This window comes from Peromyscus leucopus, chromosome 15 (genome assembly GCF_004664715.2).
Source record: "Peromyscus leucopus breed LL Stock chromosome 15, UCI_PerLeu_2.1, whole genome shotgun sequence".
Lineage (NCBI taxonomy): Eukaryota > Metazoa > Chordata > Mammalia > Rodentia > Cricetidae > Peromyscus > Peromyscus leucopus.
Genome location: NC_051076.1, coordinates 49,386,679 through 49,639,668, shown reverse-complemented (window position 1 = coordinate 49,639,668; position 252,990 = coordinate 49,386,679). Strand labels below are relative to the sequence as shown.

General features: G+C 39.4%; 1 protein-coding gene and 1 pseudogene across 1 annotated transcript; one reads left to right on the top strand and one right to left on the bottom strand.

Moving 5' to 3' along the window:
* Positions 1-20,652: 20,652 nt before the first annotated feature.
* Positions 20,653-213,342, bottom strand: Crb1 (crumbs cell polarity complex component 1). Its single transcript, XM_037211361.1, has 12 exons — positions 213,121-213,342; positions 166,565-167,140; positions 159,004-159,199; positions 155,770-155,909; positions 148,891-149,073; positions 72,174-73,130; positions 67,374-67,921; positions 65,577-65,742; positions 61,569-62,475; positions 59,403-59,531; positions 56,039-56,165; positions 20,653-21,232 (listed from the first exon to the last, which is right to left on the bottom strand). Exons 1-12 carry the CDS (start codon positions 213,188-213,190, stop codon positions 21,017-21,019), a joined length of 4,215 nt encoding a protein of 1,404 aa, XP_037067256.1. The 5' UTR covers positions 213,191-213,342; the 3' UTR covers positions 20,653-21,016.
* LOC114707198 lies at positions 46,731-47,532 on the top strand (annotated as a pseudogene).
* Positions 213,343-252,990: the final 39,648 nt, after the last annotated feature.

The following is a 252,990-nucleotide window of genomic DNA, read 5'->3' as shown; positions in this document are numbered from 1 at the left end:
GACTAATGGTCCTTTTTCCAGCAGTCATTAGTTGCCTGTAGTTCTTTTTCTAGGAGTGGGCCCCTGTGAGACATTTTCCCTTCCTCTTTACCATGTCTATTGATATTACCACTGTTCTATTCTTATTTACCCAGCCATTTCTAGGAGAGACTGTTTCACAGAAGACTTCCTGGCATTCTAGGAAGTCTTAACAATCTTTCTCTCTCCTCTTCCAAAATGTTCCCTGAGCCATAGATGTAGGAAGTGTGCTGTAGATGTATCTACTGGGATGAGGCTCCCCACAATCTATTGATTTCTGCATTTTGTCTGTTTGTCTTTTTCTGTGATGTTCTCCTTTTGCTGTAAAAAGAGGCCTCTTTGAGGATGGGTTGTAACTGCACTTATTGGCAGATATAGGATTGGATTTAGAATGTAATAAGAAAATACCAGGGACTATCTATGTAGTCTTTGGTTGCCTCTCAGTGGTTGTGGGTGGCCCCCTATTGCTGAAGACACCCCATACTTAGAATACAAGGCTCAAATGACGTGAGCTGGATTGGACATGAAGGCCTTTCCTTGTGGCTCAGGTTCTGTTGTTCCAGAAAATATTATGGAAACTGCAACACCTATGAACCATGACATAGACCAGCATGATACTAAAACCTAGCCAACCTGCTGGGACTGGTAAGGTCATGGACATTAGAAAAGAATCTAGTTCCACCACTTTGCTAGACCAGCATAATTCCCATCCCCTTTTAAAACACAGAATGATCGATAGGGTTTTAAATATTTATCATGAATATGTCACAGTCTATCTTCAAAAGTATGCTATGTGACATAAATTTTAAGTTCTTAAGAGTAACAGTTATTCATTTCCTTGATACTCATCTAATTATTTCATAAACTTAAAAAATGCTGTTGTTATCTCTGCTTGAAACAATTTCCTATGAAGTCATTAATAAATCAGAATAGTGTTTTTATATTTGCACACATGGTCACCATCTCTGGCACTCTTGAGATCGTTTCTACAGGTCATTTGCAACTATATGCAGTTTTACTTCACAAACCTCCTATATTATTCTTCAGAGGTCATGTCTGGTGACAATAAATAATCTCACCTTCTTTTATACAAATTCATTTTTTTTCTTCAGTGTTCTCTCTCTTACTTTTCCATTCATTTTGAAACATTTTTTTCTACATATTAACAATTGTCTTTTTGTCTAGTACTATACTATTGTTACTTCATAGACGTACGGATTGCATAGATTCAGACAAGATGTCTACTGCCAACCATACTTTGTAGTCTTTCATCACTGAGCACATTCAAGGCTTTCTCAAGATATCTAGTATCTTTTTAGTTTCAGATATTCCACTTTTGTTCATACATTCAATCTGTGTAGAAGGCTTTATCTTTTGGGCTACCAATCAGCTCCCAAATCATGACACATAGACTTAATATTAGTTATGAATGCTTGGCCTTATCTTATGCTCGTTTCTTGCTAGCTCTATAAGTTAATCTATTTCTCTTTCATCTACGTTTTTGCCTTGGGCTTTTTACTTTTCTTTCCCCTGTATATCCTACTCCATCTAGCTGGCTGGCAGCTGCCTGGCGCCTAGCTTCTGGCCCTGGGTGTTTCCCTCTCTTTCTCTCTTGTTCTCGCCTCCTCCTTCTCTCTTGAGCCTAGATTTTTCCTCCTACTTATTCTCTCTGCCTGCCAACGCCACCTATCCCTCTTCTGCCTAGATATTGGCTGTTCAGCTTTTTACTAGACCAATCAAGTGTCTTAGGCAGGTAAGGTGAAATGGCAACACATCTTTACATAGTTAAATAAATGCAGCACAAACAAATGTAACACATGTTTTCATAGTTAAATGCAACATAAACAAATGTAGCACGTCTTTACATCATTAACAATAGCAACATGAACAAATGTAACACATTTTCACATAGTTAAATTAATACTCCACAACATAAACAAATGTAACACATCTTTACATAGTTAAATATTCCACAACAAGTCTGTGAGTTTTATATTTGCACATTATATATTTTAAATATTTACAATAGTTGAGTCTTTTTAAGTTTTTGTCTGCAAACTGTATCAGCTCTGTCATTTCAGGGACTCTTTCTATTGATTATTTTGTCAGATTGTAGAGTAAATTATCTTCTTTCCATTTAACTGGCAATGTTTGGTTAGGTGTCAAACCTATTCTTCAATCATAGATTTCACTATATTCTGTTAAATGGTTTTGAATTTTATTCTGAGATGCAGCTAAGGTTTTTGCAAAACATCTTGGCTCATTAAAATTTGTCCTTCATCTGTGTTATTATGGGTCCAGTTGATCCTTAATTGTAGATCCGATGTAGGCCTTCTTTTGAGTCAGTGCCTGTGGGATATGACTCTTGCACATGTCTCTGTGTTGAGGGCTTTCTATGCTAATGTCCTTTTATGGGATCTGGGAACTGTTCTGTTTACTTTTCTCTTGTAATTCTTTACCTCTGAGCATACACTTCACATACATGTGTAGTTCTGCAGCAAAGACTCAATGGAGCCTCTCTGAATGTTCCTGTACATCTCCTCTTTCTATATCTCTTCTCTATAAATTACAGTTTCATTCCTTGGCTTCTTCAAATTCTGTCCTTGTCTCATCAACTCATTGAGAAGGCCACTTGTTGATGGGACTATTTCATTGCTGCTCCATGCTCTTTCATGGCTTGAGGTCCTTTTCTGTGTCATCCATCTCACAACTGAAACTGATATTTTATGTTTTGTGTTCAAATTTCTTGTTGATAATTGCAGGGCAGTGAACAAGCCAGTACATCTTTTCTGAAATAGCTTTTGTTCACATTTTAAAAGATAATTATATATTAAGATTTTTTTCAGAAGGGGTATCCTTTATATCTATTTATACATAGTCTAGAACTTAGCATTCTGTTGGTAGGCATTCTTTTCAGAAGGCTCGAACTGATATCCATGTTTCTGTTTGTGAATCATCTTTTCTTCCAGTCCACTCAAACTCTGTATAAGTTATAGTCCTGAAGGTACCAAGGTATCATTATTTTGATTTAATTTTTATTTTGTCATTTATTCATTTAGTTACTTAGTTCTCGGTAAGTCTGTTGACTTTCAATACCAGTGTAATAAGAATTAAATTCTTTCAGAATCATACATAAGAATGTTAAATAAAGCATAATAAAGACCCAGGCATACCTTTAATCCTAACACTTGGAAGACAGAGGAGGCAGGCAGGTCTTTGTGAGTTCAAGGTCAGCCTGGTCTACAGAGCAAGTTTGAGGTGAACTAGGGCTTCATTGTGATGAGACCCTGACTGAGGCTTGAGACAAGCAGACTTCCAGCAGTTCAGTGAGAACACTAGTAGGGTGCAGATGAAACATTGGCAGACTTCATATGAGTTGAGTCTTACTAAGTGTATTTCTCAGCTCTGTAGGTCCAGCACTAGTAAATGCGAGTTCCGTGCGACAACTCTAAACATGGTATCATGACCCTCAAAAGCATTGCTGGGACTAGAAAAATTCCACTCTTATCTTCCTGTAGACTTGGATGTTCTGTACACAGCACAAACTTCAAGACTGACAAATATTGTGAAGCACAGTTCAAGTAGAGATTCTAGGGCCCCTCGGGAGCAAAGTCATTCTGTGCTTGCTTTTCAAGGACATGTGACTACTACAGAAAATACCCAAGTGGAGATGATTTAGAAGAATTAAAAACATATGCAGAAAATTTACTCTTTAAGAACTGGGAAGAAAGTTGAGTAATTTGAAGTTTTGATTAAAATATTAAACGTTTAAAGACTGAAAGAAAAATACAGAGTTTAGACAAGAGAGAATTCGTGAAGACAACATTGACAAACACTTGCTGGTGATGGTCCAGACAACTGTAACTTCACTTTAACTCATGCATTTTTGAAAAAGCTCCGGAGCCTTATCTTAGTTACCCCATTGCTTGGGATTGTTCTACTTACTCCCATAGCCCATAGTGATCAAATACTGTATGTGTTGCTTCTAGTTGCTGTGTTAGGAACCAGAGGGAAATGGAGTTAATGACTAATTTTCAGAGGCATGAAATTGCTGTTCACATTGATACCCAGTCCACCCTTTTCTTTTGGAAACACAAATCTTGCTTCATTCATCTTGAAATCTCTGGCTTTTAGTAGATCAGGCCCATGATAGATGTATAATAGCATGTCTTAAGTGGAATTGAATAGATCATCTTTATTTCAAGATGGTGGATCTTTGGAAGGCTACTCTATCTCTAGGTTAACTCTGCATGTGTACAGTCAATGAACAGTCTCTTCTTTTGGAAAAGTCCTACATTGCATTGCACTAATTACATTACATTAGCGATACAGAATGAAAATAAAAGGAAAGGGGCTGCTATACGAATAATTCAGTAAACCTCAACTCTGAAGTTACAGTGGAAATGTGAGGGGAAAGCTCAAGCCGGAAGCCCAGAATTTATTTCTAAACAAACCCTAGAGGAAGCTAATCCTGTACTCATTCTGGCACTTAAGCCTGGGCAAAATTCTCAAGAGCACTGGAAGGTTCAATTACAGGTTTTAGTAAATCTGGAAACCATGAATCAGACTACTATTTGGTCCCTCCTTTTCCTGGTCTAAATCACCTAAATATGGACCATTTTATCCAAGCAAAGCCTCTCTGTTTGTTTGTTTGTTTGTTTTTTGAGACAGGGTTTCTCTGTGTAGCCTTGGCTGTCCTGAAAGTCACTCTGTAGACCAGACTGGCCTCAAACTCACAGAGATCCCCCTACCTCTGCCTCTAAAGTGCTAGGATCAAAGGCGTGCTCCACCACCGCCCAGAGTAAAGTGTCTTTTTATACAAAGTCCACTATGAGGGTGCGGTGATAACACTAAACATCATTATGTATTGTGATTTTTAAGTGGAAAGCAACTGACATTTGGTTTGTTCTAGTGATTGTTCACACATTTATTTAATGATTTTGAAAATGTTAACAGCAGGAAAGAATTTTGAGGTCATTTAAAACTTATTTATATTTAAATTATTTGATAGAATGTCTACAAATTTGACCCTAAGCACATTGTAAAGCAGGTTGAGATATCGTCTCGCTAAGGTGGGTGTTCTGAGTGGTGTCTTTGGCAATGCTGAAATTTCAACCTCATTACGTGCATCTTATGTTTTTGTTTGTCTTCACTGCCCTATGTTGCAGATTGAACTTTTTAAAAACGTTTCTCTGCTTGTCACATTTTAAATGTCAACAGGCTAGTATTCATATAATTGGCTTCTCCTTTCTCTTCCTTTTCAATTTATTATACCCTCCCTTAACATGAGAACATTTCTTTTTCTCTGGACAGTAAGAAACAAAACAAAACAAAAAACTTTCAAGACAATTAACCATTCGACTTTGTTCAGAAACATCTGTCTCTGTGTCTTGTGCTATCTTCCCTCTAAGACAAGATTTTGGTAGTAAATTTAATTTCAATCAATTGTCAGTTATATTATGCTTGCGATAAAATGCAAGATATTTTGTGATTGTTTTTCATTCTGATGTCTTTGAGATTAGCAAATCCGTGTAAATGGGTGAAATCAACAGTTTTGCTGCTCAGAATGAATGTGAGGCAATATTATATTTGCTTCTTTTACAACCATATTTTATATTCCAAATATGATTAAGTGTTTTTAAAAATGTACATCTTGAACACCCTTGTAGGACAGGTATGTTTTTTAAATCTCCGAGGTTCTGGCATCTTAGGGGCTATGTGTCTAAAGGAGTGGTTTGGGAACTTTTCCCTAGACTATCAAAGCCCAGTTGATTCTGCCTCAGCAATGTGATACACAGTGAGTTTCAGAAGTTAGGGAAGGCGTCCAAGGTTTGCCAGCTAGTTTGGTTTGCTTTTTGCTTTAGGAATAGGTAGAAAGAGGACCATGCAATAAAGTTATCTGACACTTTGAAGGTGGCCAAGAACCTGAGACTAGAGATGACCTGGGTGTGGTGGTATTGTGTTCCCCAAAATATTGTGTACTCTAATAAATTTATTGTCAGAGAACGACAGCACTAAATACAAAGCTAGAAAATGGTGCACTCACACTTAATCTAGCATTCAGAGATAAAATCCTCTGATTCTGTGAGTTAAGCACATTGAAATAGCAAGCATGTGAACACATTTAATCAGAAAGCCAGCTTAATCCAGGAGTGGTGTAGAAAGCAGAAAGATATATAAGTAAGGTGAGACAGAAACTAGAAGATTTTGCTGTTTGAGCAGTAATTCAGCTGAGATCATTCGGATGAGGACTCAGAGGCTCAGTCTGAGGAGACAAGACAGTGAGATCGGCGAGGTGAGATAGCTGTGCTTGTTCTGTCTGCTAATTACAGATGGACAATAATGTCGGTTGATTTTATTAATAAGAACTTTTAAGATTCCTGCTACACTGGCCTAGAGGAAAGACAAATTTACTCTTCTGCTAGGGAACTTAGCAGTAAAATGACTCCTAATAACCATCTGCTGTGCCTAGAGAGATCCAGTGCCTTGCTTGTTCAGCTTTAGCCAAATCAGAGAAGCTTCCTCTTGCAGTAGATGGGAACTAACACAGAGACCCACACCTGGACAATGTGCTGAGAGTGAGAGACGTCAGAACACTCAGGCCTACACGGGACATCTTCACCAATCCCCTCTCCCCAAGGCTCAGCAAGCTATGCAGGGCCTGCCCAGGTTCAAGCTGGATTAGGGTCCTAGTGCTGAAACCGGAAATAGACACTGACTCCCATCCTTAGCCAGGAAGCTATCTCCAATTGACAACTGTCTGCAAAGCAATCATTAGTTTTCCCCAGTGGCGTTTCACTATGCATATAAATTACCTTTAAGTGTAGGCTCCAGGCCCCTGCCCAGCTGTAGATGAGCAACATAAAACAAATTTCATGATATTTTTGGAGACATTTTGTCTAATGTTGCTTTGTTTGGACAGTTTTTATATCACTGGTCTTTTGCTTGTCTTAGTATAGCTTCTGATTTTGTGTTTTTATGGGTCTTGTTTGTGTGATTGTGTGTGTGTGTACGTGTGTGTCTTTCTGTGTGTATGCCTTTTGAGATTTTTCTTTGTTTGTTTTTATTGTGGTCTGCCTTTTTTGTGTGTTTGTTACCCTGTGCTTGTTTTCTAAACCGAGAAAGAACGTGTGTGGAGTTAGATGGGTGGGAAGTTGGCAGGGGTTAGGGGGAGGAAAACCACAATCAGAATATATTATATGAAAAATTATTTTAATAAATATATAGAGCTAAATAATAATTCAAAACAGAAGAATCTGGAGAGTAAGTAATTGATAAGAAAATTTTAGGAGCGGGGGTGGCACGCTTTAATCCAGCACTGGGAGCAGAGCCAGGCGATCTTGTGAGTTCGAGCAGCTGGCTACAAGTGAGTCAGGAAAGCGCAAAGCTACACAGAGAAACCCTGTCTCGAAAAACCAAAAAGAAAAAAAGAAAAAGAAAATTTTAGGACCTGCTTTCTTTGTAGATGGCCAGTGGTAACTATGTTAAAATAAGAGATGATTAACTGAGACACTCCCATCCCAGAAGCACAGCTGGAGGTGCCTACAGATGTTCCCACAAAGAACAGCTTCTTGCTAAGCACACATTAGTGATGTGTGCTTGGCCACCTCGAGGACTCCTGGGGCTACAAACTGTGTGTCTAGAATTGTGCCCATTAAGATCAGGTAGAGAACTTTTCTGGAAACTTCCCTATCTTTGTCAAATGGAAGGACCTATGGACCAAAGAGGGTCTGAGGACAGGTGAGTGTGACGAAAGAGAGCTGCGTGACACTGAAATCTTGTTCTCACGGTGAAGGAACAAGGGAGAAGGCCAGCTCTGTGAGATCTAGGATAGGTTAAGCAATGATGTTGAATGAGTTGAAGAGTATGGCACAAGTGTCTTGACTTTGGTGAAGACTCCAAAGCCAAGTAGATAGCATGAAAATGGTAAGAACACGAGCAAAAGTTATCATGTGAAGAGATATGAAACCCTGAGGAAGTGAAGGCTCAAACAAGCATTTTATAAGATATTGCTTGCCTTAGCCACCAACTTAGTTGGGCACAGTAGCACACTCCTTTAATCCCAGAACTTGAAAGACAGAGGCAGGTTGATCTCTGTGAATGTAAAGCCAGAGTTCCAGGCCAGCCAGGGTTACAAAGTGAGACCCTATTTAGAAAAAGGAAAAAAGGGCCAACTCAACTCTGCAGTAAGTGTGGTAAGCCCACCTGCTCACCTGTTATGTTTCTAAAGCCTTAACACTGACTCATGGGGGCCATGCTGCCAGGAACACTGACCTTTGGAAACATGCTGTGTGGAACCCTCATCACGTATGACAGCACCTAGCTGGATTAAATTTCACAGTAATTAAATAGAGTTGTTTAGAAATTTCACATTCATGCCTACCAGTTTCTTCAATTATTGATTCAAATAATTAATTATCACAAATATTTGAGTTTGAGGGCAAAGAAGCTGACTTTAAGAACTGTGTTAATGAGCTTTATGCATTAATACATCGAGGCAGCTAACTTTTTGTTTAATCGGCACAATTTTGGAGCTTCAAAATCTAGAATCTAGAATCGGGAAGCCCAAGGTTAGCCAGAGTTGTGGATAGCAGCACATTATAGTGTGCAGGGGAGGAGCTTCCTCCATCAAACAAGAAATCAGAGTGAGACAGGGCTTCCATAATTCCCTCTGGGGAATGACCCCGATGAGCTAAGCATCTCCCACGAGCTCCATCCCACATATGTCTGCTACCTTTCCAAAGTGCCACCCTGCAGACCTTCCATCACAATGGGCCGTTCGTTGGTGGGCACTCAATCACATCAAACCATAGCAAGAATTGAGCTTTTAATATCTAGCTTGTAGTGGTGTTGAAAACCACAATGGCATCCCTCACATCTAGTTTGTACTTCTTGGAAGAGTTGACATAATCATGCAGGCTCTTCCATCTAGTATCTCCTTAGCAAGCTATTGCATAGAAGTTGATGAATTTTGACCAAATTTATTTCTAAACATTAAGGGACACAGTTTGAATTTTGAGCTACATATCCACCTGCCATCTTGAAATATTTTTCATTTGGCTTTATTGGTTCTGGCTTTCATTTTAAATTAAAAAAAAAACAGAAAAACAAATAACAGTATGATAAGAGACCCAATCATCCCTTTTAAAGTAAGTTAAGATTATTTATTAGACAATACATATTTATGGCAGCTCTGATTCTTTTCTAATGGTCAGGACGGATATCTTTTGAGGTAGGTGTTAAATATATGAATGTTAAAAAGAGCAAATGGCTGTCATTGGGCAATCCCTGTATCTTTCTTGGGGTCCTGTTTTCTAGGTAGCCTCCCTGGAGTTGTGAGTAGCAGTCTAGTCATCTTTGTTTTACACCTAGTATCCTCCTATGAGTGAGTACATACCATGTTTGTCTTTCTGAGTCTGGGTTATCTCACTCAGAATGATTTTTTCTAGATCCATCCATTTGCCTGCAAACCTCATGATGTCATTGTTTTTCTCTGCTGAGTAGTATTCCATTGTGTATATGTACCACATTTTATTTATCCATTCTTCAGTTGAAGGGCATCTAGGTTGTTTCCAGGTTCTGGCTATTACAAACAATACTGATATGAACATAGCTGAGCAAGTGCCCTTGTGGTATGATTGAACATTCCTTGGGTAGATGCCCAAGAGTGGTATAGCTGGGTCTTGGGGGAGATTGATTCCCAGTTTTCTCAGAAAGCACCATATTGATTTCCAAAGTGGTTGTACAAGCTTGCATTCCCACCAGCAGTGGAGGAAAGTTCCCCTAGCTCCACATCCTCTCCAGCATAAGCTGTATTCAGTGTTTTTTATCTTAGCCATTCTGACAGGTGTAAGGTGGTATCTCAGAGTTGTTTTGATTTGCATTTCCCTGATGATTAGGGATGACATGAACAACCTGGACATGAGTGGGGGTAATGAAGGTCAAGGGTTGAGGGAAAGAGAGCTTAGGGGAGCGGGAGATCCTATATCAAGAACAGAGAGGGAGAACAAGGAATAGGAGACCATGATAAATGACCACATGAGAATAGGAAGAAAGAAGCAAAGTGCTAGAGAGGTCCACAGAAATCCACAAAGATACCTCCACAAATAGACTACTGGCAATGGTCAAGAGAAAGCCTGAACTGACCTACTCTGGTGATAGGATGGCCAAACACCCTAATTGTCGTGCTAGAAACCTCATCCAATGACTGAGGGAAATGGATACAGAGATCCATGGCCAGACCCCAGTTGGAGCTCCAGGAGTCCAATTGGTGAGAAAGAGGAGGGTTTGTATGAGTAAGAATTGTTGAGACCAAGATTGGAAAAAGCACAGGGACAAATAGCCAAACGAATGGAAACACATGAACTATGAACCAAAGGCTGAGGGGCCCCCAACTGGATCAGGCCCTCTGGATAAGTGAGACAGTTGATTAGCTTGATCTGTTTGGGAGCATCCAGGCACTGGGACCGGTCCTGTACTCAGTGCATGAGTTGGTTCTTTGAAACCTGGGGCTTATGCAGGGACACTTGGCTCAGCCTGGGAGGAGGGGACTGGACCTCCCTGGACTGAATCTACCAGGTTGAACTCAATCCCTAGGGGAGTCTTTGCCCTGGAGGAGGTGAGAATGGGGTGTGGGCTAGGGGCAAGTGGGGTGGGAGGGGGAGAACAAGGGAATCCATGGTTGATATGTAAAATTAAATTAAATTATAAAATGAAAAAAAAAGAAACCTCAAAAAAAAAAAAAAAAAAAAAAAAAGGAGAGCAAATGGCATTCACCCAAACCACTAGAATTCCAGAAAATCTAAATAAATGTGGGTTTTTTTAATTACATGTGTGTGTTTCTCTTGTTTCTTCAGAGGAGACATGGTAGAATTATTTATATTTCTTGTCAAGTGATTTAAGTTAGTGTCTATGAATCAAACAGCAACATCACATTTACTAATTGTCAATAGAATTTTCTTCATCTTTCCCCTTTACAATAAGGCCTTGATTATTTTTTAAATGTTTTTATTATTATATATTAATTACACATAATGATCAGTTTCATTGTGACACGTGTACATAATATATTTCACTCATATTCACCCTGTTGCTTTCTCTTGTCCCCTTCTTTTTGCAGACACTCTCCTTCATCCTTTTCCTCTTCCTCTTCCCGCCTAGCTTCCATCGACTTTTATGTCTTTTTAGTGACCCACTGAGTTTCATCAGGGCTTTTCACAGGAATGTAGGTGGGAGTTTGTTTACAGGATCATGTACACCTTATCAGTAACTACACCACTAAAGAAAATGCCTCTCCCTCTCCACCTACCAATAGCTGCTTCTAAATTCACAGAAAGGAGTAGTAGGACTCAACGAGGCTCTTCTTTTATGACAGGGGGTCCACAGGCCCATGTTTGTGGAGATTTATGAAGATAATCACAGCTGCTATGAGGTCAAGAGTGCTACAACCATGTCTATCTCTGGGTGTTACCTTTCCACATCGATCCCCATATCCATTCCTCTAGAGGAGTGGTTCTCAACCTTCCTAATGTTGTGACCCTTTAATACAGTTCTTCATGTGGTGGTGACCCCCACAACCATAAAATTATTTTCGTTGATAGTTCTTAACTGTAATTTTGCTACCATTATGAACCTTAATGTAAATATCTGATATGTAGGATATCTGATATCAGACATCTGTTGGGGTCATGATTCACAAGTCGAGATTCACTGCTCTAGTTCTTATGTGCTTCCTGACACTTCTGTGATATTTCCAGAGCCTTGGAATGTTATAGATATCCTATTTATGTCTGACAATTCAGCAGCATTTACTCTCTGTCCTTTGACCAGTTATGAGTCTCAGCAGTCACCGCTGAGGAAGAAGCTTCTCTTACCACAGCTTGCAATAGCACTATCATTATTTAGAATTTGACCATCACATCATGTTCACCAATCAAAATACTAATGGCAGCTTCTCTACTAGAGTCTGTGCCCTCCCAAGGCATGGACTTTCAACCAGTTTACAGTACCAGATGAGAATCCTCTTCCTGTGGAGCAGGCATCAAATCCAATTAAAAGAAAATGGTTAGTTGCTCCAATAACAGCCTCGCCATTATTGCATCACGGGGCTCATTTTACCTGGCCAGTCAGTATTGTTGTGTTCACAGCTAAGTAAGACTAGTGAGATAACAATTCTCCTGCAGCAGCCTGCATAATGCCTTTTGTCACCAAGGAGGTCTAGCCAGCAGGTTGGAAGCTCTCATCTCAGTTTTAGCTTGGTTTCTCTGTGTTCTGGAACTGAGCCGTGTGATGTCTTCAGCAATAAAGTGTTACCAACAGCTATAGCAATTGTCTGTGTTGTTTTGTGGGACCTAAGGGACCCCCTTAGCCAACAAACAGGGAGGTATCCCATCCTTGGTACTGAGATTTTTGTTTAATAACCTATGTTTTCTGGAACCATATTTATCCATCTACATGGGATAACTGCATTCAAACTCTTTTTAAAAAAGAGTTTTAGGTTTAGGTCTTTAGTTTAGTTTTTAAGTTTTAGTTTATGAAGCATCAGATTATCTTATGGCTTTTTCATATAGCGTTAATTTTGGATGGCTTTATCCCCTCTCATTCTAAGTATATAATATGTATTAAGACACCATAGTTGTGATTTCTATCAGTGAATCTGGCCATTAGGTCCTTGAGATAAAATATTCACAAATAGTAAAGCAGTCATCCTTTCCTCTGTTCTATTTGAGACACTTAAATCCTGATACTTCGGACTCAGTTAAATTCAATTAGTTTGGGCAGTGGAGGGCAATGAATTGAAACTCACATATTATTCCAATCACTAACCGAGATGGCTTTCCATCTTTTTTTTTTCACAGAAGTAAATATCAGTGAATTAGAAAAATAAGTACTCTTAGAAAAAACCTGAGCCTGGGTTCACATGGAATATCAATATCTATATTCCAGACCTAAAAATCCTTCATTAAGGGTTTTATCCCTTAATAAAGTTAAGTTGGGTTTAACTGGAGATAAACCTGGTGGTTGTAAGTGTACCCTCATTATTTGAATGTAGAGACATGACCTTCTGAAGAACTTGGGGAAATGTATATAGCAAGAAGTTAAACAACCTAGTCAATCAATGAGCTAATGAAATAAAGAGATAATTCTCAAAAGATGGGAAATAAATGTGAAAAAAATGTGGAACCTCACTAGCCATCAAAGAAATGAAAATCCATACTCCACCGGAATTCCATCTCACACCAATCAGAATGGCTGTCATAGAGAAGAAATGTCAACACATGTTGGTAAGGCAGAAGAGAGCTCTTTTCCTGATAGTGGGAATATAAACTAGTGACTATGAAAACCAGTCACTATGAAAACCACCGTGAAGGTTGCTTACAGAAGAATGCTACCATATAGCCCGGTATACTGCTATTAGATGCTTACCCAAAAGACTCCAATCAACATTTCATAGAGATAAATACCAATATTTATTGTGAAACTATTCATACTGGCTGAGTTATGGAACCAGCCCATCAGCAGAAGAAGGAATACAGAAAATGTATCTTGTATATATGAAGGATTTTTTTCCAGCCATAAACAGGAATGAAGCTTTGTCATATGCAAGAAAATGAATACAACTTGAGATATAACCATATTAGGTGAATTATGCCAGTCCCAGAAAGACAAATGTTACATGGTCTTGTATTATTTGTGGGCCCAGATTTCATGTACAGAGGACATAAAATTAGAAGTGAGAGTGTCCAAGGGGACAGAGGGAGCTAACAGGAAGACAGAAGGGCAAGCAAGCGGAGGTACAGGGGTACGGGGGAAATACACTTAAACTGCATTATATATTACCATGAAAATGGCCTTATGTAATGGTATAATTCAAAAAAAAGGACAGTAGAAACAAATATTAAATAAATACATTCACATAGTTTTATGCTCTGTAGGTGCTTGGTTCAAACAACATTTTTTTTCTTGATTCTGGAGTTAAAATGACTTGTGGCTTCTTTTGGAAGAAAGACTAAACATCCCCCAATAATTCAAATGCAGGGCATTATTATTATCTATTTGCTCTGCTGTAGTGAACCTAACCTAGATGTTCTCCTAAAAGTTCACTCTGATAACAAAAGGCCTTTGCAGCTGTGTGAGAGTGTCCAATGAGCAGGATGGAGCCATGTTATATGCAAATGTGTGGCACAAAGGGGTGGGTTGAAACAGAGTTCTGGAAAATGTATTTCAGAGACTCTTAACACCACATGAGTGTTTCCACTTAAGGTCTGCCTTATTTCAATCATTTTGAGTGAGGAGCCTGGATCTGTAAACCATGAGCAACTCCAAGTCCTGCTCATTCAGAGCTGGAAGATGTAGACTGTGGGGCCGTTTTTTGAAGGGAGGCTGTTGCCTAACATAGGGAATGTCCCTGTGGCTGGTCCCTGCAGCAGCTGTCCTCAGGCGAGCCCTGCCAAATACATTTGGCAGGTGTTGTTCCCAGGCTTCTGGAACCACATAAAGCAAAGTCTGGGTACCAAATCACAGAAGAATGGGCTGAAATTGGAAACATGCATTTTTGTCATCACTGTTCAATACAATTCAAAGCAGTAAAACATTCACTTCTATTGCAAGTAGGTTGAAATTAGAAAAGTCATATTCACTTCAGAACTGAAGCAATTTTCATGGCTTGAATCAAACACTACAGAGCATCAATCCAGCTGGAGATTGACTAATGGCTCACTAGGAGGATCAGGAAAGTAGGACAGATGAATCAGTAGTTTTTGTGGATGCTGATAGAAATCCTAAAAGTTCCAATAGTCACTGTCATCATCACCATCACCATCATCATCATCATCATCATCATCATCATCAGTAGCACCATCAGCTCTATAAAACAAAAACTAGTGTTCTCAGGAAAACAGTTCAAAACGTAGGACTAAACAAGATTTTTTTTTTCTGAAAAGGAAGAAATAAAACCAACAGTGGGCAAAGGAGATCGTACAAAATTAAGAAGCTCTGCGCAGCATAGGAAGCCATCAGCAGATGAACGAAGAGCCTACAGCAAGGGTGAAATCCAGCAGTGATACTCAGACATGTATTAATATCTAGAATGTATAAATAACTCCAAACATGAAAACCCCAAAGACCCCACAGTCAACAAATACACTAATGAACTTACCTGAAAGGTCTCTCAGTCACAAATGGCGAATAAATCTGTTTAAAAGTGTTCTATATCCTTAGCCACAGGGGAAATGCAAATTGAAACTACTTTGAGATTCCATCTTGCCACATTCTGAATTAAAACAAATGCTGGCAAGGATGTGGAAAGGAGGGCGTTGTTCCCTGCTGGTCAAAGTGTAGACTGGTGCAGCTGCTATGGAAATCAGAGTAGAGGCTTCTCAGAAACAAAACGGAGTTACCATAGTGCCCCGCTGGGGCAGGACGACTCTAGATCCTGTCACAGAAATACTTGCACATCCATGCTCCTTTAAAGGAACTGGAAATGAAACCAGCCTCAAGGCCCTTCTTATGAATGGATAATAAAAATGCAGGACATAGAAACAATGCAATTTTATTCAACAACAGCAAAGAAAACTGAAATCATGCAATTCTCAGGAAAATGGGTGGGAGTGAAAAGTATTATATTAAGGGAAGTAAGGTAGGCCCAGAAAGGTAAATGCTGCGTGTTCTTTCTCGTATGCGGATCCTAGCTTTTAATTGTTGTATATGTGATTGGTGGGGAGTAATTGTGGATAGAGGTCAGGAATCTAGAAAGGGACCAGGAAAGGGTTACAAGGGTTGAAAGGAGAGGGGGTGGGAGGGTGAAAGAACACTTGTGGCATGCCCTGAAAGGGAAGGAGACTGCTATGTGTAAGAGTGTAGTGTGGAGCAGGAAAGCTAAGTTCGCACTCACATGGGGATCCTAACCATATGATGTATGTTTATATACATCTGTATATAACCAATATGCATGTGGGTACAATATAACATGTAGAAAGGAGAGCAGTAAAGGGTAAATATTGGGTGATGAGAAGGATTGAACACAAGTAATGAATACCCCGATAATGCAAGAGGATATAAAGCTAATTGTTTTTCTAGTTTTCTGTCATGATTTTTCCATTTTTATTTCTTTAGTGGTGGATTAGTGCACAAAAAAATGAAAGTGTAAAATCCAGTGTGAAGTTCCATGGCTTCAGAATGGCTATTTTAACTATATAAAAGGTCACTGAGGTATATAGACTTGGGGTCTGGTTAATTTTGATGTGTGATTTTTGTTTGTAAGCTCTTTATAATAAAGTTTTAATTACAAAATTGTTTAAAGTTTTCATCAATTGTTTGTGGGGCTTGGGAGACCCAAGACCCTTGGTTTATTTTTGGCCGTGTTTTGTGAAGTACATGCATGACTTGAGTCTTACCGGAAGTGGAGTTTCTTCAATGGGATTGCCACCACAGAGCAATAGACAGTTTAGGCACAGCATAAGCATAGTATCGTTCCCAGCTTGGCACCTGACTGACTTACAGACACATCTTACAGTGGTGGAAGGTGACAAGAACGAGTTACCCATTTGCTTGGCAAACAGAGAAGGGAGTGTGGAAGTAAGACTTTATTCCGGTTGTCACTTGTCCTGTTAACTAATGATGGCGGGCGCTCTATCCACCACCCGTGCTTACCGGTAGTTAGGCACATTTCAGTTACAATCTTCGCCACGTGCCTGTAAGACAGAGACTGGCTCTCATTCTACAGATGAGTTCAAGCCACCTGCGTGGGGCCAACCATCAGCTGAAACCTGTTTCCTAACCCCCTCAACGGTCCAAAATAAAGGTCGAAGTCTTCTTTTGAAGTTCACTTTCCTGTTTAGACGCAACATAATGCGTTTCGTTTATTTGTCATACAGGCCTGGCACCAAAGCAAGTCCTCAGTCAGGCTCTCTCCCTGTCCTCCGAATCATAATGACTTTGGTGCCCTCTAGTTCTGCCTCTGTGCACCATGACTGTTGCTCTTCAATTCCTGTGCTGATGCTAATTCTAATGAAGATAACCATGGCTGCACAGAGCTGGCTTCTGGGACTATTTCCCTCTCTGTTTAAGAGGAGAGCAGAACCACTGAACAGTAGTCTCATAAGGAGTTAAGCAGTGGCAAGTTTGACAGCTGATTTCAGTGACAGTCACTTGTTATTTCCGGACGCCCTTTGTCCACATGGTGATTACAGAAGCCACGTGAGAGGCCGGCCGCTTGCAGGAGCTTTTCTGTCACTCCGTGTAAACACGCACCAGATGTGTCTCTCATATACACCGTCACAGGGCCACAGTTCCTCTGGACAGGAAGTAGGCCGGCTGTGTTCACTTTACACCAGAGCCCAATGTCTGCACACAGCTGTGCTGGAGCCACTGCGACCCTGAGTACCACATGGACCTGAGACTAGATTTAATGGAAACTCACCACTCAGAGTGAAACTGAGCATCAATGTGTGGAACTTTAATAACATACTAATTGTTGTGCCTATGCAAATAAAAAGGAACTACTCAAAACAAATCCCAGAAGCACTCACATTTGTCTTAGTTCCTTCCTTAATGTGAGCGGTTGTGTCTCAGTTACCTATTACCACACAACAACCCCCTGGAACCCCCTAGGTTGTTGCTTTCGGAGTCTGTAGTGACTGGTGGCTCCTGTCCTGGCTTCACTTGGATCACTATCTAACTGAACCCAGCAGGCTGGAGGCCAGGCTCAGCCAACATGGTTATGTCTCTCTCTCACGTGGTATTTCTACTATAGACTTCTTGGCAGCGTGGCAATCTTTGGGCCACCTTCTAACTGAGCTGCAAGGCTCTGGTGCCTGACCTGAAGGTGGTACAGCGTCACTTTCACAGTATTCTGTTGGATAGAGCAGGTCACAAGCCCAGTGCTAATCCAAGAGGAAAACAGACTCCACCCCTCAGGGGGAGGGAGGGACTGCATGTGAGCAGCAGATGAGTCCATGCATGGGACACTTCTTCCTGATATGAATTGCAAAATAGGCGGTCTGAGCTGAAGGGTGTACTACTTGTGAGGTCAATGTTAGACTTTCCGTTGAAGGTGAGATCTGCCTTTCAAAAACCATTTGGTGCAATTAAAAGGCCAATTCTCCAGCTCTTCCTGCATTAAGTGTTTTGACTGCTTTGCTTGTGTCAGATACAAATCTTTGGTGACCTCAGGAAGCTTGTAAGAAATTACTGTGTATGTGTTGGGAGATAGTCAATATAGATTCATTCGTCATTTATGGCCATGTGCATGGATTCACGTGTATGTATCTATATACACGTCTCACTGAAGAACATTAAGCCTTTCTAAAGAAAGGTTAATAACTGGGTTACTTAAATATCTTTCCTAAACATATGCTATTACCTTTGGAGTTACCTTTTTACCCCTACTGGTGCTAATACCAATCAGACAGACTTATATTCTGTATGTATAAAAACTCAGAAACTCAATTTTTTCTTTATGGAAGAGCGTCTTTTGTCCTTTCCACATACACCCTCTATTAAGAAGTTGTAACCCCAGTGGAATGCAAAATTAAAAGTGTTTGATAGCATAATGCACATGTAGACATCTACAGACATCTATCTTCTGTAAGTGTGGCTTCACACCATCCTGACTAAGGAGAAGTCAGAGGTGAAGACACTAGGTCAGCTATAGAGCTGGAAGGCATGCATCTTGAGTGCAGTAGGATTTAGTTCTTGACAAGCACAGGTTGAACAGCGGTGACGCATCCCTCATTCACTTATCCAGAAAACACTGATCACACTTTCACTGAGTTAAGGCTACTCAAAGTGATGCATGTGGCTGTAAAAAGAAACCTTCTAAAACAGAAGGTATTTCTCCAGTTGATTAGATTCTAAAGAGAGGAAACAGAGTAAAGAAATGATGAGGGGCGGGGGGGGGGGTGGGTAACAGCAGAGTGGAGACTGATGGGTCAAAGCTGAAAAGGGACTGTGGGGCTGAGGAGTGAAGAGAGACCAAGGCCAAGATGAAAGAGTGTCTGCACAGTGTGGTGAGAAGTGGGCTCAAATCCTAATCTGAAAACTCGGGGAAGCTGAGGTCAGCCTGGTGGAGATGTGGACGAATCTGAGCGTTGGGAAGGAGAAGCAAAAGTCTGAGCTCGCGAAGGAGTAGGAAAGAAAAGGGAGCCAGGAAACAGAAAACTCTTCTGCAGATACATGGCTGACACCCGAGGCTGAGGAACAGGAGGGTTTAAAGGAAGCAGTGGTTCATGGGAGAGAACCCAGTGATTGGTCATATGACCACACTTTTGGGGTTATAGGACTTCTAGTACTGTGGAAAAACTGCTAGTAGGAAAAGAAAGGGGGTTTCTGGAACAATCGTAGTTGGGGAAGATAGATTTCTTCTAGATTTAAAGTTTATGTTATTACATTTTAAAGCTTGTGTTGGAAATACACATACATATATCCCCATTTTATTTATATTATACTATAATAGTATTACATACATTTCAAAACATACATACAATACAGCCATCGCAGCATAGACATTGTACAAATAGAAGGTGCAATATTTTCTCCTTTCAGATGCTTCTGCACACATGTCCATCTCACTGTGGGGTCCTTACACTTAGGTGCCATCACTTTTGGATGTTACCAAAAGTCCCTGGAAGGAAAGAGCCTCCTCTTTCAGGCTTGACTAACAATTTTCTTATTCTCTTAATTTCTGCCTAGGAAATGTCTTGACTGGAAGCATATCTTCATAAAGAATAATGACTCTAAATGATTTAGGCAAAAGATGTAATTCATCACAAAGTTTTTCAATTGTTCTTACAAGTTACTTTTGTTACATGTAATATCACAGGCAAACAAAACAAATAAACAAATAACCATCAACCAACTAAGCAACCAAACACCAACAAAGCCAATCTCAGACAGGAGAACAGCCATAAAAACAAGTTGGGTCACCTTTTAAACCATACATTCTTCTCATGACTTCCTCTAAATCCATGATTGAAGGACTAAAGTGTACCTCTCACCATCACACACAATTAGACCCGTGTGTGTGTGTGTGTGTGTGTGTGTGTGTGTGTGTGTGTGTGTGTGTGTGTGGTGTGTATGTATATATGTTCCCATGCTTGGGCACACATAAATGTGTGCACATGCACGTATAGGCAAGACATTGACATATAGTGTCTTCTTCACCCACAATTTACCTTCTATATTGAGTCAAGTTCTCTCACTTGAGACCAGAACTCACTTGCCCTAACAGTTTGGCAGCTTACTACAGTGACCTCTATCTCTACCTCCTGAGGCCTAGGATTACAGATAGGGCCACACTTAGCTGGCACTTGTGTGGGTAACAGGGTCCCAAACTCCAATTCTCGCCCTCATCCAGCAAGTTCTTATCCAGTGAGCCATCTCTCCAAGTCCCATTAGAATCTTTTAGCATATGATAAAAGATTCAAAGCTAAGCTGGACATGATCAGACACATGTAATCCTAGAGTTCAGGAGGCTGAAGGAGGAGGGTCCATGTGATTTTGAGGCTGGCTTGGTTTACATAGTGAGACACTGTCTTAAAAAACAAAACTTTCCTACAAAATAAAAAGAAGAAAGTGAAAATTGCTTTCTAATTTTTCTTTCTGGTTCTATGTAATGTGTGGCACTTGGCTACTAAGCATTTTCTCTGGATCACCTAGTAAAGAGTTTAAGGGGTAGTTAGATTATAAAATTTTTCTAAAATACAGTTTTAGAAATACAGTTTTCTAAAATACAGTTCTCTGTCTGGAGGATGTTTTGCTTATTCTGAGGTTGTCATCCATGACACAGAAACACATTTCTGTGAATGGCTCACATAAGAAAACAGTGATGCAGGGCAACCCCCCATGAAGGTCTATAAGGCGGCTAGGGAAATCCTCCCCACGGTCCCAGTGGGATCCTAGCTGTAAGTTAGTAGCTCTAGTGATGTAAAACTGTCACTCAGGCAGGAGCAGCGTGCTCGCTCATCGTGTTCTTTTCCTTTCTCAGAGAAGCAGCAGGTTTTTAGATGAGTCTTTCCAGGGCCGGGGGCGGCATCCTGCTCCACATTTCCACTCGAGGGCCAGCCTTCTCCTGACGGCTGGGGCTGTAGGTTCCTTGAGTTGCCCTTTTGTTGGAGGAGATAAGGGAAGCAACAACCACAAGCAAGAGGATGAATAACAGGGCCAAGGTCCCTGAGCCAAGGGCGGTGAAAATGCCCACGAGCCAGTCGTCAGCCAGCTGCAAAGGTTGAAGGGATGATAGTGTGAGTTCTGGAGCAAAGGTACTCACTAGAACAATGGCGCCACCCTGGGATGAAGACCAACGAGATGGAGCTGGTACCTATCTAACATAACAAGACCAAGGCATTCCAGACTTTCCTTATTCCTAGATCATGAGCAAATGGTGTCCTACCTAGTCTCCAAAATCTGCTCTGAGAAAAATGTGTATGAAATATCTACTGTATTTACTCAGCCTTGTCATCTCAGTGACGAAGATCCTTCATTTAACAGGAAAACGATGAACCCATATACATGCAAAATCATCCTAAATTTATAGGTCTCTGTCATTCATGATTTGCTCCTTTCCTTGTTCAAACTTATGATTTTGAACCAAAGATATAATTGCTTTAAAGCCTTTGGGGGAAAGAAAGCGAATTAAATTAGCTGGGTCTTGTGGAACAGATCCCCAAAGAAGGAAGATTGATGGGCTACTTGCAAAGGCAGTTTTCGCAGTCTTTGTTTTGATTTGGATATCATGGAACAAGTGATGTTTGTAAAAGCGGCTGTGTTCCATGTTGAACCCAGACATTACGCAACAGAAAGCATCAGGGAGAGCCCTCTCCAGAAGCAGTTTTACTAGTGCACAGACGTTGATATTATGTCCACTGCAGTGTTTGTCTCTTCAGCAAAGCTGGAACCTATTGGTTTAGCAATAGGTAACAGGAATCTGTAACAGAGCTGCACAGAAACACTAAGAAAAGAGGCAGTACTATGCAGGTTGTTCAAAGGATGTGCTCAGAGTACTACTTCTGGCAGCACAATAGCAGGAGGAAGTTGTTTTGCCTTCTCTGTTCTCACTTGGCTCTCTGTATGGTCCTTGTCTCATTACCAAGCCAACATAATGTCACATATGAAAACAGCATTTTAACAGTTCTGGGCCATTTAATATCCTCACTGTTTTTAATCACTTTTATTGTTGCCATTGTTTCTTCCTAGTTTGGTTCAAATCGTTATACAATTAATACCAGACAGTAGAGTTCCCCATAATGTTATCTTTGATCTACTTACTATAAACCTTGCTTAAATGTGGTTTTCTACTTTTTTGCTCTCTCATCAATAATATCAATTATGTGGGCGTCAATGGAGCTAGAATATAAAAATACAAAGATATCAAAGAATCTAGATCTCAGTTTCTGGGGATAGGAGAAAAGAACCACATTCACTCATGTATACATATAATCACAGTATGTTACAAATGTGTATTTATGAGTGTCATGAATATTGAGCAGAGCTTAAGTGGAGAAATTTGAAATGAAGCCTATGATTGTTCTCTGAAGGATGAGGGAGTAGTCAGCTATTCTTAGCAAGGAATTTCACTTAAATGAAACCATGTGAACTAAAATTTGAAAGGGGAACTTAAACACCCTTAGAATTGAAGGGACTCCAGTGAGAGCAGAAGTTGTACATAAAGGCGTGTCAGAAATGGGGAGGAGGACAAGGACGGGGGAGAGATGAGACTACAAAGGAGAGAAATCCTCTCAAGAAGTCCACACACCACCCAAAATTCAGTGTTTGTCCTGTGGTCACAGTGGAGGCACCAGAGAATGATCATCGTCAAGCAAGAGCTTGGCCTGTCTGGATCTGTGTTTTGTTAGCTTGACTCCCACAATGGAGGAAGGGAGCCTGGAGAGAGAGAAAGGGTAGGAAAGACACAGCACGGAAGAAAAGATTCCATTAGTAATGATGGCATATGACTCTGATGCAAACTCAGTGAAAAAATAAGAGGTGAGGTAAAAGGACGGGAGACAGGAAGAGAGGGGGATGGGTAAAATCAGAAGCACTCTCCAGCAGGCAGCTCTTGGCAGCATTGCCTGGGATGTCAGACAAAGCACTCTTGTTGGAAGCTGTTGAGGTCAGTGTCTCCCCTCCGTTGGTTGTGTCTTTCATGGGAGTAAATAGCTTTTGCTCTGGATGAATGCCACAGGAGTGCGCAGACCCACACAGGTAGGAGGCAAATCAGTCGCTTTCCTTCCGTTTTCTGAATGTTTCTCTGGACCCTTTTTGTGTCGTGATGGAGACTGATTGTACTGGAGAAGTGGACTGCCCACACCCTAGTTCATTGTAGTGGAGGGGACAACAGGAAACAATGCCGAGACCTCTTAGTGCCCGCTGTTCTCTGTGGACAGAGAACTGATCTGCTTTCCTTGTCTTGTGGCCTGTGAAGAAGCAGGACCTTGTCCGTAGTTCCGTCACCAGCCTCAGAAAGGAGGTGAGGATGTCAAGGGTTGAACCCTATCTCCACCTGTCACTCTTGGCTGAACACTGATATGGTTAAGAGGAGAGCCTGTAGCAGAAGAGGTCAGGTTTGTTCCTGGCTCTGGCTCTTATTTATGTGACTATCAGCCATTAATTTCACAGTTGGAGATGAAGTTGGGTATTGCTATCTACTTAACATGATGGGTTTAAATGAAATACAAAGAGTCTAAACTATACAAAGCATGGTTATGTGTTCTTAATATGTAATATCATCAGGAGGCATGAACAAACTACTGACCATGATCTCCAGTCATATTGATTTATAAAAAATAAACTCAAGCACCTAACCCCTTGACCAAGAAGACCATCTAGAAATCTAAGTCGCCATTCTGGGTGTCATGTAAATTTTTTGATGAAAGAATCCCCCTGACTCTATTGAATAGTGACATTAAGTATGGGGCTGAAGTAAATGGCATTTTAAAATTGCTTCGAAGGCTTTTTGCTTTTGAGCTGTCATGATTGAAAGGCGACTCTTTGCTACTGTTATTCTTCAACCACTCTTTACAAATATAGAACCCAAGTGGATCCCATGATAACTCAAATTGCAACAACACATGAACTCATGATAGAGCTGTGAAAGGATTGGAACAGAATCACAGGGACAAGTCATGGTCTAACATGTCCTTGTCAAAAGTTCCTTGAAATGGTATATCCAGGTTAATAATAACTATTAAAGAAGAAGGAGGAGGAGGAGGAGAAGAAGAAATAAGATGATTTTCTAAAAGATTTGTATCAATCTATATTCAATTCTCAAGTTAATATCTTTAAAGTATACATGTTATACATGACTGAGCTACGATTATATTGAACTCTCTACCTTTAGAACAAAGTAAGTAAATGTTTCACCTTCATTCTGAAATTTTTGGCTTAGTTGTGGCCAAAGCATTTGGGAGAACATGAAACAATCAATTCATTATAAGGAGCCTTGAAAAACTATGAAGCCATAACAGACTGATATGGAAACTTAATCTCACACTTTCAAGACTCTGGAGGTAAAACCTTGTGAGCTTTGATTTAAAGTGAGGAGATTCACAAATGGATGCTGCTATCATGTAGGTCATTCTCCCAAATTGGATCTTATAGAAATGATGCCCTGAGTCCTACCTTTCTCCTTGGCCTTACTTAACACTCAAATCTCACCTGACATTGCCACATGGGACAATGACTGCTTGTGGGTTTGTCCCTACCCCCTTGTACCGCCACGAAATAGTGAGAATTTTTTTTAAATAGTGCCGTGGTTAAAAACGGTAGCACTAAGCTCAGGGACTCTGGACTGATGGCTGGGGAACCTGCAAGGGACTGAACTAGGCCCTCTGAATGTGGATGACAGTTGTGTGACTTGGTCTGTTTGTGGGGGCCCTGGCAGTAGGACCAGGATTTATCTCTGGTGCATGAAGTGGCTTTCTGGAGCCCATTCCCTGTGATGGGACACCTTGCTCAGCCTTGATGCAGTGGGGAGGGGCTTGATCCTGCCTCAACTTGATGTGCCAGACTTTGTTCACTCCCCTGGGAGGCCTTACCCTCTCTGAGGAGTGGATGGGAAGGTGGGAGTGTGGGACTGGGGGAAGTGAGGGGAGGAGAAGGAGGGAGGGAGGGGAAACTGTGGTTGGTATGTAAAATGAAAAAAATTTAAATTAAAAAAATGGTAGCACTATCGGGCTCCTAGAAAAATGCTATAGAATGCTATGGATTCCTTCAGATTCTTGAAGCTCATTACATGTCAGCTAGGTAGGAATATGCATAGACAGGTAAACAGGGGGATTTAAAACATGAGCTGTGTCACTTGATAGAAGATTACATTACAGTTTCTACCCATGAGTTTTGGTGTGTGTGTGATGTGTGCATTTAAATGTGACATGAATAACCAGAAAGTATTATGAGGATTGGTGATTAATGTAAAAATTACCTTCAACGTGTTTCAAAACACCAGTTCGAACATTTATTTGTATCTGCATATCAAAAGCATTATAAAGGCGTCATTTCAACTCTCTTGCCAGATTAAAATAAGAGATGAGAATCCAGCATTAAGACTTGAGAGAGCTGTTCTTGGGAATCCCTATTGTAACAATTAGATCCTCACTTTATGGATGGTAAAACACTCCCACGCAGACCTGAGTCCTTGAACTGTATCTTATCAGCGAGTTGCTAGAAACAGGCGTTTCCATAGTAATGCTGACGGTGTGCCAGAACTTTGTTTTTAAAATTGTTATTGTGACAGCTGCCAATTTTTAACCATAAATACACTGTTCATTTTACAGCTCTGGGGGTGGTGTGCAGGAAGGATAAGGTGCTGAAAGTTTAAAGGAGAAGACTTGGGAACTGTCCTTGAACAGCAAGAAGGGGATTCAGCCAGATGTCCCTTCTGCAGAACAGAAGACTCAAGAAAGAGAAGAAATGCCTTAGAGAGCTTGTGCACCTCTCCCTAGGAGCAGTCCGTGGTGGACAGCAGGCAGCAGAAGAGAGCTGAACTTAAACTGTACCCACATCTTCATCAGGTGGGTCTGCTGCTCCCTGAAACACAGAGCTTTCCCTGGGAGTGTTGAGAACATCTAAGTGGAGAGGCTCCCCTTGCACACCCCAATAAACTGTGTAAAAACGTAATTGGCAGCCTTCAAAGTCCCTCACTGGAATTTAAAGTTTTTCTCATTAACTCTCACCTCCTCTGTTTGGAATGAGGATTACCCAGGAGACAAAAATACAAGGTTGCAATGGGACAGTTTAGAGAAACACAAGCTGGAAGGCTCAGGCCTTCCCGTGGGTGTTCATGCCAGCCCTGCAGATGGGTCTATCTTGGAGGCTGTATAGAAACACTGGAAATAAATAAGAAAAAAGGAACTGATCCAGCATAAAATTAAAGTAACCTTACTCGTTCATTAGCCCTACCATGGACTGTTTTCTCTTGTGGACTTTCGGAAAAAGAGCTCATGCTTGCTGATTTGAGATCTGCTTGTAGAAAGGGACACATTCTTCCTGAATTCAGCAAACCAAGATTGTGCATGGGCCCCCTGTGAGCGCAGGGCTGTCTAGAGTTGTTCCCTGCCTCTTTTCTGCTTCAAACGCCAGATTTTTATGCAAAATCTTAAAGCAGCTAGAAGTCGAAAAAGCATGGCTTTCATATTTTGCTCTCTGGAAACAGGTGGTATGAACAATATCACTGTTTGCCTTGGAACTCAAGACCTTGTGAATAAAAATTATCTCTCCTCTCCTACAAAAACCTAGTCACAGCCTTCCAAACCCACTTAGTTTGCAGTATGTTTTACAAATTTATTGGCTGAAGATAATAGCTCACCATTTCTTCTGACCTTGTGTTGGGGGCTTGCCAGATGTTCCCCACACAGAACCAGCTTTAAATCTCCCAATAAGCCAATGAGGGCAGTGGGACTATTTTGTCACCTTCTCAGGGAGGCCTTTCCAGGGGGTCCCCCTCTTTACTTGCAGTTGGCTTTAATTTTCTCAAGTGCACCTTATGGTGACATCTGTCCACTTTCCATGTTTCCTGCTCCTATGGGAACTCTGCTGAGGTAGAGATGCTCTTTCTTGAGATGCTCTTGAGGTAGAGAGTCTCCTCTTCCTTGTTCCCTTCTGTCTCCTCAGCAGCTGGAGCCATATCTATCCCACAGACACACTCTGATGATAGCAATGTGTTGTAGAATATTATTTTAAGGTGTGTCACTTTTGTTTAGGTTGCATTTGTTTAACTCTGTGAAGTTGTGTTACTGTGCCTGTCTAAAACACCTGATGGTCTAATACATAGCTGAACAGATAATAGCAAGGCAGGAGAAAGGGTAGGTGCGGCTGATAGGTAGAGAGAATAAATAGAAAGAGGAATCTGGAAGGAAAAAAGGAAAGACTAAGGAATGAGAAAAAGAGAGGACTTCAGGGGCCAACCAGTCAGCCACCCAGCCAGCCAGTCACACAGCCAGTCATGGGATAAGAGTAAAAGTAAGATATACAGAAGTTAGAAAAGGAAAAAGCCCAGAGGCAAAAGGTAGAAGGGAGAATTTAGGTTAAGAAAAGCTGGCAAGAAACAAGCCAAGCTAAGGCCAGGCATTTATGATTAAGAATAAGCCTCCATGTGTAACTTATTTGGAAGCTGGGTGGCAGGCTCCCCAAATAAACAAAAGCAACCAACAACAGCCATGTGACAGGAGGGAACGAAGTACTTGTCCAGCAGCACATCATGAGCTGCTGACTTCCCAAACATTGAACTCTTTCCTCTTGAGAGTTAAATCTAACCAAAACCTCAGCAAGTGCCCTGCAGAGGAAGGAGATAGTTTGCTCTGTGACTCCTAATGAAGAAGAGCAGTAGTTAATCCCTGGGGTACTGGTGTCAGTGGAGTGGCAGAAAAGGCAGAAGATGACAGAGATGTAAGCTGCCAAGAGGACCTGAAGAGAGTTGTCTTTGTGAAACCAGACACAAGCTTTCCATTTACTTTTATTTTTCCTGCCCCTCACATCCCAGGTGACACTCATAGGAACTGCTATTGAAGATTAAAATGAAAGGAACGACAGTTTCTGAGACGTGAATTTCTCTTTGCAACTCCATTAGGTGATCTATCAAGCCATTACCTTGGCCCATGTTGCTCTCAGAAAAGCTTCCTCTCCCTTTGGCTCTTCTCTACACTCCCTTTTAAAAACCAGTGTTTGCTGACTGGTCCCAAGGGTGTGGATGACATAGCATTACTGCTAACACGTAGAGGCCTCCATGCTGATTCCTTCTCTGCAGGACTCTGTGGTTAGACCCACCCACAGTCAAGTCCTCTGCCACTCCACTCTTCTCCAGGCCCATAGCCAGAAACCTGGCTTAGGCAATGCTCTCTTTAACCTGGTTGAGTAATTTAGTCTCCAGCCACTTTCTCCTCCACTCAGACTGATAACCATATAGCCCCAAAGGAAGAAAAAAGAAAACAAAACACGACAAAACACAAGACAAAACCAGACCTTACCAGACTTGGATGCCTGTGGGAATTACACCCATCACACCTTATCATAGCAAATCGAAATTGCTAATTTGAAAGCCTAATTTCTTCATTCATGAGTCCCTGTTAGCTTTGTGTGTGTGTGGGGGGGGGGATTCCTGTTCAAGGCTATAGTCTAACTAGCGCCCTCCTTCACAGCAAAGCATCTCTCTTTACCTGTCACTTCAGAAGCAGAGATGTCTGCCCCACCATTACCACCTTATCAGAAAGTCATGGTACGATTTCAATCGGCCCTCTCCTTTTAGAACACTAAAAGGAGTTACACTGCTCATTGTGAGTTAGGTAAAACTCTACCCCTCCCCCAGCAACTTCAATGAAAGAATATCTATTTACTTTGGAACTTTCCAATAACACAAAATGCAGAGCTTTGCACAAAGTGGTTGATCAATCACTATTGACTCACACACTTGTAACGCTCATCTCTCTGTTCAAAACAGTCCTACATTATTTTCACGTGCGAGAAGAGTTCTGTGAAGTTCAGAATGTTCAATGGTGGGGGTCACTCACTCATCTAGGCATGCATTCATTCCGTGTCTTACGTTTTTACTGACTGTCTCATATGTTGCAGAGATTATATAAGATGTTGGAGGCATAGAACTAAGTCGCAACCATTGTCAAAAAGGCATTGTCACTATTCAATAGCAGTGTATGCCTGCAGTCCATGAGCAGTCACTGTTCTGCATGACAAATGTTAGTCTGGAGGGAGGTATAAAGGAAAGAGAGGAAGAAGGCGGGACTGGTGGAGCTGCATTGTTTTCTCAAATGCAGTTGCTGGGAGAATGAGGCAAAGCATTTGAAGCAGAGAGAATCATGCTCTGTTCCTTTAAGGAGAACTGAAGCGTGGCTACAGTGCTGGGACGTTTCTTACTTGTTTGTGAAACTGTGCTGAAGTTAGACAAGTCCCTCTGCAGAGCCACCAATTCCGAAGTGGAGTGGAGGGGTACCTTATTAGCTCGACAGGCATTTATCCACCCTAGGCATAGAACATCTTATAGACATCGTAGACAGCTCTATTTCCTCTACCTTGGTGAGGTGGAGGGTAATTTCATGTATATTTTCTGCTTGTTCTTTCCTAGTCTATATGATCTGTACCGGTTATTTGAAACACCAAGTTCATTACTCCTGTTGGTGTGTGTGTGTGTGTGTGTACGCGCGCGCACACATGACAAGTAATCTTCTCTAAAAATTGATTTTCTTCATAAACTACTTCTGCCATAGTATGTAAATTTTAGAAAGTGATCAGTAACTGTACCAATTTATTTTATGTATACTCTCAAGAGCAAGGATATACAAACTCTTTGAAGTTAAGTAATACTGAGGAGCATGACAACGGAGGTTAAGTTCAATTGTAGCCTGGATTATGGGGGGAGGAGACTAATTAAAGCCATTATTAGGACAACTGTAGAAATCAAAATATGAAGAATATATGAAAATTTAAATTTCTTGGGTGTGATACCAGCATAGTTGAAGAAGGAATTTGTTTTTCATAGTAGACACTTGGTGAAAGTCTAGGTAAAAAAGTGTGAAGCCTGCACCCCACACTGACTTGGAAAAATGCATGCATGCAGAGCAAGTTAAATAAAAGAAGCAAAGTCTCAAAACCTTGGTAAATCTCTGTGAAAGCCAATTTGTCCCTGCTGTCTACTTCCTTCTGATACCCTTTAGGCTCCCTTTCTGCACACACCCCCAAAGGGAAATGTAATGTTTTAAAAATGAATTTTAAAATGGAGATTGTTCCTCCAACTTCAGTTCTGGTTTCTTCTGTTGTCCCTTCCTTGGCTGTTCTAGACCTTGCTTGACTATCCGCCCCTCTATGCTTTCGTTACACAACACATCTTATTCCTACGGATAGTCAATCCTCTTCCGGGCAGGCAGGTATGGATCACTTCCTGCATCAGTTGCCGTCTTAGTCTAAAACCTGCACCTTGTTCTTTTCTCATACATGCTTCTTTCTTTCAACTTTCTTCAGAAGGCTGAAAGCTGCTGTTAATTCTTTTTTTTTTCCATCATGCAGAAGAAGAAGGAGGAGGAGGAGAAGGAGAAGGAGGAGAAGGAGAAGGAGAAGGAGGAGAAGGAGAAGAAGAAAAAGAAGAAGAAAAAGAAGAAGAAGAAAGAGCCCCAATCTCTGGCATCCTTGTGGCTTATCACATATTCCTTCCGCAAAGGTAATCTAGTCTGTGTCATTGTATTTATTGCCCCCAAATCAAAACCAGTTGCCAAAGTAATGAAGGTCTATTGGTTTGTGTTGACTTAATCCATGTCAGAGGAGCTGTAGGAGCATATAAGGATAATTTGACCAGTAAAAGGAAAGTCATAAAAATGATCAAAAAGCCAATAGATATGCTGAGAACACCGAGCTTATTTTACTGAGGATTTATGGCCAACTTATCAGAAAATTATTTGGTCCAAGTCTACATTCAAATAAGTCACTCAGTAATTCAGCAAAGATTCCAACCCCTAGGAAAAAAGCCTCCTCTAATGAGATAGCCCGGTAACCCCTAACTTGCAGCACATGTAGTTTAATTTTCAACAGTTGTGAGACTGCAGTAAATTCAGCTTTTGAATCCCTAGTCCCGCTTATACTCAGTCCTGCATTAAATTTCCGGAACGTGGACAGCATTGGAGTACAGCCAGCTGCATTGCCTCCTTGACATATCTTCCTAAGTGTTTATTAATCAAATCGAACCGAAATATGGGACACACCCCAGATGGTAGCAAGTGCCAATTCCTGTGTGTCCCCTCTTAGAATAAGTGGATGTCAAATAGTCAGAATCGGCCACACCATGTCAGTTTTGCCCCAGGCCCAGCTCTAGAGGTTGTATTTTATTGACCAGAATCAAATTGGCTTCCCCTGGTGTAGGTGATAAAGTATGGCGTCAAGTCACCCATGTAAAATGTATAACTTTCACTTTGACAGCCTGTCATTGAAGCCCTTGTTTATATAATCTATTGTGCCATTTAGTCTATTCTTATTTTAAAGAGCAGACATAGAACTAAAACCCATTCTGCTAGTGTTTCATTGATGGATGTCTCTACATTGTGCCTTCTCTTAAATAATCTTGGGAGTGGCTATTTCCATTGTCACTGTTGACTTCCGTCAAATTATAAGACTTCCAGTTTTAAACTCTGCCTCGTGGATGATGAAGGATGTGCTCGATGCTATAATGGGAAGCTTTTCACAGCATAGACAATGCTCTTCCAAGTTCAAGACCTGGTACATCTACATGGAAGAAACTATTCTGCTGAGAGGTGGGGTGGGCCCACGTTTCCAGCCATCAAAGATAGAAATCTTCATATCATGAGGATTTCTTAAAATTGTATTTAGTTTTAGAACTAAAAACTCCTTCCCAAAGTTGGGATTTTTTCAAGTTGGTAAAAGTCTAAAACTAGCAGAATTTTTTAAAAAAAGTTGATTTTACTAACAGTTTACCTTGATGTCCAAATGAACAACTGGAGAAAATAAGCTGTTTATATTAGCACTGAGAAATCTAAAGCATTTCTTCTTGGAAGGGATCAAAGGCAAAATCTAACAGCACTTCCTGCGAGCTTAAAAATACTGCCAAGTTAAAACTGGTCTTTATCTGTACATTTAAAACAGAATATAATAGCCTATTATAAAATTAGATCCCACCATGAGGCTGAAATTATTATTTGACATTTCTGGGTCTCTAGGTCTATGCGATATGTACAGCAATTAGGATACTCAAAACATCTCCATCACTTTTGGAATAATATCTCTGAGACTTGGTCAGTAAAAGACAGGACAAAGAAGACCCTGTTCCTTGGTGACATTGTGTCAAGGACAAATCCCAAGGAGACACCTCTTCACTGCTGATTAATTTTCAAGGGCCGCTTGAATAAAATGAAGATCAGAGCCCCTGTTTCCTACTTGGCTGAGATCTATTTAAAGGATTAAATAATGCACCTAAGCCCTTCATCATCTGTTGCTTCTACAGTTTGCTAAAACAGTCTCAAAACATCAGGTTTTCTTTCTGGATAAGTTTATTGCTAAGGGCATTTTCTCCCATCTATGGCATGCCAACATTTGGTCCAGCTCCCTGTCCCTGGCTTTTTCCCAGAATTTTGAAGTAATTGTTAAAAAAAAAAAAAATCTTTTCTGATGTTAAATAATCTGAAATTTGGAGAGAGTTGTATTCTTAATTCCCCCAAAGGGACTTAGAATCAATTCATGCTCTGAAAAATTCCCGTAGCTTGGATCACACCCGTTCACCCCTTTAGAAAGTGTCTCCCTTGGGTGTGTAACTTTCTATTCAGTACCATTTAGATTGTGCATCTCAGGGATGTGGCTGGGCTAGGAACCCCGGGAAGAAATCTGTGATTAGTCACCAGGTTTGAAAAATCCTTCCCAGTCCTGTTTACCAGGACACATGCCAATTCTCCAAACGTGCTGGGAGCTCGCGTTCTTTTCAGGGTCGCTCTGCCTGCACAGCACAGATTAAACACACAGCCTTGGTATTTTCAGTGTTGTGAGGAGACACATTTACATTCCACTGACAGCGCCGGGTGTAAAAGGAAGCCATCTGCTGTGATTTAACAACAGGGGGATAGCTGCAACTTCCACAGGAGAAAACGAGTCTCAGCTCAAGTCCCCTTCTTTGTGTGGTCGACCTGGGCAGATAACATCGTGATGTAAAAGGAAGTTTTTATTCTTTGGTGGATTTAGTAGCTGGTCCTCTGTCACTCAGTTTCATTATCCACGTTTACTAATATTTGTCTGCTACTATTTTAAGGGTTATTTTCTTAGTTTCAGGAACCTAGAAGAGTTAGTTATTTTTACTCTAAAAATGACAGCTCCATCTTTGGTTACCTGTGCATTCGGTCCAGATGATTCATCTTTCCAACCTACAGCTCCGTTCTGACAATGGAATTGTCAAGTACTTCAGAAAGTGGATAAGGAAAAAAGGGGGGAATTAATTGCACACTAAGGATTTAATATATTCTGGTATTTTGCGTGACATCTCATTTAAATTTTCACAATTTAATAATACACAGATTGTTTATAAGGTGATTTAAACAGTCTATACAGAGCCATACAGCTGGCAATCTGAAAATTTTCTAATTCAAATTACAGAGTGTGTTCAATCCCACGCAGCTGCATCTTTTATGGGAAACTAAGTCAACACAACCCAAATCTACCCAGTAATTTCAGTTGTTAACAGTGCTTGGCATATTTACACGGTGGTGGCATGGTTGTTTCATATTTTAAGTTTCTTCTTATGTGGAGTACTTTCAGAGTTGGTCAGGCTTCCTGGCTTGTCGATTTTTACTTAATTCTTTTAGGGATTTACATGTGAGGACAAGCTTCAGTGAGAACAGGCTGGTGGATGGGAGGGTTTTGTTTATGAGTTCTAGGAAGGTGCCTAGTGCCTAGTTGATGGTGGAGAAGTGAGGAGTTCACAGTGTGTGTGTGTGTGTGTGTGTGTGTGTGTGTGTGTGTGTGTGTGTTCAGCAAAAGCTGAAATATTCAGCAGGAGGATAAAGAAAGGGACCGATAATTCACAACTTTCAGTCCCATGCTTTTAACACCCAGCATGTCTATCAAAAAACAAACAGCTAAACAATGCAGTAAAGCTCCTAGGGTGGTGGCTGGTAGATAACAGCCATGTGCTGCACCCCAGTCTCAACCGCGCAGGGCAGGCAGGCAGCGATGACGAAGGTAGCTATTTCAGTGTTTCACAGTGTCAGGAAGCGAAGCATCAAGCCATCGGCTCCCTTTTCAGGTGCAGCACTTCGATTGCAGCCATATATTGCTTCCAACTGTAAATAATAACGGGGAGGCATGGAAAGAGATCTTCGCTGGCTATGGCTGCCTGCCTCAGCGTATTACATGACACTCCGGCACCGTTTGCTGAGCTGCAGATAATTGTACGTCTTGTTAACAAGTTTCTGTGTATTTTCACTCCATCAGCAGGTTCCTGAATCAATGCCGATAGTAGGTTTGACTAACATCAGCATAATCTGACTTTGATGGAAAGTTTGAAATTTATGCATAATTAAAAATTATATGTCCATTTCCTAATTTTCCAAGAAAGGTAATTAATCCTCTTGGATGTCATAGTATTTAAATCTGGCTCCTCAAAACACATGGTTTCTTAGCCTCTGACTGACGACAGTACTTAACTATGGTTTTAGGACAAAGAGGTACATTTAGGGAAAACCAAGAGTGCCTTTGACACATGACCCATTGTGGAAAAGATTTAGGGTTTCCAAGATCATGGGAGAAAGGCAACACTTTTATATTCCCTTTGAGACACTACTGAGTTTCAAAACCATTATATAGTAGTTCCCATTTTCTTATAACTGGAATGTTAAAAGAGAGATGAATTATTGTTTATGGGGAAACACACATACATTTCATTATACGTAAAGTATATGTCTTATTATTTATATAACATGTAAAGTATATGAGTGTTATTAAGCATGTAAAGTCTAGAGGTGTTATTATTCATCAAATATATAAAGTATGTAAAAATGGTGATTTGATAAGGATGTGGGCACAGAGCTTGCTACAATATACTTAAACAGCCTCATTGCAATAGCACATGGCTGCCACGGAAAGATTTTTTTAAAAAAAGTTATTCTATGTTCAATCAAGGAAGACAGGATCAGACGTGTAAAACATGTTAAGGGTCTAACTGTTTTATTCATAAGAAAACACTTAAATTCTACCCTCTTCTGGGCTTCTAAATTCATGTCACAGAACACTCTCGACTTAATATATTTTCAAGATCCATAGGCAGCTTTGTTTGGAAAGCTGTAGCAAGCAACACACTCTTAAACTTTTACTTTCTTCAGCACTCAGGCTGGCCTTGAACTCTTGACCCTCCCATACTCAGCCCCTGAAAGCTGACGTTGTAGACTCGCTCCATGCTGGACTAGCCTGGCTTGTTTGACCTCTTTCTGTTCATCTCACTTTTCAGTTATGCTACTCATGGTGCTTTGCGGTCACTCAGATGCTTTGAATTGAATGGATAAATGAGATGGCTTTGCAAACCTAAGTGGCTCTTCTCAGCGTAAACAAAAAGCAGCTCCTGATACACCTGGAGAGGCTCTCTGTGCTTGCCAGATAGAGGAGAGGGCTGGTCTGGTATTTTTTGTGCAGGACTCCATCTGGCGCTACCTCTGTACCAAGACTGATTATGACTAAAATCTGGAGTCCTGGGGTGAACAAATCTTGATGAGGGAGTGGGAAGATGATGGAGGCTTTGCTATACTCTGGACTCACCACCAGTACCATATACACTGACTCCCAAGCATGGACCAATTCTTTCCTCACAAAACTCATACACGTGAGCAACACCTACATACACGACACTCTTTCCACCCATCTCAGAATGCCTCTTCTTCAAGGCAAACAGTTTTCCCCTCAGAAGAAGGCTGACTGTCCTCCCCAGCCACAGTAGGGTCCTGTGAAAAAGTCCACTTCTGTTTCAAACAGGGGATTAATTAAACAATTCCACACATTGCTTCAGCTCACTTCCCAAGGTGAGTGGCTTTATTATGTAGTGGCTTTACTTAGGATTCTGAAAATAAAGTTTTAAATTAAGGTGCCTGTATTAGTTTCTATAAATTGAGAGTATTTATATTTTTAATTAAGTGGCAAAGCCGTTAAACAGTCAAACAAATACAACCTTCAACCTTAAGGAACTGCAAATTAGGATAATTTACATACTGCCAATGGTGATTAGCTTTTGCATACAAAAGACTTGATGGTAAAAACAAATGGATACCAGATCCCTTTAGGGCATGGAGCAAACTTTGCAGTCTCTTTCCCATTTACATTGTTTATTTACCTCTGGAACTGTTTTTCAAAAATGCTCACAGAGTTCCCTGCTCATTGTTGGCCTCATGAAGTACACATTTTTGTATATGTAAGGATATCTGTTTAAAAACTCACTTAGCACTTAAGAAATGTTGCCGGGTGGTGGTGGCACACACCTTTAATCCCAGCACTTGGGAGGCAGAGCCAGGTGGATCTTTGTGAGTTCGAGGCTAGCCTGGTCTACTGAGCGGGATCTAGGAAAGGCACAAAGATGCACAGAGAAACCCTGTCTCAAAAAAAAAAAAAAAAATGTCAACTCTTCTAGAATGTTCTAGGGCACTTTTACTTAAAACAACCTCTAAATGTTTCACTGTATAAATTAGAAGCCCAGAGTTACATATTTGAGATAATTTACGTGAATTCAGGGTTAGATGTACTATGTGAGTTGGAGAAAACTATTCAAGTTTTTGCATAGATAAACGAACAGAGCCACCGATGGTTAGTATTAAAGGAAGGACTGGATGGTGGATGCATCTTGGCATCATGCCACACCTCTCTGCAGGAAAAGACACCAAAAGACCTGACACCCCTGCTTCTGGACTCAGCGGGGTCTCCTGTGCCTGGGCTGACACTCTTTGGGAAGCTAGGCTTCTGCTTCATAATCCATGGCTCTCTGAAAAGAGTTATGTTCAAACCACCCTCCACTCGGAACCCAACGGGGCCATTTTCTCAAGGAAGTAAACAGTTTCTCACTGTTGTCTTTTTTAGGATGATGAGTAAAAACTGCATTGGTCTGTTACCCCTGAGACTCTTTTTGGTGGTTTGATCCAGGACATTTGCTCATTTTTTTTCCTGAAGGGAGGCTTAATCTGATTATATCTAAACCTTCCCAGGCCAAAATTAGTTTTGGCCCTTTGAGAAAAATAGACAGCATCATGTCCTGAAACCTTAATGAATAGTAACTTCACAAAGTATTCAAGTGAAACTATTTTTTAAAAGGTTTAAAGTAAGACTTAGTAACAAAACTATGCCAAGAGAAAATTTTAATTTAGTAAATTTAGTAAGTTTAATTTTAGTAGAATTAAAATTTGGGCTAGGAATGTCCTGTTGTGAAATGTGTTCACTTCCCTGTAAAGCTTATGTGCTGAGACCTAAATAAACCCTAAGGTTATGATATTAGATGGGGCCTTTGAAGACAGTTAAGCTTTGGGGTGCAGCCTGCCTTCCTGATGTGACCCCACAGGGGCAGACACTGTCTGGTGACATGGAAGCAAGATTTCACCAGACACCAAAGCTTCTGAGGCACTGATCTTGGGCTTTCTACCCTCCAGAACTCCAAGTAATGTCTCTGGTTAGTAAGTAACCCAGTAGATGGCACTGACCAAGAGGGATCCCTTCTAAAATATTTATTTATTTATGTAATGTATGTGGGTGTTTTCCTGGCTTGTATGTCTGGGATCATGTGTGTTGTTGTATCAGTGGAAGCTAGAAAAAGGGAAGGGGTCAAATCCCCTGGAAGTGCAGTTACAGATGGTTAGGAGCCACCACGTGGATGCTGGGAACCAAACCCAGGTATTCTAGAAGAGCCAGTGTGCTTAACTGATGAGCCATCTTTCCAGCCCAGAGGGATTCCCTTCTAATTAGAAAGTGATCAGTAATCAGCAAAAATCACAAGCTAAAGGAATATTTACAGGAAGACACAGCACCAGCCTACATTACAGGAGTATGAGATCTTCCTTTTGTGACCTGATGGTCACAGGAGCTTCAGTGGTTACAGTCTAGCCCTCCCCTTAATTCATTTGAGTTTACATCCTCCATTTCCCATCTTGCTGTTCCACTCATGCCTGTGTCGCCGCTGCTCATCATTCTGAGGAGACATTCTTCCCACCACCTCTTCTTCACTTAGGACATTTTTTCCTCTCTTGAATGTGATCCTACTTTCTGTCCTGTAAGAAAACTCCTTGCTCAAATTTCATACTCTAATTTAGATCCCAAATCCTCCATGAGAGCGTCTGATGCAATCACTGTTAGTGGTTGGGCTTTTGTGAATTTATATTGTGCTTTGACTCAGAAACACAAATTAAGGATTCATTATTGGGGGGTATATTATGTAGTTACTATTTTTCTCTACAATGAGATGATAGTTTCTTTGAAAATGCTGTGGGTAAGGACGGTGTATTATATTTTGTTGATTTCTCTGTCATCCTTCCTCTCTCCCCATGTCCTTCTCATTATCAGAGAGACTGAGGAAATGTTGTGAAATGGCTACTTTGGGAAGATGCTTCATTCTCTGGCTTGCTGGAGAAACACTGAAGGCAGAAGCCCAGACATCAGCGGCTCCCAGCATTGTCAGGGGCCATATGAAAGGACAGGGCATTGGACTTCCTGCCTTGCCGCTCGGAATGTCACCAAGTCCCACAGCGGGCAGTGAATGTGCACAGAGGTGGCATAGAGTGAGGATGGGTTAGCAATGAGAAGGGGGGAGTGGACAGCACAATCCCTTGCAGATGCACTAAATCTGGAAAGGAGAGAGCACTTGGAAAAGGTTGTGTGGGTCTTTTCTGCCGTGAGATTTGTGAAACACGGTCAGCGTTGGGCTTACTGACAGCACATTTGGTGAAGAGGCAGAAATCCCCATCCACAGCCCCCAGATTTTGAGACTCTGGGGCTCATTCTACCCATGAGCACAAGCAGCTTTTTCTGGATTCTCCTTTTGTCCCCCAGTCGCTGCTTTTCCTTGGCATGTTGCTCTGTGCTGTTGCTGAGGGACTCCAGCCTTATGCTGTAAAGTTCATTCCCTCGCTTCTCCCTATAAAGCTTGTTCCATAATCCCTAAGGAAGTCCATGGCTTTAATGGTTGCCTCCCAGGTCTTCCCTTCTCTACACTCAGAAATAAAACCCAGCTACAGAGGGAACTAAATCATCAATCAAGGCCATTATAGACATCACGAGCCTCCAGCACTGTATGCACTCTGAGTTCTCACTCATAATAAGCACAGGATTTTATTTGCAAACTAATTTCTCTAGTGAAAAACAATTTAAATTCACACTTTAAAAACAGAGAATCATGCAACACACACACAAAAAAATGCATATCAAGGGGGAAAACGTGCTTTTACGTTGTGAAGAAAACACCTCTTCACTATTTAAGTCCTAGACTGAATACCCTCCCGGTGAGGTTTTTCTGCCCTCCGAAACCAGCAAGGTTACACTTTCTTTCTCCAAGCTACCACGTTGCCATCATCCATCCACCCATTCCTCAAACACTGACTCGCTGTTTTGCAGGCATGATTGACTCACCTGAATTTGTAAAGATAAGGAAGACGTGTTGCCATGCCTTTGGGCTCCCAGCAGGAAAAGGGAGTGGCTAATTTCTAAGACTATTGGAGAAAATAAGATAAATGTACTTAATGGCTCTGAGTAAACACACTTCAAATCTGAGGCAACACTGCTACTGTAAAACACACAACAGAGGAGTGTTTAAGCTGCTTGGGGAACAGACACCACAAATGGGGATGGCAGGAACTGAGCAAGCAGTTCTTTATTGGAAGGTTTTGAAGACAAATATCTTCCACTAGGCAGAGAAGAATGAGACAAGGATTTTATAAACAGCAATGGGCACCACATGTTTTCAGTGGTGCCACACGACTTGGCTCTTACTGGTTTAAAGCAGGTGGATTAAAGGGCTACATATTTTTAATTGCCGAGCCATATATATCTTACACTGAAGAGAAAGCACCTTTCTCTTTCCAAGTGCCCAAGATTTTGAGGGAACTCTTCCAATGATATAATGAAATGCTCTTAAAAATGTGGAGGAAATTGAGTCAGACATAGCCCGGGGGCCAGCTCTAACAGGCCTTTGGGTGTCTGTGTGATCGTGGCACATGCGATGGCAGTGTGGATCTCAACCTCCTCTGGGATTGGCTCTATTTCAGTTCAGCATGAACAATGTGACCTCTACAAACTTGAATCTCGGATGGCAATGCTACTTTGATGGGCAGGGTTGCTTCACTTATTCCCAAGACACTGTCAAAGTACAGTGGTGACTCTTGGTCAAGTCTTGCCTTTTTCTGGAAAGGAAAATGGACCAGCTTTCTGCCCTTATTATCATTTTCATCTTAATTGAATAACAGTGAGGGGATCTGAACACAAAGATAGAGATGTCAAGGCTAGAAACTGGTGTTTGAAATCCAAAAACACTCATGTGATCAATTAGCTAATATTTGTGTGTCTCTACTAAATACCTAATCTGAAGTTGACTGTTGAAAATTCAAAGGATATTTGTTTTTTTTTTTTTTTGTTTGTTTGTTCTTTTAGTTCTCTGCATGTGTATGTGTGTGATGTGAGCATGAATGTGCGTATGCCTGTTCACGAGTGTGGACATATGTGTGTTCATGAGTGTGTAGGCCAAAACTGATGCTGGAATCTTCCTCAGTGACTTTCCGCCTTATTCTGTGAGGCAAAGTCTCCCAGCTAAACCCAGAGCTTGTCAGTGTGTCTGACTAGTTTTGATAGTTTGTTCCAGGGATCCCCTGTGCTTCTGAGGCCTGAGTTCCAGGCAGGGGGCCAAGCCAATCAAGCATTTATGAGGGTTCTGGGGGTCCAAACTCTTGAACTCTTCCTTGCCTGCCAAGTACTTTAATCATTAGCCCTGGTTTCAAAATACATTTTCTCTAAGTTTTAGGTATCAACTAGAATTGATATTATTCATTTATTGGGCACAAATATGAACTGCATCAAACTGAAAAAGACATAGAAACACTTCAATTTTCTTTATAATTTAGTCTTGTTATCAAATAGAATGATAAAAGAAATGCTAGATTTACATGGAAGTATTTACGTCTAGGAAACTAGACAGTGGACTGATCGCGTATAGACTTCCCAAATAAACATGTGGAATGCAATTTCTGTAAGAACAACCCTATTTGGTCTTACAAAAATGATCAAAATAGAACTTAGTACAAACATTTCTTCTGTGTTTTTAGATGTGATATGTTTGTATATTGCTTCTTCTCTGCATATAGTTGTTATTTTAGTGGATTTTTTTTCCTTTGGTCTTTTTTTTTTTCCCCTTGGGATTTTTATTCTTTATTTCTTACTCTTTAGACATTCTTGCTCTGCATCCTGGACTGACCCAGAACTTGCTGGAGTTCGATATGGTCTCAAGCTTGTGGTCCCCCTGCATCAGTCTCTGCTGCCAGATCATAAGGCCATGTAATCATAACCAGCACTTAAAATTCATTTTAAGTAGATTAGAACAATTCATATGAAACTAATCTGTGCTTTAGTACTTAACAATTGTGAGAAAAATAATAATGATTAACTTTTAAATAAAGACTTCTTTCAAAGTTTATGATGTTTAAGATGATCATATATGTAAATATTTATTTCATAAATAATTATTATAAGCATGAAAGTTTTAAGTGATTATAATAAAACAATTACCAATTTTAGATCAGTTATCATCTTAAAAATGATTTTATTTTACTTTTGATGTGTTGTGTATGTATGTATGTATGTGTGTGTGAGTGTGTGTGTGTGTGTGTGTGTGTGTGTGTGTGTGTACGTACGTACATGTGAGTGTAGATGCCAGCAGAGGCCCAAGCAGAGTGTCAGGTTCCCTGGAGCTGGGGTGATGGTTCTGATCTCTGAAGGAGCAGTAAGGCTCATAACAAATCCTTTCTGCAGCCCCACAAATCAGTTCTTGGTATTTATAATTGTTGGAATGCTAAATTCCAGGCATTTATCTGGTTTTCTATCCAATTTGTTCTTACAAAAATGATCAAAACAGGATTGAAAAACTATGGCTTCATTTCTTAAAATCAATATAAGTAATTTTTTAAAATTTCACATTATATAACACGTGTGCCTCCTTATGTGTCGTTGGTCAGGAAGACCTCAGAGGCTCCACCAAACATTTAAGCCATGGCCATTGCTCTCGGTTGTCCACCAGAATTTGATGATAAGACCCTAAGACAGAAGATGCTACACACTTTGTTACATGACATAGATAAATCAGCTAGAACTATGATGGAAGTTTTTCCACTGCAGGCTAGTGTTCCTGGTATCAGAGAATGCCATGCAGGTTGCGGGGCAGGGGGGGAAGACTATCAATGGTCATAGCCAACTCTAAACCCTAGGAGCTATGAGAGTTTAGAGTTGGCTAAGACCAAACTCTAGTCAGGTAAAATGTACCTTCACGTATAATAGTGCCATGACTATTATGAGGATAGTCAACTTCTTTCTAATTGCTCCAAAGGAGGGAACCCATACCTGGTACTGCAAACCTGATCAAAAGTCTGTGACTGGTGGGACCATAGGTCCTAGGGGGAATCCACTCTCATTGTTTTTCTAAATGCTGATATTAGACTGCTGTAGTGGGTAGCCATTCCAGCTTTGATCTGGAAGTTCCAACCCCCACTGAGGCTTTCAAGACGGGGCCAAGAGAGGACCCTGAAGACCCGAGATCCAGATGCACTGGCTCTCTTGGTTCCTGGACCCTGGACACTGGAGGTAGACCGAGCGGAGTTCTCCAGAAAACACCGCAGGACTGCGCTACACCTTTCCCAGACCCTGTAAACTATCCCTTCACTTGTAAGTTACCCCACAAAATAACCCTCCCTTTTAACTAGGTGGAGTGGCGTTAATAATTTCACCAATAGACTGCCTTGTGAATACCCATATTTATGTCCATAGATCATCAGCACTGCACTCAGCCTTCATTAGAGAAGCTCCTCCTTCTTCCACTTATGGTGGTTAATGCAGAGATCATCACTTGTCAAGGTGCAAAGTATAAGTGATAGAAGAATGCCAAGGCCCAAAGGGGACATTTATGTCCCCCTTTAAGGCACAGGGAGTTTCACAGAAGAAAGGGTAGAAAGAATGCACAGGCCAGAGAATGGGGAGATGTACCATTGTACTCATAGGCTCAGTACAGATGTAGTTACCTGTTACAAGGCTTGCACAGATTGGGCCCTTCAACATATCATCATGGACCAAAAAGGAGCTTATGAGGCCCCAGTGCTAGAGTCCATTGGATGTTATTGTTTGCTTGGGGGTGCTATATAATTTTCTTTGATGATAGAACCAACTAATAAGTTGTCCATACTCCAGTAAATAACCTCCCACTCATGGTCATGCAACTAACTCCAATACACTCAGTGGGTGACCACACAAAGAATACACATGGGAGTAGGAGGTGATGTGTTAGGAAGTAGAAGGATTTCAGTGAGAGAGAGAAAAGCAGAGTAAGAGAGGGGAAGGGGGCATGAAAATGACCAAAATTCACTATATATATGTATAAAACTGTCAAAGAATGAAATAAGAAAATAATGATGACATGCTCCTTTTTGAAACTGAAAATTAAGATAGGCTAGGGCCATTCTGTGCTGTACTATATAACACCATAGCATTAATCAGTTGCATACTAGCAGTTTCCAGCATTATTGATCACAATTCCATTTTTGACTGGTGGTACCAATGCCAGAAGTTCTGATAAAGCAATAAATAAGGGAAGAAGGGTTGTCGAGATTGCCAGCAGGTAAAGGCACTTGATACCATTTCTGATAACCCTTGTTCAATCTCTGGGACCCATATGATGAAAAAATAGTCTCCTGCAAGTTGCCTTTTGACCTTCACATGTGAACTCATGTCGGGTACTATTAACTGGGTACCAAACCTGTATCTGTCTAGGTCATAGGCACTGGAGGAGAACATAATACTTTTATTCTGCTAAATAGGCACAGCAATAAACTTTCCTGCAAGTTATTATAAATATACCCATATATTAGTGCATCCCTTAATGTTCATCAAAGCTTATTTTTTGCAGTTAATGTTGATTAAATAGAGACTCACATCTGCCAACACTTAGAATAAAATACTGTGCAGTATTTAGCTCTAAATGGGACATTCATATCATGCCATCTCCATGTAAGGTGCAGGGATGATTGAGGAAGAGGGGAGAGAAAGATTGTAATAGCTAGAGGTAGTGGACAACAGCAGCAAAATAGTATTAGCCAGATATGATGGGGCTGCTGCTTAAATGAATTCATAGTGACTGAGACCGTATGCAGAAGACATGCACAAGATCAAGCCAACCCAAGTGACAGCTTGAATAGAGGAGGGGCTTATGAAGTCCCACCCCTAGCTGAGGAGCTACTGGCAATTGATGGCTGCTTGGGGAAGAAGAGTATGTTTTCTTAAAAGATGCAGGCCCTGAGAGACTGACTACCCATACTCTGGTAGAATGTCTTTCACCCATACACAGACAGTTTACACTCAGTGAATTCATTGGGCTTGAAAAAAAAACACCTGAAACTGTGAGGGAAAATTGTTGGTGGGATAAGGGAGGAATTATAGGGAAGCATTCCTTTAATAATTTACTTCAGAAATAATGATAGTTATGTTTTTAGTGTTTTGTGCTTGCTGTACGGTTTTATATTTTCAGTAGCACTGGACACGGGTTCCAGTGTCTCTCTAACTAGTACTTGTTATCTTTTGTTTGGTTAGTGAGAGCCATCTTAACATGTATGAGGTGATATCTCACTGTGTATTTACACTCCTCTTATGATTATTGATGCTAAGCATCTTGTCATTTACCTGCTGGCCGTTTATCTTCTTGGGACAAACACATAGGGCTATATTTACTTGCTCCTGCATACTAATTAGTCAAAACTCTGTGATAAGTGACAGTGCTTTTTTAAATTATAATTTGAAGAGAATGTCATTCTGGGTGTTTCTTTCTGCAGGCCAAATTCAGAGCACAAGACATTGCCGTACAGCCTAAGATTACTGTGCCACTGGCCAGGGCTCTGTTTGCAGGGAGAGCCTGAGGATGCTTACCAGCCGGCATTGTCCTTGGCATCAGCCTTTGCAATTAAGCACAACTCTCTCCTCTCAAAAACGATTTACGATTCTGTCATTCATAAATTATTCCAAGTCCTTGCTGCATTTATTTTTATTTTCTGCTCCATTCTCTTGGGTTAGTATCTTCAACAAGCTTATTTCAACCATATGGAGGAGATTTTCCCACTACTTGCTGTACTTCCTGGGTATCAATGAATGCCCACATCGTCATATTCTGAGGCTTCAAAGGTTGCCTTTGATGGACCCATCAATTAACTTCAAAGTATGCTTTGCTGTTTGTGCAGCCAGGATAAGGATGGATTTTGCCATTAGATGTGTCTGTTCAATCCTCAAGTTCCTTCTATTTTGTTTTTCTGGGCCCTCTCTTCTACAGAGTTTTTGCTTGTATCTTCTGGAAATATGGCAACTAGCAATACAAGAGCAAAGTTTTGGGATGAACTGAAAAAAATGAGTGTCGCCACTCAGTCTGGTCCACAATATCAGGGAAACCCATGGTCATCACACTGTGGTTCCTGTCCTGAGTCTTAGCTCAGAGGTCACAACTCTTTCTTGACCATGACATTTGGAAATGAGAAACTCAATCAAACTCCAGGTCTAATGCTCCCCAACTACACAACCTTGAATAACTTATGCAACCCCTTTGTGTTTCTATTTGTTCATTTTTAACATAAGGATAAAAACCACTCTCAGAATGATTGTGAGAGGAAAAAAAATTCTGGAGTTATCGATTCAATCTTTCCTAAACTGAAAACAGTTTATGGTAGTTATATGCGGATTATTTCCAATTGCAGCATCCAATCTCTCCTATTTCTAAATTTTCACAGTTTGTTTTAGTAGGAAAGAAGAGGAATGCTTTTAGCAATTGTTCTATACACACCCTGTTTATGCCTTTCTAAATTCCAAATGAGAAAGTTCTCAGTTAAGCATGCTTTCTTCTTTTATCCTCCATTTATTTAATACAAATAAATGGCAAATAAACAAGTTTATAGGAGTAACTTAACTAGAAATCGATCTATATAGTTGTACAGCAAAGTCAGGCTAATGGTTTAGGTCTGTGATCCCAGATGCATGAGAGTCAAGAGGGTCACAAATTGAATGGCCGGAGGATCATAACGTTCAAGGTCTAACTGAGCTACGGAGTGAGTTCAAGGCCAATCTGGGAAACTTAGTGAGACCCTCTTTCAAAATAAATAAAGACTAAAAAGAGACCATAGGATATATTTTAGTGGACGAGTGTTTGCTTAGCAGGCTTGGGGGCCTTAGGTTAGATACCACAAACTGCATGCAATGGTGCACACTAGGCAGATGTGTGGCTTGGTACCAAATGTTCCCAGATGCTAAGCCCAGATATCAGAGCAGATGCTTCACCCTTTGTCCCACTGTCCTCGTGGATGGATATCATAATATCTCTCATAAAGTTGCTGCAAATATTTCTTACAGTAATGAAATGCACGTTTCCTGCATCTCTTTTGTCTCTTCACCTTTCTAGTATAACATCAAGCTGGATTTAGCTTTATTTTTTTTCCTGCTTTCTAGGATCTTAAGATTAAGAAATGAGCTTTCTCCTCCAGCCAAGCAAGATGCCCAGAGGAAATAAAGCCCAGGGGAAGAAGGTGGCCCTATTCCCGCTGTTATGAAGAAGCCAGAGCACAAAATGCTGGTGAGTCCTCTGTTTGACAAAAGGCCTAACAACTTCAGTATTGGAGAGGACATCCAGCCTGAAAGAGACCCCACTCACTCATCAAATGGCCCTGTGACATCAGCCAACAATTGTCAAAGGCCATCCTCCATAAGCTGTTTAAGGTAACCCCTTCTGTTAACTAGTTCCTCCGGGCCCTGGACTGGCAAACCACTACCCAGCTGCTAAAGCTTGCCAACAAGTACAGGCCAGAGCCAAAGCTGGAGAAAAAGCAAAGGCTGCTGGTCTGTGCTGAGAAAAAAAGCTGGTGGCAAAGGGACGTCCCCACTAAGAGACCACCTGTCCTTTGAGCAGAGGTCAATACAACCACCGCCTTGGTGGAGAACAAGAAGGCTCATGGTGGTGACCAGCCACAGTGTAGACCCCACTGAGCTGTGGTGTCTGTCCTTCCTGCCCTGTGTCGAAAGATGGGGGTCTCTGACTGCATCATCAAGGGAAAGGCCAGGCTGGGGTGTCTGCTCCACAGGAAGACATGCACAGCTGTTGCCTCCACACAGGTTAACCCAGAAGACAAAGGTGCTCTGGCTAAGCTGGTGAGAGCCATCAGTACCAGTAATGACAGATATCATCAGATCCACTGTCATTGGGGAGACAACATTCTGGGTCCTAAGTCTGTGGCTTGCATTGCCAAGCTGGAAAAGGCAAAGGCCAAAGAACTTGTCACTAACGTGGGTTAAATGTACACTGCTAAGTTTTCTGTACATAAATAGAATTTAAAAATTGCCCTCCAAAAAACATAAATCATAATAGTTGATAATTTTCAGGGCATCTACCTTCAAGATGTTTTGACATCTTTTGAATGACTACATTTTCATGGATATTGATTGGCCTTTAGGCTTTTTTATTCTTTAAAATTAGTTTCATCTGTAGAGGCAATTCAGTGTTCTAGGCTACTGGGGAGAATCTTACTGGTGACCTGCCTGGAAGGTGGAGAAATGATTTACTGTGTCAGCATAAGGAAGGCAAGAGTATCGAATAGTGGGTTGGGAGGCCTGATACTTTAAAGATGTGTGTGTGTGTGTGCGTGCACACACACATATGCTCACTTGTGTGGGGGTGCTGATGGAGGCCACAAAGAAGTATCAGCTGCCCTGGAGCTATAGCTGCACTTCGAGCCACCCAATGTAGGTGATGGGGCTGATCTGTCCTCTAGAAGAGGAACAAGTGTTTTTAGCCACTGTGCCATCTCTGAGCCCCGAGACTCGATATTTTATAACTTAATTCAGGTACTCCCTTTCTCTACCTAGATTCTTGTTTATATATATATATATATATATAAAGAGTCGGATTGGATGGTGGCTAAAATCCCTTGACACTCTTTAATATATTGTTTCACAATAATAACTCAAAACTTGGGAGAAGCAGCTTCCTGGCAGATATCAGGCACATATCATACAGTGGACTGAGCCATATGAAATGCTCATGTAATGTATTTACTATGTCAATACTTTGGTGATAGGCATTTCAATAATGATTGAATGAGCATTAATTTAATCTTCCAACAGGTACTCTCATAATTTACAATGGAAATCTTTCTTACAGCTTTATTTTAACAAATGATTTAAGAAAGGAAGGAAGAAATAAAGAGAAAGAAAGAAAAAGAAAATATTTAAAGAAACTTTCCCAATGGCCTCTTCTACCACTCCTGCCTGAAAATGATAGATTGAAGAGCAATGCAGACCTCCTGTGTGCATATGAAGCAGCTCAGTCTCGTTTTTCTCTGAATAAAGGTGCCTTTGGAGTTCTAAATGGGACAGAGCTGATGGGTTTCGATTCCAAAGAAACCAGCACAACGAATCAGTGTACTCAAAAATACATTCTTAAGGAGATTCCTCATTCTCGAAGTTTTCCTCACTATCACATGATCCAATGTGTTAATAACCTGAAATTCACAAATGCATCTTTCCCAATCATCCCTTTTCCTTAAGTGTCAGGCCATTTGGGCCAGCTATTTGGCCTGACAATCTATACCTTCCCTCAAGTTTAAGTTGAGTAAAAAAATCTGTTCTCACTCATCCCCTTCATTCTGCTATCATAAGTAACACACAATGCAACATTAACAGATTTTTGAGGTGCAAACACACTGATTGTGCTGAATTGGTTTATGGTTGGTGCTTATGAACCTGCCAAGTCTATGCAGCTCTTCCAGTCAGTGCACGATATTCTCAACAAGACTCCTGGCATTGTTACTCAGATTCTATTTGAGGTTTCTAGGGTGGGAGTTCACGTTGGTGCAAATCATTTGGAACATTGCTGCAGAGCTCTAATGTTGGCTTGTTTTTGCTTATGCTGACTTGAAATCTTCCTATAAGTGATGTCCTGTGTCTTATTTCTTCTCTCTGTTTTGATGTGCAGCAAGCTTACTATTCACACTTCAATGGTAACCACTGGAAGCTGTGAAGTGGTGTTTGTAATAAGCTTTCTTGTAGTGCTATCTGTAGATTGCCAACCCCCAAATAACAACACAGAGATTGATTATTAAATAGGAAAGCTTCGCCTTACCTTAGGCTTGAGCCACTGGCCCTTATAACTTAAATTAACCTGATTCTATTAATCTACATTTTACCATGTGGCTTTTTACCTTTCTTGCATTCTGTACATCTGACTCCCTCTGTGTCTCATTGGTGTCTCTTCTTCCCAGAGTCCTTCTGTCCCCCTAAGTCCGCCTAACCTTTTCCTGACCAGCTATTGGCCAATCAGGTCTTTATTAAACCAATCAGAAGGCACCTTAGGAAAAACACATTTTCACAGTGTAAACAAGTATTCCACAACAGGTGTTTGCATTTCCCTTCTGCTGTGCTTTCTGGAGAAACTATTCCTTTATCTTCCTACTATTTCTAAGATGCCCTTTGCTCAGCTCTGGACATCCCTGATGCTTTCCTTTGAATGTGATGTCCCAAAAGAAAAACCTGTACCTCAGAAGTGACCTGAGAGCATAGAGAGCAGAAGAATTAAGATGACCTACTTAAAATTGCAGTTTCTCCTTCTGGTGATAATAAAATGGTCTTCTATTATACCAACTTTTGGGTACTCATGACTAAAATGTGGATAGAATGACAGATCAACCCAAGAGGACTGTTGAGTAATGGAAGCATGTATGGCGCTGTAGGGAACCTGAACTCAGGACAGAGGACACTGGTAATTTTAATTTTTCAGCTTGCTTTCTGAATACGGTCTTCAGTTCACTAAAACTGAAGACAATTTTGCAGTCTTAAAGAACAAGAGTTAAAAGGGTTATGACAGAAACTGGAAATTGAAGAAAATTCTGGAAAAAAAGCTATGGAAGTGGAATCGAATTCTGAAAATGATTCCTTCCTCTCAAATTGCTGGCTAGACTCTGAAAAGTGCACATGTGAACAGACTACAAGCTGTCCTGCTGAGGGAGAGGTGAGCGGGGATTGGCATGTGTACCCCACAGATAGCACCACCCCAGTAAATGGGAATTCGAATTATCTAGTTGACTGCTTGCTGAATCAAAACATTATTTTTGGAAAGGATATAAGAAAATTCTTAGTCTCTTACACCATGAGTTAGAATACTCAGGAAATAATCCAAAATTACAAGGAGAGAAACAGGACAACTATTTTCATGTGTAGGAGGACATTTAACCAAGTTCACCATGACTTAGGTGCAGGAATTAGCAAAGATTTGAGGCAGCTATTTTAATATGCAGCTACAGGATAATACAACTAAAGAATAAGCAAGCACAAGCCAACAAAATTCCCACCCTGGTGACATTGTTAAGTCTCTAAGAATAGCTCCTCACTTGCATTATTAAAGGTTTCACATGTTCTCACTTGCTACAGCATCATGGCAAGCTTCATCCAAGAAAAAGCACTTATCCACATTAAACATCAAACTATCAAGGAAAGAAAGTGATATTCCTTCTCAAGGTCCTTGGGTTATTTTAAAGTGATAATTCTCTTACCATTGTGTCAAATGTGTTAGATAGTCCTTGACCTAGAGAAATTTAATATTGAATGCTGTTTTGGGAGTATATACTTAGATGATCCCATCATAGTCACTAAAAAGAAGTACAAATAACAAAGAATACAATAACTTTTGCTGGGGCAGGGACCTAGAGGATTTCCCTTAGAGCTCAGATTTCAGGAAAGGTAGGAGTTTTCCAGAAAAAGAAAGAGAAGGAACTAGGAATGGAGAGAGAGAGAGAGAGAGAGAGAGAGAGAGAGAGAGAGAGAGAGAGAGAGAGAGAGAGACAGACTCAAATGCCAGGAAGCTGGAGATGAGAAGCAGCTTTGTCTAGCTGCAATGTGGAGTTGTATTGTAAGGTAGCTAAGAACTGAGGCTGGAGAGGGAGGCAGCTGGGTAATAATCTATGAAGAGTTCCCACCAAAATCAATTATGGAAGCCAAATTCATGCCCTTTGTGCTGTGAGAATATCCAAAATGAAAATACAAAAGTAGGCTAGATTAGAGAGATGAAACTCAAGTTCCCCAGCAAAAGGTCCAAACTGAGACATTTATATGACTCATTGTACATAGACTCACTCCACGGCAGGAGTGAAAGGAACCCTTATAAGTAGTGTTCACCAATAACAATTATCAACCACAGGAAGAAAAATTCTGTTGTGTGTAAAGTTCAGAAGAAACAAAATTAAGCAGATGAGCACTTCAAGAGCTTAAAATGTTAGAAGAGCCTTTAGGGGACGGATAAACAGGTTTATAATTACTTTAAAGTAAAGTAAAAAGTAGTAATACAGCAAAAAACTTACAATCCTGACAAAAGAAAAGATTGGTTTGTAAGAAAATAAAATGTTTAGAAATCGCAAAGCTAACTGAAATGTAAAAAAACCACCAGTGATTTCTTTACAAATGGGTTATCAGTGCACAGAGAAAAATATGCAGACTATATCTCAGAATGAAGAGGCCAGTGGTGAGCGAGGGCGTGGCAGATAAACTCTTGAGGTGGACCCCATGCTGTGCCTCCTCGTATACCTTCTTTGGTCCATTCCTTCTCTGTGTAGATGAGAGCTGTCAGGCTTCTAACCCACAGAACATACTAAAGGTCACAGGATGAGATGCTAAGCATTGGACCTAGGTGACAAGGGTTTACTGCTTTTAGTTTAAGGAAATAACATTGCAGAGCAACAGACAAATACCACAAATGGCTTGTACACAGGTATCCATGGAACCACAAAATTCAATATATCTACAATATGAATCTCAAGTTTATATTTTGAGTCCAGATTGAACCAAGTTTGAGATAGTAGCACATACAAATTATATTATAGTTGTCCTTCAAAGCTTTATAGTCATTCACTTATTCAGTGGATCAATCTTTCAAATAGCTTTCACCATGTTGAACTTTCACCCTACAGAACTGCACTTTGTCGCCAACAATCATTAGGTCAGACGGCTGGCTTCAGACTTTGTTCTTGGAGACCTGTGTTTGCATTTGGTACTACGCTTGGTATCGATTTAAAAATCTCCTTTCACTGGTCCATGTTACTAGGGTAGCCTCTTCACTGTCCTTTAATCCATTTCTATGTAGAAGTTCAAGTGATCTTTGAGAGTGTAAGTATAATTGTTACTTTTCGGACTGAAGCATTTCAAAGACTCCCTAATGTTCTTAGGATGAAAAGCCATCATCTTGCCATGACTTGTAAGCTTTCTCCCACTTGGTTCTGCAGCTTAGTCTTCCCATGCTCTCCCTCTGCTTTCCAGCCACACTGTCCAACCTTTACAGTTTTTCCTGCCTAGAATATTGTCTGCCCATCTTTCCTTTCCAACCAGGTTCCTACTTACCTTCAAATCTCATAGTAGTATTTAGCAAGCTGGTCTTCTCGACATTCTGCGGCCAGCTTTAATTTTGAACAAAAATTCCTTGCTGCACAGGCTCCAAAGTGGACACCTACTTCCATCACAACACTGGCTGAAGAATTGCCCCTCTTGATTTATCTGCCTTCCCTACCTTCCATTCCTTTTGGCTTTATGTTGGCAAGCATCATGTCTAATTCATGGTTGTTTACCCAGGAACTGCCAAGGCATGTCATGTCATAAGTATTCATTAAATCATTTGTTGAGTAAGTAAAAAAGGTTGTGAAGAGCAATAAAGCCATATGTATTGGAATTGACATTAGCAGTTGAAATAGAATTCTTCTCTAAATTATTAAATTCAAATTGTATGTAGCACCACTTCCAGAAAAATCTTTAATTTTGAAGTATTGAGATAAATAACTTGTATGTCAGGGATCTTTTAATGAAAAAAATTTGAATGAGAGAGACTTTTATTAATGTATTATTGAAAAAAGAGTAATTGGGAAAAATGATATACTTAAAAATGGCTTCTCATGATCCCGACCCAGATTTCTGAACCAATACTACCTGAATTTACTTTTCTCTTTACAATCAAAACATTGCATTTCTCTAAAGCCCCATTTTCTCTACTTCTCTTTTCTTTATCGGAGAGAGGGTGGTTAAATCCACTCCCCATTTACACACTCACAAAGGAGGAAGACCATCAACACCCATCACAATACGGTGGGGTACATGTTAAAGATGAAACACCAGCAAAATGAAATGACTTTTTATTCAGTCTGTCATAGAAATCTGATCTACAAGAAGATGTGTGAATAACTTAGTGAGTGAACTTCTGTCCCTTAGGTGAGATGATCCTTTCTCATGACTAGTTCAAACTAAGACCAGCTTATATAAGACAACAGTAAGAACCAGTGAGGTTGTAGTAGAAGCAATGTAAGTCAAGAGTAAGAACCAGTGAGGTTGTGGTAGAATCACTTGCCTGACAAGGAGAGTCCATGGAATCTGGCCCTCGCTGTCATGGTGTTTACTTGCAATGGTATATATGGGGAAAGAGTAATGAAGAGATGAGTACTCATATGTGTTTCTGGTGTGTGTGTGTGTGTGTGTGTGTGTGTGTGTGTCTGTCTGTCTGTCTGTCTGTATGTCTATGTGGGTATGCCTGCTTGTGGATCTTTCACTGTGTAACCCACAGTCCAAGCAAATAAAGACATGTACCACCAGAGAATGACAAACAGAACATGCAGAAGAAAAGACTTTATTTTTCTGTGAAAATGTGTAAAATCCTTAGTCACATAAACATACTTGAACTATAGAGAAATAAGGATAATAGAGAGAGTATTTAGCAAAAAGCTATCAAATGATAAGACAGTTGAAAAATCAAGGAGCAATTGACAATTACAGTGATAACAGAAGAATTAGAACTGTACAGAGAAAGACATTATGGATAAACACTCCTTAAATATATTCTGTAAGGAACAGATCACATCCAGAATGGTCTGTAAGTACACAGTTGAAGATATGTGTAGAAGAGAGTGAGCATGAAACTCTACATATGGTCCTTGACTAGAATCTACTCAATACTTATTACAATACTTAGGAATGCAGCCGGGCGGTGGTGGCGCATGCCTTTAATCCCAGCACTCGGGAGGCAGAGGCAGGCGATCTCTGTGAGTTCGAGGCCAGCCTGGTCTCCAAAGTGAGTTCCAGGAAAGGCGCAAAGCTACACAGAGAAACCCTGTCTCAAAAAATAAAATAAAACAAAACAAACAAACAAAAAAACAATACTTAGGAATGCAAATACTTTTGGAAAAGTTTCCCTAAGTTCCTGGCCACAAAGTCCTACTTTGCACGAGGCTATTTGAAGCTGTGGTGTGGACACAAAGACTTACATGTGAGGAGAACAATGAGAAGGAACACAAGGGCTCAACGTCACTACAAGTTTGAAATGATTGCCGCAGGGTGAGGGCTGCTACATACAATTTATAACTAGTATGGAATAGCAAAAGAATGCAGTTTATTTATGTTCATAGTACATTATCTTGTCCTTTGTCTGACCGGTGTATTTAGATTCACTTTGGTATTTCCACAGCAAAAGAACTTCCATAAAGCCATCATGACTTAGTGAGCATTGACAGCATGCAAAGGAAGTTACCCTCATGCTTTCAAACCAGGGCAGCTCCGGAAGACATAGACACATTGACAGAAGGGCATCTTGTGGGCCACAGCTGTTTCAGTGGTGTCATGAGTTTATTCAGCAGGTCAAAATGTTTCCCCCTCAATGAACACTAATAACATCTCCTTTGGAAATATACCCTACCCAAAGATATTAAGCATGAATAATCGGCCAGGGAAAACTTGATGGAAAAGTCAAACCTCCCACAAATGTATCAGTAGCTAACAGAGAGTTTTCAACTGCAATGGAAAAAAGGGGAAACTTTAAATGAAAGACATAGAGAAAAGGCTATCTGCTATTTTCTGATGGAAAGAATGGCCCTTGAAATCAGAAATGATGCTCGAGAGGGATAATGTGAGCACTGACCCTAGGTCATCTTTCTCCTACATTATTGGAAATAAACTCCCCTCTTCTTCATGAAGAAAAGAACTGCCCACAGTTCATTAGAATATCTTTTCATAAAGACACACATGACTATAAAAATGTTCATGGATATTATCAAATTTTCATGTTACCTATAAGTGATGAGAATGAAGAGCACACACCAAATTAGAAAGAGGTAAACTGTAAACAGGAAAAGAAGGACATGTAAAAGTGGAGTGGAGAGAGATGGTTTTCTAATCACAGTGAAAACCATTCAACATGGAAGCATTAAGGATAACAGGGCCTTAGGACTCACTACAGCCGGTAGTGAGATATTTCTAGCTATATTAAGAACACTCTTGGCTGGGTGGTGGTGGCGCACACCTTTAATCCCAGCACTTGGGAGGCAGAGGCAGGCGGATCTCTGTGAGTTCGAGGCCAGCCTGGTCTACAGAGTGAGTTCCAGAAAAGGCTACACAGAGAAACCCTGTCTTGAAAAACCAAAAGAGAGAGAGAGAGAGAGAGAGAGAGAGAGAGAGAGAGAACACTCTTTTCACTTAAAAAAAGTAGCATAGGAAAATATCTTATAAAGACTTGAAGTGCTTGTGGTGTGCTTAAAAGAGGTTTGAATGCATTTTCATCCTCAAGATGTATTTTATCTCATTTCCCAGAGACCTATATTGAGACAGGGCATTTCTTGCAAGTCAATGTTTTACCACTTGGGAATGCTCAATGCGTGTGTTAATAATTATCCTGGGCACCCCACTCTACAACTGGCTCGTCATTCATGCGCAGAACCAGGTAGGACAGGAGCTGAAAGAGGTTTTGCCACAGTAAGAGGGACACATAAAAGGAAAGGCTGCTTACATCCAGTTCACAGCGCTCGCCTGAGAAGGCCACATCACAGATGCACTGGAATCTGTTGACCAAGTCCCTGCACAGGCCTCCATGGAGGCAGGGATCAGAAGCACACTCATCGATGTCCTCTTCACACCTTGAGAATGAACGGAAAAGCAGAAGCCCAGGCAGGGCTGGGTGAATAAGTGAGCTGTGAGATGGAGCGATGGTTTGTCTCTCTCCCTAACATGGCACAGAGTGATCACCAATTCTACTCAATTATACATACTGGAGAATTTCAAAGATTCCTCAAGAGCCCTTTAATACATTTTGAGGTTTGTGGAAATTAGTCACAGAGATGGACAGACATGGACACACACGTTGATTTAATTAGAATAAGAAAATGACTGCAAATATTTAGAAGCCCTGTTTGCCCCTTAAGAACACTGTTGGGTTTGCTGCCTTATAAATGCTAGCTTTATTAGGAAGACACTGGCAGGGTGACTTTGCTGGCCTGGCATCTACAGGTCAGAGGAAACCCTGACTGTGAAGGTTCTGTCTCCGACTTGGTTAATTCTGGGAGATGCTGAATTATTTTCCTTTGAAATTACATTTTTTTAAACATGAACAAAAGTAAGAAACCAGCTAATAAATCTGTGTTCTAGTGGTGACGCAGAACTCTGAATGTTCTAGTAAGTGCTTTCAAATACGACTTTTCTGAAAGAAGTAACACCCACACTAAGGTATTTGAGTACCGGGACACTGTCTGCCTCCTTTTCTTCCAACATTTTTTTCTTTTGATTTTTTTTTTAATTGACTTATGAACACAGAAATGGCATGCACTTGTGTGGCAAATGTGTGTGTGTGTGTGTGTGTGTGTGTTAAGTGTATGTGATATATTGATACTTTGGTGTAATGTTCTTATCAGGTTGAATAAAATGGTAGCACATCTTTCTATTGTCCTTTCAAATTAGTTCTTCTTGGGTTTTGGAATGTTGTTATGTGTAGTGAACAAATCCTTGTTCTGGACATCCATGGATTAATTCAGTAGTTTTACCTATCCTGTGCTAAGGCCTCAGGGCAGAGCAGTGGTAATGGCATTTGTATTACTTTAGGAAACTCATGAAATCTTAGCCCCCGGATCTCTGCAGAATAGCTTATGCTGTAAACTGTTTTTAATCTCCACTTCCCCCAAAGTAGAACTTCCATGTGTGCTAGAGACTTCTCACCAGGCTCAAATGCAAGGGCTGAGGTAGAGGAGCTGGGAGATCCCTGGTGTGACAGAAACAGCAACTTGTTCCAAGGAAAACAGCTCCTTATCCACAGATACCAAGCATAGCTGAGGCCCTATTTTCCTTTTATGGCCCTGGCTTCTGGGCTGGAAGGAGGCTTCTCTGATTAGATCCCAGCCAAACTTGACAACTCTCAGGAGCTTGCCAAGCACTCTGTGTCCTGGGTGGCCAGCGCTCACACCATCCATCATCTGAACCTGCTGGGATGACACTATGAAGCTGGAGGCTTAAGCAGGCGGAACAGCTTCTTCATATCCTCCACTGTGTGGAGATCTTGCTGCTCTAGGCCTTCGGGAACTGTCTAAACACTTGTAGTTCTTCCTTCTGCTACTCTTTCATTTCCTTATCAATTTCTGTTTTGAGCAAAAACAGTTGATACTTTCACGACAAATGCCATTGAAGCTATTATTAGAAAATAATATGACTGAGTTTAGTGGCCCATTCCCAAAATCCCAGCAACGGGACAAGACAGACAGAAGGATAACAGCAAGTTTAAGATGAGCCTGACCCATGTAGCAAGCTCTAGACAAACCAGAGTTAAAATGAGACCCTATCTCCAAAAAAAAAGTAAAACAAACAAAGAAGATGATAATTAATAGATGGAAAGTCAAAGAAAAGTCATTAAGCTCTTCTGAATTGACTAATGGTGCTTAATGTGTTTGCAAAATCGGGATATATTAAACATACATTCACTGTTTGAAATAATTTTTCAACAATGAAGTTTAATAGGATGAAAATCCCCCCAGGAAAGAAATGGAAATTAGTAACCCTTTCCCCATCTTAGTAATTTAAATGGCAAGAATGAATTTGAAAATTGGTATGTATCAGAGGAAATAGAAATACTTATAGCAAAAAAATGTTCAAGGTATTGGATGAATCCTATTCATTGTATTGTTAATAGGAGCTAATATTAAGCCAGGAACAAACCAGCATTTAAAGATAGTAAAGAGTTATCTACATTTAGGACAAAGATATATTTATAATATTTGGAAGATGTAAAACCAGAGGTCAACTGAATGCTGAGTTAATATAATAGCTGCATGTCATATTGTGATAGACTGGAAAGTGGATGTGACGTCTCTACTTCCTTTCACACACAGATATATCTAGATGTCTGTATCTTATTCTAGTCTCTAGGAGATGGAGGAACACATTGTGTATTTTGTTTTAATTGTACTGAGCAAACACTTACTCATGAAACCACGGCAGCATTCCCAATAGAGGAGCACAGGCTTTGACGGCAGCTCAGCTTCATTGTTGCACACATCTATTTCAGCATCAATCTGTCACTTAACCTTCATTCACCTTCACACACACACACACACACACACACACACACACACACACACACTGAAAACAAAACCATCTTGCCTGCAGAGCTCTAAGAAGTAGGGATGATATTGTAAGGTGCATGGAGCAGTGTTAAACAAAGGTTATGTTTTATCTGCATGCGTAATGCCTGTTCCCACAGACTCCTATTTTGTATCTGTTTGGGGGATGGAGATCTCTTTGGAGATCTGATCAAGGCAAGGAGAATGTTCTCTCTTCCCCTTTACTACACTCCAGCCAGTCAAATGTATATACAACTTGGCTTGCATCCGCAACTGGTCACAGATAGTCTGATTCCAGTGGCAGACCATGAGCAGGTGAAGAGTTGAAGGATTCTCTGTGAAAGGAATAGTTAGTTCCCTGGGTAAGGAGTACGTATACTTTAGGGTGTAGTTAATCGTATAAGGTATCTTTTAAATGCATTTTATTTTACTCTAAAAGTAACCATATTTTAAAATTATATAATAGAGTTAGTTGGGGGAGGGGAGGACTCCATGAATCCAGAAGTACTTATTGGAAAGAATAATAAAACATTATATATTTAAAAAAATCATATTTTCCTATTTGAAGTCTTGGCTGGTAAAATATTCTGTACTTTGACCTATACTGTAATCTTTCTTCTTTTCTATTGCTTGATTCTGTCTGGACCTATATTTCAACATAGATTTTCCTGTGGGAACTGAAATGAAAAATTGGAGGAGAAAATGAACTCTGGGCAATCCCCCTGTTCTTTAGCTCAGAACTTTTGTCCATAAAGTTCTAGTGTGACTCACCGCTCTCCAGTGAAACCTGGCCGGCACATACATTTCCAGTCCTCCTGGACCTCGGTACAGTTGCCTCCGTTGGAGCAAGTGAGATTTCTCTCCTCGTTCCCACAGACTGTCGAGGGCAATCTGCTGTGTCTAGAGAGATAAAAGTCATGGCCACAGCTGTTTATCTTGTTCATTTCATTCAAAAATTTTTTGAGAAGTTCATATATGTAGTCAAAGTTAGGCTAATTAAGGACTGAAGCTGGAGGAATGATAAATGCTGGATTGTGCTGCATTGTATAAATACCACGTTCTTCAGCAAAAAGCCCCTGCTGGAGGCTTCTGCAACCAACATGGCCATCCATCTTCTATTCTCCACAGCGGTTCCTGCATGAGATAAGATCTACGGCATGGGGTAGCAGTAAATTTAGGGCTGGGAAGGAGCTCGCATAGCTAGATCTGCAGCTGCTTTTCCAATAAATCAACAGAGGCCATAGGAAAATTGCATCTCTATAAAGGCCAGGAAAGCAAGGAGAACACGCTGGTACTCAAGCACTCATGTGATTTCTCTGTTGGCTTTCAGAGCTGAACTACAGTTGCCCTGCCAAGACTTGCCTGCTCCCTCTCTCATAATTCATAGCTTTGCACAGTGCAAGCCAAGTGCTGTCCAGGAGGTTTGTGTATAATACTCAATGTAACTGCATGTGAGTTCAGCATGTGGCTCCTTGTACAGCAGCAAAGCTGAACGGGCTGAAGAAGCCACATAAAAGGAAGAACAGACTGTTAAAAGCTAAGAAAACACTGCTAGACAAAAATCTGTAGGCTTGAAACAGCTGATTTTAAATAGATTTTAAAAGTGTTGCTCAGGTCCTTTGGCTGTGTGTGTGTGTGTGTGTGTGTGTGTGTGTGTGTGTGTGTGTGTGTGTGGTGTGTGATCAGATACAGAATAAATATTCGGGAAGTGGAAAGCAACTTCACTCTCATTCTGTCGTGCACTGAAGCTAACACAGAGAAATCCAGCAGCATGATGGTATAAGGGCGTGTCTTTTCAAGAGAGCTAATCAATTCCACTTCAAAAAGAAAATAACATAACGACATTTCAAAAGTGTCAAGATTGTCTATAGCTCTAAAAGAGGTCACTAGCAATGCAGATCTCCAGCTGTATACACACCTTGGCTTCATAAACAGCCTCTGAAGAGTTCATTAGAAAGGACTCTTGAGAACTTTATTCTTTAAACTTGACTTTGGTGAGTCAGATGGGAAAACGTTTCAGAGAACTCGTTACGAGGGCATATATGTTTTCTTATCCATTGTCACTGTGTAAGACTCCTAATTTTGATCCCAATTTCTCTTGCTTTTAACCGGGTACACTACTCATTGACAAATGAGTCTGTTGACTTAGAGGACATAACATTTATTAAATAACTGGAACACTTAGACTTCTCACTGTGCCTTGCTATCATGCATTCTGAACACTAATAGGTGCTGTGAAGATGAACACAATCTCTTATAGGTGTGGCTGTGTGTAATGGCTGCCAAGACAGTCTACCCCTGAATTAAAGTGATGTCTACAGGCTGCTCCACTCCAGATATTCTTGCCCAAGTCCTGGGATATATTATTTGTTAATAACAACCCTCTCACCTCCCTACAATGACTCAATTATTTAATAAATGTAAGACAGTGTAAGTTGTAAAAACAATAACAACACTGAAGCAATGTGACTTAGAAGGAAAAACTTGTTTTCTATCTCTGCATAGCCTAAAAGTGAGGTAGTTGCAAGAGCAATAGACTACTATTGCACTTTTAGAAAAAAATGTGATATTCTTTAAAATGGGCAAAATCAATGAGTATTCTTTCAGTGGCATGCTGAGCATTATATAAAGGCCACTAGAACAACTGATTTTGTGTTAGTGTATGCCCTAAATTTTCTTTATTAAGTGGTATTATGACTCTGTAAGTTATACAAAATAAACATTGTGTTTCCTGTCTGGTTAAAAAGCTGCTATTCATAGTTGTAGAATATTCGACAATATAATCACCTCTTTACATGATCAAATTGTGATGGGAGTGCTCAAAGCTAACCTTTTCAGCACATATGGATATTTTAAAGGGAGATCTTTCTGGTTTGATGAGGAAAATTCAGAGCATAGCCCCCGAAAGACTGAGCTCTGCATGGACTTTGTGCTCACCTGCAAAATCTCCCTGTAAAATTTCCCAAACAGAGGCAAGAATAGCCATGAGTCCCACTGACGCAAGTGGCCCCATTTGCACACTGATGGCTCTTGCAATTGTCTGTATTCACTTCACAGTTCACACCAGTGTATCCAGGCTCACACCTGCAGTGGTAGGCGGCAACTCTATCAGAGCAGTTGCCATGGATACAGGGGTTAGAAAAGCATTCATCAATGTTGATTTCACAGTGTGTTCCTGACCACCCCGAGAGACAGGAACACTGATAAGAGTTATAGCTGTCTCGGCAGCTTCCTCCGTGCAGGCAGGGGCTGGATTGGCAGGCATTTAATGGCAAGCAGCCAGTAAGGACCGCATTTGTAGAGACTTTGAGAAACTGCTCTTCCTGAGGCTTAGTAATGAAACCATGAAGATTTTCAAAGTAAGAGAGATAGATGCCTCCAATTTCTATTGTGCTCAGACAGCCCCGTGGGCCTTTCATATTGTCAAAAGCTTTGTCACCCACATAGATGTCTGTGTTGTCCTTCAAAAAATTCAGGCTTCCAGTAGCAATTGTGCTGGTCACAAGAGGTATTTGGTGGTCTACCTCCATCTGCCACCGGGAGGTCTGGGCCAGTGGGTCTATCATGGAGAAAGTCACTTGGTGCCACGTGCCATCATTCACCAATTGTAAACTCATCAGATGCAGCACAGAAAAGCTGTTGCCACTTTGCAATTGAAATGATAATCTGGAGTCTTGAATGCTAATGTTAAGGAACTCGGGCTCTTTTTCTGCGTGCAGTATCATTACATTTGTATCACTTGTTCTGAAACCAAAGGTGATGTTGGTGAGTTCTCTGGTAATATTCCCATTGCTTCTGAACAATATTTCTCTTCTTAATCCACTGAAAACAGCATTTGCAATACCTAAAGTGACAAGATGGGACTGGTTGTTACCTTCATTCATGATATTTATCATCATATCACTGATGTCTGTATGGTTGACACATTATGTATTGTGCTAGAGGCTATCAAGTTGTGCTTTATATATATATATTCATTTCTTTACAAGAGAAGAACTTCAGATTCACAGAATGTGAGTAATTTGGTCATTAAAAAATAAAGCCAGAATGTCAAACTTGCCCATTGTAATACTAAAACTCAACTCATACCTTTTTTTTTTCAATTAAAATCTTCAGGAATGCCAATTATTGTTTTCCATTGGCTTATGTAAACGAAGTTTTGATTATCCACTTCAAAAATAAACAACTAAACACATAGAGATCAGGAATTTAGTTTCGGTGACATGCTAATTAGTTAACAATGGTCTTTGGCTTCTGATAAAGTTCACCAACATGCAGCTAACAAGAACATTCATAATGATGGATTGATTTAATGCTGCAAAAAACTCCAATTACGTGCCCAGGTACCAACTTGCCACCTATGACCATGTAACTTCATGTGGTTGGAAAAAAATAGAAAACAGTAGCACTTTGCATTCACATATTGCACCAAATATAGCACTTTTGATGGTCTTACTGCATTTATTAATCTATTAAAATTGCTATAGCATCATTAATTCACAGTTTGTTCTATCTCTTAAAATATGTAGCCCTATGTCTGCTTATAGTGTCCTATATACACCCTTGAGACAGGAGGAGAAATGGAAGTGCCCCAGCTTTCCACCAAACCTGTCAACCTAATTAATAGTGTCCAGCCAGCTTTCTTTTCAGCATTACAACACACACCCTGTCCTTATTCCTTCCAGAGGTCAGGCTTTCAAGTCCCGTGTTGGGTACCATTCATTTTCACTATTTTTAGTCATTTTCCTATGTGCACCCATTTTTTACTCTGCACTAATATTTACCTTCTCTTTGTGTCATTTTCCCCCATTACAGTACAAATATGCTATGACTGCTGAGAATTAAAAAAAAAAAGAAGAACCCACAAGACCCCATAGCACTACTACCCTGATTGCCCTCTTATTTCTCAGTTCCTGTTCCCATAAAGGCATTATCTTAATGCTCTGTGTACTTATTCCAATTTTCTCATCTCCCATTTTCTCTGATTTTGTCCTTAGCACTTCACTGAAATTGCTCCTGTCAAGGTCACAATGACTTCTGCGTTATTCAATCTAGTGGTCAATTTGCTGTTCTCACTTTTCAAGAGCAATGATCTGAAAACATGGTTGGGGACCTTCCTTGCCGGGCTCTGTACCAGCCACCATCACTGGTCCTCTGAAAAAGTGCTTCTGAGTTTCCCTGCTTCTGTGGTTGCTGCAGATGACTCTAACAACCACTTCTTAGTTCAAGACAGAAATTCTAAACAGCATGCTCCAAGTCTATGGGATCTGACCCCTGCTTCACTACTTCCAGTTCATAGCATTCTCTTCCTCAGTCACATGCCACAGTCACAAAAGCAAGGAGCTTGTCCCAACCCAAGCCCTTTATACTCTCTGTAACTTAAACCTGGAATATCATTTCTCCAGCGCTCCCCATGCTCAGGATCTCCTCAGGGCTGCTGTCTGATGGAATGTCACCTTCCCTCAGCCATCGAAGTTCAAATAGGTCTTCCTTGCATCCTCCTTCTGGTCTATTACTGATTTATTTCATAGCTCCTGTTGCCATTGGAAACAGGGTTTTACTCGCTTTTTTTTTTTTTAACTCTTTCTTCTCTAGTGCATGAGCTGTATGGCATCAGATGTCCTTTCTATAGAAGTGTTCATTCAGTCCCTTCCCTGAGATTATTGCCTGGTCTTCAATAAGTGTTTATTGAGCATTATTAAGGGAATAATCTGGGGAATTACATCACATCTTACTTTGGAAAGTGAGACAATGATTAAAATCACATCAGGAGGAAAAAAGTGAAAAATTCAAGCACTATAATTTAAATATAGTGTTTGACTAAATTTTTTAAAAAAAACTCATTTGATTTCACTGTTCGTTTATTTTTTCCTTACCAGATTTGGGGAAGGAATGTGGGAGGGAAGGGGGTATAAACAAATATCTTATTATGTATTTTTTTTATTATGTATTTTTTAAGCAAATGGTGAGCCATCCAGTCTCATCATCTCTTTGTGGTCTATCATGCTTTGTAGATCTATTTAGCAAGTCTGCCAGAGATGGTGGAACCACCTCTTGTGATCTGGGGAAAATGCTCAATACATTTTTATATCTTGCCTGTGCTTTGGGAAGCTTTGCTTCGATAAATAATGCTTGTCCCTAGAGAGCTGTAAAATTTCAAATCTTTGTTTAAAACTTGCTATGACCAGGAGATCAAGTGAACTAAAGGTAAACTATGAGCTGTATCAAGACTGCTTTAGCCAGGCATCGTCTTCCCAATGCACTTTGCTGTTGCTAATGGAGAATAGGAGACTTTAGAGCATATCTTTAGAACCACCATTTCTGAATAATGAGAAGGGATTCAAATTTAATTTGAACATAGAGCATCGGTTATATATGGACTGTGTATTATTTGACCTCAGGGGGAAGACAATATATAAACCATAGTGCTTAGTTCAAAATCATGACCTATATTCAGATTAGAAGATGATTCACAAGGAGGGGAACAGTACTACAAAGAGTAAGCCTATACCTAAATCATATCATGATACATATAGGGCATACACAAAGAAACATGCAGAGTAGGCATTGTTTTCCCTATTTTAGACACTAGGAAGCTTTAGATTATGGTGGCCATGTGCATAATCAGTGAACAGCAGCGAGGCAGGTGTGCACGTTTACTGTGTTTTCTCAGTATCGAGAAAGCAAAGGCAGATATTGTATGTTTAGTTTTTCACAAATTAGATTAAATAATCAAAGAGCTGGGTTTGTTGTTGCAAAGGCTCATTTTCTCACTCAGAAACTAGGGCCAGTGGTCATGATATTGGTCACACCAGGCTTATTAAACTTCTCACATAGGTTTCTCTAAGGTGTCTATACCTGAATTCTTTTCTTCACTGTCTCTTGTTTGGACAATTGAAATGTACCCACTAAACTGGATGGACAACAGCTTTGAATGTTACCTACATTCAAACCCTGGAGGAACCAGCTGGCACTGTGCACTGGGAGGACATGGGTTGAGTTGACACCACTGAACTTCCTCGCAGGTTTTCCCGGTCGTATTTGCAGGGCAGGAACAGGAGAAGTCATCCCACAGGGAATAGCAGACACCTCCATTATGACAGGGGTTGGACTGAGAAAAAAAGAAAATCAAAGGGATGAAAAGCAATGGCAATGAAATATGGAAATGTTAAAGGTGAGATCATCTGTTACTTTAAAATGCCAATTCCCCCTACATCTTTGCAATTTAGATGCTTTGCACATTGTTAATAATATAGAATAAAGCTGACTACTACCGTTTCCATTTGCTTACTAAAAGAGCAGAGGAAAGAGCAATAGACAGAGGTATGGGAGAGATAAAAGGCAAAGAAACAACAGAATGAAAGAGTAAAAGAGATACTATAAAACTGATCTATGGCACAAGGAGGATTATTGAAATATAATGATGTTCTCCATAATTTACGAGTTACATGCACTTTGTACACATTTATTATCACTGGTTAGGATGATTATTATGCCTGGGTGCCTCTAGTTGCCCAAGATCCCATAACCAGGTGAAATAGTGAGGACTGGTCCTCCATGTCCCAGTTTAACACCTCCCTCCCCATCAGCAACACAGTATTAGTTCAGTTCCCAAGGCCACTCACAGAGCAGTCAAAATAAAAACATTTTTAAAGTATTTGTTTAGCACCTGCACTGCATTTATCCAAGGTCTATTAGTAAATGATTTTGCCTAGTTATATACCCTCCTTTCTTTCTTTATACTTCTGAGGATAAAACACAGTCTTTAAGCTTGCTAAGCATGTACTATACCACTGAGCTACACACTGAGAACATTATGTGGTTTTATAAACCTTAATTTCTTCATCTGTAAATATATAAATAAGATAACAATGTTCCTTTCATATAGTAGTCTTTTGAGTATAATTAAATGGATTAATTCATGTGACATCACTTCAATTATGAGAAAAATATTACTACAAGAGTATTACAATAGTTCATTCATGTATATTAGAACTGAGTCTTGTATACAGTAATTATTGGGGCTCATGGATGGTCAAGTCATGTCAGTGTGTTTCCTTCTTTTACCCCGAAAGGTCATGAAGAGCTAACCATCTCACGTATTTGAAGCTATTTAGAAGACATGAAAAGTATTTGAAGCAAAGCACTGGCTCTGAGAAATCATATGTCAAAGGATTTCAAAAACAACTACCAAAGGGAAACTGAAACTTTCTGGTTGACTTAATGGAAGAAGCTGGGCATTGACATCAAATTTAGTGGGATCTTCTAAAATGAATTGGTTTGGCTAAACCTATAGAACACCATTAAGACTTTGTAGCTTAAAATACTATTATTCTTAGAGAAGTTGATTATTTTTGGGAGCAGGAGAAGCATGTGACTGAAGTTATGTTGGCTGTGACAGATTCATGATGTCAATAAAAATCAATGTCACATTTTCATCGTTTGTTATAATTCTACTAATCTTTCCTGAGATATGTAGATGTAAACTATTCCATGACTGGTGGGTGATCAGCATTTTGTTCATATAAAGTGGTTCAGTGGGGTGTGGTGGCATATACCTGTAATCCCCACCCACATATGGGAAAGTGAGGAAGGGAAGCTGTGAATTCAAGTCCATCCTGGGCTACATAGTGAGTTCTGTGTCTCAAAAACCAAGAACAAAAGCAGAATGGTTATGATAAATTAATAAATAAAATTTTAGTATGCACTATGTGTATAGTTGATATGCATTACCCTACCTACCTTACAGATGTTATCTCCAGGACAACCTTGAGTCACATTGACAAGAACTGGATCATGGTATCCATTGCTTGTTGAATTGGGGAAGAATTCCAGATTTTGGTTGTTTAATCTTACGTCTTGAATACAGCCTTTGAAGAAGCCACCATACACTTCAGTCTTTTGTCTTTCAGGCAGGCCACCAATGAAGATGACATCTCCTCTTCCAATTGTCCATGCAGGAACAGAAATAAATCCTAGGTTTTGTGAAGACTCATATAGTTTAATTTCATTTGGTTTGATTTTCAAAGATATTAAATGGGCATTTCCATCGCTAAGAAAAAAATTCAACACTACCTTGGGAGGGCCTGGAGTTTGCAGTGCTAGGCTTCCATGCTCTAGCCAGACACGGACATACTGGTAAGTACTGTTTTCCAAAGCCAGAAGTAAGCCCGATGGGTGGCGTGTTCTGACAAACATGGAGAGACTAACGTTCTGTCCATGATTCTCATCAACATTAAAGATGGCATATCCAGGGGAGTCATCCTTGCCGAATCTGCCTGCTACATACTCTTCAACATCAAAATAGGGAAGGAGAGAGAGAAAGAAAAATCTTTACATTCAAATGTGAGAAGAGACAGAAGATGGGATTTTTGCAGGCACCCACAACCAGAAATTCTGCAGTGATCAACTAAAGAACATTCCCATCTCCTCTCTAAAATCCAACTGAGGAAACATTCATCATGGTGAAAGAAAGATGTGAGCGTGAGCATGTCATGAATCTCTGTGGGGCACTGCCCAGGTTCTCTCTGCTGTGTGGAGGTATGCTAAAGCAGACATCTCATGAAGTTGCACTGCTCTGTATAAAGACAGAGGCCAATGGTAAGATTAGCAAGCTCAATTGTGGGAAGGCGCCCCATGTAGTAAGAGACAAGGCAGTTGGGGAAAGAGATTTTAGGGGGGTGAAGTGTTCAATTGCGTTCACTGACTGAGGTCAAGTATGAGAGGGGCTGAGAGCTGACTATTGAATTTGCAATGCAGAAATTATTGCTGAGCTTGACAACAGCACTCTCGTAAAGATATTGCTGCTTTGGGTTTTCACATCTCAGTTGTAACCAGGAAAAAAAAAGATCATATCCTATCATGGTTAGATATCATCACCAATTGAAGTTTGTGCGATAGTAAGACATATTTTAGTTTAGCTGAACCACAGTGAATCTTGCTTAGACAACCATCTGTGTTTGAAGACCTTCTGCATAAAAGGCTACATTTTCAGAACTCTGACTTGATTCCTATAGGAGCATTGCATTGTGAATCTGCATTTGGACACCACCTGCTCCAGGCAACTACAGGTAGCTTTCAAAGGTACTGTCAGATAAAATAACCTCTTTGAAGAGGTTAACATCTCTGAACACACTGTGGCACTTTTGTATAGGATAAAATGCTTAATAAGAAAATTGGGCTCTTGAAGCCCTTGAGTTTTGAGGGTAGGCACAAAAATCCGTCAAGCTCAGGGGGCCGGGCCCCTGCTGGTCATCCTAGGATGCCTGCAGCATCACTTTGTGGATCAGAATAAAAGACAGGATGCAGAGATGGGTTTCTTTTTTTCCTTAGAAACTTGACTCTCCAGTAATCCTATTCTTCAGAAATCACAAGCAGGTAGTCGGAGTGTGTGATGTGCTACATGATTTTAGAAACACCATAAGCCACATAGGAAGGACTTGGCTACGAGCATGGGAGATTTGATTCTAATACACATTTCCGATATGTTCTAAAGATGTATGGATGGAAAAAAAATAATTTGACGAATTTCAATGATGGATGGACTACAGGATGGAATGTAATGAGAATAAATCAGAGGCATTTATACTTAAATGTGACTCATCAGCTTAGGATAGAAGAAAGAGAACTCTGTAGCCTCACAAATGACAATGACTAACAAAAGGCGACGTGTAAACAATGCACCACACAGTTAATGTGATGCTAATATGACAAATGACAGCATATTATATAGAAAGAGGAAAGCTATGGCCCTATGTCACGGTGTCATCAGGCAACTTAGGTATCACCTTTTAGAGAGATGCAAATGTATGGCAAAAGGAGCAGGCAGCCGATGAAGTCTCGGGGCCATGCCATACGGAGACGCTAGAGGGAAGTAACGTGTGTAGGAAGGATGATGGGAGTGGTTGCTGGGTGTGAAATATTTTTCTTCAAATGTTTAGGAATTCCCAAGAAGAGATATTAATCCTTAAGTGAGAACATCCCCAATGAAAACTGTTTGAGAAAATGACAGCTTTGGGTAAGTCTCGGTCAAGATAAATGGAACGAAGTAACTGCTTGGAAATTTGGAGCAAGATGGAACAGAGAATTCTGTTTCTGAAGTAGGTTCAAAGCAGAGGTTTGCATGAAGCTACTGAATGAAGCCCTATCAAGCCTAACGGAGGAAGGTAAACATCTACAAGTTGCTTTTTAAAAATAGATACTTTACAAATAAAGCAAGAGATGTGTGATACATGCCTTTAGAACAATATTCCAGAACCCCTGTTCTGACACATAACACAATACGTAAGTTGTTAGCACGTCAGATAGTTCAGGGCCCCATGCAAACCTCAAAACCTCCTTACAGGGCATAAATGATTTTTAGGAATATCAGCTTCAAGATATTCTCAATCTCTATACCTTTTGTGTTACTCAGACAAGAAAACCCTCTACTCAGCCTGTCTTCTTCTTTCATTGTGTTTGTCAGTGGTAAACACTGTTCCCAAATCATTATTTGGGGACTGGAGAGGTGGCTCATATGGTGAAGAGCACTTGCTGCCCTTGTAGAGGACCCCGGTTGGTCCCAGTAGCCACATCAGACAGTTTAAAACTATCTTTAGCTCCCGCTTCAGGGGATCTTCAGACCTCAGCAGGCACCTGCCCTAATGAGGTATATAAATGACCCCCTCACACACACATAAAACAATAAAATATATTTTAAAAAATCATTATCTGGGTGGCTCGCTCTCCAGATTTTTAGTATGTCTCATCTTGAATATATATATATATATACATAATTTATATATATATATATTAGCAAATATATATGTATAAAATATACTCTAAGTTCTCATTTGTACTCTTAAGCATTTGTGTGTATATGTGTGAAAGGAATGAAATACAGAAAACATTCCCTCATAGATACCAGCAGTACAAAATATTTTAACTTGGTGATTCAGTGGTGATATGAAAAATATAACTTTGCTTTAAACTTTCCCCAAAAATTTCCAGAAAGGAAGAGTTTTATGAAATTCCTGCCCTATATTCTTTTGATGCCCCAAAGTAGGGTTAAACAGTTGCAAACAGTATGAGGATAGAGGATGTAATCACACTCAGTGTGCGTAGAGGGGTATAATCAGACTATTTAGGGAATATGGAAAGTGTAACCAAATCAGGAATTTGGTTTTAAAAGTTCATTATTTTCCAAGTTAGAAAAAACTATAAAGAAAACCAGAACCCACTGGATTGGCATCTCTTGAATCTGTTTCCTAGGACAGTCAGCATCCCCACGGTCAGTGTTAACCTCACGGGTCACCGCATCTGGAAGCCAGTCAAAATGAGTCCGCATCTGTTTGTTATTTTGTATATGTAGTAAAAATATTGCCTTGGGTCAATTAGATTTTTCTTCAAAAAGTGGACCGTTTCCTCGGCATAATTTCACCTTTTCTCCTTTAAAAATAATCACAAAACAACTCGCCATGCCATTTAAAATATTACATAGGGCAGCAGATGCCATGCCTCATTGTCAAACAGGTCCATGATTGTAATGAATATTGTGGTGAGGGGTAAACCTGCGAATGGTTTCTAATAATTCTTAGCCATTGAACATGGAGTAGGGTATAGGCTGCGGCTGGTTCTAATTTTACTTCATATAAAACAGAGGAGACTATTTACCAGATGCTATCCTACTTGGACTTATTCTAAAATGGTGGAGTAAATTGCAGCCGAACTTCAAAGCTGTCTGTTAGAGTTCCCTCTCAGGCCTCTCAATGCACGATAATAATAATAATAATAAAAGTGAGCAGATATGTATTGATTGCTATCAGTGGCAGTCTTTGCAGAGGTGCTGGAAGTAAAGGAGTTGAAATACATTTCTAACTGATATGGTAGAGGAGTAGGATCGACTTGTGTATGCCAACTACTGAGTTTTACTGATAACACATTTCCTGTCTTCCTTCTGTCTCTACTGATGACATCTCTCTGTATTGTACATAAGATCTTGGAAGAGATGGTTTTGAATAGAACTGATGGCTTGTCAACCTGCTAATCTTAAGCACGATTCCTAAGGAAGTACAAACTTCATAGAGAGGAAGCAAGGAAGTGGATATTCTTTGAGACTCTTGCAGGCACAGGATGCAGTACCAGTATGTGGCTCTAAAGTTTTGTGTCTAAAGCTCCCAATTCTCCCAAACATTACATCTTGTCCAAATAAGGTTTTTCACCCATTTCTGATAGACAACAAACAGCAAAGTTCTAAGAGCATTTTACCAACTAGATGAAACACTATTTTGATAGGAACTATTAGCTTATTGTAATTTATTATTATTATTATTATTATTATTATTATTATTAAATACTTTTCAGCCCAAGTAAAGCTTAGCTGTCCTCTGAAACCAACTCAGAATTAATACATGTCACCGCTGTTTCCTTTTATCTCTTAGTGAACAAGCGTCAGTGTAAGGCCTGAGGGCTCCTTATGTTTCATAACAGGCGGTAGCTGCCTGGGTGTTTCTGAGATGGCTCTGCTCTGAGGCACCGCACGGCTGGGCACCCCACTCCTCTCACCTTTCAGGCAGTCGGAGCCTGTATAGGGCCTGTCACATTCACACTGATAACCCTGCCACAAGTTGATGCAGCGTCCTCTGTTTTGACAAGGTTGACGTTCACACCAGTCCTTTCTCGTGCAGCCTGCTTTGACGTTTTGTGACAAGCTAGACGAAATGTTCTCCAGAGTGATGTGGTTCGAATCAAATTTAATATCTTGGAGACAGCCTACAAAGGAAGGTGTGGACGGCACATTATAGATGTTAAGCACAGATACACTGTTGCTGGTTGTTCCCAATGGTAAGCCACCCAAAAAAGAGTTCGGAGAAGCACATATTGACTGATGATTCTCAACTGGAAAAGAAGTCTTGGTTGTACATTTCCCCTCGCAGGAGCTGCCAGTTAGGGTAAGGGTTATACTTTCCGCAAATGTTACCTCCACCGAATGCCATTCTCCATCACTAGTGTTGTGGGAAATATATAGAATCACCTTTGACTGATTCTGGACTTGTATTGATAAGTGAACACAACCGTTTAGCAATTCCAGCTTCATAGACATATCCCTGTTGCCTCGGAAAAGGAGAAGTGTGTTTAGTTGAACAGTCTGAAACCTCAAGGATATGTTACAATCTGACTGTCTGGTTGTATGTGAGCCACTTGTGACCCACAGGAAGCCGTTGCCCTCAAAGGAAAGTGTGGTATCAGTTCCACACAGTGTCCCAGCATAGCCAGAAGGACATTGACAGGTGAATCCATGCTGGCCATTTTCAAAGTGAGGGATGCATTTTCCATTATTGAGACAGTGGTGATGAGTGCAGCCCAGGAGAACTTGAGAACAGTCTTCTCCTCCATAAAAGGTCCTAGAAATGTCATCCAAGGGGCAATGGCAGGTATAATTTCCAGGCAGGTTCTCACAAGTGCCACCATTTTGGCAAGGGTTTGGTAGACATTCATCAATGTCTTCTTCACAGTGGATTCCTGTTAAATAATAAACAATAGGTTAAACATATACATACTCACATAGACATATAGAATCAAATCATTAGTAGAAGTTTCATTTTAGATAGAATCAAGAAGTTCAGACCAAGTTCATGGTTATAAGTGTGATGGAGTAAAACGTTATTTTTGAGGAAAACCAAAATCAGTTATATTATTCTACACATACTGTGAAAAGAGCAGTCATGGCAGACTTAGAATTCTTCTAGGAATAGAACATTTGTCAATTATAGCAATCATCTCAAGCTACCATTGTCAAGTACACATATGGCATTAACATGAAAACAAAACAAAAAGAGGAAAACTGCTTTTGGCAATGATCCTAGATTAAAAAATGATGAATTTGTGGATGCTTTTCTATGTTCCTGTTTATCCTGTTATTTTCCTCTCTTCTATTTGGAAACAGTGATTGCTTTCTTATTGTATCATCCTGTAACACTTAGAACCAAAGTGTGCCAGATGTATAGACACAGACATCTCTCACAGCAAAGCTCCTCAGGCAGATGGAAGGGCCCACTCTTTTTCATGCATTCCTATACAAAATAAGACATCTATTCTACAAGTTCCCACTGAAAATTTTTATTTTGCTATGACACAATGTTGGTCTTGATTTCAAGAAAAATAGAACAATATCCATAAAAGAATTATTAAAACTATTTTAATCAAGCTGACAAGAATGTGACAGTGTACTTATTAGTTTTTGTCAATGTGGCACAAGCTAGGGTCACTTGGGAAGAAGGAGTTTCACTTCAGGAATTGCCTCCATCAAAATGCCCTGTGGGGGCATTTTCTTGATTAATAGTTGATGTGGGAGGGCCCAGCCCACTGTGACTTGTACCATTCCTGGACAGGTGGTCCTGGGTTCTAGAAGGAAGCAGGCTGAGCAAACCATGAAAAGCAAGCCAGCGAGCAGCGTTCCCCGCTGGTCTCTGCCTGAGTTCCTGCCTCCGGGTACCTGCTTTGAGCTCCTGCCCTGGCTTCTCTCAATGATGGAAAAGAATCTACAAGCCAAAACAAACCATTTCCTCCCCCAATTTGCTTTTGGTAAGTATTTTATTTCAGTTGCAGACATCAAACTAGGAGAAACAGTTTTTAGGAGTGGCTACAAAGGCAAATGAGCAAAACCAAATTGACATATGTTGTACACTATGATTTTTTTTCCAGTTCATCCACATTGCATTTCTGTTCCCAGCCATTTGCGGTTTGCAAGGCACATGTTCTTAACTCTTTTTGCAGAAGAAATTGATGTTTAGAAAGTCAAAAGACAAAGTTCTAAAATATTTCTACAACCTAAACCTAACTCATGTTTTCAAATCCAGTCTGATAATGACTTAACTGATAATCATGTATTACCAGTCATTCTGGGTACTAATATGTGTATGATATTTTCCCAGTTAGGCCAATACCCACATTTTTTATTTTGTACATATGATACTAGTATTATAAAAACAAAGAGAAGGAGGAAAAGTCTTCTTCTGGTAATGACCCTAGATACAAATGTGGACTCTTTCCTCAGGCACTGTGCTCCCTGTTATTTAACTTTCTATTACAAACCTGTCCTACAAAGGTTCCCATCTTGAGAGTGTTGGGCGCAAAGCACAGCTAGGCGATGCGTGATCTTTAGCAGATTGAATCCTTCACTTTGAAAGTCTTACTTTCCTCATCAACAAAATAGGAACAAAAATGCCATTTACATGACAAAGATTTTCACAGGCTGACTCAAGTCATGTAAAGGACTGAGAATCTGTTTGCTGTGCAAGTTCTCAATAGATGTTGACTATTACTAGAAAGTAATAACCAGAAGATTTACCCTCACTGGCAAAATTCAAATAGTGCTTGGTCACTGAAAGATAATTTACAAAGTGTGGGTTACTTGTTCTGCCCTACAAATCAAAAAGTCTTGAAATAATAATATAAAGTAAATATGAGAATTACAGTGTATTTAGTCTAGAATCTCATTAGATTCTAAATTCCGCTAGGGAAAGAAAATGTGTTTTATTCATTAATCAGCATCTAAGCCTTACTTTAATACTTGGCTCATATGTGAAAATCCCAAGAACCCCTAAAACGAAAGATTCATTTGATAATTAATCTTTTAAATGATTAATTAATGATTTTCCTAAAGTAACAAATCTTTTATAAGGGATTAAATCTTATCCGAAACCTAAAGTGTACTTTCTATGTATGCTTACTAATTTAGGAAATGATAATTTTTCACTGCCCGCCAGCACTTATGTACCAGACATTTAGGTAATTGACTGGGAGGTTTCCATCATACTTATATTTTACCTTACTTGGATTGATTTCCCAGAAGCTCTGCTAATTCAAAAATATTTTAAGTTCTGTGAGAATGGTGAAGTACTATAATTTTACTTAAAGTCTCCCACAGTGCTGGAACAGTGCTGAGGGCACGTGTTATAAATACTCTATAAATAGAAAGAATAGAGTTGGATGGGATTGATCTGTTTTATGGATGTAGAGAATGAATATAACATGATAAGTAAAAGTTAACTATAAAGGAGTATTCTAAAGAAATTTTAACTACATCAAGAGTTTGATTTTTGTATTAGAAGAAATTTTCCATAAATTTGATTTTTACATATTTGTACAAGAAACCATGCTGGTTTCTTGTACAAACCAAAAGAAATTTTGTATTTCACCAAAAGAAATTTTTGCCAGGCATTGTAGACATGCTCCTAATCCCAGTGTTTAGGAGGTTGAGGCCAGTCTGGGCTATACAATGAAGGTTAGGATAGCCCCAGCTACACAAAAAGACCCTATACCAACAATAGACACAAACAGGAAATTTCTTTATAGACACACAACCTCAAATTCCCTCCCAAGAACATTTATCTACCCTTGAAATTCACTTAAGCTCTAAAAGCCTGAAGCTTATTATTGTGATAGTCTGCATTTTAATTTCTCCTAGAATTTAGTTTGGTACCTACAGCAAAGCATCTTAACAACTAATTAAACATTCAATTTACAGCTCTTTAAAATTTGCAAAGTACGACTCCGTGTGTGTCCTACTCTCACAGAGTATTGTGGGAAGTGGATGGATGTGGAAGCCAAAGACCGGGCTTTGATGTTATTACAGTATAATGGTGCGACATAAATGTGATTATAGTATAATGGTTTGGAATTTATGAGAATACGTTGCACACAGCAGCCTTCCAATGGGGGCAGACAATCTGTAAAGAGCAAACTCAGGCACCGCCAAACCATATTTAGATAAATTCTAGTGAAGGATTTGAATCAGAGACAGTGGACAACACTGAGACGTTAAAACTAATAATTAAAATCAAATAAACAAATAGCAGTGTCATTTAGACCATGCACAAAGTCATGTAGGCATCATGAAGCGACAATGAAGTCTGACTGAGCTTAATGAAGGTAGGAAATGTGTGGAAGAAAGTGGCAGTGTGGGTAATTGCACACCCACTGAATTACTGAATTGCACAGGTAAAAAAACGACTGTAGCCTAGCGGCCTCACTTCAGGATGGCCTGGAAAGGTTTAGGGAACTAAGGTTGAATCTACATTTCAGATATAAATCAGAGGGGCCAAAAAAAAAAAGTCATTATGTGCACAAATTAGCAAAGAAACAAAACACGCTGGATGGAAAATATGAAGACATCCCTAAGCGGCGGTTGTGTTTGGCAAACAGGCTGCCATGGAAGATTCATGGAGGAAGATCAAGTCAGAAAGCTTAGCCCAATGCAGCCAGATCAGAGAGCTGGAGCTTACAAAGTTTTTATTGTTTTATTTACTTACTTATTTACTTTTTGGCAGTGGGAAACGAGGGGGTAAACGTGGGCTGGAAGACCAATGTGGTCCCTTCCAAAGGTCAGTCCCACAGGGATGAGCGAAGAGAAAGAAACTAGAGACAGGAAGACGCGCCAGAAGCAGTTAAAACTCCACAAGGAAGATGATCAAGGCTGGAAATAGAATGTTTATTTCCCTCTAGTTCAAGTTGTCTTGAATTGTATCTGTTCAGCATATAAATATCGACGACAGTACTTTCTATACAGTTGTTATGTATTTTTATTACCCCTAGAATATACAGATATCATCTTTCACAAAATACCAATCACCTGGCAAAATATTTCCCTTATATATAAAAAAATTAAATTTTGCCATCACTTCAAAAGAAGGGAAGAGAAAGCCTGTGTTGATATTAAAAGTCTGAAGGATACATAGAATAAGTGAAAGCAGAGGACTGCCGAGACGTGTGCTCCTGTCTGTTTAAAATCAGATCTACAAACATCACACCAAATAATGTCAGATTATTGGATGAGCTCGGTCAACTAAGGGTGGGAAAAAACACATTGAAAATTCTTTCCCTGGAGCTTGAGAGATGGCTCAGTGGTTAAGAGCACTGACTGCTCTTGCTGAAGACCCATGTTGGACTCCCAGCACTCATACAGTGGCTCATAGCTGCCTGTAGCTACTGTCTCAGTGGATCTAATCCCCTCTTCTGACCTCCACAGGGACCAGGCACACACGTGGTGAACAGACATACATGCAAGGCAAACCATTTCATACAGTAAAAGTAAAATATAAGACACAAAAATTTTAAAGAAAGAAAAAGAAAATTCCTTCACTGACTATCTCACTGACTGGGCAGAGGAAAAGGTCTGCTGCCTATGAACATAAAAGGATTAGGTGATATTCATGGGATTACACCTGTCTTTCCATTGGTGGTATTTTAGTAGCTGTTATTTGGTTGCTCATGTCCAAGTGTTGATGAATGATACAGATTGCTTAAAGTTTAGTATTGTTTTAAATCAATTTCGTTAACTAAAATCTTACTACTTATTTTTCTAAAATTCTAATATAGCACATGGTTCTATAGTAGTGCCACATTTAAAAATAATCATGACAGAAAAATCCCCACCACCTGGTAAATTGCAAACATTAATCAGAATACATAATACTTGTATTCTGGGAGTCAGAGCTGGTGGCACATACCTGTAACCCAAGCCTTCGGAAAGCTGAATTAGGAAGATCCTGACCTTAAGGACAGTGTGGGTTACTTGGTGAAACCCTGCTTATAATTGTCTATAAATTGACTTTGCCATATTTTTCACTGTAGGTCATGTTGCTAATGAAATACCTTGTAGAAAAATTGTTTCTATAAAAACAAAAAAATTTGCATTTTGATCTATTTTAATTACTTAGATATTCTTTTCAAAAATATAAATTCAAGATGGAACTATAAATAAAAACACATAGGTTTGTTGTATGAATATATCCACTTTCTCTTGCTCAAACTTCTACTTTTCATATACCAATAGTATCTGTTATAGCACTAAATATTAGTGATTAAATAAACACCTTAAAAACTGTAGCAACAATACCAATTATCTTATCTAAATAATAAGAAGAAAGCAAGTTACCTATAAGCATCACCATTAAAATGTGAAAACCTTGTGTCCTGTCTCCAAACATATTTCTGTAAAAAGTAAAAACATCAGCCAATCAAAGTCTACTAGGTCGACCGGAACTGTTTCTGATATCCTTGTGCTCTTTCTAAAAATGTGGGCTTGCACTTCTCAGGAGAATGTGAGGGCTCAGCTTTGACTCGCTCTCTCTCGAGCTGGATCAGTGGGGCTTAACATAAGACTCAGCTGTGCCACTTACCAGGCAGCGTTGTTATATTTTTAGATCTGATCCTCACAGGACGCACAGTGCCTCCCTTTGTAAGTCTCCTTAGTCAATGTTAGTAAGATCTTGACATTGAGCAACATTATTAGGGAACCTGAGGAAGCTCCATACAAACTATGATGAAGAGAAACTGATGTGGAAAATCATCATGTCGGGTGGTGGTGGCGCATGCCTTTAATCCCAGCACTAGGAAGGCAGAGTCAGGCGGATCTCTGTGAGTTCGAGGCCAACCTGGTCTAAAAAGCAAGATCCAGAGAGGTACCAAAACTACACAGAGAATCCCTGTCTCGAAAAACAAAAACAAAAAAAAATCATTACTTGATTTTATTTTTCTTCACAATGAAGGAAGTGCTGTGTTGCTCTTTTGTTTGATTTGTTTCTTTGGGAGACTAGGGTCTTGTTATGTCGCTCTGACTGTCTTCCAACTCATGGATACTGCTGTGGTCAGCCTCCATTACACCTGTGTTTTTTAGGGGGCTTGGTTCAGTCCCTACCACTGAAACAAAACCAACGCCCTCAAGACAACAGGTCTTGAGTTCACAGAATGTTTAAATCTGTTGACTCTGGTAGAGAATGAAAAGGAGAGGAAGATGAAGGGAAACCACAGAGGCTTTCACTGAGACTCCAGTGGGTGTAGCTTGCCCTCCATATCTGTGAGTACCACCTCCAGGAATTCTCCCAACTTCACCCCAGGCCTACTAACAAATATGAGATCTGTTCTGAAGATCTATAGACTCTTTATTATTGTTGATCAAGGGATACTGTGTAACACTCATCTACCCAGTATTTCTATTGCATTAGTCATTATAAGTAATCTATAGGTAGTTTAAAGCATGCAGGGCCTCTGGCTGTTGGCAGTTATTCAAGTACCACACCACTTCACATAAGTGACCTGAACATCCATGGATTGGGGATCATCACTGGGTGTAGAAGCAATGGTCTGTGGATAGCTAGAGATGACTGTACTCGTGGGATACTCAGACTTGAACTATCACTGTGAGTAAATAACAGCCCTACTATCAGATCTCATGTCACCTAACCTAATAAGACAGGATAACTTTAAATATATGTGGTGCTGACAAATAGTAGACTCACTGGTTCTTGACTTTTTATTTTCATTTCTCACAGGACAGATATACAGACCTATGGATATTTCTTATAGGCTATGACAGCAAAGGTAGGAATGGTACCCCGAGGCAGTGTGATCTACTGAATGGGCTTGAAGATCGGCCATATAACTGAGGTCAGGTAGGCTGTGCAGGATAAGGATAAGGAGTGATGCACAGACCACAGTAGTGCATCTCCACATTTTCTTGTATCCATTCTTACAGTTCTCTATGGACCTCCTAACTTGTCTGTCACTGCCATGGTGCAGATGTGTTGGTGAGTGAAATGAACACAGTCCCGCTTTGTGGGGCACCTAGTTCAGCCACATTGTGGTACCGGAGAAAGGTGAACAGGCATCCATACTAGGTGTGTACTGTCTCTGTGACTCAAACCACTCTATCTTATGGTTGGGGAAGATCTTAACAGGAATGAATTATGGGATTTAAAAAAAATTGTGTGTGTGTGTGTGTGTGTGTGTGTGTGTGTGTGTGTGTGTGTGTGTGATTTTTGGCTATGTTTGGGTTTGCACGTGTGTATAGACATGGAGGCCAGAGGACAATGTTCAATGTCTTCTTGCAAAACTTCTTTTATTTTGAGGCAGGCTTTGTTAGTGAAGCTGCATTTCACCGTCTGAATAAGCTGTCTGGCCAGAGATCTCTTGTTTGCTGTTTGTCGCTGCCTCCCGGTTCTGGCGTTTCAGATGCATGGCTGTGCCCAGTGTTCACTTGGGTGCTGGCAATCCAAGCTCAGGTCCTCATGCATCTTCAGCAGGTACATTATTGACTGAATTACCCCACCCAACCCTGAATAATGTACTCTTAAATGTATTTAACCAGAGCAAAACAAATAAATGATACATTTTTTTCTTAATGGTTATCAAAATTTAAAAACAACCAACCAAAAGAACAAACCCTGGGGAAATGCCTAAAACTGAATAGGGCTAGACTATCATCTGACTATATCTCCTAAAATATCATGTGGTGAAAATTTAATCTGCAGTAACATGTTAACGGTATTCAGAGTGGGATCTTGGGAAGTGATTAGCATTAGATGATGTCTGAGGTTAGGCTATTCATGATGGCATTGATAAAGGGGGAGAAACCCAAGTTATCATGCTTGCTCTATGTCACTGTAAGATGACATCACCGTGCTATGATGCAATAAGCAAGTTCCACAATGGGCTAATGTTGTGGTGTAATGGGTAGCTGTTCCGGCTTTGACCTGGAAGTACTACCCCCACTGAGGCTTCGGTAACTGTTACGCCTATAAGGCGGGGCTGAGACAGGAGTCCTTAAGACCTGAGATCCGGATGTGCCAGCTCTCTTGGTTCCTGGATCCTGGACGCTGGAGGTAGACCGAGCAGAGTTTTCCAGAGAACAACGCTGGACTGCGCTACACCTTTCCCACATCCTGTAACCTACCTATCCCTTCACTTGTCAGTTACCTCACAAAATAAACCTCTCTTTTAACTACGTGGAGTTGCCTTAATATTACAACCAATATCACATCAAAGACACTCTATATGGAGTTTATCTTCTTCTTGGCAAAAATAGCCATTTGGCAAGAAACTGTTCTTGCCTGGACTGCTTGAGAGACTAGACATACAGGACCCATAGAAAGATGACCACTGAACTTTGCTTGGCAAAATGGTCCTTCAGGTTCCTGCTCCGCAGAGGAAACTGCCAGACATTCTACCGGACACGGAGAGAAGTGACTGAGAGACTCTAGGCCTGTGGGATGGAGACAGGTGCCCCAATTTTACCAAGGAACTTTGGATGACTGTCCAGGCTGCCAGCTATCTCTGTGTACTCTTGCAAGACTCCCGAAAGTTACTATGTTAAAGTTAAAAATCTTCTTTTTTGAAAAAACAGAAAAGGACAAGTGCTGTGGGATGTCCTGTATGTTGTAAATACATGTTGCTATAATTGATTGACAAATAAAATACTGATTGGCCAGTAGCCAACAGGAAGGATAATGTAGGAAGGACAAGGAGAGGAGAATTCCAGGAGGTAGAAGGTGGAGGCAGAGAGATGCCACCAGCCACCACCGTGAAAAGCTAGATGTAAAGTACTGGTAAGCCACAAGCCACATGGCAAATTATAGACTAATAGATATGGGTTAATTTAAGATATAAGAACTAGATAGCAAAAAGCCTGAGCCATTAGGCCAAACAGTTTAAATAATTAAGTGTCTGTGTGTTTATTTTGTAAGTGGGATGTGGGACTGTGGGAGTGGGGGGGGGGCTCGGCGGGACCCGGAGAGAAATTCTCCAGCTACATTGTGGTCTTGACTTCCCAGCCTCTAGAGGTAAAAGAGGTTATTTCTCTTCTTTACTTACTACTCATTCTCAAGGTTTTTGTTGTAACAATAAAAACAAACAACCAGTTGGGCGGTGGTGGCACATGCCTTCAATCCCAGCACTCGGGAGGCAGAGGCAGAGGCAGGCAGATCTTTGTGAGTTTGAGGCCAGCCTGGTCTACAGAGCAAGATCCAGGAAAAGCGCAAAGCTACACAGAGAAACCTTGTCTCAAAACAAAACAAAACAAAACAAAACAAAACAAAACAACACCAAAGAAACCAAAACCAAAACCAAAACCAAAAAAAAAAAAAAAAAAAAAAATCCAAACAACCAAAAATCAAACAACACCCCTAAGATCCCCAAACCAAAAAAAAAAAAAAAAAAAAAAAAAAAAAAAAAAAAAGAATCCAACTAAGACAAGGGGCATAGATTTATATAAGAAAAACAAGATTTTTCCTGGACACATACACACACCAATAAGTAATATATGCATATTTGAAACCATGTACAGAGATAAACAAAATGGTGACAGATGAACAAAGAAAGAAAATGAGAAGTGTGGCCCAGTATTCTGTGGTTAATCTCAATTGTCAACTTGGTGAAATCCAGAATGCCTAGAAAATGGGCCTCTGGGCATGCCTGTGGGGATTGCCATGACTGGCTTAACTGAAGTTGGAAGACATGCCCCCTAGGGCGGCACTGTTCACTGGGTTGGAATCGTGGACTGTGCCAAAAGGAGAAAGTAAGCCCAGAACAAGCATTCACTCTCTGTTTCCTGATGGTGGCTTCAGTGAGACCACTGCCTCAGGTGCCTGCGCCCTTGGCTTTTCCACTATAAGGACTGCACCTTGAAATGTGAGCAAAACAAACCCTCTATCTCTTAAATTGCTCTTGTCAGGGAATTTTCTCACAGCAATGGAAGAAGAAACAGACATGTGCAAGCCTTAATTATTCATATGAGTCCATGTTAATTACTCTATATACTACAAATATGGAGAGGAAAATGAATGGGGACAAGTTTGAATAGACTAGAATAAGGATATGGAATAGACCAGGATGGATTCAAGGCAGCATGCTCTTTGTAGCCACTAAGAGTGGAAGTTTTCCACAAGCTGCAGAGAACAGTTATCCATTTTTTTTCTCACAAAGAGAGATTTCATGCATTTATTATTGAGCCAGAGAATTGGTTGGTACCTTTTTATACATAGAGAAAATTCAGGCTCACAAAAAATAGCCAAATGTCCTGACAGTGGTGGTATTGTCAGCGTGACATGGGGCTCTCCCAATGGCTTTGATATAACATGAACAGATATGCATCTCTTCTACAATTACTTATGAGCAAAACTTGATTCTTCTCCACTCTTTCCTCTGGGACATTATTTTATGAGCAGTTTTCATCTGAATCTGTTGAGGAATAAAACACTTTTGTTTAATTCCCTTGACCAGAAATGGCTTAGTCTTAACTGTCATATGTGAAAACATTCAAGGAATGGGCAGTGTCTGGGACAAAAGAAATGAAATGTCACCATGACTAACTCCAGATCCAGTTTTGAATTCAGGGAGTTGAAAGACACATAATCCACCAGGAAAGGTGTATTAGTAGTAAATTTTCTTAAAAGCCCATCATCAGAGGAAGAGTCGTGAAAATGAGGACCGTTAACCTGAACACAGCTAATCCCAGAGCATGTCAGAGCATCTTCGTTTTGCTGCCAAATGTCCACCTTAGGAAATTCAGTTGTTTATTTGGTCCCATATGAGGACATGGAACCAGTGGTAAGATGCCATGACATGCTGCATTTATGTTACTAGGTGTAATCTTCTGGGGTTGAAGGAAACCTAACATTGTCAGGTGTCTAGAGAGACAGCAAGTCTCCTGGCAAAGAAGTTGTGGAGAGTCAGAAAGGATAGCCATTCAGTATGGGTGTAATAGAAACATAAGACAGGGCACGTAATGGAGTTCAGTGACCTCTATTGAGTCTCCCCATCCTCTGTCATAATTTCTGTGAGAAGATTAATTTATAGGTGGAAAATGTGCTGAATAGATTAAGATCCTAAAACACCACTACTTTGTGATAGTTTTTGAGAATGTAAGAAGGGACAAGTTGTGATTTGCAGAGCAGGCTGCTGTAAAGCTTAAAGGGAGAAACTTCCCAAGGCTGGTGGTTCAGGGTCATGGGTCATGGAGAGTGTTAACATATGCTTCTTACTGTAAATGCTGAAGGGGATGCAGCCACCATCAACTCCCAGGAGCTAGCACTGAGCCAGGTCCACTTGGTTCCACAGTCTGCCTAACTCCCAGTTTGAGTCTTTTGTTCTCTATTGTGAGATGCCTCCAGGAGAATAATTTGATGTGCTGGCGTAAAGTGATATTTTAAATATTTATAGACATTTAGAGGCTGGAAAGATGGGTCAGTGGTTAATAGTACCTTGCAGAGGACCAGGGATTAGTTCCAAGCACCCACACCAGGCAAAGCACCCACACCAGGCAACTCCAAGCCCTCTTCTGGCTGCTGCAGGCACCAGAAGTTCATGCAGTATACATGTAAGCATGCCGGCACTCACACACACATACATGTGGGGAAAAAAAATAAACTGATAAAAATAAAAACATCAAAAATGTAACCATTGAGGGATTGGACATAGGGCCAATGGCTGATGAGGTGGCGCAGTGGGTAAAAGTGCTTGCAGCAAAAGCATGAAGACCTGAGTTCAATCCCCAGGTCCGGCAGTAGATACAGAGCACTAACTCCCAAAGGTTTTTATGAGATCTTCATACCCATTCTCTCATACTTGCAGGCCTGCAGTAACACCCCTACACACACACACACACACACACACACACACACACACACACACACACACACACGAAAACAAGAAGGAAGTGAAATAAATCAATTAAACATGAAAAATAAATTAATAAAAAGGATAAAATCATTATCTGAATAGCACAGTACACTAATCAGTAGTATTAGTCATTAAGCACACACATACAATTGGCTGCATTTTAAACCATAAATGCAAGGAAAAATATATCTAAAATAGTTCAATGTGAAATGATTAAAGTAAAACATTTTAAAAAATACGTTATGTTAAAGGTTCATTCCTGTGGGCCACTCAGACTTTGACAATTCCAGAGAAACGTGCTATTATTATTGGTGATCTACTCTGTATAAGATTTTATTTTGAGTACATACAGAGCCAGGAAGCATTTGTATCCTTCGCATATTGGCCTTTATTGATACACTATTTGAAGGTATGATACACACAAATACATTCTCTAGTAACTGATATTTGTTCAGAACTATATTGAAGCTCAGATAAAATATATTGAACCCAGAGAAAGATTTTATTCACTCCATTGTGTGAAAAAAAATATTCTGTTATCTTCAGATGAAAGGCAAAATTGCAGAAAGCTTTGAGTTTGACTTCCACATTTCACTTGATTTTATACTTCAAAAGTTACTGTGCCACTCAGTGGATAACAGGTGAGTGATTTTTAGTTACTTTATGAACTAACATGTAGAAAGTTCAACGTGGCCCATGCTCACTCCTGTTGATGTTACTTTGAAAGGTAATTTCAGAGAAACTCAATCCAGTTCGGCCAGAACTGTCCTAATAGGCTTTGATCAGTAAATCATCATCAATGGCCCTGCCATTGCTTAGGCCTTTATCCCCCTTCTTGTCAAGTGAATGATTAAACACCCGAGTTCTGGTGGATTACAAAAATGTGCTTTGTGTTGGTTGGGTTATATGTGCTGCAGCTTCTAGTACTGTTTGCTCCCTCTCTGCCAGAGTGGGAACTGCCTTTGCATTCTTCAGTAGTGCTGTTTGTCATTTCTCAAAAATGTATTAATGTTTTTGTTCTGCAAAGCTAGAAAAATCATGTCAAAGGCCAAGTGAATTACTGGCCTGCTAGGACCTGCTGGATGCCCATGGCCTTCTGCAGTCGGGTTTTTATTTATGTCTCGGCATTACTTTCCACTGCCTACTATGTGGATGGTCTATCTACATTTTTCTGTAGAATAAAAATTAAAACATATTCAAAATTTTCTGTGTCTCCAACTACTCAAAATCCCACATTCCTTTTGAGGTTCAGCTCACCTTGGGCTTACCCTTATAGGAATGTCTATCTTTGTTCTGGAACAGGCAAAGCTATAAGCCCAGCACAGACTATATTGCATTGCTCTTTATTACTTGTTATATGAGTTTTTCTCAAACAAAACAAAACAAAACAAAACCCAAAAAATCCAACCAAACAAACAAATAAAATACCAAAGGCTATCTATGTCTTATAAGAATGAATAACTGTATTAAATTTCTTCTATATAGTATTACTCTATATAGTATTGCATATTATGCTATATACTACACAAGAATACCATGTAATCTTTATATTTTTGATAGAACGCTTGTAGTAATGTCATTAATTTCCAAAATTAAAACAAAATGCATCCACTATTTTTTTCAGGCTATAAACACTTTGGAAGAAAATGCTAATCATTTTCCAATGTAAGGCTTATAAGTCTGGTAACCATAGATATCTACTGTGAAAATAAAGGGACATTACAGGACTATATTGAATATTCAAGTGTCATTTTGTGATATTGTCTTATTTGAGGAGATGATTTATATTTGTGAGTCTTTACATTTTAGAATAAGAATGGCTTCTTGTGGATTATATTTAAAACTACAGATTCTTGGGACACTTTCCTAGAAATCTATGCATGTAAATATGGATTGAGCCTAGATATTTTATTTATTTTTGTTATTTTATGTGTATGATTGTTTGCCTGTATATATGTATGTACACCACGTGTGTGCCTAATTCCTGAGGAGAGACTAGAGCTACAGATGATTATGAGCTGCCACATGGATGCTGAGATTCAAACTTGAGTCCTCTCTAAGAGCAATGAGTGACCTAAACCACTGAGCGAACTCCAGCCATAGACACTGCAAGTTCACGAATGCTTCTAAGTGAGTCTTTGGAGGGGTAGGGTTTAACATTTCAATGGATATGTTTTCAAAGATATGCACAATCCAGAAATGTCAAAGAAGCTACAATTAGAGAAAAAAAAACTGTCAGGAGAGACATAATCTTTATCTCTGTCTCTAAGTGTACTGGTGCTGGAAAACAGACCCTGGGCTGGCGTCTAAACTCTCACTAACTGGTGGCAGAGATACTTAAAAAGCAAATGAGTGGATGCTGGTTTCTTAATAAAAATCTGGGACTGCTTCACCAAAATATGTATTTAAAATTACTGAATAGCCCAAACCTCCAACTTACCATGGACCAGATCCTGTACTGCTCATTATCTTAGTAAGAGTTAGAATGTCCTTCATAAAGGAAACAGAACCTATTAAAATGCAACAAAGGATTTCCCTCCATATTTTATCTTCATTATAATTTTATTCTTCTTATATTAACAAGAAATATATTGGATATATTGTTGATAATGTAGGCTGACTTGATCCTTATAATTTTCTATATATTGATTTATAAGCATATTCAGTAATGAAAGTGGAAGAAGGATTTCTAAGCTGAAATATTCCAGCAATGGCTCCAAGTAAATATGTGGTCCTTCCAGGAGCCTTTAGTTCTCATTAATTTTATTTTTTGTCAGTGTCAAAATGGGAATGAATACTTTGGCTCTATTTGTGATATTGTGAGCACTGGATATGATAGTTAATTTGTAAATGTTTTTGGAAAATATGAAGTTCTACCAAGTAATATATTTTTCTTAATGTTTCTGAACTTGACTATTGTTTAAAAAGTTTAAAATTCCCTTGACTTTACATTAGAATTCACTCACTGAAACATTTGCAATGTTCACTTTTTAGAAACATTACCTGTTCTATCCCATTAAAATATACAGAATATATAAACATGAATATATGGATATTCATAAAATGTTTATTTTGTCCTTAACACTACCAAAATATTCAAAATATATGAGCACATTAGCGATAACTTCAGCTATTAAATAGGTCTTGTGCACAATATTGCATTATTTGTTTTTTACAAACTTAAGGTGAGGTAGATGTTAAGTTGAATAAACTGAGTCTGACAAGGTTTATAAAACTTTCTACAGGACTCAGATGGTTCATCTATAAAATGCCTGCTGTATAAACATGAGGACCTGAGTGTAGATACATAGATATCACATAAAAGCTGGGTACCCAGGCTTGTGTCTGTAACCCCAGAGGAAGAGCAGAGGCAGGTAGAATCCTGGAGGGCATTCTAGCAAGCCTAGATTAATCAATAACTTCAGGCTCAGTGAGAGACTCTGCCTCAAAAAAAAAAAAAAAGTGAAGAGTGATTGAAGAACACATCCAATGTCAACTTCTGGTTCCCAGATGCTCCACCCCCTCATAAATACCTACATACTATATACACAGACACCTATAACACACACACACACACACACACACACACACACACACACACACACACACCTCTTCCAAAAGTCAGTTAGAAAGTGGCAGACCAAATGTGGTAGTGTCCCCAAACCATTTTTTAACACTTGCAGTTGTCATAGATACATCTTGCTAATAAGAATAAAGGACGAAAAGTGTGAACAGCAATAACTGGTTTTCATTGTCTATTCAGTAGCTTCTGTCTATATCCATTAAAACGTATTTGAAGACACACACACACACACACACACACACACACACACACACATACACACACACACAAAGATGACGAGTGACAAAATTCTACAAATGATATTAAATGTAGCTTACTGTATAAATGACTGCAGGTACTGAATTAAACATACAGAAACTCATCCTTCCCTCCACCCTTAGGGACAGCACAGAGGCAGAGCCACATTCAATAGTCTGCAGCTAAGCTCAGAGTCCCCCATCAGCGTGGATGAGAGACCTGGGCAACTGCCAATGACTGCTGGTTAGAGGTCATTAGGGGAGTATTTCTCTCTTCCATCCTTATATGCCATCTTCCTGTGTGCCTTTAGAAAGGGCAACTGTGGAGATAACAAGAGAAAAGAAGAATGTTTCATGTAGTGCAAGGCAGAGCTGACACCAGACCAAGAAAAAAAATCACAGTTGGAGTTGGGATTTGCCTCTATCTGACTGGCTTGAAGTGGCTGTGAAATATGTGAGCTCCCATGTCAGATGAGCAGCATTCAGACAGATGTTCATCGGCTCTCAGACACCTACAAGGAACTCCCTTCTCCTATGGAGCCATGTGGGGTTTGACCCTTGCCTAGGCACAAAGTGCACAGCGTCAGTGGCACACTCATCCTCCTAGCAATAACTGGGGAAAAGCTCTCCAGATCAATACCAGATTTTTCAGGATGACTTGAGATCAGTCAATGGAAAACCAAAATGTAATCTGGCTATATAATAACAGCATTTATTTGCCCTTATAAAAAATAAGTCCCAGGAAAGACATCCCTAGGGTTGTTTGACCTCGAATATGGCCATAACTATCCATCACCTTCTGCCACACTAACCGGAGTTTCAGCATCCACCAAACTTATTTTCACAGCTGTGGGATGTCTGCAAGAGACACTGTCTACTACTTTGCTTCCTTACTCACATGCTCCAATAGCCTTTCCTTAGAAGCAAAGAACTTTCCAAAGGCAAACCTAAAGTCAAACATGAGTCCACATGAATCAATGACAGAGAGGAGAGAAGGGATTCTCCTTAGGATGGAGAGGAGAGTCAACTTTCCTAACGTCCTGGCTTCTAGAAGGAAGGGGATATTGAAGAAACCAGTATCTTTTTTTTCTGTTTTGTTTTGTTTCGTTTGTTATAAGGCAGAAAGAGAAAGTGCATGGTGCTTGGATAAATATATGGGTCTGTGTGGACTTGCAAAGTTGGAATGTTTCTGGTAGAAAAATAACTATGTCTCCATTGTCCATCTCTAGTACACCATAAAAGAAAGGACATACAACTCCAGGAAGCTAAAGGGGAAAAAAAGCTAAAATTAAATTTGTACAGAAAACACAGAAAAATTTAGAATGCATGAAAACTTGGTTTCTAGTGAGAAGACAGAAGAAAATATAGTGAGAAGATGGGAAAAGAAAATGGTAAGATAAAAGACAAGAGGATGAGATTAAAGACTGCAGGAGGAGAGATGTTTCAAGCACTGCCGCAGGGCCATACAAATCTACGCTGGAGGTGCGAGCAGCATGCAACTGTGGACTATGCAACCTGGGATCCGGGTGTATACAGATGCTTAGCTGTGGAGACTCCACCCTCAACTCAGGGTTCTCTTCTCAGTTATATTTCAATTAAAAAAATTTTAAAAATCATATCTGTGTTTGAAAACAAAATTGGAGGTTGTTCCAAAGTTTAATCTAGACAACAGAAAGATTGGAGAACAGAGATTGGACCTTAAAAGTGGAAATATCTCTGAGAGAAATGGGAAGGATTGAATAGAATTAATGGTAAAAGATAATGGAACTGATTTTTCTTTCTAAATTATCCATGAGCTCCCAGATGAATATGGATGTCCATGTTTCATCTGTGAAGGATGACACCCATCTAGACATTTAATAAGTAATAATGCAAAATCATAGCTTAGCATCTAAAAATTAATGTTATAAATCTAAAATACTTACATTAGACAAATTGATATGAAAATGTATCACAACTAAAATATCAATGGCAGAATATTAGTTTAAAATATAAGACAGCATATTATCAAATATTGGTACATAGATTATGAATGGACTAGGAATAAGTATTCCAATCAGTTCAGTGTGGACTCTCATTGAAATCATTCCACAAAATAGAATAAAGCACATAACTATGAGCAGTCATTCTTTAAAAGTATAAAAAACAAGAGTTTTGAAGCATAAATCATTCCCCAAGTGATGATTCTGTTAATAGAGACTGTGCTGTCCACAGAGAGCTGGGAACTTAGGAGAAATATGCTAAGGTTTTCATCTCCTAGGCTGAAACCCTCCTCAAACAACATGATTTCATTTTCATTTTGCTGATGAAAGAAACACAGGTCAAAACATTTAAAAAACTTAAATATAAAAGTTACTTAAGGGAACAAAAGCATGGGATATCTAAAGCGTGAGTAGAGATAAAAATCCGCAAGTTGATAAAAATAGAAGATACACAGCAAACAATAAAATCCAACAAGGCAGAGAATGAAAATAAATAAGCCAAGTTAAACTCAACAGCAGTGAGCAGGGGCTTAAAAAACATTTTATAAATAAAGAGTTTAAAAATATTAAGAAGTAGCAACCTTGGAAAAAACAAAACTTTAGGATAGGAAATATTCATCTTAGGTAAAGTAGACTATGCAAAGTATGAAGCAAGAAGAAGGAGACTTTATGTTGACAAAAACTTCAAGATAAAGTCATGTGATGGCTGACAATTGGATGGGCTATGACTGGAGAAAAATGAATGCCATCCTTCCTGATACAGTACCTCCAGTTTGAGGCCAAGAGGAAGCGTATCTTGAATGCTGCAGAAGGGACAAATGTGTGGGGACAGGCGATAGTCATGGCTTTGGTTAACTGAAACATAAATTTTCCTGAGAATTCCCAATTACTAATCTGATTTTTTTTTGTGTGGATCCTGAAATTCACACTGCTGTGAAACAAACAAAAAACACATTTAAAAACTGAGCATGGCTGTAAGGTACCCATTGAAGAAACAAACTCTGCTACCCAGGCAGCAAATAAATCTAAAGAAAAGAATGAAATCCTAAGGGAAAAGAGATTACAAGTGAATAAATAAGGAAGGAAAGAATGGTGACTATGAATCGGGAAGAAGAGATGTAAAAGTTAACAGTGGTAGTGGATTAGGTAGTTAAGAAACTTGAAAATATAAATGGATCTTAAAATAGAAGAGGCCGTTTCGAAAGATTAAAGGGTGGAATCTTCTAGAAATAGATAAATACTGGTGTAAGAGGCCAACTGTGGGTTAAATAATGGACTGGACACAGATAACAGAGTTACTGGATGTGGGTACCTGGACCGAGCTCCAGATATAAAGGACAGAGACGGCAAGGAAAGAGCAGCTCTGAGTCACAGGAGATAAGAGAGCAAAGAACATTACCATCTAACCAGCTACAACAGCAGCCAATAAAGAAAATAAGATACAGGAGATTGTGACAGATAAAATGGTCAAAAATTTCTCAATATTGATGAACACCAAAATTTTAGACTTAGAAAGATTAATAAATCCCATTAAGATAAAAGGCATACTGGATATGATCTTTGTTAAGAAAAACATTTTTAAGGGGAGAAAATATAGAAGTTTTATTTAGATAGAAAATTTACTATTAGTTATGCGATAGAAAATGAGAAGTCCAGAATATTAGCATCTTCGCAGTTAGAAAAAGAAACAAAGGACTTGAATATGCACAAGTTCAATTAACAAAACAAATAGAGCAATATAACATGCATGCTACACATGTAAATTTAATATCCATATATGTGAATTTAATCAACAAAATGAATGAAATAAAGCATATATGCATTTATTTATAATTATCAGAAATATAATGAATTCCTATAAACAGATAATTAAATATAATGATTATAATTCTAAATATAAAAAATAATAGGAGAAGAAGGACAAACTGGATCTCTTGTTCACAGTTGATGGGAATGTAAGTTGGTGTGGCCAATATGGTGGTTCCTCAAAAATTAAACACAGACATGGGGAGATGGCACAGTGGGTAAAAGCCCTTGCCTCCCACACCTGGCAACCTTAGATCAGTTCCCAGAACTCACTGTAAAAGGAGAGAACCAAGTCCCAAAAGTTGCTCTCTGACCTCCTTCCACATGTATATCATAGGAGAGAGAGAGAGAGAGAGAGAGAGAGAGAGAGAGAGAGAGAGAGAGAGAGAGAGAAAGAGAGAAAGAGAGAGAGAGAGAGATCTTTCTTGCTGTTATTCGGCATCTAATTCTTAAACTCCCTGGACTCTCCAAAGCTGTAATGTTTTGGAAGCTAAGGGTTGACTGGGAAGTAGTATATTCAGGATGGAGAAGGCTCACTAGGATGAGTCAGAGGACACCCAGCTTAGGTTCACTGGTGATTGCTTGTTTGCTGGTGAGGCAAAATGTCCACACCTTTTGAGATCATAGAATTATTCTTTGCTGATCACTCTAATGTGAGAACAGATTAAAAAGTCATTTTTTTCATGTGCCATAAAAATCCATCAATCCCACTTCAGTGTAGACAACCCAATAGAGAAAGCATGGTTTTTAAGGGTTGGAAGGTTGGGGATGTAATTCAGTTTAGAATTCTTCCAGTTTTGTGGGACAGAAAGAAGAATATGGAAAGGGAAGAGGGGTATTTATACGATATTAATGACTGCAACATCTGTAACAGGCAAAATATGGGGGTAATCCAAATGTCCACTTTGAGTAACTGGGTAAATAATTGTGTACACACATACACACACACACACACACACACACACACACACACATGTATGTGTATATTATACTCAAATATTAATCCTTAAAAGGGGCATTTTGCCACATGCTACAATATGGATCAAACCTGATGATATTATGCTAAGTGAAATAATAAGTCACACAAACAATAGAACAGTAATACTACATGATGTTGCCTATATCAGGGCTATAAATATTAACTTCACAGAGACAGTAGAATGGTGGCTGGAGATGAGGGAAGGGAGGAATATACAGTCTCAATTGTGCCAGATGAAGAGTTTGGAAGATTGGCTATACAATATGAGCAGACCTAACATTATTGAACTGTACAATTAATGGCTCAGGAGGTAAATTTTTATATGTACTTATCAATACAATTTAAAAAGATAAAAGATGAGAAAAACATTTTAAACCATGCAACAGGTAATGTTTCAAAGTTGTGATTACTCTTGCACTGCAGACATGATTTACTATAGAATATTCGTCCACAGCATACATTGATACATATAACAACAACAACAAAAATGTAAACCTTTTAGTAGATGTTAAGAATCATTGACATGAAATTTGATACCATTTCAAGGAAACAAAATTCTCCCCAAATAAATAGGTCACTAGATGTGCATCCTTCCTGATAGAGTGCATCTGTTCCTCGCCTGATGTGTGCTTGCTGGTGATGGGCAGGAACCTAGCATGGGTTAGTTAATACTGAAGTGTGTTTAAACCGATCCACTATTAATTAGTCTTAATGTATAATCACCTTTAAGTGCATCCTGGGGTTTGATCATTTTAGCAAGAGTGACATAAAAATGCTAACACGAAAAGGAGAGCTATCTGCAAACAAAATGTGACATGAAAAGGTTTTCTGCAACATTAGAAGCTGAGCCACTGTCCTGGGCCTTGAACATTAGTTCATTTTGTCCCTCTAAGAAGGTAAGCTCTTTGAAGATGAGGAAACTGAGTCACAGTAAGGTCAAGTTCAGACATCTGCTAACTGGCAGAATTCTCACTTGATTCTCTGTGGACTCTGCTTTCTTCCTGTTAGGAAGTTTCAAGGTGCCCCAAGCTTTAAATTTGCCCCTCATAAAACTAGATATGTTACCCTTGGATCTACAGAGTCTACCAAAATTATACTTCATAAAACATTGTAGGGAATGCAAAATGGCCACAGGATGCTATATGATAAAAGCAGGAGGCCAAGCTTATGGACAACAGGATTTCACTTTTAGTATGCTCATGTGCTGTGGGAAGGTGGGGCAGGAGACAGAGATGGATGGAGGGAAGAGGCAGAAGGAGGCAGAAGGACACAGTGTAATTCTAGGGAATCAATATAGTCTTCATGCTTTCTGCAGTCTCTACATTTTCAACAGTGAGTTTTATAAAAATATAATAGATAGCCGGGTGGTGGTGGCACATACCTTCAAGCCCAGCATTCGAGAGGCAGAGACAGGAAGATCTATGAGTTCAAGGCCAGCTTGGTCTACAGAGTGAGTTAGTTCCAAGACGGCCAGGGCTGTTCCTGTCTTGAAAACCCAAAAACAAACAAACAAACAAACAAATAAAAATAGACAATATATGTAAAATAGGAATATAAAGCTTCGTAGTCTCTAAAATAAAGAAAAAAAGAAGTCAGTGCTGGGTGCTGAGAAATCTCATATATCTAAGTGAGCAGTAGTTTCACACTTTACTCGTTATTTTGGAGTAAAGAAGCAGACTACACTCTTATTAATAACATTGAATTTCAAAAGTGTTTCGTTTAGGTGCTTGAGGGGTATGTTTTCGCATGTAACTTTATTCCATCATTACAAACATGCTCTTTTGCTTCTGGTTCCGCTTGGGGTCACCTAGGCGCAAATTCTCTGACCCCACTTTACTAAGAGAAGGCTCCAAAGTATCTACCACCATCTAGTGGTAAACCTAGCTAACTGCATAATTTTCATACCTGTTAGTTCATTGATCACTTGGTAGCAATAGCTGTTTGAATACTGATTATGTACCAGGAGTTTCCTGATCTTCTTTATACTAGAGTCTGCTGGAACTAACAACATGCTTCTAATCAGGAGAGCATGGCAAAGGCAAGCAGAGACCACATTTGCGTTTGTACCACACATACCATGACTTCCATCTTTCAAGAAGACACCCTGGTGGCTTTTCTGGTTTTGCTCCTTGTAGAAAACATTCCTTGCGTGAGGAACTGAGGCCCTCAGTCCAATCATTCTTTTTTTTGTTGTTGTTGTTTTGTTTTGTTTTTCAAGACAGGGTTTTTCTGTGTAGTTTTGGTGCCTGTTCTGGATCTTGCTCTGTAGACCAGGCTGGCCTCGAACTCACAGAGATCCACTTGGCTCTGCCTCCTGAGTGCTGGGATTAAAGGCGTGAGCCACCACCAATCATTCTTATGGAATTCAAATCTGCCCACAACTGGACCACAGTGCTTTGAAGTGGAACTTGCTGGTGAAGGCTTCAGAGGAGCCCATAGCCTTGGCCAGCTTCTTAATCTCAGCCATCCAAAAGACTCTAAGGTGGAGAACCCAGCTAAGCCAAGTCCCACAGAGAGATACTAGCTGGCTTCTATTTTAAGCTGAAGAGTTTTGGAACATGCTGTTATGAGGCAATCTATATATAGCAGTAAGTATAAGGAAGATGGCTTTGTAACCTCCATTTTATTGCAAATATTAAAAATTGGATCAAAAAATACAGACTAGTAGGTAGGAGGGTCAGGATTTAAACTCAGATGCTTGGTTCCAAAACTGTGTTCTTACCATCTCTGCAAATCTTTCATCTTGCTTAAACATTTACTATGAGCTAAACACTGAAAAGGCACTAGGGCTACAAAGATAAAAGAACCGAAGGAGCAGTAGTGACACTGTGTATGTTAAATAGTGCATCCAATCAGGTATGCATCCAGTAGCCTCAGGAGGGGGGCTGAAGATGAACTGGGGGAAATCAAGGAAGATTTTCCATCAGGACAGAACGAGCGAGTCATTCATGGGAGGGTGAAGTTGGGGAAGTAGGTAAGAGAAAGTAGTGCAAGAGGAGAAAACAGCATGCAGAAGTACACGGGGACACAAGAAACCCTGGTTATAGTTGTTTGAGAAATGGCCTTCATACTAGTAGGCATTTGGACACTTGGTTCCCAGTTGGTGGCACTATTTGGGGAAGTGTTAGAGGTGTGATCTTGTTGGAAGAAGTGTGTTACTGGAGTTCAGCTTTGGGAATCTAAAGACTCAGGCCATGTCTAGTTTGTTGTCCCTGCTTCCTGGTTGTGGGTGAAGATGTGGCTCCCAGCTGCTTGCTACACACTGCCATTCCTCACCACTGTGACAGTCATGGATTCATAGCCCTCTAGAACCATAAGCCCAAATAAACTACTTTATCACAGTAGAAAGTAATTAATGCACTAATGAAAAAGTTCACTATAGATATTTATAATACATACACACACACACACACAATATTACCAGCTCCTAACCCCAGTTCTTAGTATACTTTCATCTTTTTCCTGTCCATTAATGTTCATTCTTTTAATATGTCTTATTAATAGAATCATATATAAAATACCTCAGTTCCTTTCTTGGGGTAAAGAACTGTGCATTTTCAAGGTAAGTTTGTCAGTTGAGTTCTTTTGCATTCTGAAATCCTCACTTTATCCTGTAAATATGTCCCTTCTTTCATAATAAGTTGTAGTTGGCTTAAAAAAAAAAAAAAAAAAACCTCTTCTGCTCTTTGGGGACCCGCTACCCAGTTCCCAAACAAATACATGGAGTCTTCTTACTTATGAATGCCTGGCCTTAACTTGACTTGTTTCTAGACAGCTTTGCTTAACTTAACTTATCCCATATATCTTTTGCATCTGGGATTTTACTTTTCTATATACCTTTCTTTACTTCTTACTCAATGGCTTGCTATGTAGCTGGGTGGCTGGCCCCTGGAATCCTCCTCTCCTTCTCCTTTTTTTGCTCCACAAACTTCTCTTTCCAGATTATTCTGTCTGTCAGCTCCACCCATCCTTTCTCCTGCCTAGCTACTGGCTGTTTGGCTCCTTATTAGACCAATTAAGTATTTTAGTCAGGCACAGTAACACAGCTTCACAGAGTTAAACAAATGTAACATAAAAGAATGCAACACAGCTTTGCATCATTACACAAATGTTCACAGCATAAATAAATGTAACGCATCTTAAACTAATATTCCAAAACACTGACTTGTTGGCTGACTTTACTCTTATTCAGATTTTTAAGACTGACCACATGTTCACATCATTCATTCTGGAATTCTTCCCTTGGTCTGGCTCCCTGTATATGTTCTCTTAAGAGCTCTTCCCAGTCCCACTGATCGTTAGTTTGGATTCTGATCACTTCTCCATATAACCTCCCAACCCTTCCTTCAGTTTTCCTTTTCTACATCTTGCTTCTAACTGATGCTAAGTAAGCATCTTTGAATGCAATTTTAATCCTTTGTTTAAAGTGCTCAACTTCAGCTGGGTATCATGGCACACACCTGAAATTCCAGCAATTGGAAGGTCAATGCAGGAGAACTGAATATTTCAGGTCAGCTTGGGTTACATAGTGAAAATATGTCTGGAAAAACTGAATATAAATAAAAAATAAAATGTTCAACTTTAGCTTAAAAATAACTGTCTGAAATAATAAAAATAAAATAAATGACTCATACATGAACAAGAATGAGAAAGTTAGACTAAATATGGACTTCCAAAAGCAGCAATATACAAGGTCTCAGGGAGCCTCTGCAACCTGAGAAGCAAGAGACTAGTATTGTGGAAGACAAGAGAAGAGTATTCAAAGGAGGGTATTATCATCAGTGATAAATGTTGTGAGAACTCACACTTAAGAACTGAAAAGAATTTTACAATCAGAGTGTCTCCTTTGATCTTGAAAAACAAATCAGTTTTAATGGAGTGGTGGAGACAGGAACTGAACTGTGATAAGGTAAAGGTGACATGCTGGAATGCCGATGAACATTGTAGAGGCAGCCCAGGCCTAGATCACACTCTCCAAAGTCAAGTTGTTGACATCTAATTCACATACAATTAATTTCTAATTAATCTCTGTCCAATGTAGACACTGTAAAGCGACTACCACCACAATTAAGATATGGAGAATTTTTTCTTCCAGTCACTTAGATGGTCTCATTCCCTTGGCCATAAATGCACAACTCTAATCTCAGGTCCCATCAACACTTATCATTGTCATGGTGCATGTCACTAGCTCAGGTTCCACACTGCTGACAGCAGTCTGTCATAAGAAGGAGAGATGGTTTGCTCACCTACCTACTGAGGAAAACTGCTACCAGAGTTTTAAACTATGAGTAAAATAGAGATAACAATGTATTTACAAGTTTGAGGTAAAATTGTTTTTTTTTTCTTTTATTCTTTTGAGTAAATACATAGAAGTAAGAATGGGACTTCTGTTTTTAACAGAGTGACTTAAATTTTTTTTTTTTTTGAGACAGGGTTTCTCTGTGTAGCTTTGTGCCTTTCCTTGAACTCTCTTGGTAGTCCAGGCTGGCCTCGAACTCACAGAGATCCACCTGGCTCTGCCTCCCGAGTGCTGGGAGTGCTGGGAGTGCTGGGAGTGCTGGGAGTGCTGGGAGTGCTGGAGTGCTGGATTAAAGGTGTGCACCACCATTGCCTGGCTGTGACTTTGCTTTTTAAAGGAACAGTCACACAGTTTTCTGGTTCATTTCACCACCATCAAAGAAGACTGTTGCCTAACAGCCTACCAACCCTGCTTGCTGACAATTATCATATAACTGACCATAGGCATAGAGGTTGGTAATACATTTATTAATTGGGTAGTAGTATCTCATTGCATTACACAATTAATTCAATATACACAACAAAAGGGTGTTGGTTAAATTGACTCCTAAGCTAGGAGTTAGGTACTCCAAGAAATACCGTCTGCCCACTTTAGAGGCTGGGAATTTGACAGCTGCTCAGTTCTGTAGGCTGGATGCCTCAGTAGTCTCAGGCTAGCACTGAAAGCCTGGAGCTCCCTGGACAGTGATTGATACGGAGTCCACATCGGAGGCTGAGGGAACTGGAGAGTGATGCTGACGAAGGCGGCAGCATCAGCATCGGACACACTCAGGAAGCAAAGGCAAGGAGCTCTGCCTTGCTTTCTCATCAGACCGCTTTACATCTGCGCCCCATTGCAAGGCGTACAATTTTACAAAATAGACAATAAGGTATGTAAAGCTACAGATAAGCCCCCACACAGACATGTTAATTGGACAAAAAACTAAACTGAGAAACACTGGAGCCAAGTGACATCATAAATCAAATGGCTGTAACAGAAATCCATGAAGCAGTCCATCCAGACACTAAATACTACATGTTCTTTACCACACCCTATGGAAAATTATCCAAAATAGACTTCATATTGGGGCATAAAACAAGTTTCAGCAAATATAGAAATATTGAAATAACTTTGACCATTCTTTCTGATTATGATGGAATAAGGCTAAATACCAACAAGAAAACCTGTGGAAAGTACATAAACTCACAGAAATTAAACAACACAGTGGAATGAGGAATGAAATAAATAAGAAATAAGTGAAAAAAAAAACAAAAGGAAAATGTAAAAATCCCTAGAACTGAAAGAAAATGAAAACACAAGACATTAAAACCTATGGTATACAACTGAGGCAATCTTTTTTTTTTTTATTTATATTTTATATTCATTTTCAATTTTTACGATATACTATTTATAGTTTCTACAATAGAACAGCCACAGATGTTCTGCCTTGTTCTCAGCCCCTTTCACCTGCCCACCCTCCCCTATCACCCCCACAGACCCACCCCCCTTTCCTCCACCACACCCTCCAGAGCAAGGCCTCCCCCGAGGACTGAGATTGACCTGATAGACTCAGTCCAGGCAGGTCCAGTCCCCTCCTCCCAGATTGAGCCAAGCGTCCCTGTATAAGTCCCAGGTTTCAAACAGCTATCTCATGAAGTGAGCCCAGGACCTGGTACCACTGCCTAGATGCCTCCCAAACAGATCAAGCAAATCAACTGTCTCACCTATTCAGAGGGTCTGATCCAGTTGGGGGCCCCTCAGCCTTTGGTTCATAGTTCATGTGTTTCCATTCGTTTGGCTATTTGTCCCTGTGCTTTATCCAACCTTGGTTTCAACAATTCTCGCTCATATAAACCCTCTTCTTTCTCGCTAATTAGACTCCAAGCGCTTCACCCGGGGCCATGGATGTCTGCATGCAGCAATCTTAAGAGGAACATTTATAGTGCCTACACACACACACACACACACACACACACACACACACACACACACACACACACAGAGAGAGAGAGAGAGAGAGAGAGAGAGAGAGAGAGAGAGAGAGAGAGAGAAAGAGAGAGAGTGAAATCAGAAATAACTCAAATAAATAAGTTAATGATGCACTTTAAGACATTGCAAAAACAAGAGCAAACCAAAACTTATAATAGTAAATAGAAAAAAAATTAAGATTGGGACAAAAATTAATAAAAAAAAAAGAGTGAAAATTATGTAAAGAACTAATGAACTGGAGTTAGTTCTTTTAAAAGATAAATGATAAATGAAATTGATAGGGAAACTAACCAAAAGAAAGTTAGAGTAACCCTAAATTAATAGAAGTATAAGAGGGAGATAGTACAATAGATACCAATAAGATTCAGAAAATCATAACAACATACTTCAAAAGCTTCTTTTTCACTAAAGTTAAAAATCCAAAATAAATGTATTAATTTACAGAGGCATGTGAACTAACAAAATCAAACCATTACATCTTTTTTCTTTTTCATTAAGAATTTTTGAATTCATTTTACATACTGACCACAGATCCCCCTCTCTTCTCTCCTCCTGCCCCCCAGCCTCCATCCCCCCAACCCCTTCCCCTGTTCCCTCCTCTCACAAGGACAATGGGGAGTCAGCATGGACACAGTCAGTTGAGGTAGGTCCAAGTCCTTCTCCCTGCATCAAGGCTGTGCAAGGTGTCCCACCATAGGTAGCGGGCTCCAAAAAGCCAGCACATGCACCAGGGATGGATCCTGATCCTACTGCCGGGCGGGGGGGCACTTAAGCAGATCAAGCTACGCAACTACCTCACTTATGCAGAGGGCCCAGTCCAGTCCCATGCAGGCTCCACAGCTGTTGGTCTAAATTTCTTGAGTTCCTGCTAGCTTCACTTGGTCATCTCTGTAGGTTTCCCCATCACGATCTTGATGCCCTTGCTCATAGAATCCCTCTTCTCTCTCTTTGACTGGACTAGAGCTCGGCCTGGTGTTTGGCTGTGGATCTGCATCTGCTTCCATCAGTTACTGGATGAAGACTCTATGATGACAGTTAGGGTACTCACCAATTTGATTACTGGAGTAAGCCAGTTCAGGTACTCTCTCCAATATTGCTAGTAGTCTAAACTGGGGTCATCTTTGGGGATTCCTGCGAAATTCCCTAGCACCAGGTTTTACCCTACCCCTGTTGTAGCTGGAGTTTTCTCCAGTCCTGCCCAGCACCACAGACCCCACAACCATTCATAAAATAATCACTCAGAAACCTGTATTAATTAAACTGCTGGGTCATTAGCTCAGGCCTACCACTGACTAGTTCTTTCACTTAACTCAGCCCATTTCTGTTAATCTATATGTTGCCATGTGTTCTGTGGCTTTATCTGTTGCCTTTACATGTTGTGCCCTGGACAGCAAGCTGGTGTCTCTCCCAGACTTCCACCTCCCTGCCTCTCTTCTCTGTTTGTCCCACATATCCTATACTTCCTGCCTGGCTACTGGCCAATCAACATTTTATTCATTCACCACATACAGGACATCCCACAGCACCCTGTGATTTCTCCCTCTACATGTCCTAGTATCTCTTTCATTGCTCTCCCACTCCATTGTTATTCCAGTTTGACCATCCCATTTTCTTATGTTCTCATCCCCTATCCCTTGCCCTCCATTACCCCCCTCACCCCCAGTTTGCTCATGAAGATCTCATCTATTTTCCCTTCCCAGGGCAATCCATGAGTCCCTCTTAGGGTCCTCCTTGTTAGCTAGCTTCTCTGGAGCTATGGGTTGTGTAGTCTGGTTATCCTTTGCTTTATATCTAGTATCCACTTATGAGTGAGTACATACCATGTTTGTCCTTCTGAGTCTGGGTTACCTCACTCAGGATGATATTTTAAGTTCCATTCATTTGTCTGCAATTTTCATGATGTCATTGTTTTTTACTGCTAAGTAGTACTCCATTGTGTATATGTACCACATTTTATTTATATATTCTTCAGTTGAGGGACATCTAGGTTGTTTCTAGGTTCTGGCTATTATAAATAGTGCTGCTATGAACACAGTTGAGCATGTGTCCTTGTGGTATGATTGAGCATTCCTTGGGTATATGCCCAAGAGTGGTATAGCTGGGTCTTAAGGAAGATTGATTTCCAATTTTGTGAGAAACAACCATACTGATTTCCAAAGTGGCTGTACAAGTTTGCACTCCCACTTGCAGTGGAGGAGTGTTCCCTTGCTCCACATCCTCCCCAACATAAGCTATCCTCATTCTCTTTGATCTTAGCCATTCTGAAAGGTGTAAGATGGTATCTGAGAGTCATTTTGATTTGCATTTCCCTGATGACCTAGGATACTGAGCAATTCCTTAAAGGCCATTCAGCCATTTAAGATTCTTCTGTTGAGAATTCTCTGTAGCCCATTTTTAATTGGATAATTTGGTATTTTGATGACTAGTTTTTTTGAATTATTTATATACTTTGGAGATCAGCCCTCTGTCAGATGTGGGGTTGCTGAAGATCTTTTCCCATTCTGTAGGCTGTTGTTTAGTCTTATTTTCTGTGTTCTTTGTCTTACAGAAGCTTCTCAGTTTCAGGAGGTCCCATTTATTAATTGTTGCTCTCAGTGTCTGTGCTACTGGTGTTATATTTAGGGAGTGGTCTCCTGTGCCAATGCATTCAAAGCTATTTTCTACTTTCTCTTCTATCAGGTTCAGTGTAACTGAATTTATGTTGAGGTATCTGATCCACTTGGTCTTGAGTTTTGTGCATGATGATAGATATGGATTTACTTGCAATTTTCTACATGTTGCCATCCAGTTATGCCAACACCATTTGTTGAAGATGCTTTTTTCTTTCCATTTTATAGTTGTGGCTTCTTTGTAAAAAATCAGGTGTTCATAGGTGAGTGGATTAATGTCAGGGTCTTCAATTCGATTCCATTGGCCCACATGTTGGTTTTTTATGCCAACACCAAGCTGTTCTTAGTACTATAGCTTTATATTAGAGCTTGAGGTCAGGGATGGTGATGCCTCCAGAAGTTGCTTTATTTTACAGGATTGTTTTAGCTATCCTCGGTTTTTTGTTTTTCTATATGAAGTTGAATATCGTTCTTTTCAATCTGTGAAGAATCCTGTGTTAAGATTCTGATGGGGACTGCATTGAATCTGTAGATTGCTTTTGGTAAGATTGCCATTTTTACTATGTTAATCCTACCTATCCATGAGCATGGGAGATCTTCCCATTTTCTGATATCTTCAATTTCTTTCTTCAGAGACTTGAAGTTCTTGTCATACAGGTCTTTCACTTACTTAGTTAGAGTTACCCCAAGGTATTTTATATTATTTGTGGCTATTGTAAAGGATGATGTTTCTCTGATTTCTTTCTCAGCCCGTTTATCATTTGTGTATTATAGCTGAAGTTTTCTCCAGTCCTGCCCTGCCCCACAGACCCTGTAGCCACTTATAAAATAATCACTCAGAAGATTATATTAATTAAAACTGCTTGGCCATTATCTCAGGCCTACCACTGACTATTTCTTACATTTGAACTTAGCCTATTTCTGTTAATCTATATGTTGACATGTGTTCCATGGCTTTACCTGTGTGCCATTACATGCTGCTCCCTGGACGGTGGGCTGGTGTCTGCTGACTCAGCCTTCCACTTCACAGAATTCTCCTTGTCTGTTTATCCTGCCTATACTTCCTGCCTGGCTACTGGCCAATCAGCTTTTTATTTATCAACCAATCAGAGTAACATATTCACAGCATACAGAACACCCCACAGCAGTGTATAGGAGAGCTACTGATTTTTTTTTTAAGTTAATTTTGTATTCTGCCACATTATTGAAGGTGTTTATCAGCTCTAGGAGTCCCCTGGTAGAATTTTTGGGTATTATGTATACTATCATATCGTCTGCAAATAGTGAAAATTTGACTTCTTCCTTTCCAATTTGTATCTCTTTGATCTCCTTTTATTGTCTTATTACTCTAGCTAGAACTTCGAGTACTATTTTGAATAGATATGGGGAGAGTGGACAGCCTTGTCTTGTTCCTGATTTTAGTGGAAGTCACTTTGAGTTTCTCTCCAGCTACAGTCTTTAATTTCTTTTTTCATTTCTTCCTTGATCCAATTGAGGGCCAATTCAATTGAGCATTATTCAGGTTGTATGAGATTGTGGGCTTTCTGCAATTTTTGTTGCTGTTAAAATCTACCCTTAAGCCATGGTGATCTGATAAAATACAGGAGGTTAATCCAATCTTTTTTTTGTATCTGTTGAGATCTCTTGGCTTTAGTGTTTTCTTTGACTGACAAATCTATTTCCTCTATTGTATTTCCAATGCCAGAGATTCTCTCTTCCATCTCTTGTATTGTATTGCATTGTATTGTATTGTATTGTAGTTCCTGCTTGTTTACTCAGATTTTCTATTTCCAGCATTCCATCTGTTTGTGTCTTCTTCATTGTTTGTTTCAATTTTCAGGTCTTGAACTGCATTCTTCACCCATTTAATTGCTTTTTCTTTGGTTTTTTGGGCTTTCTTTAAGGGATTTATTGATACCTTCCAATTTTTTGTTTGTCTTTTTCTCAATTTCTTTAAGAAAAATTTTCATTTCATCTTCATAAGGTTATTTTTAAGATCACTTTCTTCTGCTTCTTCTATGTTGGGATGTTCAAGTCTTGCTATTGTAGAACCACTAGGTTCTGGTGATGCCATATTGCTCATTGTTGTATGTATTTTTTTCACTGGCATCTACCCGTCTCTTCCTCCAATAGGTGTAAAAGGTCTGTCTCTGAGTGAGCTGCTCTTAGTCCAATCTGTGTTTTCTGTGTCTGTATCTCAGGTGACCACTCTTGGTCCAATTTTAGCTCTTGGTCTAATTGGAGCTGCTGGAGCTGCTGAGGCTGCAGTGGGATGGGTGGGTTTGGGGTAGGGAGTGGGTCTTGCAGATTGCAGGATCTGTTGGGGAGTGTTGGTAGGGAAGCCTGCCTGCAAGAGTCTTCCCTGTTGGCCTGCAACTGGGGCAGCAATTGGTGGGGTAGGGAGCACAGGTTGTGCCTCAGGGCCTACGTCCTAGAGGCAGGACTCTCTGGGTGGGAGGATTCACTCACCTTTTGGTCCAATCAAAGCTGGTGGATACTGTGTCTCCCCACTGCACCTTTCAACATTGATGATAGTTATTATAATGGTGCTACCTAACAGACCCAACATCTGGGAATTCATCTCTGTGTTGGTCCCTCTGCCTTGGTGATGAACTGTTTTTCCCAGGGCATCAGTAATCCCTGATGCCACCTCCATCCTGAGGAGGCTTTCTGAGCTCACTTAGGGGAGGGCTTTCTTAGCATCTATTACCCTTCTTCTCATGGCAGGCAAATCCCACCCATGCCTGCTAGCCAGAGTGTTCCTTACCTCTTCCAAGAGTGATAGACCACTAATAGTATTTGAATATAATACTAGGCCTAGGATTGTTTCCTGTATCTTTGACAGCACAGACTTTTCTTTTTCCCTTCTTCTAGCAGCAACATATCTTACTGATGCCCCAGAAATAGTTTGCTCTGTTCTCCAGTTCATTAAGAGTTTTGACCTATATGAGAGAATGACATGGCTGTGGGGTGGACTGTTTTTCCATTTCTGCAGTGATTGCTGGTCGCTTCCTGTCTGCATTAACCAGGAAGGTATATGCTTCTGGTCAGTAGCCCCTTTTCCCACCCCCAAGGAATCATTTGTAGCTGAAAGTTTTTCTGTGCTCGCCCGGCACCAAGGTCCCACAGCCACTTATAAAATTTCTACGTCCCGCCTGGTCCTGCAACTGCTCAGACCCAAGTAAACACACATAGGCTTATATTATTTTTAAACTATGGCCATGGCAGGCTTTTGTTAGCTGGCTCTTACATCTCAAATTAACCCATTTCTATAGATCTATACTTTGCCATGTGGCTCGTAGCTTACCAGTAACTTTACATCTTGCTTCTCATGGAGGTGGCTGGCAGCATCTCTTGTGCTCTGCCTTTCTCCTTCCTCCTCTCTAGCTAGAATGCCCCACCTAACCCTATTCTGCCTCACCACTGGCCAAACAGCTTGATTATCAACTAATTAGAGCAACACATATTCGCAGCGTAGAGAATGGAATCACCCATCAGTCACTAGTGAAGGTCTGTGGAGAAAGGACTGCAGCTGAACACAAATTTCCAAAATGTCTCCACGTATTCTTTTCTGTGGTCATGACAGTTTATACCTGGTCTTCAGCAGTTTACACTTTTTTATAATGTATTCTTATCTCTTGGCTGTCTCTTCCTCTCATGCTCTGTCATAATTGAACCAAACTATGCAACTTTTCTTGATCTGTTCTTCTTTCCATTTAATCTACTTGGTTGTATTTCACGTCACTTGTTTGACAAATACAGATGAGTTATGATTCAGATAAACTGTGTGATTGCTCTAGCTAGGGTGGCAAGTGATGCCCTCTTCAGCTTTCTACATCCCAGACAAACTTCCATCCTTTGAAATTCCCAATATTATAGAAAATTAAGAACTAAAAAGCTAAGTTGGAGAGTTATGGAATGAATGCTAGTATTAAACAAATTAACAATCAAGTCTAACTTCAAATAAACTCAGACAAACATTAGACCTATAGAACTCAAAAACCCATATTAGAAGTGTTTCTGAATGTGAGGTGAATTCTTTTTGGTTTTAGTTACTTTTCTGTTACTGTGATAAAAACATCATGACCAAGGCAACTTATAAAAGAAAGCATTTAATTTGGAGCTTAGCATTTCAGGGGGCTAGGGTCCATGACCTTTTTGTAGGGAGCATGACAGCAGGCAGGAGGACATGATGCTTTAGTGGTGGCTGAGAGCTCACATGTTAATTCTCAGTCCAATGAGGTCGAGAGAGAGACTGGGAATGAAGTGGGTTTTTGAAACCTCAAAGCCCATCGCCAACAAATTCATATTTCCTAATCCCTTCCAAATAGTTCCACCAACTAGATATCAAGTATTCAAACATATGAGCCTATGGGGACAATTGTCATTCAATCACCATATCTTGCTAGGATGTCACCAGAGACTCAAATATATGAACCATGTAAAGAAAGGAAATTAGCTAGGAAACCTGTAAACATTTTTTTTTCACACTGCCATTGCCCTACATGAGCAACAGGAAAGAGAACTGAACAATAAGAGGAAATTATTGATAAGCCAAGACCTTGGGGAAATGACAATGGAAGTGTTTTATCAATTGCTGGTCCATACGCTAATGTCTGACACTGATTGTTTGGTCTTCCCCTTTCACAGGTCCTCCTGAACGTCCCACTATCAGATGATCACTTCTTCCTTTTACTTCTTAGAATTCTTCCCTGACAACAGGAATGAACTGAGCTTAAGATGGCTCTATCCTCCTTGGGGCCCAATACCTTAATTCCTTTAGAGTAATCCTAATATATTTTCCCTGTATGGTTTTCCCAGATTGCTGGAAGTACACACATTGAAGTGGTGTGGCTTACAGATAGTCCTTAATACTCTGCATGTCCCTGACTCTGATCAGTCTAAGGTAAGCTTAGGTGCACCCCAGGTAGAAGAAGTCATATGTGTGCATGTGTGTGTACTGCAGGGTTGTGTGCTTATGCATGCTCATGAAGAGACCAGAAGACGACACTAGCTGTCTTCCTCTATTGCTCTTGCCTTCATTACATTGGGGCAGGTTTCTCATTGACTTAGAAGTTTGCTGCTTTGGTTAAATTGGCTGACCAGTAAGCTTTTGGGATTTGCCTATCTCTATTCCCCAATTATGGGGTTACAGCCATGAGCAGCCATGTCCTGCATTTCACATAGATGATAGGTATTTGAGCTCAGATCCCCACACTTGCAGAGCAAGCACTCTTGCCCACTGGACTATTCTGCTATCCCCAAGGAGTGATTTTTTTTTTTTTACTTAACCATTTTTTTGTTGCTGGAGGGCTTCTCTCCAGGTTCCCCAAGCCCCGCAGTCCCACAATCCACTTATAAAATAATCACTCAGACGCTTATATCACTTATAAACCGTATGGCCATGACAGGCTTCTTGCTAACTGTTCTTTTATCTTAAATTAACCCATTCTTATAAATCTATACCTTGCCACTTGGCTGGTGGCTTACCAGAGTCTTTACATGCTGTTTGTCCTGGCGGTGGCTGCAGTGTCTCTCTTCAGCCTTCCGCTTCCCAGAATTCTCCTCTCTCCTTGTCTCACCTACTTCCTGCCTGGCAACCTACTTCCTGCCTGGTCACTGGCCATCAGTGTTTTATTTATATAGAGCAATATCCACAGCACTTCCCCTTTTTTTCTTTTTTAAAAAGGAAGGTTTTAACTTTAACATGGCAAAATTACATATAACAAAACAATTACCGAGCAAGAATTATAGTTACAATATTAAAGAAGATGTCCTATCTATCTTATATTTGTGAGTTTAAGGTTTTATATCTAACTTATCTTTTATCATAACTGAGGAAATTACAACTATCTAGTTTCCAACCACATCAAAGACCTGAGAAGGAACATAATGGTACCTGAGAAATGGTAGATGGATGCAAGCAACTTTCAGGAATCTTGCAAGAGTAGATAGACCAAGACAGCTGGCAGCCTGGACAGTCACCTAATGTTTCTCAGCATTGTTGGTGCATTCAAATTGGCTACAGGCCTAGAGTATCTGACAGACCATTTTCAGAAGCAGGAATTCTAAAAGACCATCTTACCCTGTCTTGGCAGAGTACAGTGGTTGCTTTCCTTGTGTCCCACTTGTCCAGAAAGGACAGCATTGCATTTGTACTGTCAGCCGTCAAGGCAAGGGCAGTTCTTTGCCCAGTAGGCCATTTTGTGCCAAGAAGACAAACTTCCAAATGGAAATGTCTTAGAAGCCCAACATTCTCTCGGGATCAAATTAGTGCAGCCAGGAGCAATTGTGTCTCATGTCAACAGAATTCTAAGTTATTTAAATGCCATATTCTCTAGGTCTATGAAGCGTTTGAAGATTACCTATCTATCTGAAATATATCTATGTATACCTAGAAGACTTAACTAACATAGCTACAAATATGATTATCATAGATGACTAATTATTAATCTATTTCTTAATTATCCATTACAATTTTAAATGAGTTACATAAACATAATACCTCAAACAATAGAAATATATATATATAGTATAACAAAATTAACTTCAAGTTTGTATCAATAAACTAAAATTTATACCAATGTAAAACATTTTAAACATAAACTAAAATCTATACCAATGTAAAACATTTTAAACAAGTTGTTCTTTAAAAGTAGGTTCATTAATCTACCCTTTTATCTTATCATCTCTATATCCTCCTTTATATTTATATCATATCCCCTTTTCTTTTTTAGAAAGAGATCATATTTATAATCAACCTGTTTTAAATAAAAATAAATATTGGTTTTTCTCTGTCCCACACCAGAGGGCTCTTCTGATTTGGGACACAAGAATCTCTTAACCATTTTTTTTTAAAGCAATATGTCTGGGTTTAGAGGAGGAGTGAGCCAATTCCACCTCTAAAGCCAGCTTGGTATATTTGGGAATTTGGGCGTAGCATCTCTTACTACTTCCTGCTGGAGGGGGGCCGCTGTATCTTATGGGGACACAAAGAAAATTTTAGGCCTATAGAGTGGTTCGTGAGGCTGTATTGTGTGAACCAGTTGCCTTGAAACTGCTCTGGATGTTGGATCATCTGGGCCATGGTGTCATCGGAGACCTTTCAGGGGGTCTTGGCTGGTGAAACCTGATGTATCTTAATCTGGAACAAATCCACAGCCTCTGGCTTTCTGTGGAAACCAAAGCAGAACCTCTTTTCCAAAGCAACATATCTTTAAATCCAAATTTTGAAGTCAAGGTACCTTTAAAATATACATTTTGAAAGGCGCAAAGCTACACAGAGAAACCCTGTCTCGAAAAACCAAATATATATATATATACATTTTGGCATAACTCAACAGCTTTTACAATCAAATGTTTTTCTGCAGTTACGAATACCAAAGACAACATAATCCAGATTCTCTGTGTGGTAGCCATCTTTACGTGGCTTATTTTTTATATTACCTTGAGCCTATTGCTTTAAACTGCACCATTCTAAGACTGAAAAGGCAGTGTGGCTGCTGGCTCCGCCCACTTCAGCTTCCCAACATGGCAGTGGTATGTTTTCAGCCAGCTCTGGGAGTCATCAAGTCTCCCAGATAAGTGGATTGTGGGACTGCGGGGCTTGGGGAACCTGGAGAGAAGCCCTCCAGCAACAATTTTGTATACTTGTCATAGTGACTTTTCTATTGCTGTGATAAAACAGCACAACCAAGATAACTTAAAAAAGAAAGCATTTAATTTTTCTTATAGTTCCAGAGGGTTAACGTCCATGATGGGGAGCAAAGGACTGGCTGAGAGCTCATCATCGACAAACAATTAGACAAAGAGAAAATACTGGGAGTCTTTTGAAACCTCAAAACCCGCCCCCAGGGACACACCTCCTCCAACAAGGCCACAAATCCCAATTCTTCCCAAACAGTCCTACAAACTTGGGACCAAGTATTCAAATAGATAAACCTGTAGGGTCATTCTTGCTCAGACTGCCTCATTACCCTCTGTGACTCTTCCTATAGGAATGCACTTAGTATTGCTGCCCCATGAACACACTCAGTCACTAAGTTTCCCCAGTGGATCTATCTTAGTTCAACCTCAAATCTGTCTGCAATGTGCCCTTCAGTCTCGCCTTCAGAACGACTCTCACATAGTAGAGAAAGCAGGTGGCTCTGGAGTAAAGTGTATCACATAGTGCCTTCACATGTGATGAGTATTTCTTACACCTAAGCCTCATCTTTATAAACAGTGTAGCCTTTATAAGAAGGGAAGTAAGACCCATCTTGTTTATATACTCTATAATAAGTACCCAAGTATAATTGTACAGTAAATGTTTGAATAAATGATTAACGCAAAGGTGATTGTCTCTCTATTATCCATTTACTCAAATTGTCCAGCTTTAAAATTGATGATAATCTTTCAATATTCTTTAATCAAACTCCTTAGTATATATACCAAACATCAAGGGCTCTGGTAACAATAGATCAGCCCTGGAAACAAAGTTATCTTGAAACCTGTCTCTAGGTCATAGAAACTCTGTAATCTGAATACTTTCTTAACTTCCCTCTTGGAATACATAGACACATTTAGATCTCAAGATGTACTCAGCCCTCTAATGAACTCAAACTGAACAGACATTGGGAAGGCTGCTCTAGGAAAACTCTCTCGGGTATTACAAGTGAAGGAAGTTGTGAAGGTAACTTCTCAAAATGCTGGTCCAGGGCCATTCATTCATTCAACCCACCTATCTGCATACAACTTCATAGACTACCATTCTGAGCATCCAACTTGGCTCCTAGCTACTCCTCTTAAATGACTTCTGAGCCCTCAGCTTTTGCATCATTTGTTAACCTTTCTTGATCCACTAGATCCCTGTAGATTATTGATTGCATTCCAAAGCTTAATACTATCACCCTCAGTTTGCACTAAAGTGTGAAAGCAAGAAACACTCACGCTCTTTCCTCTCCTTAATTGGTTTTCCACATTCCACCTGGAGGAATCAGACACACAGGATTCCTTTACCATGGAGCAGCTATGTCCTGCTTTTCTCTCCCTTCTCTCTCTCTCTCTCTCTCTCTCTCTCTCTCTCTCTCTCTCTCTCTCTCTCTCTCTCTCTCTCTGTGAATGTGTGTAGAACCCCAGTTGATTGATGCTATAAGAGAAAAGGTGTTAACTTGAGGGCCTAAGAAAGGAGACTTGGAACACAAAGGAATCCTGGGTTTCTTGACAATTACGGCATTGGGGGGGGGGTGTCAAGTCATCATGTATTTTATACATCACAATAGTATAAAAGTGCAAAGAGTCCCAGGGCAGAAAATGGTGTATTTAAGGAGTTTAAGCACTAATTACCTGAAATTGATCATTATATACTATATGTATAGGTTGATAATCATACCACACCCCATTCATATGTACAATAATTATGTGTCAATTAAAATGGAGGTGAGATAAAATTTCCCTTGAACTTTTTATATAGTATTTTTTTTTCATTTTCTAGCTTACAACTTTTTTCCAGGTTTCTCACTAAACTATTTTTTGTACTTCTTCAGTGTGTACCACGCATCTAGCTCACTAAAGGCATGTGTGCAGAGTGAAAAAATATGTCTGCTTATGAATTTGTTTCTTTCTTTTGAGTACAGAAAAATGCCAGAGCCTCAAATAGCTTTAGATATAATGTGCATTGTTTTCAGTTCCAAAGAATTTCCTGTGGGACAGTTATTTCACTCAATGATTGCTTTGAAAAATGTTTGATTATATAACATTGTTAGGTAATTTTCAATGGAAGGATTGAATTTCTTTTCAAACATTTTTTCTGCAGCACATGTTCTGGAGATTTCCATTAACAGCTGTGTTTCAATTCCAGTTTCATGTGGAAACTGTAACCCCAGGTAGTTACTTAACTTCTGGGAGACAATTTTCCTTCTCTCTATGAGACTGGTATTAGCAACTCCATCGTAGGGCTGACAGAAAAACTAAGTGGTGCGAACAGTGCTCCTTGATGACCTAGCAAGTGTTGTTTATTTCTCTAGACACCTTAGGAACTGACCCAGGCATACAATACGGAACTATGACTTGGAGATAATCAATCTCCTTTCAGCCAATTATGTTTGCCTCTCTGGTATAAAAATGGGATTTCTCTGAATAGCTTAGACTCCTGCTGAATGAAAATATTATGTCCATTCAGGAGAAATAGCGACCAGCAGCTACTCTTGTAGAGTATTAGAAAGAGTATCCCTGTGTTAAAATGACTATAATAAAACTGAATCAGCAAGCATTTCTTGCTGGGAAGGGCAAAAACCAAATGTGTCATTAGATTTGGTGCTGGAGAGATGACTCAGCAGTTAAAAGTTGCCCACTGCTCTTCTAGAGGTGCAGAGTTCAGTTCACAGCACTCACATGGGGCTGACTCATAACCGCCTGTAGTTGCAGCTTAAGGAGAGCTCATGCCTGCTTCTAGCCAGCATGGATTGCCATATGTGTGTGGCACATGCTCACACAGACCCACAAAGAGAAAATAATTAAAATTGAAAACTACTTTAAAAATATCCAAGTCATAAGAATTTTCTGATGAAATAGACTGGCTTACCTTATAATTATGTACATTGATAGATAGTTGTAACTTACTAGTTGATACGGATGTATTTTGATCATATTTATAATATATAAGATGTTATAGATTTATATGACTCAAACCACCATAAATTTTGTGGAAGTTTTAGGAAAGGCTATCTAAGAAAAACTTGTGTGCAGTAGGGTTTAGAAGTTTGTGTTGAGACAATTATTGTGGCTATTGAGAAAAATATTTAATGAGAGTAACTTAATATGCTTATGTTTGTTGTTTTCTAGAGACTTACTGGGATGCATTTTAGAGTTATGCTGTATGGAAATTGAACGGAAAAACAGAGGAACACAACAGTCTTCATAATATTTTCCTCCTTACCTTTGGAAAAAGAGTTTGTGATAGGCTATGATGTAATAGTCTATTCTAACTGAAAACCTTTTAAACCACACTGTATGAAACGAGACCTATGATAATTCATTTGAGTTATTTGTCCAGTTTTTGTTGTTGTTGTTGTGTTATGGAATATTTGCTTAACTATGTAAAGATGTGTTGCTATGTTACCTTGCCTGCCTAAGTCACCTGATTTGTCTAATAAATCCTCCGTGAGGGAGGAGCTACAGGTGGATCTTCCAGGAAGGGAGAATAAGTGGAAGGAGGAATTTAGGCTCCAGGGAAGGAAGAAAAAAAGAAGAAAGAAAAAGAGATGTAAGGGAGATGCCAGCCAGTCAGACATGGAGGGAGCAGGAAAGTAGGACATAGAGAATGAAAACAATGCAAAAGCCCAAGGCAAAATGTAGATGACCTAGAAACAGGTTAGATTACGTTAAAAGAGCTAGTGGGACAAGCCTAAGCTAAGGCTGAGCATTCACAATTAATAATACATCTCCTTGTCTTTATTTGGGAACCCATTGTCAGCCCAAAGAAAATGCCAACTACGGTTGTTGTTTTAAGTATTTTGTAATTCATATTCTTTCAACCCTAGATCTTTTCTTGTAAAATAATAGTGGTTTTCCACACTGGGTCCAGATTTTAAATAAGGGATTTCTTACACTTTGAAAAAAAGGACCACTTTTCAAGTATTAGTGAGGCTGAGAGGTGTTGGCACATTCACCCAAATTTACAAAGGAAAACTGCAAAGAGCCTGGCCATGCAACTGTAAACACTAGCTCAGAAGTGGCAAGCAGAGTCCTCTCAGGATGCTGTTGCTAGGCTCCGATGCTGCTGCTGCTGCTGCTGCTGCTGGTGTGTGTGTGTGTGTGTGTGTGTGTGTGTGTGTGTGTGTGTGTGATTCACTAGAGAACACAGTGCAGACTGGGAGCCTGAAGCCATCAACTCAAAGGCAGCAGAGCTGGGTTTAAGGAAACATCTTTCTCAAATATATATTTATAATATAAATATTAGTTTTTGTAACTACATCTAGAAAGAAAAACAAAGTATGAAGCTAGAGATTCCACTCCCTTCCTCCTTTTTTTTTTTTTTTGAAAAATTGTAATGTACAACCCATTTTTTTTTAAATCTGCCCATGCTTTTAACTCGATGGAAAACTTCCTTTCTTGATACATTCATAGAACTAAGGACATATTGTTGAAGATACACATAATCTGATTATCTGCTAGCTGGTCTGACTCTACCTGTGGTATATGTGAGAAACAATAGCTACCATTCACTGTCTGTTCTTCCATCAGGGCCTAAGGCTAAAAGCATTTGTGTTTATTTGTAGCACAAGTCTCTGAGAGACTTCTGTTGAGACAGCTCCAGAAAATAAAATACTAAAATATGCAACTTTGTCTTTTCATTTCCAACAGAATTCAGTTTTTTTGCAAGGACAGCTTCTGTGGTCCGCTGATGATGCCCCCATTTTCTGACCAGTTGTGTGTGTCTCATTGAGTCATGGAGTACATAAGTTATATTTCATTACCAGCTCTCTATGGTTAAACGGGCTCACTGAAGTGTGGTTTCATGTTCTGTGTTTTATGAAATAACAGTTTCATTAAACAATGCTCCATTTAATTTTCCTTTCCTCTTATAGTGCCTGTGGTCTTTTCTTGGCATACAACAACATTGATGTCAGAGTTTGGAAAATGATTCTCAGTATCAGTAACAAGAGGAATCATTGTTTTAGCTGAGTACACAAAGCCATAACTCCAAATATTGGCACAAAATGTACTTGTTTCCACTTGAACTATTCAAAAAAAAAATTCAATGTATATTTTTAATCTACCCAGCTCTCAGTTATATTACTTTTATATCATGCTTAAGTAAATAATTCTCTTATTCTCTGAACACCTCATTTCTTTAGTGATCAGAATATGTGCAGGAAACTTTGTGAAATATAAAAATCATGAAAAACACATCATCAGAGTTATCATCAAAGAAACAGTTCTTATCCAGCATCAGGCTATTCCAGCTGCCCGTGATTGCAATCATATTAACCTGTAGGTTTTCTTACCTAGCCAGGCCTCAGCTTCTCAGTGATATTTAGAGGGATTTTTCTCACTTGAGAGTAGGAAATTATAGATGTGTTTATGTCCATATGTTGTATGGATATAAGTATATGTGAGTTGTGTATAAGTGTTAAATATACATCTCTGTGTCATATTACATACACACACATATACACACATGTACACATACACATTTGGCCCTTAATATTCATGAATTTCATATTCCTGATTCAACAACCTCAGATCAATAATAGTCTGAGGAGGTCTGAATTTACCAAGTACAGACTTTTATATCTCCCTAGCAATATAGTACAACAAGTATTTATGTAGCAGTCACACCATGATTGTTTGTAGCTGAAGTTTTCTCTGGACCTGCCAGTCCCGTGGACCCCACAGCTGCTTATAAAATAATCATTCAGAAGCTTATATTAATTAAAACTGTTTAGCCATTAGCTCAGGCTAAGTATTGACTAGCTCTTACACTTGAATTAACCCATAATTCTTATTTATGTTTAGCCATGTGGCTTGGCACCTTTTCTCAGTTCTGCCTTCACATCTTGCTTCCTTTGTATCTGGCTGGTGACTCCTGATTCATCCTTCCTGTTGCCAGAATTCTCCTCTCTACTTATCCTGCCTATACTATACTTCCTGTCTGGCTACTGGCCAATTAGCATTTTATTTATTACCCAATCAGAGCAACACATTCACAGCATACAGAGTGACATCCACAGCAATTGTTATTATAAGGTGACCTAGAAACATTTTGATTATACAGGTGGATTATGTAGGATATATGTAAGTACTGTGGCAGGATTTGGGTATCTGCAAGCATCCTAGAACCAATGCTTTGAAGACAGTGAGAGGTGACTGTAATCATGTAGTTTTGAGTATTGACTTTGTCACTATATTGAAAAATTAGCCCCTCGGGTATAGAGGAAGTTAGAGAAAGGACCCCAGGAGTGAGCAGCAGCAGCAACATCTGGTTGCCTCCAATTGTGTGTGATGAGAGTCTTTTACCTGGAGTTCTGGCACTATCAGGTACTGTATTCTGTTCCAACCTTATACATCATAGCTTTTTAAAACATTCCAGCATGAGTGGCTGATTTCTGTCATTCCCACACTGGCATGGCAGAGGCATAAGTTTAAGGCCTGGCTGACCTATATAATGAGTTTCATGTAAGCTGGGGCTCCATAGCATGATATTGTCTAGATCCAAAAACAACTAAGCAAACAAGCAAATAAACTACCTACAAAATAAATGCATAAGTAAAAATGCCAAAACAAAACGCACAATCTCAGCAGACTAAAACCCATGTCTACATTAGGACTTCAAGTTTCGGTTGCAAACCCCAGAGGTAAATCCCTCTCAAACACAGACCTGGACTCCTTCCCACGATAACAGTATTGTAGACTCAAACCTGAATTACCACCCCAGGATGGACCATTATACGAAAGGTTATTGCTTCCTTCATGACATTTTTCTGATTCCTTGTTTTCTCTACTGCAGTCTGATTCACCAACAGCTCTTAGAAAGTCTTTCAATTACTGCGATATACTTCTGAAGACTGGTGAAGTTCAACTCAAAAAAAAAAAAAAGTTGGTCACTTTAGATGTGCAAAACCCAGGAGTGAAATTTATTAGAAACTTTCCAGAAGCAGCTATCGAGGCAAAGGTGCCTGCCAGTCTGTGGAGTTATGTATGGTGCTCTCTTTGCTTTTTAACAGGAAACTGCAAGGCAACCACAATCATTTTTTTCCCATTTGAGCTTCATCTGATGTAATCATCTTCCATTATGGTGACAATTTCACAGCAGAAACTTGGTTTGATTTTTTTTTTAGACGCTTCAAAATGGTATCATTAAAAAGTCCTCTGAAGGGATGATATGAAGCCATAGAAATTTATGAGACTCAGTCTGGCTCTAGACCCTTTGCCCCTCACTCAGAGTGGGTTGAAATCAGCCCTCAGGATCGATAGTTATTATAGCAGGTGGACAGGCCAACAAGACAAGGGATTTTATAAGGTTTCTTTCCTGAAGACACTACAACAGAAACAAATTTGTTTGCACCCCACCATGCTCTCCTGGGAATTTCAGAATGTTAGCCGTTTGATGAATACTGCCATAGAGAAAGACTGGGATGTTCCTAATATGCCATAAAAGGAATTGTGTGTCTGGTCACCAGGTGAATTTTCTTATTCTCATTTCGATTGGCATCTACTGCTTTGTGATGGATACCAAGAAACTATTTCTACTCTCTAACTCCTGTCTGGGGAAATAGCTTCTTGGAAAAGTATTTATTAAACAACTTTAAAAGGCATTACTTTTGCTCCAAAATGTATGAACCTACAATGAAGGAGTGGTCACATTTACATAACCTCATCAGCAAGGTCTTTTATAGCATATTCTTAAAGTGTTTTCTAATTTTCTCTCAAGGAGCTTGCATTATTTTTACAACAAAAATGTAAATAACTAGGACTTTGAAACTTATGGAAATATATGTTAGATAATTTTTAAATCCTGTAAAATTAATGAATGGAATTAACAGAAATAAAACAATCACTTATTTTCCTTAGCTGAGGTTAATGGGAACATTATTAAATCATTCTTTGCATGTCTTAGGGAAAGTTATTTTTACAGTGAGAGATGCCAAAATCAAATGGAGCTCCAGGAAAGATACACAGAAACGTCAACAACTCCATAGCCTTGCACTAGATCTCTCTGCTAAATTCAGAAAAAAAGGCATTAAAATACAGAAAAAGGAGACTAGTAAAGAAATAAAAAACCCCACAGCTCTATTAAATGAGTATCCAAAAAAAATTAAGATCATGATTGTAGTTGGTTAACATTTCCTTTGCCTGGTACTTTAGGCATCCTGTTGGGAGAGAGAATGTAGACTTGGTGTTCTTGGTGACTCTAGTGCCAAGGATCCAGGGTGATGACAACTGACGAGTGGAATCAAAACCACTTCATTGCCATCGCAACGTTTACACGAAGGAAGACAATATGCCTGGAAAAAGTAACCAAAGTGGACACAGGGTCTCTGATGACCACATAAAAGAAAAGCAAAAGTGACTGATTATAAAAAATTGTTTACAAATGGAAGTAACAAAATTACATATCAAATCATATTCTCTGAAATCTTTTAAATGGGCAATACGCCACTACTCAACATAATAAAAAGGCTTTTTGTCTTCATGGTCATCCATTCCTTCTTTCTCTGTGTGATGGAATCTCCATAATTAAGGAGAAGCCTATATTGGCCTTGAAGACTGATATGTTCTTCTCCTTCATATCTAGTCTTGACCATAATTAAATTCTCAGAGACATGTGGAAAATTAACTCTACAACTCACAGGCCATATTGTTTTGAATCAACATTGTCCCAGGGATACCTCAGGTCAGTACGTCTACTTTGTACACAGATGTTTTACCTATAGTTTGCAACAGAATTGCTTGAGAGCTTTCTTATCTTACAGTTCCACCCTGAAACATTCCCCACAAGCTCATGTTTTAAATCCTGGATCACCAGTTAGTGTCTCTCTTTGCAGAGGCTGTAGAAACTTTAGGAATGGGACATGGCTGGTAGAGTGAGGAGCTTAGAGCAGGTCATTTAAGGTTAGACACAGTTCTTGCCATACTATCTAGGTCTGCCAACAGGTAAACAGCCTCCTGTACCATGAACTGAGCCTCTTTGCCCTCCTTCCAAATTTTGGTGCACTATAACCCTCTGAAACTGTGAGACAAAGCATCTTAGTTTTCCTCTTTCAGGTTGTCTTTGTCAGGTAGTGTAGTGTGGTCTTACTAACGCATAAGGAAATAATACAGAAAATCGGTATCTGAGAAGAGAAATTACTTCTGTGATAAAGCTTATTTTGTGGTTCATACACCTTTGGAACATGTTTATGAGAGGGATTGGAAATGTTTGGAGGTGTAGGTTTTAGAAGCCATAGAAGCCAGAGAGAAGGAGAGGCCATTCTTGTGACTGACATTCTGGCAAAGAATGACTCTCCAAAGAATGGATCTCTGTTTTTCCATGTCCTGAATACTAGACTAAAGCTTTCTCTGAGCCAAGCTGACAGCGGCACCAAACTTGAGTGCAAACGTCAATCTTTAGAAAGCAATTTTATGGGTAAAATATGTCCAGTTATGAAACAATGGCAGCAGCTTCCCACTAGATCCTATGACAGCCCTAACATATGAGCTTTTCACCAAGTTTACAATACAAGGCATGAGTTCCCTCCTGTGCAGTGATCCCCAACCCTGTCAGAAAGTGGTTAGTGACACCCATAACAGCCATGTCTGTATTGTACTAGTGGACACATTCTGCTTGGCATATTGGCAGTACAGAATGCAGGGTTCACAGCTGAGTGAGACTGTTGATGATTTTTTTATTCAACAGCAGCTGGCATAATGCTTTTGGGCACTACAAAACCTACCTAGCTGTGGGGGAAGTATCCATCTCATCTCCAGATTTTACACAGATTTTTAAGGAAGTCCTTGGAGGCCCGGCAATGAACAGCAGGATAACATGGCCTAATGAAAATCTCTGGAAGGATGATGAGAGAAAATGCCCAAGGTGAAATAGAGACCCTGCGATGTTTTGATACGAGGAACATGAAATATCTGCTGAAGAAAGCTTCATGCACCAATGGGAGCCAGCTTGTGAGAGAGAAAGGCAAACTGAAAGGCCATAGGAGTAGTACTAAGAAGCCAAATGAACTTTACAGAGTAATTCCAGGTGTGAACGCTAGACACTGAGCCATGGGGTTTATTAGTTTTCCTGCTGGATTTTAAGTCTTGCTTTGGTCAAATCTTCCCTTTTTATGTTTTGATTATTCTCTTTTGAAATGCAACTGCTCACTTCATGTCACTACAGATTGGAAGAATGGAACTTTCCTCTTAAATTTATAAGGATTCATTATAAAAGTTTGCCTTGAATCTAAAAAGAGTCTTCAAACTTTGAACTTTTGACCAGTGTGGGGCTAGTAAAAATGATCGGTGCTGGGCGGTGGTGGCGCACGCCTTTAATCCCAGCACTCAGGAGGCATAGGCAGGCAGATCTTTGTGAGTTCGAGGCCAGCCTGGTCTACAGAGCGAGATCCAGGAAAGGCACAAAGCTACACACACACACACACACACACACACAAAAAAACAAAAAAACAAAAAAACAAAAAAAAAACCAAAATCTGATTTTTTTAAATTGGGTTGAATACATTTAGCTTTCTAAGATGACCAGGAGCCTTTGAAGGACAGGGGTGGAATGTTATGATTTGAATCTTAGTGGCCCCTCCAGCTCATGTTTTGAATGACTGTTTCTAGCTGGTGACACTTATTTGAGGGAGCTATGGACACTTGAGGAGGAGGTGTCTGACTGTAAGAAGTGGCATGAAGAGTGAGCCTTTGGAGGTCCATGCCACCCTTCGTGTCTGCAACATTCTCCTTCCTGTTCCACAGCCGTGGGAAGAAACCTCCACTCCATTGCCCACCCCCGCCATATGCAGGCCCATTTTCTCATGTCTTCCTTACTAAGATAGACTGACACATTATGAAACTGTGAGCCCAATTAGATCTTTACTTGCTTAAGTCATTCTCTGTCTTGTGTGGTAGCCATAGTAACATAGAAGTAACTGATACAGACTTCGTAACTGAGCCTCATAGATACAGTGAGTGTGGTCTGTACCCTTTGAAGAACCAAAGAGGATAACAAATCCATTGAGTTATAGTAATAAACATTTATTAAGCCCTTACTACATTCCAGAAGTGTTCCAGAAGTTTAGCAGGTGTTGTCGCATTTGACCCTTTGTTATTAGAAACCCTGTTAGCAGAACGTGGTGAAATAACGTGGTTTTGATTACACAATAGGATCCGGCAAAGGTGCTTGGTGTTTGGAAACAGAATTTGACATTTTGGAGTAGTCTGTGCTCTGAAAACATTCTCTGACTTGGACATGATATAGCACAAGAATGATAATGTGTGAATCCATTCCTGTACAAAGGTTGCTGGGACATAGTTCTTTGTAAAATATGTCAAGATTGTTAAACCTAATTTAATTACAGTTTCAATTCCTGAAACATTCAGTTTTTCCAAACATTTGTGATTTTAATCAAACCTTTCTGAAAAGCTTTGATCTATTCTTTGGGTCACTTAAAAGAAAATTATTTTTAATACTTGAATGGAATATTGTAAATATCGGCTCATAGGTGCTTTTGAGGTGGTCAGTGCTGCTCTACAGACACCCAGGAGTCTGTCCCAGCTCTTGGTATTTTGGTTCCTATTGTTCATGGAAATCCTGGAAAATGAAAGCTTCCCTAGAACTATACAATAAATACCAACAATGGTATATTTATAATAATATGCACGTTCTTGTACATTCTCATTACTCATAACTTCCAGAACATTGCCCTCTGATTTTCAGTGTGATGGAGGAGAACAGTCCTGGGAGAAGAAGAGAATGTGAAAACTTTCTTCTGTTCCACAGTGTAACACCTTATGTCACAGACATACTTCCTGAGAGAATATCAAAGAGAGTCGGAGAAGGCAGTTCCAAACAGTTCCTGTCTGTCCATCTGCCTATTGATATCTTAAATACTATTCTAGGAAAAGGAATTTTCAGCTTTAAAAAAGTTTACAGTTTGAGAAACAGTAACCAGATTTAATCAAATGGTAGCACACACTTGTAAAATTAATTCACCCTACTTAGAAGTGCCAGGCCTGCCTCAGGGGCCTGAAGATGTGATATGGGGGTGAAAGCAAAATGAAAGTTTGCCACGGCAGCGTTTCAGAGAACTTCCTTTGGAGACGTGAGTTACCTGAATTAATGAGCTGGGCTGACTAGTTGACTAGTTCACAGCCTCCCTCTATGAAAACTCCTCCGAAAATTCCTCAAAGCTTTCTGCTTATCCTCTGAAGTGCAGACTAAATCTGATTTTATTGAAAGTCTCTCCACTTTCTAATGAAAGAGACTAGTTTCACTCATTTCTATCAGCGATTCCCTACCATATAGCAAGGATAACTGGAGAACAAGTGGGACTCCAATGGCTAAGGAGCCACCAGAGTTTGTGATGGTGTTCATATGAGTTCTTATTACCCAGAAATGCAAACAATTAAGCATGCAATACATTGGGTGAATGATATATGTAAATCTGCTGTTAGGAGCGGTACAGCAGCTTGTAGATTTCAGTTCTCATTTGCTCTTTTTACTGTCAGCACCGAGGACTTCACAAGACGCTATCTAGGCTTGTGGGGCTCATCGAGTTAATTAACTTCAAGCAAAGATGAAACCTATGGAATGTGGAAGGATATTTAGTATGCAGCGCCTATCGCAAGACAATGTGTTCTGACCTTAGATTTAGGGCGGGGGTCGTGAACTGAAATGCCTACATCAGGCGTCTGTCTCAAGAGGCAAGCTGTTTCAGTTCACACTGGTACCAGGGAAAAAGCACGCCCATTGATGCCAGGTGGGAATGAGACTCTAGGCCTTCAGGTGAGCTTCTCAGATAATGCTGCTGCCTAGACAGGAGTTCTTGGAACCTAAAGTCCAAGTTCAATTCGGGCTTTGCCATCAGCCAGTTGTCTGATCCTAAAAACTAGGCTAATCTTCTCTAAGATTTAGTTTCCTCACTTGAGAAGTTCAAATCATGAGAATGAGGATACTTCAGTTGATTTTGTAGAAGACTACTAGATGAAAGCCTGTCAGAGCTCTTCATTATTGTAAACTATTGTCATCATTTATGAGAGGTCAGGAGGCTACAAGTGCATTTGAAATACTACAAATTCCAAATGTGGATATTGATTTTAAAAATTATTGGGTCAACTGAACAAATGAGTCTGGCCCAAAGACCTCGTTTGTGACTTCTTCATTGAGCTTATTTGAGATTCTGTGACTTTCATTGGTTTAAAAGCCCAGTAGCTATTGCTCATGATTATGGATTTACTTATCTGGTATATTCACTTTCTATTTGCATAAAGAACTTTTAACGGCTTATAAGAAAAGACAGAGTCTCAATGTGACTAGTAAGACAATTTCAAAAACACAAGGACAATTTAGCATGAAGCCATGTAGAAAGAGTAAATGTTGCAGAATAGCAAAGCTCAGGAAACCTGCAAACGTCACAAAGGAGAATGAAAAACAGGGCTTGCTCCGGTCGCGTTTCTCAGTGGCTAGAAGTCGACAAAGGAGCTGGTTTGTTTGTTTGTTTGTTTGTTTGTTTTCAAATTTAAACTCTAAAATTTCTATAGGAAATATTTGCATAACAGATATTTTTTTGCAATTTAATAGAGCATGCTAAGTGACAAATTCTACTGGAAAAGTAGAAAAGATATATATATCTATAATATCTATCTATCTATATAATATATATCTATAATATATATATAAAGATATATATAATATGTATATATTTATATATAATGTATCCACAGCTTTTAATAATCCTTCAGGACCAAGTCTTGAAAAGACATTTTCAAGAGGCAGGACGTGAAGAGAGTACTGGTTCTGGGTGCTTCTTGTCTGAAGTTTTTTGAGTGAAGATCAAAATGAGATGAAGCTGTGAGAACACTTATTAGTGTACATTTAGATTATCTGTTCCCAAGGACATCAATACCTACTATTGCTTCACATGGAAATCCTGTAGCTGTTATTGCTATCTTCGGCATTGGCTGAGAGCAGATCCATTAACTTTGGGTCCATTCAAATTTGGAACAGGACTCTATATTTCTTTATCAAAAATAGATGATTACCATCTTAGCCTTCCCATAGATAAGGGCAGCTACCGAGTTTGTTTTTCTGCTGGAGAAATACCACACTCTTCCTCTAGAACGACTGGAGCAGGTCTGCATACTGAATGACCCATACAGTTTGAAGAGCTGGAAACCGTACTCTGACTAACGTCCTTGTGAACGTACTTCTTGTTTTTCTCCAAAGAATGTAAGTTCCCAAGGGCAATGATTACTGTCTGTAAATCATTTCTAGGCCGTGAACAGTGACTAGTACAAACTTCTCATAACTATTTGCTGAGTTCATGTCCAGACGTTTTGGTTACCACACAGCTTAATGCATGAATTTTTTTTTTAAATTTTTTTAATGACAATTATAGTTTGGATGATTTTCCATTTTAGAGTTTCTGCTAGACATAAATTGATAAACATGTTCATTTAATATTAAAGACAAACTACCTGAAGATGTTTCTCTGAAGTATATCTTGCCACTTTTGTTTTGAGTAATCACTGTAGTACCTCTCCTAAGATTTAGCTTCTTATTCCATTAAGAACATAATTACTAAACAAATCAGCAGATTACATGAATAAGTATTGTTGAATGTATTTTTTTTTTTACTAAATTCATTCATCCATTAATCCTTCCCTTATGTATCATGAATTGTACTGGTTACCAAGTCTGTTCCAGGCTGCTATAAGGTATTGAAGGCACAGTCATGAGCCCCTGGTACTTTCTCTCCAGGAGCACCCATAATCATGGTGATTACAGTGGGTTTTCTCTACACCAGGTGCTCTTCTAGGTGTTTGGATATATTGACTATTTTTCTCTGTGGGCAGCCGCCCATAGCTTACTCCTGTATCCATTTGGCTTTGCTTTAGTATGCCCAGTACAGCGCTGGGAATACTGAAAATTAGACATTAAAGCAAACCTCTTATGGCTACAGGAGGGAAGACCAGTTGGGAAGCATCGAACACATCTGCCAAGGAGTCCTCCCCAAAGCCCATAAATTATTTGGCTTCTTCACATTAAAGAGAACATTTGTAAGGAGTTCAATTATCTCACTGCTGGTATGTATGGACTTTGTCCATCAGTGTGTAAATTTCTAAAGTTAGCTAAGTGGCTGTGGACAGTTTTTGTGTTTAAGAGTGAATATTCCTTATTACCATTGCAGTGAGTTATGCTGTCACCTGAAAAACCAAAGTATCTACATCCTTTTACATCTTTACTCATTTTCTATAGGTCTTGGTTTGACCAAATGAAATAGTACATTGCACTGGCAAAATTTACTTCAAAGGACAAGAGTTAATTAACCTTATGAGGAAAACATTTAAGTTGTACACAGATTAAATTCTGCCTGCATTTCCCATGCGGTGAGACTTTCTAAGCTATCACTGGGTGATAAAAACAAAACCATGTAGCTAAAAGTAGAATAGTATACTTGACATTTATGTCAGTGTGCTTATTATGACCTAAATAACCCTATAAAAATGTAGATCAAATAGTGTCAATGAAGACAGAGAGTGACTGAGGTACATGTAGTCATAATTTAGTTTTCTCTGACTTCTCTGTTAAATCACAAGAGAGTTCTCTCACTTCTCCAGCATGCAATTGCCAGAACAGGTTAAAGACAGAAGATGAGACTACACCAGAAGCAGGCAACTACCTATTAGAAATTAGCTGAGTCTGTCAGAGAGGCATCCCTCACATGAGCTTTCACAAAAGCTGATATTAACTAGTGATTTTTCAGTATTTGAGAGTGATGATTCAAATATCAGATCTGCTGATTTGTTTAGTAATTTTTGTTCTTACTGAAATTCAGAGGTAGGTCTTAGAAAAGATACTGAGGTGACTATTCCATGATGCCAAGGCATTTTTCAGAGAAGTGTCTTTGTGTTTCCTGTCTTACATATTAAATGAATCTGTTTATCGATCACATCCAGCAGAAACTGTAAAATGGAATATGTTCCAGGGAGATATCGAGGTCACAGTCCTCACCACACAGGGAGGAGCTGAGGAATTGCTCCCCTTTCCCACAGGAACAGGCTTTGTGTTGTAAAGAATTCTCACCAACAAGGAGAGTTCAGGAGAGAGAATGGATGTGCTAGACACACACTCCTGTTGGCTCTGGGAGGTGGGGTGGAGTGGGAGGGAGCTCATCAGCCCTGCTAGGCTGCTTTGTGTAGCTTGACATGGTGCTCAGACACGCTGCATCAAAGCATGCCAGAGCCAATAGTGAGAATTCAAAAGCAAAAGGGCTTCAGAGGATCAGGAGAGAGCATCTTGTTGGAAAGCTTCCTTTCCATTTCTTTTAACATTTTACTTTGGGACATTTTTGTGGAATCTAACTCTGGTTGAAGCTAAGTGCTTGTGTGTTCTTCTATAATTTTTCCTAACAAATGTACTATGAAAAATGCTTGCGAAATTGATTATATAGTATTTGAATTTTCTTACCTATATGTCTAAGACATTCAAATCTTTTTACTGGAACAAATCACTGAGCTTTTTCTTGCTTCTGTAGAGGAATGAGAGCAGGAGGATGTTTGTAGCTGCTAGATAAATCTAGCTCTTAAGTGAATGACCACAGCTGGATGGATGCTCCAAGAGATGTTATGAAAGTAGGTTAGGATAAGAAATATAGGGCCTTATTAAAGTTTCAAGGATGATTGAGACAGGCAAGATTTAATGAATGGTGTTGGAGTTTGGCCAGGTCAATGGTGTTAAAACTCACTCACAGAAATAGATAAATGGAAGGTCCTGGCCACTGTTCAAACTCCCACCCCAATGCTCAGAAAACAATTCTCTTCAAAAACTTTTGATGCTATTCCAGCATATTTGTTTCATAGGTGACTCAAAGTGAATGTTGCCCTCAATGTAATCACCCCAGGCCCTGTAAAACCTAGTGGTTAAGTAAAAAAAAAAAAAAAAAAGGCCACTTTATTTTCTTCTTTTTCTACTTATTAAATCATTGAATTGAGACATCTACATCATAAAATGAGATTGTTGTATATGGAAAAAATGAAGCAAACTTTCCCACGAAAGAGTACATGCAGATGAGGTAATAGTTCTAAGGCTGAACTTGGCATTCATAATTACAGAATTGGGTTCTAGGCACCACTAGGGCACATCTTTTTTGTTAAAACTTATGCTTTCGCAAAGATGGAAGACACAGATAACTCTACTAATTGGCATACTTCACAAGAGAGAAGAGCAGGCTTACAGTTACATTTCCATCTTGTAGGACTTACTCACACTTCTCATTCAAGGCTTTATAAAAATAACAAAGGAAAGCAGAAACAAATAGCATGCTCTAGCACTTTCTGAATGGCTTTGCTCTGTGAGCTTAGAAAAATCGCTTCCTAGGATAAATCTCATTTTCACTGGTTATCAGAGAATAGAACGTCATTGTCTATGTGCATAGTTGCCTTGACCCTGAGTTAGTCAGCTTTCCTCTCAATGAAACAAATACTTTATGTAACCAACTTACAAAGAGGAGAGTTGTTCCCTCTCTGTTCCGATGCTCCAGCCCATAATTGCTGGTCCTGGGATGCCACATCAGGACTGGAGCATGTGGCCAAACATACCACTTCCTTTATGATCAGGAAGAAGAAAAGGGTAAGACATGTCCAGTGTACCTCTCCAACTGACTGGAAGATTTCCCAGTACCTGCCACCTCCCCTTAGGGTTCCTACCACTCCAGTCCCTGCTAGGGACCAAGTCTCCAGCACATGTGAGGCAGATTAGAGGGCTCCACATTTCCCTGTGTCACTGTGGCAGGAATTAGGCATTATTAGAAAACTGTTAAATCACTGCTAATATTAACTTTTTATTGTAAACATTGCTTTTAACATTTATTTTTTCCTGTAGGCTAAGATATCGGAGGACAAGTCAGTTTGGCTCCTTAATTGCCAGCTGTTAGGTCTTTCCTTAGTGCCCTGGCTTGCCTTGAGCAAAAGACTATTATCCGAATGGCCAAACAGACTGCCCTCTTGTCAGCTCTGACTGATTTGAAGACCACACAGACACGTTGGGGAGCTATCCTATAACTGTAGCTGCTTGCTAGTGAAGCACGCTCTTCATTCTAGAAGGAATCATGCCAGCCATACCTATCCATACCTATTAAAAACAGCTTGCACTGAACTTTATTTACTGATTTATTTTGTTATTCTGCCTTGGTGAACAATAGATGAGCTTGAAACCATCTTCGCTCAGACCAGAAGGGAGCATTTCCCCAGGGTACAGCAGGGAGCTTTCATCTGCATGAAAGTCCACCAAGATTGATACAAACAACCTTATCACACTCCAAGTCACGGAGCTGAGTTTCATAAAAGTTGTTAAATTGGCTTGGGATTAAAATAGAGTTTTCTGCACTCTCGGAAATGGCCCTGAACATGCTTCTGCCATTTTGTTTTTTCCATTTATGTGTCATTCTCAGTATTAATGATCATACAGTGAAAATATTGATCAACTCTAAAAAACATTGAAGATGATGATCAGTGTTCTGGAGCATTAAATGTTCAGCCGAGACTCAACTCTGTGTTAACACATATGTACACATTCATCTCATTAGTATATAAATTTGCTTTGCCTTTCATAAATGATAAAATTATATGTATATCAAGGGGTTGTCTTAAAATACAATTCTCTTTTTTGTTGCCAGTAAAAGTCTGACATGTGTAGATATTTCTGTATGTTCCAAATCTCTCTCTCTCTCTCTCTCTCTCTCTCTCTCTCTCTCTCTCTCTCTCTCTCTCTTTCACACACACACACACACACACACACACACACACACACACACACACACACACAAATTTCTTGGGAATAAGGAGTCTCGAATGGAAAAGTTTAAGAAGTGCCATCTTTCCCAAGGACCACACAGTATAAAGGCTCATCTTTCTTATTCAAAAACAAGCCAATCACACAGAATCAATCTTTCTTTTCTTTTCTCTTGTCTTCCTTCCTTGCTTCCTTGCTTCCTTCCTTTTTCTTTCTTTCTTTCTTTCTTTCTTTCTTTCTTTCTTTCTTTCTTTCTTTCTTTCTCTCTCTCTCTCTTTCTTCCTTTCTTTCTTTCTCTCTCTCTTTCTATCTTTCTTTCTTCCTACCTTTCTTTTCTTCCTTCCTTTCTTGTAAAGATACTTTGTTCCATTTTCTCATAGTCTTAATTATTTTAAAAAAAAATCATCACTCAAGGGCTAAAAAGATGGCTCAGCAGCTAAGAACACTGGTTTCTTTTCCACAGGATCCAATTTAATTCACAGCAGCTCACAGCAGCGTGTAACTCCAGATCCAGGGGACAGGACACCCTCTTCCGGCATCTGCAGGTACCAGGCATTCATCTGGTATACAGATATTCATTCAGGCAAAACATCCATATACATACATCTAAAATAGAATTAATTTTTAAATATTGCTCAAACTGTAACCTGTTATAATCCAAATTTGACACCTGTTGCTATCTTTAAAAGAAGGTGTCAGCCAGGTGGTGGTGGCGGCGGCGGCGGCAGCGGCGGCGGAGCACGCCTTTAATCCCAGCACTCGGGAGGCAGAGCCAGGCGGATCTCTGAGTTCGAGGCCAGCCTGGGCTACCAAGTGAGTCCCAGGAAAGGCACAAAGCTACACAGAGAAACTCTGTCTCGAAAAACCAAAAAAAAAAAAAAAAAAAAAAAGAAGAAGGTGTCATTGCAGCCTTGACTGGATACTAGATGTACAATGTGCTCCCTTATAAGAAATTGATCAGGCTGAGCCATCTCTCCAGCCGCAAGCTCAAACTTACATATGTTGTGTAATATGGAAATAAAAACAAATGCTAAAGAATAAGAACAAAAAGAAAGATGAGAACTTCTCCTACTTGTATTAGTGTGGTTTGGTCAGTGTAAGGGGTAAGTGTAAACAAAACAGAGGAAGTAAGTGTGCATGGCTTCAGCAGAGGGGTGCGTGCTGTTTGTGGAATGTTTCGCCAGACCTTCTTCTTTGAGGTGAGACAACCACAGAGCAGTTAAAACGGGGCTGACGTGTATGTGGCTGAAGCTCAGAGGCTTAACAAGCAACTTTATTTCCTCCGTTTCTTTCAGAAAATGTAGAGGTTGGATCTCAGAATTCTTCACATAATGGAATTATTAAAAGCCATTGCAATTAGGGGGGAAGAACAAACAAGAAGAAGCAAGTAGATAAGAAAGAAAGAAAAGTGGTGTCTCTCAAGAAATTGTCCATTCCTTTTAGATTCTCCAGTTTTTTGAAGTATGCCCTAAAGATTCTCTTGATTTCCTCAGTGTCTGTTGTTATGTCTCCTTTTTCATTTGTGGTTTTGTTAATTTCGATATTCTCTCTCTGCCTTTTAGTTAGTTTAGATAAGGGTTTGTCTATCTTTTTGATTTTCTCAAAGAACCAATCCTTGGTGTCCCCTAGGTTTAGGTATGCTGTGCATTCATTTTCATTGAATTCTAGAAAATCTTTGATTTCTTTATTTCTGCCTTGACCCAGTAGTCATTTAGTGGAGAGTTGTTCAGTTTCCAGGATAGGCTTTCTATTGTTTCTGTTGTTGATATCCAGCTTTAACCCATGGGGTGCAGGGGGTTGTTACAATTTTCTTGTATCTAATTAGACTTGCTTTGTGACCAAGTATGTGGTCAGTTTTGGAGAAAATCCCATGAGGTTCTGACAAGAAGGTGTATTCTTTTGTGTTTGGGTAAAATGTTTTGTAGACATCTGTTAGATTCACAACATCGGCTAGCATCATTATTTCACTGTGTAGTTTTTGTCTGGATGATCTGTCTACTGTTGAGAGTGGGGAATTGAAGTCTCCCACTAATAACGTGTGGGGTTCAATGTGTAATTTAAGCTTTAGTTTTGATTCTTTTACAAACAAGGGTATCTTCATGTTTGGGGCATAGATATTCAGAACTGAAATGTCAACTTGAGGACTTTTCCTTTGATAAGTATGAAGTGTACTTCCTCATCTCTTTTGATTAATTTTGGTTTGAAGTCTATTTTGTTAGATGTTAGAATAGCTATACCTGCTTGCTTCTTGGGTCCATTTGCTTGGAATATCTTTTTCCCAATCCTTTACTCTAAAGTAATGTCTATTTTTGCAGTTGAGGTGTGTCTCTTGTATGCAGCAGAAGGCTGGATCCTGTTTTGTATCCATTCTGTTAGCCTGTGTCTTTTTATTGAGGAATTGATTCTATCGATATTGAAAGATATTAATGACCAATGACTGTTAATCCCTGTTATTTTCTTGTTGTTGTTGTTGATGATGTGGTAGTCTCTCTCTGTCTCTCTGTCTCTCTGTCTCTGTCTCTCTGTCTCTGTCTCTCTGTCTCTCTCTGTCTCTCTGTCTCTCTCTCTGTCTGTCTGTCTGTCTGTCTGTCTCTCTCTCTCTCTCTCTCTCTCTCTCTCTGTGTGTGTGTGTGTGTGTGTGTGTGTGTGTGTGTGTGTGTGTGTGTGTTTCCCTCTTTTGGTTTTGTTGCTATGAGATTATTTATTTTCTGTGTTTTCATGGGTGTAGTTTGCCTCCTCGGGATGGAGTTTTCCTTTAAGGCTAGATTTGTGGATAGATATTGTTTAAATTTGACTTTGTCATGGAATATCTTGCTTTCTCCACCTATGCAATTGAAAATTTTGCTCAGTACAGTAGTCTGGGCTGGCATCCATGATTTCGTAGAGTCTGCAAGATATCTGCCCAGGCCCTTCTGGGTTTTAGAGTTGAGAAGTGGGGTGTAATTCTAATAGGTCTCTCTTTATATGTTACTTGGCCAAATTTTCTCTCAGATTTTAGTATCTTTTTAGTTCTATATGTTTAGTGTTTTGATTATTATGAGGCAGGGGACTTTCTTTTCTGGTCCAATCTATTTAGTGTTCTGTATGCTTCCTGCACCTTTATAGGCATGTCCTTCTCAAGGTTAGAAAATTATTTTTCTATAATTTTGTTAAAAAAAAATTGGATCTTTGAGTGTAGAACTTGTAGGAGTGGCCAACCAATGACTGGCCAACTCGAGATCCACGCCATGAGAGGGATCCCACCCCTGATACTGCCTGAAGGGTCAGGAGCCAGAGGCTGTACTGCCCAGATACCTAAGATAAAAGTCTTCATCCAGCAACTGATAGGAGCAGATGCCAAGACCCAAGACCTACAGCCAAACATTAGTTGGAGTTCAGGGAATCCTATGGAAGAGGGTGGAAGGAATGTAGAAGCCAGAGGGGTCAAGGACACACACAAAAACCCACAGAATTAACTAACAGGGGCTCACAGAGACTGAACCAATAATCAGGGAGCCTGTGAGAGTCTGACCTAGGCCCTCTGCATATATGTTACTGTTATATAGCTTGGTTTTCTTGTGGGATTCCTAACATTGGGAGCAGGGGTTGTTTCTGACTCTTTTGCCTGCTTTTCAGGTCCCTTTCCTCCTACTAGGTTGCCTTGTTTGGCCTTAATAAGAGGGGAGGTGCCTAGTCTTATTGTAACTTGATATGCCATGATTGGTTGATATCCCTGGGAGGCATGGATCTGGGAAAAAGGAGAGGTATTGGAAGGAGAGGAGAGAGGGAAAACTGCAGTCAGGATATAATATATGAGAGAGAGAAAAAGAAGTTTGCCAGGTCTGGTGGTGCACGCCTTTAATCCCAACACTCAGGAGGCCTAGGCAGGCGGATCTCTGGGACAGTCAGGGCTGTTGCACAGAGAAACCCTGTTTCAAAAAAAAAGGAAAAAAAAATTCAACACAAAATAGAAAGAAAGAAAGAAAAAAAAAACCAAAGGCAGAATCAGTTTAATTTATGACATGTCAACAACACTACCTGAAAAATTCAATATTGACCTAAACTGTAAGTTTACTTGAGATAAAAACTTCTTTGTGAAGAACAGAAATTCTTGTTTGGTTCAACTTAAAATATCTTCCCAAATTGGGTGGGAATTATTACTGTGTGATGCTTGGAAAATACTGGTAGTTTCACGTATCCTCAAAAGGCCCGCCTGCACAGGCTAATCCTGTTTGTCTCCCCTTCCTCTTGTTCATACACAAGGTATTAAACAAGGAAGTCAAAATGGAGAAAAACAAGTAAGTAACTTCGCTATAGTTGACAGAATCATATGACTTTGTCTTGAGAAGTTAATTCACCAAGGAGAGATCTACTAACACAGACAACAGGTAAAATGACCTTTGTCACAAGCTATGCACTAGAAATACACGCTTAGCTCAAAGCTAGTGCCAGCAGGTAGCAGCAAGTGTAGAGAATAGCTACCAAGTGCTTTATTACACAAACGATATGAATCATGTTCCCAGGAATAACTTCAGCAGCTATAAAGCAATCCATTGAAAAATATAATCATAAAATCATAAAAAATGGTCCAACTGGGTTTTTAAAAAATTCATTTTAACTTGAGGCTTTCCACAAAAATAGAAACACTTACATTAATTACATTTGAGTTTTCTCTTTGTAAATCTTTAAGTTCTTGATTGGAAGAAAGTAACCTGGGAAACTGAAGGTGTTACACACTTCTGAAAACAGAGGATCAATCAGAAATAAAGAGAACACATTTTTCAAATTGTGATGTGTCAACTGGAATAGAAAATTTAATTTATCAAAATTGGCATGGGCTATAATTGGAGCAAGAATTCTGAGCTCCAACTAATTATATCTGGCTTAGAAAGATAAAAGACTCTTCTTAAGACATAGTAAAATTTTAACTGTAAAGAAGAAAAGCTTTCCTAACCTTTTAAGCTTGGTTAATATTGCCTCCAAGAGTCCTGAGACTTATCCAAAGCTACTAGTCAGTAGTTTAAGTGTATTCTTTGAAAATGTCCTGCAATTATATCATGTGTTTTGATCATATTCACCCACAACTACCTTTTCCAGCTGCACCTCGTGCCCGCTCCCTCTCCCTTCTAACTTCATATTTTACTGCCACTGATATTAACTATGTAGAGTACAGTTAGTGCTGTCCATGTGCTCATGAGTATGGGAACATTTATTAAGGTGTGGGCAAATTACCAGGGGCTGTATGCCCCTCCTCTTTTTAGTCAAGGTCTCATTATAGTTCAGGCTGGCCTCAGATTCACCGTGTAGCCAAGATGGCCTTGAATTTCTGATCCTTCTGCCTCTACCTCCACACAAAATAAGAACCTCTTCAAATGTGACAATCATGCGATCAGCAATAATAAACTAATAGTGTCCCTTGTCTCTGACCAAACACCCAGAAACAGCATCAGCCTAACTGATTTGCTTATACATGAGATAAAATGAAATCTCAGACCGCAGTTCTAGCAGCAAAGATGACATGCTTATTGAGATGTGGTTTTTTTTTTTTTAAACAAACAAGCAAATAAAAGGCAATTTTTGGGATGTTTTTGTAGACAAAATAAGATTCTCTGGACTCTAATTAAAGCTACATCCCCATTCCTGAAGATGGGTGATAGTGAGGGAAGCAAGGGACTCCCATTGTACTACTTGTCAATCTGAATGAAACTGATGGACAGAGGGTAGCATTCAAGGCTTATTGGTTTTCTCCACTCCGCTCTCAGTGGGAAGAACATGATGGTAGAAATAGGCAGCATTCCTTGGGGTTTCATCCAGCAGACAACATATCTGCAGTGGTTGACTCAGGAAGCTTTCAGAGTGTGACAGATGGTGCCGATAATGAAGTGATTCTATTCCGTATAGAATTTTAGATAGACCCAAACTGTTGAGAGATCATATTCAATGTGGCCATTGCCAGGAATGATTTATCTCCTATTTTCCACCTCCAATGACCAATAAATGACCAAGATGAGAAGGGGTAGGGATTATAAACATTTATTTTGAATGTATATTATTCTGTTTTGACCAGTCATGGACCTGGCGGGTTTTTTTTTCCCCTAAAGGATAAGATGACAGCAATTTGAGGCATCAATCCCACACTGTAGAGCAATTAAGACAAACAACTTAACTATGACTCAGCTACCTGGAAGTTACTATTGAGCCAGCATGATTCTACATCATAAAAATAAAGAACACCCCCTCCTTCATATCAGCTGAAACACTCAGGAGAGCAGGCCCTGCACCTCCCTGAGCAGCACAATAGAGTTGGCAGAGGTGTGGTGAGCCAGCCCTGTCATTGTGAGCATGGGAGAGCTGTCCCCATTACTCACCTGTCACTTGGTGCATGGGCAGAGGAGAGATGCCCCCGTCTACCAAAGACTGAGGCAGATGGAAGAGCTGGCCTTGAGGTTATAAGACTGGGAGAGAAGTTCCTGCTTCTCATCAGCTGCAGCACTCTGGAGAGTGTGACCTCTACACCTAGCTTGGGCAACACAGTAGAGCTGGCCCTGAAGATGTAGGTGTAGGAGAACTGACCTTGAGGACACGAAAACTGGAGGAATGGCCCTGTCCCTTGCTCATGGTTGCAAGGGATGAGCTAGCCTGGGTAATGCTGGAGGGTCCACCCTGGTGGCAAAGACAGGGGAGAGTTGACGGGTTGACCAACCCTACAACTACACAAGCCCAGAACCAGGATTATGTGTTGGCCCACTCCAACATCCACCCCATATGTGATCTGCTGGAGCACAGTGGGGAGGGTGGAGGTGGTCAGTCCTGTGGACCCAGGGGTGCAAGATCTTCACCATAGAGCAGCAACGAGAAGCTCCTCTCCTAAAGTTGCCAGCAGCTCAAGTCTCTGTCTAAAGAGTTCAGTTTTTGGTTATACTTGGCCACAAACCCAGCTTGTGGTGGACACATCATCACCCCTTGCCTATAGGTTATATAACCTCCCTGCTTTAGTTCAGGTGCATGACTTCTCCAGCCTTGATCTTTGGGACTAGAGAACTCACCCAGGAGTTGCTTTGCTCAAATAAATCTGTTCTTTTACTTTTTAATTTGGCTTGATCTGGCTTACTGTATTGGCAGAGAAACCTATTATTGGCCTACAGAAAACCTATTAGTTAGGATTGATCATATATTGCCTCTGAGATTACTAGTACTATCCTTATTCTGTGCATCCAATGGGTAACACTGACGTTTGGCTACATTCTGGTTATCTGAAATATGACCCACTAATGTGTTTGGGGTAATTTTAACTTTCTAAGTTGAGTCCTGTGGAATAGAGTTGAAATCAACACTAACCTAATTTTAATTAATTTAATTAAGCTAACCTAATTTTGTTGCTTATAATTATCTGATAACATACCTATCTAAATAATGGCATTCGTTTAATTGAACAGACTTTTGCCAGTCAGAATGAGTACAATATTACATGGAGTGTCATTGTCATATAATGTGGGGGTTAAGGGATGCATTGCTTGAAGAAGAAATCTTCATCATGGGCTTTGTGAAACCCTGTAAGTCTTTTTTTTTTTTTTGTTTTGTTTTGTTTTGTTTTGTTTTGTTTTGTTTTTCAGACAGGGTTTCTCAGTGTAGCTTTGCGCCTTTCCTGGAACTCGCTTTGGAGACCAGGCTGCCCTGGAACTCACAGAGATCCGCCTGGCTCTGCCTCCGAGTGTTGGGATTAAAGATGTGCGCCACCACCGCCCGGTTGAAACCCTGTAAGTCTTGCTGGGAATTCCAAAATGCAATTACCTTGACAGTCTACTGGGGTTGGCTTTGTAATAAGCAACTTTGAGGGGTGATTTGTGTCTCTGTGTGGGTTAAAAAAAAATAGGTTGCCTACCTGAAACCAAACTCCTCAACTCAGTTTTTCTTGGTTGTGACACAAATTTGCCAAGTGCATGTGCTGCTAGTTCTGTGGAAATTGAGTACAGGAGTAATTGACATAAATGTGGTGCATGCTATAGGTTGACTAAGAAAGGTCTCACAGGTTCACAAATTGAAACAGAAAGTCCCCCAGTAGGTGGCACTATTTTGGGAGGATGTAGGAGATAGAATCTAACTTGGAGTAGTGGTTCTCTGGCGCATAGGCCCTGAGGATTTTATATCCAAACTCATTTCCAGGGGAATGAAGCAGCAACCACTGTGCCTGCTCTGACATGAGGGTCTATATCCATGACCTGTGAACTAAAAAAAGTCTTTCTTCCCATGAGCTGATTTTTATCAGGTAGTTTGTTGCAAATACTTGCTTTGCCAGCATTCACAGAGCAGTGACAGGATGACTTACGAGCATGAAAAGAGAATAAAATAAACAATTAATGCATTTGTTGGAGAAAAACCAAGGTGGTTGTTTTTCTTCTGTAATTTTAGAAACAATAATCAATCCAGGCTGTGACTTGCTCATCTTTAATCGAAGCACTCAGGAAGGCAGAGGCAGGTGGATCTCTGTGAGTTCAAGAGCTGTCTCAGAGAAACTCTGTCTTGAAAATCCAAAAGAAAAAAAAAGAAAAAGAAAAAGAAAGAAAGAAAAAAGAAAAGAAAGAAAGAATAATAAATTTAAATCAACAAAGAGGGGAGAAATGTCAGAAACTTAAGGTAAATAGTTCTAATGGACATCTTTAAAAGCAGAACTCTTTTGTCTGGTGACAAAAGTCCCTTGGTGCTGTTGGGGTCACACATTTAAAGTAACACTTGGTTCAGTGTAAGTCTTGTGATTTTTTTTTCTCCACTCACATTCAAATTGCTTGTAGGTGTAGAGAAGTTGGAAGAGTATGATTAACCAGGATTGTCCTGCTGGGTAAACACATTAGAGAGACAAATCTAAGTGAGCTGGTCGTAGACACAAAGAAATTGTTACAGGCTTGGACATCTTCCACTTTTGCTTTTTTGTTCACGCCCTGGTCCTGAGGTGATCGGTTTTGAGGAACATGCTGTGATATGCTGCTTGACCAAGGACCAACACAATAAGGCTTTCACTAACTGAAACCTAAAACAAACCTTTTCTATTAAAAGTTGATTATTTTTGGTATTTCCCTCCCTCCCTCCCTCCCTCCCTCCCTCCCTCCTCCCTCCCTCCCTCCCTCCCTCTCTCCTTCCCTCCCTCCCTCCCTCCTTTCTCCCTCCTGGCCTGCCTCCCTTCCTTCTTTCTCTTTTAATTTTCTTTCCTTTTTTATGCACCAATACTATTCCTATTAAAGCTAACTGGCACAAGGTCTAACAAAACATGCTTTAGGAAAGAGATATCCAATAACTCAATAAGAGAAGTGGTCATTCCAAGGCTTTGAAAACTTATCCTTGGACCGAGACCTGATGACTACATATATTGTCGTGTGGAGAGGAGGCAGCATGAAGCAGGTGCTTCTAGGATGTGACCTGTGTTAATGTCACAAAAAGTATTCTGCTAACAAACAGTTGCTACAGAATGGCTATTTAGAACTCAAGGTTAAGTTAAACAGTAGCCACTAATACTGTTTCTATAAATAACTAACATGCTTAAAGACAACTTTAAGAAATGTCAGGATGGGTTCTGAGCAGGAAACTTAGTTAATGAGGGCTTGCAGTATGATCTTCTGAGAGCACAATTCCCAGGATCCTCAGGCTTGTCTTTGAAAAGTTTCTTCAACTTTTCACTCTAACAAGCACCTTGCTGTGGCTACTGCCTTCCTTAAAACTCTTTAAAGTGTGAGTGACCCCATCTATCACACAAAAACAAAACTACTGTATAAAATATCCACATTCAGGTTTTCAGTCTTGAAGGCAATGCCTTTGGAATGATGTGTGGATTGCTGAGACTTGAGTCATGGACTTCCTGCAGAAGAAGGCTTTGTCATGGATGTATGATTTTGTTTTTAGAAAAATATTTATTTTTCTCAGATTTGTTGGTGAATGCATGGATCTCAGAGTTGACATCTGCCTGCTGATTATTTATTCACAATCTTTCCCCTATCTAGAGTGGCATTAAGTTGACATTAGAATTTTCACCTGATTAAGTGGCCAAGATATTCAACAACAGGTTTACAGACTCTGTCATCTGGTCTCACCAATTTATCTACCCCCTCTCCCCATGTATTTAGTTTTCTAAATCATGGCCACTGAATTTTTCTCTCCCCTTACTTTCATATTTTTATAGATGACAGTAATCATTCAGTAAGCATGCTTTTCAAAATTAATCTGTGTAAAAAGAGTTGATACACCCATCCTAATTTATACAGAAAACATAGAAAGACAAAAAAAAAGTGTCACAAAGAAATGTACTTATACACAGTGTCAGGAGTTTTGCTTATAGAATCAATTTTCATGGTACAGGCCAAAGCAAATGAAGTGGGTAGAGCTAGTGAAACTCCCTTTTAAGTAAATAAGGATAGTGAAACAAAGTTTGGTCCCTAATTCTCTAGTTAAATAAAGTCACTTGATTGTAGTAAATATAACACAGCTAGATCAAGGTAGCCATTCACTTGCCCAGTTCCAAACTTTATCCATTTCAGTGACCTTTTATACAGTTAGAATGTCCATGCTGAAACTTTATCCATTTCAGTGACCTTTTATACAGTTAGAATGTCCATGCTGAAGCCATGGAGCATCACTTAGAGTGTACACTTTTACTATCAATTATGTATTTATTCATTTATCCTACACACACACACACACACACACACACACACACACACACACATGAAATAAAGTGAAAGAAAAGAAAGACTGTGATGGAATTGAAATTAGAAAAAAATAGATTTAGATCCTATTTTATGACTTGATTATACTTTTACCTGCAATGTTTTATATTTAGAATTATGTTTCTGTACATGTATAAAATATCTGTTCAGTAGGACCAGTTGTGGTGGCTCACACTTGAATTTCAGCAGTTGGGAGGCAGCAGCAGGCAGATCCCTGTGAGTTCAAGACCGAGCTGGCCTACACAGTTGCATAGTGAATTTTAACCCAGCCAGGGCTGCATAACTCAAAAATCAATCAATCAATCTATTCAAGTTACTTAGAATCCATATTCCCAAGTTCTAATTTTAAGAAAAAAGTATCTGTAAGAACAATGAGCCCAAGATGTTGTCAGCAGATGAACAAATTATATTGGAAATTTTACTTGACCAGGTGATACTGACTACATCATAAGCTTTCGTGTGTATGCAAAGCTCTTGATGATGATTGGTCCTATATGGTTGTTTTAGTTGGACTTAGGTAAAAGAATAAGAATTAATTTTCTCATGGGCTCAGGCTCTAATTTTTAATGAAAAATGAATACATTTTTAGCAACAGTGTGTTTAAAGCAGGTGAACCTGAGCACCAGGGCTCTGTGTGCCATCACTCTGCCAGGTGGCACTCATCAGGTGTTTTGTAAAGAACCCTGCTTATAGGTTTGAAGTCAGGATGTTCATGTCCCTGCTGCCCACCTCAGTTCTTTCTACTCAGAGAGCAGATGGGTGAAGCAGCCTCAGAAGCGACAATGTAGCTTTCCAGGGATGCCAATGCTCTTCCTCTTCTTTGGAATAGATGCTAATTGGGGTTGGTGAGACAGAGTTACAGTTGAAACTGGGATTTCATTAGAAACAGTTTGGAAACTTGTTAAAGTTATTCATATAACTATATTTTGAGGAGGCAAAATGAACCATTAACACTTAAAATGTAAGTCAAGAGTTTCAAATTCACATTGGAGAGGGATAGTTCAGGGACAAAACAGAACCTCTTTCAATTTTTATACACAGCACATGCACTTAAATAAATACTAATTTATTGAGCCATTCAGGTTCTTAAAATTTCCATTAAATTCTGTCTGGCAGCGTGAACACAAATATATTTTCTCTACTACTTGTCTGATTGTGTCTTTTTTCTACCCCAACAACCTGTGAAAGGCCCTCACCTCTATCAGATCCCTCAGTCTGGAAGACCTCAGCAAAAGGGACTACACTACAGATCCATGTTCTCTGTCTTCCAGTGGTAAGGAGAAGCCTATTTAGATACTTGCCTAGCGGTAGAAGTCTCTTTGTCCATGTGGATCTTTAACTCCAGCCCTTCCAAAAGAAGAAACACTTCTAACCATTCAGGGACCACCATGTGCTAGGCCAGTGTTACAGCACAATTCCCATCTCCATGGGCTCCTGGATACAGAGTGTTTCTGGTAGGGTAGAGGAGTCTTACTAGCAGTTGGGCATCCTTTTACTACCTCAGCAACCCTGAAACTCCTCCACACTATCAAGAGATGTATTCCACATTCCTGTGGCATGGGAAAGTTCATCACAACACTTAGAAATAGAGAGGGATAACTAACATTAAAGACTTTAGAAAGCCATATAGAATTTTACTATTTTACGATATGTATATGAACACACACACACACACACACACACACACACACACACACACACATTCTAAACTCATCAATAAAGAAACAATTACTAACCACTCAAGGCCCACCAGCAGAGACCACTGGGAATTCAACAGTATGAGATAATCAAGAACACCACTGACTATTAGAAACACAGCACTCATTAGTGGAAATTGAATAGTTACCAAAGACAATGGAAGAAATAACTCTTTGGACAGAGTAATAAAAAAGAGATGAAAGGGGGAATTACTTTGTTGTTTTACAAAAACAACAGAATTTGCCCAGTCTGAATGAAAACAGTAGAGGCCGGGAGGGAATTTAGAAACTTTATAAAAATAGCAAAAGATATAAAATTTATTAATATTAAGTGATATAGCATTATTTTTTAGGAGTAGGAAAAGAATGTGGAGTTGATAGACCATTCAATGAAAAATTGTCTAAAATTTTCACAAAATCTGATAAAAAACAAAAGCCCAAAGATTTGAAAATCTGAGTGCTATGGTTTGGATGAACACCCACCTGCCAAAGGCCTGCAGGTTAAAAGCATATTCACTGTTCTGTGGCCCATTGCAATGTGAGGGAAACCTTAAGGGGTAGGGCCTAGAGAAACTAAATTTGGTCTTTGGGGATACTGCCTTGTACAGAACCTTCTTCTTTTTTTTTTTTTTTTTTTCCGAGACAGGGTTTCTCTGCGTAGCTTTGCGCCTTTCCTGGAGCTCACTTGGTAGCCCAGGCTGGCCTCAAACTCACAGAGATCCGCGTGGCTCTGCCTCCCGAGTGCTGGGATTAAAGGCGTGCGCCACTACCACCCGGCCCTAGGGTCCTTCTTACCTTCTCTTTTTCCCTTTCTTTTTAATTTTTTTGATACCATAAAGTGAAGCAGCCTCCTCTGCCACACACTACCCAGTGTAATGTCTTCCCTCATCACAGTACCAAAGATAATGGCACCAAGTCATCATAGACTAAAACCACTGAAACCATGAACCAAAATAAACTTTCCTATGGAGTGGACTAATCACAGCTGGTTGTCATAGCAGCAAATAGCTTCTTGGCACACTGAGTATATCAAAGGTGGGATAAACTCAAATGCAGAAACATGAAAGTACGTCATAAATTAACTTCTGAAAACTAGAGGAAAAAAAGGAAAAATAAAGCAAAACTGAAACTCAAGGCAAAGAAAGAAACCAGCTAGAAATGATGTATTACTTACAGGAAACACTGCTTTCAATGGCTGATGCTGTCTCATTAGAAGTTATGGAATATAATCAAGACCTGTGACAATACCCTATACTTGGGGGAGGGTTTCTGAGACAACCCTCACCAGCTTAAGAGGAGGTATCCCATGGTGGGCAGTAGGTTTTTATTTGTCTTCTGGGAAGAATATTAATCCCCTATGTATAGTAGTTCCATTTGAATCCTTACATATGTATATTTTTTCAGGAATCTTATAAAATTGTGTATTTTCAAACACCCTTAGTATTACAAGATACCACACACTTTGGTCACAAGACATGTAGAATAAAGCTGGTTGTGATTTGGAAGCTTCCACTTTGGATAGCTTTCATAGTTCAGGAAGGTACTATGCAGGCTGCTGGGGGAAAATAGTCATCAACAATTTACCCAGCTGTAAACTCTGCAAGCTACATTGAACAGCCTGACAAAATGAGGCAATGGGTGCAATAGTGTTGGTATAAATGTCATAAAGATAACCAACTGCTTTCTGATTGGATTTAAGACCTATTCACAGAAGGAAAATCATGCCTGGCATGGTAAAACCTGCCAAGAATTCTTATCTAGAAAGCGTACAGGCTCAGGGTGAGCCTGCTACTATCCAGCAGCAAACTGTCTTAAAAATATGTGTCTTTCTACCCTTAGCTTAGCATGGCTTTCAGTCCTTATGTGGTGAAGGGTAATTAATACAGAGACTCACAACTGATAAAAGTATAAACAATGAAGATCTAGGGAATACTATGTACTAAATGAGATATATAAATTCACCAACTCTCTCCCCAAGACTCAGGGAACATCACAGATGAGCAGCCAAAAAGATTATGAGTCAGAGGTCAGAGTGGACTGGAGTAGAACACTATTTTCTAGACAAGACAGGACTGTTTCCCTCCTAAGCACACAGGAGTTTTCATTAACTGAACAAGACTTGCACAAGATCAAGCCAGTTAACATTGTAGCATCGATGGAAAAGAGGTACATGAGCCCAATCCCTTGCTGAATAGCTGTTGACAGTCTATGGCTGCTATTAGAGAGAGTCAGCTTCCATTAGGAACATGGCCTCTGGCAGACTGACAATGCTCTAGTTCATAGCTCATACCAAAGTGCATATGGATAGCATGGATTTACTCAGTGATTTAAGAGGGATGGGACAGGGCAGGAAAGTAGCTGAGACATGTTGGGGAAGGTCTCCAGGAAGAGTTGGAGTGGGAGGGTGAATATGATCAAAATACAATGTATTCATGCTTGAAATTCTCAAAGAGTAAGTTAAAAGTATTGTATTAAAAAGAAAGTATAGGTTCAGAAGAAGGCAATATACATTTTTTTTTGAATTCCAATTAACTGTTAAATGGAAATTCTGTATTTAACAAAATTCTCCTTCTAGGATGAGTGGCCAATAGGTCTTTCTCAGACAAGAAAAATAAAAGATATTGTCACTAACAATGAGTCACCCCTAAAATTTGAAGCTTTTTAGTGAACAGAAAAAAATGAACAAAGAAGAATTTTGAGGCCATGGGAGAAAGAAAAAAATTAAAGAACAATATATAGGTAATATCATTTTTCTAAATCACATTAGTGATTAAAATCAAAATTGTAAAATCATCTGATCCTCTAAGCAATGATTCCCCAAAGACAGGAGACTGAAAGGACCTAAGTAGATGTAACATTTCTGTACTTCACCTCAGAACAGTGGAAGATTGATAAGACAAGCACAAAATGATGAACATAAAATTTATGTAACACATGATAAATAAAATCAAGATGGAATCTTAAAAGTTTGTCAAGTAACTCACAGGATGTCATGAAGAAAACAGCAATCAAAGAGAAAGCAAAGATTGGATTTTCTCTAATATACTAAAAAGTCAAATGATATAAATATACTAACCACAAGGCAGAGATAATAACACGTTGTTTAATGTGCTGTTTACAAGGAACCATAAATTCAAAGGCACAAGTATGTCAAGAATAGAAAAGTAGGGAAAAATATAACATGCAAACCTAAGTTTTAAAATCCCAGTGGTGGTTTCAGTAATATTACATAAAGTAGATGTGAAATTAAATACATACATCAGACAAGGAGCATTGTATAATGGCAGGAGGATCAACCCCCATGGAAAGACAATGACTTTAAAATGAGCGCCAAACAACAGAGCCCCCAAACCTCAAAAAATACAGGAAACAAAACTTGTTAGAGCAGAAAGAAGAAACACAAATCTGCCATTGTAGACAGGAATTTTACTTCTGTCTTCTAAGTGAGTAGTAAGTTGTCCAGACAGTAAATTGGTAAAGGTACAGAATATGTGGGCAACACAATCAACAGGATCTAGTGGATATACATAGATATTCATACTCAGTAACACACAGAGTACCTTTGTCTTCAGAAATCTAAAGACAGGCACCAAGACACATGCAAACCTGAACAAATTTTGAAATACTTGAAATCATAGAATGTGTTCTATAATCCTGATGAATAAAACTATAAATCAATAGCAGAATGAATTTTAAAGAATTACACACTTAGAAATACCCAAAGTAAATTTTAGGAACGTACAGGAAAGGTGAAATAACATGAAAAAGTGCACATACATGACTGTGTGGGATGCTCCTAGGACAGTAATGAGAGTTAAGTTTTCTAATTTATATTGTTAAATGCTCATATTAGAAGGCAAAAAGCAAATGACTCAAAGAAAGCAGAAAGGAGAGCCAAATAAAGAGCAAAACCCAACAAAATAGAAAATAGAAAAATGAATTAAGCAAAAAAAAATCTTTACAAACAAAAAAGAAACAAAATTGATAAATACACATAAGAAGATGGAAAAAACCCAGAGGATGCAAAATATTGAAACCAGGAATAAAACAGAAATCATTACAAATTCTAAAGTCATTTAAAAAGACAAGGCAATACTATCAGCAACATAAGCTTAAATGTGACAACAAATTAGCAATAACTTGCATGGATACAATCACCTAATGTGTTTATTGACATATAGAGAGCTCTATTCAACAATAGCAGAGTAGGGGTTCATAGCACCCTTTGATTCTTGGTAAGGAAGCATTTTGAGCCCAAGACCCAAGATGAAAGACCCAGCCAGAAGTCCTTCTACTTAAATACTACAGTGAATGTGTAGAAATAGAATTTAAAATATAATGCTATTTACAATTATTGTAAAGAAAATGAAATACTAAGTGCAACTTCAAAAGGTATAACTTAGCAATGAAAGTGCCTACAGTCTGTACGTGGAAATTAATCAAGAGACAAATACTTTGAGAAGAAACTCTGTGAAATCATGGAGCCATTTTGCTTAAACATGTGTCAATAAGCATGGGGACAACTATTCAACATCACTAGTCATTAAATAAATGGAAATTCAAAATGTAATGAGAAATCACTAGATATCTATCAGAACAGAGAATGTTTTAACAATGCCAACAATCGAAAGACTAATGAAATTTGAAGAAGTCAATCACTCACATACTGCTGGTGGAAATACAAAAGGTTTCCTTGGGGGAACTTGGCAAATTGTACATGAGCCTTTCCCTTCTTTCTTAAAACAGCGTGTGATTACTATCTAAAGGGGTTGATTTAAGAAGCTGGAAGAAAAGTAAAATAAATTAGCACTGAAAGTGGGACTTGGAATGGCAGAAGTAAACAGTGTCAGCTTGTACCTCATCCCACCATGTCTGGCTGTCATTTCACAGTGAACACTTGCTCATGGAAATTGCTTTTCTTTGTTTCAGACACACAGTAGGGAATGATTCTCATTCTTTGTATAGTTAAATGTGGTTTATGAGTGAACTTTGACCAGTGAACGTGGGAAGAAGGGTTGGTCATTACTTAGCCCATAAAAGCCACAGATACTCCACTCTCCTTCTCCACTGGCTCGCTGTGCAAAAGCATGGGGACTTTATCATTGAATCACCTTGGGGGGAAGATTGATGATGGGAACACAATTTTGGAGTTCACATGGTAAAAAATACTAATTCATTTATCCACAGAAACTGGGGACAGCTAGGACATTTTAACTCATACACTTATTCTTTTCCATAATTAAATCCAACCTTTCCAGAACATTCTGTACCTTGTTCAGCCATGTTGTTTTTCTGATAAAGCATAATAGAACAATGGCTTCTCACTCTTATTGAATCTCCTTTCTGTAATCCAAAACTTAATATTTGGGATCCTTGAAATATAATCACTACTTTGATCTAAGAAGAATGCAAAATAGTTGCATAATGCATCAATATACCAAAATCAGATACGTTTGAAAGGAAATAAAAGTATGAAATGAAAATGAGATAATGAAATATTTTTAAGGGTGAGGTAACTACATAAATATATTACAGACAAACCTACATGTTTAAACTTCATATTGGTTTCTATGTGACAATATGATAGAAAAATAAGACACATCACAAGATTTATGTTCATACCCTTTGAAAATTAAGGTAAAAGCATGCATGTTAGAAATTGATCAGGTAATAGATCTGGACGCTGCCACAAGACAAAGTTTCTACAGCAACCAGACATAAGCACCATCCAAAATCAAAGTCCATCATCTTCAGACCTGAGATAGTAAAATCAAGGGATTCCTAGGTGTAAGTGGACCTCATTTGTTTCCATTCATCATAAGTTTTCCCCAGACATTCTCAACAGCAGTCAAAGTTTTTCCCAATACACATATTTAATCTATGGAGAAAAAGATGGGGTAGACGCCTAGATTGTGACTATCTTTCTCTTTGGTATCTAGCAGCTGTGGATAAATCACTACTTAATAGTAATTTGAGGGGCTGTTTCAAAAGTTTCATAATTCACAGTAGATACCAATGCCTCTTTTAAGTGGAAAATAGACATGCATGGCCTTAGGGTGTAGAGAAGGTGCTTCCAAAGAAAGAGCAGCCGCTGAAGTTTGATGAGTTAACTGACTTTAGCCGCACAACAGTGGAGCAAGATTATTTGAAACTGGGTAATTTTTCTTTGTGTACATATACATAACTATAATAACTTTGCCAGAAAATATGAATAAACCATAAAAAATTCTCAAATTCAGTCACTTCTAGAGTAAAGAATTTGAAATGGTCAGCAATTCTTAGTAAAATGGTTCCCATTTTATTCATTTCCATGCCCATTCTTTACATTTCCCCCATGAGTTAAGGAGTTACATGTGATCCAGGATATTTTTTCATGCCCACAAGGGGGACCCTTTGTGCCATGGCACCAGAGTTTACACAGCACAGGTCTTACTTCTAATCAGCCATTTAGTTGCATCCATTCTCTGCCATAAAACACAAGGAGTCATTTCTCATTTCATTAGCCTCACCTGTGAATCCAGGCTGACAGATACAAACATAGCCCGAGGCTCCAAGGTAGCTGAAGGAGGAAGGCAGGCCAGCAATGTGTCCATATAGATCCTCTGAGGACAGTTCGGCACATTCACCCCCAAATTGGCAGGGGTTGCTCCTGCATTCATTTATGTCCATCTCACACAGGGCACCTGTGTATCCTGCAGGATGAAAGTTCAGAGAAACTGCTGAGCCAAAGCCTGGAAAATGCCAGGCACATGTCTGAGAGGAGGCTGACCACTGTGCTGGTGCCAATTAGCAAGATGCCCACCCTGGAAAAGCTAGCAGGAGAAGTCGATAAGAGGATGCTACATGGAAATAGATTCCAGTAGCAATAGATAAGGGATACATAATGAATTCTAGAAGATGTATGACTTTGTTCAACATTTTTAGAAAGGTTTCATTAGTAAGGCTTGAAATAAAATGCAATTTCAAGATAATTATGATTTAATCTGAACACTGCATGGAATGGAAAATCATGTATACTAATTTAGCAAATAATTATTTTAAAAATTGAAACTGTTTAAGAAAATATATAAAATGTCAGCCGTATCCACACAGCCAACCTCGAGTCCCTTGTGCTTGCCTGATTTATGTCAACTCGACACAAGTTAGAGTCATCAGAGAGGAAGGAGCATCAGTTCCTGTCCCCAGACTCCTGCCCTGTACTCCTTCAATGATGAACTAGATGTGGATGTGTAAGCCAAACAAACCCCTTGCTCCCCAACTTGCATTGGTCATGATGTTTCATCCCAGCATTAGAAACCCTGAGGTAGCCCTGAAAGGTCAGAGTAACTGAGACAGAAATTGGTACCAGTATAGTGGGGATCTCTGTGACAGACCTGACCACATTGTTTTGGGGAGGATTACAAGGAATTTGGAACTCTGGGCTATGCAGTGTCTAAAGCTTGGTGGGCTATTCAGTGGGAGCTTGGAAGATAAGAATATTGAGAGAAATGAAGATAATGGAGCCTGTCTCTTTAAGTTTCAGAGGGAAGTGTGCAAGTCTCTTAATGACTGCTATTTTGAGTTAAGAATCTGTGGTTCTGGTTAGCTGGGGCTGAAGGTTAACAGGATACCAAGACAAGTGAAGTAAAATCTTTCCTTACTGGGACAATTGATGCTGGTTAGCTGGAACTGAGAAATTCTCAGTGACTAACCATGATGCAGGGGCAAAACATAGTTTAATAGGAATGTAAGAGCTAGCTAGTAAGAAGCCTGGGCCATAGCTCTACAGTGTGTAATTTATGTAAGCCTCTGTGTGTTTACTTGGGCCAAGCAGCTGCGGGACTGGGTGGGGCACAGGAAAACTTCCAGTACAGAGGTGACCAACATCATGGAAGTGGAATCTTCAGAGAAGCATTTCCTTAGAGTAGATATATTGCAGCTGTGCTCCAGATGTGACCACTATTATACTTTATGCCTGCAACGGAACCTGGTAGTATAAGAGTCACCCCAGGTGGTACTGGTTTTGCAGGCACGAAGGGTCACAGAGAGCACCTGAGGTTTGGCACTGTATGGCAGGACTGGAGTTACCCAGAGAAAGCCCAGGAGAGGCTCACGTGAGAGTGCAGCACAGTTGCAGCAGATCCCAGCATCTGGAGATGTCAGTACCATGGGATAACAACTAAGGCTAGCAGCAGGTGTGGAGTGAAGCCAGCCAGAGCCTAGGAGACAGTGTATGTTTTGCAGCAAGCAGAGCCAGAGAAAGTGTCCTGTGCCCTTTGGAGGAGCCCCAAAGAACATCAGTGGATCCCAGATACTGGACATTGAGTCATTTACCCCATTGGAGTTTTTGTTTGGCTTTGGCATGATCGTGACTATGCTCTGATTCTTCCCTTTTGAAATAAGAAAGTATTTAACTTATTTTTAATTTTATAGAAACCAACACTTGAGTTAATTCTGGTTTTAAAAGCCACTTTGGTTTTTAAAAGAAATTTTGGATAATTTAAAAGAGAATGAACTCTAAAAGTATTTGAATTTGCAAGACTTTGGGACTTTTTAAGTTTGTAAAATGTTTTATATTGTGGTGTTTATATTAAAGTGTGGTCTCGGGGGATGAGCAAGAAAGGATAGGTTGTGGCTTAATAGTGATATGCTTGTGTGTCAAGTTGACAAGGGGTCAGTTTGTGCCGGCTAGTTTTATGTCAACTTGCCACAAGCCAAAGTCATCAGAGAAGAAAGAGCAAGCCAGTAAGTAGTAGCATTCCACCATGGCCTCTGCATCCAGGATCCTGCCCTGACTTCCTTCAATGATGAACTACATGTGGAAGTATAAATCAGTAAACCCTTCCTCCCCAAGTTATTTTGGTCATGGTGTTTCATCACAGCTGTAGAAACCCTAAGGTACCCCTTAAAGGTCAGAGTTATGACCCAGCACACAGAAGTAGATTATCTTATACCTTTCTGGGTCCAGGTAAGTCATTTCATTATGGCCAAGGATTTAAAACTAAATGGCTTACCACTATATAAGAAACTAAAATATCAAACACTAGAGAAATTTCCCTATGCAATTTGCTTCTGTGTCTTTACACGTATGTGTACTTATTAAAGTATAGCTTTATTGTGTGTGGATAGGCCTTTAACATAAGAGAATTGTATCACATGTAACCTTTCATAGCTTGCTCTGTTTACACCTTGCTTATTCTAAGTTCCTAAGACATAGCTAACTCATAATATCTAGATACCATTAGGTGTCCCCAAAATGTGGATGTGCCACAGTATAAGCGTTCATTGATAGGTTTTTAACACATTTTACAATGCAGTGTTGTGTATGGGGGTAAAGCCCTGGAGTTGAGGCCTGAAAATGGAACTTCTGTGTTATAGGTTATGCACTTTTATCATTGTAGCCAAATTTGACAGATGCCACGAAGCTATCTGCACAATTAACATATCACCAACAAGGGGATCTGAATGCCTATTGGGCATTTTCTACCACCAAATACAAGTTTTTCAAAATATGTTGTTTTAGTTACATTTTCCCTAATTACCACCTAGCTTAGTATATTTGATCCCCAAAATGTTTTATATCATTTTCCTGTTTTATCCATTAGCAAGATTTTCTTATTTGCTTGTGCTGTTTGGAGTGCTAATCCCAAAATGTAAATTTAGTGGAACACTGACATGATGTTGGTGGCCACTGAAATAGCATCTGCTACTTTGTAAGCTGGTGAGACAAATGTATGGAGTCTTTCAAGAGACACAAACCTACAACACAAGTGACATATGTAATGTCAATATAAGTTCACTGAGAAAGTTATTTTTATCCTAAATCACAAAATTTGAATATCAGACCATAACACTTTTCCACTTTAAAATAATAACAATGGCTTCCTAGTTTTACACAGGCTAAAATTCAAGATCATTTGTATGCCTAAGCACTCCCTTGGTAGATGGGCTCCTTCCATCCCAGCACCCCTTCCTCATCCAGCTCTCTCACTTCCTCCCTGAGGATGTTTCCCACCCCATAGTCTTAGCAATGCTCCCTTGCCTTTGGGGAAATTCTCTCCCAAGCCTTTGCTCGACCAACTCTTCCTCCATTTTCAGGCTGTACCCCACTTTACTTTTCCCTGTTGTTCAGATCACAGCACAGTAAGATGCCTTGGTCTCCTGTCATTGTTCCTCAGTCTTTTTCTTCCATTGCTCTTTTGACAACTTTTAACGATGTGTTTATTTGCATGTATAGTTGACTGCCTCAACAGATTGTGTGTATTTTATTCAACACTCCACTACCCAGCAATACATAGTTTGACCTTCAATCAATGACTGAATGAGAATAAATAGTACTAATTAATGGTTAAAATGACAACAACTTAAATTATAACCAGCTCGGTGCATAACTAGAGAATTAACTATTAATGAGCCAGTAATGAGAATACAATGTTATTGCTCATTTTGTAACTATAATAAAAACCTGAGTGGATCCTATTTCAAATAATAACCACAATATAAATCCTCTTGTACTACAGTCTAAAATATTTATTTCATGTAGCCCTTGGGGCTTTTCTCAACAATCTGAAGAAGAAACTCAAGCATTGGATAAAGGAACTAAGAAGCATGTCAAATAGAGACCTCACAATTCTTAATGGAGAGCTCCCCAAGAACCCTCAGAATCTCTTCAATGAGAATGCCTGCTTTTCAAATACTTCCACTTCATGCTTATATACTTATAAATTGTTACTAAACAATAGTTATCTCAATAGGTTCCTATGTATCAGAATTTGTTTGCTACAGTAGACTTTCTGAAAAAAAAAAGCACAGGCTGTTTGTAATATTCTTTGTGTTCTAAGACTCAAGACTCACACATCAGGCAAGTTAGGAAGAGATTTAGGACCATAATAAATCCTTCCCTGCTTTTCCGGCTCATGCATTATCTCACTGAATTGGGAGCAGGGGGGACGTGCTGATTTATGTGTTTGCCAGCCCTGTCCACACCACCAATGCTCTGGGGGAATTTTAGTTGCTGTCCTCTTTAACCAGATATAAATAGATTCCTTCAGTCAAGACCACAGTCAATATTTTTAACAAGTTTCTCTATAAATCTCTGTACAAAGAAACAACATGATACTGAATCAGATCCCCCAGCTTGTGATTTTTTGTTTTTTTGTTTTTTTGTCTTTTGTCCACATATCCAATCACATCTGAGTTTTGGGAAAGCTTCTGTGATAAACATTTAAGTTGATGGATACTTCTGAAAATTATTTACTTTTGAAATAAGGACTTTAGACAAATACAGCAGTGGTCCTTGCCAATGTGTTCTTTAGCACTGCTTTTCCAGTCCTTTCTTACTTATAAAGTAGCTTGTAGCATTAAATCTCATTGTATACAACAGTGAGCAAGGATATAAAGACATTCTTACTTTTCTCTCTAGGGTAACCCACCATCCACACAGTGACCTGAGATAGAAACTCAGATTCTTAATATGCTGACTCTCCTCCTGTCGTTCACCTCCCATGTGACCCTCGTGGCCACTATGTTAGTTACTTCTTCATAGATGTGATGGAAATACTTACAGCAGCAACATAACAGAGGAAGGGATCGTTTTGGATCCGAATTTCGAGGCTCCCAATCCATCACAGTAGGGGAAGGCACGGGGCGGGGGTGGGGGGAGCGGGAAGTGTCTCAGTCGGGGTGGCAAGAACGTGTGGTGGTAAGGACTAAAGGCTAGAAACGATCTTGGAAGAACTACTTCTTGTGCCCCTCTTCGACCAGCTGGGCCTCACTTCTGAAATGTCCCCCTGATTTTGTGCTGTGGGGGACATTTTATATTCAAATCCTAACAACGACCCATCCTCCCCTCCAGATCCTATCACTGTCCTCTTAGTTCTGGCAAGTGACTCGGTTCTGTTTAAAAATCTCTCGCATCTTCAGTTTTATTTCACTCAGCCAGCTTTCACTAAGCTGTAAGAGAACGCTTTGTAAATGAACAAGTCGGGTTATGTGTCTTCGTTAGGTTTTCTATTGCTGTGGAGAGACACCATGACCAACGCAACTCTTAAAAGGGGAAACAACAACATTTAATTGGAGAGGCTGGCTTACAGTTCAGAGGTTCAGTCCATTATCCGCATGGTGGAACATGGCAATGGGCAGGCAGACCTGGTGCTAGAGAAGTAGCTGAGAGTCCTACATCTAGCAGGCAGCAGGATATGGTCTGTTTTACTGGACATGGCTTGAGCATATATGAGACCTTAGAGCCTGCCTCTACAGTGACACATTTCCTCCAACAAGACCCTCCTACGTCAATAAGGTCATATCTCCTAATAGTTCCACTCCCTTTGGGGGCCATTTTCTTTCAAACCACCTCAATATGTAACTTCCCTGACTCATAATTTGCACGGTAGACAAGTATCTCTGAGATCTGACTGCCTTTCTCGCCACCTCATTGACACCAGTCAACATAGTCAGATGTCTTGAACATGCACTCAAAGTTCCAGAGCAGGATAGGGCCCTTTCTATGTGTGCCTACCACATTTCTTGTTTCTTTCCTGTCCCTTCCTCCTTCCCTCCCTCACTTCCTTCCTAAAATAAGTAGTATGCTGCTTGGTGCTAGTCAGGGCATGGAATGATCAACCTCCTAATTTTACTAACTACTTAAGTGTTTATTGAGTTTTCTACGTTGTAAGCTGAGCTAAGATCTTTATATTTATTACTGGAGTTTTTTTTTTTTTCTAAAACAGCTCAAGGAGGTGGATATCAATATCAACAACTGTCTTCTATGAGTGAAATATCAGTCTGAAGAGTGGCTAAGACACTTGTCCAAAGTCTCTGTCAGTGAGTCCATTTATGATATATTTCTAGTCATATTTTCTAAATGGTAATATTCCCTTTAATATAATTTTATTCAAGTACCTTAATGTACCAAAACTTGTAATTTTTTTGTATACTGCATCTCTATCAGAATTAGAAATGACCTTTTGACTCCCATATTATGAGAGATTGACTAACTTCATGAATTATGAGATTGATGAACTGCATGAATTTTCTAAGAGACAAGACAGCCTCTTAGAAGGTTAGCATATTGGAGTGTATTTATCATTTCCAGTGTCTGAGAAGAAGTAGATGAAAAGAAACCATCCCAGTGAATGTTTCTTCATGAAAGCCATGTGGAATCCCACCTTCCACTGCTGTGTTTCTGGACCTAGATGGTTCTAGTTATTGGTGCTGTGGTCACCCACCTTACAAAGTGTACAGTATAGTGCCAATCCTGTGTGGGCAATGAAGAATGCAACTCAATATGTAAAGCTGAATAAAGTGTTGGCTTAATGCCTTTGATAGCAAGAATTTTTAGTTTAATTTCTACAAGCAACTTGTTTCTAGTCCAAGTAAAAAGAAAAAATGATAAGGTATTTGTCACTTACCAGGCCAGCAGTGACAGATATAGCTGTCAACGGTGTCTTCACAGGTAGCATTATTGTGACAAGGCTTTGACCAACAAGGAGGCATCAAGGTCTCACAATGCGTCCCCATGAATCCACTACCTGTGCAGTCACAATGGTAGCTAGATAGTAAATGAAAATTTCCTGTCAACTCTTGGTCATCCTGAAACTGACCTTCTTTATTCTGTCTCTATTTGTCCATCAACCTGACCCCAATGGCATAGCCTTCACACTGACCTCAAAAGCAACATGGAGACATCTCTGTAGACCTGAATGGTTATGTGTTTCCATAACATTGCCTTATCATTACTGATTAAAAAAAATGACAGTAAAGCTCCATTTGACATTATTTGGAAGCCAGTTTCATCATGCATAAATTAAAGACTTAGGTGATGAGATCATAGTGATAATTGAATATATGTAAAAGAATAGAAACAACATCTTAAGTATATCAGGGTATTAGGTTACTATTAAATAGTATAGTAAATGAAATTACTAGTATTTTGAAGGTAGCAGGTAACAACTCACACCAAATAAGGTCTACTATAAAAATCAAACTTTTTTTTTCACTAAATAGAAGCACTCTTAAGTATGTTGTGATTAAGATGTTTGTTGCTTTTTGAGTATACCAATATCTTAGTTTTTCTATTTCTAATCATTCATTGACTACAACTATTTCACAGTGACAAAATTCAATCTGGTGGGGTGAGTTGTTGAATTTTTATTTAAGGAGGCTTCAAATTTAGGTGATATCTCCTCAAGGATTTAGTGTCATCTGCACGCTTAGGTGAAATAGAAATGGTGTTTTGAGGAGATGCTTCAACCACAAAACACTCAAACCATTCCCTATGGTACTGTGTATTTATCATCAAGCATGGATTTTGGACTGTTTAAGGATCTAGAAATGGTAGAATGCAAGGGACATTGGTTTTATGTCTCAAATAGTTAGAAAAAAAAATCTATTCATGGTTTTGTTTAATTAAAAATGCTAAAAAAAAAAAAATAGGGCCAGAAAGATGGCCCAGCACATGAAAACTCTAGCTGTGCAAGCCTGGGGACCTGAGTTCAACTCACAAACCCACATAATGTGGAAGGAGAGGATGAACTTCATGGATTTGTCATTCCTGGATCTCCACATGTGTACTGTGACACAGGCACTTACCCTAACACACACACACACACACACACACACACACACACACACACACACACACACACTGATGATGATAATGACGACAATGATGATGGTGATAATAGGGCTGGAGATATGGCTCAGTGGTTAAGAGCATGTACTGTTCTTCCAAAGGACCTGAGTTCCATTCTCAGCACCCATGTTAGGTGGTTCACGACCACCTGTAATTCCAGCTTCAAGGAGTCTGACACCTCTGGCCTTCTTAAACACCTGCACCCATGTGTACATTCCCCCAACACCCATATACATACAATACACATAATTAAAAAGTAAATAAATAAATAAATACTTAAAAGAAAAAAGTATGCCACCTATAGGCTAACTATAAATAAGCTATTAAAAAATACTAATCTTCTCTATGTGAGACATTAGAGACATGTGTCCTATATTAAAGGAGCACATCTAAGTTCACAGAAATAGAGATCCCATTTGAAAGTCATTTGGTATGTAAGAATCAATTTTCTCACATAAATTATAGGAAAGGTGTTAATTTTTATTGTGTAAAAATAAACTCAAACCACATTGGTTGATCCTCACAAAAATTAGGTATTGAGAGATACAACAGTAAAATGAAGAAATGAATCATGGCATCTTTAAGAGCAGAGAAAAAAGGGTACAAGTTTCCAGCCTGTGAGCCTTCCCATCAGAACCAAAATCCTTGTGTTATCTGCCTTGATGTTTTCTAGACAGAGCAGTACCCACTGTAGAGAGTTTTCATTCCCTTGGAAGTTTCAGTCATTCTAACCTCCCCATCTCTGTGGTATCCTGTTAGCTGTCACCAGGGGTATAGACTCCCATCACAGGTTCATTGTTTGGTTCCAAGGAAAAGTCAAATGAAGACATAGGGTATGATTTAAAATTGTGCTTCATATTTTTAAAAAGAAATGTTCAATCTCACTGCTCTATGTAAAAATCTTATTATCTTATTAAATAACTTATGGCTATGTTTGAAGCACACATGCCTTTCATTATGTTCATTTTGAGTTTTAGTCATTTTGAAATTAGATTTGAAGTAAGTTATGACTTTCTTTTTGTGTGTGCTATTGGGAATTGAACCCATGGCCTTGCACACTCTAGGCATGTACTCTACCACTGAACTAAACCCTCAGACCCATGTCTGATTTATTAAAAAGAGGAAAAATGATTTTATTTCTACTTTTACAGGAATTTAATGATGTGAACTCATGGGAGAATCTACCATCTCTTTACTTCAGATTCCTTATTACAATTAAGGAACTGTATATATTACAATTTGGGAACAGTCATGCTCACCATGCTTCCCACAGGGCTGTTATCAAATGAGGGAATTCTAAGCTCAATGCTATTAAATGTTGCTCTCCACTTGACAGTTCTGTATGCATAGCTTAAGCAAGTATGAGAACATTCTTTATAGGGATATATTATTGCATATGAACTCAGCCATCACTCTACTAATTAATTGTATTTATCACACAAAGATATAATTTAGTGTTGCCCTTTTCCCCCAAAACCAATGAGAGACTCATATTTGGAGGAGAATTGAGTTACACTTTCTGATAATTATGCTTCCTCAAATAAATTCACCCAATTCCCCAAACACCTGGAAAACCAAGATATACCAATTTAGTATCATTGCTCTTACAGCAGAATTTATAGACAAATTCTGAAGGATTTACTTTTCCATTTGATTTATTTGCTTATTTTCATAAATGTAAACCTTATGTTCCCAAATTTTAACAATTGATAGCCTTGCTTTTGCATCTTCCTTATCTATAACAGGTTTATTACATGGAGTTTAGATGTTGGTACTTTTCTATGATACATGTAGTTCTCAACCGTTACAAGGGTGCCTTGGAAAACCTTCACTTAGGACAGATGTCCACCGAATATTTTTGTTCTTGTTGTCTTAGTAAAATCAAAATGCTGCAACTTTTCATTGATGTAATTTGCAACTCAAATGGAGGCCATGAGAGCTTGAAATTCACCATGGTTATACAATAGTGCTTGGTCTCTGAAAGCCCATCACTCATGTATAGAACACTTACCTGTTTCCTCCATCCACGCACAGACCTCCATGGAGACACGGCTGACTGGCACATTCATCAAAGTTGAATTCACAGTGATCTCCAAGGAATCCAGGTGCACAGTCACAGAAGTAAGCCCCAAGAGCATCCTGACATGTGGCACCATGTAGACAGGGCTGGGATCCACATTCATCAATTTCCAACTCACAGTTTACACCTTCGAGAGAAGCCAGCACAGGAAGCCAGAAAAGTTTTAGCAAAGTGAAAATATTTTAGCTGCTTGGCAATACTTTATTTACTAAAGCACTTGTCAAATGTTATGTTACCCAAAATAATTTTTCCTCCTCTACTCTAATTGCTATTAACTCTGTGCGCTTGTGGGAAGTTGCACAGAGCAGAGCAGCTGTCACTAGTGAGGACTGCTGCCTACAACAGCTTGTGGCTTTTTTGTCTGTGGAAACAAATAAGTTATTTTTAGAACAGAATTATTGTTAACTGTACTTTTGTTGGAATACTAAATGGATTGTTGGTTTTCTTTTCTTTACTTTCCTTATTTTGAAACACTTAGTTTAGTTAGGCCACACAGAATAGGGGGTAAAAGCTCAGGCAGGCTGGGTTTTTGTCTTAGCATAATTACCGGCTGTGTGTTCCGGTTAATGTATACAGAGACTTTAAAAGCACAGGAAAGGACTGTATGTGCTTAGCCATCCTTTACTACTGCAGCAGTAATCCAGGATAACCAATCATGCATTAAAACATTGCAGGGTTCCAAAGTGCCTCAGAGGTAGTGCTAAGTTTTACTTTGTTCTCCTTTCTTGAACTAAAATGCAGTAGAAATGTTCCAACAGTGTATACTATTTATAACTGTCACTGGATTCTATAAACACCTCAATTAAAAAGTCAACAATATATAAAATTTGACTTATTTTTATTTTTTTCAGAAGAAAAACATTCTATCAGTAAAAATGGAAATTTGTCCAATAGCATCAGGCCCATCCTCATTGACTTGTCCCTCAGCATTTATCATTTGGTGTCCCTAACCATCCTCTCTCCTCATCACTCAATATGTGATCCCTAAAAAGTACAAATCTTGTTATGTCAATATTTGCAGAAAGTTTTTAAATAGCTTCTCCCAACATCTCCCGAATAAAGCAAAGTTTCTTCATAATTCAGTCGCAGCTTCTACCAGATGGAAGCCCCACTCCCTGCTGTGTGTGCTTGCAATGCTATGATCTGCCCCCACATGGATGTGCCCCTTACTAGTAAGGCCTCACTCGTCACCCTCTTCTTCCAAAGAGTTGGGTTGAGCAGACCAAGATTCTGGAAATTACACTTAACTGCTTATTAAAGCTTCTGATGCTGCCTCATCATCCCCTCAAAATGCCCTGTAATACTAATGTATTTATCATATTTCTTATTTTTCTCACGTACAGAACGGTGAACTCTTTTATGTCAATGTTTGTTGTTTTCTGTGGCATTTGGCATACCTTCTTGAACAAAGGATATGATCAATTAATTTTCAATGAACATTTGTTGCAACTGTGTGATAATCGGTTTCTTTCTCCTGAACAGTGAGCTGGCGCACCAGGGCAGAGTTTCTACGTCTTCAGTAAAGCTGGGTCTACTGTCCTACAGGAGCAGGGAAGTCAGTTTATGGCTTTGACAAATGTTTAAAACAAATCATGTTTTCTCAAGGACTGTCCTAAACTTCTGATACACATTTGGAAATATTTATCCCTTATTATGTATCTTTTGACAATTGGAGATCTGTGTTAACATTCTGTGCCACTAGATAATGCACATTATATGCTATCAGTGTGGAGCAGGTCTCACACAAAATGCTGTCCTCATCACTCACTGCAGCAGGCAGAGAGAACATGACACACGAAGCGGGGCCATGACAAACCACCCTAAACACCTTACCCACTATCTGCAGAGCCCATGCTTTGGAAATCACTGTGCTCTAGATTTATCATGCTAAATTTCAGATTCCACATGATATGTGTGATCCCAATGCATTCAATTTTTTCTTTAGAATAAGAATTATGCTTTCTGGTTATGGGCTCCTTATGTAAATCCCTCATATTACTAATGCATGTTTGTGAGATGAGTGTCTGTGCACAGAGTGTAGGTAGCTCTCAGTTCTGTTGCTGCTATGAACAGTCTGGTACACACACACACACACACACACACACACACACACACACACACGCAACAACAAAATTTTAATCAAAATGCAGGTAAAGGTTACTTGGACTTCTTCCTTTCTTAGTTATAGCCCCTTTGTCTTCTTCCTTTGTCTTATTGTCCTAGCTAAGACTTCAAGTACTGTGTTGAACAAGAGAGTGAAAGTGGGTATCAGAGCGTTCTCAAAAGATGAAATAAAATGCCTAAGAATTTTTTTTAATGTTTAACATCTTTAGCCATCAAGGAAATTCAAATTAGAATTAACTTGAGATTTCACCTAAACACAGTCAGAATGACTGATTTAAAAAAGTGATAACAAATTCTAGAGTGAATATGAGGAAAGGGGGGTACTTAGTCACTGATTGTGAGTGTGCAAAACCCCTACAGCCTCCTTGGAAATCAGTATGTGGATTCTCCAAAAAGATAGAAATAGATCTACTTTATGATCCAGCTATAATACTCCTGGACATATGCTCAATGAACTCCCCATTCTAGTATAGAAATATCTTTTCATCCATGTTCATTGCTGTTATGTTTATAATAGCTGGGAAATGAAGACAGATTAGATTCCTACCAACTAATGAATGGATAATGAAAAAAATGTTTCATATTAATGTAGTAGGTTATCATCCAGCTTTTAAGAAAAATGGAATTATGAAACTCACAGGTAAATGGATAGAACTAGAAATAATCGTTCTGAGTTAGGTATCTGAGACCCAGAACAACAAATGTTGCATGTTTCCTTTAATTTATTGATATTACATTTGGATACTCAAATTTGCATGTTTCATTTGGACTTTCCATTGAGGTCAGTAAATTAGTAAGCAGTAATGATGGTAAGACCCCACTGGTGAAGACACCACACAACTGAGTCATAGAATATGGAGAAATCAACCTGGAACTCACCTGAAAACTTCATTTCTAGTGTATAGCTTTCATAGTGATTGAATGTGCTATGGTTGCTCTCAAAGGAGAAAAATCAGCAACAATACCCAGCTGAGATCTCTGAGAGCTATAATAATGAGTGATCTGGTAAGACATACCCACTGGTACAACAGTGAGATGAATATCATGGGGGTAACCAATTGTTTTCGTGTGATTGTCTTAGTTACTTTGCTTGTTTCTGTGACAAATTTCCCTGACAAAAGCAAGTTAAAGAAGAAAGTATTTATGCTGCTTGCAGTTCAAGGGTATAGTCCATCATGTTGGCAGAAGCTTGAGGTGGCTAGTCACATTATATATGCAGTCAGGAAGCAAGGAGTGATAACACACCGAGTTCAGCTAGCCTTTTCTTTTTTATGATGTCCAGGATCCAACCCCAGAAAATGGTGCCACCCACTTTTATAGTGGATCTCCAAAACCTCAATTACCTTACTCAACATATTCCCTCATAAGCATGGTCAGAGGATAATCTAACCAAAATAATCCATAACAGGTGTGCCTGGATGCTTGTCTCCTAGGTGATTCCAGATTCTGTCATCTTGACCCTGTGCCAGAAACATTAGCATCATGTGGGACTTGTGACAAGAATGCATTCTTCAGCCTCATCTCAGATCTATGGAGTCAGATACTGTATTTCCATGACAAGTTCTTCAGGTGGGTTTGATGCATGCTAAAGTTTGAGAGCCATTGGTACACATTGTAAGTTCATTAAGTTGGAAGTATCACTGGAGATTTCAGCACATATTTTTATTAGAGGCATCAAAGTTTCCCTAGATAAAATAAGTGTGAAAATATTATTTCTTTGAAAAGTGGTAAGTGAGCCTTCTTTCTAGTCATTGTCAAGGCTGCCTTTTTCTTTTTATGGCCTGAATAACTCTTCTAGGTGAGATCCTAAAGTTTTACACCTAGATTTTTATGCCTTCTAAACTATGAACCAAAATCAGTTTTTAAAATATATTTTGTTATGAAATAAAAATATATCTTATGCTTTAAAAGTAAGTTTAATGTGTACCTATATGTAAAAATTAAAATTATGTGATTCTTATTCTTAAATAATTAATATACTGAAGATCTATTTTTAATTTCTTCATCCATTCTTTCATTTTTTTGTGTGTATGTAGGTGGTTTTTATATGTATGTTTGGACATGGTGTCTCACTGAACCTAAAACTCACCATTTGGCTGGCTTGGCTAGCCAATGAGCTATAGGGAGGTTGGAATTATAGACAAGAAGTATAGAAGTGTGAATTGCACAGACTTTTACCTGGATGCTATGGATCCAAACTCAGGTCTTCATGCTTGCTCTGCCAGGCACTGTCCCAACTCAGCCATCTCCTTAACCCTTCAAATATTTATTTTATAATGAAGGAAAGGAATATTTTCACTGGAAATTTCAATACATGTTTTTACTCAATTTTTATTATCCAATTGGTCTTTGCCAGCCCTACTACAACCCAGTTTTCTAACATTGCAAGCATCTTACTAGAAAAGGTGTACACTATTATCTGGTCAACTTTGAGGACCTCATTTACATGAAGATTCATTGCATAAACTTGAACTAAAACCAGACAAACGCTCCAAGACAGAGTCCTTTTTGCTAAAGAAAGCTCTCAGTACTTTCTGTGAGCTTCAACTGTAGCTGTTGCTTATGCAAACAGACTCTCACCTAAAGCTTCAGTTTGGCTGGGGCTCAGCTCATTTCTGCAGCCAATGAATCACAGCTCATGAAATGCAATAGAGTGCACAGAGGATTCACGCAGTGTGAACCCTCTCCACATGCTGTGGCTCTTTCCCCGTCCTACCTCTCTGTCTTTTAAAATTTATTTCCTTTTCTTTGCCTTGCTGCTCACAAGCACACAGGTCTTTTTCCACCCTGTAAACCCAGTTCTTTATGATCATTCTAAATTCAGATGTGGCACACAGCAGCTGGGTCACTGTAACCGTTTCCAAGATTCATTAGAAGATCTAGGTAGAGTCAGGGAACTCAAGAGCGTCCAGGCCGATTGTTCGCGTTCTTCCTTTTCCCTTATCAACTTTGACTTTCCCCTTGATTCTACTCATCTTCTCTGGGATTTCTAGTAATTGGTCTAGACTGCTACAAACATCAGTATCGGTGGGATAGCTATGAAGTAAACTGACAGAAGTCCCTAAGTTCACATGAACTTAATTTCTGGCTCCCATTCCTAGATATTCTTAGAATTATCAATTAAATTTGACCCTCTGAAGGTAGGGTCTGAACATTTCTGTTCCACATTGCTAGGTAATTGGTATGTCAGGGATGAGATAGGCTACCAGAACACAGGCTACTCTACTCTGTAGGTGACTGGTGAATGAATGACCCTTTGACTGTGTTCATGCAGCTGAGCAAATCCAGCCAGCTATGAGTAGTCCTGCTTCTTATGGCCTTATGTGTATTTCATATAATAACTATTTTGTAATTACATTTTAAATATGGCTCACAAAAAGCTGAGTTATAAAAATGTGTCCAGTTGCTTAGAAAACAAGAGAAAAATAGAGCCTTGTGAGAACAACACCATTTTATCAGTGGACTTATTGTTACATTTCAGTGTTTTACCAGGCAAAGAACATTGGTTGTTTTGAGCCCAGAACAGACATCATGTAACACACAGCATAAATGAATTAATTGCAGAGAGAAGTGCATTGTTGGAAAATTTTTCCATAATTTTCATATTTTGAATATACCCTTGACATTCTTTACGTCTAAATTTAGACTATAGAAAAGATTTCAATTAGTGTTCAGCCCTAAATAGGACACTTATCCCATCCCTTCTAACGCTCAGGGAACATTCAGAAGAGGGGTTGGAAAGCAAGTAATTGCTGGAAGATAAGGAGAAGAGTTGCAAAACGCCGTCTTTTGGATAAGACACAGCCATTAGAATTACAGACTTACAGCAGTTGGGAAGGCTGTACTGCGTCAGCAGCCAGGCAGGGACTCAGGGCCTCTTATGCCTCACTGTTGACCCATTTGCACCCAATCGAATCAAGAAGAGCATGAGCCATTGTTTTGATTTGTGTACCCACTAGTCACCCCTCCAATGAGAATAATTTCATTCCAATGTGCCCAGAGATGCACCTGGTTAGACCAAATAGGTCACAACCCCAAACAAAACAGGAAGTCAGGAATCCGGGCAGGGACCTGGTTAGGAGAAGGGAGGAATGACAGGGATGGGAGGGAAATAAGAATGGGTGGTGGGAGAAGGTAATCATAGGTATGTACGAAATTGTTAAAAATTGTATTAATTCTTAAAAATGCAAAAATATATCAACTCAAAGTGGCTCCATGAAGCTGATGGGCCGAATCCAAAGATACTTGTCATTCTTGTTGTTTTAAAGTTTTATCTTATGCTCAATGGAAATAAGTGTAGATTTTTATGAATATACTATAATGTTTAAACATGTATGCATTGTGGACTGACGAAATCAAGCTAATCATTACTAGCATTTACTGTTTTGCTTTCTGTGATGAGAAAACTTAAAATTCTTCTTATGGTTGGTTAAAATACATACTATTATTATCTAGTATAGATCTCATGCAATAGAACTCTAAAACTCATTTCCCTTACCTGCTGTCACCTGGTACTCGTTTACCAGCATCTTCTCTTTCCTTATCCATGCTCCACTGTCTGCCAGTCTACGGCAGCCACCATTTTATACCCTATTCTTTGTGTCAGCCATTTTAGATTCCACATGTGATATTGGTTCTTTGTGCCTGGCTGACTTCCCTTGATAGAATGTCTCCTAGGCTCATCCAAAATGCTCCAAATGCAGAATACAAATGACAAGAGGTACATGAAGAGACTTTCAACATTTCTGATCACCGGAGGATACAAACTGTGATATTGTCTTACAGCTGTGATGTTGGCAGTGTTCAAAACGATGAATGATGGTAAGTGCTGGGCAAGTTTTGAGGGAAAGGAACTCTCTTTTGTTGGTATGTTAGGAATTTTGGAAAGCAGTATGGAAGATCCTCAAAAAACCTGAAAATTAGTTTACCATGTGATCTAGTCACCCCACTACTGAATATATAGCTTAAAATAGGTATTTTAAAGAGACACTTGCCTTCTCTCATTCATTGAAGCACTATTCACAATAGCCAAGATATGGTAGAAAGCAAAGTATCTATTAACGAATAGACAGGTTTTATTTAAATATGCCATCTGAACACAAAGCAATAGTAATTAACATTTGTAAAACCTGAATCTGAGCTTGCAGTTACGTAGAACTCTGAGTGAAACAGCAATAATGATGATTCACACCTGCTCACAAACTCAGTGAATTCACGAAGTTTTCAGTATTCAGCAAGCTTTTTATCTAGCTATTAGTACCTTCCAGGACTTGGCCGTTTTCATTAGTGATTAGACATTTATATTATTGAATATGAAAAGAACAGTAAACCAATCATGTGTTCAGGGCGCTGATGTAATTGCACTTACCAGAATACTCTTGAGGGCAGACACAAGTGTATCTCCCTATCTCATTGAGGCACACAGCCTCATTCATGCAGGGATCAGAAACACATTCATCTACTTCCAAGTCACAATGCCGGCCTTGGTATCCAGGCACACAGAAGCAGGAATAGCCATTGACTCCATCCTGGCACACAGCCCCATTGTGGCAAGGGCTGGAAGCACACTCGTTGTGATCTGTCTCACAGAACCTCCCAGTGTATCCAGCAGGGCAAATACAGACAGAGTGTGCAGGGTCTTTATGGCAAGTGCCTCCATGTTGGCAGGAGTTCCCTCCACAGGAATCGATGGCAGTTTCACAGGTCAGTCCACTGTACTCAGGAGGACATTGGCACAGGAAGCCCCTTTCTCCTGGAGTACTCACACAAGTGGCATTTTCTTGGCAGGGACTGGAGAAGCAAGGGTCTTTCTCATCTTCACAGTCTTTGTCCAAATTATTGTCTATGTCTGAACAGCAATTGTCTTGTGGAAAACCTTTGCACATAGAACTGTTTTGGCAAGAATTTGAGAGGCACCCAGTATGGTTTTTATTGCAAAACGAATCTAAAAGAAAATATAAAATATCAAGATTAAATTTACAAATGGCTGGGGGTAAAATTAAAGAACACTCTTTTAAACATACACATTACTGAAACACATCACCGGGTATGTTCTAATGTTGAGTTTTAATTCTTCCTTTACCCAGAAGTTTTCTGTAGTCGTTAATAAGAAACTAAGGCAGGAGCTGGGGAGATGCCTCAGCCAGCAAAACGCTTGCTTTGCAAACATGAAAACCCAGGTTCAATCCCCAGAAACTATAATTAAAAATCAAGGTTTGATAGCGGACACTTGTAATTCCAGTGCTGGAGAGGTGAATCCTTTGGTCTGTGGAATGGATGTAACTATTTTGTGTTGCTGTGAGATTGAGAAATGCTATGTGTGAAGACCTGAGATGTTTAGCACAGAGTACCTCATTAGATAACCAGAATTTTATTATTATTATTATTATTCATTTTTCTGGCCAGTCAACCTAGTCTAATCAATGAGTAGAAGGCCGATGAGAGACCCTAAGGAATAACATCTGAGGTGGTCTTTGACTTACACATGTGTGCTCACTTCCACACTTGTGCACATGCACATCCATAGGTACACAGTGCAAACACACACATATGCATGCATGCATGAATAAGAAGCAACAGTGACTTCACAGCATTTCTTCTGCATCTTGCCCCCCTCGGGTCTAAGTGCAGTAGAATAACGAGAATCAAGCACTGTTATTCCCTCCAGCTCCTCAGAGTTCTGATCCTCATTAAGACTTTAGGAAATACTAGATCACTTAGAAAGTCATCTGTGAATCAGTTGCTTAACTGAAACACATATTTAAACAAATCCCATTTCTTAGTTTATGAATAGCTGTTTAATCAGCATCACTATTTTATGCTCTAAACAGCAAAGCAAAGAAAAATGAAAAATGATTTAAAAAAAATATCCTGGTTATCTAATGGGGTACTCTGCGCTAAATGTCCAGGTCTTCACACATAGCATTTCTCAATCTCACAGCAACACAAAATAGTTCCATCCATCCCACAGATCAAAGCAGATAATGTCCTACTACAAATATATTGAAGCCAAGGGTATAAACTTCATTTTCCTGAAAACATTCTCTGTTCGAGGAATCTATTTTTGAAAACACAATTGGAATAATGGTCCAAGAAAAGCAACAATTCTATGACTCTCTCTAAATTGATTGGATACATTTCTAGTTTATCATCTGAAACTTGGTGTGCTGGAGGATGTAGAACATCTTAGAACACTTAGAAGGCTGTTGTGTGATGAGACCTACAACCCTAGTACTAGGTAAACAGAGGCAGGTCTCAGTTTGAAGCCAGCCTGAAGTATGGAGGGAGACACTGTCACTCTTGTGTGTGTGTGTGTGTGTGTGTGTGTGTGTGTGTGTGTGTGTGTCACACACATGAGAGGAAGTCATTTAAATCAGAATTATATGCCTGACTATACTACTAATTTAATTTGAAGATAGAAAAACATTTAAGTGCTCACCGATTCACAACTGACTCTTTTACTTGATTTTCAGGAAGATTCTGGGGACCGTGAATGAAAATGACAGTGAGACTATGGAAGAAGACATTCATTCTAGGAAACCCTGTCAGTAATGCAACAGGACAAAAACAAGCAGATTTCTACTAAAAAAGAAACCCCAGCCCCCCAGAGGTGCCGTCGGTATCAACATTAAGCAGAGCGGAAAGTGGAGCCTCATGAGGGATGTGTCAGAGAAGAAAAATGCAGCGTTCTGTGTGTGAGGGGACAGCAAATAAACAGAGCCGGTCTAAAACTCAAAACAACCTTTACTGCTATTAATTTGGGGAAAATGCTAAAAGCTGTACAGGAAGGGAAATGAAATTGCTATAGGTCGGCAGGTGAAATCAATACAAAAACTGAGGAGAAAATAAAATTGCAACTTCTGAGAATAACACTTTGCTATGAAATAATATATAGTTGTAACTGATATTGGGAGCAATAGACTTTAGTGGTGTGTGTGCAAGAGAGAGAGAGAGAGAAGAGAGAGAGAGAGAGAGAGAGAGAGAGAGAGAGAGAGAGAGAGAGAGAGAGAGACCTGCTGAAGAATTAAATAAATTTTGCCACATTAGGATGCCAATACTTTTTGTTTTGTTTTGTTTTGCTTTGCTTTGCTCTGAGACAGGGTCTCTCTGCCTGGTCCTGGCTGTTCAGGAACTCATTGTGTAGACCAGGCTGGCCTCACAGAGATCCACCTGCTTCTGACTCTGGAGTGTGGGACTTAAAGATGTGCGCAACCACGCCCAGCTGGAATGCCAGTTACTTTACATATCTAAAGATGAAAGAAACATCTGAGAAATACAAATGAAGACTAAAGGAAATTGTTAGATGTGGTTCAAGGAAATTGCTCTGGAGTGTGCACCTTTGGCGTGTGAAGCAGGTATGTGCTTCGTCATAGCCCTGGGATTCTGGGAGGATTACTGAAATAAATTTCATAAAATACTTGCAAAACAAGCCAGGTGGATTTAAATACAGTCCACACCCTGTCCCCCATTGTTCTGTTTCTCTGTACGCTGCGACACTCTTCTAGTGAAAGTACAGGCCTCGTACTTTCCTCTCCTTGTGCCTGCTGCACTACTATGTAGGTTTGTGGATGTGTCCCTAGGTGCTAGCAGGCCTTCTCAGAGACGCAGGTCAGCACACGTGCACTGACTAACGAGAACAACTATCTGTCAGAGAGAACACTCTCTTTTTTCAAATCTATAAAGTAACTTCAACTTACTACATTTTATTTGACATGGTCTCACCCAGGCAAGCCTCAGACTTGAACTTTTTCTCTCTCTGCTTCCGACATATTGGGATTACAGGTGTGTGTCACCCTGTCCGGCTAATCTAATGCTTTATGGAGACAAATGGATTAAATAATTAAATAAGCAGTTAAGGAAACGGAGCTAAGGCAAAAAACTTATGATGGACGGCCATGACCTAAGGATAACGGCCACTCCAACTTTTCCAAAATACTTGGGGAAAAAAAGTCACACGTGCCATTATGCCCAGCACACTGCATTCTCTCAGTAAAAATGAAAATAATTTTAATAATTATTATGCTTTTGAGTCAGATCCATCAAGATTTAAATTTATCGTTGGGATTTAGTTCCGAGGAAAATGGGCGTAGAGAATCTGGCCTTCACATCAGCTTTCTCACTGAGAGTAGGAAATTTCCCTGGGTGGTGAATGTGCAGAATAGAGGCTACAGCATCCTTTCTTTGCAGTAAAGAGCGCCATCTTCTGGCGCTCTTAAGAATCTTCATTAGCTTTAAACTTTTCCTTTTCCTCCTTGTTCTTGTCTCTGTAAAAGCAGCAGAAATCTTTAAAGGAAAGTGTCCCGATTGATCCCAATGAACACATCCGCAGTAGGCCTGGTGCAATTGAAGCACCCTAAGGGGCCCTTGCTGCGGGTCCAGCAGGGCTTCCTCCTCCTCGGTGGAGATGCCCATAAGGAGCCCTGAGGACAGAGAACAGTGGCGGGGGGGGGGGGGGGGGGGGAGCATTTCCTGTAGCATTTTTATAAGAAACTATTTTTGCATTTCCCATTTCCATCTTAAAATAAAATAATTCTACTTGTTGAAAAGTAGGAATTAATTTTACCAGTTTTGAAGATATTAAAGAGTCATATTTTTTGCATGTATGTGTCAGTATATATTTTTCTGTAATTAAATTTATACGGAAAACAGGCACATTGGCAATTTAGTTACTTATGAGGTGGGCCATATTTATTTGCCTTGTGAAACAAGAATGGATCTTCCCAGGGTGTGTGGGGGGGCAGTTTAATTTTTCAGAGATTGCTTTTGACAGTGTTTACTCTTTAGTACGTTCTGGTTTTCCTCTACTTGCCAAAGAAGAAGATAACTGAATGATATTTGGATATTCGATTATCTGAAAAATTATCAGGTTGTTGTTCAGTATCACCTCTTTGTTGCTTTTTTATTAACCGATAAAGAGAGAGAAGCAGAGGAGACCCTGGGGCAGCCCCGACCCCGTCTCTGCCTGCGGAGCCTACAACTCCTCATCTGTGAAACATGAGCAGGACAACTTGTCTCAGATTTTTTAATGGAGATTGAATCATTAGATTTTAATCCTTGGCAAATGTACTAAACACTAGATAATCACTAATCACTAGATTATGATAATGAGCTAACTAACCATACCGAGAACAAGATGTGTTGTATAGTCCTTTGTACCTATTTATCCTAATACGCACTCTACAGTTACTTCCTGAGTATGAATTAAGCAAGCTATGATTTTTTAATGATGTGTCTTTGTACCAAGCAATCACATGTATATGGACACTAACTGCAATCACTACAAATGACCCATATGTAAAGAAGTAATGATTAATACTCATTAAAAACCATTTTCACTTAAGTATTCTGTTGTTATCACTTTCTCAGTCTTTTCTCAGGACTTAAGACTCTCTAAGCATGTCTGCCATTCACTTTTATTGATGCTGAATTTAAGCATCAAATTCACCCTCTGTCATCAGAAAGATGGGAAGGGGGGAAGGATGGAACTCCTATATATCATATCTGGGTCAAAAATAGCAATTTTAATGTGCCTGTACTTAGCCAACTAAACTTGACCCACTACTTTCCTAGTAGTATATGCACACTTATTTGGGTTCATATTGCTCAGAGGCATGAATTTTGCTGGATTTATTTATTTATTTTGTTTTTCCTAGTAGGACATGGCCAAAGACTTAGAGAATTCATTTCTAAGGGATGTGCTAGGTTTGGTGTAGAGTAACTTTGAAAACATGACCAGGCTGTGCTTTCTGTTTTAATTTTATCTCACATTTAATCACACCAAAGCTGGAGATAAATACAGGATTTATGATCACAAAGTGTGATCATTCCAACAGCTTGTAGTAAATGGTTTCTGATGTTTTTATAGAGAAAACTAAATATTTACTAATGAGATGCTATAAAAATGAACTGGGAAGTATAAGCGTGTTGACAGAGTCAAGCCCAAATCAACAGGTCTAAGAATTTTAATTTATGAAAATGAGGGCATTTGCTGAATTCTCTTTAGCCTGGATTTCTGCAGAGAATGAAATTCTATTCTAGGTCTGGGCTGCGTAGGGGTTGGTGCAGGAGAGAAGCGTATCTTTATTCAGGACATAGTCAAAATGGCTTGCACATGGTAGGTGGTGAACAGAAAAATGTTGAATAATGAATGAGAGAGCAAAAATAGCTGAATTCTCATTTAAGCCTTGCTAGGAAATTCTTACTTTGACCTCTTTTGGTAAAATCAAGCAGAACAAGTCATCAGTTAAACCACTCACTTTGATCCACGGTATGACAGAATCCACATGGTACAGTTAAAGGAATATGGAGATGAATTCTTTTAAGACAATCTATTCCCCTGGTATTTCTGCCGCATCCCCAAAGCTAGGCATTCACTGTCATATATGCAGTTATTTCTGTGTATGTGGTCTCAGATACCAAATCAAGGCCAATATAATGTAACAGGAAGAGTACAGGTACATGGTTCACTGGCTAGGTTTAAATTTCGGTTCAACTAACTTCTCTCTCTGTGACTCTAGGAAAATGGTCGTCACAGTGCCTCGGTTTCCTTACTTTTAATAGGGAAAATTCAGAGGCACAGCAGGTTGGCACACAGGCTTGGGATCCTAGGTTTACAGTTTGGCTCTATTACTTATTCCTCTCTGTGGGTTTTGTGGTGTAAACACTAAGGTGCCTTAGGTTTCATTTTCATAAAAATGGCACTACCCATAGAATCACTGGAATGGTTAAATTAATTATCAAATACCTGACAGTGCTTGGCACAAATGAGCATTGTCAGTTGTTGGTCTTTATGTCATTTTTATCATCAAGAACAGAATTAATGATATACATATAAGATTCCTTGAAAAAAGTCAGGCATTAACTAGCTTTGTTTTGTTTTTTGTTTTGTTTTAGAGACAGGGTTTCTCCATGTAGTTTGGTGCCTGTCCTGGATCTCATTCTGTAGACCAGGCTGGCCTCAAACTCACAGAGATCTGTCTGGCTCTGCCTCCCGAGTACTGGGATTAAAGGTGTGTGCCACAGCCATCTGGCACCATTAACTAGTTTTTAATCAATACCATTTGCTTTTCCATGGAAGGTTCCAAGCCCAAACACTGTAGGAGTGCTCTAGGAAGTTCAATTTACATAGTTGGTGCTTGATAAAACACTCTTTAGTAAATCAGTTCAAGAAAGGTGACTTTATGATATCAAAAAGAACATTTTGCATTTTTTTAGAGTTCTAAAACTGCCATCAGTATCCTCTTAAAACCAAATGGCATTACTCTATCTAGGTGGAGGCCAACACCTCCATATTTACTACAGTTGATTCTCAGGCAAACCCTGGTGTGCAACTTCCCTGCTCCAGCTGAGCAGACTGGCCACAGTTCACTAACGTCACCTCCACCTCAAAGGCTGTATTCTATTACCACCTCTTTACAGGGTCCATGGCTTTTCCAGAAACTTTCCTATGAATATATTTTGAATATCTTGAGTAAGATAAGCATTTTGTAAGATGTTTTTGTATATACTTTCTGATTGTTAACACCACCATAGATGAAGGGAAGTCCCTTCCAATCCAAAGATATAAAGCTTCCCTATGCAATAAAAACATCTAGGCTCCCCACTATATTGCTTGCACACCTAAGAATAGGGTTGGATTGGTGTTGGTCATTCTAGTTTGGGCGATGCATCACATGGATCTTGCCTAGGCTGCAATCATGCACACCACATCAGAGGAGGTGCCTTCCTTCTATCAACCTTAGAAAATGACTAAGTAATGCAAATTGTGAAGACCACTTTTAGTAAATGTCAGTCAGTGAACATTTTAATAGGGTTTCATCATGTTTCTTTGCCATTTAGAATCAATCAGTCCTAGGCTTGTGATGTTATTATAACCAGCATATATTTACTAATGATAGAGTTTTACTTGAGAAAATAGACTTGCACTTTATTATAGCCATTGCTTCTAGTAAACCAAAATGGAGATTCTCACTGTATAACTACAACTATCCTAAATAAAAAGAACAAACTTTCCTCAGTATACAAAACCATGTTTTAGGAAGTGATCTGCAAACACAGCTACAAATTGTCCTCTATTGCAAAACAATAGTCAGAGAAGCTTAGTGACACTGGCGTGCCACTAAAAAGAGATCTGAATTTACTGTTACAGTCTTATCCATGTGCTAAGTAAAGGTACTGTATACAATCAATACTGAAGAAAACACTAGGCATAACTGGTACAATATACTGAAAGCAGCCTTTCAATGTCTAAGAAATCCTTCTAAACACTAAAATGGCATAGATCATCAACAGAAACTTCACTATATATACATATATAAAAGGAATTTTAACAGAGTGGCTCTATGGTGTGGGCACGGCCTCTCCCAGATATCGTAGGCTATCAAATCAAACGCCCAGTGCCAGGAAGAGGTTACCTTTCTTTAAGTTGTTGTCAGTGGGGACCCATAGACAGCCGACACTACGAGCTATTGCATCCCTCTTGATTACCCTCCCAGACTTCATTCTAAGACCCATTGCTAAAGACAGCACATGTTTAAGACACGGAACATGGAGAAATCAACATGGTATCAACCTGGAAGTTTCATCGCTACTGGCTAACATTTATAATGCCAAAAGGTTCTATTTACAGTGCAGGGGTGGGGGAGTGTTCCACAATAAAACTCATCTGTGAGCACTGTGAGCTACAACCATGAGTGACCTGGCAAGATGGGCCCACTGCGGTGACAGCGACATGGAGGCTACAGGGGTAAGGAAAGGCACTTTTTATTGCATTAAAGCCACCTGCAATATAGAACTCACGTCCAGGGCTCTCACTGGGCCAAAAGCTTGTAACTGGCTATGCCATAGACCTCCGAGGAGAGTCTACTACTACTACCCTGTTAAATGACTATAGTATTAAGCAGGCACCAACCTATTATTTTATACCCACAGACTGGTGCGTCTCTCAACCCTCATCAGAGAAGCTTCTTTTTGTAGTGGATGGAGATTAATACTGAGACTCACAGCGGTTGTTGTGCAAAGAATAATACTGTGGAGTGCCCAACTCTATAGCCTACCACCCTACCCCCCCAACACACACACACACACACACACACACACACACACACACACACACACACCAGGCTCAGGGGTCATGGTTAAAAAGGGAGTGGAAAGACTTAAGGGCCAGAAGCAGTGGACATCTACAACAAAACAGTATTTGCTGGACATGACAGGACCACTGCGCACATGAACTCACAAAAGCTGTACCTGCCTAAGAAGACCAGCACACGATCAAGCCAACTTTCAAAAGCCCAGCATGGAGTCATCAAGTCTCACTCCTCACCCCTCATTGAAAGCTATTGGTAATTGATGGCTTTGGGGGAGGGGGGAGCCAATTTTGTCCTGGGGTATGACCCCAGAAAGGCAACCTATGCTCCAGTAGATGGTTATGGTTCTGTAGCCATGCTTGTAAGGCAACACTGAGTAAACAGAGCAGCCTTTTAAAAAAGAGAGAGTACATGACAGGGAAGAAAAGTGGTGAGGATATGAATTAGAGCGGAAGAAACAAAAGTGGACTTGATCAAAACACACTGTATATATGCGTAAAAAGCCTGAAAAATCAAGTCAAAAATAATAAAGCAATTTAATGCTATTACTGACATAAAGTGCCTCTAAATATTTGGTTCCTGAGGGTAATGCATAACCCTATAATTTTATTTACTTTCTATGACAAGATTATGGGATAGAGAAATGTTATATTCATCTTATAAACGTGGAATTTTTCTGGAATGTCAAATAACTTCATTGGTTTTGTGCATCTCATATGTAGCAGAACGGAATGCCAAGGGACTTTAAGACATGTATTTGAAAAAAAAAAGAGTCAAATAAAGAAGAAAGAGTCAGGAAAAGAAACACTGAAAAGGTTATTTCAACCTGTTCTTCCCAAGCATCAGCGTCCGTCTGAAGCAGCAACGCGAATGTTGTTAAGCGGCAGCCTCAGCACGTTCCGGCTCAAGCCTGACATTTGCTTTCTGAGGAAACTCGCAGCTGCTGCTGTTGGCCGAGGACTACACGGAAATAGCATGTGTTTGCACCCGCTCAGCCTCTCAGGAGCTGAATGGGAGCCCCATAGGCAGCCAGTGTTCTACGAGCTCCAAGAAAAACAAAGCACAGGGCTGGGGAAAGGGTTCAGTGGATGGAGGCGCTTGATGCCAAGCCTGAGGAAGACCTGAGTTCAGTCTCTGGGACTCGCGGTGGAATGAGAGAACCAACCCCCCAAATCCAAAAGCCATGGACGTGGGTGTGCGCACACATGAGCGCGCACACACACACATATACCACAAATAAATAATAAATATAAAAACATAAATTAAGAAAATGAATTTTAACGTATTTAGTTTAACCAAGTATACTGAAAATATAATCATGTCCACATACAATCACTATAAAAATGACTGAGATAAAATGGCACCATTTGTTTTCTCTGTGAAACCCGATGCATACTTCACACTTCGACTTGTTTTCACAGCCACATGTGAGTAATGGCTGGTGCCCCAGACAGTGTGGCTCTTGATGTTCTCATGTGTTTGTAGAAGCAACTAACCTCTGGAAGAATAATGCAGGGGTGATGACTATGCAAAATATAATTTTTTCCTGCAATTTAAAATACATTATTTTATTATTGTTGTAACTACAAATAAGGCATCTCAGTATGTTCCATGAGAGTCATTTGTAAGTGATCTTCAAATAGTGCCCATCCTCAGAAGCTCTGGACAAGACGTGCTGGGTTCATATCTCCCAGATCCCAGTAATCTTGTGGATCTCCAGCCTGAGCAGCCACAGGACTTACAGTTGCTAAGACACATTATTATAACAGTCACTTTGTATTTCCTCAATGGTTCTTCATTTCTTTGTTATTAAAAAATTAAGTCTTTAAGTTTAAGAACTAGACTTCTTCAGTGTGTCTGTGTATATGATCTATGTATTCAGTTATGATAGAACACTTTATTTTATTTTCCCATGTATGTGTGTGGGGGGGCGTGTGGTACATGAGTGCATGCCTACATGCTCACATGTGTGTGGGCACATATGTGTAAGAGTGTATGTGCACGTGTGTGTTTATACTTACAGAGGTCTAAGATGGCCCTCCAGATTTCTACGTGGATCCTGGGGATCCGAACTTCAGTCCTCATGCTCACCGTTGGTGCCACAAGTGCCACGACCACTGTGCTGTCTCCCAGTCCTTAATTATACGCTTTGAACACTCCTGTGAGTCCCGAACAGTTCAGAGAACACATGCTGATTGTTTGCTCTTCTGTTTAATTGGTTTCCCTGGGGAAATTGCTCTTGCTCATTCTATGGCTCACTACACTTGAACAGAGGAAGACTGATTTGCTTCTGCAGGTCCCTCTAAGTTGTGGATGGAATCGGGGGTGGGGGTGGGGGACCCAGGTTACTGTGGCGACCAGCTAACTTGGGAGCTATCCTGAATAGATTTCGTTTTCTTTCTTCGGCTAGAAGCTCCATGGCACTGAGCGTAACAGCTGCGATGCCACCGTGCCCCTGGTCTGGATATGATTTGGAGGAGTTTGAGTGGCTCCCTGCCTGGCGAGTTCTGGCACAGGCTGTTCTGAGCAGGGCCTTGGTGCACACAGATAAGCCTCAGCACTTCTGCACAACCTCACACACACATGCAAAACAGGTCTTGATCTCACAGGGACCCGTTTGGCAGACTCTCCCCAGAAGGGAAAGGCAAATGTATAAGTAATGCATTCCGAGGCTGCATGGCTTAGCATGATGCCCCAGGGAAAAGAAAATCCTGATGCTTGAAAACTCTCAGGGAGATGCAGGGGTGTTGACATCCTTCTGAGAGCTGGAAGAGAACATCTCGTATGTGGAATTGGGAGCCTAACTAAAGAGAAAAGCACGAAGGCATTGGAATGACTCTGTTGTAAAAAAGTGCATAAGGAGTCAGTCACACCCCAGAAATCCCCAATCTTAAACACGGCCGTGACCATCTGTTTGGAAGGCGTGCCTTTGCACTTAAAATGTTTTGCAAGCTAGTGGGAAAAGAAGGGTGAAGTCAATCAAATAATTCACTAATTTGAGAACTGTAAATTGAATATTTTAATCGGAGTTTTGTTTAATAATAGTATTTAAAGTGATGTTTTTAAAATAAAGCCTATATGTTACTCATTACTGTGCATATCTCCAGTACTAACTGACTCATTATTGAACCGAAAGAAACAAGCCGTTCTTATCTTCTTTAACAGATGATATGATCACATATAAGTCTTGCATCTTTCTTTCTCTTAAAAACTGTATCCAGCCCATCCTTCTGTGCCCTGTGCTTATTGTCTGTCCTTTGAACTTTCACTGAGAAGCTCTTAAACGGTGCTTATAAGTGAGCTGGGTGCCTTTGTTTGGCTCTGTCCCATTTTTCCATACTAAAATTTAATAAATTCAGCAAGGTGACTAAATATCCTTTCATAACACTTTACTGCATTATAAGTCATATAGGGCTCTTCTATGATTTAGAGCATGTTGAATGGTATAACAAGGTATGAGAAGTTGAGCTGCACAAAGCAGAGAAGTATCTCTACATGTGGCAGAGTACAGTGGCATGGCCACTGTGCTAGTATGCATTATTCTGCTATGTCAACAACCTTTGGACCTATATGAGGGTTAAAAGATGATTTTACAAAGGCTATAGAAGCCTCCCATATGTGTGATGAATATTAAAAAATACATATCTTTTTGGGCTGGCAAGATGGCTCAGTGGGTAAAGGTGTTTGTGTCCAAGCCTGGCCCTTAGTTTATTGTTGAGGACCTGCATGTGGAAGGAGAAAACTGACTCCCACAAGCTGGCTTCTGATTTCCATAGCTGTGTACCATACTCACACAAATCATAAATAAGTAAATAAATTGAGATGTAGTGATTTTATCTCTCACAAATATTCTGTATGTTTTAAAGATAGTTCCTATGTTTTATTTTAATTTCTTTTATAGAAATAAAGTATGGGTGCTATTGATATCTAGACGTGAAGGAACCTAAAATTCCCTCAGCTCAAGCCAGGACTGTATAAAATCATTGATTATTTAATCCTCAAAAAATTAAAGAGATAGTTTCAAGTCTTATCAAATAAACCAGGTCTTCCAAGAGGATGCTAATTCTTGGTATAAAAGGGTTAAAAGACTCACCAAGAATCCATTTGCCTCTGGTCCTTTTCAAAAGCACCCTATCATGTTGTTATAGAAACCACTTGCAGCTGGAAATCCCCCATCATGATTATTGCTATAGTAACCACTAAATGACAAGAAGCAACTCTTTCATCCATTTGCCATCATCCCCTCTCCAAGATGGTTTTGTTTCTACATATTGCTGGAAACAAAAAAAAAAGAGTAAATTTAATGGGGATGGAACTAGAACAGTGTCTGTACTGCTCAGAGAAAAGCTGTGCTTCTTTAAACGGTCTTTCAAATTGTAGCCCCAATAACTTGCTTACTTACTCATTTTATTTATTTGAGTTTAAATTCATAGTATTTTTAGAAATTGAATGTAAAATATCCTTACATTTTAAAACCATCATTGAAAATGATAGAAAATTTCCCAATGTCTTTGCCTAATATAATCTTTTCTCATGTATTTAATTTGTCAAATTAAATCAAGTTAAATGTATAAGACTACCTGTCAGAATAGTTCATCACAAAATATGAACCTGATATATCATATTGAAAGTCAATTTCTGACAAACATTGAACTAACTCTTCTCTTTCCCTGCAAACATGCAAGATTTAAAATTGTAATACATGGCTGAATTTTGGAAATCTTGTATAAAATGATTTATGTAAATTAAACCAAACATATGCCCATCTTCTCTATCAGCTATCATCTATCTATCTATCTATCTATCTATCTATCTATCTATCTATCTATCTATCTATTTATCTATATCTATCTATACATCTATCTATCATCTATCTATTTATATATCATCTATCTATACATTCTATCTATCTATATCTGTCTGTCTATCTACCTATTTATTTATCTCTATCTTTATACCTACTACCTCCCTCTCGGCCTTGCACTTCATCTTTTTATATGGATCACCTTCTATGTTACTAAGTAGCAAATCTTTCATTTGTAGACATATGCAAAATTCTGACTTTGAAAACGTTGAAAGCAATTTGAGGAGAAGACAACGCAGCGATGACAACAAAATGTGAGACATCATAGCTCAGTGAAGGTCCTAGACAGTGTTCCTATGTAAATTAAAACCGCAGCCCTGGCACAATGGATGGGAAAACATTACTGCAGACCAAAGGCTAATATTCAAGTAGTCGATCCCTGGATAAAAATCAAATGTTGCCTTTTAGTCTCAGCTTACCTCCATGATAATCATTATAGAGTTTCTACAGAAAGATATAACTGTTCTCGTTTTCTAAATATTTTATTTAAGGAGGAATAACCTAGATTACTCAAATAAGAATAAAAATGTATCTGAAATCACTGAAATAAGAGGGAAGTACTTGGGGTAAACTGGAAAACGTGGCTCACTGCATTTGAATATCATTTTTATTAACTCTATTCTTTATGAAAATCTAAAATTCATATGGAAGTTATGGTCAGTGCTTCCTTGCTTTGGCTGCTGCCTTTGTCTGGATATTTGTATTCATAGATTATATTTCATACTGAGGACTTACATGAATGGAGAAATTAAATAGTGCTTGATACTTATCTTCACATGTGTGGGTTTTCATACATCTCACATTTTTGAGTTCTATCTGCTCATTTTTGCTTTGTGGAGGCATAGCTTTAAGGAGATTCTCTAAAACTGGCCTTTGTTGAACTGTGTTAACATTAAATTTACAATCAACACTGTGTTTATTTCAAAATGGTTATGATGATCAAATAATCAACAGTATATATGAGCAAGTTCTGGGCATCATTTTGTGTGTGAACAAAATTATGAGTTTTCTTGAGTGTGAGCAGCAGGAAATATTAGATAGAAGGATTTAGATTGTGGAGATGAACAGATAGAAAATACGGATAGCCTCAAGAGGTCCTGGAACCTATTCCAATGAGCCCTGACTGTCTCTGCTCCAGGGTATTTATAGAAACGGCAAGGGGTGGTACAAAAGACCCCCCCCCACCCAGCACAGCCAAGTGCAGACCATCTCAGACACCTGCACTCAGGCCCGTGGTCCTAATTATCCTCTCTATGCAGATCTGCTGAGTAAAGCCATGAGGAACCTAAAAATGGGCTCCCACACTGGGTGATATGTTTTTCTGTGATAGCTCCAACCAAAGTAGCTGACCATACTTTCTGTGACTCTAGATCACACACCCATCTCCTTCTTAACTAGATTCAAATCACATCTTTTCTTTACAACAAACATATCACTTAACAAATGTGGTTTATTTTCTAATTTTAGGTCCCACTGTGTTTAGTAATTCAAGAAACAATTGTCTCCTGCCATAACTGGCTTGCTCTCCGGTTGGGAACAACTGAAAAATACTGGGAACAGCATGCCGCTTTTTGAAGGTACTGGGCAAGGGAGGGCAGGGCTATGCATTTTGTTAGAAGCAGAGCATACATAGTACGATTAGATTTCCCAGAACGGCTTCTCAGAACAATGTTTATGCTCTAGGCAGGATGGAAGAGTATAGAGGAGCAACCATGTTTTTCAGCAGAATGGAGAGAGATCAAAAGCAGTTGGATTTTACAGGTCAGGGCAGCAGAGAACAGATGTGAGACGTGAGAACAGAGAGCAGAGTGAGATGAGGGCCCCAAAGACTAACTATTTTAAGGGCCAGCTCTGAAATCCTAAATATTAAAAGAAATGAACACCAACATAATCAGGAGTTGCTATTCAGTAGACAATAAAACTACTATATAATGTTAGAAGAGTATGCCTTACAATGGTGAAGATAGAATCAGTAGAAATCAACAGGACGATAGTAAATAAAATCAAAGATACAGCCAGCAAAATTCACAGGTGACTATCATCTGGCTAGAAGAAATCCTCGCTTTTTAAAAGTCTTACTTTTAAATTTCATATATGTGTGCTGTCTGATATATTATCCCTCCCTCTAACACTTCTCAAGTCTCTCCCACTCCTCAGATTCATGGACTCTTTTTATTTAATGGTTACACACACACACACACACACACACACACACACACACACACACACACACACAAATCTGCTGAGTCCACTAAGTGTTGCTCATATGTATATGCTTTTAGGACTGACCACTTGGCACTGGATAACCAGTCATGGGGAAGACTGATTTTCCTTTTCTCAGCAGTCATTAATACATTTTTATGTCATGCAGCCCTGCCTTTGTGTTCAAATTCTGCTGACTAAATATGCAAATTGGAAATAAACACACAGTGTTCTAGGGATTAGTATAAGGACTGGATTAGTGAGTATGTGAAAAGTGCTTACCCAAGTTTCTATCACAACATGGCTTGTTAATAAATAAGAGCTCTCCCTCATCATGTTTGACTGAGTTATTTCATTTCTAAGGTTTAGATGAAAACAATATTGAGGTGAGAGGAAAACACAATAGCACACTGCAATCATTTTTATAAATTTTCCCCAAATTACTTAGTAGCCTCATTATTTTATGATCTTTTTAAATAAATGATGTTTTCTCACCCTAGAAACAATCATGTAAACACTACTCAGGAAAGATCCACATAAAAGTTGCTACAGAAAGGGATGCCTCCCAGACCCTTTAAAGTTGAAAGTAATAAAGACTATGGGCATGGAGTAGCAAGGATCTGTCTTTGCTATCTCTCACATATAGCAAAGTCCTCTACAGAATGAGCTAGCACAGGCTTAAGGGACACAGAGCTGAAAGACAGAAGATAGATAAGGGAAACATAAGGGATTTGCTTGTTAGGAGGGAAATGTGGTGGTACTGTGTTCCCAAAAATATTGTGTACCCTAATAAACTTATCTGGGGTTAGAGAACAAACACTGTTTGAGTTTTTCCAGTTAATTACTTTTATACTCAGACTTTTATTATAAACTGTTGTGATTTTTGTATTTTTTTTTTTTAAATTTTTATTCTTGTTACGTTGGTTTACCTTCTATTCTTTCTTCTTTCTCTTTTTTTTTTTTCTCTCTCTTTGTCCGCTATCTTTCTGGTATTGGCATCAGTGTTATTACATAGAGTGATATCCACAGCACTTCCCCTTTCTTCTTTTTTTAAAAAGGAAGGTTTTAACTTTAACATGGTAAAATTACATATAACAAAACAATTACCGAGCAAGAATTATAGTTACAATATTAAAGAAGATGTCTATCTATCTTATATTTGTGAGTTTAAGGTTTATAGCTAACATCTTTTATCATAACTGAGGAAATTACGACTATCTAGTCTTCAACCACATCAAAGACCTGAGAAGGAACATAATGGTACCTGAGAAATGGTAGATGGATGCAAGCAACTTTCGGGAATCTTGCAAGAGTAGACCAAGACAGCTGGCAGCCTGGACAGTCACCTAATGTTCTCAGCATTGTTGGTGCATTCAAATTGGCTACAGGCCTAGAGTATCTGACAGACCATTTTTAGAAGCAGGAATTTTAAGAGACCATCTTACTCTGTCTTGGCAGAGTACAGTGGTCGCTTTCCTTGTGTCCGCTTGTCCAGAAAGGACAGCATTGCATTTGTACTGTCAGCCATCAAGGCAAGGGCAGTTCTTTGCCCAGTAGGCCATTTTGTGCCAAAAAGACAAACTTCCAAATGGAAATGTCTTAGAAGCCCAACATTCTCTCGGGATCAAATTGGTGCAGCCAGGAGCAATTGTGTCTCACGTTAACAGAATTCTAAGTTATTTTAAATGCCATATTCTCCAGGTCTATGAAGTATTTGAAGATTACCTATCTATCTGAAATATATTATGTATACCTAGAAACTTAACTAACATGGCTACAGATATAATTATCATAGATGACTAATTATTAATCTATTTTTAATTATCCATTACAATTTTAAATGAGTTACACAAACATAATACCTCAAACAGAATAGAAATATATATATACACAGTACAACAACATCAACCTCAAGCCTGTATCAACAAACCAAAATTTTATACCAATGCAAAACATTTTAAACATAAACTAAAATCTATACCAATGTAAAACATTTTAAACAAGTTGTTCTTTAAAAGTAGGTTCATTAATCTACCCTTTTATCTTATCATCTCCATATCCTCCTATATATCATATCCCCTTTTCTTTTTCAGAAAGAGATCACATTTATAATCAACCTGTTTTAAATAAAAATATTGGTTTTTCTCTGTCCCACACCAGAGGGCTCTTCTGATTTGGGACAGAAGAATCACTTAACCATTTTTTTTTTTAAAGCAATATGTCTGGTTTAGAGGGGAGTGAGCCAATTCACCTCTAAAGCCAGCTTGGTATATTTGGGAATTTGGGCGTAGCATCTCTACTACTTCCTGCTGGAGGGGGGCGCTGTATCTTATGGGGATGCAAAGAAAATTTTAGACCTATGGTAGTCCGTGAGGCTGTAATTGTGTGAACCAGTTGCCTTGAAACCGATCTGGATGTTGGATCATCTGGCCATGGTGTCATCGGAGTCCTTTCAGGGGTCTTGGCTGGTGAAACCTGATGTATCTTAATCTGGAACAAGTCCACAGCCTCTGGCTTTCTGTGGAAACAAAGCAGAACCTCTTTTCCAAAGTAACATATCCTTATATCAAATTTTTGAAGTCAAGGTACCTTTAAAATATACATTTGCATAACTCAACAGCTTTTGTAATCAAATGTTTTTCTTAGTTACGAATATCAAAGAGAACATAATCCAGATTCTCTGTGTGGTAGCCATCTTTATGTGGCTTATGTTTTATATTACATTGAGCCTTGAGCCTATTGCTTTAAACTGTACCATTGTAAGCCTGAAATGCGCTGTGGCTGCTGGCTCCGCCCACTTCAGCTTCCCAACATGCAGTGGTATGTTTTCCGCCAGCTCTGGGATCATCAAGTCTAGAAATAGTGGGTCTAAGCTTTTATCAAAGCAGCGTGTAGCCCAGAAACCTCTTTTTTTTTTTTTTTTAATACTAGTAAAGACTAAATCTACCACACAGCTTAATTTGCCGCTGCAGATGCCTCATTTCCGCCATACTGCCGGTCAAACGCACCCGCCAGGAACCCGGCAGTGTCCAAACTTGCGTTTTGCCGCATCTAGCTGCCCGTATGAGACAAGAAGCAGGAACCTGGTTTTGGCTCTGTTTAGAATTGGTTATTAAATATTCTCAGTTTAAGTGGAAACTCGAGCCGTTGGGCGCCATTTGTTGCTGAGGCTTCTCTCCAGGTTCCCCAAGCCCGCAGTCCCACAATCCACTTATTAAAATAATCACTCAGACGCTTATATCACTTATAAACTGTATGCGTAGCTTCTTGCTACTGTTCTTTATCTTAAATTAACCATTTTTATAAATCTATAGTTGCACGTGGTGTGCTTACGCGTCTTACATCTTTCTCCTCTGTTTTTTTTCTTTTTTTTTTTTTTTTTTATCTTCTCCTTATTTCATGTTTTATTTACATAGAGTATATCCACAGCAGCCACTAGATACTTAGGCTAGAAAATGTTGTCACTCACACCTTTAATCCTAGCATTCCAGAGGCAGAAATCCCTCTGGATCTCTGTGAATTCAAGGCCACATTGGAAATAGCCAAGCATGGTGACACATGCCCTTAATCCCAGGGAGTGATAGTAGAAGGCAGAAAGATATATAAGGCATGAGGACCAGGAACTAGAAGCATTTGGCTGGTTAAGCATTCAGGCTTTTGAGCAGCAGTTCAGCTGAGACCCATTCTGGATGAGGACTCAGAGGCCTCCAGTCTGAGGAAATAAGACCAGCTGAGGATCTGGAGAGGTGAGGTACCTGTGGCTTGTTCTAGTTCTCTGATCTTCCAGTTCACCCCAATACCTGGCTCAGGTTTGATTTTATTAATAAGACTCTTTAAGATTCATACTACAGGGAAACCCAAGCCCTGACCTGGCATCGTTGTGCCTGTAGTTCAAGTTACTGCTAACTAAAGCAAGCACACCTCATGAATCTCCTGGTCCTGATTCCAACCAGAGAGTCTGTATATGAAAACCGAAAGAAAGAATGTATGGATTTTTCATTATAACTTTTGATGTTCATAGGCATGTAGTACTTTTAAGGTCTGACATTGTGCAGAAGTGGTCTTGAACTAAATTCCAAATACTATTGGTGGAAAGAATCATTTACAGATGGTTTGAAAAGTTGTTGGTGTCAGCATAGAGGATGCATGTCTTAGATGCTGCCGGCACTGACGTGTGGCTCTACATTAAGAACCACATTCACTGGTGAATAGGAAGTAATATTTGAAACATTTATTATTCTATGCATAGAGTTCAACTTAGATTTTATAAAATTGGAGTTAGAGAACTGACAGGAAATGACATTTGTACTACTGAAGTATTATAAAGTAAACATTTCACATAGAATGGATGATCCTTGGGAATTAATTATTGACACTGAAGAAGCAATGTTTTTCTGCCTCCACCTACCACCTATTCTTTTTTGCCAAAGGAAATTTGAGTTGCTTTTTGGTGACTTGCAAGAAAAAAAACCTGCAAGTTAATATTTTGATAGCAGTTTTCTCTTGTGAATTCAGAATATGTTGTCTTGCTTAAGAAAATACCTTTCTTTCCAAGCTTATTCAAAATAGTCACATATTTTATTCAAAAACATATAATTTTGACTATTCTTGCAACTCTGTGTTTTCAAATTTATTTAGGTATAATTAATAAATAAGTTACGTGTATTTAAGGTGAATACTATGATTTTTTGATATATGAATTTATCATGAAATAATTATACAATCTAGTTACTAATGCTCATGCATGCACATGAGTATACATGTGTATGTGTGTGTTTGTGTATGTGTAGGTGGGTGGTAAGAACATTTAAGATCTACTCTATAGAAAAATTCAAGAAATAACCCAATAGTACCAACTGCAGATACCGTGCTATGCATTGGATCCCAAAGGTTATTTATCTAACTTAGAACGTGAATCCTTTCAGCAGCAGCTAATTCCTAGGACTCTGCTTCTTAGGGGTCAGCTTCTTCCAATTCCACATGCAGGTGAGAGCAGACACTATTTTAATTTCCCTGAAGAACTTATTCTCCTTAGCATAATGCTGTAACATTGAGCCCAAGGTTTCCTCTCACATGACTGGCTAATAATGCCATACTCTGTAGTTTGCCGGGTTTCCTCTCTCCTTCCGCCGTTCCCCATCTATGAGCTCCTCTTTCTGTATCTTTAGTTATGCAAATAATGCTGTGAGCACCTGTTTCAGATGTCTGAGAGTATATCAAAACGAAACAACTGAAATGAAAATATTTTACCTGAGCAGTTCAGGCTTACACCTTGAATTCAGCTGCAATGTGTTTCTGCTGCATCCTCTGCTTCGATTTCCTGAAGGTGCCAGTTCTCAGCACTCTTTGCTAGTGTTCAGGATGGACATTGTATTGTTCACTTCTAGCCAGCCTTGGCTTTGCCTTATGTAGCTCAGTTACAAAGGTGTTGTCAGCAATGAGCCTAAAAGTCCTGGGAATTTTGTCATTTCTTATTTTATTGTTTTTCAGTTTCAAAGGTGAGTTAGCAAGCATTACTTTATAAAAATGAATAAACTCACCACTTGTATTGTGTAGCTCTTTCCATATCAAAAAACTTTAAATATATACCTTGAAGTTTGGACAAATATTTACAAGAGTTGGAGATACTTAAACATTTGTTCATGTGACGTGTGCACGCATGATGTGTGACTGTGGTGAGTGGAAGTGGCCACAGGAAGGCATCAGGTGTCCTGTTGTCATTTGCACTTTATTCCTTTGAGATGGGGTTTTTAATGGACCCTTGTGGGAGCCCACAGAGGTTTCCTAGTGAGATCTGAGCTTGCTTTACCCAGCAGGACCTACGTAAGAGGATGATTGGATCACCGGCCTGGGTACCAGGTGTTTGGAAGGGTCTACACTTGGTTGTATCTAGCAAGGGGTAGGTCTTTTGCCTTGTCCCTTGACATTGTTATAAAAAGCCCTTTTGAATAAAGTTCTGGGCTTGTGGATACTGACCCAGGTCCTCCCAAAGCTATCCTGTGTTTCTGTCTTTCTTCTTGTCGGCTAGGCCTATCTTTCTACCTAATATTTCTTATTCCTCTCTTCTCTTCATAGGAACACTGTAAAAGGTGGGAGCTGGCCTCTCACAGATGGTGCCCTGAACAGGGATAAAGGTTCAGAGACTTCCATAGACCCTGAAGCTAAACCAACGGCCAGCAAACCTGAGCTCCTCCTCTTCCCAGAGCAACAGTGCTGGGGTTAGAGGCACAGAAGCCATGCTTGGCTTTTAATTTTTCTTTTTCTAAAGCTTGGGTGCTGGGATCTCAATGCAGATCTTTATGTTTGCACAGCAAACACTTCAATATATGAAACAATTTCTTCAGCCTTGTATTTAAACACTTTTAAGAAGAATGTAAGGTTTTTCCATACAATTAATACTGATTTTCAAAGAGTAAAGGGGTGATTGCAAACATCAAGCAGTAGTCCTTCACACACAGTAATGGTTAACACAAGATAAAGGCTGGTGAAAGACACAGGAAAACCTGGAAGAATTATATTCTATTGTATATCTAATATAGCTGCTGTCCTCTCATTCACTGTCTCTGTCTCTCTTTCTTTTTATATATAATATATGCCATTACCCTAACTTCAAAAATTATTACCTATTCTTAAAATGGCCAGTCATTCTACTTTACCATATAATTACCCAGATCATTTGAAACCTAAGTTGTCTGTCTGACTTTCTCTCTTTCTCTCTCTCTCTCTCTCTTCCTTCCTTCCTTCCTTCCTTCCTTCTTTTCTTTCTTTCTTTCTTTCTTTCTTTTTTTCTTTCTTTCTTTCTTTCTTTCTTTGTATGCATATTTGTACAGGCCAGAGGAAATCTTTGGGCCTTGTTCCTAAGCATCCTCTATCTAACAATGGCGACAAGTTGCCAATCTTACTTTCTGAACTAACATACAACATTTAAGTTCACTTTGTGATCTAATGTTCTTTAAGTCATGAAGGCCTTTTCTGTACATAGTTCTGAACATAGTCTGTAATTTACATTAATTTCTTAAATAATTTGAGTGTCTTTCCATATATAATCTACTTTTAATGTAATATATATTAGCCAATAATTATCTTTGTTGGATTTAGTATGTAGATGTCAAGTATATAATCACATTTGCTAATGAAACAGAAGACTGTAATTTAGGGAGTGAAGAGACTATTGGGTATTACCAAAAATAAATGATATAGGGTCTGGAAGATGGTTCAGATGGTAAACTTCTTGCTGTATAAGCAGGAGAACATAAGCTCTAACACCAGAACCCAGATAACAAAGTCAAAAGGACATCTGGACTTGCTGTCCAGCCAACCTAACTAGTTAGTGAGTTCCAGGCCAGGGAGAGACATTGTTTCCACAAACAGAAAGGGATGCAAAGGGGAGATGGAGCTGAGGGAGGAAATTCAAGCAGAGACAGCTAGAATTTGAGAGGTGGTATGGATACCTACTGCAGTAGAAATCTCCTAAAGTATATGAAGGTGATCCTAATGAGGCCTCCAAATAATGGGGGTCATGGAGTCCCAACTGACTATCTCTTGTCACCAAAAAAAAAAAAAAAAAAAAAAAAAAGCTTCTAAGAGTTTGACTGCATTACATTCACCTGAGTTCTTGGTCAAAGAGATTTCTAAAGAATCCCCAAACAATCTAGGCTGTTGCCAAGACAATAGGTTGCTCTCTACAAATGGACAGCAAGGTTACCATTGCTGAAGACAACACCTATACAACTCATTGGACATGGAAAGATCTATCTAATGCCTACATATATCCCTTAGTCTTATGTTCCAGAGTCTTATTTATAAGAAGGTTCTCTGCAGGTTATCAAAAGAGAAAAGGAAGCAACAAATCAGCCACAAATCTTTTGATCTAGAATGCTGTCCTACCTGTAAAATATGCCCTGGCAATGGTAGCACATGGCTTGTGGGAGTCACCAACCACTGTCTGACTTGACTCAAGGCCCACTCCACAAGATGGAACCCATACCTGACACTGCTTTGGTGACCAAGAATGAGAGACAAGATAGCCCAGGACCTAGGAAAAACCCCAAAACCAAAGTAGTGATAAAATGACTCCAAATGATATTCTGCTCTACTCATAGTTCAGTGCCTTATTTGGCCATCACCAGAGACGCTCCTTCCTGCAGTAGATGGGAACAAACACAGCCAATGAACTACACCAAGACAGGGAGACCGTGGAACACACAGTTCTAAATGGGAGGTCTCCTTCAAACCTCTCCCCTCAGAGCTCAGTGAATCCTGAGGAGGAGAAAGTAGAAAGAGTGTGGGGGCCAGAAGGGATGGAGGACACTAGGAGAAAAAAAGCTCTTTAAATCAACTGAGCAAAGTTCATATGAACTCACAGAGACCGAAGCAGAAAGCACAGGCCCTGCATGGGTCTGCACTGAGTCCTCTGCACATGTATTATAGCTTTCAGTTTGGTATTTTTATGTGACTCCTGAGTGTGTGGACAAGTAGGTCTCTGATTCTTGTGCCTACTCTTGGGTCTTCTTTTCCTTCTATTGGTTGTTGGCCTTGTCCAACTTCAATCATTTTTGGTTTTGTGATGATTTTTGTTTTACCTTATTTTATTTATGTTGTCATGTTTGGTTGTTATATCTTAGAAGCCTGTTCTTTTCTAATGAGAGACAGAAAGGGAGTGGATCTTGATGAAAGGGGAGGTGGGGAAGAACTGGGAGGAGTAGAGAAAGGGGAAACTATAATCAGAATATATTGTATGAGAAAATAATTTTATTTTCAATAAAGGAGAAAAAATCACACAATAAAACAAATTTATTCTCAAGGGTGTGAAGTTAAGAAGACAAATTAAAATATTACTAGTAAAGAAAAAACCTTCTATAAGAAGAAAAGGAAATGAAAGCAAAATGCACCAAACTTATGGGACACAATGAAGGTGGTTCTAAGGAACAAGATCATACCGCTAAGTGCCTACATTAAAAAAAAAATTGGAGAGATTTTATGATAGAAACTTAGTGACACATCTGAACACTCTAGAACAAAGACGAAATCACACCGTAGGTATCAAGAAATAGTCAGACTCAGGACTGAAATCACTAAAACAGAAACAACAACAACACAATAAGAAAACAATACAAAGGATCAAGTAACAAAAACTTGGTTCTTTGGGAAAATCACTAAAATAGACAAATCCTTGGCCAAATTAACTAAAAGATGGAAGGAGAAGATCGGATCAACAAAATTAGAGACAAACAGGAGGACATTAGGACAAACTAGGAAATCCAGAGAATCATAAGGATGCATTTTAAAAAACCTGTACTCCACCATATTGGAAAATCTAAAAGAAACTGATAATTTTCTGGATAGGTACTACCTACCAAAGTTAAATAAAGACCAGATAAGCAATTTAAACAGACCTATCACCCTAGTGAAATTGAAGCAGCAATTAAAAGTCTCCCAACAAAAAAATCCCAGGGCCAGATGGTTTAAGTGCAGAATTCTATCATGTTCAAAGAAGAATTAATGCTGTTGTTCCTCAAGTTATTCCACAAAATAAAAACAGAAGGAATATTACCCAATTTGTTTTATGAGGCCGCAGTTTTCCCTGATATTCAACCACATAAAGACCCAACAAAAAAAAGAGAATTACAGACCAATTTTCCTTATGTACATAGATGCAAATTTCTCAATAAAATATTTGCAAGCTGAAACCAAGAATGCATCAAAAAGAGCATCCACTATGATCAAGTAGGCTGCATCTCAGAAACGCAGGGATGGTTCAACATATGTAAATCAACAAATATAATCCATCATATAAGCAGACTAAAAGACAAAAACCACATTACTATCTTGTTAGATGAAGAAAAAGTCTTCAATAAAATGTAACACCCTTTCATGATAAAGGTCCTAAAGAAACTAGCGATACAAGGGACATATCTCAACATAGTAAAGGTGACTTACAGCAAACCCACAACCACCATGAACCTAAATGTAGAGAAACTCAAAGCATTTCCTTGAACATCAGGAAAAAGACAATGTTTCCTACTCTGTCCCTATCTATTCAATATAGTACTTGAAGTGTTAGCTAGACCAGTAAGACAACTGAAGGAGATCAAGGCATACAAGCCAGAAGGAAAGAAGTCAAAGCTTCTTTATTTGCAGATGATATGATACTGTACATAAGTAACACTAAAAACTCCACCAGGAGTCTCCAAAAGCTAATAAACACTTTCATCAAAGTAGCTAAAAGATACAAAGTTAATACACACACAAAAAAATCCATAGTCCTCCTATATACAAATGACAGGCAGACAGAAATAAATCAGGGAAACAATACCTTTCACAATAGCCTCAAAAAATATCTTGAGGTAACTCTAACCAAGCATGTGAAAGACTTTTTTTAAAGAAATTTTTTTTTATTCATTTTACATACCAACCACAGATCTTCTTCTTGTACAAGGAAAGACTTTTACAATAAAACTAAGGCACTAAAGAAAGAAACTGGAGAAGCTATCAGAAGATGAAAGATCTTCCATGCTCATGACCAATAGGATAGTAAAATGATCATCCCACTGAAAGTAATCAGCAAATTCAATGCAATCTCCATCACACTTCTAACATAGTTCTTCACAGATGTTGAAAGGGACAATTCTCAACTTCATATGCAAGAACGGAAAAAGAAAAACCCAGCATAGCTAAACCAATCCTGAATAACAAAAATGTTGCTGGAGGTATCACCATCCCTGATTTTAATTTGTACTACATAGCTATAGTGATAAAAACAGCATGGTAACTGCACATAAACAGAGACGCTGATCAATGGAATGGCATTGAAGACCCGAGGCAGAAGGCCACACACCTATGGACACTTGATTTTTAATACAGAGACCAGAAATACATACTGGAAAAAAAGACAACATCTTCAACAAATGGTGCTAATCAAAATGGATGACTGCACATAGATCAATCTAAATAGATCCATGGCTTGTCACCCTGCACTAAATCAACTTCAAATGGGTCAAAGGCCTCAATGTAAAACCAGATACACTCAACCTGACAGAAGAGAAAATGGAATATATCCTTGAATTCACTGGCACAGAAAAGGACTTTCTGAACAGAATGCCATCAGTGCAGCGGCTAAGATCAACCATTAATAAATGAGACCTCACAAAACTGAAGAGCTTCTTCTGTATGGCAAAGGACGCCGTCACTGAAACAAAGCAGCAGGTTACAGAAGGGGAAAATGATTTTTACCAACTACACATCTGTTAGAGGGGTTAATCTCTAAAATATTTAAATGACTCAAAAACCTGGATATCAGGAAAAAAACTCAAAGGAGGAAACAGAATAGATGTCTGTCAGTGGATGAATGGCAAAAAAGGAGAAGTAGAAAGAAAAAAAGAAAGTGATACATTTATACAATGGAATATCACTCCGTTGTTAAAAATGAAATTTGCAGACAAATGAATGGAGCTAGAAAAAAAAAAAAACATCAAGTGAGGTAACCCAGACTCAAAAAGACAACTATAGTATCTATTTGCTTATCTGTGAATGTTAAGTCTTTGACAAACAGGCTACAATTCATTTAACCACAGAAATTAAGTTTAGAATAAGGGACTAAGGAAAGGGTTGAATTACCCTAAGAAGGGGAAATAGAATAGATAATTATGGATGGATGGATGGATGGATGGATGGATGGATGGATGGATGGATGGATGGGAAGGGAGCTCCTGGAATGGGAGTATGAAATGGGAAAGGAGCAAAAAGTAGGTTGAGGGAGAGAATATAGAGAGGAATAGCAAACACAAGAGTACTCAGAATACCTTGTATGAAAAAAATCTATTTTCAATAAAAACCTAGTTCTAGTTGCCAAGTAAAGGATAAGCAGTCATGGGCAGTCTCAGGTGACTTCTTTAAATTTTATCCAAGGATAGAACTGGGAATTGACAACCTATGTGGGAGCCTATGCTTAAAGGAAACAGATTCTCTCTTTCCTGGGAACCATTGCCCACTTGCAATTTTTCAGCCACTTAGGTGAGACCATGTGGAACATTGCCCATCTATGTTGGTATGTTAATTAGTGTGTCCCTATGATGGTTTTGTGCAGGAAGCTTTAGCACTGAGAGCTTATATGTATATGTTCCTGTCATGTCCTAGTGGACACTATCTAGCCTCTGGCTCTTACAATCTTTTTTAGTGTGGGGTTGCATTGCAGGTGTATCAGTTAGTGTTGGGGACTCCACAGTCACCGAGCCTCTGCATTTTAACCGGTTGTGTTTCTTTGTAATAATCTCCATCTGGACACTTGTACATGCAAACAATGCTAAATGGATTCGGTAGCTTGTATGTGCGTGTATGCAAGTGCATGTATGTGTGTGCACATGTGTTTGTGTGTGTGTGTGTGTGTGTGTGTGTGTGTGCGCGTGTCTACATCTAACAATAATAATTCTAGATGAGATCATAGATTTGACAAAGCAAGGAGGACAAAAGAGGTGGAAGCGTTGGGTTGGGAGTGACATAGATGATGTTCATTTACAAAGCTCTCAAAAAAAAAAGCCCCACAAACTTGTTTTTATAAGATGGTGTGATTTAAAAGATCGAACTTTTAGGTCTGCTTTATTGTCAACCTAACTAAGACAAGACAGTTTCTTCTCAGAGTCCTAATTCCATCATACCATCAAACCTTAGGAGCTACCCACTCTACCACTTTTAGTGGATGTTTCCAAGAGTGAAGTCAGTCGAGAGGTTATTTTATACACCAAAAGCTCTCTATAAATGATGGCCCCATTACAGTCATTTAGCACTCTAGTAGTAAGATTCATAACTCTTTATTTCATGGGAAATATTAACAGAAAAAAAAACACAGCAGGTCTTTTCATTGAGATACTTGGCTTGTTTGTTTGGATATGGAGTTCATCTTGGCAAACAACCAACAGTGGAAAAGTAGGGCACTGGAAACCAAGTTAATGACAAACAAAATGCCCAAACTTAGGGTGGCCTCACTGAAGATGAGAACTTTAGAAAGCATTTGTAATGTTTTAACTTGGTAAGAAGTTGGGCATAGTACAGTGGTGCACACCTATAATCTCAGCACCAGTAGACAAAGACAAGAAGATTGTGAGTTCAAGACTGCCTTGGCCAAAATAACCTGGCCTTATCACAAACAGAGCAACAAGAGAGCATAGTTTCTTATCTCAATTTCATTTCATTAAATCTTTGAATTTAATTTGATGTGGTTTTCTAATACTACAAGACTTTAATTCAGTTTGACCTAAGGCAGCCTTATATATATATATCCTAGCCTGTGTTATGAGTACACTTCTCTGGCTGACTTCATCCTGGATTCTGGACTCCTACAGATTCAGGCTTTGTTGCTGACTCTTATCCACAGCATTCTTTTTCCTCCGCTTCTGCCCTCATCTCCCATGTTTTGGGCACTTTAAAGAATTTACAGTGCTGAATTTTTGATTAATTTGAAGATTCAAATCCATAGCATGTGGTAATATTGTGTTCCTCAATATATTGTGCACCTTAATAAACTTATCTGGGGTCAGAGAACAGAAAGCATCTAGATAGACATAGAGGCCAGATAATGGTGGCACACACACCTTAAATCCTAGCATTCTGAAGGCAGAGATCCATCCGGATCTCTGTGAGTTCAAAGCCACACTGGAAACAGCCAGGCATGGTGCCACATGCCTTTAATCCAAGGAAGTGATGGCAGAAAGCAGAAAGGTACATAAGGAAACCAGAAGTAGAGCCTGGTTAAGCTTTTAGGCTTTTAGCAGCAGTTCAGCTGAGATCCGTTTGGATGAGGACTCAGATGCTTCCAGTCTGAGGAAACAAGATCAGCTGAGGAATTGGTGAGGTGAGGTGGCTGTGACTTTTTCTGCTTCTGTGATCTTCCAGCATTCACCCCAATATCTGGCTCCCGCTTTGTTTTTATTAATAAGACCTTCTAACAATTCATGCTACAACAGCAGGGGATTATGAGATCAGGATTACATGGTGAGTTTGAGATTGATCTGGGCTAATTAGTGAGAAAAGAAAAGAATATATAAAACTAGATAATACAAAATTCAATTAGAAATTTCTAATAATTTATAAAAAATTAAAGTCGGATGATAACAATGTGCAAGTACTATCCTAAATCATTTATCTTTATGAATTTAATAAAGCTTCATAAAATAGCAGTGGGGTGGGACTGCAAGATGGCTCAGTGAGGCAATCCACTTGCCACTAAGCTTGAGGATTTGAGTTCAACCCCTAGGACCCACAAGGTAGAAGCAGAGAACTGAATCTTTTTCAATGTCCTCTGGCCTCTACACACACAGGCCATGCCATGCAAGAGTCTGCATATGTACACACAATAAATACAATAACGTTATTATTTTTAAAGCAGTTATGTAACTACCTCTATTCCCATTTTTCCAGTGGAGAAATGGAGGATTGCAAAGGTAATCTTCCAAAGTCAAACATCTGGGAAGTAGAAGGATTTGTATTCACTCACAGCACCCTACTTCTAAAGCCTCTTCTCTTACCTGTGATAAAAGATTGTGCCATTTTGTCTGTCTGTTTATTTATTTGTTTGTTTGTTTTGAGACAGAGTCTCTCCGTGTAGCCCTGGCTTTCCTGGAATTTGCTCTGCAGACCAGGCTGGCCTAGAACTCAGAGATCCATCTTCCTCTGTCTCTTGTATGCTGGGATTAAAGGTGTGTTGCACCCATTACTCAGCCCCATCATATCCAAATTTCAAGCTTGGATTTTCGACTTTGGTTCTCTTATTTTTACAATCTTTTGTCCATAAAATATATTAAATGTTATGGATGAATGGGTATATTTTAACTCGGCAGAAGAGGAAAAAAAATAATCTCAGAAGACTTTGAATGCCTTCTTTCCTGAACCCAGAAACAGAGACCCAAGTAGCTTTCTTCCAGGTATTATGGTATGGCTCACATTTTATTTCAAGTAGAAAAACTATAGTCAGTTTTATTCTGGGTACATCAGGTCTGATGCAAAAATTATCTTTGTTCCTTAACATATGTCACACTTAAAAGAAAATCCAATCCAATTCACCACCTTTATTGACTGTCAGATATCTCAATTAATAAATATTAATCATGTGGGTGGGAGGGAGAAGGGTAACTAAAGTAAAGCTGCTCAAATATATAGCAGCAATTAAATGCACAGTGCTGAAGATACAAAGGCTTGGAATGGAACCATTCTGTTCTAGAGGAGTATAAATCAGTGAAGCCATCACGATGAGGCATACAACAACATGGATCTGTGGAGTCCTTGACAGTCTGTTCCCACACTTGAGTTCAAATTTTAATATGGATTAAATTATTTAAATTTAAATGTACTGCTGCTTCTGTGTCTGTAAGAAAGCACCCTTCAACCCTACATGGCTTTATCAGACTGATGGATAAACGTTAAATTTTATTTACTTATCCATTTATAAGATAACCATGCACAGAGAGGTCAGAGAACAACCTGTCAGAGGCACCCACCAGAGCACACACAAGAGGTCAGAAAACAACCACGTGGGGCTTAGGCATCTACCTCAGTTCTGTAGCCTTGTGGTAAGTCTTCCCTGCTGCACCATCTCCGAATGCCACAACACTCTCAGTTCCTGTTTTGCTTCTGAACTTTGCTCTTGCCTTTAGCTGGGGATGTGGCACACTGGCTTTTAGCTTGGTTGTCTATAATTCAGACATCAGACACTCCTATGACACAATCCAGTGTCACTGTCACATAAGCCAACTACAAGCTGGAAGACAGCAGGTCTGTATCCATAAATCATTGAAAAAAAGTATCCAAGCATATGCCAGGAAGTGGAGTGATGCTTGTAGTTTTGTGAAAACTTCCAAGCAAATCAGTCTCACCATTTCTGAAAGCATGAGCCTTCTTCTGAAGACTCAAATAAAAGCTTGACCTACACACAGACCTCCCAGAATAAAGGAGATGTAAAATGAAATCTATCTTTGAAGATCTGCAGTTCTGTTCTAGCACAAACAGTTGCCTATTGGAATAAATAACGAATGCCTTAGAGAATTATGCTCCCGATATTTTTTTTACAATATTGGGATAATAAAAGCAGTTTATTCCTAAAGTTCATGGTCTTTGAAACTCTACCATGAGTCACATGTGAAAATATCCTTTAAAAGTAGAAAGTTTCATAAAAGTTGAAAGTTTACTCATAGCACATGCTGCTGGTGATGAGTATATGATAAATAACCTTTAATGCTTTGGCTTGAGCAATGGCTCATTATCTACCCATTCACAAAGTTGACTGATGGATTTTCCACTGCATCCCTCTGGTAAGTTCCAGGATTACTGGTTGCCCATTATGTTCATGTGAATGTTTCCATTCCATGGGTATTCCAGCCAATACCCTAGATATAAATGCAGTTTCCATAAACTGCATTTATATCAACGGTATTGATTTCAAGGAGACCGAAGTTTTAAATAGTCCAATTAGCCAATGTTTAGGAAAGTCATGTGACATTTAATTCAACATTTCCAAATTCTGACTGTATGATCAATGGTTATGTGAAAACCGTTCAGAAGAGAGTGGTATACACAGCGTCTACAGAGCGAGATCCAGGACAGGCACCAAAACTACACAGAGAAACCCTGTCTTGAAAAACCAAAAATGAAAAAAGAGAAAGAGAAAGAGAGATGCCATCATCTCTACAACACAGCTCAGAGCATGCAGAGGGCTTGCTTCTTCCCCGTGGTTGTTGCAGACTCCGGTGCCTTCACTGACACCCATTGCCAAAATGATTGTAATAGCCTCAGCCTGGAGCCCTTTTGATTTGTCTCAAGGAATAACAATTAATCAAAAGCAATCAAGGGTGCAGTCATTGGTATTGAGTTGGGTACTACCAACTCCTGTGAGGAAGTTATGGAGAGCAGATAAACCAAGGTCCTGAGTAAAGCTGGAGGTGCCTGAACAACCCTTTCTGTTGCTGCCTTACAGCAAACAGAGAGGAACTTGTTGCATGCCAGCAATGAGGTAGGGCTGTCACTAACCCAAACAGTACATGGTGCGTTACCAAGCATTTCTTTGACCTTGGCTATAATGACCGTGAAATCTAGAAAGACACAGTGAACATTTTTTTTTTAATTGCTCATGACCCCAGTGGTAATGCCTTAGTTGAGACTCATGAAAAATTCTGTTCTCTGAGTCACATTGGAACATTTATGTGGATGAGGATGAAAGAGACTGCAGAAAAGCATGTGGGTCGCACAGCAAACTGATATGACCATAGTCCCTGCTTATTTCAGTGACCCAAAGACACAAGCCACTAAGGATGCTGGCCAAGTATCTGGATTAAATCTGCTTTAAGTGATAAGTGAACCCACAACTGTTGTTCTGGTCTATTTTTTAGATCAGTTGTTCTCAACCTTCCTAATGCTGTGACCCTTTAAGACCCTTTAAGACCCTTTAAGACAGTTTCTCATGTTGTGGTGACCCCCAACCATAAAATTATTTCTTTGCTACTTCATAACTGTAATGCATAACTGTAATGTAACTGCTATGAATTGTAAGGCAAATATCTGATATGCAGCATATCTGATAGGTGACCCCTGTGGGGGTCATGACCCACAAGTTGAGAACCACTGTTCTAGATGAATCTAAAGATAATGTTGTTGCTGGGCAGTGGTGGCCCACGCCTTTAGTCCCAGCACCCAGGAGGCAGAGGCAGGAGGATGTCTGAGTTTGAGGCCAGCCTGGGCTACAGTGTGAGTTCTAGGAAAGGTGCAAAGCTACACAGAGAAACCCTGTCTCGAAAAATCAAAAAGGAGGAGGAGGAGGAGGAGGAGGAGGAGGAGGAGGAGGAGGAGGAGGAGGAGGAGAAGAAGAAGAAGAAGAAGAAGAAGAAGAAGAAGAAGAAGAAGAAGAAGAAGAAGAAAGATAAAGTTGTTGCTATGCATGATTTCACTGGTAGAACTTTTGACATTTGTACCCTGGAATTTCAGAAAGCAGTGTTGGAGGTGCCATCTGCCTAGGAGACACCTGCTTTGGAGATGATGACTTTGACAGGGACTAGTTATGATGTATTTGTAAAGGCATCCTAGAGAGAGAGATGGATGTGTTGATTTGATTCAGATAGTGAGGGAAGCTTCTGATAAAGCTAAGTAAGAACTTTCCACATCAGTGCAGACTGACATCAACCTTCCATGCTGTACAATGGGTGCTCTGGACAAAAGGGTCTGAATATGAAGCCGCCTCAAACTCAGTTTGAAGGCATTACTACATATATAACCAAGAGAACTATCGTCCCATACCAGAAAGCTGTATAAGATGCAGTAGTCAGCAAGAATGATCTAGGAGAGTGATCCTTGTTGGTGGCATGGCCCAGAGGCTAAAGGTTCTGCAGGCTCTGCAAGATCTTTTTTGGCTGAGCCCCAAGTAAAGTTGCTAATCCTGGTGAGGTCAGAGTACATTGGCTGTCAAAGATGTGCTACACCTAGATGTTACTCTTGTCTCTGGGTATTGAGTCTCTGGAAAGTGTCTTTGCTAAATTTTTTAATAGGAACGCCACTACTCTAATAAAAAAGAGGCATGTGTTTCCTACAGTTTATACTGGACAGACTCAAGTAGAGATTAAAGTATATCCAGATAAGAGAGAGAGAGAGAGATACTAGGAAACAACAAACTTTTTGGACAGTTTACTTTGATGAGAATTCTCTAGGCCCTTGTGGAGTCTGAAATTAATTTTACATTAGTGGCAATGTGATTGTACACATTTCTGTCAAATGTAATGCGTAGGGTGTGATTATCTGACTGATTGCTTAATCCAGCGAAAGACTGGAATGCAAAGATGATATTGAAAATATAGTTAAAATGCAGAGAATTGTGCCGAGAAAGGCTGGGGAAAGAAAGAAAGAGTTAAAACAGTTACTGCAGTTGAAGAAATTATGTATTACATAGAAACCAGGGTGAAGAACTCAAGGACTGATTGCCTGCTGATGAGTGCAAAAAGCTGAGACTCCCAAGAAGGGAGGGCTCCTTCTCTTCTTGACAGTGAAAGAGGGAACACAAAGGTAGGCATCGCCTTCCCTTCAGTATTGTGCTTTTCAAATGGCGCATGCAAAGATGGCGTCTGAGAAGAACGCTCTGGAGGTTCTGGCATTGGGGAACGGAAGGAGGACCAAAGGAGGAGAAACAGTAAGGGCAGCAGCGCATTAGCGGAAGCAGCGATAGCAGAAGCTGAAAGGAGCAGGAGCCTGAAGGACAACATACGCTGAGGCTTGGAGTGAAGACGCTTCCTAATCAGAAAGGGGCAAACTTTGGTCTTTTTACTGTGTTTCTGCAGTATTCTCTGTATTATTTCCATAATATGTAAATGTAGTGTCAATTAGATAACTCATTTAGTGGTCAGTAAATCCAGCAGGAGCAAGTTCACAATATTGTATTTTTGGTCTGTTATATCTCATATAAAGGGAGTTTGAAGTAGGTGGAACTGTTTAACAATTATAAAATGGCTAAAAATTTATAAAAACATCACTATAAAAATATACCATTGGTTTGTACTGAAATGGCCATATTTTCAAAGGGGGTTATGAAACTCATTTTAAATGTAATGAAGATATTCTACCTTGAAATATGAATTAATCAACCCTATCAGATATTTGCTGGCCAAGAGTACTGCTATGAAGAATGACCTAGGCATACATGGAACTGGTCCTTCAACTGAACTTGAAAACCTAGCCATCTACCTGTGCCTTGTTTATAAGTGGAGAAGCCAGATAAATAAAAAGTGGCTATGTTGGGAATAGCTTTTAAAATGAAATAACGTGGCAATGAAGTCTCTCACAATCTTAAGGCATATTTTTCTAGGTTTCCCCTTGGTTGGCCTGTGTCTGTCACAAGTAGCCTTGATGAATAATGAATACTTTTTTCATCCATTCTGGATTTGAAAATAAAATAAAGTAAATATATATGTGAGTGTGTGTATGAATGTATATATAATGTATATATTCATACACATATTAAAATGTATAGACAAAGTATTTGTATATGTAAAATATACAAATGCCTTTACAGGATAAATTTTATTTTCTTTGCAAGATGTGAATAATAACTTCATTACAAGCTTTGAATTAATCCTGGTTGATTATTTAAAACCACTCAGAATAATGTTTGACAGGGAGAAGAGTAACAGAGTTCAGTCATACATTACTGGCCATAAATCATAAATCACAGATTCCTATGAGCCACATATTAATATGAATAATCATCATATTTGAACTTAAGGAATAGAAGAGCAAAAAGGCATCAGGTGGCCGGTATTGACATGGAGCCTCTCAGTATGAATATAATTTTATCTCCTCTTGCGCTTCCTTGCCTAGGGAAACACCAGTTGATGTACATATGGCCTCAGCTCTGGGTCTGTTCTGAAGTTCAAAGAGTTGTATCAGTGAGGTTGCCACATCCAGCAAATGTGCGAAAAACTGAACTGCATCAACTCTCCTTGCTTGCAATGTTCCAAAGAGGAGCTGTAAAAGGAAGCCAGAAAATAAAAGAGAGTGGACAAAATAGAGAGAGGCCAGAAAATGTTTTCATTTCTGTAATTATTGGTTTATATAGATTAATCCTTTAGTTAGTTCATGATTATTTTAGGAGAAAAGATAGAAGGAAAGTATCATAAGAAGCAGACAGCCGAATCTATAGCCATTGGTAAAGTGAAATTAACAAATTATCTGCATGTAAACAGCTGCTGTCCCACAGCTGCTTTTGCAAGCTGCGGTTCTTCATTTGTTGAAGAACCACGCGATGGCTTGTCTGGAGCTGGCCTCTGTGCCAAGCACACTGAACCAGACCAAGATTAAACTGTAAACTCGGCCTCATTAGCATCCTGCGCTCACCCATTTGCCAAAACGTGATTACGTAAAAGTTTCAATGAATTTTGAATTTACAGAAGAAAAGAGTCATTCATCTGGAAATCACCCTGACAATGTGAGGAACCACAAAAGGCTGTGATAACAAGGTCAGTGGAAGCTACACACCAGCACCTCCCATCTTGTCAGGTTTCACTCTGAAGGGTGAGGCGTCAGTTAAAACTGTGAACATTTTTAAATTCGGAATAGCATAAAGGTGAAACTGATACTTGATTATCTGGGAAAATCCTGGAAATATAATCTTTGTAATTATCTCCACGCTGGCTGACTTCCTACAACAATGTCAGCATGCGCAAGTCCTGACCATTTATTTTTTGCGTTTTGTGAGCTAATACGTTGCTTAGATCCAGACTGACCAAGGGCTGAAAATCTCAAGTGTGTCACCCTATAGCTGTGTTTTGAGTACACCCTTTAATCTATCTTGCCTTGAGTATATTAGTGGGTTTAGTGACAGCTACTTTGTAGGCTTACTGTAAAACTTGAAGATGCTATTGGTAACATCATGGATACCTATCCTAGTTTCCTGTTTTTCCATTCATCTGCTCAAATTGGACAAAACACCTAGCAACTCACAAACTCTATAGGCATGCTACTGCCTCAGGACCATTGCTTTAGGTATTTTCTACAGAAAAAAAGTTATTCCCTATAAATTCCATAGTTCTCTATCTCATTTTTGTTTTTCCCTGCTGACGTTACGTGAGTACATATTTTCTTTATTTACTTAGTTTTTTTTTGTCTACCTTAATAAAGAAAATATAAATCTCATAATTTTAGAGATTGAGAACCTTTTATTTATTACCTTTGAAAATGTAGAACGAAGTTAGATGTATAGATTTTTGGCCTCGGTATCTGTTTAACCTGTAAATCAGTAAACTTAGTGTGAGACCAAAATGAGCCATCTTAGAAATAAGACCAAAATGTTTTCACCCTAAAATTAAGGCCTAAGATTTCTCCTTTTGGGAATAGGCCATTAGTTACTGAAACCAGTCAGTTCAGATTCCAGAAACCAGGAAGTGTAAAAAAAAGTACAGAGTCACAAGGTAGTCAGGAGGTAATGGCTGCCGGACTATGGAATGTCCTCTCCCTGGCCCCCTAGGCAACTGCTTGACCATAGAATGTCCCAACCTTAGTTTCCATAATGACTGTGTAATCACCAGATGCCCCCATCTGGGGGCAGCCAATGAGAAATGGTGGCAGGCAACCACTCCCTTAGAAGTAATTTCTAGAAGTCCATAGAAGCGAGCCAATCAGAATTGTACCTGTACTAGCACCCCTAAATGATGTAACCTTGTGACTTTTCCCTTTAAAAGCTAAGCTTGCAGATAGGTGGACGCTTCCTCCAGCCTCCACTGCGTTGGATGTATTGGACGATGTCCCTGCCTAGGCTTGTATTGCTTTTGGATATCCAGGATTAAACCTTGCTTTTGCATTCTGGCATGCTCGTCTTTGGTGGTCTCTCTGGGGGTCACGATCTGGGCACAACATTTGGGGGCTCTCCAGGATCCCCAGAGACCCCCCGGCCGGGACACCTAAGAGCTCCGGAGGTCCATCTGCACCGATCGGTAAGAGTGCTCCATTTTCTTGTCTTTGCTTTCCTTTTACTTTCATTTTCTTATCCGAAGCCGGCGATTGAATCTGACAGGCTCACCTTGGCGGACGCAACTGTAAGGTGACCCTGGAGGAGTTGGAAGACATTCCAACCCCTCATCAGGACGCGGGGGTCCTCACAGGTCCCCCGTCATAGGACACCCGAGAGGGGTCTGTCTGTTAGGATGCCCGTGAGGGGTCCATCTGTTTGGACACCTGTGAGGGATCCGTCTGGGGATCGGGAGACTCTGTTGAATTGTCCCTGTCCCATCCGTAGGTCTTTGGCATTATCGGGGCTCCCTCTCTGGACTCTCGTCTGCCTGGACCATCTGTAGGGCCCTTGTTCTTCCTTTTTGTCTGCCTATCTTGTTCGTCAGTGTTATTTGTTATACCTTCATGAATGTATAAATGTGTGAGAACTGTGGCCACATGTGTGAGTGTTTTATGCCTGAGCTTGTGTATGCATTGGGACTTGTGGGCCGGATTGCCAGCCGAAGGGATGGAGACCCCTTCGGTGGTTGAACTGGCACAGACTAACCTAACATTGCTTCCTTGCTCTCTCTGACCAGAGCACAGGCAGCAGGCAGCAGAAAACTTGCAATGAGTCCGGCAGGCAGCGGCTGCACAGCTGCTACTTCGGGGACCCAGGGCACCGCTGAGAGGGCTAGGCGGCCTGTGAGCATCACGGGGCCTAGATGCAACGGGTTCGGGCCCCAGCTCGCTCAAAAAGCTGTGGAGTAGAGGCTTGGCTGCATGGGAACTAGGCATGGCTTTGTGCTAGAGCCGGCTGTGAGCACTGTGGAGCCCAGATACGGTCGGCAGGTTCTGGCTGGGTTCCTGTGTGGACATGGGGCAGAGCTGGCAGGAGCCAGCAGGAGCCTCAAGGAGCTCAGTGTGGGGGCTGGTGGAGAACTAACTGCCCCTCCAGGGTCACAGCTGAGGAGTGGCCTGCAGGTCTGTGGGCCCAGCCAGGGCATGGAGTCACTTTCAGTCTGCTGTTCTTGTGTACTTGAGGGTCTGAGGTTAACAGCAATCTTTTGTCTCCATGGTGCATGCCTTCCCCATTCTCTTCCATGCTGTTGGGTGGGGCTCCCAAGACCTGCCCTGGGGCTAAAACCTGATCAAGATCTGGCTCCAAGAATGGAATGTCACCAACAGTTTGTCTGTGGTACAGTGCTCATGCAAATTGAGAGTTATTCTTGTTATGGTATATGCATGTATTTCTGTTGTTGTTTAAAATATTGTAACTTTACAATATAATCTAGAGTACTGAGGGAAATCACAAGAAAGACTTTGGTAAGAGTTTCTGTTTTGAAGGAAAAGAAAAGGTGGAATTTGTCTAGAGTAAATGTCTGAGGGATCAAAGTTATGGACTGAAGGCACATGGAAGGTTGTAGAAAGTCAGAGAGGATGTGATGTAAACTGTTAAGGTTTCTTATACCTGCAAATACTGAATTTAAAAGTTGATTCCGGTTGGTTTTCATCTTAAGAATGGCTAATGATTCTGCAAACTGCTTATGTGTGTATGTATACAGGCATGTGACTTGAAAATGTAAGCAAGCTTTAACTGTATGTATGTATGTGTGTAACTTGGATCCAACTGTGTGTATGTGTGCAAGTAATTATTGTTTAGAAATACGAGCTTTAAACAGCAACCATGTGGCTCCCTCCATCTTGGCTGGTGATCTCATGGGCAGCCATGTGGCTGGCAGCCATTTTTTACTAAGGTTATAAAGATCTACTCGGGTTAACACCTAATACTTATGTCTTTACCAAGTGTTCAACAGCAAGTTTCTATAGAATTTAAATAGATGGCAACATATGTTTATTTGATTAATATTAAAGCTGCACATCAATGCTTTTATTCACAGGAATATACCTTGCTCTGGCAGCCAAACTTTGCAACATAAAGGAATCATAGGAAACAGCTAAGGTTTGCAAACGTATGGCAGGACTAGAGTTCCAAAAAGAGTCTAGTTGCAGTGGTAGAACACATTTGAGAGATCTCAGTCTTTTAAGAACAGTTTTTATAGTTAAAAACCAATGGCTTAAAAAAATGTTTCTTCTTACCCAAGGTACGTTCAGGCTTAAGAATGTTGTATAATGATATTTTGTTTTGGTTTCTTTACTGAACCTGTATTTAATGATGCTAGAGGACCTTCAACATAAAAGCATTGTTTTTAGGCTACTTTTGTAGACTGTTAGAGAACATAAATAGTCAGTCATAAGTAATCAAGTTTTTTTAATTGTAGTCAGGTTAAGTAAGTACTGATGTAAGTTTACTCATTTACTCAGTCTCTTGCATATGTTTTTAGGGTTGAGCTTGAAACAAGTATTTAGAAACAAAGTTTGTCTATTCAGATATACCTGGACAGCCCTCATACTTCAAAGATCTGCAGAATATGGCATTTAAATGTTGATCTAAAAGCTTACTATAACAGACAGGCTTCCAGATCCTAGCAGTGACCCAAGGTCTCCAAAGAAGATTACGTATGAGGCACCACAAAGTCTCTGCCTGAAATATGACAACGCTGACCAAGGGCAAGATGCCCCAGTGAAACGCCTGCCGCCAGGACCCAGCTCAGACTGTGGATGAGCAGTAGGACACTGGAATTGATTGCACCCTTTTGCCTGATCAAGGTCAGTCTTCCATGTGCCTATTCCACAGGAAAAATACTCTGCCTTATGGACCTGATGGCGGAAGAAGATTTATGCTGGTCTGACTGGTGCCTCCAACGCTATGGAGACCTGGGTAGGGATTGGTCCCTGTAATTTATAGGATTGGAAGCTTCTTGGTCTGCACTCAGATATAGTTTTATCCTATCCAGATTTCTGATAGTACTGATGGCTAGGCTAGCTCTAACTTTGTCAGCATGGCAGTATCAACCAGATTCTTCTGCAAGGCTATAGCTAGCTTGTTAGCTCACTTTTATATAAAAGTTTAAGTAAGCCATAAAGGTTCAGATATGAGTCCAAAATGAGATTAAGTTTCAGATTACTCTCCTGTTCTATGGTTCAGAGCTTAACATTTAGGAGTCCTGATGAGCTGGTAGAGCAATGACTACTTACTGTTCAGTCACAAGCTCAATATTTTGGATTTGTTTTAGATGTCATATTTAAATGTAACTTGTTGGGACTCAAAGGTATGAGTCCACTTCTGCTGTTTTACAAGATACCCATTACCTGCTTTGTCTACAATATGGATTTCAGTACAGATTGGTAATACTAATGTATCTAAAACTTTTATGTCATTTTGTAAGTAGGCCTCAAAGGATCAAAAGAGCCATAAAAACCTAGACCCACTTCACAGAGGTCTAAAGGACCCCAGATAAGTATTCCTAAAGATGGTATTTTTCCTCTCTCCTGGTCTTGGGACTACTGTTTTTCCCATTACTAAGGGTATGGACCTAAGGGTTCCAAATAAGTTCATAAATTTTAACTTCTGTTCCTAGTTTAAATTTGTCTCAACAGATTTCTACTCAGCTGGCAGTCACCTCCAGGTTTCAGTCGCTGACTCCACTGCTCCAGAGGACCGTGAGCTCCAGACTTGCTAAAAGCTAACGTGGACCAGCCCAGCTAACATGGTTCTTCCCTGTCCCTATGGTGTCAGGCAGCTACATCTTCTGACAAATGCCCCCTTGCCCAGTCTTTGACTAGCTTTTCAGCCTTTTGGGGCCCCCTGACATCATCGCCCCAATGCCAGCTCGAAGCAGTTCCAGAAGAGAACGTCACCCATGTTCCCTGTTCAGAAAAGGTTGAAATGCTGGGTCAAAAGAAAACTCCCTGGCATAGAGACAAGATGGCTAACTATACATGGTCATTATTAGAGAGGGATACTTAGGAACTAACTGTCCAAAACCCATGATTGAGTTCCATTAGGCACATGAGAAGGGGGAAATGTGAGACCAAAATGAGCCATCTTAGAAATAAGACCAAAATGCTTTCACCCTAAAATTAAGGCCCAAGATTTCTCCTTTTGGGAATAGGCCATTAGTTACTGAAACCAGTCAGTTCAGATTCCAGAAACCAGGAAGTGTAAAAATACAGAGTCACAAGGTAGTCAGGAGGTAATGGCTGCCGGACTATGGAATGTCCTCTCCCTGGCCCCCTAGGCAACTGCTTGACCATAGAATGTCCCAACCTTAGTTTCCATAATGACTGTGTAATCACCAGATGCCCCCATCTGGGGGCAGCCAATGAGAAATGGTGGCAGGCAACCACTCCCTTAGAAGTAATTTCTAGAAGTCCATAGAAGCGAGCCAATCAGAATTGTACCTGTACTAGCACCCCTAAATGATGTAACCTTGTGACTTTTCCCTTTAAAAGCTAAGCTTGCAGATAGGTGGACGCTTCCTCCAGCCTCCACTGCGTTGGATGTATTGGACGATGTCCCTGCCTAGGCTTGTATTGCTTTTGGATATCCAGGATTAAACCTTGCTTTTGCATTCTGGCATGCTCGTCTTTGGTGGTCTCTCTGGGGGTCACGATCTGGGCACAACACTTAGAAGTGATTAGATGAAGTTTTGCTATCTAGCAACTCACTCATCTTGAAGCTGAGGACAAGCTACCTCAGTCCCATTACCCATAACCATGAACAAAACACTGATGATTCCTGCAGCATCCTACAGTCTTGCAGGTAAACAGAAACACATCAACACAAAAGTAATGAGTTTGCAGTTTAATATGTGACATAGAACAAAGTTGCAAAATGAAATGTAAGTATAGACAGGGATGCTAAATCTGATGCGAAGGAGCAACATTGTAAAGAGGGGAAGTCTCCTTGTTAAACTTGGATGCTATAAGAACATAAATGGTAATCACTGAAAATCACCAAAGGTGAAGCAAACAGGAAATTCTTGAGCAAAATCTTGTCTGTTTACAATGAGCACATGAAGAGAAACCAAAACGAATCCTGCACTGATGTGGGAAACAATGGGTCTCTCCTATGAAGTAAAAGTTACTGGGCAGTGGTGGCGCACGCCTTTAATCCCAGCACTCGGGAGGCAGAGGCAGGCGGATCTCTGTGAGTTCGAGGCCAACCTGGTCTCCAAAGCGAGTTCCAGGAAAGGCACAAAGCTACACAGAAACCCTGTCTCGAAAAACCAAAAAAAAAAAAAAAAAAAAAAAAAAGAAAAAAGAAAAAAAAAAGTTATTGTAAGCTGAGGACAAAATTACTTAGGAAGAAGCAAGGAACCCCTTCCCTACTTGCTCTGTTGGTAAGCACTGTGACAGACACTGCTGTGTGGCATCTGACTTGCAGCATCAATATCAAAGTTCTCAATCTTGCTGCATGTGTAGAATTTTAAAGAATAAGTAGCTATTCCATGGTGAGTTATATCAGGCTTCCTGGTCTTTTGAGAAAATTCAATTATTCCTTAATAATAGCATTAAGGTTGGATAAATCAGACCATATCCTGTCTTCATAGATCCTATTTATTCTTTAGGAAACTCTCTTTATGAGGACTTTATTCAAATTCAGTTATTTAATAATTGCTACCTTCCAGAAGAGTGAATGCTTCTTAAAATTCTTTTATGTCATTCATATAAGTCTAATAATGGTTTTCTCAAATTACATTCCAGTTATATGCACTGATCATGCTTTGAATATAAACTTAAAGAATTCACATTATTCTAGACATGACAGTTGCATAGAAAAGATTCCATTTTTCTCCAAAGCTGTAATAGACTGATGAAAAGGAGATACAAACTGCTATGTAATTGATGGTTGTTTTAATAAGGTAGACTCTTGAAAGCCTCACAGAGCAAGCTAATATCAAGGTCCAAACAGAGTTATTAGAATGTGCTCCCATTATTTAAGATAGCTGAAAAATAATGGGCCACAAGAGAGTCTCACACCAATGAGATTCTCACTTAATATGAGACAAAAACAAAATGAAAAGGCCCTACTTGAATTATTAAAATATACCTGATCCTATATATCTGAATACATTTTGTAAAATTCTGGAACAGATATAGAAACAATCAACAGAGTAGATTCACTGAAGGCCCAGCTAAGGGGAAATGACTTCCTACCTACCTAGGAACAGGAAGTGAGTGTACCCTGTGTGGAAGTCGGCTCTAATGTCCTTCATGGAGCATATCCTTAACTGCAAAGATGTAAAGAGATAGAGCACTAAGAATAAACAGCACTTGTCTGACAGCATTTTGAGGCATGACTTTACAAAAGTAATATAATCTGGAGCCAATAATAACTCCTTCCTCTTAAACTTAAGATAATAAATTTCAAAGTGTGAATAAAAACTAATATGATACTAGTTTCAATAAAAACTAATAAGATACTAATTACTAAGTTCTCCTGTATGTTTGTGATGTCCTTGTGTATTGTTACTGCATGGGAACAGCACACGCCAGTTGAGAATACAGACTCTAGAGACAGACCCTCAGCCAAAAGATCAAAAGTTCAAGGCTTGTCTTTACTACAAAGTGAGTTCAGGGCCACCCTGGAACTTAATGATACCTTTCTCAAATTAAACATTTGAGAAGGACAAGGAAATAATTCAGTGGAAGAGCACATGCTTAGCATTTAGAAGATGCTTATATTTGATCTTTAGCATCACACACAAAAAAGAAATTAGTGATAAATTCAGTTTATTGGAGGCATGGCGGTACATACCTGTAATCTCAGCACTTGGGAAGCTGAGGCAGGCTGTCCCAAGTTGGAGGCTAGCCTGAGCTACAGAGTGGGTTCAGATCCAAGCAAACCTGGGCTACTGATAGAAATTCCATTGCCCCCAAATAGTATAGACTAAATGTTCTGAATATAAAGTCAATATCGTTAATTTACAACAAATACAACACAAATGAAAGGACTCCTGTCTGTTTTAAATTTGAATAAAATAAGCTTCAAATTTACCTTCTTAAACTAAGAAAACATTTTTCTGAAGAATAAATTAAGTAATTAAAATATTTGCTTAGAGTCTATTGATAAAGAAAAGTGAAACAATGTTCTTGGGCATCTTCCTAGTTATGATTCTCCTTTAAATAGATACATGTATGACAGGTTCCATATCCGAGCCCTTAAAGAACACTCTAGGAAATTTAATAAATATTGCATCAAAAAGAGAAAAAGACAATGTTCTCTGCTACAAAATGCCCCCTAACGTGGCATCTTTTTCATGTTATGTCTCATTTCTGTCTCTGGCCTCCTGCTTGTGTCCATCAAGATAAGTAAGGCACCTTTCATTCACTTCCTATCAAGGGTCCCAGTCTAAGTTTGAAATGGGATGGATAACTTGAAATCACACCTCTTTAACAAATACATCTCTGAAGTTTTTTTCTCTGCGTGTTTTGTGATGGGTATTTTACTGTTCATTTGTTTGAAGTTTGATCTCAGTTTTTTGGATGTGTTTTCAGCTACCCAGCAAGAGTGCCTGCTCATGTCTTCAACTAATCTTTGCTGTTTGTTCAGCTGTAAACCACACCAGTAAGAACACATGGCACTGTCACAGCCACAGAAGGTGACCCAGATTACCCATCACTGCCTTAATGCTAGGGGTCTCACACAAAGGCAGCTGCTCTGCTCTTTGCTTTGCAGTATTGATATTCAGATGCAACAGACACAAATCACATGGCCCCTTTGACAAGCGCATACTCTCCCTGTCTTCATTTTGAATGTCTTCAATAGCTACTGTCCTTCATAAACACACAGCTGGGGCCATTCTCCCCTGACTCACCACACTGCCACATACCTAACAAGATTATTTCGAGGGGCAAAACACATCATTCTTGTTTATATTTGGGGAAGTTGGTGAAAATGATATCTTCATTCGTAAAACAGAAGCACACAACTATATGACTATTTCTCTAGTGGTGGGGGGAAGAGGGACAGTTTTCACCATTCTCCTTTGGGAAGTATTGAGACCATCCCTCTGATTATGAAAGCAACTGTAACAATTCAGAATTATTTAACTGTGAAAACAAATAGATAGCATATGAGAATAAGAGGCAACATAACTTATTAATAACATCATTTTAAGAAAGACCAACTTTATATAAAGTGCCGAAACTAATTCGTAAGTGTGCAAATACAACAAAATATTCTTTCTGCGTGGCCCTTTCATTCTGCTTCATGCTCACTATTCAAGAGATAAAACAATTTGAGAATACAACTACTCCTTGGTGTAAATCACAAAACCTGGACTAAAAGCGCTGACTTCAGTGCACTTGCTAACGATTTTTTATAAGAACACTTACACACCCTTTCTTGTAACTACACGCAAGAGAGCCAAGAAGCCAGGAAGAGAGGCAGAAGTTCAGTAAGTGGGAAGGGCTTACTTTTTATGCAGATGAGCAGTGAGGAACTGAGGTAGAAGATGAGAAGGTAGTCAGTTTTCTTGGGCTTCATGGTCTCAGACAGCACCCTCTGAAGTGCTGCTGATGCTGTCCCTGTCTGGCTCCGGCCTCTTCTCTGGCTCAGAGAGGAGCAGGTGCATCAGAGACTAGGGATGCCATCCCTGTCCCAAGCTTCCACAGCTCCTCCACAGACTTAGATTCAAAAAGCACTGGTGCTTCCTCCCATCTCACTGACACAGGAGGATGGGGTAATCAGTCAAACCTGGAGCAGATTTTTCCAGTCTGGACTGGATTCATGCCCCTTCGGGCATATCCTACCAGTTTTCTTGCGTTAATCCTCCTGGAAAGGATCCACTGTGGGATAGGGTCTTGCTCTTAATAGAGAAATTAATTTCTTGTCACAGTCTTAGCACATGGTTATTCTGATATGGCAACTTTTAAAGAAACACTCTAGAATTCTGTATAGTTACATTAGTTTCCAAAACCCAATTTATGGAAAAATAATTTTCTTCTGTTTCTAAACCCTACAATAACAGTTCAGTGGTGCTTTTGGTGTTGATAGGGTAGAAAAATTGTAAGAAAAAAATAAGCTATCACATAAAATGAGTAGAATTATAGAGACTTGGAGGTAGTTTTTCTATTACAAGTGTTTATACTCTGCTCTTGAAATTACATCCTCTGGGATTTCTTGAGTTATTTCTTTGCCATCATTAATTCATGCAAATTAATAGCTACATAACAAACCCTATAGTTAAAAATGGAATGCCTGATTCTGTGATTGGTATCTGCGCTAGTACATGTCTGTGCTTTTTGTATAATGAAAGCTGGCCATGCAGCTTAAAATGCAATTCATATGACTGATTCTGTGTTAATCTTCATAGTTCAGATAGATGTTTAATGACACAACATCTATTTTGAAGGTTTTATATTTCCTGCCCATCTATAAAGAAACCTTGGTATTCTTATAGCTAACTTAATTTTTTTGGCAATGATATTGTATGACCTCTCTCAGAATATTTTATTTGATAAAGTAGAATTGATTCATTTAAAATTATTTATTTTAGTTTTGTGTTGGGACATGTGTCTATAGTCTGAAATACTACGGAGACTGAGGTTGGGTGATCACTTGAATCCATAAGTTCAAGACTAGGTTGGGCAACATAGCAAGATTTCATCTAAAAGATTATATATGAAATATTTTCTTAGATTTCAGCTCTGTGGAGTAGGATGATCATGTTGGTCTGACATAGAGGTTTTCCAGAATGAGATTCTTAGAAAAGACATAGAGACATAGGATGATGACAGAAGGGCATCCACATGGTTTACTACAATAATAATAATAATAATAATAATAATAATAATAAAATAATTTCCTAGGTTTTAATAGGAGACTTTAGGAAAATGGCTGTTATGAAATCAGAAAATAATTCTGGGAATACAGAATGTGTACTCTGTCATTTTCTGGTTTGGGTAAGGGTGAAAATAGCTTCACAGAAGGAGTTTGGGGTGCTCCTTTTGATCTTTTGTCTCCTCCTCCTCCTTCTTCTTTTTCCTCTTTCTTCTTCTTGAGTAGTTTACTGTGGATTGTAGATCTTAGAATGTCTAGTAGAATTCTGCTGTGAATCTGTCTGGTCCTGGACCTTTTGTTGTTGTTGTTGTTGGAAGGCTTTTTTTTTTACTATGTTACTTTTTCAATTTCCTCATTTGTTTTGTGTCTATTTAGGGAGTTGACATCTTGGTTTAATTTTTGTAATTTGGCTGCCTCTAGAAAAATCATGCATTTCTTTTAGATTTTCTAGGTTAATGGAGCTCAAGATTTTAAACAGTCCCTTATAATATTCTGAATTTCTTTGGTGTCTGTTGTAATTTTTCCTGTTCATTTCTGATTCCATTAATTTGGGTCCTCTCTTTCTTTCTTTTTGTTAGTTGGAACAATGGTCTGTCATTTTTTGTTTATATTTTCAGGGAATCAGCTTTTAGATTAGTTGGGGTTTTTTTTTTGTATTGTTTTCTTTGTTTATAATTTGTTGATTTTTGCTCTAATTTTTATTATCTCATGCCATCAACTGAGTTTAAATTTGGTTTGTTCTTGTTTTTTCAGGTTTTTTTTATTGAGTCCACTTACATCAGCATTAACAACCATCTATAAACATTTGTCTTAAACCACTGGATAGTCTTCACCTCACAGGAAACATCTGTTGTTTGCAATGGTGGGACCACTACAGAAACACAGCAATCAAATGCAGAATTATGGAGCAAAGTGCCAGTGATACATCGACAGAAACTCCCACAGCTCAGACAACATTGTGGAAGAGGTGGAGAAGATTATGGAACCAGAAGTTGGCTGTGAGATTCTGTGGCCTAGCAACATCAGAAACTACAACCATAAAGCTCACCAAATGTCTACCAAATGTGAGTGAACAAGGCTGACATCAGTGAGCACAGCAAACTAGACAGCAAAAATCTATGATGCTGGACCTACACAGAGAACTACAGGCAACTGAGTAAATCTGGAAGTGGAGACATGGAAGAGATACCAATTGATTGTTCAGTGACAAATAATTAACCCTGAAAAAATATCTACAAGTAACATTATATGGACCCAACAGGTTACAGTTAGGAATATATATGCATAAGCAAATACATATACACATGCAAAACAATTAATGAAAAAGATGTCATGAATTGAAAGAGAGTTGGGGGGGTTACATTGGGAGGGTTGGGGAAGAAAAAAAAAAAAAAAAAAAATAAAAAAAAAAAACAAATCAAAAAAAAACATAAAACATAACAAAAAAAATAACTATGATAAACAGCAATAAGCAAGAACAATTAATATGCAAACATAAACAGATGCCACTACTGGCTTGGTAACAAAGGGCCCAAAGACTTAGAGACACAAATTACATTCTCACATTGCCCATCATGATGATTCCATTGAAGTCAATTAACTACAGTGAGTTTTCCTGTCACATTCCAAGGGGCGGGGGTCAGAGTGGCTCAGCCTAGAGAACAGAAGTGTTGCCCTGAACGACAAAATCCAGACGTACAAAGCTATAAGAAGAAAAGTGATAATTCCTTAGAAGGGTTGAACATGCTCCTGTCAGATCAAAGTTTAGTGGAGCTCACCAATTAGAACAAATGCCTACCACAGAGCTCAAGAAAAAAACCTGTGAATCCATCACAGGCTCCAGCATCCATTACAGCCTTTCAAGTGAAAAAGAATCTACTGCAAAATTACTGTATATCAAAATATAACTTTTCTACTCATGAGTTCTGCAGAATTTGATAAAATTCTAGAGATATAAATATTACAAATTGTCACATGGGAAAAATAATTATTTGATTACTCTATTGGTATATGTGGGTTTGTTTTATTACAACTCTATTAATGCCTTTTGAAATTATTCTATTTTAAAATATATATAAAATGTTTTTAAAATTTTGTGTTTGTGTATTCATGTGGGTGTGGGTGCACACGTGTGTGGGTATATGTGGGGGTCAGAGGACAACCTCAAGTGTCCTTCCTTAGAAGCAGTCCATCCTTTTGGAGACAGTTTGTCACTGGCCTAGGACTCACCAAGAAGATGAGGCAGACTGGCTAGAGAGCCCTTGACTCTGCTGTCTCACAGCTGGGTTTACAAGAACATGCCACCCTGCCTGGCTTATTTCAGCACTGCTTCTGGGTATAGAATAAAGATGTATTTCTAACAACCAATATGTAGAGGTTTATTAGCAGCTCCGATCTTAATGAATGAATCTATGTCTCTACTCAGACATGAAAACGGCTGAAGCATTTTTGCTCTCTCAATGATCATCACCACTAAGCAGTAGGAACAGCAACAGAACCTGAGAGTCAAGTAGGAGAATCAGCATGGAAAAAAAAAAAAAAAAGAATTGCACTGTCATAAATCACTGTGACAGTGCTGAGGACAGAGCAGGGACAGTTCTGAGTTTTCACTCTTGACATCAATATCGATTTCTAAAGTCTTTCGTGGGCTAAAACCTTCAGGTTCTTTGGCTTTTAATATCTTTCTGCAATGATTCCATAGAACATGTGTGAGCATCGATCTTGACACTGGAGGATAATGAGCACAGAAAAAAAAATCCCATGGATGACCCCTGTCCAGAAGCCAGGCTTGCTCTTGCAGGTGAGTGACAGCTGGGTGCATGAACCAGATTTTAGGAGACCTTAAATCAACACACACATTGGGACTTTCTTTCTATGAATTATAGCCATAAATCAATTTGTCTAGCCTTCTGTAGAGGAGGAGAAAAGTTGTAGGGATTGAAAGGCTGAAGATCATAGAGTAGAGCTTCTGGGATCAGACCAATAACTTCCAGAGCACCTTTCCATCAGCATCTTTAGGACACTGGGATTTCTGAGAATGCTGCTGTAGCCAAATGCTTATCACTAGGAAAAAAAAAACTCTAAAATCTCAGATCTAGATGATTTTTTTTTAAAACTCTCTGGTTTTATTTGTAAATTTTAATAGAAATTATGAACACAGTCAGCTATCATTCTTTAAAACCTGGATATTTTAACGATGCACTTAGTGAATTTTGGCAGCAATTGGTGCAGAGACTCACAACCGGGCAACGAGAAGAGAAGGAATGACTGTGGGATGCTCAGCTTTAAATGGAGCATCTATATCATCACATCTTCCAGCTCTCAGAGAGTATAACAAAAGAGGAGCCTGGAGGAATGCAAGAGCTGGAGTTTGGAAAAACATACTGAAAAAATGTGTCTTTTGGATATGACACAGGACTCATGAACTCACTGAGTAATGATTACTGCACAAGATAGGCTATATAATCAGTTCTTCGTGCACAGAGGTGAGGCTCATGAGATTCCACCAAAAACTATCCCAAAGGCAACATTAATAAAGGCATTTAAGGCCTAAGAGTTAGCAAAATATACTAATATACTAATGAAATTAACAGATAATTGGGACTGTCTTGACTAAAAGGATACTGAGAAGAAATATTGAAGGCATATTGGAATAGAATGACAAAGTAGTTTTATAGTTGACAAAGCCAATGTCAGAAATTTTGGAACATCAACACAGCATCATAAGGAGAACTGGAATGGTTAATCTTATGTTTCAACTTGACTAGGCTAAGGGATATCCAGATGGCTGGTGATATGTTGTTTCATCTTGATTCTGTGAGAGTGCTTCTAATTGACATCGGCCTTTGATTGAGTAGAACTAGTAAAGGAGACTTTTACCACTGTGGATAACCTTCACTGGATACATTGAGAACCTGCCAAACACAGACACAGATATACACAGTCACACACACAGTCACACAAGCACGCACACACACACACACACGCACACGCACACGCACACGCACACGCACACGCACACGCACACGTGAAGAAAGGGGAGGTTTGTTCCCTTTGAGCTGTGCACCACCGTCTCCTAATGCCCTTGAGTATTGGTGCTCCTGGTTCTCAAGCCTTTGATGTAGACCTAATTATATCATGTTTCTTGACCCTCCATCCTGAAAAATAGTTTGTACACCTTTTGTCTCCCAAATTCCATGAGTCAATTCTGAATTCCCATCACACATGTACACACGCACACATATACCACTCATAACAAAATAGAACTAAGCAGGTTTTTAAAATTTTGCTCTTTTATATCTGTAACTGTAATATGTCTAAGGCACTCAACTCATACAACTTATGTTGACAGAACTCCCAATGTGACACCTGATAGGAGACATAAACAGAATATGAGGAAAAAATAATGCAGTCAGAAAAGAATGTAATTGTAGTGGGTTTAGAAAACACCAGTCATCCATGTTAAAAAATGAATAAACAAGGGGAAGTGAGACTTGCAGAAAGACTGCCCTATAAAAGCAGTTTCTAATATCTTGGAATAAAAAGAAGCTATGTACTTCATTTAAAAAGACCTGAGTCATGTAAATATAATGCACTGGAGCATGCAAAATAGTTTCCAGCAGTTTTCTCTGAGACGTGTTTGACACTAGCCTATAATCTCAGTGTTCCAGCCTGGGATACATAGTGAGTTCCAAATGGTTCCGGGATGCACCAGGAGAACTAGTCTTGTCTCAATGAAGCAGAAGGAAACACGGCTTTCATTAGCCAGACTAGGAATCAAGGATGAATTAAATTACTTGAGTTTTTTAAATAAAAATGCAAAATCAATAAAGGATGTAGCACAAAATATTTCATAATTCTCTGGGCTTTAGTACCAAAAGAAACATTATACAGGTATTAATACATATGACCTGACTGAAAAACAAACAGCATGGCTGGGGGTGCATCTCAGCTGAGAGAGTACTTGTCTAAGATGTGTAAGGCCCTGGGTTCAATGAATTACAGAGTCCTATGCCTAGAGAAGTGGAGGTAAGAGAACCCGACGTTGGAAACCATCCTTAGCTCCATAGAGAGGAGCTACATGAGACTAGGGGGAGAAGTAGGGGAGGGAGAGAAAGGAGGAGGAGGAGGAGCAAGAGGAAGGGCAGGATACATTTCTCTGGAGAGGCAGGAATATAAGGAGCTCATAGAAATTAATTGCAATGTATTGTAAGCACGCAAGGCCACCAAACCCAGAATAGCGTTTGATCACACAGCCTATTCCCTAAGATCAGTTCCAAAATATGCTATTTCCATCATTGATGGATTTTTCCATTTTGGATTTTTCCAGCTGGCAGCCATGATAGTATCCACCTGCATCTTTGGTCCATGTATATCTCACAAAACTCAGGTCTTGATTTCTTACATATTCTTTCTTGAAGCTTTTGTCTCCCTTAACCTGACTAAATCTATCACAATTCTACATTTTTTAATAACTATGAAATACAATGTTTTTTTTCCCCTCAAAGCTACAAACAACTCCAGGTAACAAGAAGTAAAATTGACACTAAGAACATTCTTCTTTTTGAAATGTTATGCACACTACTTCCATCGTTCCTTAATACTTACTTACTGTATATTGTTATCATCTCACAGCATTCAGAACACCTGTGATTTAGATACCTGCACTCTGCAACCATTGATTTCTTGTCCTTCACTCAGGTCACTCACATATGTTTGAAAGCTCGTATATGCACTATTCACAAAACATCTTTCCTACTTTTAAAATTCTAAGTTCTGTGTTATTGATGATTTCATTGTAATTAGAATTTTTATTATTATTATTATTATTATTATGATTATTTTTGGTTTTTCAAGACAGGGTTTCTCTGAATAGCTTTGCGTCTTTCCTGGAACTTGCTCTGTAGACTAGGCTGGCCTCGAACTCACAGAGATCCGCCTGGCTCTGCCTCCCGAGTGCTGGGATTAAAGGCATGCACCACCATGGCCCGGCATAATTATAAAATTTTAGAAAGCAATGAAGTTATCAAAAGGGTACAAGTTAAATGTATGACTTGATTACTTAATAGGACATTAAGCAGCTGCTTATATACTATTTTAAAATTATTTTAGTTTTGACAATAGCATACATTAATATACTGTTTGGTGATAATATTGGACCCTCATTACTTTGTCTTGTCCCCCTTTCATGCCTGCGGAACCCCCTTCTCCCCAAAGAGTCACTTCCTATCTTCATGTCTTTGTTGTTGTTGTTTTGGGTGCAGATCTTGTGTGGGTAATCACATTTACAGTTTGTTCATGAGTGCAACAGCCATTCATATACAAAAGACAGAATTTTATTGTGTGCTGCAGAATCCTCTGGCTCCTATTGTTTCTCTCCTTGCTCTTCCATGATGCCCCACAGGCACTGAAGTGGGTAAGTGATATCCTGTTTAGGGGTGGGCACTCAGTAGTCACAGCACTTTGACTAGTTATGAGTTTTAAACATTGCTCACTGCAATAAAAAAAAAAAATGGTTTGGCCGAGGTGAGATCAACACTAGCTATGGGTAAAACTATTAATATTTATGAGGCAATTAGACTACCTGCCTATTTAGCAATGCGTCCGTCAGCAGTAGATTCTCTTGTCAGGTCTTAAAACTGAACTGTAAGTCCCATTCAGCTGGTCAGCAACCTGGCAAGTCAGGGTAACAGGAAACAGAGATCCAACACCCACTCAACAAAGGAGAGATAAGACTTCTATACCATGAAAGACTCTCAACAATCTAACGTTAAATTCCTATGTCCCATCACAAAATACACCATGAATAACCAAGATAATAGATCTTCGCCAAAATTTCCTACCCCTCACAGTAATGTCCTCCAAGAAAAGTAATAATGTTTTAAAAGTAATGATAATAAACATGATTACGGAAGTCAAATATGGTATCAGTAAATGCAGGAATGAATATGTGAAAAATCAAACAGCAGAATGAAACAATGAGAACAATTCAAGATATGAATACAGCCACAGGCTTTTGGCCAGACTCATAGGATCAGCAACATATTCACTCCCATGGAGTGAGCCTTAAAGCCATCAGAAAGTGGTTTGTTGTCTCCAGAATATTCATGCCACTATTGTAGCAGTGGCTGGCTGGTCTATATTGTATTGGTAAAGAGCTAGGTAAGACTGTTGATGATTTCTCTCCCAAACAGCCTCTTAAGCATCTTCTGACACCATGAACACTATCCACCAGGGAGAATGCCTCCAGTTCAGTTCCAGCATGTTTTCTCTGTGTACTCTATTAAAAGGATTATGGTATCTTCAGTGGTAAATCACATCATCTAGTTCTGATGGGCAATCATGAGCAAAGCTAATTTATGAATTCAAACACACACACACACACACACACACACACACACACACACACACACACCCTGTGTTAGTTCCTTTCCTGTGGTGATATATTGTGTCCCCCAATATATTGTGCATCCTAATAAACTTATCTGGGGTCAGAGAACAGAACAACCACTAGATAGACATAGAGACCAGGAAATGGTGGCACACACGCCTTTAATCCTAGCATTCCAAAGGCAGAGATCCATCTGGATCTCTGTAAGTTCAAAGCCACACTGGAAACAGTCAGGCATGGTGACACACACCTTTAATCCCAGGAAGTAATGGCAGGAAGCAGAAAGGTATATAAGGCATGAAAACCAGAAACTAGAGTCTATTAAGCTTTTAGGCTTTTGAGCAGCAGTTCGGTTGAGATCCATTCGAATGAGGACACAGAGGCTTCCAGTTTGAGATCAGCTGAGGAATTGGAGAGGTGAGGTTAGCTGTGGCTGGTTCTGTCTGTCTGATCTTTCAGAATCTACCCCAATACCTGCTCCCAGATTTGTTTTTATTAATAAGACCCTTTAAGATTCATGTTACACTTTACATCAGAATAATAAAATATCTAAATCTATCTAACCTTATAGGAAAAGGTGGTTTATTTAACTCATGGAAACTAAAACCCAAACAGCACAATTGGTCCAGCTTCCCAGGTGTCCTAACTGCATCATGGCAGGAGCATGTGAGGGAACAAAAGATCACATGCCCAAACAGGGTGCTAGCGTAAGATAAAGAGTGGGACTCCTCTTGTAATAACTCGCTCTCAGAAAACATTTCTTCAGGAAACCATCATTTCCTTCCAAGAGAAGTAGCCCCAATAACCCACCATCGTAGTTATGGTTATTATTGATATGATGAAACACCATGACCAAAAAACAAGTTGAGGAGGAAAGGGTTTATTTGGCTTATATTTCCACATTGCTGTTTATCATCGAAAGAAGTAAGGGCAGGAACTCAAACAGGGCAGGAATCTGGAGGCAGGAGCTGATGCAGAGGTCATGGCGAGGTGCTGCTTAGTGACTTGCTCCATGTCTTTTTCAGCCTACTTTCTTATGAATCCAGGACCACATCCCAGAGATGGAACAACCCACAATGGACTGAGCCCTCTCTCATCAATCACTAATTAAGAAAATGCCCCACAGGCGTGCTTCCAGCCCCTTTTGTTTTTGTTTGTTTGTTTTTGTTCATTTGTTTTCCAAGACAGGGTTTCTCTGTGTAGCCCTGGCTCTTCTGGAACTGACCCTGTAGACCAGGCTGCCCTTGAACTCACAGAGATCCACCTGCCTCTTCCTCCCAAGTATTGGCATTAAAGGTATAGCTACCACCACCCCGCTGGGAGCCATTTTCTTAACTGAGGTTCCCTCCTTTGGAGTGACTTGACTTTGTCAAGCTGACATCAAACTGTCCAGCACACTCACTTACCTCTCACCAGGCGCTAACTTTTATAGCTCTCCCAACCATCCCTATGGTCACACTAGGGACCAACCCTCTAGTGATGAAACTTTGAGGAGACAAACAGTCTCCAAACCAGAAAAACAGCATATATAGCACATACATAACATTCACATTATGAAAGAAGAGATTATTGTGCATTCATTTTACACTTGCATAGGAGAGTATAAGAATTTAAAAAGAAATTTCATCTAGCTGTCACAAAGAGCAAATAAACATCCAGAACAGAGAGATAAGTTGGGAATATTTCATAATATGACAATTTTTTTTTTCTTTTTTAAATTTTAATCTAAAATACACCAAGGAAAGGTTTCACGATCTAGTCTGAGAGAGCTGTCTCTTTCTTGGTCTTTCAGCCCATGTTGTTTCTACTTCTCAGATCCTTGAGGTGCTATACAGTATAAACACATTTTAATGAAAAGTAAAGAGCTAAATGGGTTGGAGAGACGGTTCAGTTCAGTGTCCAGCACTTGTGAAAGGTGGCTCACCACTGTCTGTAAGTTCATCTCCCGGTGGAGCCAATGCCTCTGACCCCTGTTAACATCTGCATGACACAGATACCTAGACACACAGACACTATAGACACACACACACACACACACACACACACACACACACACACACACACACACGTGTGCGCACGCACATACGCACGCACTCACACACCCCTAAAAATGATAAAAAAAAAATAAATAAGGACCTAAACCAAAGTAGAATGCCTCTACCTTTGGAATTCCCATACATTGATAAGTGATAAATGGCAATTACCATTTAATCCCTACCTACTATACTGCCCCTTTACTCTAACTTTAATTTCAAAAACCTTAAAAGTGAAACCAACAAACTAATGAATACAGTTTTTAAGGTCCAAACTGAATTGAATTGAACTCCATTCAGTTCTCTTTATGCCATAGGCCTCCTTATCATTTGATACCTCTTGAATTTTCAGAGTGTACCACATGTTTTGATATTTGATTAACACTTATCAACTCTCTCCCCCCTCCCTCTCTCCTCCATCCCTCTACCCACCCCCCTCTTGTGTGTGCAGCAGCTAAAAGCTCTTAAATCTTTAAATCCCCAGGACTTGAGAACAGACTCCTGAAAGTCATCCTCTGGTCTCCACTATGCTGCAACATGTGGTGGGCATGCACACGTGTGCACACACAATAAATATAAATTATAAAGATTCACTTTCTTTTCCTTTGTAGTGTAGGTTCTTTATTCAGTGGTATCTTGTTTTATATGATTTCTAGGTGCTGTATTTAGTTTTTAAATTTTATGACAAATTAACAATGTCTTTTGCAGATAGGAAGCCTGGCAATGGTCTGTTTGTCCTTCACAGCATCAACTCTAGGAACTCGATAATTCTTCACAATACACTTTCTGACTAGGAGAACATATTTTATTGGAAATTGTGTCACCTTTAAATACACATTCATAATGGAAATATGAAAATGCTTTTCCAGACTTAAAATGTGTGTTTTTGATTGAGATTTATAGTTATTCTTTGATACAAAAATATTTAAAATAAAAAATTATGAACATGAATAGCATTTGTAATTCTTAGTTAATATCAGAGTTTATTCTCTGAGTCTGGGTTAATATTGCTGAAGCACCTGTTCACAGTCAATTACATCATTTAAGGTGTGGATTCATGTGATAGTTGTGCTGGTGTGCCAAAGTTTGAAGTTTCTTTAACATGCAAACTCCCACTGGGCATTTTATATTTTGCAGTCCAAACAAGCGATTCCAACAGGATCCCAGCCACTCTCCAGGGAGCTCTGAAAAGCAGTGGTGTGTGATACAGTTCTGCTTATTTTGATGAATTCCTCCATGAAGAACATGTTTTCCCTGCCTTGCCTGTGGTCGATACCACCAGGGAACAATTCCACTGTCACTGATGAATGTTAGCTAGGTCAGACCTTGTCAGTGCAAGTGAAAGTCTTGTGATTAGCATCCTGTACCTTCTTACTAATGAACCTTCTAATCACGAAATCTGTCTTTACTGCTAATATTCTACTAACTGTTAAATGCCCTTGAAGGTTAGATAGGCTGGAAATAATAGATCGGCTTTTATATTTCCTTTTCCTTGCATCATGCCTTTTGAATTTATTTAGGACTTAACTGTTTATGACTTTTAGGATTACAGCCAGTCAACACTGTGACTCTGACAACCTCAGCTGTACAATTTCAAATGGTAAACAGAAGTTACAACAATGCAAACAGTCAGTATTAAGAAGTACGTTTTGAAATATTTAGGGTTTTTGAGAAAGATTTTGCCAGTAGAAAAAAAAACCATGTAGGAATATTTATGAGAGATTTTGTTTGGAAAATTTTAATTGGAAAAAAGTAGTAGTGAGAAAGTTTGTTTTTAGTCCTCTAAATTTTTAAATGTTTTTAATTGCAATAGAATTACATCACTTCCATAGCTTTTTTGCTCCTCCAGTCCCTCCCAGTTACCCTCCAACCACTCTGTTTTATACCAAAGGTGAACAAGTAACTTGGAAGTCAATGTTTAACTAAAAGTTTGTCTAATGTAATCTCTGCTGCTTTTAGCTTAATATAAACGCTATACATTTAGTTATGCAAGGACTTATTTATTTTTGTACCGGATCAGTTATATAGCTGATTAACTCCAAGATAAAAACAATTGCAAAGTATATTATCATTTTCCACATCTATCACTAATAAAGAAACCTATCATCCATTAAGACATAGGAAGACATTGAGGAGGATACACGTGATAAAATGTGGAAACTATTATAAAATTACAAAAAGGTACCAATTGGAGGTTAAGATGTTAAAATGTAAAAAAAAAAATCTTTTTAGGATATAGGAGCTAGCAATTATAAAAATATGACTGAGTAACAGGAACAAAGGCAGCCTTCAAGAACCCTCTTTTTAGTCAGTTATTTCAACTAAGTCAGTGTTCATCACGATTTGCCTAAAACTGAATAGCACCTACCTGAATTTACACATCATATTTCTTTTAATTATGTTAGTACTAACATGCTGTAAAAAACATGAACAGCTACCAAAGAGTTTTAGAAATATTTATGTTTTAGAAAGAGCTCAGAAATATATTAAAAACAATCTTAGATGCATCAAAGGAGAATTATAAAAATATTAAGTGAACCACAGGAAGGCAAGAAAAAGAAAGCAGGGAGGAAAACAGAAAAAAGCAAACAACAAAAAGTTAATTGCAGATTAAAGTATATTAAGAGTTATATAAATGCAAATGAGAAAATACACCAATTTAAACATATCAGTTTGTGAATTTTAAAATGTGACCTAACTACATGATATCTAAACTATATCCACATGAACTTTAAAAATATGTACAATAAGAGTAAATGGGCATAAAATATATGTTGGACAGATAGTAATTAAAGAAAACCTTGAATACTTGTTTTAATATTAGTTACACTTTACAGCAAATAAAATTGTTGAATACAAAGATTTAAACAGTAGAGATACACTGCATTCTGAAATTAGATATCAAAATTGCAAAATATTCCAAGGAAAACTCATAAACCTAAAATATAAACAGACAAGCCTGTATGTGACTGAAGTTCTGTGTCCCATATCAAACTTGATACCCAAATTAGAAGAGTAAGGAAGAACATAAATGAAACACACAATGCACCAATCTATTCTAACTGAAATTTATAAAAAGACCCCATCCCAAGCAGCAGCAGAACATGTATTCTTCTTAACCTTTCAAATTCTAGGAGAGACAACAACCCATGCCATTGTTCAAGCTCGGTACATTTACAGGAATTAAAATCATGCATAGTTTGTTCTCTGATGACAATGAAATGAAACTGTAAGTTGTAATCAAAAGATAACAAGAGTATCTCCAAACACTTGGACATTGTAAAGCATACTTCCAGGTAATTCAATGGTCCAAAAGAATGTTTCCTGGAATACTAAGCAAGTTTCAAGGAAGGGAAGCAATTCAACAGTCCTTCCCAGCTGCAACACACTATGAACCACAGCAATTATCAGATGGCAAGATGTGCATGAAAATGCAAAAAGTGGCACTCACATGCCCCTGGCAACCAGCAACTGTTTAATTGGACTTAGGGCTCACTCAACAGGTGGGAAATCATGCCTGGCAATAGGAACCTAGCCAGGTTCCTGGGGCTAGTGCGGTCATGGATCTTAGAGAAGAGTCTGCTACTGCCACTCTTTAGACCAAAATAATTTCTTACTGTATTCTAAATCATCCTTATACCAACAAATAAGTGTAGCTACCACCCTTCATCAAATAAGCCTCTTCTTAGAGCAAATAGAGATCATCACAGAAAACCATGACAGGACACAATGCAGTGGTCACTGGATCATGGGACCCCAGCCCCATTGGTTACAGCTGCACCACAGCTCCTGAATCTGTGGCACAGGTAACATCTCGGAAGAGGGAGTAGATCTTTTGTGAAAGTCTCTTACTAGAAATGGCTGCATAAACAAGTCTAGACCAATACTAATATCATGGACATGTTAGGTGAAAGAGTGCCAGTTTCCATCCCTGAACAAAGACTATAGATGAGTATTGACTGATGGGGGAAAGAGGATTAGCCTCTCTCAATGATGAGCCCCCTTTTTGGAAGTCAACTCAAAGTACTCAGCCCTGAAACCATATACATACAAAAAACAGAAACGGATTCAGTAAATTTTATTTGCATGTGTTTGTACAGACACATGCATGTATGTGTATATAACAAAAGTATTCTTGACAGTGGGGAGTAATAGGAGGAGTTGAGGGGGTAACTGGAAGGTGCAGGAGGAGGTAAGGGAGGGATAAGTGATACAGTTCTATTTCAATTTAAAACATTTAAAAATAAAATTAAAAATAGCACACAGAACAGGATAAAAGTGAAATATTCCATATAAAAATTCAGAGGTGATATTAATGTTGAGAGTAAAATAAATAGCACTAAATACCTACTTTTAAAAAGTTCACACATCAATAATCTAAACATAACAATAATAAGAAAAACAGAAATATAAAAAATAAGCAGACATAAGTTAAATTGAGAACAGAGAAATTGAATGACAAGATCTAAATTTTTGAAATGAACAATAAGTTGTTAAACCTCCTCTAAGACCTCAAACACAAAAATAGAGCCATCAAATGTGAATACTAGAAAGGAAAAAGAATTGTACCTAGAGGCTCCAAGGATCATAAAGAGGATGATGTGAACAGCTATGCCTACAAATTCGATAACACCGAATCAAGTAGTTCATTCCTTTAGATACAGAAATCATAAACTTTCACAAGAAATACTAACTAATCAGAATATGCCTTGCTGTGGTCTGAATCTTGTATTCACATCAAACACACACTAAAGCATTAACCTCTCTTGTCATGTGATACCTCGGTCTTTTGTTAGCATGAAGACCATCACCATACGCATCCCTTCAAGTTCACACCTCCAGAGCTATGAGCCCTTTTATTCTTTATTACATGCTGTATCTCAGGTATTTCTTTAATAACACAACAATGACCAATTAAGAAGAAAATATTTACTATTTGATAAAGAAAATTGTAGTTTAAAGCAACATCCCCCTTTTCAACATCGATAGGAAATTTCTAGTCAGTACAATAAGGCAATAACAGAAATAAAAAACATAACACACCAGACACGGTGATACTTCCTAAGGTCATCCCACATGTGCAGGGTTATCAGAGCACACCCTTATTTCTTCCCATAATAGTTTTGTTCTGGAACTCATAAGAAGACATAGGATTAAGAGTTCCAAGCTTGTCCAAAGCTAGGACTAGGGAAAAGATGATACGAAGTATGCTACTAGTGTAAAATGGGAAGGCTAAACCTATCATAAAGCATATGAAGAGATCAAGAATTACTTGTGGTCGTGGTTCTGTGACAAAGACACTCTTAATAGATGATGAAAGGATTTGATTTGAAGCCCTGAAAGTTGATAAAGAATGTCCATTCTTTCAAAACAAATGTTTCTTTTATTCTTTTGTTCTTTTCCTGGATCATTCTCCATATTTTTTATCATGAGAGACAATAGGAAAGAGGCACCCAGAAGGTAAAACTCCACACAGGCAGTGGGGTGATGGAGTGACGGGGTGTTGGGGCAATGGGGCAGCTGCCCGTGGGTGGAAAAACACACCAGGGTGAGTTTGTGATTATCAGATTTCTTCAGAAAAAGCTAGTTTTCTCGAATGAATGTCCCAGTCTAAAATGAACCATGGCTCCTAAGCAGATACTTGGGAAGTGCCCAGTACATGAGTTGGTTCAGGTAAAAGGAGTAAAGGGGGGATTGACTAAAACCACCTCTTCTCTGTGGCTTTCTCTGCATGACTGCAGTTCTGCATCCATTCATTTCTTCCTAAAGATACTTCTCCGTACTCAGAATGACATCACTTGCCCGTATTGTTGAAAGAACAACAAACTTCTGTTTTTTAGTAGTGAGATCCCTAGCATTTAGAAGGTTTCTTTGACACATAAGTGATAGTTGAATTTAAACAATTTGCTTATTCTCAGTGTCTAATGTGAGTCTGTTTTGCAAAGAAGGTACACGATAAATGTTCACACAATAAATATGGTCTTAAAGAGACACTGAATTGCCCAGAGCAGTGGTTCTCAACCTTCCTGATGCTGTGACCCTTTAATACAGCTCTTCATGTTGTGGTGACCCCTAGCCATAGAATCATTTTATTACTACTTTGTAACTGTAATTTTACTACTGTTATGAATTGTAATGTACATACCTGATATGCGATCCCCAAAGGGGTTTGTGACTCACAGGTTGAAAACCACCGATCTATAATCACTTATTAAAAGAAAGAAATCTCTAGAAGTCACAAATGATAGCACAAATGATAGTAGACAATAAGAGAAGTTATAGACACAGTAGAGAATGGGAGGCAGAGTACTGCATTTGGATTATATTCATTTTTATTGCTAATGTATTTCCACTTTCTTAAGACAGTTCTTGGATTATACTAACTTGAGAAAAAGTGGTCAGAGTATGCTGGCTTCAAAAACTTCATTTCCTAGTTACTTCTTATTCACTCTTCTTCACAAGCATTTTTGAAATCTAGGTGCTCACAGCATGGTTTCATTTAGGATTCTGCATTCTAAACCACCCCAGCCGATTTGATTGGCTCAAGCCTCCACTGCACTCAGTGGGTGGTTTGGCTGTTCACTGTGAAACTAGCACAATCTTGCTCATATGACTAATATTTGGCAGCCTGTCCACTAAGCCCCATGGATAACTGGACCACATGTCTGTCATCAACTATCAGGTTAGACATGGACTCTGTTAAAGATAACCCCAGGATTACAAAAGCCACATGAACAAGCCACTGTGTATGGGCATTTTTCATGCAACTATCATCTTACCTTTGCTTGATGGCCAAGTTTAATTACCCTTTTGGGATGCCGACTTTTTCTGTTCTAGGTTGTCACTTAGAATAGAGAGTTCAAATTGCTCAAGTGGTTGCTGGAGCTTAATTACCAAGATGTGAGTGGAAGCATTCCCTCTTTTAAACAAGGTCATCAAAATACAACTGTGCCAGAATCGTAGAGACAGACAGCTTAAGCTCCCCACTGGGTCCATGGCAGACTTGTAGTGAAGCTATTCCTTCCAGTTGTTGGTTCTCATATATTTCCCTAGAGAGACACAGGAGTGCATGTTCTTATTGATTTAGAATATGCACTGTGTTTTGGAAGAGTCTGTGTCAATTATCTCTGAGCTGCAGAGATATCAATTCCTCAGCTGCAGCTTCAACAGAGTTTTTCATCCTTCTGTCAAGTCAACATCTACTCAGGAATATAAAATAGGAAATCACTAGATTCCTAAAGCGGGTGCCCAATTCTGTACCACAGAAAGATGCGTTGAACACAGCTATCAGCCACCATTGGTCTTGCTGATTTTTTCATAGGATGTTTTAGTGTTATCCCCTATTTTGGTGAGGTGGGACACCTAGTACCAGCAAAGGACCAGTTGAATAGCCTTGGGAGATGGGAGCTTATGTGCCTATGACTGGAAATAACTTTCACCTCTGCCCTCATGGCTTCTTCGTGCTTACAACCACTGCACTGCTACTGAACTGGCTGATCCCAGGAAAGGACCACGAATTTGACAAATCGCTTTCTCTGTTCAGTTCGTCTTCAACAGTGGATAATCCTTCATGGTATAAAAATTTTACAGCACACTAAGCAGCTTGAAATACCAAATATTTATTATTTTACATTTATTATTACATTTAATATTTATCATTGTATTGTCGGCAAAACAGAAATAACTGCTTATAGTTCTGTTTCCCTCAAGAGGTAGCCATCAAGGAAGGAGTCTCAGTCTGCAACCTGAAGGGGTCCTTTTCAAGTACACTGGGATAGCCTCTATTTCTCTTTATCATAGCATGGATTAGACCAGTGTTCCCTGAGTATCCTTATGTCAAGGAGCTGTAGTCCTTGGAGAAAGTGACGTAAGTAAGAACAGAAAGCCACAGTGCTTGTTACAAATGAATCTCCCAAAGTGCACATCTTTCTTCTTTCTCTTATTCTCATTAGTATTAGGAGGAAACTTAGGCTTCCTTTGTTGAAGAGGATGTATCAAAGAACTACTGCAGGTAAGGAAGGCTGTGAGCAGAAGAAATGGTCTCCCCCAGGGAAGAGCATCCCAGTTGTTTATCTAATAGCAGGTGGTCAACTCTGAGATTGCATACATACAGGTAACATTGCATGGGCTGATCAGGATATATTTATGTATTTAGGTTTATATATGCATATATAATGTATACGCATATATCAACAATTTAAAAAAGAGGTCATGATTTTGAGAGAGAGCTAGAGGGGACATATGAGGGGTTAAGGAAAGGAATAGGAAGGAGGGTATGTAATTAAATTATAGTTTTGAAAAATAAAAAAAAATTATAAAAAGGAAATATGAGTCTATATCTTTAAACACACACATAATTGATATAGTGAGCAACACAGATGTCTTCAGGCTATATGCTGGCTCTCATGGGTATATTCATGTATTTCTGTTCTATCTGTCTCCCTTATGCTGGCCACTGAATTGCAACATTTCTTCCAAGTTGAAATATTTACCCCAAGAAAGAGGAGGAGGAGGAGACTCAGGAGCCTCCGGTGATAAACAGGAAATAATCAAAAGATCACTTATCCAGAAAACATAGACGCCTGGAAGATTCTTGGGAGCTCCTACCAACAGTATAAAAAGAAGTGGCTAGGGGTGAAGACCCTGACCCTCGAAACCGCAGTGGGGAAGAGGTTCTATTGTAGAATTTGCCTGCAAGCTGCAGAAAGCGCCGAGGTTGCAGTTTCCAGGATTTGGCATTCCTGGTGGAGTTGGGCTTTTGGGTGATACAGCTGTTGAGATGGGATGCTGGCAGGTTTCAAGCCTCCCTTGACGACAGAGCTAGTTCCAGGCCAGACTGCACATACACACAAAACAAAAACAAAAAACCCAAACAAACAAAAAAACAGGACCCTGCATTAAGTGAAATAGTAAAAAGGTGCAAGGTGGTGGGGGAGCGTAGGAGGAGAGGGAGGAGAAGAGGAGGAAAACGGGACTGCAAGACCCTGCCTTAGATTAAATAGCAAAATGGTGGAGGAGGAAGTGGTCCAGGGAGAGGGGGAAGGAGGTGAAAGAAACCAAGCAGCTTAGCAAAAAGGAGAGTGAAGAAAGGGGAGGAGGGGGAGGAGAAAGAGACTGGGCAACTTAGCAAGACCCTGCCTCAAATTAAACAGCAAATCGGTGGAGGAAAAGGAGACAAAGAGAAGAAGGAGAAACTGGAGATAAAGTCTAGTGGCAAAGCACTTCCCTGACAGGTGCTAGGTTCAATCCCTAGTGTCTTGTCCATTAGTTCAAGTAGTTCCTTGTATATGTGCACTTCTTGTTGCTGCTGTTACTAACTATTGTAAATAGCGACTAAAAACAATTTAAAAAGCATTTTTCATGTACATCTGGAAGTTACAGTACAAAATGTCTTGACGGACTGAAATGAAAATGTTGATTGGACTGTATTTCTTCTGGAGTCTTCAGGGTAAACATGCTGACATATTGGCCTCCACCCACTTGGAAACTTGCATTCCTTATCCCAGGGTCCCCCCATTCCAGCTGTATTACCAAGGCTCCCTTTAACTATAATCCTCCTGAATCTCTCTTTTAAAGACTAGTGTGATTCCACTGGGCCAACCCAGACAGTCCAAAGCCCTCAAGGGTATTTTGCCACCAAGGCTGAATATTCTCAGGTTCTAGGGACTAGGATAAGGTCAACTTTGGGATCATTATTCACTGTGCCACAAATAGCACTACTATTATCATCTCTGACCTACAGAAGAGATTCTTTTCAACATTTTTGGTCTTTGAGTAACATGATCTCAACTCTAAACAGCAAATTTTCATTCCCTATTGTGGGCACTCTAGTCTTGGGGTGTACCCAACAATTCACCTTGCCATTTAGTCACTTCATTCATCTAGATGTTAATTAAGCTGATTCTCTCTCACTTACTCTGGCTCAGGACTTTCTCCTTGACATTAATGCCAATCTACCAGCAGGTTTTCACTACTTCCCAGAGTCCTTTATAGGCTCATAAATACTGGCACAGTGTTTTAATATTGTACCCTGTCCAACTTTGTGATACATTTTGTTTTGATTCCAGCATCCTTGGACTCTAGTTCCATGCCTACTCCCCTGGCAAAGGACTGGTAGAACACCGTCTAAGGGGAGTCTGGCAGCAGACACATGACAGCTGTGCTTTTCCAATGTTAAATGGAATTCTTGAAAAGTACCAAAACCAAGATGGAGATGAAGTAGTACTGTTCAGCATGCATTGAGGAAATGTTGTCTCATTTGATATAAAGTCTCAAGAGTATTTACAAAAATGTATTTATGAATTTATGTAAACTCCACCACTGAGTTATAACACAAGTCCCATACATTTTAGTTTTCAAGGCTGTCCTTTGTGCTATCATTCTGGAAAATTTATTTGTCATGGTACATTTTTGTTAGTGTGTGTACATATTTAAATGCTCTGAGGACATGCTGGGAATCTTTTGCTCCCCCTCTGTTATGTGTATCATATTCTGCTTCTATATGAAATGCTCTGGCCACTCCCTTCCTCATGCTTACTTTTATAATTTTTAACTAAAATTATTTTTCTTGTTCAAGTCATCCAGTGTCAGATGCTGTGTTGGAGTTGGGCTCCCCATGGCTCTTTATAATTTATTCAGGTCCTGCATTTTAGGTGACATAGGATTCATTAGTTATGACAGTCAGGCTGTTAATAAATAGGAAAACAGAATGGAGATAACTCATTTTCCATACCTTTATTTCATCCATACTCTTTTTTTTTTTTTTTGCTTCCATTTTTTATTTCTAGGAAAGTACTTTCAATGTTTCTTTGCTCTCGTGACTTTCTGGATCTGAAGATTCTCTTTGCTGCTGCAGGCCGTTTTGAAGAGGGACTGTGAAGATGAGTGATGAGGGCTGAAGAGCTGAGTAGGGGCTTTCTTTTCTCTCGCTCTTGAGGGCAGGTTCACAAGTGGGTGAAGTGAGAGAGGATGTCAGGAAGGAAAAAGGGAGCCGTGGACTCTTCCTTCCTTTGATGTGAGACTGGTTACTGTCGGAATTTCACTTGATTGATGAAATATTCAGAACTCTTAAGCTTTGTGGCAAGATTTTCCGTTTCTCATATACTTACAGCTGTGTTACCCCATGCACATAAGTATTGACTCTACTCAGTGAATTTGCTCTAGACCTGAGAAATACTTGGATATTGTTAGCACAGTTGTACCTGGAAATCAGGACCGAATATTCATCTTGTAGTTACCAGTTCATACAAATTGGAGAGATCATATCTGTGTGATGTTAGATATGAGAAAGAGTATTTCAGAAAAATCCTGAATCTTAGTTACTTTTCTGTTAGCATGGAGGTTGAGTGATCTCCTTTTATCTCTTGAAAGCCTTTAAGAAAATTAAATACTAAAATTGGTCAATTAAAACCCATTAGACTAAAGATCATAATTTTCCTTAAAAATTTAGGGAAGAATATTTGTGTCAAAATCCTTTCTCATGTTTTATGAGGCTAAAACAACTATTAAACTAGTTTTAGTGGGTTTTATGATTTTAAAAAATGAAGGAGAATTTCCATGTAATTACTTAGTATTTGAGAAAATGCCTGAAATGCTCCAAAATACTTCATGAAGAAGCTAGCAAATCGTCTCTTGTCTTGGTACCAGACCAGTTCTAAATTCTGGATAATGTTATGTTTTATAGTGTTTATTGTCTATAATGGAAGGAAAAAAATCTATTCACAGCAGGCAACAGTAAGTAAGCACTGTCCCTTTTATCGGTCCCTGCTAATCTCCTAAAATACATTATAATGTATTTGACCTTAGGAAGAGAACATCACAGTGCCCACCCCAGTCAGTCTGGATTGCTAAAAGAGCATACATTTATTTAGACACATCTGGAGGCTGGAAGTTCACGAGCAAGTTGCCAGAGTGGTGGGGTTCTTGATGAGGTCTCTGTTCCTGAGTATGCTCCTCAGGTGATTATTCTGTTGTATCTTTGTAGGTGTGTTTAGGTAGGGTATCCCAGGTTACAGTGAAACTTACTATGTAATCCAGTCTAGTCGAAATTCATGGCAATCCCTCTGCCTCAGTTTCTGAAGTGCTTGAATTATAGGCACAAATCACTTTACCTTGCTTTTTAAAGACACTAATCTCATCATAGGGTTTCCATAGTCATGACCTTATCTAAAATTATTTTACCTTCCACAAACCCCATCTCCCAATACTATCACATTGGAGGCTAAAATCTCAACATATGGATATAGGGTGGGCAAGAAAATTCATCAAAAATTGTAGTTTCATGATTACAAAAAGAGAAAAATAATCTGGCCTGAATTAAATTATTTTAATAATTGATGCTTGACAGTATATCATACTCCACAGGTTATCATTTCTTATAGAACTTTTAAAATTGATTTTGAACTGTAGATGCAAATAACCTCTAAAGAAATTATTGTGCAAAAATGAGAAAGTATATTATTTATTTTCAAACATTAAAAACGAAAGGTATTTGATGATCTCATGGCAAAATCACATCTACTTAAGAAAGGATATGGCAGGGTGTTGTTGGAGTTAAAGGGAGAGAAGATAGGCCCTTAAACCTTACCAGGATCTGCTGATAGAATTAAACAGCTGCATGTAACAGGAAAATAAAAAGCAAACCCCTCCAAAACAGAACAAACTGACAAAAACAATAAACAAACAATAACCTCCCCCCCCCCAACCACAAAACCCAGCAAAAGCAAACCCTTTAAGATAGATGATGAAGGGCAGCAGAGTTTCCTGTCTTGCTTTGTCATTCTGTCCTCCTGTGCCAAGCACCCAAATGGCTGTTAAACCCCAGCTGCTCTCCATGCCCTTGTGGAGCGCAGGAACAAAGGATGATTTGGAGCAAATGTCCAAGGGGCACAGACCTTATTTTTAAGGAGATTTCCTGGAACCCCACACACAACACTTACAGGGAACGTTGTATTGCCCACTTGATTATGTGGTCATGCACAAGTGAGATGGGGAAATTGGTCCTTCACTCTTAGTGACAGGTTGCTGTGATTGTGCTGGTGTTCAGAGGAAGAAGGATGGAGTGTGGGCCGAAGGATACGTGAGCCATGAAATAGGATATAAAGCTAACTCTTTCTTCTGGTTTCAACTCTGCCACAGTTTGTGCTTTGTTAATACTATTTTGTGGCAGACATGTGAATTCAGCATTCTGTGTATTGAAGTAGCAAGAACCATCTTTGAATTCCAAAAGAAGCCAACATGTGTTACGCCTTTGAGGCAGTGTCTATGAAAGTTGGGGTTTTGTCTTAATCCCATCAACCATGAGTGCAATTAAAATTAGACACGAAATTTCAATTTGAGATTAGTAGTCATTGTTTATCTGTGTCATAGTGACCCACATAGGAAAAGTGAGGTTAAAAAGTTTGTTCTTTGAGAAGGGGTTTTGTAACCTGAGATTTCCTCTATTTTCCCTTCTCAATACTATATGGGTATATAATAAAAGTATAAAACATTTCAATTAGAAAACATTTCAGTTAGATGTGTTGATTAGCTTTATGCTTATTAAATTCACATTTAATATTGAACTAAATATTATTGGTGCAATAAAGCAAATTTTATCTATATTTTATACAGAATTTTAAATATATGCTTAAACCACCAAAAACAACAACTATCAAAACTCCATAGTATTATAGGTGAAATTATAACATCATCATGAATATTTCATATGTACTTTACAGTACTAACACTGAAACTTCTAAACATGGCATTCAGAATTAAAAAAAATAAAAATTGCATTTGGTTTATATATCACTTTATCCTAATTAAATCATAAGTATTTTGTTTAATAAATCCTAATTTCCAAGTGATAAAATTTCCATTTATTTAAAAGTCTTCGAAATTTGCTCAATATTCTTTGTGGTTTAGAAATAATCATTTCTCTGACATTTATGAAGCCTACCCATTAAAAGAACTATGGATATGCTGATATGCTGGCAAATTGCACCCTCCAGTGGAAATAATGTTTACCCATGAAAAGGAAGTGTGTTTCTACGCTGCAGCTTTAGCATACTCAACTGTTCTTCTGCCTAATTTAAAAATGATTGTTTTATAACCTGAAAGGATGTATTTCTATCTGCACTTATATATACAGTTATACTTTTTGGCACCACAGGAAATGGCTTTGAGTTTCAAACTGTGTTGATAAGGTATTAAATGTTTGAAAGGTAAAAGATTAAAAGAGTTTAAGTATTTTTTTTAAAGAAAAGTGTAGGATAAATTGGGCATACCTCACATATTTAATATTTCTAAAAAAATAATATATATATATAATTTTCATAGATCAAAACTGAATTATACAGGTTCCTTTTCATTTTAAATTAAGTTCTTATGACAAGAACCTTTATATTTAAAAGAAAAATTTTACGTATACTTCTGTGTTCATTAAACTATAGTTCCCCTACCAAGAGAATACTCTTATCATTATCATGAGTTTAATGTGATAAAATATTAGAAATATATTCCCTCTATGTGTTCAAGACACCTGGATCTGTGTTCCCTTTCACTGATATTCTTTGAGCAAAGAGTTTGGTTGGGAGGATTTGCAGTAGCTCCACACTGGAAGACAAATTTTTAATGGTAAATGAAATCTGAAGTGCCACATACTTCTCTCATCAAGTGAAGAGCAGATGAACAAGGAAAAGAAAATGAATCCTACTGTGTCCCTCTAATCTCATGATCAGTGCTGTGTGCTCTGACAAATGTGCCGATTGTTCAGCTCCACGTACTAATTTTATAGTGGCAAAACCAAGTTCACAAAGGCTTTTCATTTTTTTTGCTTGTTTTGCTTGTTTTTTTAACACAATATTTTATGCCATTTTTGTAATTAGCCAACCTCTTATCTGTCCCATTCCCTTTCTTTTTAAACAAGATTTATTTTACTTTTAATTAAATGTGTATGTATGTGTCCACGTGTGAATACATGTAAGTATGAGTGACGGTGCCTTGGAGTCCACAAGAGGGAACTGGATCTGCTGGTCCTACAGGTATAGGAGATTGTGAGCCATCTTTCATGGTTTCTGGGAACAGAAGTCAGGTCCTCTGGAAGAGTAGCCAGTGCTCTTAACTGTGAGCTATCTTTTCAGTCCCCATGTCTTCTTTCTGATGAGTGAATACTACACTACTGAACTCAGGTAGAGATGAAAATCATGGTCTGTTACTATCATCACCCCTGGAAGTTATTCAGTCTTTTTTAAAAATTGTATTTATTACTAGTTGTGCTGGATAGTTTGATGTCAACCTGACACAAACTGAAGTCATTTTAGAGGAGGGAGCCTCCATTATAAAACATGCCCCCGAAAGATCAGGTTGTAGGCAAGCCTGTAGGGCATTTTCTTAGTTAGTGATTGAGGGAAGAGGGCATAGCCCATTGTGTGTGGTGACATGCCTGGGCTGGTTGTCCTTGATTCTATAAGAAAGCGTGCTGAAGAAGCCATTAAGTAGCACCTCTCCATGTCCTCTGCATCTGCTCCTACCTCCATGTTCCTGCCCTGTTTGAGTTCCTGTCCTGGCTTCTTTCAGTGATGGACTACAAAATGGAAGTGTAAGCCAAATTAACCCTTTCCCCATCCTAACTAAGACACTAGTGTATATATATATATATATATATATATATATATATATATATATATGTGTGTGTGTGTGTGTGTGTGTGTGCATACATGCACATGAAGTGTATGGTATGGAGGGTTGGGTGCCATGGCCCACAGGTGGAGGCCAGAGGACATCTTTTGAAGTTGGTTCTCTTCTTCCACATTTATGTGTGCTCCAGGATTTAACTGAGGTTGCCAGACTTGCAGTGAGTGCCTTTACACAATTATCCACCTCCTGGACTAAAACTGATCCCTGTTTGCCTTTCCTCTCTTCCACAACATACCCTCCAAAATATCTCCCAAGTTTTGTTTACTTCAGGATTCACCTTTCAGATCTTGCTCACCTCAGGAAGAAGGAATGTGGTGGTACTGTGTTCCTCAAACTATTGTGCTCTCTAATAAACTTATCTGGGGTCAGAGACAGAACAGCCACAATATTAAACATAGAGGTTAGGCGGTGGTAACACACGCCTATAATCCTAGCATTCAAGAGGCAGAGATCTCCCTGGATCTCTGTGTGTTCAAGGAGACAGCCAAGCATGGTGACTCACGCCTTTAATCCCAGAAAGTGAACCTTTAATCCCAGGGAGTGATGGTAGAAGGAAGAAAGATATGTAAGGCGTGAAGACCAAAAACTAGAAGCTTTTTAGCTGGTTAAGCCTTTAGACTTTGGAGCAACAGTTCAGCTGAGATTCATTCTGGAAGAGGACTCAGAGGCTTCCAGTCTAAGGAAACAGGATCAGCTGAGGAACTGGCGAGGTGAGGTAGCTGTGGCTTGTTCTGATTCTCTGATCTTCCAGCATTCACCACAATAACTGGCCCTGGGTTTGTTTTTATGAATAAGAACTGTTAAGATTCCTGCTACAAAGGAAAGCATTGTAGTCTAGGCAGGCTGACTTTTATCTGCACCCTTGGCATCTTTTTTAGAGGGCCCAGTGACCTCCTCCTTATAGAGAATAAGGATGAAGAAAAATTCTTTATCATATGTTATCACTTTCCCAAACATTTTCTGTCCTTGGCAAAGTAGAACTAAATCTTCTTCTCAGAAGCAAGCAAACACATTGATTAATGTTTACCTTTGCTTCCTAGAGCTCTAACAGTCCATGGATGAATTCACGCAGGACCCTGTTGCCCCTCTCCTCAGCTCTTGTGTGGCACCAGCCTAGCATAGGTATTCAGCCATCATGGGAAATTTACTTTTATCCTCATCCCTATAAATCACTGTTTTTATGTTTCTGGTTCCATTTTTACTTCTGAGCTTTTACTTTTTCTTCAAAGTTTTATTTTACTTGTTTATATGCCCAATTTACTGAGTTCTTGGCTTCCTTTCATCTGTTTTAAAAGGGTAACCCCAATCTCCTAAACTTTTTATCTTGAATGTATGTTTTGATTTTAATGAGAAATGTCCTTCACAGGCTCATGTGTTGAATACCTTTTCTGCAGCTGGTGACACCATTTTGGAAGGTTGTGTAGACTTCAGAAGTAGGTTTGAATGGAGGAAGAAAGCCCCCAGAAAAGTGCTTTTGGAAGCTATACCTAATTCTTCAACTTGCTGTCAGCCATGAACTGCCAATCAGCATGCAGCTGGTTATCTGCCTCTGTGGTTTTTCTAAGAACCAGGGTATCTTCACCTGCGGTGAGCAAGTGGTTGTTACATAGCAGTGGGAACCTTCAGAGTCACTGGGGCACCATACCAACTGCCTGGTGGGGAAAAATAACTAGCTCCTAGCCTCAATGTATTCAAAAGTATTCTTTTCCATGCAACATTCATTACATTGCATTACATAAACATTTCCTAACCTGTTACAGCCTCTTAAGTATACTTTCACTAAGTTGATCTAAAGTTCTACACGTAAAAGTGTACAATTCTGTGGCTTTCTGCATGTTTATAAGTCTGAACACACATGACCCCTAGCTAACTTTATAAAATTTTGCTGACTCTGTTGCTATTTCCTCTGCATTGAAACATTTGAGGCTTATCAGGAAAAAAGCAAAATACATAAGGCTCAGCAAGCTCTTGAAACTTACAAGGCCTGGGGAGCTCAGAAAGTTGCCTGATTTATAAGGGCCCTTCTCACAGGTTATAAAAGCAGTAGACACTTGGCCAGTTGAAGAAATAGTCCAATGTAGATTCCTGCATGCTGTGCAGGGAGCTACATAGGCAGCGCTTTCATGAGGCTTTCCTCGTATGGGTTTGGACTTTCCAGTGACGCAACTGCCTTTGAGCAGCCATGTTACTGCAAGTAACTCAATAAAGGCATTAGTTCACTAAACTAGACTTAGATGCAATGGTTTCCCTAGTTTGTTGTTGGTGTTCTGAGACAGGAAGATGGTTATTTATGCCTCCATGGCAAAAGTCACACAACACAAATGGTACCTGAAAAAAGACTCAAGAAACCGAAGTTGAACACAGGAGGAGCAGCTGCATTGGTGCTGAAATGGGTGGAGCATCCACAGAGTCAATCCTGGCATGGCTTTGTTTACCATGGGATAGCATGTGTCCTTGCCATAGTGCTGATTGCTTGTCCCTGTGGTGAGCGGCAAGATGTGCAGCCATGCCAAAGCCATCCTAGAGTAGAGTACTCTCTGGGGGATTCTCAGGGTGGCTGTCTTTCTGTCTATGTTATGGGATAGTACTCTGAGTTCTTGATGAATGTAGTTTGCCATCTAAGTATGCTAATGCCACCCAAAAGAAGTATGGGTTAGGAAATATATTGCAATACCTAGTAGTGTATAAGGTATGGAATTGTAAGTAGGTTGTGGTGGCAGTTGTGTGGCTTCTGTTGTGTGTGACAAGACATGTAACTGAGGTGTTAAGCTTTGATTTGATGGGAAAAGTCTAAAAAGGAAGAAGATGGAGATGTTGGTTTGTTATTTCTTACAGCTGGCAGGATCCAAGAGGCAGAGAGTAGGTACTGGATCTGTTAGAACATAGAGCATTTTGGGGTTCCAAAAACATGCAACTCATGAGAAAACTCAGACAACAATGGGGGAAGAGAGAAAGAAAAGTGATGGAAAATACTCTGTTCATATATCTATATGTTCATACCTCTATAATCCATGCTGACACTGGCATTGCTCTTTAAACAAAACAACTGTTGGAAACAAGTTTTAGAATAGTTTATGCTGTGGGATGGTCTGTATGTCAAATTGCTCTGATTGGTCAATAAATAAAACACTGGTTGGCCAGTGGCCAGGCAGGAAGTAGGTGGGACAAGGAGAGAGGAGAATTCTGGGAAGTGGAAGGCTGACGTGGAGAGACACTGCAGCTGCTGCCATGACCAGCAGCATGTGAAGACGCCGGTAAGCCACCAGCCATGTGGCAAGGTATAGATTTATGGAAATGGTTAATTTAAGCTATAAGAACAGTTAGCAAGAAGCCTGCCACGGCTATACAGTCTGTAAGCAATATAAGTCTCTGTGTTTACTTGGTTGGATCTGAGTGGCTGTGGGACTGGCGGGTGACAAAGATTTGTCCTGACTGTGGGGCAAGGCAGGAAAACTCTAGCTACAAGTTTATTGGACTTTGCTAGTCTTTGCTTGTCTTCCCTTAGCCATCCAAGACCAATGGCACTTGCTTGGAACAGATAGTGGGGGATCTCTAGGGATCCTGTCTATCCTTTAAAAGAAGGGTTACTCATTATATAATACCAACCCTACAGTGTCTTGCAGATCTGAAAAAAGGTAGTTTTTCATATATAAAAACAATAGTTAAAGAGTTTAAGTGAAAGTGCCCAGTGTGAGTGGAAAAAAAAACACAATTAAAAAAAGCCATTAAAGTTTAGGTGAAATTCTCAATGCCAGAAGTGAACTGTCTTCCTACGGTTTTTGGACATTTTGTGTGAGAGATTTTACTGTGGATACCTAACACACATGTTCACTCACCCCAGATAGGGAAGCCATAAAAGACCACAATAACTGTCACACCAAAGTCCAACTTGGTGAAACAGTGAGTTTTTATTGGGGTTGCTAACAGAAGTTTGGGCAAGGGATTTCTTGTAGGAGCAGATGTGACTCAAGCTCACCCCAGCAGAGGTGAGGACTCGGGAAAGCTACAGCTCTGGATCTCTCTGTAGGACTTGCCAGTCTCTAACAGGTCTGGGAAATCTCCTTTGGGCATCTTGGTAGTCATAGTCTTCTTGTCCAGAAGTCATTTGCTGCTTCTAAAAGCTGAACAAGGGCCTTCCAGAACCTTGCAAGTTTCAGCTTTCCCAGACATGGGAAGTTTGTTTATCTACTGAGTTTCATGATTCCCCTGTCTACTTTGATCCTGGAAGGAATATTTCAATTTAAGGGAAACTTCTATACAAGACTAACTTGTATTATCTAGTCATGTCATCACCCAATAAGGATAATTTGACCTTTTCCTTTCCTACTTTATCGCTTTCATATCTTTCTCTGCCTAATTGGTGTAACTAAGACCTCAAGCACTGTACTAAGAGAGGGAAGAATGATCATCCTTGTCTTATTCCTAATAAGAGAGGAAGTATCAGTTTCTCTCCATTTGGTATAATGTTGTTTATAGGTTTGTTGTTTATAACACTTACTATAATGGGTCTCTATGGTACATCATCTATTTGAAAAGGAAAATGCCTTCCATGACTGGTTGAGGCTGACAGCAACAGTGATCTAAGTGTGCAACACAAATGTTTAGAAGGCACTTTGACACACATATCACATCCAGTTAACAAAACAATAGCTGTGACTTTCCCACCCGGGCCTGTGCCCTCCCTAGGCACAGGTTTTTGTTCTGTTTGCAGTAGAAGACATGAACTACCTCTTTTGGAATGGGGCTTAAGTTGATTGCACCCATGATAATTGTGTCACTATAGCACAAGCAGGCAAATCCTGCCTGACATTTCAATTCTGTAACACACAGGTAGTCGAGCAGAACTGTTTGTGACACTTCTCTCTAGCACCTGATAGATCTTTGTGCTGTTTCTACATTTTTACTATTATGAATCATGTGAATACTTTTGTATAATTTTGTGTACAGGTGATTTGAATTGTCTTGAGTATGTATGTATGTATGTATGTATGTATGTATGTATGTATGTAGAAGTGGAATTTCTAAGTCTATAGTAACTCTATGTTTAAATGTTGAAGGACCTGACAAACTCTTTTCTAAATGTGTACCATTTTACATTCCTAATAGTTCAAATTACTCAAAATTACTGCCATTGCATATTGTAATTATTTAAAATTATTTGTTCCCAGTGTGAAATGGTACCTTACTGTTGTTTTGATTTGTATTTATACATGGAGTAATGATACCCAGCAACCTTTAAGGTTGATTAGCATCTATACTTATATTCTTTACATTTTCCTATGTTTATATAATTATGATGTGAATGTGAAATGTCCCTCCCACAGGATCAAACTTTGAATGGTCACTAAGCTTGTGGTACTATTTGGAAAGCCACTGAGCTTTATGAGTGGGATAGAAGAAGTAGACTACAAGGTGTGGTCTTTAAAGTCTTTTTAGCAGCCTCTTGTTCTGGCCTGATGTCTGTCATAGAGTGGACACATTTTTTTATCAGACACTTCCACCACCAGAAACCCCAGCATACCTTTCTCACGTTGAGTGTCTGCAACTTCAGAAACCACCAGCAAAAGAGACCATTCCACACTTAACATTTTGTCAGGAACTGTGGTCATATTGAGGAGAGTCAGTCCATGGTATACATCTATTCAAATCTTACATACATAGTAATAAAATCTGAGGCATCTTTTATTGCTTATTTGTAAATTCTTTATGTTCTTGATATTGAATTCTTATCATACAGAAATCATATGACTTTCAAATCTTTCCTCCCATTCTGCAAGCAGTCTTTTCATTTTCTTGAGTCTGTTATTTCTTGATGGTGCTTTAATTAAATGAGGACTTTGGTTGTCATTTTACACCTGTTTTCCACACTAGGATGTTCTCAGATCATAGAGTAATTCTTTTCTCACAGACTCCAGAAGTTGTCTCTCTTACTGACATATGGAAACTGTCTCTCACACATGACACTTGTGCCTTCTTTGGGATTTACTTTCTAGCAGATCACTGCTCTTCTTTTTATCTATGAGATATATTGCCTTTGTAAAATTTCCATTGTCCTACTTTATAATCATGATGTGGCTTTGTATCTTTTTGATCATAGTTTCACAAAGGGAACTGTAGTGATTTTGTATTCTTACAAAATAAAATTTATATCTATATCAGATATATTAGTCTGAGTCCTTTAAAGAAACAGAACTGATAGAATTACACACACACACACACACACACACACACACACACACACACATATATATATATTCTAATGAATCCCATATATATGTATGGTCTCAGCTGGTGTTCAGAATTTACTGGAATCCTGAAGAAGTGGGTTCTAATATCAGTGGAGGAATGTTTCTCAGCAGGATATATGAAGTTGCCAGAATGAGGACAAGCAGGCAAAATTCAAAAGCCTCTTTCTTCCATGTCCTTTATACAGGCTGCCACAAAAAGGTATGGCCAAGACTGAGGGTGAGCTTCCCAGCTCAAGTGATCCATCCCCGTCCCCCCCCCCCCAAAATATCCCTCATGGGTTTGCCCAGCAATTTGGGTTTTTACTTAATTCCAGATGTAGATAAACAAGAATAGCTACCACACCAGCTTAATACTAAAAGAGAAGCTCAAAATTATCCAGAAACAGTGCTATTGTTACTTTTGGCTTCTTTTTGAGGTATATTTGGAAATGTTCGAGTAGGCTTCCATACCACCCCTCAAATGCCCTTCAATTCTAGTTGTCTCTCCCCTCATTCCCTCCCTTAGTCCCAAATCCCTTCCCCCTTCCCATCTGGTGCAGTGGAGCTTTCCTACAACATATTAAGGTGATTCTAATGAAGTCTCCAAATAATGAGGGAGATGGAACTCCCACTGTCCATCTCCTGTCACCAAACGAAGCTTCCAGTACTGGGAGCAGGTTTTATCCAATTCAGTTGTTTGTTGAAAGGCTCTTATGAAAATCCCCAAACAACTCATACTGTTGCCACAAACAGTAAGTTGCTCTCCACAAATGACTAGCAAGGCCCCATTGCTGAAGACAACACCCACAGGATTCATTGAACCTGCAGAGGTCAAGCTTGTGCTTACATAGAACCTTCACCCCAATGTTCTAGTGTCTGTAACATGGAAAGGTACTCTGTAGGCTACCAAAAGAGAAATGTACACACCAAATTAACCATAAACTCTTTGATTTACTGTGCTGTTCTGCCTGCAAAATATGCTAGGGCAATGGTGGCACAAAGCTTGTGGGAGTAACCATCCAATGTCTGATTTGACTTAAGGCCCACTCCAGGAGATGGAAACCATACTGCAACACTGCTTGGGTGATCAAGAATCAGAGACTAGATGGCCCAGAGACCTTCCTCTGCCATCATGGTCTTTGATTCCCAGAAACCGGAAGTCTAAATGAAACACTTTCTTTGATGAGTTGGTCATGGTGTCATCTCACAACTGAAAAGTAACTAATACAGTCACCGCCTTAGTTAGTTAGGTTCCTATCGCTGTGATTAGACTCCATGACCATGAGCAACCCATCCCCATCCTTATTCTATTTCCACTTTCACATCACAGTCTATCATCAAAGAATGTTAGGTCAAGAATGCAAGATTGGAACCTGGAAGCAGGTCTGAAGATGCCATGGAGGAATGCTGCTTCCTGGTTTTCTCCTTGTGGTTTGTTCAGCCTGCTTTGTTAGAGCACAGGATGGCACTGTGTATGAGTTGACCTCTCCCACATCAATCACTAATTATGAAAATGCCCTACAGGCTTGCCTACAGCAGCCAGATTTTGAAGATTTTTTTTTCATTTTATATACCAATCACAGTTCCTCTTGCCTTTCCTCCTCCTGTCCCTCTCCTTCTTCTTTCCCTCCCATCAACTACTCAGAGAGAGTAAGGCCCCCATTGGGAGTCAACAAAGTCTGGCATATCAAGTTGAGGCAGAACCATGTCCCTCCCCACTACATCAAGGCTGAGCAAGGTATCTTTCCATAAAGAATGGGCTCCAAAAAGCCAGATCATGCACTAGAGATAAATCCTGATCTCACTGCCAGGGGCCCCACAAACTGCCCAAGCCACGTAACTGTCACCCACATCACATTCAGAGGGCCTAGTTTGGTCCTATGCAGGTTCCCCAGCTGTCAGTTTAGAGTCTGTAAGCTCCCACTAGCTTCCGCCAGCTGTCTCTGTGGGTTTCCCCATCATGATTTTGACCCCCTTGCTCATATTATCCTTCCTCCCTCTTTTTGACTGGACTTTGAGAGTGCTTAGCTGTGATCACTGCATCTGCTTCCATCAGTTACTGGATGAAGGTTCTATGATGACAATTAGGGTAGTCACCACTCTGATTACAGGGGAAGGCCAGTTCAGGCATCCTCTCTCCTATTGCTTGGAGTCTTAGCTGGGGTCATCCTTATGGATTCCTGGGAATTTCCCTAGCACCAGGTTTTACCCTAACCCCATAATGGCTCCCTCTATCAAGACAGTTCTTCCCTTGTTCTCCCTCTGTCCCTCCCCTACTCAACCATTCCACTATCTCTTATTCTCATCCCTGCCCCTTCTTAACCCCCTGCCCCTGAGTTCCCAATTGTCCCTCTTAGGGTCCTCATTAGCTAGCTTCTCTGGGGTTGTGGATTGTAGCCTGGTTATCCTTTGCTTTATGTGAGTTAGTACATACCACTGTGTTTGTCTTTCCGGGTCTAGGTTACCTCACTCAGCATTTTTTTTCTAGTTTCATCTATTTGCCTGCAAATTTCATGATGTCATTTTTTTTTTTACCATTAAGTAATACTCCATTGTGTAAATGTACTCCATTTTTTAAATCCATTCTTCAGTTGAAGGGCATCTTGGTTGTTTCCAGGTTTTGGCTGTTATGAATAATGTTGCTATGAACAGAGTTGAGCAAATGTCCTTGTGGTATGATTGTGCATCCTTTGGGTATATGTCCAAGAGTGGTATCATTGGGTCTTGAGGTAGATTAATTTCCAATTTTCTGAGAAATCACCATACTGTACAGCCAGCTGTTAAGGAGGTATTTTTTTCAATTGAACATCTGTCTTCTAAAATTACTCTAGTTTGTCAAGTTGACACAAAAAACAACCAGCATATTCACTAACACTTGATATAGTGTCTGTGTATGTTCTATTACAATATAATAATAGAGTGTGTATATATTCTAGTATTATAATAGAATTAAGCTAAATATAAAGATCTATGTGCTTATCTTTTAATGAAGTGTCTTTTCCAATGTTTTCTTACTTTATACTCTATAGCTCTACATATTTTACCATTTTTATTAGCTTTCCTTATGACATTCTAGATGTAGTTTCTTTATCAGATACATATTTCAACTGCCTTCTTTTTCTAATCCATGGATTGTCCTTTGGGAAAAAAGTTAAAACTCTTGATGGTCTAGGCTGGAGAAATGGATCAGAGGCTAAGACTACTTAGCTGCTCTTGCAGAAGACTGTAGTCCAGTTTGCATGGGAAGCACTTCACAACTGTCTGTAACTCCAGCTCTGGGGAATCCAGTGCCCTCTTCTGGCCTCCACATGTAGCTACATCCATATGCACATACCCACACGGACACATAGGCATACCTATAATTAAAGAATGTTCATGGACACCTAGGTTGTTTCTACATATTGATACCACTAATAGTTCTTTACGTAACAATAATGTGCAAGTGTCTATGTGACATGTTGATTTGGATCCACTGAGTAACTATTCTGGCATGGAATAGCTAGGAAATATTTTAGACCTAATTTTAGTGTTTTGAAGAACCACCATTGACTAAGTTTACATTCCCATCATCATTATATAAAGTTATCTATATATAAAGGAACATGTCATCTGCAGGAAAGTGGATGAAAGTGGGTATTAAGTCAGGCTCAGACACATGTTATATGTCTTCTCTCATTTGTGGTTCCTAGATTTCAAATAGACTTATAAAGTCATTTATGTACACATGACATGAAAGTAGAAACAAACTGTTTATGGAACAAAGGCAGTACTAGGAAGAGGGATGCTTGGATTATACTCATTACAGATGAACTCCGAGTCACCAATGATGCATCAGTATCATACTAAGGAAAGATATGAGAGCACTTCTCCCTGGAGATGACCAAGAGTGAGCCCAGATTTGAATTCTTGGTCTCATGTTCTCCATGTCTTCCAACCTGTCTGTTGTGAGTCTGACTCTGGGTCTGCCTAAAGGCCTTCTTGTGAATCTGTTTGTCCTTTTGTGTCTGTCTGTGCATGCACCTGTCCCTAACAAAGGACTTTGCTCTGTATTTATTGAACGGCATAGGAAGCATCACGTGGGAAGGAACAGGACACTTTACAGAAAACTTTAACAGGGTTTTACAAGGAATTAAGTCACTGGTTCCAATAGATCTCAAATGACCCAGATAACGAACATCATTGTTTGTCAAGCAATATCCATAAATGGTTGTTTTCATCCTCTCTGGTAGGGAAATGCTTTCAATCTCTGTATTTGCTGCTTTCAGCAAATGATGTACATGTATGATTCTGGGTCATGGGCATGGAGGAGTAAGATTATGGCTATACATTAGCTTAGGTTGTAAATGTTGATTACATGGGAAAGTCAAGGAAAGTAAGGTTAGTTTTTAGGTTGTTCTCTTAAAGAAAGGTGAAACAAATAGTTTGAGCATTCAGCAGGCTAGCAATTTTAAGCAACTTCAAGGTATATTATTAACTCTGGCTGTGAGGTCCAGCAAAAGTTCCAGTCTCTTAGAATGTAAAAGATATTTTCAGAATATTGTACTGCCACAGGGGAAGAGGGAAGAAAGGGGAAAGTATGGAATTATTAGTAGGAATATGCTCAGAGTACTTTATATATTTTAGGAGCATATGCTTATGTATTCTAGTACCATATACAATGTATATATGCTAATGGGAAGGGAGAGTTCAATATGAAGTCTAATTTACTGATGTCTTTGAATCTAGTCATTTAAACACATCTTTGCAATAGTGATTTTTCATTTTGTGACTGTGGTGAATGCCCCATCCCAGAATATTTAATCTCCAGAATACTGACTGACATGAGAGCCCAGTCGCTTCAGGAATGAACATGACTTTAAAGGGTTGAGTGGAACTGTTTTAGGACTTTTTAAAAAACCTTTCTACCACTTATCACAAGAGATAATCTCTTTTTCTGTGTAAGGATAGAGGAGGGAAATGGGCCCTTACAGGACACTGAATGCCAACACTTCAATTTTGTATGTCCCACACTCTAGAAATGTGAGAAGTGAAATTATAGTTTATAAATTATCCAGTTTGGAGTCTTGTTATCCAGCACAGAGTATCTGGGAGAGCAATCTTCAATTATTTGGTTGTTATTTTTCTGAGTGTGTCTGAGAGGCCAGAGAACAAAGGCTGTTAAGACAAATTTAAGCAATGTCTGGCCTTTGTGTGGTTTATGGTGTAAGAGGATTGTTACATACTATGAGCTTTTAAAAATGCAGAAAAGGAGAAAAGGAAAATGATTAGTAACTGGCCTCAGAAATTTTTTTAGCCCAATTGCAGAGAATTTGCAAACAAGTTGATTATAATTAAGATCATTCCCAGGCATTTTATATGCCATGCTATTGAAAAGCATGTTTATTAAACTAGAAATGTCACATTCCAGTCACAATACAATTTTTCCATAGACATTTAAATGAATCAATGAAGAAATGCCTTTTCATTGTTTGTGAAAAATCCATGAAATATCTTGCGAGGGTGTTAAGACCAGTACATATCAGCAACACAAAGACACTGGGAATCTGTGGGAAGATCTTTCCTTCTTGGCTGCTCCCTCGGCTCTGTCCTTACCCCGCCCTTACCCAACTTGCCACCTTCTCAGTGGTACGGGACTGAGGAAACTGTCAAGACGTTCTTTTTAATTTTTGCTTCTTATTTTTTTTAAATCACTTGTGAGTTAGTCAGTGTTTTCCAAAAAACACAAACAATAGGATAGACAGGTAAGACTGATGTGATTTAATCCAGGGACTAGGTCACGGAGTTGTTGTTAGGTCTCACATTCAGGACAAATGGTTAACTGAAGTGCCTAATCTCAGCATCACAAGTACCCTGTACTGTACAGTTATCCTGACTGACATACCCTGCCCCCTACCCTAAATCTTCCCAGCCCTTGAGTTTCCTTCCTTTCCCCAGCTTCTCTGATACCATATAATCCAAACGTTTTGGCTACAAGGTCTCTTGGCTGTTTGGTCTCCTGGCCTGCTCATGGCCTCTTGGTCTTCAATGCCTCCCCCCCCCCCCCCCCCCTCAAGGCCCGGTTCAGTCTGCAGGCCTGGTTCAGTTTGGACCCGTCCAGATGCCTCTGGTTGTTCTTTTCCCCACATCTAAAATAAACCTTCTCCTAAACCATAGCTAGAAGCCGCCACATCTTCATTTTTTCATTCAGTTGTGGGGACTGGCAAGTGTTAAAATCCACAAGCCAAGCCAAATGGGCTTGAAATTTAGGTAAGAGTTGACCATCCAGGCTTCACTTTGAATTGTTCTGCGGTGAAAACACATTTGGGGCTTCCCTGTCGAATGGTTAGAGAGGAATTGCTTATTTGGCCAATGTCAGTCTTTGCCAACTGATAGGACTGGGTGCACCACATTACTAGAGAGTTAACTACATCAGTCTGTTCAGTACATCTACAAAGCACCTTCATTGCAATGTGTACCCATACTAAGGGAAACAAAATTGAGGTATTCTCCCACTTCCCCTCCTCCTGGGTATTTTCTTACCCTGTGTCTTTTTGTTTTGTTTTGTTTTTTTTCAGGACAGGGTTTCTCTGTGTCACAGCCCTGGTTGTCCTTGAACTCACTCTGTAGACCAGGATGACCTCGAACTCACAGAGATCCGCCTGCCTCTGCCTCCCTGAGTGCCAGGACTAAAAGCGTGCGCCACCAACCGCCCGGCAACCCTATATCTTCTAATGAGAGGGTAGCCTTTTCCAGATTCCTAGTTATGTGTGAGTTACGAGGAGGGTGGAATTAGAGGTGAAGAGGGGATGTCCATTTCCTTTGGTCACGGCCTTTGTGCTATTCTTCTTAGGTCTGTCCAAACAAGATCTAGAACCTTCCACACCAGACGGGGCAATATCGGTTCTCTCTGTGCATTCTGTCGGAGATGCAACACGGTAGGCTCTGGTTCTGAGGCTCTGAGTCCCTTTAAAGGTTTGGTGGTCCTTTTCGCAGCGTCACACCTACATGAACATTTTCTGTTCACAGTAAGCTAATAAAAACAAACTGCACAATTTTACGTGCGCTTACATTTCAGGTGTCTTGCAAGTCGGAAAGCCACACAGCGACTTCCAGCCCGCACGGGGGTGTTAGCCACCTTGGACCGGGCAGGCTTCCGGCGGCTCTTTGGTGATCAACTGGAAACACACCGGGTGTCAA

Excerpts from the sequence above, each read along its gene's own strand:
- Crb1 (XM_037211361.1), bottom strand. The coding sequence starts at position 213,190 with ATGAAGCCCAAGAAAACTGACTACCTTCTCATCTTCTACCTCAGTTCC. Across the intron at positions 167,141-213,120 it reads ACTGCTCATCTGCATAAAAA|ATTCGTTTTGCAATAAAAAC; the intron begins GTAAGCCCTTCC and ends ATTTTCTTTTAG. Across the intron at positions 149,074-155,769 it reads TATCTGTCACTGCTGGCCTG|GATACACAGGTGCCCTGTGT; the intron begins GTAAGTGACAAA and ends TTCATCCTGCAG.